Source organism: Alligator mississippiensis, chromosome 12 (assembly GCF_030867095.1).
Source record: "Alligator mississippiensis isolate rAllMis1 chromosome 12, rAllMis1, whole genome shotgun sequence".
Classification (NCBI taxonomy): Eukaryota; Metazoa; Chordata; order Crocodylia; family Alligatoridae; genus Alligator; species Alligator mississippiensis.
In genome coordinates, this window is record NC_081835.1 from 49060627 (window position 1) to 49278230 (window position 217604).

The 217604-nt window shown below is 47.0% G+C and overlaps 10 protein-coding genes and 2 non-coding genes across 29 annotated transcripts; 7 read left to right on the forward strand and 5 right to left on the reverse strand.

The window, feature by feature from the left end:
- Positions 1 to 7748: 7748 nt before the first annotated feature.
- LOC106739496 (RING finger protein 223) lies at positions 7749 to 8312 on the reverse strand. Its single transcript, XM_014602659.1, has one exon. The coding sequence runs from the start codon at positions 8310 to 8312 to the stop codon at positions 7749 to 7751; it is 564 nt and encodes a 187-aa protein (XP_014458145.1).
- A 9211-nt stretch (positions 8313 to 17523) lies between these two features.
- On the forward strand, positions 17524 to 18168 carry LOC102561171 (E3 ubiquitin-protein ligase RNF183). The gene has a single exon (XM_019500944.1). The coding sequence runs from the start codon at positions 17524 to 17526 to the stop codon at positions 18166 to 18168; it is 645 nt and encodes a 214-aa protein (XP_019356489.1).
- Positions 18169 to 26205: 8037 nt separating this feature from the next.
- LOC102561551 (E3 ubiquitin-protein ligase RNF183) lies at positions 26206 to 28768 on the forward strand. Of its 2 annotated transcripts, none has more exons than XM_006268280.4 (2): positions 26206 to 26476; positions 27544 to 28768. In XM_006268280.4, the coding sequence occupies exon 2, from the start codon at positions 27636 to 27638 to the stop codon at positions 28197 to 28199; it is 564 nt and encodes a 187-aa protein (XP_006268342.1). In that variant the 5' UTR covers positions 26206 to 26476; positions 27544 to 27635; the 3' UTR covers positions 28200 to 28768. The 2 variants fall into 2 exon arrangements, with proteins under 2 accessions (XP_006268342.1, XP_014458155.1); XM_014602669.3 differs by having other exon boundaries at positions 26207 to 26592.
- A 4498-nt stretch (positions 28769 to 33266) lies between these two features.
- On the reverse strand, positions 33267 to 46496 carry PRPF4 (pre-mRNA processing factor 4). 2 transcript variants are annotated; one of them, XM_006268283.4, is made up of 14 exons: positions 46370 to 46496; positions 45104 to 45281; positions 44587 to 44773; positions 44264 to 44351; positions 42596 to 42675; positions 41869 to 41962; positions 40836 to 40930; positions 38957 to 39015; positions 38124 to 38247; positions 36955 to 37044; positions 35172 to 35294; positions 34862 to 34969; positions 34660 to 34778; positions 33267 to 33721 (listed from the first exon to the last, which is right to left on the reverse strand). In XM_006268283.4, exons 1-14 carry the CDS (start codon positions 46484 to 46486, stop codon positions 33528 to 33530), a joined length of 1656 nt encoding a protein of 551 aa, XP_006268345.2. In that variant the 5' UTR covers positions 46487 to 46496; the 3' UTR covers positions 33267 to 33527. The 2 variants fall into 2 exon arrangements, with proteins under 2 accessions (XP_006268345.2, XP_014458208.2); XM_014602722.3 differs by having other exon boundaries at positions 46376 to 46495.
- Positions 46497 to 46514: 18 nt separating this feature from the next.
- CDC26 (cell division cycle 26) lies at positions 46515 to 57442 on the forward strand. Its single transcript, XM_006268284.4, has 2 exons — positions 46515 to 46702; positions 51885 to 57442. Exons 1-2 carry the CDS (start codon positions 46622 to 46624, stop codon positions 52056 to 52058), a joined length of 255 nt encoding a protein of 84 aa, XP_006268346.1. The 5' UTR covers positions 46515 to 46621; the 3' UTR covers positions 52059 to 57442.
- SLC31A1 (solute carrier family 31 member 1) lies at positions 55423 to 92364 on the reverse strand. 6 transcript variants are annotated; one of them, XM_019501037.2, is made up of 6 exons: positions 92274 to 92359; positions 87889 to 88011; positions 64258 to 64443; positions 62457 to 62529; positions 61870 to 62038; positions 55423 to 59904 (listed from the first exon to the last, which is right to left on the reverse strand). In XM_019501037.2, the coding sequence occupies exons 3-6, from the start codon at positions 64396 to 64398 to the stop codon at positions 59703 to 59705; spliced, it is 585 nt and encodes a 194-aa protein (XP_019356582.1). In that variant the 5' UTR covers positions 64399 to 64443; positions 87889 to 88011; positions 92274 to 92359; the 3' UTR covers positions 55423 to 59702. The 6 variants fall into 6 exon arrangements, with proteins under 6 accessions (XP_019356582.1, XP_019356580.1, XP_019356583.1 ...); XM_019501035.2 differs by lacking the exon at positions 87889 to 88011 and having other exon boundaries at positions 92274 to 92364; XM_019501038.2 differs by lacking the exons at positions 87889 to 88011; positions 92274 to 92359 and adding an exon at positions 80978 to 81073.
- Positions 92365 to 92453: 89 nt separating this feature from the next.
- Positions 92454 to 138195, forward strand: FKBP15 (FKBP prolyl isomerase family member 15). 6 transcript variants are annotated; one of them, XM_019501031.2, is made up of 30 exons: positions 92454 to 92650; positions 99941 to 100059; positions 102464 to 102551; positions 102835 to 102904; positions 104555 to 104629; positions 105914 to 106012; positions 106119 to 106268; positions 106788 to 106856; positions 108280 to 108423; positions 109281 to 109423; positions 110710 to 110758; positions 115633 to 115752; positions 116033 to 116135; positions 116902 to 117005; positions 119620 to 119713; positions 120344 to 120453; positions 120850 to 120960; positions 121113 to 121207; positions 122037 to 122139; positions 123958 to 123990; positions 125764 to 125935; positions 128112 to 128248; positions 128577 to 128732; positions 129560 to 129712; positions 130178 to 130270; positions 130918 to 131028; positions 131703 to 131810; positions 133637 to 134427; positions 135018 to 135111; positions 135725 to 138195. In XM_019501031.2, the coding sequence occupies exons 1-30, from the start codon at positions 92598 to 92600 to the stop codon at positions 135803 to 135805; spliced, it is 3828 nt and encodes a 1275-aa protein (XP_019356576.1). In that variant the 5' UTR covers positions 92454 to 92597; the 3' UTR covers positions 135806 to 138195. The 6 variants fall into 6 exon arrangements, with proteins under 6 accessions (XP_019356576.1, XP_019356575.1, XP_006268348.1 ...); XM_019501030.2 differs by having other exon boundaries at positions 92455 to 92650; positions 102461 to 102551; XM_019501032.2 differs by lacking the exon at positions 92454 to 92650 and adding an exon at positions 92837 to 93331 and having other exon boundaries at positions 102461 to 102551.
- Positions 138196 to 143482: 5287 nt separating this feature from the next.
- On the reverse strand, positions 143483 to 145397 carry LOC109280238 (E3 ubiquitin-protein ligase TRIM23). The gene has a single exon (XM_019475738.1). The coding sequence runs from the start codon at positions 144984 to 144986 to the stop codon at positions 144342 to 144344; it is 645 nt and encodes a 214-aa protein (XP_019331283.1). The 5' UTR covers positions 144987 to 145397; the 3' UTR covers positions 143483 to 144341.
- LRSAM1 (leucine rich repeat and sterile alpha motif containing 1) lies at positions 145194 to 200885 on the reverse strand. Of its 6 annotated transcripts, none has more exons than XM_059715460.1 (26): positions 200680 to 200884; positions 192773 to 192938; positions 191115 to 191171; positions 190411 to 190455; positions 189906 to 189983; positions 189147 to 189215; positions 185648 to 185732; positions 183503 to 183624; positions 182803 to 182893; positions 180935 to 181065; positions 179821 to 179850; positions 176260 to 176382; positions 175671 to 175810; positions 173894 to 173938; positions 172111 to 172181; positions 169664 to 169763; positions 167396 to 167483; positions 166465 to 166539; positions 164778 to 164858; positions 162069 to 162164; positions 161285 to 161383; positions 160305 to 160436; positions 159654 to 159741; positions 159133 to 159281; positions 156803 to 158248; positions 145194 to 145282 (listed from the first exon to the last, which is right to left on the reverse strand). In XM_059715460.1, the coding sequence occupies exons 2-25, from the start codon at positions 192842 to 192844 to the stop codon at positions 158123 to 158125; spliced, it is 2193 nt and encodes a 730-aa protein (XP_059571443.1). In that variant the 5' UTR covers positions 192845 to 192938; positions 200680 to 200884; the 3' UTR covers positions 145194 to 145282; positions 156803 to 158122. The 6 variants fall into 6 exon arrangements, with proteins under 6 accessions (XP_059571443.1, XP_059571442.1, XP_059571444.1 ...); XM_059715459.1 differs by having other exon boundaries at positions 192773 to 192943; XM_059715461.1 differs by having other exon boundaries at positions 192773 to 192957.
- A 242-nt stretch (positions 200886 to 201127) lies between these two features.
- Positions 201128 to 205596, forward strand: RPL12 (ribosomal protein L12). The gene is made up of 7 exons (XM_059715464.1): positions 201128 to 201237; positions 201540 to 201613; positions 202225 to 202323; positions 203209 to 203290; positions 203892 to 203978; positions 205301 to 205413; positions 205496 to 205596. The coding sequence occupies exons 1-7, from the start codon at positions 201201 to 201203 to the stop codon at positions 205499 to 205501; spliced, it is 498 nt and encodes a 165-aa protein (XP_059571447.1). The 5' UTR covers positions 201128 to 201200; the 3' UTR covers positions 205502 to 205596.
- Positions 202854 to 202983, forward strand: LOC132244579 (small nucleolar RNA SNORA65). The gene has a single exon (XR_009456149.1). It is a non-coding gene; the product is annotated as a small nucleolar RNA SNORA65 (small nucleolar RNA).
- Positions 203632 to 203761, forward strand: LOC132244578 (small nucleolar RNA SNORA65). The gene has a single exon (XR_009456148.1). It is a non-coding gene; the product is annotated as a small nucleolar RNA SNORA65 (small nucleolar RNA).
- Positions 205597 to 217604: the final 12008 nt, after the last annotated feature.

Here is a 217604-nt window from a genome sequence, read left to right on the forward strand (position 1 = left end):
TTGGTTGACAAGAGTGATTTGCTGCTGGCATTCTCCAGCCAGTCCAGCTCTCTGGTAAAACGGCACCTCCTCCCACTATCCCGTCTGCTGCTTATTTCAAGATGCATCAGGCCAGGGGAGATCAGATATCATCTCCAACAGCTATTTGCCATCTTCCATAAAGTTTGTTCTCCTAGCCCAGCCCTATCTCCATCAATGGAAGTGACATCTTCCAAGACGCTCAGCGAGGGTACTCAGCTACAGCTCCTGGAAGTGCCTTTGGAGCTTCTGACTTACTCATTCCAAAGCTGACCTGGCATGGAAGAGCCACTGTCCCAACCAGCTGGTAGCTTTTCAGTGCCCCATATGCCATTGTTAGTGCCCTCTGATGTGTCCATAGTATGAATACGACTCTCTTCGTTGCCATTCAGGATGGACTGTTCTGGCAATGGACCACAATTCTGCCTCTAGTAAAGATGAGAAATAACCACAGGAACTCTGGCAAATGCTGGCTGTTATGAGACCACTACCTACCAGTAATAAACATGAGACCACTGCCCACCAATAATAAAGCTGCTGTGTGATTATTAGTCATGGCTCTAGTTCACTGGTTCTCAACCTTTTTAGACTCAAAGCACTTCTTAGCAAATGCCAGCTCTTAGTTTTCACTCTATTTTTGACTACAGAAAAATAATAGAGCAATTCTTCAGTTGCAAGGACTCAGAAAGACTACAACAGGGCAGAAAGTTTTTAACACTTAGAGCACAGACATTTGTTTCCCCGGGGCAGTAGCAGTGGCACATGTTGTAACTTTCCATACTGGGAAAGTTCCAGTGCCTCTATCTGCTTTAGGCTAGAGGTGCAACGTGAGCAAATGATCTCCCTCTAGGAAGACAGTCATTAGCAGTGGTTCCCATAACCTGGTACACGGCAGGTTACCCTGGGTAGGGTAGGGGAGGCTGGCCCAGCAGCCTTACCTGGGGTCCTGAGGGCTTTGGGGAGTTGTAGTCATGGCACTCCTGCAGCTGGGAGCCTGGCCAGCAGCCAGAGCATGGCCCCGGCATGCCAGGCTCTGGGTTTGGGTGGCATGCACTGCTACCACGTACGTTACATCACTTTTCTTGGCATGGATTTTTGTCCCTGGGATCTCCCAGGGTAAAAAAAAAACAACCCCAAGCTGCAAGGTAGCATCATGGTGAACACCTGCATGTGTGGTGTATGGCACCACAGATGGGTCTGCAGCGCCACACACTGCACATCTGCGTTCACCTGGACGTGGCTGTGGATTCCTATTTGAAATCTCTGAGGTTTCCTTGTGAATCATGTTTGCATACCTAACGGTGCTAACGTTGTGTGGCATCCCACAGCACCGTGGCTGAGAACCACTGCTCTAGTTATACAGGGTTTGCCTGCACATACCCCAGCAAGTACCATGCTGCTTTTACACCATTCACGATTTGTAGTGAAGGGATAAGCTGTGCCTTGGATGCCATGTTATAGGAACCACTGCTAATGACTGTCTTGCTAAGGGAGATCATTCGCTCATGCCACACCTCTAGCCTAAAGCAGATAGAGGCTGCTGGAACTTTTCCAGTATGGAGCACCTTTGTTTGCACACAGCAGAAGGCCTCTTGACAGGGCAGCCAGCCCTGTGCTTCTCACAAGCAGAAATACTGCTTGGGTACATTCACGTGGGCTTTACTCTAGAGTAGACTAATTAGCTCTGTAGTAAAGCATCACCATCTACACATATGCAGGTATTAGGATGCAGTAAACTAATTAACTCCACCATAAGATAAGTACTATCTTATGGCAGAGAAAGTAACTGCAATAACATGCACATCCATGTAGATAGTGGTGGGCTGGCTGGGGCATCAGGGTGCTGAAGCGTGGGGGCTGCCTGCTGGCTAGCCACACAGCTCCACAGGTCCTGCACCCAGCCTGCCCCTCCACCACACAATGCCACCACCTGGAGCCTGGGTGCATCCTTTAGATTAATGCCTGGCTGTCGAGGTGGTGTCGCCAGCAGGGCTTTGGTTTCTTTGACCATGGGATGATATTCCAAGAAGAAGGACAGGAAGAGATGGGATCCACCTGATGAAGGAGGGAAGAGCATCTTCACAGACAGGCTCGCTAACTTAGTGAGGAGGGCTTTAAACTAGGTTTGCCAGCAGATGGAGACCAAAGCACAGGGGTAAGTGGGGGAGTCACTGACCTGGAGGAAGCGCAAGCAGGAGGGGGTAACAGGCAATGTTTTCAGTTTTCCTGAGAAATCAGGGCAATCGACCAGTTACCTCAGGTGCCTGTACATGAATGCATGGAGCCTGGAAAACAAGCAGGAAGAACTGGAAGTCCTTGCACAGTCATGGCACTATGATGTGACTGGAATAACAGAGACTTAGTGGGAGCTCGCACGACTGAAGCACTGTCACGGATGGGTATAAACTGTTCAGGAAGGAAGGACAGGAAGGGGAGAAGAGGAGGAGAGTTGCACTGTATGTAAAAATGCTGTATGATTGCTCGAGGCTCCAGTATGAAACTGGAGACAGGAGTCTGGAAAGTCTCTGGGTTAAGGCTAGAGAGGAAAGCTAGCAGCTTCCTCAAACAGCTAGCAGAAGTTTCCCAATCACAAGCCCTGGTTCTCATGGGAGACTTCTATCACCCTGATGTCTTCTGGGAGGGCAATACAGCAGTGCACAGGCAATCTAGGAAGTTTTTGGAGAGTGTTGGGGACAATTTCCTGGTGCAAGTGCTGGATCAGCCAACGAGGGGCCGTACCCTTCTTGACCTGCTGCTCACAAACAATGAAGAATTGTTGGGGAACGTACTAGTAGATGGCAACTTGGGTATTAGTGACCACGAGATGATTTGAGTTCAGGACCCTAAGGAAAGGAAGGATGGAGAGCAGCAAAGTAAGGACCCTGGACTTCAGAAAAGCAGACTTTGACTTGCTCAGGAAACTGATGGGTAGGATCCCCTGGGAAGCCAGTCTGAGGGGGAGAGGAGTCCAGGAGAGCTGGCTGGACTTTACAGAAGCCTTACTGAAGTGCAGGAACAAACCATCCTGACATGCAGGAAGACTAGCAAGTACGGCAGAAGACCAGCTTGGCTTAGTAGGGAACTCTTCAGTAAACTAAGTCACAAAAAGGAAGCAGATAAGAAGTGGAAACTTGGACAAATAAGTTGGGATGAGTACAAAATTATTGCTCAGGCATGCAGGGATGAAGTCAGGAAGGCCAAAGCACAATTAGAGTTGCAGCTAGCAAGGGATGTGAAGGGTAAGGAGAAGAAGATCAGGGAAAGTATGAGTCCCTTACTGAATGGGGGAAGCAACCTAGTGACAGAGGATGCAGAAAAGGCTGAAGTACTCAATGCCTTTTTCAACTCAGTTTTCACAGGCAAGGTCAGCTCCCAGATTACTGAGCCTGGCAGCACAGTTTGGGGAGGAGGTGAACATTCAACAGTGGTGAAAGAACAGGTTAGGGACTATTTAGAAAAGATGGACATATACAAATCCATGGAGCCAGATAGGATGCACCCAAGGGTGCTGAGTGAGTTGGATGATGTGATTGCAGAACCACTGGCCATCATCTTTGAAACTTATGGCAATCAGATGTCCTGGATGACTAGAAAAGGGCAAAAATAGTGCCCATATTTAAGAAAGGGGAAAAAAAGATGTAGAGAACTACAGACCAGTCAGCCTCACCTCAGTCCCTGGAAAAATCATAGAGCAGATCCTCAAGGAATCCATTTCTAAGCACTTGGAGGAGAAGGTGGTGATTAGGAACAGTCAGCAAGTCATGCCTGACCAACCTGATTGCCTTCTATGATGAGATGACTGGCTCTGTGGATGTAAGGAGACCAGTGGATGTGATACATCTTGATTTTAGCAAGGCTTTTGGTATGGTTTCCCACAGCACTTTCACAGGCAAACTAAGGAAGTATGGGCTGGCTGGATGAATGGACTGTAAGGGGGATAGAAAACTGGCTGAAGCATTGGGCTCAGAGAGTAGTAATCAATGGTTCACTGTCTAGCTAGAAGCCAGTCTCAAGTGTAGTGTCCCAGGGTCAATCCTGGAACTGGGTTTGTTCAATACCTTCATCAATGACCTGGAAGATGGCAGAGTGCACCCTCAGCAAGTTTGCAGATGACACCAAGCTGGGGGAAGGAGCAGATACACTGGAAGGTAGGGCTAGGATCCAGAGTGACCCAGATAAATTGGAGGATTGGGCAAAAAGAAATCTCATGAGGTTCAACAAGGACAAATGCAAAGTCCTGCACTTGGGGTAGAACAATCCCATGCACTAGTACAGGCTGAGGGCTCACTGGCTAAGCAGCAGCTCTGCCGAAAAGGACCTGGGTGTTACAGTGGTCAATAAGCTGAATATGAGCCAACAGTGTGCCCTTGTAAAAAAGACCAATGGCATACTGGGCTGCATTGGTAAGTGTTGCCAGCAGGTCAAGGGAAGTGATTATTCCTCTCTATTCAGCACTGGTGAGGCCACATCTGGAGTACTGTGTCCAGTTTTGGGCCCCCCCACTGCAGAAAGGATGTAGACAAATTGAAGAGTCCAGCGGAGGGCAACAAAAATGGTGAGGGGCTGGGGGACATGACTTATGAGGAGAGAGTGAGGGAACTGGACTTAGTCTAGGGAAGAGAAGACCGAGAGGGGATTTAATACCAGCCTTAAACTAACTGAAGGGGAGTTTCAAAGAGGATGGAGCTAGACTGTTCTTAGTGGTGGCAGAAGACAGAACAAGACTCAAGTTTCAGCAAGGGAAGTTTAGGTTAGATATTAGGAAGAATTTTCTCACTAGAAGGGTAGTAAAACACTAGACCAGGATACCCAGAGAAGTGGTAGAATCTCCACCCTTGGAGGTTTTTAAGACTCAGCTAGAAAAAGCCTTGACTGCGTTGATCTAGTTGGGGACAGTCCTGCTTTGAGCAGAGGGTTGGACTAGATGACTTCCTGAGGTCCCTTCCAACCCTCATTTTCCATGATTCTATAACCCCCCGTGCTCCCTGCCAGCCCACGGCTGCTCTGCCCCAGCTCAAATTGTTGCTGCCCTGGGCGCATGTGTAGACGCTGCATCTGGGAGCAGCTGACTCTATCTCAAACTGCTCTGGATTTTATTGTGTCCCGTTAATTTCATTTGTTGGTACACCCCTTATGTTGTATTTCTAAGCTGAACTGACTTCGTTATGCTGTTTCTTAGCTTTCTAATGGGGTGATGCATTTTGCCACTCAGGCACTACAGCCAACGAGACCACTAGCGCAAAGAAGAACAGTTCCCTTTCAACAGTTACATGCACACACTTACTATTCTATAAAATAACACAAGCATTCTGCAAGTAGTTGGAACCAGGCATCACCTGGTAGAAAAGAACATGAAGGCGAGTCCCATGGCCCCACAGCAACTCATATGCATTACAACTTTCCCATAGTTGCAGGAACATCTCTGTGGGGGCTGGTGGTCTAATAGCTGGTAGAAGGGAGAAGAGTTTGTACATTGGCAGAAAAACAAATACATCTATTTCTGCTTTAGTTGCCAAGTTACTGTTCCCTGTCTTGCATTGTAAGCTCCTTGGGGGACGAGCTTCATCTCTGTATTCTGGGTAGTATACAGAGATGCAACGGTGCAGTATCCAGCAAGGTGAGTCATGGTTTGACTGGAGTTTCTACATACTCCTGCTATACAGGTGATGATAAATTATAGCCCTTTTTAACTGCAGAACTCAGACTGGAGGGCATTGTTGTCCCTTTTACATAGATAGGGCAACTAAGGCACAGTGAAGTGACTTAGCCATGGTCAACCAGTCAGAGATGCAAACAGAGCCCAGCCCTCTTGAATGCTAGTTTGGTGCCTTCTCAGGGCCCCTCTTTCTGCCTTCCCTTGTTTTCTCTTCATTGAGACATAGCCCCAGGTCTAGTATTGATGACTGGAGTTGTGAGGCTGTGACTGAGTCAAGTTTCTCACTGTGCTGCTATTTTGCAGAAAGCTCTTAGGTTTCAGAATTCACCACTGTCATCTGGGGCTGGGATCCCGTAGCTCCAAACACATGGAAGAGGGAGAGCATCTTCTTTCTGTGCTGAGTGAAACGCACAGTCAAGCTCCCCTGTCAATCTGTGAGCTGGCAGGAGGGGAGCTGCCCAGAAGCAATGCTTTCAGTGCTAGGCATGGTAGAAAAAGGCTGTGGCAGCAAGATGTAAGCCCAGATGGCTCCATGGGAAATATGAGGCCCATGGCAAGGCTGTGCTTCTCCTTCAGCCTCAACATAAGAAGCAGAGGAAATCCTAGTCTTGAAGATCCAGGACACTGACCTTGACATTACCATGTGGGCTGGGCTCCCTTGGTCTCCCACCAGAGGCTGATGATACCTCTCTACACCAGCTTTCTCTCCTGCCTTTTAGCCCAACAAAACTGCAGCATGGATAAGGCTGTTCCTGAGTGAACAAGCCCCCTATTGGTGCCAAGAGTCTGCCCCAGCGAAACAAAACAACTACTGTATATTGGGGTGTGGGAGGGAGGAAGTGTAAGGCCCACACTGTACAAATCCCACTGCATGGGAAATTGCTGTATCCTCTTACTTGATGCCTCTTGTGCAGGTTTTCAGCATCTGGGCAGTGTTGTGAGGCCAGGAGCAAGGGGTGGCAAGATGGCACCGCTATCCATGGCTCTAACAACCCTCTGCATCTGGTGCATTGGGAAGCTGATGTCATATGTTTCTAAACTTCCTTCCTTCCCCTGCTTGCTAGGGGCCTGTGTGCCTTTCTCTCCCTTCATTTCCCAGTGTGGATTAAAAAGTTCTGCTCAGAAAGTTCCCCTGAATCCAGGAGTTTGGAATCAGCCCATGCCCTAACTCTTCCTAATATTACCCCAAAGCCTGAGCACTACCATATTTATTCACACACCCCTGAATAAGATGTGCACATTGTTCTGGGAAGGCAGCAGAATGAAGAAAAAAAGATTGTTCCTTGAATTTAAGTTAAGTAATTTAATATAACAAGTTATAAAATAAAGAAAACTGTGTTGTTCCACTCATGAGCACATGCATTCACATATGCTACCAGACTGATTCAGTCAGCATGGGCACACAATCTGAAATGGCAGTAAGCCTATGTGAAATAATGACATCAGTTCACCTACGAATATGCCAAAACCTAGCTTATTTCTGAGCAGTTTGATTAAAAGTCTCGTTGAAGATGCACCTCCTCGATTTTTGTTCACTAATTTTTTGGGAAAAAGGGTGCACTTGTATAAATATGGTACTTCTCTGGAGGAAATGTTCAAATGCTGAAAGTATCTCCATTCATCAAAGCCAAGATTCTGTAGTGGCTGCGACTCAGAAGCGCACTGGGAACCAAACTAAGACCTGGGCAAAACAAAAGCAGCATCCTTGGCTTCCATAGCATCAGACTGACTGACTAACCCTGGATGTGGAAACCTACCCAACACTGGGACTGCACTACCTTTCTGCCCAGAAAAGTGGCCAAGGCCTGTGCTACTCCAGTAGTTGTGGCCCAGAAACAGAGGCTCCAACTTATCGCATTCCCTTTCCAGGTGATTCCAGTAATAAACCCAATCATCAGATTGCTTGAGGTCCTTGCCCCAGTCTCTTCTAGGGGACTGGGGTGGCAAGCCCACCATGTTGTGAGTGAGCAGAGGCTGTTGGATGGCTAGATGCTCCACCTGTTGCTCAGACTGCTGCTCAGGGCCTGCTCTGTCAGCTGGGTCCCAGCTTGGCATTGTCGTGCGAGGGGTCTGGTCACTTGTAAATCAGTGACATGAGTAAAACGGTCAGTATGCCCAGCAGTACTGTGACCCAGAACACCCTGATGCGATACTCCCACAGGGCATGGCACAGCTGTCTGCACACGGACAGACGGAGGGGACGGTGGACATGAATTAAGTCTGCCAAGTGGGTATCTCGAGGAGCCGGGTTGCGCAGCAGCTCCACTGTAATCAGCATCTCGGGGCTTTCTTCGCTGGCACTGACTTGACCACTTGACAGAGGCTTTTGGATGCAGTAGAGCTTGTATCCATCCAGCCAGACCTCCTGCAGCGTCTGCATCCACGGAGGGAACTGGGTGATGACAGCCATGTTTGGCAGGAGGTTGGGGACCCCTCCGTGGGGGATGGACACGCTGGCTCTGCAGAGAGGGCACTGGAGTGCCTGGGATTGTTTCAGGAAGACACACAGCCTGGAGAGGCATTCCAGGCAGAAGGTGTGGGAGCACGGCAGGAGCAGGGGCGTCTGGAAAATGTTGTCGTAGGGGACGTAGCAGATGGGGCACTCAGGAATGGGCTGTTGAGGCTCCCCTGGCTCCATCTGGGTTGGGGTCTGAGCCCTCTGGCCCTGTCCAGGGCCTGTCCACAGCCCTTTGCAGCAGCAGTAGCAACATCCCAGGGCTGCTTAAGCTGAGGGACACCTCCCTGGGCAGCAGGGTTTAGCAAGTGCAATCAGAAATCCCAGCAGGGAGAGCAATTCTCCCTGCCCCTTGTCCCACCTTGCCTGTTGCTGCTGCATCTCCTCAGTTGGGGCACTGCCTGGCTCACGTTCCTTCCTCGGCCCAGGTGGCCCAGGGAGCAGGAGCCCAGCGCTGCTCCGTCTGCAGGGCCAGCCTGTTTGTGAGTTTCTTTGCCTAGTAACCGACATTTAGCTCTAACTTTCTCCGAGCCAGGGTCAGTTAAGTCCCTCCCTCCTGACATAGCAACTCTGGCTCGGTGCACACACAGCCAGCTTGCTTACTAGCACACAAAGGAGACAACCTGCTCTTCTCTCAGTCAGCTCTGGAAACTCCCTCAATTGGGGTGGGCACACTCAGCTCTGGAGTCCCTTGATCGGGGTGGGCACACTCAGTTCCCTTCAGACAGGCTAGTCAGCGCAGCATGGCCCTAGCTCAGGCTGCTAAAGCTTTCCCATCCTTTTTGTGGCACTGGGCCATGCGGCACAAACACAAGAGCCCTTGTTGTCATAGTCAACAATATACCCAGGGAAAAGCTAAGCTGTTGCCAACCCATGGGCAAGGCCCCTAACAGGTGTGGCAGGCAGCAGAAATGGGAAAGGAGGGAGTCCCAGGCCTTGGTGGCCACCGGAAGAAGTTTCAGGGCAAGGTGAACCCTGAGCAAGGTGCAAGGAGACTACTTCATTGTAGGGCCTGAGAGAGAAAGAAAAAGCAAAACCAGACAAGAACAAGAAGAGATTAAAAGAGACCAGTCACTTCTGATAGCCCAGCCCCTCCCAGCTCATTCTGCTGACGGAGGGGCCTGCCCATGGTGGAGCAATTAAGACGACAGGTGGGCCTGTACTAATTAGAAAGCCATGAGTAACCTGCCCTATCAGCGGCAGAGTCTGCAGTGATCTGCCTGCTAGTGTGACAACACAGGGCACTAATGACTGCTGCTTTCAGACTCCACGAGCTGCTCTCTCCTACCCAGGATGTGACAGCTGGTTCTGAGTCTGAACCGTATAAAAGCTAGGGCGGCTGCTGCCCTCGCTGCAACTGGAGCAGTCAGTGTGTGATCAAAAAAATTAGAACTCCATCTATGTGACACATCCTGGCTGAAGCTTGCTTGGATACTCCCCCTTAGCCTCTGCATACATCTCAGGCTCCTGGACATGTATTACCAGAAGGCAGAGTAAATATGCACCTTATAGACTAAGACCCATATGGAGCACAAGCTTTTGTGAACACAGGTTTGCTTCATCAGATGCTGTGGAAGGACAGCATAGAGCAGTGTATATAGAGAAGTGTTTTTTCACACCATCTGCTAAAGTGAACTTGAGGTGTCAAAAGCTTGTGCTCTGTATATACCTTAGTTAGTTAGTCTATAAAGTGTGTATCTACCCTGCTTTCAAAACTAACATGGCTAACCATTTCTCAACATACTGCTAGTCATCTGTCTCCGCTTGTCTTGAAGACTCCCCGTGATGACAGTCACACGAATGTCTAGGCACCGAGCTAGCAGTGGGATCTTCCGAACCCTGGGAGCCCTCTGTAATGATCCTTGATGTAGATACAAAGCAGGAGGCTGAAGCACAGGGCATCTATCCTGGCTGTGCTCCTCTTTTCTGAAACACCCAAATCTGGATTTCCCTCAGACTTTGGTGTATTTTTAGCTTTGCAGGGAACAGTGAAGGTCCAGGACTCCAGCACAGGGATGAAATCATTCTTAGCACAGCTTTTAATACCAAGCACTCCTCATCTCTATGCCTTCCACAGCTCACTGAGCCAATTAAACATTATCATCTGCTTCAAGTCTGGGTTCTTTAATAAGTAATTTGTGGCACAACAAGAAGTCTCTAGCCTGAGCAAGGAACTTAAGAGACCACTGGATCTACCAGACAGAAAATCAAAAGCCAGGTGAAAAATTCACCCTGTTTGAGCTGAAAGCTGCACCCAGCCAATTGTCCTTGGACTTGCATCAGGATCATGACCCCCGTACTAGATAAAAAAAAACAAAACAACAAAACTTGCTGAGTACAAATGCTCCCCAAATACTGCAGGGCAGTGCAGAAGAAGAAAAGCTACAGATTTACTGCAGTGATATTTAGAATTACAGTATCGCCCATAACACATGATTGGGGCAGCAAGGTATGTTCAGGGAATGTCCATCTCTGAATTGCTTCCTTGCTTGTGTAACCCTGGCAGCGGCACTACCCACAGCCATATCCAAATTTTTGGGATCCTGGGGTGCCAATAGATCTTGGTCTACTCCCACTCTGTCTACAGGCTGGGAGCACCACTCATTGAAGTGCTGTCCCGTGGTCCTCCCCGCAGCAGACCACACACTAAATAACTATTTACAATAAATTTATTATTTACAATAATAACTGAAAGACTGACAAATTCAACATCCCATAAATAACATTTTCAATGAGCTCAATAATAATCAGCATAGAGCAGTGTAATAATAATATACCAGCAAATACTTATCATATAACAAAAGCAATTATGTTCTCAACTTTAACACTCAGGCAACGTATAATAGGTATATATACTTAATCAGCCAGGTCTCCACAAAATCACTCTGCCTACAGCAAAATAGCCCACTGTGGAGTGGCTGCAGTGGAGCCCCGAGGAGCAGTGCTTGTTCTGCCTCAGAAGAGGGGTGGCAATGCCGTCATCAGGACAAAAGATGGGGGTGCCTGTCAGGACCCCAGGTGTGGCTGCTCTGGAGACCAGGGTTTTTTCCCTTTTCCAGTCTTTTCTGGGTGCCTGCAATCAATCACACCATTCCCCAGACACTTCCCAGGGCAGCTCGCCTGTGTTTGGCACCTGGAGTGCCCCTTCTCAGCTGTACTGTGTTGAGCTCTCTGCTGGAGCTCCCACACAGCTGCAATTCCCTGCTGCTTTCTCTAGCTCTCCCAGAAAACCTCCTCTAGCAATCCCTGTCCATGATTCCCCCCAGTGACTCCCTGCACCCAGGGACCTTAAGAGTCTGGAGGGAAACTCGTTTGCACAACCCCTGCTCCTTTGGTAAAAATTACCAGGCAATCCTGGGTACTCATTAGCTGGTGGCTCCTCTGCCCTCAGCAGCTCACTCAGTCACAATTCTTCTGCTAGTCATCCTCTCAGAAGCACTTGTCCTGGTAGCAGCCCTTCTCATCACAGCTTCAGCTCCTCTCTCCCCAGCTAGTCTCCCCTGGTTTTTACCCAGCTTCTTGCCCTGGAGTTCCAGCTGTCCGAGCACGTGCATGGATCCTCTGTGCACAGCCTGCTGCACATCCTTGTCCCAAGAGTGCAAACACCTTGACTGAGCTTGCAAGCTCTGAGGAAACCCTTCAGCACTTTTACACTTATGAATAATGGTTGGGTGAGAGTTGGGCATCAGCTAAGGCTAAAGAAAGAGCATCAAGGATAGCCTGTGACAGAAAAGACCAATTAAATCCTGACAATAATGATTTAGGAGTAGCAAGTTTCTTGCCAGCAGTAGAGGGAAGTGTTTGTAGGAGTCTGTATCTGGCTTTAACTGATAGACAATGGTATACAAATGAACTCACAAAAGAAAAGAGAAGGTTTCTGAAGGTTTCTCAGAAAGGGCTCAGAGTTGATTTGCAGACAAAGATGAAATCTGTGCTGCAGCGACAACTATGAAGACACCAGGCAGACTGGGAAACCCAACTGCAACATTGCCAGTCAGGAATGGTTAGGTGGGTTTTCCATGGATCAGAAAGGCCCAGGAAAGTTGTGGGAACTTTGGAACTTACTAACAGAGATTAGTTGCAGCAAGAAATCAAGGAGCTAGAAAATCACTACCTGGATGAGGAATGGGATCAGACAGAGAATTTGGACAAGAAGAAGATATTGGCAACATTTTCCTACCACATTTGTAATCCACAGAGGTCCAGAGGGAAACGGTTGGGTCCAGCTCAACATAATGCAAAACGTCACTATCTTTGAAGGGAAAAAACTCCCTGGGAGACTTATTTGGCTCAGTTCAACTTTACAGCCCATGAATGGCTCAGAAGATGGTGAGGAACAGGGAGGGCTCCTAGCAACTAACTGGAGTGGCTCAGCTCTATTGATGTTTCTGAAATTCTCCCTGAAAAGAAGACTGTGTTGTCCTGATACAAACCCTTGACATGATTTGGAGCCAGCCACCTATCCAAGCTGAGCTGGACAGAGCAAAGAGGGGAGGAAAAAAAGAACCCCTCCCTGACCTGGCATTGGATCAGTGGAGATTTGGGTTTCTGGCATACCTGATACCAACGAAAACTACCAGGATAAAGTGGCAATGGGTCAATTTGTAGATGCTTAGCTGGACTGGGACTTACAGACCAGGATGAGTGAAAGGAGGCCAAAGACAGCCAGAGAGGCTCTAGAATTTACTTCAGAAAGTCGGTCTGTCCCCATAGCAATGCACCAGAAGAGGAGGGCGTTGCCACTGAGAAAGAAAGAACCTAACTGTTGTGATGATTTTTTCCAACCCCTGCGTACTTTAAATCCATCTTGACATTAATTCTACAGGAGGGTGGGGATTGAATGTACACAGTATCTTTGCTAGCACTTTAATAGCCATGGTCACTTCCACAAGGTAAAGGCAAGCGGCCAAATGCACTTAAAGCAGGTTAGATCTGCCTTAGCTTGGGACCTGGATAGACTTTTGATGAGTGAAATACTAGGGAAAACTTTCTTACTAGGAGGGTAGTGAAGCACTGGGACAGGCTACTCAGAGAAGTGCTGTATTCTCCATCTTCAGAGGTTTTTAAGACCTGGCTATACAAAGTCTTCGCTGGGATGATATAGCTGGGGATGGACCTACTTTGACTTCCTGAGGTCCCTTCCAACCCTCATTTTCTATGATTCTGTGATCCTTGTAAGTACAGCTCTGTATCTAGTACATATGACGGGGAAAGGGATTTGGACCTGGTTAATTTTTCTGGTTATTAAAAGAGGTGATGAATCAGTTCATACAATAATATATATTGGCAGTCATGCAAAGATCAAGGAAGCAGTTCAAGTAAATACTAGGATTATGAAAAGACTGGCCCAGAAAGAACTGTGAGACATAAGGTGGGCCAAGACAGTATGCTGTGTAGAAGCCCCTCACCCCACTAGAGGAATTGTAGACATCAAAGTGAAGGTGCAAGGCTTGGACATACAATTTTTTTAGGGGTGGGCAGTTATAAACAATTATTAAGTCTGGTATTGAATATATGGTATTAGCTGTGAAATACCATATATGGGAATAGTGGATGCTGGGTCTGAGTTAACAGCTATCAGACTTGCACACTAGGGGACAAGGCATACATAACTGAATCATCTAACTCATCTCAAGTGGAGATGGCTGGAGAAGTTGCATCTATCCAAAGTCTGGGAAAGTAGAGAATTCAAGGAAATGGTCCAGAGAGTTGAGAATGATCTCAGCACTGGAAGCTGACAGCCTACTGGGATTTCATTATGTCTAATAAATCTGTAACAAATACCAAGAGAACTGCTGATTTAGTCCATTGCATTATGTGGCCCAGGTGAAAAAAATCTGACTTGATTTTAGTATCAGCTGTTACTTTGCTTAATTATTATTCACCTTCTTTCCCAGATTATTCATAAACATATTAAATAGCCTGGTGCCTATTACAGAACCTGGAGGTCCCCCACTATTAACCTTCTCCCTGGATGAAAATGAACCATGTTATTCCTCCTTTGCTTTCTGCCTCAAACTAAAACCAAGAGTTAAGCAGGGTTATCACTGCTGTGGGATCCTCCAGGTGCTGAGTTGGCTTGTTGGGCAAGATGTCTTACAGTAGCTTTTGAGCCACCAGGGCGTGAGGGGAACAGTACCTTAGGGGTGCTATCCTTTACATCAGAAACAACACAGGCCAAAAGCACGTGTCCCCATTGACACTCCCTTATCCTTTGTGTGACAGCTGAACACTCCAGCCATGCACATCAGGGTTGAACCTCCCCCTGCAATCTGGGCAATGATCATCTCCTGCCATGAACTGCTGTTTCCCTGTAGAGGCAGCCATATCTCAGCAATGGGCAAAGTGCTTCTGCCTGGATTGTTTGTGCCATCACTCAGTGACCTTTGCCACCTGCTGTGGCACCAGTTTAACTCAGGGGCAGGCAATTATTTTGGGTGGAGAACCGCTTACTGAGTTTTGGCAAGCCATTGAGGGCCACATGACAGGCAGCCAGGGGCAGATAAATACTAATTTCCCAAATTTTTAGGGGCCCCGTGGTCCAGATAGGATGGTCTGGTGGGCCGCATTTTGCACCCCCTCAGTTTAGCTGCATGTTTAAGACTATTAGCCAATGCCTACAGAAAGAACCAAGTGAATGCTTCCTCCTCACCCCTGCCATGATGGAGGTCTGTCCCCCCACTCTCCTTGCTTGTGGCTAGAGCTTCCTTCAGATCTACAGGTTCACAATGCATAGTGCAGCTTTAACCTGTCATCTCTGCCAGCTGTGCCAAAGTTGGTAGCCCATGTAAATGGGCTGCTTTGCATGCCTTACTTCCTACAGCAAAGCTTTCTCCTCCCTGGCAAACCAGCTTTTCTCTTACTGAAGGCTGCTGACTTCAGCAAGTTAAAAGGAAGCAGATAAACCTGGATTTCTTCTCTCTCCCCAGCATGAGGAATCTCTGCTTGGATTGTGCATCATCTGGGCCTCACTCAGGTAAGATGTGAACAATTCTCTTTGCTTTCTAGAGCCAAATCAAGGGACAAACAGATACTGAGCAAGAAAGAGGAGGCTGTTGAAGCTTATTCAGTTCACTGACATCAAGTCCATGAACTGAACTGGGAGAGGTTAGAGGGACACATGTAGTTGTCACCATAATACTTAATTAGCTTTTCCCTCTAAATATTGTCTTGCACAGCATTTTTAACATGATCCACTACACAATGTGCTTCAGCTGTCATCAGAAAACCTGCACTGGTGTCCTAAATGCCATTAGCAATCTGTAGCTACAGCCTTGAGAACTGTCCCACCATCACAACACAGTGTGTGCTATGCAGCCTGCCTCGGCAAAGTTTACTATTAAGCAGTAGAAGCAAACAGTATTTTCCATAAAACCCACTCTGGTATAATATTTATTAATTTGAACCCCAGTCATGGGTGAGAGCATAGTAGGTGCTGTCCATGAACTGGATGACTCCTGCCCTCAAACCATGTGAAATTAAATGCATCCTTGTAAATTTAAAGCATCATGAGCAGGATGAGCTCTTGATAATTATTATATATAATTCCTAGATATATCCACTGCTCTATCCTACCTGACTGTATACAGTCAAGACTAGAGATGGTCAAATAAGGCTGAAATAAATTCAGTGGGTCACATTCAATTCAATTTTGTTCCTAGAGGTGTAGAAACTGCTGTCTGCCAATATTCTCTTATGAGTATGAGTGAAAGTATTCCCCAGCCAGGGAGGGGGTAGCAGAGACCACAGCAGGTACTGGGGAGAGGACAAGAGGTAGTCAATAAAAAATAACTATGGCTGTGCAAAACAGCCCCGTTTCATTTCAACTTCTATTTTGCCATTTTGATGGGACAATGTTTCATTTTGAGTTTCATTTCATTTCAAAAGCACTGTTCCGTTTCGTTTCGTCTTAACTGTTTTGCTGTTTCGATGTTTTGCCCATAGGCTATAATGGGGAAGCATGAAAATGCCTAAAACTTTGTAATTTCTTGCCTGATTCAGATGAAACTTGCAGCGATGGTAGCCCCTTCTGAGGGCATGAAGTCTGCCAAGTTTCAAGAAGATAGGTGAAGAGGTTTCTGGAAAACTGCACCTCAAGCTGTTCAAAGCAAAACTTGTGACACTTGCCGGCAGCAGCAGCCTCCTGTCATCCAGCATGCAGATCTGGGGGCCTGCACCCCTAGAAGGGTTGCAGGGCTGCGCCAGACTCCTCCCAGGGGGTGCAGTGCCCCGATCTGCGTGCCAGATGACAGGAGGCTCCCGCTGCCAGCTGGGACCAGCACTGAAGCCAAGCAAGCTGGGCTTCAAAACTCAAAATGTTTAGAAAGTTTCAAAATGTCTCAAGTGCCCTTGTTTTGTTTCGGAGCTGTTTTGAAGGCTTTTGTTTCATTTCAATTTTGCTGTTTCAAGCTTGAAACGCATTGAAACAGCTTTGAAACAAAACATCTGGCGAAATTTTGCACAGCCCTAAAAATAACCCAACAAAGGGGCTCAGTTGGTCAGTTGTAGACCCTGCCCAGGCAGCTCTCGACAACACTGGAAGGTCAATGAGTTTTTGTTGACCTGATTGCTTTGGGATCATGCTCATGGGCTGGAATTTGTGGCTGACAATGCCACAAAGGTAGGCCTGGAAGGGAACCCAGGAGGCTGACTGGTCCAAATCCCAGCTCAGGACAGGGCCACTCCTATCCAAACCAGCCCATACAAATATTTGCAGGCTTGTGAAGGGGTGCAACCAGGGTTTGAATTACACTTCTACTTTTGGAAAAAAAGTTGGCTGGGATTGGGGCTGTGTGCGTGGGTCCTCACCAGTCCCATGGGGCTGGGACCGGTGGCAGTGGCAGCCAGAAGAAGCCACCGCCACTGCTGCCTGTGATGCTTAGAAAGGTGTGGGGCAGGCTGGGGTTGTGTGCAGTGGTGCATGGGCTTTAGGCTGTTGTGGGAGGCAAAGGGGTGCTGACTGACCCGTGGGGGGAGGGGGCTCTCATCTCTTATAGGGGGGCTCTTGTCTCTTATGGGAGGAGAGGGGGGGGTGCTCAGCCCCTCCAAGCTCCCTGTAATTTAAACCCTGGTGGAGAGGGAGCTGTACCTCTTGCCTCAGTAGGCTCTCACACACACACACACACACACACACACACACACACACACACACACACACACACACACACCCCTGCCCATCCATCCATGTGGGCTGAGATTTCCCTAGAGCCAGCTGTCCTTGCATTGGCTCTTTTGCAAGTAGCCCCTGCAGGGGGAGAGTTTGCAAGTAGCTCCTGCACCACCCCCACTTTGCAAAGCCCATGGCTGAGGTCAGGTTGTGGCACAAAGTGGGTTCTAAGCTTGCAGCTGTTATTTTCAGGGTCTGCTTGGTGCCCATTTTAGGGTGTCAACCTGAATGCTTGCACCGCTGCAAGGACCTGCTGCACTGGACTCCCAGGAGGAGCTGGCCCTGGAGATGGAGTGTGCCATCTGCTACAGCCAATACAACAATGCCTTCCATGCCCCCAAGGTGCTGCAGTGCCAACACACCTTCTGCCTGGAGTGCCTGGCCCGTATCAACGTCAAGTCCCAGCTGCCAGACACTATCCAATGCCCCATGTGCCGGTCCTACACCAGGCTCCCGGACAGCGGGCCTCCCAAGCTAGACAACAACCTTGCCATCCTATCTTGCCTTCCAAAAGGCATGAATAGGACCTGCAGCATCCACTTCAGCCGCAGCAAGGGCAGGCTCTGGCTCAAGCAACTGCCTGAGGTCTCCCATGGGACTGTGGTGCCACAGATCTTCATGAGCAATATCAGCCACAGCTTGGACGTGGGCCGCCCACCATGGCAAGAGAACCAGCTGCACCAGGAGGATCAGTGGAGCCGCTGGAGCTGCTTGGACAAACCTTTGTGCCGCACTCTCTTGGTGGTGGCAGTCATGGTCACAGTCACCCTCATCATCAGCTCCACCCTGTTCTTCATTCTGCCTCCTTCCAGCAGAGCCAGTCACAACATGACAGCTCTCAGCCCACTTGTGGCAACCGACAGCTCCCCCTGAGTGTCTGCCACCAGGAAGCTGAGAGGAGCAGGGCTGGCTCTGGGCAAAAACCTGTTCAGGATGTGCCCCTTTCTCACAGCTGAGTCATTGTTCTGCAGGAGGAAGGAGTCAGGCCATTCAGCCTCATTCCACATTGTTATGTGCAGCTGGGTCTGGTGGGGAGCGGCTGAGGCTGTTATGAGATTGAGATCGAGCCAGGTGCCAAGTTTGGAGTCATCACTGCATCTGCACTTGTTGAGGGTTATGGCCTGGGCCCAGCTTTCCCTTCATTCAGTCTGAGCTCTCATCCTCTGAGGGATATAGCACAGTGGTGGGGCTGAAGTGCTGGGCTAGGACTGCAAAGCCTGTGGTTGCCAGCCTGGCTGGGCCATGGGGCCAGTGAGCATGCTGCCCTCTGCTACTCCTACCTGCAAGGTCACAGCCTGTAGGGAGTGCTCTGAGTCCTCTGGATGGCTGTGGAGGTGGCCTTGTTAGCCCCGCTTCCTCCCTGTCTGATTCACCACTCCTGAGTTTCAACAGTGCCACAGGACCAGTATCTCTGAGCACTCAGATCTCCTCTCCTCCAGCCAAGCAGATACCCCCTGTGTACACAGATAGATGAGGTCAAGCACCTTACACCTCTGTTTGGTAGGCAGCTGCCATGGCTACCAGATAGTCTGTCTCTGCTACAGGGATATGGCCCAAGGAGAGAGTCAGCATTGGGGCAGATGATCAGAGAGGGGAAAGGACCTTAGGGAAAAATGAGGACAATAGAAAGACATCTGCAGGAGAGAGGAGCCTGACATGAAACATGGGGTTTTGAATCCAAGGGACTCAGGTAGCCTGCACTCTGGAACAATGTGGGGGCAACACTTAGCTCAGGACAAGCAGTGCTTCTCTAGGATGGTGGCTGGGACAACAGCAGTGTTTGTTCCTGTGCTCTTCCTGTAACCATGAGGTTTCCTTAGCCACAGCCTTGGATGAGAGGCACTGGAGAGGGGAGGCTACTTAAGTGGTTCTGGGAATGGCCAGGTGCCCTCCAGTGCTAACACATAGTGACAGTAACCTTAGACACACCATGACTGACTAATGATATTTTTATTTCTTTCTTGTATTGCGGTAGTACCTGGGAGTCCCAGCCATGGACCCAAGCCCATGGTCTGAGGGCTGTACAACTCCTAATAAAGAAACAGTTCCTGTCCCTGGAAGCCCACAGGAGTAGTGTGCATTATTCTTTACAAGCTACAGAGATCGCCAGACAGAGACAAGCACTGAGAAGCCCTGTCAACAGTAACACCTTGCAGTTTTCTGAAAGAAGTTCAGCCCAAAGACTTTTTGTTCCATGGAGTCTTCTTTTATTGGCCCTTTCTGAGGCCTTTAAAATGTCCCCATTGTGTGTGGCCTTGAATCTATAGATATTGGAGCAGAGTTATTTCAATTCCCTGGCTAAGCATTACTGATGATAACACGCAGCACGCATGTATTCATGACTAACTCCACACAGCTGCTCCTACAAGCTGGATCATTTGAAAAATAGGGAAACTTGGGCCAAAAGGGATTTGTGCCCACATTTCCACATCATAATCTAAGGAGGCAGGTGTTAGCATCTTAGAAAAAGCAGATCTTGGGTTGGGCACTGAAGAGGAGAAGGACCCAAAAGTATGGACAACAGATGGTGGTCTCCACAGAGTCAGGAGTGATTCAAAAACTATTTAATTAAACTGATGCCAGAGACTGTGCTGGAGGCTGCTGGGCTTATTTCAGTTTAACTTAAGCTGATTGCCAAATGACTGAGGCTAAGTGGGAATGAATCGGCAGTTTGTACCAATGAAACAAAAGGGGTTTAAAAATGGTTTGCACTAAAACAGAGCAACTTTCTGATGTAATCCAGACCTTGGCCAAGGTCAGAATGCCAGGAGAGGGGCCCAGGCCTGAGCATTTAAACACTGGGCCAAGGGGCCTAACATCTTACCCTGAGCTTAAAATCAGGGATAGGAGATTGCCTGTCAGCTGCCTTTGGCCTCTTGTAAAATGATACCCAAGCAGCACATTCAACTGCAGTGCTGGGGAGAACGGAGACAGCACAAAGCATCAGTGTGGGAGATGGCTGGAAAGACCCAGTGTGCAGAGGACGCTTCCTTCCCCTCTTCAGTCCCTTGCCTTAACTTGTACTTATCTAATTTGAATCACAAGCTCCTGCCTCCCCATGCCATCTGCCCCCATGAGGGGCCCTGCCACCAGAGGATCCAAGTATTTTAGCCATGGAGCATAAAACACAAGAACCTTGTCTGAGCTCATTTAAGGCAGACTGCAAACAGTCCTAAATCAATCATCTTCTCTTGCCGGCCCTGCCCATACACCACGTGTCCCAGCCTCCTCTTGTGCTGTGGCCTCGTTCCCAGGACAACAGCTACTATAACATGCTGCTACCAGCTTACTCCAGAGCCATGCACACAAGGAAATTAATCAAATGAGGAGAGTCATGGACAAGACTTGACACGTGCTAGTGATAATGGAGTTGAACCCTTCGGAGCTGGGATGCCTTTGGGATTGAGCTCCAGACTATTCTAGTGGATCCGTTGCATGTTTACTCTAGAGACCAGGGTGATACCAGACTCTCAGCAAGAGGATCTCGGCTATGAATATGTTCTTAGGGGGTCCCTCCAGCCAAGCGCTTCCTGGAAGTTTCTACAGAAACTTAAAAACATAGACCACCTTCCCAGCAACACACTCCTAGCCACCATGGATGTTACCAGCCTATATACCAACATCTCACACCAGGTTGGCATCCAAGCCTGCCTTACATATCTACAGGAACAAGATTACAACTCAGAATACAGACCCAAAGATATTACTGACCTTATACACTTCATCCTCACACACAACAATTTCACTTTTAATAATCAACACTTCCTCCAGATGATGGGAACAGCTATGGGCATTAAAATGGCCCCACAGTATGCCAACCTTTTTATAAGCCACCTGGAAAAAGACTTCCTCAAGAACTGCACCATCAAACCTTTGCTATACTTAAGATATATCAATGACATCTTCATCATTTGGACTGAAAACCTACAATCTCTGATTGAGTTCCATCAGAAATTCAACAGTCACCATCCCTCCATCCAACTTTCTCTAGAATACTCCAGCACCAACATCTCCTTTTTAGACATGATGATCAGTATCCAGAATGATAAAATACAGACCACGTTATACAAAAAAACCCACAGACCAATGTACATATCTGCACAGAACCAGCAATCACCCTAAACACACCAAAAAAACTGTGATATATAGTCAAGCACTCAGATGCCACCGAATTTGCACTGAGAACACCTGGGATTGCCACCTCACCAATCTTAAAAAGGCTTTCACCCAGCAAAGACACTCCTCCAGAGAGATAGATTGCATGTTTGAAAGAGCCACCTGGATACCACGTGAAGAACTGCTGCAGTACAGAAGAAAACCCCCCACAAATCGCACACCGCTGATTATGATGTATCACCCCTCTCTTGAGCCCGTACAGAAAATCCTCAAACAATTGCAACCCATACTAGAAAGAGACCCTATTCTTAAAAAGATCTTCTCAGAGCCACCCATCCTAGCCTTCAAACAAGCACTGAACCTCGCCAACCTCATCACCAGAAGCAAACTTCCTCAACCCCAGAACACACCGAAAGGATCCAGACCGTGCCAGGACAAGAAATGCAAAACCTGCCAACACATCTCCACCACCCCCACTATTACTACACCCCACAACAGAGCCATCAGCATCCCAGATCTTACAGCTGCACCTCCAGAAATGTAATATACCTCATCCAATGCACCAAATGCCCTGATGGAAAATACATAGGAGAGACCAAACAACAACTGCGCACCAGAATGTACGCACACCGGAAATCCATCAAAAACAGAAATACCCAATTACCTGTGGGGGCACATTTCTCACAAGAAAACCCCTCTCTCTCCAATCTCTCAGTCCTGATCCTCAAAGGAAACCTACAAAACACTTCCCAGAGACGAGCCTATGAACTCCACTTCATCAACCTTCTAGATACTAAAAATCATGGACTAAATATAGACATTGGATTTATGACACGTTATACCTGCCTGACATCTGACTCCCCAGGTATCTCTCCACTTTCATCCCCCTTCTCTCTCTTCTGCCCCCCTCTCCAGCCTGTCTCTCACCCATTGACTCCTCAGTCTACATTTTCACTGACTACCTATCTTTCATAGATTCATAGATTCATAGATGTTAGGGTCGGAAGGGACTTCAATAGATCATCGAGTCTGACCCCCTGCATAAGCAGGAAAGAGTGCTGGGTCTAGATGACCCCAGCTAGATGCATATCCAACCTCCTCTTGAAGACCCCCAGGGTAGGGGAGAGCACCACCTCCCTTGGGAGCCCGTTCCAGACCTTGGCCACTCGAACTGTGAAGAAGTTCCTCCTAATGTCCAATCTAAATCTGCTCTCTGCTAGCTTGTGGCCATTGTTTCTTGTAACTCCCGGGGGTGCCTTGGTGAATAAATACTCACCAATTCCCTTCTGTGCCCCTGTGATGAACTTATAGGCAGCCACAAGGTCGCCTCTCAACCTTCTCTTACAGAGGCTGAAAAGGTCCAGTTTCTCTAGTCTCTCCTCGTAGGGCTTGGTCTGCAGGCCCTTGACCATACGAGTGGCCCTTCTCTGGACCCTTTCCAGGTTATCCGCATCCTTCTTGAAATGCGGCGCCCAGAATTGCATGCAGTACTCCAACTGTGGTCTGACCAGCTCCCGATAGAGGGGAAGTATCACCTCCTTGGACCTATTCATCATGCATCTGCTGATGCACGATAAAGTGCCATTGGCTTTTCTGATGGCTTCGTCACACTGCCGACTCATGTTCATCTTGGAGTCCACTAGGACTCCAAGATCCCTTTCCACCTCTGTGCCACCCAGCAGGTCATTCCCTAGGCTGTAGGTGTGCTGGACATTTTTCCTCCCTAGGTGCAGCACTTTGCATTTCTCCTTGTTGAACTGCATCCTGTTGTTTTCTGCCCACTTGTCCAACCTGTCCAGGTCTGCTCGCAGCTGTTCCCTGCCCTCCGGCGTGTCCACATCTCCCCATAGCTTTGTGTCATCTGCAAACTTGGACAGAGTACATTTGACTCCCTCGTCCAAGTCGCTGATGAAGACATTAAAGAGTATCAGTCCAAGGACCGAGCCCTGCGGGACCCCACTGCCCACACCCTTCCAGGTCGAAGCTGACCCATCCACTATGACTCTCTGGGTGCGACCCTCCAGCCAATTCGCCACCCACCGGACTGTGTAGTCATCCACATCACAGCCTCTTAACTTGTTCACCAGTATGGGGTGGGATACCGTATCGAAGGCCTTCCCGAAGTCTAAGTATACGACATCCACCCCTCCTCCTGTGTCCAGGTGTTTCGTAACCTGGTCATAGAAAGAGACTAGATTGGTCAGGCACGATCTGCCCGCCACAAACCCGTGCTGGTTTCCCCTCAGCATAATTTGTCCTGCCGGGCTCTCGCATATGTGAGCCTTGATAATTTTTTCAAAGACTTTGCCAAGGATGGAGGCGAGACTGACTGGCCTATAGTTGCCCGGGTCCTCCTTCCTCCCCTTCTTGAAAATGGGGACCACATTGGCCCTTTTCCAGTCCTCCGGGACTTGGCCCGTGCGCCACGAGCGTTCGAATATTCCCGCCAGTGGCTCTGCAATGATGTCGGCCAGTGCCTTCAGCACCCTCGGATGGAGCCCATCCGGGCCTGCCGATTTAAAGGCATCCAGTTCCTCCAAGTGACTGTGCACCATCTCAGGATCTACGTATGGAAGTCTGGCGCCTTGCTGCTGCCTCTCTACAACCCCAGTGAGAGACTTGTTGTGCCCCTCGCTTAGGAACACTGAGGCAAAGAACTCGTTGAGGAGTTCAGCCTTGTCCCCCCTGTCCGTCACCAATTGTTTCTGCCCATTTAGTTAGGGGTCCTATTCCTCCCTGGGCCTTCCTTTTACTCCCTATATATCTAAAAAACAATTTCTTGTTGTCCTTTACTTGGAATGTCATCCTCAGCTCCATGGTAGCTTTGGCCCGTCTAACTGCATCCCTACAAGCACGAGCAGAGGAGGTATATTAGTCTTTGGTGATCTCTCCCCGTTTCCACTTTTTATGTGCTCCCCTTTTGGCCCTTAGGCTGCCCTGGATTTCTCTGGTCAGCCAGGGAAGCCTCCTGGCCCCTTTCCCTCTTTTACCCCGCATGGGGATCGTCTTGCTTTGTGCCTGAAGGATCGTTTCCTTAAGGCACAGCCACCCTTCTTGGGCTCCCATCCCTTCAAAACTCCTACTCTGCAGTGCTTCCTTGACTAATCGCCTGAGTTGATTGAGATCAGCTTTCCTAAAGTCTAGCAATCTTGTATGCAGCCCAGCCCAGCCCCTGGCTTGTTTACTTTTCATTCCATCCAGGAAGAGCACACACCAACTGCTGAAACTTCCTTAGCCTGACGAAGGGTTTTTTGAACCCGAAAGCTTGCTTAATAATTATTTTCCAACTATTTGGGTTGGTCTAATAAAAGATATCAGATTCACCCAAGGAACCTTGTCCTGGAAGAGAGGGTTTGTTGGGGGATTGCAAAGTCAGGCAGGCTTGGTCATTAAGTGATAGGAGCAGGAGTGCCCAGGAACTTACCTCTTGTTTGGATGGATGTGCTTCCAGGGCTCCCACTAGGATTGTATCAGGCATGGAGGTCAGGTGAGAACAGACCCTCTGGAGCTGGAAACAAGCAGACAGATGGATAAGAAACCTGGCCTGGGCCAGATCCAGAAAGATGAGACCCACCTATGTGGAAAGAGCCTTTTTGCTCTTCTATCATCCCCAGGGGCTGCAGCCCTGCACTACAACATCCATCTACTCACAGTATGAGTGCTGCACCTGGTGGACCTGCATGGGGTATCACAGCCCTGTGGCACCTGGAGACGAGGGGGGTGTCCCCATCTTCTGTTCCTGTCAGGATTTCCCTGCAACCTGGCAGGTGTAGTGGAAGGATAGGACTGGAAGGAGGGGGGCAGAGAAGTTGGCACCCACCTCTTCTGGGAGGAGAGGGAGCTCTAAAACAGCCAAAGGTCCCACAACGCTGCCCTATACAAGTATTGAACTCTCATGTTCATCCTTAGAAATATGGTTGAGTCTTAATTTTTTTAAATCCTAAATCATTAAAGAGCTCCCTGTCTAACCAGGCAGGACTCTTGCTATGCTCCCCAACCTTCCTTGCACTGGGATATGCTCTTATGCCCTTGATACTGTGCTTCTGCATGGTAGTGTTTGAAGACAGGCCTGGCAAGCCTGCAAAGACAGATACCCCCCGCGGTGCTCAACTACGGGGGGGGTGAAGGGCAGAGAACTTATGCCAGATGTACAGACCAGTGTGTCACTCGGATGTTGCCCCAGCTGAGTCCAGGGGTGAAAATGGGCAGCTTCTGTGTGTCCCGTGCCCTGCCCAGCATCACAGGGTAAGCTGAGGAGACTTCCCCAGCCGCTGTCTTGCCACTGAGCCTGACAGGCCTCTACTGAGCCACAGAAAAGGAGAAAGATGGGCAGCAGTGGGGCTGGTCAGTGCTGTGGCACAGGTGAGACTTTGCCTGGCCCTGGGACAGGAGGGTGTTTTGTCCTTGTGGCCTAGATGGCTCCGTCCCTGCCTCCCTTCTCTGTGGAGGTATCCATTCATGGTGGCTCTCTGTGAGCTGGACACCTATCCAGTCAAAACCAGCTTCCTTTTATACGGGGGGCTCAGTGTCCCTCAGGAAGGAACAGCGTTCAGTCATGGCTGACCAGTCAGCCTGTTTCTTCTCATGCTTTTAACAGCCTGTCAGCTTTCTACAACCTACTGTCTCCCCAGGGGCTGCCAGGAGTTGGGGAAGCTGATGAACATGGTCTACTCTGCCTCATTAGCTGGGGTAGGGTTCATCTACCTTCCCCCACCTGCTCCTCTCTCAGGTGTCTGATGCTTCAGTAAACAACACCCGTCTGCCAACTCCTGTGCTGCTCCCGGGGAAATCAGCTGCAGCCGCCCAGGAGGAGGGCACTGTCCCCAAGACAGGCAGGGAGCCCCTCCCCGGCGCAGCTTCTCAGGGCCGCTTCACTCATGGACGTGCTGTCTCCCGCGTGCTCAGCTCTGGTGTGGCCATTAGGAACCTGTTTGTCAAGGTGAACTCTGGTCCTGCCCGGCGCTGAGTAATGGTGTCTGTCTGCAACAGACAGCGAGGGAGGAGGAGGAGGAGGAGGAAGAGGCAGAAGGGAAAGAAGCAGGAAGGCCAAGGAGCATTGTGCAAGGTTTGCTTTCTAGCCTTCCCGTGGGGCAGGCGACCAGCCCTGCTACATCATCTGGCCCTTGAGGGGATTGCGAGGCTGACAGCATTTGCCTTTAACACCAGAGCCCCATCAAGAAAGTAAGTCTACTCCACAGCCCTTCCTTTCCCAGGCAGCTGGGAGCTGCCTGCTCCCAGCTCGTCCCAGCCAGGCGCAGAGTATCGCTCTTTGTTCTTTCAGAGGCAGGGACGCGGGCTGCAGCTGGCTGGGGGGTGGAAAGGTGGGCACGGTCACACCCCAAGTCTACTGTGGCATGGCAGTCCAGCAGACCCCTGCTTACTGGGGCTGTTCTTCTCTCTGTGCTGTCACCTGGAGCCGAGTGCTTTTCGGACCCTCCCTCTGAATGCTTCCAAAGCAACACACTTGGATAGAGGGAATCAGGCAGCATTTGTTAAGGGAACTCCCCAGTCTGGTAATCTCTTGCTCTGAACCTCTTCCCAAGTATCTGATCCTGCAATAGTGACTGTGTTTGTAGGTTGTGGGCAGGTTGTATCAGAGCCAGCTTTAAGGTCCATGGACAGCTGGCCACCAAGTTCACAATCAGCTGGGCAGTTGTGCTTGTCATGTGCTTGAGTTTCTTGTGGGAGCCAGGGGGAAGCCACATACAATGGCATAACTAGGGGCTTTTGCTTCTGCCTCTTTGTGGGACTTCTGTCATCAAAACAGAGCGAATGCAGCGTCTCTCTGCTGTTAAGTTTACAATCTAGTTATGAGCCTGCTTTTAATGTTCAACCCTGTGTGGCCTAGCTGAGGGCTGCTTGCTCTCTCCTGGGGCTCTGCTGCTGGGAGCATTAGCATGTGACTAGCAGAGATTTTCTATTCCTGCATTCGGCCCCCCCACCTCCCCTCCCCAGAGACCATGTGGCAGTTACTCTTTGGTAAAGCGTTGTGATAATCAGCACCAGTCACATCAGTGAACCCCTGGTCCCGTTGCCATGCAGGATAGCCATGGATCCTGCTTTGGGCTTGGAGTGGGCTCAAGTGCAGCTCCCTGGGGTGCATTGTTCACTGGCTTTTTTGTGTTGTTCCAGGCAGCTGGTGGAATCATCTTCCCTGCAGTCTCTTCACCAAATGGGACTTGCTACAACCGCAGAGCAGGGCATCACATTGCCCCACTGAGACCATGGCCGAAGGGCTGAGCCATGAGCCGGAGGCAGACTGCCCGGTGTGCTGGAACCCCTACAACAACACCTTCCGCACCCCGAAGCTGCTGCAATGCCACCACTCCTTCTGCATCGAGTGCCTGGCACATCTAAGCCTGGTGTCCCCTATCCGGAACCGGCTACAATGCCCACTGTGCCGCCACCCCACAGTGTTGCCCTCCGACCAGCCTGTCACCGAACTGCCCACCAATGCTGCTGTCCTGCGGTTGCTCAGGCTGGAGCCCAACCACATCATCCTAGAGGGGAGGCAGCTGTGCCTGAAGGATGAACGGAAGTCACGCTACTTCCTGCGCCAGCCCCGCGTGTACACCCTCAACCTGGGGACAGAGCCAGGACCGGGACTGGGGTCCAGGGTGGGTAACTCCCAGGCTTCCCCTCTCCCTAGCCAATCCACACTGCGGGAGCGTCTCCGTAACCCCCAGTTCCGCATCTTTGCCTATGTGATGGCCATCATCCTCAGCGTGACGCTGCTGCTCATCTTCTCCATCTTCTGGACCAAGCAGTTTCTGTGGGGTGTAGGCTGAGGACTTGCCAAGCAATGGGTCCTGGAACCCAGATATCTGCTCGCTGACTACAGAAGACCTCTGCTGCTAGGCATCAGCTATGGGCAGAGGAAGCTGTCTACCCTCTCCAGCATCATCCTGACAGGCTCTGGCTAATGGGCTTTACCTGATTCCTTTTCTGTGATAACTCCAGTCATGAGCTACATGGTGAGGCCCTGGCAGAGCCTTCCAGGTACTATGTGCAGAAAGCACCATAGTGGGGACAGAGGTGGTTGCTGGAATAGTCCCTGTGGCTGGCTCATATTAAACACCTGCTCTTCACCTGCTTCCAGTCACAAGGAATAACAAACTTAACAACGGGTGGCTAAGACCATGAGAAGAGAACATCAGCCAAGGAGGAAAGAACCAGCTCTTTAATGCACAATGAAGATTTCCAGAGGCTCTAGTGCAGTGATTCTCAACCAGGGTGCCTTGAGATTCTTTCAAGGATGTCACTAGGTGCCAGATAATGTTAGCACTGATAGGTATGCAAACTTGATTCAGACGATAAAAACAGAGATTTCAAACAGGAATCCATAGTGTTAAAAACATCCTGACGTTGTGGTCTTTCTGAGTTCCTTGCAACAGAAGAATTGCTCTAATATTTTTCTGTAAGCTAAAATCAAGAGAAAACTAAGAGATGGCATTTTCTGAGAGGATCTTGAATCTAGCAAGGGATGTCTTGAGCAGAACCACTGCTCGAGTGGGATTCAAATCATTAGGTCCCCAGTGGCAGATCCCATGGGGCCTTTGTGTGGGATGACTGATTTACTCTACAGGCTGACACCATCTATTGTGGCAAATATCCTGGAGGGGGTGCAGGGAGGTAGAGGCAGTGCCTGAGCTATTTCTACCAGCTGTATAATCAGATCTCCTACTTGCAGCAAAGACCCTGAAACGACCCTATTGTGCTAATTACTGCACTTCTGGGTGCTACTGGATAATATCAAACACATTTGATGCCTCAGGCAGGGTTCAGCTCCTCCTCTGCTCTCACTGCTGAACTGGTCTTCCCTAGAGGCACTGCAGTAACTGTGACCTGCTTTATTTCCACTGGGCAAATACGGATCCCTCCTGGTTTAATAGAGAAGGCAGTAGTAGCTTTGTGCTGCCTCTTTGTCTCATTAGTGGGTCAGACCTTTGGGCTCTGCTTACAGCTGCTCCAAGGGACATGGTGAGAGAAGGTAGTGCTTTAACTCCCCTGCTTTGCACTGAAACACAATTCCTTTGCAGCCCCCATTCAGCACCTTGATGTGCCTGGCAGCAGTGACAGTACTCCTCATTGTTTACCTGGCTTACAGCTGGCTGAGATTGCATGTTACTGTCCTGTGGATAATTGTGCTAATCCCCAGGAGTGCTCTGTATCAACACAGCCCGAGAGGCTTTTTAAAGCTTGCTCTCTCAGCCTTAGGCCTTGCTCTTTGCTGCTTTCATCAGTACTGGGCCTTGCTGTAATGTGGACGGGAGACCTTCAAAGAGCTGACAATGATTCTTGGCAAATCAGCCCTCACACATGGTCCAGTGATGCTTCTGCTACAAGCAATACAGGGAAGATGATTCTCAGCAATATTTAGGCAGCCACTGGAGATTAACACTTTGCAAGAGTAGCTGTGGTTACTACTGGTCAAATGCCAGGGAGATAGCTATGTTCATCATTGTGCATCAGCTATGTGAATTCTCTAAATTGGTAGAGAAGGTTACTAGGCAGTGCCAAACAGCAGCAGTGTTTCACCGATTTCAGCTGTCGGGGCAGCAGGTTCGTATCTATACCTTATTTGTTGAGTCCCAGAGATAAGAACATATTTACAACACTGGCATTCAGCTGCCAAAATCAGAGGTAAAGGGATCCATTTTAATAGGGTTTGTCCATCAAGGAAGGCCCAGGGGCTCAGTCTCGTGGTACTGCTGTCTTCTTCCTGCAGGCTCTCCCCCACAAGCCCTTTGGTTTGCATCAGAGCAGGAACTTCTGGTCCATGTTGGCAGGGCTCATTTCCTCCCTCCCCCTGCTGCATTCACCCCTCATCACTTCCAGAGTTGTCTCCTGGATGGAGTGCAAGTCCAAGGGGGAGGGGAAACAAGCATGCATCTTAAGAAAGTCAAGTGGCTGCAGTGACATCATATTGATGGATATTACTGCTAGTCCTGGTTGCTAGTGTGCACCTAGAAATGCTGGTCAGCACAGACAGAGAATGACAGTTGTACATGAGTAGTAGAGTTCAGTTGTGCCTCAGGCTCTTACAATACCAGTTCTTGACCTCAGCTGCTCAGCATGGTTTTGTGATAGCTGTAAATTGAATCAATTCAAAGTGCAATATAGTTTGGTCACTGAGGCAGGACAGGGGTGAGCTGCAGCAGGAAACTCAGCCGAGTGTCTGGAGGGGTCAGGCTGAAGTTACTGAAACCAAAAACTAGATGCTCAGTAGAGCTGGATCTTCAAAGAGTAAGTACATCTCAGGGGGGAACACACACACACTTAAGTTGGAGTTTGTAGCCAGGACTGTACAGAATGAGCTCATGGCTATTTTGAGTCAAAAACAGCCATATAATGCCAAGTTATGTGCAGCATTTGACTCCCAGTGTAATGCCCCTGCTACCCATAGGGCCTGCACACAAGGGTACTCATTGCCTATTGATCACCCACCTACATTACCTTGGAGAACCCCACAACCAAGCAAAGGGGAGGAAGCAAAGAGCTAGGGAAACCAGAACTTGTCAACAGCCTCAGCTGCTACAAATGGCAAGAGAGGCAAGAAGTTAGCCCATTCCCTCAAGATGCCTGGGAGGAAACATAACTGCCTTCTCTTTCCGTTGGAGGTGTTTTTCAAACTTAGTCCCATAGGCGATGGGATACACGCACATTTCAAAATGTGTGCGCATCTGCACATGCTGTAACTCTGTTCTATCCCAGTTTAACCCAGTAATTGGAGAGGTAGGAAATGGAACAAGAGAAAATGAGCAAACCTATCTCACATTCACCATCAAAGGCAGAAACATCACCATGTGTACCAGCCCACAAAGCTGCTGCTGGGAGTCAGTGGGTGAGAAGAGGAAAGACAGTCTTGACAGCAACTGACCTGATACCTATCTCTGAGACACAGCTGAGACAGAAGGGAGGACAGGCCTAGGCATAAGCTACTGCAGCGGTTCTCAACCAGGGGTCCACAGCCCCGGCAGGCTGCGAGCAGGTTATAGGGGCTATGCCCAGCCTAGCCCAGTGCAGGGAGGAACCACTTTGGTCCCTGGGGCTGAGGCAAGATGGAGAAAGGGGCAGTGGTGGGCCCGGGCCCTACCCTGCAGCCAATGTCTTGTGGGCAGCATTGCAGGCGGGCGGGCAAGGCTCCATGCTGCTACTGCTCAGGTGGGTGGGGCACCGAGGCTCTCCACCACTGAACCCTGCCCACTGCACCCAGGGCTTTGTGTGCAGGGCTGGGGAGGCAGGCAGTTGTTGTGGCACCAATGGGCCATGGAGTTTTTACAACATACTAGGGGAGGCCTCAGGAAGAGAAAGGTTGAGCACCCCTGAGCTAGTGTCTGGTTCCTGCTTAAACAAAAAGTAAGAGTCCTTTCAAAAGCAAGAGCTAAAGTGACACTAGAAACAAAACTGAAACCAACTCCTTTCTTAGCAGAAACACAGAAATGGTAGGGGAATACGATACATTTCATTTGTTTTAATACCCATATGCAATGGTTCCCAACAACCCGCTGCTGGGAGTGGAGTGTGGCGGTAGTGGCAGCCTGGGGGTGGGGGAGCTTCCCGGCACGCGGTGTGGCTTGTCTTTTGTGTGCAGTGCCAGTGACATTGCCCCTGCAACCCTCATTTGGGTTGCGACCTGAGGTTGGGAACCACTGTCCTAATGTACCTAAGGAATCTGGGACAATAGATAGTTTGAGCTCAGCTCTGTATAGGGAAGACAAATGATCCTCCACCTTTTCAAACTGACCTGTAGCACATGGAACATGGGCTTCCATGTGTCACAACCCAAAGTTGTGATTTGTTGTGTGCGCGCGCTTTGGCAACGCTAAATTATGTTCCCGTTTAAATTACAGTTCCCTTGCACGGTAGAGTTCTCTGCTGCGGGAGAGAGCTTTGGTGCAACGGGGGATTTCCCGCCAATTTGCAGCTTCTTTGCATGGTGCATTTCTTTTGCATCTCAGAGATGTACGGTGGAAAGGAGTTCCCGCCATTTGTATTTAGATTCGCGCCACATTATTGGCCGGTTCTAAATGTAGGCACACGTGGCGGCTAGCTATGAGCTTGCTAGCCGTACAAAAGGCTTGGGTAGTTTCCGCCCAAGTCGGAGAGAGAGGAAAACCGGAGAACTTAACGAACGCCAGGAGGAGGAGACTTCGCGCTGTGTGAAGATCTCTAAGCGATGTGGACCCTTGCGGACCCAACGCGCCTTTCTTAAGCAGGCAACAGAGGTCTAAACAGCCTCTGGCCTCTCCCTGTCGCCGAGCGCAATCCAAGACGTATCCCTTTCCTATAAACCCAATTTTCGAACCCACGGAGTCTTAACAGCTCCGGGGGACCTGGGAACCGAACAAAACCCACGGAGATTCAGCTACTCCGTGAGGAAAGAATTGCCGAACCCGCGGAGCCTAAACCACTCCGGGGCCAAAGAACCGAGTTTGTCAGAGTCCTCCAACGAGAACTCAAGTGGAGCTGCACCTGGAAAACTGTCCAGCCTACACCGCGACCATCTTGGGTGTAAGTAAATAATCTTTTCAATCAACCACTACGCCTCTGTGACTAATTCTACCTCGCGCGTACCAAACCGCCCCACGGTTTTCTCCAGCCCCGCGTGCCCGGGCTGCTGGCCACCGCCCGCGTGCACAAAGATGGGCCCGGCTCGCCCCCGGCCCGCACACCATGTTCAGCAGTATCATTTTCTGAGGTAGAAGAACCATTTTCGCGTGACTCCAGAAGCTGACTGTCAAAATGCCAAACCATTCCAGACCTGCTGTCACTGCTGGAATGGCTCCTAGGAGCCTGAGGGCGAGAACGATGCTAAGAAACGGGCTTCAGAAAACACAGCAGCAGAAGTGGAATGTGGGTATTTACAAACATTTATAAACAAGGAGAGGAGAAACTGCATTATGCTCACAGAGATGGGAAGCAGAATTCACCTCAGAAACAACGGGAAGAATACAAAAATAAACTTAGACGAGGGAGGAGAATACAGCCCAGCTCTAATCCGGCTAAAGAGCCTGAAAGCTAATACCAGCCAGCGACTCCAGCCACTCTATTTGGTTCAGCGGCTGATGCTTTTTCTCAGTCCTTGTCCGAGATCACTAGCAGTTCTAAACTGACTACTCCGCCATCCACAGCTTGAAGGTCCTATCATACGAGCATGTTGCCATGAGCTGCCCATCTAAGGAGATATCCAGTCCCATTACTTTTCCTTCATGGCCAGCCAGTGTTTTCAATGGGGACCAGCCTGGATGCGTCCAGATTTTTGCTGTGTTATCATAGGCGCCTGTGAGCAGGAAGTTCCCATGATTGGCTACAGTGAAGAAGAAAGAAGAAAAGGTGAGATTTGCAAACAGGAATGACAGTTCTTCTGCTGTTTACAGTAAACTACAGCCCTATTTGGCTTGGAGGCAAAAGTTATGCTCTGTGGTTGTGGTGCCAACAAACTTTGAAAGCACAGAAGCGGAACGGGATCTTGGAGTCATTACTGACTCCAAGATGAACATGAGCCGCCAATGCCAGACCACAGCCAGCAAGGCCAGCCATACCTTGTCATGCATCCAAAGGTGTCGGTCCAGAGAGGTGATCCTCCCCCTCTATGTGACTTTGGTCAGGCCGCAGTTGGAGTACTGCGTCCAGTACTGGGTGCCGCACTTCAAAAGGGATGTGGCCAGCCTGGAGAGGGTTCAGAGGAGGGCCACCCACTTGGTGAGAGGGCAGCAGGACAGGCCCTATGAAGAGAGACTGAGGGACCTGAACCTGTTCAGCCTCAGCAAGAGGAGGCTGAGGGGGGACCTGGTGGCTGCCTACAAACTCATCAGAGGAGATCAACAGCAAACAGGCAGAGCCCTTTTCTCCCCAGCACCACCTGGGGTGACAAGGAACAATGGTCATAAGCTGATGGAGAACAGGTTTAGGTTACAGATCAGAAGGCAATATTTCACAGTTAGGGTGGCCAAAATCTGGAACCAACTTCCCAGGGAAGTGGTCCTTGCCCCTACCTTGGTCAAATTCAAGAGGAGGTTGGATGATCACCTGTCTGGGGTCTTGTGAACCCAGCATTCATTCCTGCCTGTGGCAGGGGGTCAGGCTAGATGATCCGTTCAGGTCCCTCCTGACCCTAGCTACTATGAAACTACTATGAAATTGTTTTATGTATCTACTGCACATTCACTCATCCAAGCCACATCAGCACCAATAAACTAGGAGAAATGCTAGCTAGGAAACAGACCCAGGAGGGGAGATACTCACGTTCAAACTTCACCCCTGTCACTAGGTTCTGGTGGGCAGGTATAGTGTAAATGCACTTCCTCTGGCGGAGGTCCCACACCTTGCAAGTGTTGTCCCCACTGCCAGTTGCTATGTGGTATCTGCCGTGGGAGAAGAGAGCGGACATTATGTAGAGAATGGACATTATGAGCTCCCATCTAAATTGCACCAGTTCCCTCCTTACCCATTTGGGGAGAAGTTGATCCCATAGATCTCTTTCAGGTGACCCTCCAAGAACATGATACAGCGTCCGGTGCGCAAGTCCCACACTCGGCCAAAGGCATCAAGGCCACTAAGAGAAAAAAAAAACCCCCAAACATTCACATGACTTAGACTTGCAAGAGCAGCTGCTAGCCCCAAATGCTAATTCTCAGCATTCAATTCAGAGGAAACTGTCAGCTCGACCCCAGGGAATTCCCCACAGGGACAGTGACTGAGTGACTAAACTTTAATATAATGTTCCACATGGAGACTCTTCATAAAGCAAATCTCACCCAGTCCCAGCGAGAGATCCATCCATGTGGAAAGCAATGTCATAGACCCCTTTGCTGTGCCCTTCCTGATGAAGAATCTCTTCCTGAGCTTCCAGGTCCCACAGGCGCCAGGAGTGATCATAGCTGCAGAGACAAAGATAATGGCTCAGCTCAGTGGGTTTCTCACATGTCCAGTCAGACTATGAGGCTGCCTGGTGCTGGCATTTGAAATAGGCATGCAGGAAATGAGGACCCATTTCTATAAATCAGTCCAGCACATTATCTACTGCACAGCATGGGGTGGCAAGGAATGATCCTGCTCACCCTAAAGACTAGGAAGTCCTTGATGCTATGCCTCATTATACAGATAAGAGGATGCTTCTCTAATACCGCAGGAAAGCTGCATCTAGCTAGCCAAAGGGAGCATGGGACCTGCCAGCAGAATGAAAATGTCACCCACAGAGTAAGGCAAAACATGGCACAATATGGCATAAACCCAGAAACACCTGTGGGGTTGTTAGAATGCCTGCCTATCCCACCCTACTAGTGGTATTCTGAGTGAGCTCCATAGGAAAAAACAAGGAACAATTATTTACTGGCTGCACACTGGGAACTGTATTCACCCCACATGCTGCAGTGCTCCTCTGCAGCACACTGCTTGGCTTTCATTCTGCTGGTAGGTTCCCTGGAACTCACTGTACAGAAAGCAAGCAACAGGTTATGGCTGAGAGCTCATTTCAGATGAGCTGACAGGCCTGCCCAGTGACAAGTACTGGTTTGTCTTCTCCTTCCTGTGCTTTTAGTACTTCAGATTTCCAAAGCAAGTCTGCACTTCAGCATCACATCCTTTAGGAAGATCAGCATTTTTTACCATGGGGGTGCCTGAAAACAGACACTGCATTTGGACATGGGCAGTGTTCAAACGAAAATAGGGGTGGGAAAGCATTCAGAGGCATGTAATACTTTAAAGATCAGGCATAATATGTTGTAAGCTGCTCCTTATGAACACAGGATGGCCACCAGAAAGAGCAGAGACTTCATTTCCATGAATCAGGAGAAGTGTCTGGAATTGGAGTGGAAGGGAGAGGAGCACAGAGTAGGTCACTGTGACCTATGAGGACTACCTTTTGATTGAGTGTGGACACAGAAGGGTATTTCATAGGAACTATACTACACAGCTCCTTCTGGAGCCAGCTTTTCAGATACCTCTAGACTATGTAATCACTTCTGGGTTGCAGTGTAGATTAAACCCTCTTCTAGGAGTGGTTTATAGGTCTTAACTGACACTCAATGACCCTATAATCCCTTTAGGAGAGAATCATTATTTTCATGCTCATTTCTTAGTAGTGACTGACATCAAGGATAACCACAGCAAGGTGATGGCACAGCCTGGTGGTAGCACTTTGGCAACCAGCACATCTCAAAAACGGTAACAGGCTATTTCACCTTGCACTGTTTGTATGGGATAGATTTTATTCAGATAACATTGTCTTAACATGGGAATAAAATAAAAGAGTGTCTATCATAGGAGAGAGAAGGGAAGGATATCTTTATGGAATCTTGCTTACTTGCCTTTCAGTGGCACAGACAAGATTAACCTGTGGCTTGTTGCCAATAATGGCTGGGTATGACCCAGGCTGAATTGTTTGTGAGCAAGGCATAATATGCTCTCTTCTTCTTCCACTTCACCAGGCAACATCAGTTTTTCAACCCCACTCTGCAAACAAACAGCAATGCCTCCTTATTCATCCAATTCAAGAGCTAATGCTCGACTCTCTGAGTATGACAAACCAAAGCCCCATACCAAGTGGTGCCCAGGAACCTCCCAGAGGGATGCCACATCACTCGTGCCACTCTCATGGTATGACCTTCAATATCTGCCACCGGCTCATCGCTGAAAGAAACATAAACCAATACCATTAGGTGCTGTCCAGGGAGCATGTACTCTTTGCCCAGGCTACCGCAGACTCTGCTGCCATTTGTAAACATGCAGCACAGGGAGTTCAGAAATCCCACTTCCTGCCTACTATTCCTAGAACTTGTTCACAAAGTTAACACTTAAAGTAAGGATTCGCATCCTTCTCATTAGGTAAGCTCAGAGCTACAGATTCCCCAATGCAAGAATCAATTTACAAAATCAGAAGCCCCTTTTATTTACAAGAGCTGCAAAAAAACCCAGCTACTAAGAGAAGGTCTGAAACAGTATCAAAAAGAAACAAACACCACTCTGAGCAGGCCAACTAGAGAGGAAACTGACTGTGTCTTCTTGTGGGACAAACCACCAACTCCCCCCAGAGCAGGGTTACTGCTGCCATGCCAGAAGCAATTAAAAACCACCCCTTTAAGCTAAGAGTATGAGCACAGGCCTTTAAAGCCACCTGCCTCTCATTGGAGACTCAAGGCAGGACTTTTCCTTAAAAAAAACAAAACCCCCACCCAGACATTGAAGTCTGGGACCCTCATTATTCTCATCTTGCCAGCTGGGTGGCTGGACATTGCAAAGAGGTGTCTTGTGGCAGTGCTTAGTCATGGATCCTGATCTAAGCCACTGAGCCTCTGGGACACGGTTATGAATGGTCCATCTGCTTTGGAATTTGCTGCTCACCAAGAGGCAATGTGACAAGCTAACTCCTTGCTACCAGTGGCTGGGAATTTCTTTATGGATGAAGGGCTGGCACAAAACACCCAATCTTGCTCCAGAGGTTTAAGACTTCAGCAGCACTTGAGCAATGTCAATTGCTCGAAACTGGACTGCTAGGCAACAATTCAGTAAGACACAGATTTGTTTGACTCTCAGCCAAGGACTTACTCTACCCTGCTTCCCCAGGTCCCTTGGCAAGTGGAAGAAGTTGAAGTCTATCAAGGTGAGAGTCAAAGCATAACTGAGAATAGGTCACACTTACAGGAAGCTGCTAAGTGCTCAAAAAAGTAAAAGAAATAACACTGCAATGGTGTGCCCAGTGTTGTTCTGACCTTTCCAGGCTCCAGAGTTTGACAGAACCATCAGCTGCACAAGAGGCCAAGTTGACATCCTTCTTGTCCAAGGAGACAGTAGCTTTGGGATGGAATACAATTGCTCCCACATTGGTGTTGTGCCCTAAGAAGACACCATGTAAAAAAATATGCAGGTATGATTTTGGCTGATTTTACCACCTTTTCAGAGAAGCACCATTCATTTCATTACCATTTAGTTGAGCAGAGGCCAAAGAATGCTTGGTTGTTTCCTACTCTGAATTAAAAGCTGATCAAGCTGCAGAGTGGCTACCAGACATTTACACCCAGCAGACAAGCCAACAACAAATCCAGTGTCACCCTCTTGGAGCATCTGAAGCCTGTGTCCGCACTTCTAAAACATAATGTATTTTGTGGGGAAAAGCTACACTCTTGGAATGGAAAGAATATGTGCTAAAGGTTTTACCAGGTCAAAGCTCAAAACCCAGTTTGGTCTACTGAACACAGACCTGCCAATTCTACTCAGTGTGGACTGGATAGGAATGTTGATATTAGTCTAAACATTTTTCAACACAAAATAAAAAAAAACACTGTGATTTCAACTATCTATGAAAAAAGCAAATTCAGGGCACCAGCAATCAATGGAAAGTGAGTCCTAATTAACTGAAGCTTTTCTGTGCTCAGCTCTCAGTCAGCAGCTGACACACCAAGCACTGTTCAGAAAGTGCATCCAAAGCATTCAGCTCCCAACATTTCTGTAGCCAAACAGAAGTGGTTACTATAGTAATTGGACTCAGAGGGGAATGGGGACAAGGAGACTTAGAAAAAGATCATCTATAAAAGCACATCTCTACCTCGTAAAGTGTGAACGAGACTGCAGTCAGGCACAGACCAGAGTTTGCACAGCCCACTCCTGTTAAACACAAAAAAACATGGCTAGAGTCAAATGGCCACAGTGCAGACAGGAGCATGAGCCCCATAGGGAAAGCTCAAAAACAGAGATGGGAAAATAGCTGAGCTAATGTCTTCCCATGGGAGACAGATCCTAGCAGGGTGACTGAGGGCAGAGGTGGGAGGATCACCACAAAGAAGAGAAGTCCTCTGTTTTCAGGAGTGATTGCTCAGTAAGGGCTCAACTACTAGGAGGCAAGACCTCTCAGTCAATGCAAAGAGCAATGTCCAGCTCAGAAGTGGAAACGTGCCACTCTTGTGTATGTATATGAATAAGCAGCAAACGCAGAACCTCCTTGTGGTCCAGCTACTGCAGTGTGCCACAATCTCACACACTGCATTAACACACGTATGCCTACACTGAAAGCTGAAAGGCAGAGCTGCCTGCTTGGGACGCTGGAAGGGAAACAAGGCAGACATTTGAACTGAAGCAGGAGGGAATGCTTTGTGACCTTGCTATAGGGAACAGATGGATCCATGGACCCAGACTTTTGCTAGAAACTATGATGAGATGGAGGCAAGATTTAGAAAAGCAAGAATAAGCATTGTTGAGAGCCAAATCTGATAGGACAGGGTGGACAATTATTTTGGCTGGAGGACCACTTAACAAGTTCTGGTGAGTTGTTGAGGGCTGCACACACAAAATCTTGCAGAAGATATTTTAACAAATTACAGATAACAAATTAAATCATATACTAAAAATCAAACATCTCCATGGAAACCCTGGCCCTGCGCTGTCACAGTGCCACCACCTCTGAGATATCCATGGAAAACGGCTGTAGCAACATGGACAGGGGCTGCTGGGAAAAGAAGTCTGACCACTAGCCAGATCCACCATTTTGCCCACCCCTGCCTTAGGATGTCACTATAGCATATTTTAATTTACTTTTTAAAATATTTGTTGTCCCTTTTTTGTAATAGTTAATGTAGAGGCAATTGCATAATAGCTCAAAATAATTCCACTCTTGTATACTGTATGTGTGGGGGGTGTGCATGTGTTGGGGGGCTGCCCACACAATAGGTCCCAGGAGCTAGCTGGGGGTAGGGGGTGCTGCAGCAGAGTTCACCCAGGTAGTGCAGGTGCGGTCCGTGCTCCCCACTCCCTATTTGGTCTACAGCTGTTCCCATAGCACTGCGCTTGGGGCTGAGCCCTGCCTGCTCCAGCCTAGGGCAGCCTGCACTGCACTCCTTCCAGCATTCACCAACAGCACTGCCCCAACCAGTGTGCGCAGCTTGCCAGCAGGGCTGCCTTCCATCCACTCAGCCACCTGTAAGTGGTTGTTCATCATACTGGGTGACCAAGTGAGTGGAAGCCAGCTGGGAGACAGAGCCCCATAGGCTGGGGCAGGAGCCACCCAGCTGCAGCTACCCCGGAAATTGGTTCAGCATGTAGTACCCAATACATGACCCCCATATCTACTGCTGCTTCCCCACACTACCTGCTGCCCAGAGCAGCACAGCAGGAACCGCTTGAGGTGGGGGGAGATGAGCAGTACCCAGGCACCTGCACCAACAGTGGGAACAGTGTCACTGGGAAGCTATGGGCACTAGCTGGGGCTACGTTAGTGCTGTCAGCAGGCATAGGGCAGATGCCTGGTGAGGGCTGCTCTGGACAGGTCTCAGACCCATGTGGAGTGCTTTAGGGGTAGTTGTGGGCCAGAAATAAACAACTGGCAGGCTGCATTCAGTCCACGGGTCTGATTTTGACCACCCTGTCATAGGACCACTCGTATTCTCCTCCCCACTTTGTCCCCATAGGAAACGTTGTAAAAGGAAACTTACCAACAAGCAGTAGCCAGGAGTTTGGAATTGGGACTGAAATGGCAGTAAGAGATGGGGCGATCATCTCCAATCTGACTGCAGAAATTATTCAATGACTGAAACCAAACACAAAAGCCAGGATCAATGACTAAAGCATGAAGCAGTAAGAGAAACTCTACTTCTGGGAGGTAGATAAGGAGACAAATCTACACAGAAAAAACTGAGGCCTTCAGAAAATCACTTACCAGAGAGAACTGTTATTCTAGAGCAAGACTAACTGTGCAGCAGACCTGAGAGTGCTAAGCTAGCAGTGAGCCTCACGCCGGCTATTTAGAGGCTTGCAGGCGCACATCAGCACGCTGGTTCTGATCCAGAAAGCCCCAAGTGGTCTGGGCCTCTCTTTGCCTTTATACCACTCTGAATGGTACAATTAGAGTTGAACTTTTTTGCGAGAGTGACAGGATGTTCTCTGGATAGAGCCAACACTTCCAAGAGCTGTCTCCCTTCTAAAGGTGTTGTGTCCAGGATATTTAGCACTACGGCACAATTACCTCTGTTCAGCCAAGCTCTGAATTAGCTGCCTGATCTACCTTAACAACAGGGAAAGGGGCTTCTCAAGAGTCACAGCTGAAGCATTAATTTTGTGGCTGTGTTGGTTATCTTAATTCCACTGGTTTAAGGCTTCCAGCTATCAAGGCAGTGAGTGAGAGAATAAAATGGACACAATCACTCTGCCTCAGTGAATGAGAACATGACAAATCCATAGAGTGAGAGGATTTCTTTATCATCAGATGAAATAGATGCAGCTGTGCACAACTGTCTCTGCAGTTTTTTGTCCTGCAGGCAGAGTATTTAAAGCCAAGTCCCGCTCTCAAACCACTGACAAGCCTGATGATAAAAAAGGGAGGACAGGCAGAACACAGTGAAAGCACAACATGCATGGAAGGAAGAATAATGTGTACTGGGAGATTAGTGTAGGCCTCTGCATTCTGTTCTCTTAACCCCTTGCTGATGTCTTATCACGAGAGAGTAGCTGAGATGAAACCACACCTACCCTTAGGGACTTGTGCAGTTCTTGCCTCTGGGATGTCCTCGTAGCCTCGGGAATTTCTTTGAGCAGTCGGGCTTCTTCCAACCGCTTCACTGCCCTGTGGCAGAAACAAAATTATAATGATGAATCCCTGCACTTCCCTGCTGTAGGGCAGGGAACAGATCCTTTACCTTCCCTTCTGTCCCAGAGCTGGAGTCTTACAACCACTATTCAGGCTATATCTACACTCCTTCGTCTCTGCTGCTAGTGCTGAACCACCAGAGCATGTGCACACCAATCTGCTACTGGTAGCTCTGTGCAGCTCCGCTCTGCACCTGGGCTGCTGGAGCACGAAGTGTCCAGTGGAAAGACACTAGCTGCTGACTGAACTGCAGCTAAAAGCACAGTGGTGTCTGTAACCTCTTCAGCTGGCCGCTGGGTGTCAGCAAAAGCCTTACTCCATTTTGCAGAGGTGAAATGATTCTACCAACAGACAAAAAGGTTCTGCCACTGCAGAGAGGTATTGAGTGTGAGCTGGAGTTCTGCCAGCAAAACTCTGTGGCAAGACTCAAACTAAGCGCACAACCTCCAAGTCCAGTTACGCTCGGCTCTAGCCTTTGTTGCATGTCCAGTGTTGCCTCTTATCCTGAACCTCAAACGCCTGCACTGCCCATCATCTACTGAGTTCATTGCTCTTCAGAAAAGCTTGCACCTTCTTTCATTTTGCTTGCTTTACAGCCCCTTTCTTTACCTGGGGAGTGAGTAGTTGGCGATCCACAATCTAGCTGTTTTCAGACTGCTTGGCCCTTCATGGTACCAGGTTTGCTGATACTAAAAAAAAGAAAACAAACCAAACAAATTCAAGAACATCTTAGGACAAGAGCAGTCAAAGTCCAGCCTGCAGCAGACTCCATTTCCCAGCAACCCCGCCTGTACTGCTGTGGCCGGTTTCCATGGAGACCCCAGCAGCAGGGGCACTGTGACAGTGCAGCACGAGAGTTTCCATAGAGACTGCCTCTACCAGGGCTGGCAGGGCCCACAGTGCGGTGGTGGGAAGCTGCTTTGGGGCTGGGATTTTGCGGCAGTGACAGCATGGTCCAAAGCAGAGGCAGAGCTGTGATCCGCTACCTGTAAGCAAGGTTCCCTCTAAGGCGCGTGCATGTGCACAACTAAAAGTGTGGCCACGGACAGCCTTTTCAAGGCTGTGCACTGGGAGAGGCTGGGGCGCGAGCCTAACATGGGCTCCGCCGGCTCCAAGGAAGTGCTCCGCTCCCCCACATCAGGGCAGGGGAGCAGAGCACTTCCCTGGAGCTGGCGCAGCCTGCACCAGCCGCTCGCCCCAGCCTCCATCGATGCCTTGCCTCACTTTGGGGAGGAGCCACTGCCTGCCCTGAGTGAGGCTCTGCAGGCTCCGGGACACTGCTCCACTCCCCTGCATCGCCTCAGGGAGCAAGGAGGCACGTGGCATCGGTGCCGGGGTGTGAAGCAGTGTCCCGGAGCCTGCGGAGCCTCGCTCAGGGCAGGCAGCGGTTCCTCCCTAAGGTTAGGCAAGGCAGCGATGGAGGCTGGGACGGGGGACTGGTGCGGGCTCCGCCAGCTCCGGGGAAGTGCTCCACTCCCCGGCCCTGATGCAGGGGAGCAAAGCACTTCCTCGGAGCCAGGGAGTCTGCACCAGGCTCCGACTCCAGCCCCTGGCCCTCAGCCCCAGCCTCTGCCCCAGCCCCTGGCCCCCGGCTCCGGCCTCTGGCCCAGCCCCTGGCCCCTGGCTCCAGCCTCTGGCCCAGCCCCTGGGCCCCAGCTCCAGCCCCTGGCTCCCGGCTTCCAGCTCCAGCCTCCAGCCCTAGCCCCCAGCCCCCTCTGGTAAGTGTCCCATGCTAGGCCGAGGCGGCACACTCATGGACCGCTGCTCCTTAGAGGGAACACTGCCTGCAAGTCCCAGGCAGGGGCATACGTGCAATGGATTGTGGCTCTGCTCCAGCTCCAGACCACACTGTCATTACTGCAAGATCCCAGCCCTGGCTGCGGAGCAGCTCCCTGCCCTGCCACGCGCCCTACCAGCACTGCTGGGGCCAGTCTCCATGGAAACCCTGGCCCCGCGCTGTCACAGTGCCACCACTTCTGAGATAGCCATGGAAAACGGCTGTAGCAACATGGACAGGGGCTGCTGGGAAAAGAAGTCTGACCACTAGCCAGATCCACCATTTTGCCCACCCCTGCCTTAGGATGTCACTGTCCTATAAGTCGTATACTGATAAGTCCACCTTACACTATCAGGCTGTCTAATGATACCAAAAAATCAATGTCAGAGCTCTGGAAATGTTACAGATGGTCCATGAAGGAATTTGAAGGTTTCTATAAAATGGTCTCCTTCTCTCTACATTAATAACCTGCAGAATCCAAGAATGGGAGAGATGTTTACCTCTTCTTTGGCTTTCTTAGACTTGTCGTCATCTTTCTTCGTTTTTTTTAAGGCATCAGTGCCAACCACCGAGAGGATATTTCTCAATCTGAAATGAAACACACCAAGCATTAAATAAGATTCAGTCAATAACTTCTCAGGCATTCTTGACCATGTCTGACAGATGTAAAGAGTGAATGAAGAAGAAATTGATCAGTTGCTGTTATATCACTGAGAAGGAACAGTGGGCAACAGCATTCAGTGCACTCAACAGCTCAAGGAGTTTTACAAGAGATTTATGATTTGGTTACAGGGCAGGCCACACAAAGGACAAGACACAGCACCTTTCTCTTCTTTCTGCAGGCCCTTCTCCAAAGAGTGTGATGGGCTCCCCAAGAGCTCGTAAGCAGGCCTTGACTTCAGAGTCATCGGTGGAAACATTGATTTGCCTAGCACGCTTCCTGCGCTCAAATTCAGCCAACACTTCTGCCTGGCGCTCACTCATATGGTCTTCAAGATCGAAGACCTCACCTATGCCAGAAACAAAGCCATCAAATTGAAGCAATGACAACTGCACCAGAGACTTAGACAACTATAACCATTAAAAGCTATAAATATTTTTGCCCATTTAGGGTAGGGACGGTCAGTGCTGGCAATGGACTTCCCACCCCCATTCAAATCATGATGGAATACTGGATGGCTTGTAGTCTCTGCAGCCAAAATTTCTGTATTAAAACACAGCAGCAGATCAGGGGCTGTCCTAAAGCCCTGAGCTGAACCCCAACAAAAATGTCTTTTTAAATATCTCTAAGCCAGAAGCAAGAAAAGAAGCTGAAAGCACTATACAGAGTGTGTTCTTACCACTGCTAATGTTAATGTTGCCAGCCTGAATTGCAGCTTTCATCCCATCTTTTCCTAGCAGCCCCAGCTCCCCTTTGGCAATACGCTCCCTTTCCTTCTCCTCCAAACTTCCATAGAAGATATGAGGTCTCTTGACTGGGGGAGCATCACTCTCGTCTGAGATCTTGGTTTTTGTTGCCTACAAAATAAAAGCAAGATTTTAACAGACTGGTTCAGTATGTATCCGGCTTGGGAGCAGCAATTCAGCAAACTGCTTTGGCTGCACAAATCATTCAGGGTTTCTGGTCTACCCAGACCAGAAACCCTGAAATTATACCTAGAACATTAGCTCTGAACAGGGAAGGGATTCCTCAACACAAATTATGCTTAAGGAAACCGGGCAGGGATTTCTTTATTTATGCCTCTTTACAACGTGTAAAAATATATCCCAGACTTGCTTTCCGATGCACTCATATCAATTTGTGCTTAACAACAGCACATATCCCTTCAACTTTTAGGGAGTAAACACAAGGTTGGGCAGCAAGTCAAAAATAAAGGCACAAAAATCCAACCCTGTTGTAAGTTACTAGCAAATTTCCCAGCAACTGCAATGCTGCCAGGGTATGATCCCAAATTTATAACGGGATGTTTCAACTTTAAGTCTAAAGTCATACAAAACGAGGGTTGGAACAGGCCTCAGGTTACCCAGAGACGTCGTCTGCATCCTTAGAGGTTTCTAAGACCCAGGTAGACAAAGCCTTGGCTGGGACGGTAGAGTTGGAGATGGTCCTGCTTTGAGCAGAGGGTTGGACTAGATGTGACCTCCTGAGGTCCCCTCCAACCCTCGTTTTCCGATTTTATCCAGTCCAGCCCCCTGCCTGAAGCAGGGCCCCCCTCAACTGGATCATCCCAGCCAACCCTTTGTCTACCTGAGTCTTAAAACCTGCTGCAGGGATACAACTGATCGACGTGTTCACAACCACCGGTGTTACGCAGCACTCCCGTGCACCCCTCCGCTGCGGTGATTCTCACCCAGGGACCAGGGGCCATGGCCCTGCCGGGGGCATTCAGATCCCTTCCAGGACCTCGGGGAGCCGGCGCCGGGCGGACCCGGGCAAGAAGCAGATTTCACGGGGTGGGCCCGCGCCGCCCACAATCAGGGACAAGGAGAAACGCCAACTCCCTCCCCCCGCTCTGGGCCCGGTGCACGCAACGAGAGACCCCGCATCGCATAGCCCAGCCCGGCCCGGCCCCAACCGCGCCCCGATCCCCCGAGCCCCGCTTCACCCGCACCGCAGGGCCCCGCGCGGACGCCATGGCGACGGCAACACCGGCCGCTGCAGGGACTCTCCGCACTACGGGCCTGTCTTCACCCAACTGGTTCCGGGTTGCCGCGCGGGGCATGCCGGGAGGCGCCGGCCGGAAGTGAGCGCAGGGTATGCCGGGAGGCGCCGGCCGGAAGTGGGCAGGTTTGCGGCAGCGGTCGGGGCCGGGCTGTCCGGTTGCCGGCGAGAGGCGGCGGGGCCGGTGGCGCTCGCGATGCTGCGGCGGAAGCCGACGCGCCTGGAGCTGAAGCTAGACGACATCGAGGAGTTCGAGAGCATCAGGAAGGACCTCGAGGTGAGGCGCGTCGAGACCCGGCCGCACTCGGCGCTCCCGTCCCAGGGGCCGCCGCGGCCGGGGCCGCCTGCCGTGCGCGGGGCGTCCCGGGGAGCTCCGCCGCCGTGCGGAGGCGAGAAAGACAAGTCTGCGGATGACACCAAGCGGGGGGAGTAGTGGGTACACTGGAGTGCAGGGCTGGGGTTCAGAGGGACCGAGACAACCCGGAGGACTGGGCCCAGAGGAATCTCATGGGGTTCAACAAGGACAAGTGCAAAGTCCTGCACTTAAGACGGAGCAATCCCGTGCACCGGGACAGGCCGGGGGTGACTGGCTGGGTAGCAGCTCTGCAGAAAAGGACCTGGGCGTTACAGTGGACTATGGATAATAGTGGACAGTGGACAGTAAGCTGGATATGAGCCAGCAGAGTGCCCTTGTTCTGAAGAAGGCTAATGGCATACTGGGCTGCACTGGTAGGTGTGTTGCCAGCAGGTCAAGGGAAGTGATTATTCTTCTCTGTTTGGCACTGGTGAGGCCACATCTGGAGCACTGTGTCCAGTTTTGCCCCCCCCCCCCCCCCCCCCCCCAACTATAGAAAGGATGTGGACAAATTGGAGAGAGTCCAGCAGAGGGCAGCAACAATGGCTCAGGGGCTGGGACATGACTTATGGAAAGGCTGAGGGCACTGGCCTTATTTTCGTCTGGAGAAGGGAAGATTGAGAGAGGATTTAATAGCAGCCTTCAGCTACTGGCAGGATGATCACAAAGAGGATGGAACTTGACCAGGGTGGGCAAACTGCCGGCCAGCCAGTTGATTGGATCCAGCCTGTGGCTGCCCCTGCAGTGCTCCACATGGAGCCTGGCTCGACTTGTTCTCCTGCCCAGGGCAGCCTACATCTGCCAACGGCCCCAGCCAGCGCACAGTTTCCTGGCGGGGCTGCTCCCACACCTCCAGTGGTTCCTCCTCCTGCCCCTGCTGCACCACTCCAGGCTGGAGGGACTCTGCAGCCAGGCAGCTCCTTCCCCAGCATGCTGACCTCCAGCTCCCAGCCATCTTCTGTCCACTCGGCCACCCAGAGGTGGCTGCTCATGTCTGTTCATCACACTGGGCAGGCAGAGTGGGTGGAAGGTGCACTGGGGCAGGAGCCTCCTGGCTGCAGCTCTTCCCCACCACTCTCCTCTCCCGGCGCATATGGCAGGAGAAGGAGGAGGAGCTGCTGGAGGTGTGGGGGAGACCAAGCAATACCTAAACAGCTGCAGCCCTGCCGGGAAGCTGTGCATGTTGGGGAAGCTGTGCATGCTGGCTGGAGCCAGCAGGTGCAGATGGGACTGCCCCAGGCAGGGCTCAGCCCCATGTGGAGCACCGCAGGGGCATCTGCGGCTTGGGTGTGGGGTTGGGAGTAGCTGACCACACCTGCATCTGCACCACCTGGCTGAGCTCTGCTGCACCTGCCCCTAGCCCCCCACCTTTGCCCAGCTCCCAGGACCTAGCAACTAGGCAGCTCCTCACACCCCCCTGCCCTCTGCCACATACACACACACTGCCTCCCTACCCCCCACAATATACTAGAGTAAGACTGTATTTTAGGGGTGCACTGATAGAGATTTTTGGGGCTGATACTGATAGCCAATTTTTAAGAAGACATATTAGCAAATACCACTTTGATTTCCAAAACAGCTGTGTGCAGCTGGTAAGTCTGTTGTGGTGGAAGGGGTGGGGGAGGGGAAGGCAAGTGGGGGTGCAGATGAAGGCCCCTGCAGTGAGGGAGGGAGTGGGGGTGGGGCAGGCACTGCCCAGCTGGGGCGGGGTGGGGTGGGGCACAGGATGGAGCTGCAGGTCATCTGGTGGGGGCAGCTCCCACTGCTGCGCGCACCCCTGGAGGACACAGGGGTGGGGGCGTGTGCCTTGAGGGGCAAGGAGGGGCAGGGTACAGCACTGGGCTCTTCCCAGCAGGGGTGTGGACTGGGCTGTGGGTGGTGGTGGCGGTGGGAGGGGGCTGGAGGGGCTGCAGCCACCCCGAAATTTGCTGTAGTCCCCGCCATAGCCCCCTCCCAGTGCTACTGCCCACCCTGAATGCAGCCTGGCCCAGCCCTGGCCCACCCTTCTCTGCACAGATAAGGGGGCACACCCCCCCATGCCCTCCTGGACGAGTGACGGGAGCAGCAGCTGGAGCCACCGGATGAGCGGCTCCCGGATGAGCAGTGTGCAGGGCAGGAGCCACTCCCCCCTTCCCATGCCCGTGCCCCGCCCCTCCCTGCCTCCCCCCCCAGCTGTGACTCTGTGCCATACCCTCCCCCTTCTCCCCACCCTGCCCCCAGGCTGGGAAGCATCTTCCCCAGTCTCACTCCCTCCCTCACCAGAGGGGCCTTGATCTGCCCCGGTCTCCACTCCCCTTCCACTACAAGAGACTTACCAGCTGCAACTGCCCGGGGCTGTGTTCCTCACTGCCTATGTGTTGTGCTATGGCTGCGCGCATACAAGGGCCATTTATTACCCACAAAAGGCTGATTTCCGATATAGACAATTTTCTTGATATTGGTGCCGATCCAATATCAGACCAATGTATTGATTCACCTCTACTGTATTTTGAGCTATTATGCAGTTGCCTCTATATATGCTACTCAAAAAACATAAACGAAGACAAAAAATATTTTTTAAATAAAATTAAAATATGCTTTAGATATTTGATTTTTAGTATAATTTTGTTTTTTATTTATAATTTGTTAAAATTATATATTCTAAAAGATTTTAGGTGTGCAACCCTTGACAGCTCAGCAGAAGTCATTAAGTGGCCCTCCAGCCAAAATCATTGCCCACTCCTGAACTAGACTGTTCTCAGTGGTGGCAGATGATAAAGCAAAGGGCAGCAAGGGAAGTTTAGGTTAGATACTAGGAAAAACTTTCTCACTGGGAGGGTAATAAAATACTGGAACAGGTTATCCAGAGGGGTTGTGGCCTCTCCATCCTTGGTTAGACAAAGCCTTGGCAGGGATAATATAGATAGGGATGGGCCTGCTTTGAGCAAGGGGTTGGACTAGATGACCTCTTGAGGTCCCTTCCAACCATAATTTTCTATGATTCTGTGATAAAAGCAGGAGAGGGAGAGAGGTCGCAGGTTCATAACAAAGGAGCCAGAAGGGGACACTGGAGCAGTGTGCACCAGCCAGTGCCCACTGCCCCCTGAACGAGCCGAGGGAGCCTGTAGACACCGATCGGTGATATTCTGCCTGGAGACACTAGCAGAAGAGCAAAAGGAAGACAGCTCCACACTTGCCCGGCTTCCCCCCAGCCCGAGCCTTCTTCCTGGTCTTGTAGATCAGTGTGACACAGGCCTATTGGACACACAAAGGAAATGTGGGCTTTGGCAGACCTATGGTCTGGTTCAGTAAATGGCAGTTCTTATGTTCTTATCTGTCTACTTTGGGTGCTACATTGAGATAACTTCTTCTTTACCCTTACTTTAATTTAGCAGTAGAAAGAAACAGAGAGACCTGGCTTGACAGTACCTAATTTCATACCTACGGGGCCCTGAATGCTCAATAAGAATACAGACATTGGAGTCTGCTCCCTCTGGAAGCAATAATGTCACGCACAAGGCACGGTACGAAACCTGCCTGGCTGCTCAGGCTTCTCCTAAGGGAGTGGGGTGGATGCAGAGCCATTCTGTCTATTTTGGGGGGGTTGGTAAGGAGTGATTGTGAATCTCAATTTAGTTCTAAAATCAGCAGAGCTGTGGTGACATGCACATGACATGCATTGAAAACCTGTTGTTTAGATGTATATTCTGTCTAGAAATGCTCAGAGTGGTATACAGCAGCAGATAAACAACCCACAAAATAAGATGCAACAACAGACGCCCTAGTCAATACTATAAAAGTTTAAAACTCCACCCCACTGTATCCACTCCCACTGGCACATCCCAATTGAGCTTCCCAGACTAGAGACTACTTAGTTGGGAATAATGGAGCTCCAGCAGTGCTGTAGAGGCCTTTGTAGCATCGTAACACTCAAGTAACTGAAATTCCAAACTGCAGCACTAGCCCATAATTGAGAACAGGGCTGTCCCACTGGCAGTCTGGGGATAGTTAACATATGGCCTGCGGGCTCCGTTGGCCACTTTTCCCACTGCCATATGGCAGGGAAAGGCCAAGAGGTCCATGCACCGTGGGTATGGGTGATGAGGAGGCCATGTGCCACCAGCAAAACCTGGGTGGGGGTGTGCATGCTGCTGGCACAGTCCATGCTGTGGAGGGGGGCACATGCCACAGGTACCACTCATATCAGTGGGGGAGAATCCTGGAAGGGCTGCTGCTGCTACAAGTGACCCCCAGCCATGCCCAGTTTGGACAGCTCTGGTTCAGAATATACTTGTCTTCCTCCTCCACTCTGGAAGCAGTTGCCATCATGACTGGAGTAGGTTCACTTTTGAACATGTTATGGGGATGAGAGCTGCCATTTTAGTGGATTGCAAGATTTGTCTTAATATGCAGGGTGTTGCCACATAGTGGTAGTATCCAACCTGTGAAGTGATACTTGTATCTTTGTTTACCTGTGGACTGTGAAGTGCCCCAGTGCTGTGACTTGTGCTTGAACACTTAAGGCAAACATATTGTAGATCAGGGGTGTCAAACTCAAATCAGTAGGCAGGTTATATTCCTTGCCAGCATGCAAGATGTTAACACTGCTGCCACTCACCCCCTCCAGTGGCAGGGACCTTAATGCAGCAATTGAAAATGGTGAATGTGGCAGTTGGTAAATTTGGCTGCCTCCCACAGCCTTTATGTTACCCCAATAGCTGGCGATTGCACTGACACAGCAGCTCTTGCAGCCATGGCAAGAAGTCCCAGGACACTATCTAGCCCATGTGCTGTATGTGTAACACCCCTGCTGTAGAGCTATCCAAAAAAAAACCCAGTGAAGTTGTCCAGTTCATAGTATCATAGTACTTAGTGTTGGAAGAGACCTAAACAGATCATCAGGTCCGCCCCCTGCCCCGGGCAGGAATGGATTGACAAACTTCTTGTCTGTAATGAAATCAGCTTGCCTAATATTTCCGTAGTTTCACAGTTTCAGGGCTCCCTCTAGAGTTAGCAGTAAGAATTGAAAAAGGCTCTGCCTTTGACAGTGCAAACTCTCTCTACGTTGAAGTATCTTTGGGTTTCCAATACCCTGGTTTTCATAGGTCATCATTCTTTTTTGCAGAGCCGCAAAAAGCAGCGTGAAGATGTGGATGTAGTAGGAGCGAATGATGAAGGAGCTATTGGACTGAGCAATGACCACAAGAGCAGAGAACAAATGATAAATGACCGAATTGGTTACAAACCTCAGCCCAAACCCAACAACCGTTCCTCCCAGTTTGGAAGTTTTGAGTTCTAGAGACTACAGTTCCAGACAGTTCAGTATTGGACGCTGATGGGACAATCACCCCAAGACAATGCGAGCAGAGATGTTGCTGGTGGGAAGCTCTAGCAATGGCTGGGACTGGCCTCTGCATGCCAGTGGATCTCCTGCTTCTACAGGGGAAAGTATTACTTTTTCCAACAGGTTTTGGACATGTTTTTAATCTGACTTGTTACCCTCCCTCCAGCAATGCCCCCCCCCCAGCTAGCTGTTTTGTTTTAAATAAATATTTTTTTTTTTTTAAACACAAGAAGTTCTTTTATGTATCAGAAAAGTGTATGAGGCAGGTAAGGATGAATCGAAACTGCGAGCAGCAGAGTTGGAATTGCTGAGAATGTTGTTTTGGACCTCATGGACAGGGAACAAATAGGGATCAAGTGAAGGTACTGCCACAATGAGAAACTACACCAAGGCCAAACTCCTCTGGAATTGCAGAATTTAGTGTTCTTAAAAATCAAGGCAGAAGGATCTGTGCTCAAGCAAGAGCTGCAAATGCTTATAGAGTGGAAGGAAATGGAGCTCTGGGGAATGTCAATAATACAGTTCCATGTATAGGTGACTGAAATTCTTTGGTTATCCTGCAACAGGTAAGGCATAGCAGTGGCAGAGTAAGCTTCCTTCTCAAGGTGTTCCTAAGAAGGCTGGTTATAATGATGGCTTTTTAACCTATTTAAAAGTGGACCAACCCCCTCCCCACCTCATTTACATAGGCTGCTAGAAAGCTGTGCCTTACAATCACACCAGAGCTGGAGGAATGTGAGCTGGTGCCGTAGAAGTGGAAGGCTGTACATTTCTTTCCCAGCCCACTTCCTCCACCAGTATTTCACAGTGCAACTAGGGCAGCAGAATAAATTGGGTACAGGAAATCCTGATGCAGACTATGTCTTCTAATGGTTAAGTTTCAATTGGAACACTGAAGTAGTAAATTAAGGGCTTGTGCTATATTTTTAGTTGGTCTGTTACTTCCAAAGTCTTGGAGAGGTATTTCAGGGTGGTGAGGAGGCCACCAAACCCAGTAAATGCATAGGTTTGAAACAAAAATCTATAGTGTCAGGGGTAACTGCTACATCCATGGGTGAGAGGTGACATATGGACAGATGAGGTCTAGTATATGAACAAAATGAACTTGGTTGAGGGGATAGCTGAGTGTACCATATTTCACGGTGTATAGGTTGACACTGTATGAGTCAATCCCATTTTTCTGATCCAAAAAGTTAGGTTGACTTATATACCAGATCTATGAAATTTCTAAGTCAACTTAATTTTTTGGATCAGAAATATGGGGTTGACTTATACTGGCCCCTGAGCATCCTCACTGTGGACTGGGCACTCGGGGGTGTGGACATATGCCACAACACCACTCACAGGGGGCAGGGTGGGACTTGGCACACAGCTGGTATATCCCCATCCTCTGAGTGGCGCTGCCAGTCGAGCACCAAGCCCAGCACCACTCCCCATGTACTCAGCCTGCAGTGAGGGGCGCGCAGGTGTGGAGCCCAGTGCTGCTCACAGGGGATGGTGATACAGTGCATACGTTAAGGTTGAAGAATTAAAAATTGGGCTTCAAAACTCAACTTATACACTGTGAAATACAGTATCTCCTGTTCAGTATGACTTATTTAGATAAGAGTTCTGCTTTAACAAAAATGTGAAAAACTATAGCACAGAATGCAGTGTGTCTGTTGCAGGTATTTTGGGTCACTTACATAAACAGAACAGAATTAATGGGGTACTGGTGTGTAGCTAAGTGCTTTGTTTTCTTATTTCTAGAGTGCTGGAAGTCTGAGACAGCTTTATCTAGTTTTTATTAACACAGAAATGCATTGTAGGAGTTGTAGTTAACACATGGTCACAGCAGCATAGCAACTGCAAGCATAGGTACTGATAGCAGATTCTTTATGTAGCATGCTTCAGCCCTAGCTGCATACTACTGCCCAGGAAACTGAGGCCAAGATAAGTGAAATGACTTGTGATAGTCACATAGGAAGATCAATAACAGTCAGGAACAGACCTTATGTCTTGACTCCCGCCCTAGCTTCCTCTCCACAGTATTAGTACATGGTCCAAAGTACTTCTTCCCCTGTCCATTATGTTTTATTGGAGTGAAATGATGACTGGTTTTGTACTTTGAAATGTTCAGAGCATATAGTCACTGATTGCTGGTGAGGGAAATCTCAAACTTTGTTCCAAGATCTTAATTTAGTTTATTACATGATGGTCACAGTAACTGCAAACATATGGAAGACTTCCTCAGCCCCCTCTTCACTACCACATTTGATTAAGGCAACAGCATGTAAAGAATTGTCCTTGCTGCCTGGTACCTTCTTCTCCTGCATACTTATTAGTCTGCATCTTACTCTGTAGTTACACACCTATCTGGCGTATAATACCCTCACACACTGTACTTTGCTGAGATGTTCGGGGGCACAACATGACATCTGGAGTCCCCAGAACATTCAAAAACCAGCTGGCAAGCAGACTTCGTGGTTACAGCATGCCTGCATGGACAGAATCTGTCTGCCAAACTCAGATTTTCAATACAGCCACCTCAAAGGAATTTTGGGGTCTGGGTACCTGTTGGCATAAAGTTAAGTAACTGATCAGTTGAAGGAGGAGCAAAGTCATGGTCTGAGCTCCAGATATATGCAAAGAAGTTTTGTTGGGTTTTTGTTGGGTTTTTTGTTTTTGTTTGGGGGGGGGGGGTTGGAAGGAAGGCATCTGAGGCACTCCTTGCTCTGACCTCAAACTGTATTGTTAGCCTTATATTACACCCTCATGCAGCACTCAAATTCATATATTTTAAAGCATATTAGTGCTTAGACTCCATCTACAGAAACGGATCACAGGCACTTATCTGTAGTAGTGCCTGTGATTTCCTTCATCTTAAGAAGTGGGTATCAGAGGCTGTTGTGTGTAGCCTGCATCTCTCAACTTGATTATTCCCCATGCACCACAAAGCTTCAATGAACCAAACTATTTCCTTCTAGGATTCACTACCAGCATCCAAACAGCTTCAGAGGCTATTTTTCATGACCAGCATTAGGGTTAAGGTGCCCCAAAAGTTGCTGTGCTTTTCCTCCATTGACATTCTTGCTGTCTCCGCTGCATTATGACAAATAGGCCACAAAGAACGTATTCACATGCAAATGGGTGGGGGGTGAGATATGGCCAGGTTGACTAGTCCAGCAACTTGCTCCCTATGCCACTTAAAGCTAGGCAGTCACTCCTTTTGGAGGCACATACCAAGTGTTGATGGAGCCTGGGAGTTCCTGCTCTGGTTCCTTCTCCAGCTGTTTTGTCTAACACTGGAGAACATTTCCAAAACACACAACCACCACAGTAAAATGCAGTCTACTTTATTCACTAATTATATACAGTAGGATCTTGGTACACACATCAGCATTGAACAAGTTGACTTCACAAACAATGAATTTAAAAGGCAAATGTAATGGTCCACTGTAGCCAAAACCATACGTCCTGAAGTACAGCTGGAATCAGCTAGAGATCAAACTAAAAAGGCACTAGCACAATTGATTCCTAAAAGGCACTTGGATAAAATAGCAAAAGCCAGTGTCTTTGCGGTGGATCGGCAGAGCCTGGATGCTTTGTGCAATTCTTCCAAGGTCGCAATCAAGAGATGCACTTGTTTGAAAACTAAAAACACTTAGATCTAGGACATCACACATTCTTTGCATATTGCATACATGTTTCATTTAAGCACAAATTAAAATGTTAGTAAATCGCTGGGTTCTTACCTCCCTTCCAACCCTGCACAAGGAAAAGCTGAGAATTAGCAACAGGACTGCCTCAAATACACCTGTCAAAAAACTCCAGCCAGCTGTCATTAAAAGTTGCCATGAGGGCAGATGTACTTCACTGGACAACTGGCAAACTGAGTAGCAGCCTGGGCAGGGAACACTGTAATATGTCAGTCCCCCCTTGATACACCAGCTGTAACACCAACAGGTACATGCCCTTTTCAGCTGACTCTATAAACAGACCACTAGGTTTTTAATTAACACATGATGACAAAGGAAAAACAAACCATGGAGCCCAGTTATGACTCGAAGAAAACCACAGGAGGTAATAGGTAGCCCTTTTAGCAAGTGGGATCTAGTTGTGATAAAAGGTCCTGGCCATGATTAGACAATTTGTGAAGCATGCAAGTGATGTGAAAGGATTCTAGCTGGAAAATCCAGTGCAGATGGTGAGGAACTCTCAGCTGGTTAAGTGCCAAGGGAATAATGCTGCAGCCAAGAGTATTGTGAGAGCAGGTGACAGTCACATGCATGAGGGATCTTTATTTATTACCTTTTTTCTTCAGATCCCTACCTGGGTCTGACTAGCAGTAGAACATCCCTTATGTTCCACCTCACATGCTGGAGGCACTGCCAGCTCTGAGCTGGCTTTTCCACCCCAAGCCTCTGGTCCCAGTACAAAAAGTCTCCCCTTGCCATCTGCCAGCCAAAGGGAGTGGAAAAGCACCTGTAAGGAGGCAAGTTACACCGGGGAGAGCAGCAGGCAGAGGAGACTGGTTCTCAAGGAAAGAATAAAGAACAGGACTCCAGAGACTCCACACTTGATCTTCCTCCCAGCAATCAGGAACACTCCCCAGTACTGCAGCTTTCTCCAGAGCTCTGGGAACTAATTTCCATGTCAGATACCCAACAATTAGCTGGCTTCCAACACAGGACATCTTATAGAAACAACAACAAAAAGGGTCATCCAGCAGTTTGAATGCTAACCTGGGACTGAAGAGAAGTTCAGTTACCTGCTCCACATATTGTGTGGCCTTGTTCAGGTCACTTAGTGTCTCAGATCCCCTTCTATGCAGCAGGGATAACAGCACTGCCCTACCCCTCAATATAGCTGCAAGGGCAAATCCTCTATGGATTATGAGCTGCTCAGCTACTATGGTGAAGGCTATATGAGCATAGAATACAGGTCTCCTCCCAAAAAAGCAGAGGTTGCCCCAGAAGAGTTTAGAAAAGCTAATGTGACAAGGACAGAATTCTCTGTCAGGTGTGGAGGCTGTGTCTAATCAACAGAGTCATCCACCCCTCAGATAGTGAGGTAAAACTGGGGACCTTAAGGCAAAAGCAAAAAAGTCCAGAAGCTTTCATGATAGAGGATTAGGCCAACTGGAGATATTCTCCTTCAGAAAGAACAGCCAAAGTATATGAAATAATTAAGGCCAGTGTGGCAGGCTCCCCAGTGACTGTCATGTAAGGAAGGGGGAAAAAAAAAAAAATCAAGTAACTGGCTATTTCTCTAGCCCAAACTTAATCTGGTTCACAAAGTGGAGCTAAACTGAGGAACCTCCTTCTCCGACACTGCTACCCTGCCTTTTTTTTTTTTAATCAATGAAATGCTCCAAAGATTAAAGAGCAAATATTGTAAGCAGCTGTTTGAGGTCTCTATGTAAAGCATGGATGTTACTCCAACTTCAGAAGATAGAGCTGTTAGCAAAGAGGGAAATGAGCCTTTCCTTTCCTTTCCCTTGCTGCAGTACCGCAATAAAAAAGTTTAAAGAGTGCAGTTAAGGTTTCACTTGCCACTGAATCGGCTGGTACTGGCTACTGTTGGAGACAGGATGTGAGACTAGATGTATCCCTGCCTTGGTTGAGCAATTTTACCTAGTGTACCTGTTGGGCCAGCCCAACCTTTCTTTACAGAAACAGAAACAAGAAGAAAGTCACCAAAGGAGGAAAAACATTACAGAACATATGGGGATACCAGAGTTGTTCAAGAGGTTACTAGAAAACAAGCAGCCCTGTCCTTCATGTCACATGTGGGAACTCTGTAACTGGCATTTTGTAGCATCTTTCATCACAAAGCATCTTCTAAATTAGCCAACCAACTCTGTACAGAACCAATTCTCCAGCTTTCCCATCCATGTCAACCTCTGGAAAAGACCCAAGTCCACCTTCCCAAAGCCAGGTACCTACAAGGAAGAGCTCTGAGAGCCAAAAGCTGTTCTCAGGCCAAAATTTGAGATCAATGGTATACAGAGATCCTAGTAAGTGCCTCACAGCTGCCATTTCACACCTTACAAGGCAGAGGAGGAAGTAAGGGATGAGGTTACCAATTAAACCACAGAGGGTTTTGGGGAGGCTGAACAGCTTTTCCTCCAATCAGAATAGGCTGGCATGCTCTGGTTAATGCCCACTCTCTTCTAAAAAAGGCTGCACAATCTTTAACATCAAATCAGGACCTCATTTTTACCTCTCATTGGAAAGATGGCACATTGAACAGCACAGCCTCCTCTAGTACCAGAAGCAGAATTAATGCTACTCCCTACAGCACCTCAGGCGTTCCGTGGTAGGGCTCTCCCGTCCAGGAACTGAACCTGCTTTCCCTGTAAGATCTGTTTGGCTCCTAGCACAAGCTAGAAAGTTCTCTGCTACACTGTTAAGCAGCTCTGTCACTGGCATTGACACTTGCTGCCTTGACACAGCCATGTTGAGAAAGTCTTAAGATTTGGGGATTACAGAAAAGAGAAGTCCTTAGGGGCTGGATGACTTTTTATTGGCCTTATAGTCCCCTCCCTCCTCACGAGGAGTTATTGGACCCCCACTCTCCATTCTCTCATAGAAGTCTGGTTCTTCATCTCCCAGCCCAGCCAAGGAATCTCCTTTTCTCTGGAACCCCTAAAAACCCTGTTGGCATCACTTGGTTTTTATGAAATAATGTCACAAGTTATCATTTGGCTGTGGTGTTCCACCAACGATTTTCACTGAATGATAAATGGGGGTCTACTGCCAATCAGGACAAAGTTGGCATCAGGTCAATGGTTACTTAAAATCTCTCCCTGCTACCCAAGTGAGAGACTACTGACCTATGCCAACTGAGTACTTTTCCGTGATCAGTAAGTGGGAAGTGGCCAAACTGAAATGTTGTTCGCTGAAGCCTTCTGGATAAGCCAGCAAAATATCAATGCTGAACACCCTCCAACAGGCTTGGAAAATGGTCTCAGTCTGGTACAGGGGTATATGGCTACACCATGCCTGCTTCAGAGGCACACGTTTCCCATGAGTCAGTAGGGCCTGCCCTTTCCCAACAACATGATGCAGAGCACTGTTTCCAGGATTGAGTCCCAGAAAGTGTTATTGGTTCAGGCCACCGACAGCTCCCTCCTTTGCACTAAGTACCAATTATTTAAAAAAAACAAAAAACTAAAAATTAATGTTATTTTCACATATCTCCTCCATCATCTAATTCAACCTTTATCTTCCATTCATAAAAGTCTTGTTGCTGACCATTTCCTGTTTAAAAATACATTTCTAAAAGGGCAATGGAATAACTTTGCACAGTCCTGTCTGCCAACTTTCTTTCAATTGGGACAGAATCTAAAAATAAATCATCACCAAAGACAGTGCCCACACAACTCCTGAAAGCTGGTCTGCCTGGCCCAGGTACCAGGCTACCATGTCAGAAAGGGGTGGCACTGTTTCCCAATGCAAGGAATCCCCATGTGCCAGGCACTATCCCAGTTGGTGGTAAAACCCACATTGATTGTATTGATGTACATTGGTTTTCAGTTTGGGAATGATCCTCATTCTCTGAATGGCTAAAGTTAAAGTGAGCAGAGGGGCAGAGAGGTTCTTGACGTGTCCAGCATTAATGGCAGTGCTCAGTGATATCCACAACCACAGCTTTTTTCCAGCTGAAGAAAAAGTAGCCAGTCCCTGCTCCTGCTGCCACAGCTATGCAGAGGTATCCGTTGTAGGTCATGAATATCAACATGAGGAAATAACTGACCACCACCTGGATGATGTGTAGCACGGTTTGCAGCAGATGAGGGAAGCTCAGCATCTGTTGTCTGAAGAATCACAGAAAGGGAGAGCAGTTAGCAACCAAGAGCTATAGGATGGGGAATGCAGGGTCCCTGCCAGAGAGAAGGTAGCCCATAGAGTGGGCATGAAGAGAAGTAGGGAAAAAGATACAGATTCCACCCTCTCCCACAAATGGACAACTGCAGCTTCTCCCAGGCAATCAGCTACACAAAAATATTCATCAGCAGGGATCCTGGTTTTCCCTGACCAAAAAAGAAAAATAATTAAAATTGCAAATTCTCTGATAAAACCCCCACAATCTGTGATTAAAATGAAAGGCTCCCCCCTGCCCCCACCCCACACAGCCCTGCTGGTGCCCCTTGCCCCCCCACTTATGACCCCTGCTCCCCCAGTCCTGCTGGGGGGAAACCCCAGCTGCCAGGGCTACGGAGTCAGGGACACAGCCCCTGCCCTGGCGGGAGGCAGCGACAGTGGTTGCTGCAGCAGAGCGAAGCCCAGCTCCCCTCTGCTGATTGCTGCAGGCTTGGGCAGGGCGGGGCAGCTCCCCGTCACTGTGCACTCCCAGGGGGACCCATGTTCCCCATACCTGTGTGCGAAGCAGGTGCAGGTGTGCACTGCAGGCTCAGGTTCCTGCCCTGCTGCCCTGCCCCCAGGCCTTCACAGCCTGGTGGGTGCAACCTAGTGCTGCAGGGCAGAGAAGGGCCGCACAGGACAGCTGGTTGCAGCTGCGAGCTTCACACCATCCTGGCAATGCGTCCCCTGCGCACATGGCAGCAGCGAGGGGCACAACCCTGCACTGTTGCCTCCATTCCTGCTGCACACACAGGGATGCCTCGCCAGGGCAGCACAGAGCTCACAGCAGCAAGGAGATCCCCATGCAGCCCTGCCGTGCCCTGCCACAATGGAATGGATTGCACACAATGGGCTACAGAGGCCCTGGGGAAGGGCAGGGAGCCCAAGCCTGCAGCAGGCAGCCCACCCCCACCCAGCACACAGATCTGGGGTGCATGTGCCCACCCTGTCCCTCTGGGAGTGAGCGCAGTGGTGGGAAGCCAGCCCCGCTCCCCACCCCCAAAACAAGCCACCCACAGCCTCGTCCCAGGGTCCTGCAGCCACACATTGTGGCCCCAAGCCCCACACACTGCCCAGCTGGGCAGCAGCCCCAGCCCTGGCCCTGCCCAACTCCCTCCCTATGGGGGGTCTCAATCCTCCCTGACACTTACCTGCAGGAGCTGCTCTCCAGGCTGCCTGGTGGCCATATGCATACACATGCACATGGTGCTCCCTGCCTGACCACCCTCCTCCCACTCCCTGCAGGAAGCTTGATGCAAAACTGCAAAATCCATGGGTTTCTCTGCTAAAATGAGAAGTCTGCATTTTATTCCAGTAAGGAGGGAAATCCACATTTTACTCTGTTTTTCTGCGGGAAAGGGAAAACCTGGATCCCTGCTCATCAGATAGGAATAACAGGGTTCGCTGGGAGATCAGAACTGCTACATTTTGAGTCAAATCCTCCTGATTCTATTTTTCTCCCTGGCCTATGCTTCCAGCTGAACAGGGCAGCTTTTATTGTTTGAAAAGAGGCCTAGACTGCCTGAAAGGATCCCCAGGCCTTCTCTTGCTTCAGAAAGAGCAAGTCTGGTGGCACAGACAATATCTGAGCCTGGTAATTACATGCACACTTCCCTCTTTCAATTCCTTGCTGTTATTCCCCTGCCCATTTCCCCTGCCCTTCTCTCCAACACACACACTCTTATAAAGCCCTTGTGATTGGTGCAGAGTGGCTCTTCCATTCCCTCTTCCCCAACCCTAACAGGATAACTGTGTAATCCCTGAAGGTACAGGTTCTTTAGTGTCCTTCAAAAAGATGTGCACTATGTAAGCCTTCAAGAGGAAATTGTGTCCACATGGAATTTTCTATGTCTTAGTCTTTTCCATACTTGTCTGCTGAGAAGCATGCTATTTGTCCTAGAAAGGTGGCAGATTCTTACCCAACTGTTTTGTGGGTCTCCATCAAGATGGTGCCGTTTGGTCCTGGGACAGGCATGGAATTGTAGCGAATGCTGACCTGTGACTTACGAAGCAGGCACTCTCGAGCTATCTTGAGTCCTTCATAAAACATGGCTAGGAAGAAGACAGCCACAAAAGCACCAGCCATTTCTGACAGTGGAGAAAGAATGAAGTCAAGTTACCAAATTTGTGCATAAGTTATTCACTTTGTTTGCTTGAGAAAGACACCTTCCAATCCAATGGACAGCTCCCACTGCATAGACGAGAGGCTGCCTGTGTGTGTGTAAGGGTTTGATTCATCCTAAAACAACATGGAACCTGACATGCAACACCCCCAAGTGTTAACACCCCATATCTTAACAAGGCTGATGCAATACCGGAACATGAAAGTCTCTCCACTTTCACCCTCTTTGCTCTAACTACACTAAGTAGTCCATGCCTGGCTACTGGAAGAACCTTCAACCGTATGACATGGGGTTACTCTATCAACATCCCTCGGAAGTAAGCTTTTGCTTTGGTTAGGGCAAGAGCAACAAGCCAGCCTCTTATCTGAGAGAGCACTACTGACCTCCAGGTGTATTGATCACAAGTCCAGAGAACAGGAGAGGCACATTCTTATAGCTGAAGTGGAAAGTCATATCCTGTCCAAGACAGAAAGGTCATTTAAAACATAAACAAGAATCTCTGAGCAAAAAAGGGGAAGAGGCAAGGCTTAAATACACACCTTACAACAAGACTTACAAAATTTTAAGCAAAGGACTGTTACATGATGTTGGTATGGCTAAAGCCAAGCTCAGAGCAAGCTTCTTCTGCTCAGTCACCAAGTACAGAGTTGAAACACACTATAGCAAGCCTAGTGTAACAAGGATAATTTCCTTTTGGCACAAATTCAGTTCAGATCACTGCAAATCTACCCGGTGTCCTGAGGGATAAGAAAAGCAGAATGAGTACGAGGCCATCCCATGATAACGTGAAGTGGCAGTCACAAGGAAGCGGCATGGGTGACAAGGCAGCAGGAAGCAGAAGAATCTGACATGGCAGGTGCCAAATAGTGCCCATTTGGAGAGAATAGAAACTGAAGCCATTTCACAACTATATTCAAATTCCTTTAAGTATCTCAAGAGAAAAGTCACAGCTGTAACAGGATTTTAAAAATACTGGGCATATTTTCTGTTCAAAGTTAAGACAAAGATGGGCCCTTCCATAAGACACTTAGACTTTGTTGTGCAGCCACTGTCCAATCCAAGCCTATATCCACTTAGAACTATTTTCTGTTGATTTAATGGAAGGAGGGGGAAAGAAAAGTTTGTAAAACTTGAGATAAAAATGGCTGCTGGTGACCCACAAAGCAGACTGCAGTTGACCTGTATATTTCAGAGCTCTGAATGTATTAGGTTACCTTCCTTCCCAACTAGCGCACAGTCCAGGGCTTTCAATAGCAACTTATCCTAACTAAAAGGTTTCCTACTGGGTCAACACAGCAAGCACTGATCTACCAAAGCTTTAGAACCTCTGTTTCCAAGGAGCCCAGCTATTGTTGTCCTGTTTACATGCAATCCAGATAAGTCTCCCTAACTAGTTCACACACATTATACACTTAAGTCTTTTAAGAGACTAGAGACAGTTTAGCAATTTTGCTGGTCCTTTCAGGAATGTGGCTGAGGAGAGGAATGTGGCTGAGAGTGGCAGGGTACTTTGAATTCAGCATAACCTAGATCCTTTCCACATTCATTTCAGTATGTGTTCCTTACAGAGGAGGTTAACATTTTCAATAACAGTGCAAATGAATCCTAGCTCTTCCCTTTCCTACAGGAAAATCCAAAGAAAGAGAGGACAGGTTCTTTCATTCAAATGAATGCGGAGGAGATACTGCAGCAAGCAGCTTGCACAGCCCTTCCAGAATCATTCTGGCTTTCACACAAGTCTGCTGCTTCCAAACAGTGCTGATGCCAGCAGGCATGCTCCCTGATTTTCTGCAAGGAAAGCCCATTTTGCAATGGACTCGCACATTGAACACATTTTATGCTGCAAGTTATCCTTTAGGAAAGCTACCTGTCACTTCTCCAAATTAAAGGATTTTCAGTTATGTCAACAGCCGCCAGTAAAATTAAAATGGTACATTTGTGGCCAGCAGAATTTGAAAGGATTCTTGTAGACAAACACCACTTGGGAAGTGACCTAAGCTACTGAATGGATGGTTTTAGGGTTCCCAAGTTATATTCTCCCTGAATTAAACATTAATAAAGAAGTCTTATGAGTCTTTTTTTACTTCGTTGTAAACGCTCCAAATGTTCAGAGAGGTAAAGGGTTTTGGGAATAGAGTTTAAACTAAGCTCTGGACAATGTCTAACTTTCTGGACTTCACTCACCATCATCATCATCATCATTCCTCCTTCATGATTGTGTCCTGGTGACGTCGTAGGGTGATAATGTTCTGGCGGATGCACGGAGGATGGCATGGTGCCGCTCATTGTATGGTTCATGTGATCTGCGTGGTGACTGAGAGACATCTTCACTGCAGAGGTATCAAAAACGGCACGCAGGACAATGGAAGCCTTAGAGAAAGAAGGAATAGTGGACATTAGGGCAAGGGTCACAAAAAACAACTTTCACAAACAGGAGACAGTTTCTACAGCGCACAGTGAAGTCTGGCTCCCAGCATCCCTCCTACCAGAAAGGCTGCATCCTGGAGAGCCCTGTCCTATAGATATGGATTGCTGTCTGGAATATATCATCCTCCTTCACACTCGCTACATGGAGCTCAGAGCAAATGTAGCATTCAGAAGTTCTCTTTGGGTTAATCAGCGTGTTCTCTTTGGGTTACTATTTCTGTAATGCACAAATGGATGCAAAGCACAAACAATCCTTACCCTAAAGCTTTCAATCCGACTTACAGATGCCATTTTAAGCCAACAAGTGAAAAGTCTTCTCGCAAGTCTAGACATCCAAAAGATAAAAACTTGTCTTTTGTTGCTTCAGAGTCTAATTGCTCCCATACCCCATCTTAATTGCATCTACCCAAGGATCAGACTCAGGATATTTCTCCTAATGTGCAGCTCTGTATTTAATTATGATCAGCTCTATCTAAAAAAGAAATCACATTAGCATGATGCAGAGCTACAGCTGGTGGAAAGGTCTAGAGGAGCCCCTGGCAATCTAGTCTGGTTTCTATTAACTTTAAGTCTTTACATCTCCCCTCTAACTGAATTAGACATAATGAGAGAAACGCAAACATGTCTGCAGGTCTAAACCCATTTAATCAGATTACTGCAAATCGATTATGTTAAGGCAACAGTTCAAAGGTAGAATAAACACTCCCTGAAAAGTTAACTGTGTAGCATAACCTTTTCATCCCATCAGAACCCATGACTTGCTTAATAAGCAACTCTGATAGCTTACTGTTGAAAAATGACTAATGAGAAGGACCTGGGAGTATTAGTTGATTATGGACTATGAGTTGCCAATGTGGTGCAGCCATAAAAAATGCAAATGTAAATCCTGGGATGTGTCAAACAAGGCAATTACACAGACGCAGGAAAGTACTGATGTCATTGTACAAGGTACTGGCACTGCTGTGTGTGGAGCACTGTACAGCTCTGGCCATCTATATTCAAAAAAAGAGAAAAGTTCAAACTGAAATAGGTGCACCAAAGAGCTGCAAGGCTGAACAGGGGCTTATTTTATGGGCTTATTTGATGAGGAAGGATTCAAAGAGCTTGGCTAGTTCAGCTAATGATAGGTTTGCTTGCTATAAATACTGGGAGGAGAGGAAAAGAGAGGAAGAATACCTGGTTGGGAATCAAGCTATTTAAAGCTAAAAGACAATGTTGGCACACAGCAAATGGGAATAAACTGCCTGTGGATAGATGTAGACTGGAAATTTGAAAACAATTCCTAACTCTCAGAGCAGTGAGATTTGGGATCGACCTGCAGGTAGGAGCAGTAGAAGGCAAAATTCCTCATTACTTTTAAGATGGAGCTTGAGCAATACATGAACGAAGTACATCAGGGTATCAAGTGTTCCTAGGAGAGGCCTGTCCCACAAGGCAAGCTCTAAAATCTTCAGAGAATTAAACAGGCAGAAAGGAATTAAAGGTTCTGGGAAAATTTAAAAGGATATGGAAGAAATCAGTGAGGTAGAAGTGTACGAGGAAGCTAGGTCTCCCTCCGAGGAGGAAGGTACAGCATGTATGTGGGGAAAGGGGGTGCACTGCTGAGCAAACTCTGAAGTTGATGAAATAATTAAGGGCTTGTCTCTACAGAGAAGTCAGATTGCAGGGAGAAGGGGCACTCTGACAGCACGCTCATGGGCATAACCTCTGTGAGGACACTCAGTGCACAGCACTTTACTCCACTATGAAAGGGAGCAGTAACTTTCTTTACAGCGATTCCACCCTACAGACAAGCAGTGGCTAGAAGAGGAATTATTCTCTTTCCATGTTTCCAGGGAAAACTTTTTATGCCCAAGCATTTTGCTTAAGGAGTGCAGAGGCCAAGCAGGAATGATCAGAACCAGAGTGAATTAGTGAAAGAGTAAATTATTGCAAACAGCCGGACCAAGCCTTGTGGTCGCCCGGCAGAGTGAACGTTTTGTGGGTTTTGCTTGTTCAAAGCATTTGAACAATCACATGTTGCATCCTCTCTGTGCACGTACTACTTCTAAAGAGATCCAAACCTTCAGAGCTAGAACTGAGGACTTAAGTTCTCACACTGCCAAAAGAAACACTCGGCCAACATACCTCAAATCTCTACCTATTCATCTGAACAACAAAACAGCCTTGTAGATTATATAATCAGATGGGCTGTCTGGGCACAGCAGGACAATCTGGGCTATGTATATCCCTTGGAGGGGGGGGAGAGGAGGTCAGGAAACTTGGAGTCTCTTCTTTGCTCCAAGGACAAGCTAAATAACTTTAGAACAGAGGATGGCTTTGCAGGTTATCTTGAATTCTACTCACATAAGTAGTTGCAAAAGGATGGGGAGCGCTTAATACATGTACCAGAAACCATTGACAAAGCCAGGAGTGAGCTCAGTGAGTGAATTGAGCAATATTTCCAGAGTATGGGGATTTAGTGCTCTCTCTCCCCCTCTCCTTACATTACTGAGGAACATAAGGAAACATCCACTAAATGCCATATCTTCCTCCTGTTGATGGATATAATGGCTCTTGTCTGGACAGAACAAACCCTCCAGAGATACCCACTGTGCAAATCAAAAATCATTTCTTTAAGGGCTTGTCTTGTTACTCATCTCCACAGTCTCATCATCGTATTTATAAGCAAGTGAAACAGCAAATTCCCCAGTTCACTCCAAGGAGTCTCTGGCACATCTGTGTTTGCAGGGTAGGAATTCCACTTGGAGAGCTGCAAGTGTGATTCAGATTTATAAGCACACACAAAAAAAATGTAGTCTCCCTAGGAATGCAAGTAAAATATTCTCAGGTTCAAAGATGAAAAGGGGGGGAGGGGTGCAGTTTTTTTGTGCTGTTCTGGTTTAAGGCTAAACTGGCAAGATTGAACCTGGTAATGCTCACAAAAGCCCCACTTCTATGCCCAAAAAACAAAGCCCCAAGAGTCATCATCCCCAACACCAACCCCCACATACCAAACCCAAATTTTCTCTACTGCAGTTGGCAAATGTAAAAAGATCTTTCACGAGTGCCTTATAAAGGTGTTTACCATAAGTGGAAATTGCCTTTTAATTAGCAACGGAAGAGGCAGCTCATGCAAAGAAAATCAATACACAGGAAAATCAGTGTTTAAAAATGCTGCCCCCTCCTTCTGACACCAGAGTAGGAAACTTGGCCTTAGAGGTAAGTTATGACCAGGAAAAGATCTGTGCTCTAACTGTGTGTTCCCGCTCCCCAGCCTGTGCCTGGAGCAGGGCATTTGAGGCAGCAGCAGTAGCAAATTAATGGGGCTTCGTCTCTGAAACAGCTGTTTTACAAGTCTTACAGCCAGCAAAAGCAAGCCTGAGCGACAGGCTGCCTGCCTGCAGGGAGCTGTGTAGCCTGAAGCCAGGGTCATGGATTTTAATAACAGACCAGTGTCTACAACTACAAAAAACACACTGGTTCATATTATGGCAAAAGCTTTAAATAGGTCCAGTGCACACCCAGCACTTAGGCTGCAGGTATTTTTGGCTGAATGGGCACTTTGCTCTCCAGACTGCATTGCAGCCCACTCTGCACATAAACTCAGTGAGGAAAGGAGAGAAATTCCTACATAACCTACCTAGGCAGCCCTCCAGCTGGCACTCGTACACCCAGATAGGCTCACCTCCACATACAGGCATGTGCACACAAAGGTTCATCTACAAGGTAGCTTACTGAGTAAAGAAGCAAAATATGGAAGGGGCTAGAATGGATAGAGAGAGAATATCCCTTCTATTGGGGAAGGCTTCAAGGGTCACTTCCAGGCCTAGCTCTCTCTACAGCAGCTGCTGTCCTTATTTTCAATAAATCAATTAGACAAATAGAAGGGAGGACCATGACAGAAAAACATGGGTAGGCCAGTGTGTTTGAAGATACCAACACACTCCTTGACCATCCCTGGACTTCTTTCAAGGTGGTCTTTTTCAAGGGGATGCAAAGCCAAACCCCAGCCACACAGTAAGGGACTCAGAGGCTTGCTTCTTCCCAAGTGAGTTACAAGGGTTCGTTCACATGAGCAAAGCACTTTAAGAACTTTAAAAACGCCCTTGATATACTTCGTTATAATCTACTGTGGTTTATCTCTGGAGATAGCTAGCACAAATCACTGCCTGACAATTGGGCCCATTGTTTAGTCATCTCCTTGGCCTAAGCTCTCCCATGGCAGACAAAATTCTTGGCCAAGATACACTCTAGTTCTTCTGGAAAGCTTGAACTGGGCAAGCTACCCATGCCAAAGAGGAAGCGCTATTTTGTTTGGTCTAAGGTGCCGGCTGATCAAAATTAAGTCCCCCTCATATCCTTCATAAGGGAGAAACATGCTCTTGCAGCAGCATGTGACTGTACAATAAAACGCCATTTAAACAAATACCTGTCGAAGTGATATACGAATGCTCAACTCCCACAGAACTTAAGAAAGCAACACACAATAGAGTGCTCTACCCTTTCACATTCCAGCAATTAAAAAGAATAAAACAAAACAACCACTTCCATTGCTACTGCCCAGCAAAATGGGAATGTTACAAAACACAGATCAGGTTTCTGTTATACTATGGTTATTTAGTCTCTGACGCTATGAGCCATGTTGGGCTGGGGGCCAGTACCATGCTGAAGCCCCCAGATCATTCTGTTTCACAATACAGGTGACACTTTGCTTCTGATTTGGGAGGCAACTGTATATAACCAGATCTCCCAGCAGGTCTGTTTGGGTAGCAAAGACCACTTTTTAAGAGATTTACAACCTGAAGGCAGCTATTCTTTATCCTCCCCTGAGCAAGCAGTGAAGAAAGTTTTGCATAAGCTGCAAGAAAAGAAAATAAAGAGAAAAGAAACGAAACTTTCCACAAACAGTGAGCATGAAAAGCACATTCCCCATTCCCGTGCCATTTCCAAGTTGTGTACATAAAGAAACAGTACATACAGAGCAGAACAAAGAGAAGTGACGGGCACTTATCGGAGTTCTACTTGCAGCAGCTTCGCTAGCAGACACTCGCGTTTCACTCACTCCAGTCCCCGAGCTCGATCCTTTTCGAAGTCACACGCTCCAGACAGCAACGGGAGGGGGAGACGAGTCCACAGACACTAAGACAGTGTTCACTTGCTCAACCTGTATTCTGCAGTAAGTGGCCCAACCTAGGCATCATGAGACCAGAGTGCTGCTCTCATTTATTCAATTTCCTGACATCCTCACCAGTTTAACTGCTTCTTCTCCAAAGTAAAAGCCTGTCACTGCAGCCCCAGTGTAAGTCCTGGGTTTTGCCAAGGCCTCAAGGGATACTCAAATAAACAGGCATATCTACTTGTTTGTATTAGGGGAGTGCCTAAAAACCCAGTGTAGAGCCCTAGCATGCTAAACGCTATATAGGCACACTCAAGATACCCAGGCCTCTACCACACAAGTATTCCATAGCAACAGTAATGCAGTATACTGTAAGTGCACCACCATCCTCCAGGACTGTGGTCAGAGCTCTGCTCTGGAACTTACATCAACCAAATGCAAGGTCCAGTCATACATCAAAAGTTTGTACAATTGTTCAGTTGGCCTTGCTCACACGTACTTACCTGCCTTTGGGAATTACATGCCTGTCCTTGCCATATGATCAGCATGCCTCAGTTATGAATCTATTTATCCTTGGCTCCTGTGAAGGCCGGAGGGTCAGGGGTCGGGTCTTATTCTCCTTGTCTAGTCACAGGAGACTAAGTGACTATCCCAAGGTCATCCAGGAAGTCTGTGGCTCAATAGCAATAAAAACTGCATCTCCAGAGTCCCAGCTCTGCTTTTGGCACCATAACCATCCTTCCCATGTACTGGAGACCACTCAGCAAGGGAGTCAAGAAAGGAAGGGGAAAGACTCAAAGTGGGCTAGGTGCTACAGTATGAGTCAAAGGTGTCATTCACTCAAAATCCTATTTCTTGGGCTTCCCCACTTGACAGGAAAAGCTTGCAGCCATCACTCTGTACAGCAAGTCTCAAAGTCCATCATTGTAGATGCACAACATCAAGAATTATGTAAAGTATGAGAGAGAGCTCCCAGCTCTTCATCTGACGGCAAGAAGGACACAGAGCAAGTCTCAGAGGCTTTCAAAGGAAGGGAGGGCTGGTGCACAGATCTATTTATCAGGAATTTGTTGTTAGAGACTACACTAAGCAGAAGTGAAGCATGTAGGGCAGAAGAGCAGAAACCTCATCTGTGTTGGGGTGGGGGGAGATGGACGGGGTGTCACACCCATGGCAGGGACCCTATTTCCTCCTTACATTATGCTCCATGGGACCTCCCAGACTCCTCTATGCTTGGTAGAGCTCCCTAAGACAATGACCTCCACAGAGATCTGGGTAAAATCTGGCCACCTGCACGAACTGAGTTGGACTTTTTGTTTGCCTGCTTTGTCACATTCAACATCCACCCTTCCCCCCCCCAGGCAAATGTACCTTCTTTAGGGTCAGGTTCTTCCCCCTCATCCTCTGTGGCTGACACACAGATGATAGACATTTGCATCCATCCATCTAGATCTGCCCTACTCATTGATCCAGTAGTATATTGCAATGAGCAGGCATTGCATTGTGACCTCCTCTCACGTGTAGAGGGCCATATGACCATTGCTTTGGGAGCCTGCTTCTGCACTCAAACACTGGCTTGATTTCTGGCCTGATCCAAATGCCAGTTCACATGCATTTTCTGGAGTTGCACACATTTTGATAAGGAATCCCAAGGACACAATGATAATACCAGTCAAGCAGTGCAATTAAGAGCTTATTCAAAGCCAAGGAAGACTAGGTAGCATGATAAATGCCAAAAGTGAAGATGTGTCTCTCTTAGAGACAGGGCTGCACTAGGACTTTTATCCTCACTTCAGTTCACTCAGCACAATTTCTCTTCCTGAAGGAGATGCCAGGCCCTTCCTCTAAGCACAATTAGGGGGATCATGTTCCTTTCATAGAGTTTATTTTCAGAACAAAAAAACAAAACAAAACAAAAAAAAACTTGTTTGTTCACTTTCTCTACGGCAAACTAATTAAGCTACTTCACCCATCAAAGGAGAGCATCCATCTTCCAGCCTGAGAAGATGCCCCAGAGGCCACTCTAACCTTTGAATGAGGAGCCAAGTTGAACATCCTCCATTCCTCCCCTTACAAAAACAAAGCAGCAGCACTTGCTAAATGAGAGCTTAACCCTCAGAACACATGCAAGTCCACAAGCAAGACACAGCCCTTCTGAAAAGGTGCCAAAAACCTGATTTGCCCACACCTGTGAACCTCTATAACATAATATACCTAATAATTACATTTTAGGTAATGCAGTCTAGATGAGGGCACCTTGCCTCATCTATCCATAGTGCATCTGCAGATGTGAGCTACTGTGTGTGGCCAAGTGGGGACCTGTTACACAAGTACAAGGGGCTGTTTTTCTGGATTTGTGTAGGGGACAGGTATCACAGCCTTGTGGCACAGGAAGGTATGCTGCACTTAAACTGGAGTGGTATGTCCACAAGTGTAAGGCGAAAATGGTGCTAGAAACACTTAGCTATGATTTTGAACCCCAAGGTACCTCACTGCTTTAGAAATAATGACCCAGTCCTGGGAAGATGCACGTACGTTTCCTTGAAGTAATCCAGAACTGAGCTGGTTAGGACCTTGTAGGGCAGGGGCCTCCAGTAATCCGGTGTGCTGCAGAGGTCAAAGGAGGCCGGTGGTTGCCTCCACTGTTCTCCTGGAGACTGTTATAAACCAAGGGAGTACAAAAGCATCCCATAAAGAACAGATCAAGGCTCATTTAGCCGACAGCAACTCATCCACACACTATGACACAGGGCCAGAACAAGACAGGTTGGCTGCTAGCTCTTTCTGCCTTAACTCAATCCTTGTGCTGCCTGGCGCTTCGCTTTGGTGAAGCTTGGCACATGATCATGTAAGAACTCCTATTTTCACAAGAGTCTACTTACCAAAAGATGTTTAGGTTCACCATGACAGACCATAAAAGGTGCCTGCTCACCAGTGAGGCCTCATTAGCAGCAAGATGCCAGTTTGCCATCTTAACAGAGATTATTGTACCATTTGCCTTGAGGACTTATGGAAGGGTCAAAGACAGCTGGGGTAAAGAGACAGGTTTACAAGTATAAACAACTTTACAGCCAGGTGCTGCTGTCCTACAACAGTATTACCCTAGTGTGTATAGATGACAAGACAGCTGTAAGCTCAGTTAAAAAATCACTGTCAAGTTCGGCATCTGTGATGGGAAGAAAGTGCTGGGGACACATTTACAAGAGCCAATTCCCACTCACCAGGAAAAACCTACAGAGAAACCTCCTGGATGCTCCATCTGTATATGGAAGACATTACAACAGGGCCACATTTGGTAGGTTACTTTGTTCTAGCAGCATCTCTGCTATGCCCCATCACTTGCTGGCAGTGAAGAGCAAGAAAAGAGGTATCAATGGAGTCCTGCTTCTGCTATACGCGCCTACAAGAGCTGGTTAATACAGGGACAACTGAACGTAGATGGGATAGCAAATGCTGAGTGCCTGGGAGCAGGGATGGGGCAGGGTAACACCAGAGCACTGAACTAGTAACTGCAAGGGACAGAAAAGAGGTAGGACACATACGTTCATGCTCATCTGCTCTTCCTTACACAAAGCACTCTTCTGCTCTTTGGCACTGCAGACAGCTTCAGTTTTTAGGAGGCACCACACTGGCTCTTTAATTTTTCCCATTTCAATGAGATCCATGCCTCTCCATGACAAAGAGATATTCTTTCATGCAGGGAACCCCTTCATTGTCCATCCTGCCCAGCATTGCTTACTCCAGGTACTCAAATAATGATCTGCTTAATGCTTGCCCTACATTAGTAACAATCTCGATGCCACTCACCCCAGACTTGGCTGGACTACCACAACCACACTCAGGCTTCATAATTTGTCATGGCCATGTCATCTGTGACAAAACCCAAGAATGGTCTTTTCCACCCCAGCCTAACCTGCTATGCAGTAAGCCTTGCCCATTCAACCATTAGCTCTGTTACAGTGTTCTGATATCTTTACAAGCTTAAAAAACTATTAACAATTGGTCTTTTCCATTAAAAAAGGATTAATCTAATACAGTCACTGCCTGGGCTTTTTTTCTATAAACCAAGATTATGCCTTTGCAACATTGGCATAACTACTACCATTTCTAGTCATGCCGATCAGGCCTGGCCTGGATAAGTTGCTGGCACTTGTAGCCAGGCACTGAAGGAAGAGAATTCAAAGCCCTGCTAGTTTTTCATGTATCTTGTAAAAGAAAAGTCACTTTGCTTTCAGGATATATTTTTAAGGAAGCTTAATTGCAGAACCAATTTAATAACACTTTATACTTCTCGGGTACCTTCTATCAAAAGGTAGTCACCTTGAGACCCATCATTATCCCTATTTGACAGCATGATTTAATGAAGGAAAGCGCTGCAGTAATTAACCCATGTAGCAGGGCTGGAATGACAACTCATAGCCCATTCAATTCTCCTCCCCACCTCTCAACTACCCTGGGCTTTCACTAAGCAAAAAGCATTGCAAAAATGAGTCCATGGTGGACTTGTGCAAAACAAATAATTTCAACATTTTTCACAAGATTATGTTCTTGTCTCAGTCAACCTTCAGGGAACGTAGGTAGAGTTTACCAACTTGATGGAAGGGATCAAGCCAGAATTTCACACAATCCTTTGAACTGGTAGCTTCTCCAAGGTTTTCAGCAAAATAGCTTATAAGTCCCAAAGCAATATCATATAGTGTTGTGGTTTTAATAGTGGCCAGTGGACAAAGTGATTTCAGCTACCTGTAATCAAACCCAATCAGATCCCTTCAGCCTAAAAACCAAGGATAACAAAAAAGCATTTGCTGGTTTTCTAGTTTCTTCCCCTAAACCGAATATAGACAACTTCCTCCTACAAAACTTAGAACAGCTCTTTCCCAACGGCTAGAAAACATGACTGGAGATCTTAGAGACACCACACTGAAGTATTGCTAAAAACTTCTTCACACACAAGACTGATTTTTTTAAACAACCGCTATTGCTCTGATCAAAAAGGGTTTGAAGAAACACCATCTGTTTTGCCAGTTTATTTACTTTTTATGTTACAGCAGCGTGATTCCAGAGTTTCCTCCATTATAGTTCCTTCACTAGTTCCCCCCCTTTTTTTTTGTGGAGGCCTTTCCACAGCAACAGGAAGGGAAAAAATACATAAACCAGTAAAAACAAAGGACTGGCAGACCATAGGAACAGCCAAGAGGAGCCACTCAATTGCTGGTGGATGCCAGAAAGGAGTTTAACTAGTTTTCAAGCGGACTGCCCCTCTACAAAAAAAGTTCTGGGGCACGAAAGGTTCCCTGTTATGCAGACCTTTTGACAAAATAGTGCCATCGGACCTGAAGTCGCTTTAGAACAGCAAAGTCAACAGAATTGCCATTTTGGTTCTCTAAAGCCAAGAGGATTATGTCAGGAAAGCTCAGCATGGATCTTCTGCAGCATAATTTCTAGAGACCACCCCCTTATTCAATACTGATTCTAAAATGTTAGCTGAAATCCCATGCTATTCAGACCTACTTTAAGTAAATTCAACTCCTGTGGAGTTAAATCTGCATAACATAGTTCAAGTTTGGCCCGTGTTATCAAAGTTGGATGGGATTCATCACGACACACTAGCCACATTCCTACTTCTTAAAAAACCCTGCTCAACCTGCAAATGCACAACCCATTCCAGCAATGAGCATAACCCTTTCTTTAGATGAAGATTGTTCCTTGGGTGTTCACTTCCACTCCACCTTAACTGGCTTGGTTGTGGGGCTAAGTGCACTAAGCTGCTATTGTGCAAGACTGCCCGCAGCTGCTCTTGGCATCAGTGAGCTGGAGAGAAACAAGTCAGCCAGGAGAGAAAAAGGCAGTGAAGAGGAAAAGACAATGTTATGGAATTAATTCTTTCCCAAAAGTATTTATTTATCCATCAAGTTCTGTCCATATGTGCATAAGTTAAATAACTCCTGTAGTTGATAGAGGTTGCTGTGCAGCTGAGCTTAGAATAAGAGACTTCTGAATCACAATCTACATTGAGAGAGCTAGAGGACCCTTGCCTTAATCTCAACCCAGTGGAGGAGGGGACAGAGGTCTGCAATATCTTCAGTGGCTATTCAAGTTCATAGTCAGCATTAGAAGCCCTACTTTACAAGATTTGCTAGGTGTCTTCAGCCTCCACCAAGGACCAGGTCTCAGAGAATGCAATAACATTAGGTATCACATGGCATGTGTCGGGGCAACTTCTAGTAACATCATCTCTGGCCTAGGATAAGTAGTTTAGTGCTTGGATGTCAATCCTTCAATCTATGACCCTTCCCCCTCCTGTTCTCCCCCTTTCTTCACAGGCCATGTGTAGAACCAGATTGTCTGCACTGCTCAACATGCTCACAGCACTTGCAGGTCTCATTACGACAAGGATTACAAATCTAAAACAATACTTCCAGGTTTCAGCTAGTTCCTTAAAAGAACCAGGAAGGATTATTTCCCTTTGAAAAGCACAACTGCCCCTAGATGTATTCTGTTCGCTCCCCTGCCCACCCCCCTTTGTTTTCCTTTGAAGCAATAGAGATTGGCCACAGCAGGAGACCAGGAGCAGGATGGGGTGGAACAGGACTACGAGCCAATATAGAGAATCATCTTTCCATGTGGGGCCCTGCTCTTGTGCAGAGGGCCAGATTTGGATCAGAAAGGAAGGGTTCCAACCAGACTGGTAGGAAAGGGAGAGGGCTCCCACACCTTCTCTTGGTCTAGGATCATCTGACTATCTCACCTAACACACTCGCCGTTGCAGGAGCCTCAGGCATTTGAAGGCAACTTGGTGTCTCCCGTTCTCTACCTGCAATATAATGAGTTAGTCTTCTGAGGACTGAATTGTTCTAGCCCAGCGGTTAGCAACCTTTTAGGAGTGGCAGGCCGAAGCACTGCCACTTGGGCCAAAGGCAGGCTACCTCTGCTTCCTTTGTCAGTCCCTTGTCACCAAATGTCAGCTTCCCCTACCACATGAAGTCAAGTCCCAACCCCACTGCTGCTGAATGATACTGTATGCTACCAATTCTTCCCATCAAGTGCCACTATGGGCTAAATCAAACCTCTGTGGGATGGATCCAGCCCCATGGGTAGGCTCCCAAACCCTGCTCTAGTCTAATTAAGGTCTCTGAACTTAACATACGGCTCTGAGTTAAACCTTATGTCCTGATGCTAAGACAGTCAGACTGGATGATTTAACTGCCCCCTTTTGCCTTAAAGTCTTAGGTGACACCCAAATGAAATTACAATTCAGCTGAGTCCCTCAATCATCAAGGAAAAAATATCTTCCTGGTTGCAGAAAAATGAAAGGTTTCTCACTATGCCCTAACAAAGGGCAAAAGCTGGCCCTAAATGCCTTATTCTCCAAGAGGATAATAATGTCTGCACCTATCTATAGATTACAGAAATAAACAAAAAAATAAGATAAAGGATAATAAATTGGATGACAGCATCAGCTTATCATGAACCTCATTAAGCAAGGACCAAAGGTCAACAAAGTCTAACCATCAACCAAACCTCGATTTCTCAAGAGAAACCAGGCGTTGAGATTTTCAGAGAAAGAAGACTAAACATAAGTATCTAAATCTGGCACCTATAAATAGCTAGATTTTTCCTAAGTGCCCACCACCCAGAAGTTCCCAGAGATCATGGGGAGCTGTCAGCTGCTCAGCAGTTTAGAGAGAGGCCATTATCTACGTTCCTAACTGGGTTTATTTTTTTTTCTTTTTTTTTAAACCTGAAAAAAATCTCTCAGCACAAAAATCTTCTCCATGTAAGCCCAGGATACATGCACTGTAGACTGCAGTTTAACATCAGAAGGTATCTTAGCTAGCTTGGGTACTACCAGCAGTCTAAATACAATGGCATGGAGCTCTGTTCAGGCTAAATTTACCATGTTGCCATGGCTCGACTTCTTCTAGTGTCTGAGCTAGCCTAGGCATTTCTAAAACTGTAGTCAGAGGAATACAGATGCCCTCAATGCTACTCATTGACACACATTTAGCAGACACACTTGCCTAGGACCCCAGTCTTTATATAATCTTTCCAGGTATCCCTCAGAGCCAGCCCCAGATGTAGTTTCTTCCTAAGGGCAAGCCCCATGCCTCCTTAACTCCAGGCCTATTGGTCCCAAAGCTCCTGTTCAGGTTTGTGAAGGCCTGTTTTAAATCAACTCCTGATGAAGACTTCACCCAGGACACTCCTGCAAATGAAGTCAACATTTATTTGTCAGCTGGAACACAGCAGGCTGAATCCCAAGTCCGAACAGCCCAGCTAAACTTAAGACTGCCACATCACTTTGGAATCCACCTTGTCTCTCTGCCTGTTTCTGCCTGCCTGTCTCCTCTGCTGTGCTTAAAGTCTCACCACCTGGTCAACTTGCCTTAACACAGCTCTTGGATCTTGGTCATTAAAAGATCATTCACCAAGGTGTTCCTGCACCTTCCTCATGTGAACAGTTATATTCAGTCCTCAAGTGCTCATATCACATCAAGCAAACATGCAATACCCACTCTTCCAGTCCAGAATGGGAGTTAAACCATTCATCCATAGTCTATGACTGCACACAGGAAGGCAGGAAAATGAGAAACATCCAAACACCCCCACATGCTCTTTGTTTGCTGAGTTAGTGTGGAAAAAGGCAACATTGTTACTGCTGGAAATGCCTGAGGATTAGTTCACATTATTAAATGATTTGAACAACATGAGCAGTATCTTGCAGGAGTTGGAGGTCTTTGTGAATTTAGCAAACTGTTCTACAGCCTACACATGAGCTGGCATAAACAGCTCATATGCATTTCTGTCCCTGGTACCTAGCATGTAGCCCGAGGCAGGCAAAATATGGCCCGCAGGCCGGATCTGGCCCACCAGGCCATTCTGTCTGGCCCGCAGAGCCCCGCTAAAATTTAGACGATTATTACCTGACAAAGCACTGGCAGGAGGAGCTGCCAGCTGCAGCACCAAGTAGCTTGGGCTCTGGTTGCAACATGACCAACCCCAACTCAAGCCACCCCACCCTGCTCCACCATGCCCCCACCCTCCAGCCTAGCAGAGGCTCCTGCTCTGGCAACCCTGTCCCCAGCCCTCCCTCCAAGAGTAGAAATTCAGGTAAGAACGGGCTGGGGGCGGGGCAGACTAACAGCGATGGCTCAACTCTGTGGGGCTGAAGAGACTGGCTCTGTGCCTCCATGTGCTACTCCTGGCTAGAGTGCCAGGAGCATCACATGGAGGAATGGAGCCGGCCCAGCCTGATGGCATGAGACTTCCCATGGCTCCTGGCACTCTACCACACCACCAGGCCAGGTTGGCTCCATGCTGTGCCGTGTGGGTCCCGACAATGCAGCTGGAGCCGTGTTCTGCTAAGAAGGGACAGGCTGGTTCTGTGGGCTGGCTGGACCAGCTCCATGCCTCCACATGCCACAACCTCCACAAGTGCAGCACAGAGCCAGCCCAGCCCAACCCAGCCCATCCTGTCCCATCCCAGCAGCACATGGTCTTAGTTTCTCACTCTATCCATCACAAACTCGGTATTGAAAGTGGACTGGCACCAAAATCTGAGGGAAAGCAAAGTAAGACAAATAATTAGAATAGCATTAGACTGGAAGATCCGTTAACTTGTAGGCTGCTGGCTTGAATGTCCCGTCTATACCATTTGGAAGCTGGCAGTTCTAGTTTTTACACACTATCAGGCCAAAAATCAGGCCAGGCTATCCAGAATGTAAATATAGCATGATCCACACCATACACTTGGGTAGCTTTTAGTCCTCAAGGAAAGAAGCACTTTGTAGTGCTGCACTTCACATCTGTCATTCTGTTCTGCTGCAAACAGGTGAGACAAGATCCCTGCTCCAGGTCTTTAATGTTCTTCTCAGCATTTTTAATTAAGGGTTAATGCTTTAGTTCTGCAAGTGAAGGCACAGACTCCTGCATCCATGCAGAGGTGCCCCCTAAGATCAGGGCCAAAGGCTGCTTCTTGACAGGTTGTTTTGCTTTCTGTCTTTCCTTAGCCAAGAAAAAAACAAGAATTGATGTTTCCAAATTAAAGAGAACAATCTCTCCTGCCCTTTTCAGGTTGTTTTGTCCTTCCGTCTTTTCCTTAGCCAAGAGGAAAACAAGAATTGATTTTTCCAAATTAAAGTGAGCAATCTCTCCTGCCCTTTTCAGAGGAAATGCCACAACAGCTGGCATTAATTCAAACTCTACAACCTCAGTAGAGAGGCTCAAAGTTGAGGGCCACCTCACAAATGTTGTTGTGTTTGTAAGTATGTGCATGCTTCTGTAGATGACCCTCAACCCCCAAACGGTTGCTTCCAAGGGGGTAAAGCATGTTAATAAAATAAGTTCCTGGTTTAGAGCTGTAGAGTAAAACTTTCCAAAGTAGCTATGGAAACTCACTCAGGTGCCTCTGAAGGCGTTACCCAGTAATACTTGATAGTGGCTACAATGTGTTCCTGGGTAATGCCTTCAAAGGCACTCAAATGAAAGTCTCCATAGCTACTTTGGAAAGTCTACAGCGTTAAACAATAGTACCAGGGGCTTATTTTATTAACATACTTCAACCACTTGGAAGCAACCGTTTGGGGGTTGAGGGTCATCTACAGAAGCATGCACATATGTACAAACACAACAATATTTGCCCTCAACTCTGAGCCTCTCTACTGAAGTTGTAGAGTTTGAATTAATGCCAGCGGTTGTGAAATTTCCTGCACTACAGACACTGGTTCATAAAGAGTTGGATTAGAATTCCAGCCCACGCAAAACTTTTTCATTTAGTAATTATTCTTGGTCAGAGCCAGGGTTGTGTGTTATACTTGAGGGTGCCATTTCAAGACCTAAAGTCCCACAGCTAACCTGCACCCGTGAGATATTTAAAAAAAAATATTTAGGTAAGCTAGCTTGCACAACAGCTCAAAATGCAGTCCCTTCATTTTACTTCGCGTAGGTCTATAGGTATGGATCTACCTCAGAATTAGATTTTGTGGCTAAAACAAAAGGGATCAATCCTTTGGTAAATTTACTGCCAAAAAACAGCTGCTGCCCTAGGAAATCTAAATTTAGTTCCTTTTCTACAAGTCAGCCTTGTGCAAACATGCTTTTCAGCAGAGAGCACTTTACCAGCTGTATTTCGAATGAAATCCTGAAGGGCGATCCTAAATTTTAGAAAACAATGGCTAGAGCAGGCAAGGTAGAGAGGACCTCCAGAGGTACATTTCTCCTGCAGAGCTCAGAGACCAAGAGCAACCTTTTCCATCCTTCCTTATTAAAGGGTCATAGAATAAGAGGGACAGAAATAAAAACAAACTCCCCCCACCCAAACCATGCAACATGCAAATAGCATCCAGCTAATCATCCAACAACTAAAAAGAATCAGCTTACCTATCACACAGACCATCTGGCAGTGCCAGGACAAGCCCAAAAGATGTTTTTCACTTCTAGAGTCTCACACGGAGACAATAATCCCTCCCCTAAAGAAGGCACCGCCTTTGTCAACTCACCAAAGATAGCCATTCTCTTGTGTGGCAATGAAAGGGGAGCAACCTAAGCACCAAAGAGGAATGAACAGCGTGACTCTTCAGGATCACTTTTAGGGTTGGCAAACAGCAGGAGCCAGTTAACAATTAGCGATCAGTCAAACTTACTCCAAGGTCTAAACACAGAAAAAACTCCGGTGCCCTGTTTCAGCATTTGGCTTACTAAAGCTTGCAACACCACAGAGCATTTCACTCTACCCCACCATCCTCAGACAAGACCAGATTTGGAGCAAAAATTGAGCCATGTACTAACCCCTCTCAACTCAGTTTTCCCATCCACTGTCTCTTGGAGGCAAGTCTCCCCACAATATACAATTCTGAGATGTATCAAAGTTTCTAAAGGGCAATTCCAGTTAGTGCTGACAAGCAGAACCCAAATCTATTATCTGCATCTGGGGCTAATAATTAACTACTGTTCAGACTTCACTAATACCTTTTACTGCTCTCTTAGTCTTTACTAAACCCTCAGCCTAACTCAAACCAGACCCATTCGTCCCCAGTAACTTCAGTTAGAATTAGCCACCTCTGGCAGATTTTGGGAGCGTAGGGTAGCATCAGGGGCTGGAGACAAAGTTTTCAGCCCTGTTCCCCATGATGTCAAGTAACAGTCTGCTACCAAGTACAGCCAGTACCAATTGCCAAAACCCAAAGACTCTTTAATGCCTAACATACACAGCCACAACTGGCCAAGGCAACCTGCTGAAAGTATAGTCAGCTTCAAAGCCAAGATTACACAGAACAATGAGGTGGACTGGTTGCTGGAACAAGCCCCCTCCCCACAAGACTACCTACACTACCTCTTTTGGACAGAATCACAAGTTTCTGGGAGTAGTAGGGGTCTTGCCACCACTCATCTATAGCCTTTAGGACCTTTTAACTTGCTTGAACCACCAAAGTTCTTAGGAGCTTCTTCCCATTAGACAAGATTAGTATATCATCCAGCTAATCAACCACTATATGGTGGGCATGCTACAACTCCCTCCCTATTACCATCCTCCAGAGAGATCCATTTGCAACTTGAGGGCAAAAGTTTTTGAAGCAGGATTTCCCATGTCAGAGGTTTATCCTGCAAGAAAGAACAAAGTCTTAGGAGTAGCCTGAATGCACTCTTGCAGAGCACAATCCATACAATCCTAATCTAATTCTTCTTTGCTACAAACCAAATACAGTAAACTTCAGGCCTTTATAAAAAATAATGTTCTCAGCTTTTGGAGATCACTAATCAGCAACCAAGCCAAGAACATAACTGGATCTATATTTCAAAAAGGAGAAGAGAAGGGAAACAAAAAAATGTTTCAAAGCAAATTTATGTTACATGAGAGGGGGGATAAGTCAAACAATCTTTGGGATTTTATGCTTTTGGTAATCTAAATGTTACCCAACCCTCAGAGCTGGGTGTACTGTGTGTTCAGGTGCCCACTTTATGTCATTCCACAACATCATGGAGTTTTATTGCCCCAAATTTTTTTTTTAAAATGTATAAGTCACCCAATAATCCTCCCCATAACAGAAATCTTTGATAAGCCACAAGAAAAACTTGTTTAGGCAAAGTTATAGACAAACAGATAGCAGAGATGAATCTGAATACACATACCAGACATGTCAAAAAGGAATTTAAAGGATATTTGATTCATTTTAACATGGGAAAAAAAGCCAGACAAAAGCAGCTACGCTAACAGACTGGATTTGTAAACTTTAAATTCTTTCCTTCTTTAGGCTGATTGATTTCCATAAAGGTGAGTACAAAGCCCTTGAACTTCAAGTGGCATGGGGAATTTCTCTAAAGCTATGTCTATATCACAAGCACTGTTAGAACTTTGCCTACAGGGCAGTTGAGGCCCCTGGGGTAGACACAGCTCGGCTGCCAGAGCTATACCAGGCCTACCAAATATCAGAAGCTCTGCTATCAGGTGCCTTCTTCTCATAGATTCATAGATGTTAGGGTCAGAAGGGACCTCAATAGATCATCAAGTCCGACCCCCTGCATAAGCAGGAAAGAGTGCTGGGTTCAGATGACCCCAGCTAGATGCATATCCAACCTCCTCTTGAAGACCCCTAGGGTAGGGGAGAGCACCACCTCCCTTGGGAGCCCGTTCCAGACCTTGGCCACTCGAACTGTGAAGAAGTTCTTCCTAATGTCTAGTCTAAATCTGCTCTCTGCTAGCTTGTGGCCATTATTTCTTGTAACCCCCAGGGGCGCCTTGGTGAATAAAACCTCACCAATTCCCTTCTTTGCCCCCATGATGAACTTATAGGCAGCCACAAGGTCGCCTCTCAACCTTCTCTTGCGGAGGCTGAAGAGGTCCAGGTGCCCCAGTCTCTCCTCATAGGGCTTGGCCTGCAAGCCCGTAACCATATGAATGGCCCTTCTCTGGACCCTCTCCAGGTTATCCACATCCCTCTTGAAGTGTGGCACCCAAAACTGCACGCAGTATTCCAACTGCGGTCTGACCAACGCCCAATAGAGGGGAAGTATCACCTCCTTGGATCTGTTCATCATGCATCTGCTGATGCACGATAAAGTGCCATTTGCTTTTCTGATGGCTTTGTCACACTGACGACTCATGTTCATCTTGGAGTCCACTAGGACTCCAAGATCCCTTTCCGCTTCCGTTCCACCAAGCAGGTCATTTCCTAGGCAGTAGGTATGCTGGACATTTTTCCTCCCTAGGTACAGCACTTTGTATTTCTCCTTGTTGAATTGCATTCTGTTGTTTTTCGCCCATATGTCCAACCTGTCCAGGTCTGCTTGTAGTTGATCTTTGCCCTCCGGCATGTCCACTTCTCCCCACAGTTTTGCGTCATCTGCAAACTTGGACAGAGTACACTTCACTCCCTCGTCCAAGTCGCTGATGAAGATATTGAAGAGTATCGGTCCAAGGACTGAGCCCTGCGGGACCCCACTGCCCACACCCTTCCAGGTTGATACCGACCCATCCACTACGACTCTCTGGGTGCGACCCTCTAGCTAATTCGCCACCCACCGGACTGTGTAGTCATCCAAATCACAGCCTCTTAACTTGTTTACCAGTATGGGGTGGGATACCGTATCGAAGGCCTTCCTGAAGTCTAGGTATACGACATCAACCCCTATTCCTGCGTCCAGGCGTTTTGTAACCTGGTCATAAAAAGAGACTAGATTAGTCAGGCATGATCTACCTGCTACGAACCCGTGCTGGTTTCCCCTCAGCATAATTTGTCCTGCTGGGCTCTCGCAAATGTGAGCCTTGATAATTTTTTCGAAGACTTTGCCTAGGACGGAGGCGAGACTGACTGGCCTATAGTTGCCCAGGTCCTCCTTCCTCCCCTTCTTGAAAATGGGGACCACATTGGCCCTTTTCCAGTCCTCCGGGACCTGGCCCGTGCACCACAAGTGTTCAAATATTACCGCAAGTGGCTGTGCAATGACGTCGGCCAGTGCCTTCAGCACACTCGGATGGAGCTCATCCAGGCCTGCCGACTTAAAGGCATCCAGTTCCTCCAAGTGACTGTGCACTATCTCAGAGTCTACGCATGGCAGTCTGGCGCCTTGCTGCTGCCTCTCTACAATCCCAGTGAGAGCCTTGTCTTGCCCCTCGCTTAGGAACACTGAGGCAAAGAACTCATTGAGGAGTTCAGCCTTGTCCCCCCTGTCTGTCACCAATTGCTTCTGCCCATTTAGCAGGGTCCTATTCCACCCTGGGCCTTCCTTTTACTCCCTATATATGTAAAAAACAAGTTTTTGTTGTCCTTTACTTGGGATGCCATCCTCCGCTCCATGGTAGCTTTGGCCCATCTAACTGCCTCCCTGCAAGTGCAAGCAGAGGAGGTGTACTCCTCTTTGGTAATCTCTCCCCATTTCCACTTTTAATACGCTCCCCTTTTAGTCCGCAAGCTGCCCTGGATTTCTCTCGTCAGCCAAGGAAGCCTCCTGGCCCCTTTCCCTCTTTTTCCTCGCATCGGGATCGTCTCCCTCTGTGCCCAAAGGATCGTTTCCTTAAGGCACAGCCACCCTTCTTGGGCTCCCATCTCTTCAAAACTCCTACTCTGCAGTGCGTCCTTGACTAATCGCCTGAGTTCATTGAAATCAGCTTTCGTAAAGTCTAGCACTTTCACCCTACTAGTTACCTAGCTACACTAGCTATGGGGCATGATCTTTTCAACCATGCAGCTATCTTGCAAAACAATCCTGTAGACAATATAGAGAAGTGCACAAACAGAGCCACACACCAAATCCCTGCAGAACATGCTGCTCTCTTACCCATTCTAATCTGAGGTGGATTTTGGCAACTGCTAGGGACTGAAGCCGGAACCCCGGAGGGGAAAGCCAAACAGAAAGAATGCAGAAGGCAGAGATGCTGTGTTTTGGAATATGAATGCCTTTCTCCTAGAGACAGAGATTCCAGCCCTCATCAGGCAAAAGTGAAGCTGGTGAGATAGAGAGGCAGTTGTGCCAAAATGTTAGATTCAGGCTTTAAGGTGACCATGATTAAAAGTGCAAACCTAGAACTGCTTTTTTATGCCACTGGTATATTCCATAGCTGCAAAACAGTTCTAACCTCTGCTACAGTATGAACCATGCAGAATTCTTGGAAATAAAAATGAACTTGTATCATATGTTCTACTAGTAGCATAATGTAAGAACCTACAGTTTGGGAAAGACCTCTCATCTTCGTTCTTCACCACTTCATCTTTATGTTTTAATTTTCACCTTCTAAACATGTTCCTATCTTCTCTCAAGCAACCTTTGGACTCTCTCTCTTAAAAACATTGATTCTCATCCCGCCTCTCAGCGCTTCCAGCCCTTCCCCTTATTTCCAATCAAATTACAATCACTAGAATTCACAACCAAACCAATGCTTTGCTCTAGCCTAGCTTCAGATGCAGTCTGCATTTGCTCTTCTTGTGATGAGCTTGGTCTAATTGCATGATCCAAAGATACTCCAACAGTATTAAAAAAAAAAAGATATCCCAATACAATCTGTGCATAAAATCTCATAGTTCTGAGGGCCCATGATACACTTTTAATAAAGGAACAAAACTTGCAAATAAACATGCTACTGTTAGATTTTTAACCTACAGGTCACACCTAAGTTTAGCACAGTAGAAAAATGTTACCTTTTATGAGTGTGTTCACTTCTGGACATTTGCAAGCACTCTGTTTCGAGTTACATTCAGTATTTCCCTTGGATGATCAGCTTCTCTACTCTGGTAGGCTTGAGAGGAGAGAAACACCATCTCTCTCTCTCACACATCCAGATTTATAAGCATTTACAAGTATGCCTATCTCTACAGGAGGGATGTGGGGGCAGGTATAAAAACCTGAAATTGCTTTGGAATATTTTTTTTCAAAACTGCCTGGACTGCAATATGGAAATGCCTCTCCTAGCTCGTATGTACTTGGTGCCTTTCAGTCACAAATCCAAATATACTTTTAGCAGTAGGCCTCAGGCATCTGTGTAAGGTGAAGCATTATCACCACATAAGGACAGAGAAGCTGAAGCTTAATGATGTGCATAAGAACACTTTGCTGACATAAGTACAGGACCCAGAAACCATGATGCACAGTCACTTTTCCTAATTTGTTAAGAGCAAATTACAGTTTATCACTGACTCACGATCCCTCCATTAGTATAGAACCAGAGGCTACTCTAACACAGCAATCAGCAACATCTCATTTTAAAAGCCTGTGGACCCACTAATCAAAAGTTCAACAGGAAATAAAAAAATAAGAGAACAAGGCTGATGTTAGGAAGTTCATCCAATTCCCTGACACGTCCCTCCAGTATTGGAACAGCTGTCCCATGGCCCTCCATCCTACTCCCACCATTACTCTGATGTGTAGGGAAGGGCTTGCCAAGTCAGAATCTCAAGACAGAGCACAGTGCTGACCAGTCACTGCTGCTGCTTCCTGTTGGCTTGAACTCCTGACAGAAACCAGCCACCATTTGCTAACCGCCAAAAAAAAAAAAAAGTGGGGACTATTTACCTGGTGGGAAGGCTAGCTTTGAGCCTGCTTTGTGTTTGCTAATAATTTTCAATAGAGGATAATTGATGATCCCAAGCACAAGAGTGCAGTCATGTTTAGACAGTACATAGTAAAAGGTTTTTTAGTACAGTGCCTCTGGCAGTGCCACTCTACACTATACATTTTGAACGGGTTGGTAACCGATTAGTCAGAGGACAGCACTGCTTCTGCCCACACACAACGCAATTAAGGTTACCAGATAGGTAAATACTGAAATTATTCAATTACCAAAAGTGGTAGGGGCCCATTTGATTACCAGAGAAGTTCCTAAGGAATCTCTGACACTTCAGTAGCAGCAGCACATCTCAATACAGAGAAGCAAGCCCCAGTGTAGGAGATGAACACTGAAGATGAGACACCAGAACTGAGAAAGGCGTCAAGAACACCCTCTGATGATGGGTTATTCCCTCGGGCCTTGGGCATTTACAGCCTCACTTCCAGAATGGCTCACTTGTAAGTTGGAAAGCACAACACCCAGGACCAATGAATTAAAGGCTTTTAAAGTTAATCTACAGTATATAAAGCATTAGAGTTGAATTCATTTGGGATAACTAGCTCCATTATTCTCTGTCCAGGCAGATTCTGGCTTTCAGCTGAACAAAAGGTTAATGAAGCATCGGTGGATTAAAGGGGAAAGATTGGGAACGCTTCCAGAAAAGGAGACTGAGGCAAGAAAGAGTTGAGTAGTTTAACAAAGATTTGATTTTCCTTGAACAGAAGCAACATAAACTTGATTATGTCTGGGTCACCTGTCCCTGAAGACACACTTGTGAAGGCTACCAGAGGCTTCTCAGAAAGTTTCATTTGATGGACTATTTTCAACTCAGCTTCAGGAGGTCTTACAGCAGGTTCCTGCTAAGCTGTGAGGTGACCTACAAATACAGAAAGGAGATGTTTAAGGATGTAATGTTGTATTTTTGGGTGGCGTAGAGGGGCCTTTTTGCCAAATAAGGCAGGCCTGAGAAGGGGCAGGACAGACTGTTCACTTTAATTTGGAAACATCAATTCTTGTTTTCCTCCTGGCTAAGGATAAGAGAGAAGGACAAAACAACCTGTCAAGAAGCAGCCCTTGGCCCTGATCTTGGGCGCAGCTCTGCATGGATGCAGGAGTCTGTGCCTTCACTTGCAGAACTAAAGCATTAACCCTTAATTAAAAATGCGGAGAAGAACATTGAAGACCTGGAGCAGGGATCTTCTCTCACCGGTTTGCAGCAGAACAGAATGACAGATGTGAAGTGCAGCACTACAAAGTGCTTCTTTCCTTACAGACTAAAACAGGGGCAGACAATTATTTTTGCCCATGGGCCACATAGGCAGGTCTGGGGAGCTGCTGCAGGCCGGTCAGAACCCCTTCCCTCCCCCCACAACCAACAGCCTAGAACACATGTGCCACCGCCAACAGCGCACAGCCCCCCACCTGCCCTGCCTTTCTAGATCCCTTCTGACCCCAACACCTACAAATTTATTAATCTAGGCACCCCAGGAGGCCAGGTACTACCTGCTGCAGCTGCCTGGAGCCTGACCCAGCTGCCCTGCTGCTCCTCTTCACCACCATCACCGCCACCTCCGGTCTGCCCAGTGGGGCAGCAGTGGCAGTGCAGAAGAGCAGCAGGGCAGCCTGGGTACAGGCTCTGGGCAGCTGCAGCAAGAAGGGCCCAGCAGTGGTGAGGGGCCACTTTTCCCTCACGCCGAGCAGCAGCTTCTGCTCAGCCACCGACTGCTGCATGGGGTGGGCCTAGTTGGGGCTGCACGTGTGGGTTCCGGCTGGTCCGCTCTGCCAGGCTGAGTCCAGAGTGGGCCAGGTCAGGGCTTTACACACAGGTCCCTGCCAGCACCACAGGGCTGGGGCCAGGGGTGGTGGCAGCCAGAAGCCGCCACTGCTGCCTGGGCTGCCTAGAAAGGCAATCCAGCTGCAGAGCCACTCCAGCCTCTCTACAACCCAAGGGAGCAGCAGGAAGCACCATGGGACGGACGGCGCTGGGACCAGGCAGGATCAAGGGACCCACCATGGGCCGGACAAAGCCCTTCCATGGGCCAGATTCAGCCACCAGGCTGTGTTTCGCCCCTGCACTGAAAGCTACCCAGGTGTATGGTATGGATCATGCTATATTTATATTCTGGATGATCCGACTTGATTTCTGACCCAATAGTGTGTAAAACCAGAACTGTCAGCTTCCAAATGGTACAAGACAGGACATTCAAGCCAGCAGACTACAAGTTATCAGACCTTCCATCTAATGCTATTTTAATTATTTGTCTTATTTTGCTTTCCCTCAGATTTTGTGCCAGTCCAATTTAAAACCAAGTTCCTCATGGCTAGAGTGAGAAATTAAGGCCACAGGACACTCTAAAGCAGCTACAAATCCCATCTTTCACAAGATAAAATCAAATGGGAAAGGCATATAAACTGCCTTAGCTGGCAGGGCCACTACAAATGCTCCATGAAACAGCATCCTTTTTCGAAAAATAGACTCTCTTGCTTCTTTTCCCTTGAAATATTCACTTTTGAAATGCCTGATCAGAGCTGCATATTGCATAACACTTCCTGCCCTCCAGATCAACTCCCAGCAGCCAGACAAAGCTCAAAATGGGGAGGAGACTGTTTACATGTCTCCTTAACCCTCCAGCACTGGAGCAGAATGTTAATTTGCATGGTCACCGTTTAGGTCCAGGAACAAAGCTGTAATACCTCCTGCCTAGCAAAACCAACATCGTTTCCCCGCAGACAGCCAAGTCATGGCATGTTGCTGGTGCCAGACAACTGCAGCTCCCTCCATCACTGGCCAATTGTAGTTTCCTTGAACTAGAAGGAGCAAGGTTGGAGTGACTATGTAACAATGGCATGTAGAGAGAGAGCAATGACTGGCAGGTCTCTCTGTCCTTGTCAAAACAACATGCTAATGTTAGTGGAGTAATCAGAAAGGATGTAGGCAGCAACCTTCCCACCCACACCAAACTAGTCACATGGACTCCCAGCCTGGCCCATCCTCCCACCTCCTCATCCCCTGCCACCTCGCAATGTTTTAAAGCTCAGCTATGCACTCTTAGATGAGGGTCCCAAGGCAGAACTGCTCTCAGCTGCACTTACTTGTGCCCACTCTAAACTATGACAGAACCTGGGGCTTTTGCATCTTGGAACGGCACCAAGGCTTTTCAAGTTGGGGTTCTGAAGCCTTAGCAGCTTCCAGGAACAACAAATGAATAAGGCAGTGGTGGAATTTGGGGCCCAAGAACAGAAGTAGGCCTGAGCTAGTCATTAAGATGATCCCTTCCTAATGCATGTTCTTTACATCCACATTCGGAGACAGGCTGCACTGGGAAGTGAGAGTCAGATACCGAGTGGCAAAGATCTGAGAGATAGACACTATTATACATCAGTCCAGCAGCAGTGTCGTGTACTCAAAGCTCACACACACAAGCACTTTACATGGAGACCCTGCAGCAGTCGTGTCAAATTGCATAAGCTCAGATGTAGGCGAATCAGTACATAGCTTGGAACTCTTTTAACGAAGGCCTGTTGTATGGCTGATGACTGTGTGGGTGACTGATACAGGGGCGAGGAAGGAACACTGCTCTTTGAGTCCATGAAGGCCACTGCCTCCAAATAGTGCTAGTGACCACATGCTGAGAGAGGTGTTGTTTTGGATACAACATGAGGGTGTGGAGCTATCACTGGGATCCCAGCCAGCTGAGCAAGTACAAAATGTCTCCCTAAAACATCCTCCACAAGGTCACTCCCTCAGGTCATTCCTGTTTATTTCCTGTCATAAACTGCTGATCAGTTGCCCACAACTATAAACAGCTGCTACGTTCTGCTCTACCCTTGAACATCTACCGGCACCAAGAAGGAAGCAGATGACCACAAGAATCTCCCTGGTGTTCAGGGAAGCCAGGTGTCCCCCAAGTGTACAAGGCAAGAATCCACTCCACACAGGGATAATATATTATTAAATCCTCTGCCATCAATGGTACATAGAGACAAGTAAATCAGCCCTCCCTCCACACATCCCTCAGGGAAGCAATCAAGCACTCCTGCAAGTGTCTCCTTGCCATTCTGCTAAGATAGTGGGGGGGGGCTCAAATGTGGCCCACGGAGCCATGGACTGCGGGGCTCCCTCCAGACTGGGAAGTTTGATAGCGGGGGGGCCAGCAACATTCAGTAGCGCCACCCTCCCCCGGCCAAATTCCAAAAATCCCAAACCCCAGCCTCTGTGCAGCAGGTTGAGGCCCTACCCCCTGTGCCTGGGATGGGGGCTGACCATGCCCCTCTCCCCCTGCAACAGCTGGCCCAGGGCTGCAACTGCCCCAGGCACCAGATCAGGACCACCAGCTGGATGCACTGCCCATCCAAGCCACTGGCCTTCCACTCATTTTTAATGGGTCACAGCTCACGCAGCAAGGCAGTGCCATCATCCTCACTGTACAGGTGGGGGAAGTGAGGCAGAGAGACTGGGTGCCTTGCTCAGATGCACCCGGGAAGGTCTCCCTTGTCCCAGGCCAGGAGCTCAAGCACTTGTGGAGTCCCCTGGGACCACAACCCCAGGAGAAGCAGAAAGCAGGGAGCCACCCAGGGAAACACAAGGGACAGCCGATTCCCCCAGCCCATCGGAGGGAGGGAGGGCGGCACACAGCGAGCAGAGGCCTCCCGTGCAGCACGGTATCACAGAGACGCGGGGCCGGGGGGGAGCTCCGGGGGTGTCTAGTCCAGCCCCAGGCAAACCACCCCACGCAACCCCCACCTCAACTCCCCCAGTCCTGGCCTGTCACCGGCACAGCAGGGGGCGGCGTCGGGTGTCCCGGCCCGTGCGGGGCGGGGCGGGGCGGGGCAGGGCAGGGCAGGGCAGGGCAGGGCAGGGGGCCAGGCTTCCTGCTGCAGAGGAAGGCAGCCCCTCCTTCTGACCATGGGGTAAAATCCCTTCCTGACCCGAGCCGGGATCGGTGAGCCCGACCGGAGGGCAGGACCCTGCACCCGGGAGCCGCCGGCTCTGCTCCCAGCAGGGCACTGGCACAGCCGGGAAGGTGCAACCCACGACACGTGGAGCAGCGCGGGGCGCACGGGCGCCGCAAGGCGAGGGGCGGCGAGTCCGGCCCGCGGGTGCCCACGGGCTCAAGGTGACCCCCCCACAGCACTCACAGCTCCACGCAGGACGCGGCTCATTCACGGGACTCCGCGGGTCCCGCCCCTTCCTGCCCGGCACCTCCATTCGCCACTCCATTGGCTGGCGGGCCGCTCACGTGACGCCCCGCTGGCCGCTCCCCCCGCCCCGCTCCCTCGTCCGTCGGGCTGGGTCGAGCTTCGTCATTGGCTCCGCGCTGCCAAGTGGGCCCGCGCTGTCCCGCCCCCAGGCCGCGGCCGGGTCACGTGAGCAGGTTCCGCTGCCGGGCTGGGAAGCGAGCGCCGCCGTTCGGCCCCTGTGTCGCGCCGTAGGTAGGAGTCGCCCGCCCGGCTCGGCCCAGCATGTTCGGGGGCGCGGAGGAGGACGACGCGGATTTCCTGTCCCCCGCCGGCGGGTGAGCGACCAGGCGGGTGCGGGCCCGGGCCCGGGCCCATTGGCTCTGCCCCCAGCTGCCGCCGAAAGTGCGGCCGTGGGTCGGGGGCTGCGTGGTGGCGAATCTGCTGGTGCCGAGGCGGGGGTCAGCTCCCAGTACGGAGCATCCACCCCCCCCCTCCCGCGCCAGAGCTTCCCGTCTCATCCGGTGCCTGCTGAGCCCTGTTAGACGTCGCATTTATGACGTAAATCACACAATTAATAAATGTAGACCGGCTACATGCGCCGCCCAGGACTCTCCTGTGAGACGAACCAGCCAGCTGGGAAGTTAGTGCTTGAAAACGTGTACCGACTCTAGCTGGTTTCTATCCAGCTTTCACTTTTCCATGTAGCAGGGCCCTTAGAAATGCAGCGTGGTTTGTCCCTGAGCAGCAATTCTCATCCCCAGCCAGCACCGGGGTGCCTTGGGAGCCTTTCAGGGGTGCCACGCATCACGCAATGCTGGCACCGGCAGACATCACTCCCAAGGAAGACCCAGAGGTTCCCAGGCGGAGCCCGCAGCATCACAGCCATTCTGGCAGGGTGAGAGAGGTGCTGTAGCTGCGATGTTCCGGAAATTGTGCAAGAGGCAAGGATTTCGAAGGGCGATGCCTGTTATTGGACCAGCCATGTCGTTGGGGTAAAGTTAGTCAAGCTTTCAAATGTAAGACTTCCTTGGGTTTCCAATTATAAAAATGTTCTGAGCTCTTGGTGTCTTTCTGAGCCTTTTGCAGCACAAGGCTTTCAGTCAAACATTTTTCTGTAGTCAAAATCCAGTGACGACAAAGAGCTGGCATTTTCTGAGGGGTTTTTGAGTCTGCCATGCGATGCCTTGAATCTCAAAAGGCTGAAAACCACTGTTCCAGTGAGATTGAAAGCACAGGCAGTCAGGCCATAAGTGGAAGTTTGCTGTAACTAGAACTGCAACTTGGCTTCGCTCCTTCAGAGCAAGAAGAGATAGGTGTCTGTTTTTCTTGATCACAAACTTGTTTCTCTGTGCTTCCAAGGACTGATTTGGATGCAAGGAGGAGCACCAGCAGTTTTGTTCAGTTGTCTTTCATCCTTCCTGATCCTGAGGAAGGAAATTGCAAATCCTACTGACCTACATTAAATTTAGAATTGAAACTTCAGCTCATTCAGTGACTAGAATTCCTGTCTGTTGTACAACTCAGCTAAGAAGGTCATGATACTGCATTTTTTTAAGGGGCAGAGAGATGTGTTTCAGTCTCACTTTGGCTTTCTTCTGCCTTCTTGGAAGGAAGGAATACTCCTGTGTGTTCTTTCTGAGAGGATTAAGCTCTTCTGACTATGAGTTGAGACTAGTTTGAATTGCTGGTGCAAAGTAATTGTGGAATAAGGGAGAGACTAGGTCAAATTATGTAGCTGGAAAATGATTGTCAGGGAAAATATGTATTCATGGAGAAACCAAGGCACTCAAGTAGGCTCTCTAATAATCTGAGAAACAAAGAACCTGCTAACACCAGCTGCGCCCGAGTGGTAGGACTTGTCTTTCTGGGCTGAAGATAAGACATCTCTGCTGTTCAAAAGAAGTATTGTCCAAACACTCCTCCAAGGCAAAGAGAGGGCTGAGGATAATTGTCTTCTTGTAAAATGCTCTCCAACCAAGAGATTTTTATTCCTATAGTGCTCCTTCATCATAGAGATGGTCAGTGACCACTGGGCCCATAAAATGTTTTGTGTTTTCTCTCTGGAGGAAAAAAATCTTAGAAGACATAGCATAGACTCATTAGGTGAAGAAATGGGGCGGTGGTTAAGGCATTAACTTGGCTCTCTGAAGTTTTTGGCTTACTACCCTGCTATACAGTAGACTTTCATATATGTAATTCACTTTGTGCCCCACTTATAATTTAAAAAAAAAGAAGTCAGTAGCACTTCTCCCTACACCGTTGTAAGATAGGAAATTAAAACTTTACAAAACTTGTATGTATTCAAATACTATGGTGGGGACAAAGTCACACGGGTGGCATAAAATTCCTTTTAAATTACTTTCATAAACCTTTACTCTTTCATAACATCTGGCTATCAAAAACAAACTTGGAGTGGTCAGCATCTCTCTTCTCCAAAAATGTCTGTCCATAAGTATCTCTAACATTTTTTTGTTGGTTTTATAGTTCATTTTTATCTGGCATGTTGTCATTTTTTGGCATCCTATTGCAACTGCTCAGTATAGAGCAAGGTCTTCAGTGGTAGCTTCCTTACAGGAAAAACCAGGCTTGTTGCATGACTGGACTTAGCAGCTGCTTCCTTATTTTTGAAAGCATCAGTTAGGCATGTGATGGTCTTGTGATATGGAGAGTTGTGAGCCTGCAAATACATTTGACTTGTGACCAAAAACATTTTTATTAAGGTAGATTTCCACAAGAAAAAAAGCTAGCCACTAATCCCCCTGCTCCACCAAGCTCCAAGAACTCTTCAAATAAAAAACAGCAATCAGATCTTTTCTGTTAATTTGAAACCTCAGATCTGGTACTTGTTAAATTGAAACCTCATCAGGAGCAGTCTGAAAATTCCAGCTCATGTTGACTTCTAAAAAAGACTTGCTTTGTAAGAAAATATGCTGTATTTAGCATTGGTTTCAGCTGCTGCTTTTCCTGCAGGGACATGTCTCAAGGTACGGTATTGCAGAAGGCTGCAATAAATTTTTCTCTCTCCCCGGAATTTACAGCAGTATCACAGAATTAACACAGGAAAAGAATGCTCAGAGCACAACGATGCAATGAAGTAAAAAAAATTGACGGGGAATCCATAGGTTTGCCCCTCAGTTCAGTGTTGAAGCTGTTTATTGGTGGCTGACATCTCAATCTGTGTATAATACAAGCTGACCCATAGTATAATTTAGTCGCAATTGAGAATGGTAGAATCAAAAAGATTGAGTTGAAAGGGACCTCAGGAGGAACATAGTCCAACCACCTGCTCAAAATAGGACCACCCCCAACTAGATCATTCCAGCTACAGCTTTGTCAAGCTAGGTCTTAAATATCTCGAAGGATAGAGAGTCCACAACCTCTCTGGGTAACCTGTTGCAGTGTCTTACTACCCTCCTAGTGAAAAAATTATTCCTGATATCTAACTGAAACTTCCCTTGCTGCAACTTGAGTCCATTGCTCCCTGTTCTGTTATCTCCCACCACTGAGAACAATCTAGCTCCATCCTCTTTGGAAATCCCGTTCAGGTAGTTAAAGGCTGCTATCAAATCCCCCTCAGTCTTCTCTTCTGCATATTAAATAAGCTCAGTTCCCTTAGCCTCTCCTCAGAAGTTATCTGCTCCAGCTCCCAAACCATTTTTGTTGCTCTCCGCTGGACTCTGTCCAGCTTGTGCATATCCTTTCTATAGTGGGAAGCTCAAAACTGGACATACTACTCCAGATGTGGCCTCCCCAGTGCAGAATAGAGCAGAATAATTATTTCCCTTGATCTGTGGGAAACGCTCGTACTAATAAAGCCCAGTACGCCATTAGCCTTCTTGGCAACCAGGGCACACTGCTGACTCATATGCATCTTATTGTCCATTGAAACCTCCAGGTCCTTTTCTGCAGTGCTGCTGTCAGTCTCCAGCCTGTAGCAGTGCATGGGATTCTTCCATCATAAGTGCAAGACTTTACACTTGTTCTTGTTGAATCTCATTAGATTTATTTTAGCCAAATCTTCCAATTTGTCTGGATCACTCTGAATTCTAGCCCTACCTTCTAGTGCATCTACTACACCCCCAGCTTGGTGTCATTGTTGAGGGTGCAATCCATCCCATCTTCAAGGTAGTTAAGATATTGGACAAAACAGGCCCCAGGAATGACCCCTGGTGGCACTCCACTTGATACTGGCTGACAGCTGTTCTTAATCACCTTCTCCGAGTGCTAAGAAATGGATTCTTTGAGGACCTGGTCCATGATTTTTCCAGGGGACTGAGGTGTGAGGCTTATGGGTCTGTAATTCCCTGGATCTTCCTCCTTTCCTTTCTTAAAGATGAGCACTATATTTGGCCTTTTAAAATCACCTGAGACCTCCCCCAGTCACCACAAGTTTTCAAAGATAATGGCCAGCAGGTCTACAGTCACATGGGCCAGCTCCCTCAGCACCCTCAGATACATTGTATCTGGGCCCATGGACTTGAACCTGTCCAGTTTTTCTAAATAGTCCCTAACCTGTTCTTCACCAATGAAGGATGCTTGCCTTGTCCCCAAACTGTGCTCCCCGGTGCAGTAGTCTGGGAGCTGACCTGGCCCATGAAGAACAAGGTAAAAAAAGCCATTGACTATGTCAACCTTTTCCTCATCCTTTATCAGTAGGTTGCCTCCTCACACTTTCCCTGACCTCCCTCTTTGTTGCTAACATACTTGTAGAAACCCTTTTTGTTGCCTTTCGTGTTCTTTTCTAGCTGCAACTCCAATTATGTTTTGGCCTTCCTGGTTTCATCACTGCATGCCCGAGCAATACTCTTCTGTTCTCCCCAAGTTACTTGCACTTGTAAGCTTCGTTTTTGTGGTTAAGCTCATCAAAGAGTTCTCTGCTAAGCCAAGCTTGTTGCTTGCAACATTTGCTGTTCTTCCTGCACATCAGGATGGCTTGTTCTGGTGCCCTCAGGAAGGTTTCTTTAAAATACAACCAGCTCTCCTGGACTCCTCTCCCTCTCAGACTGGTTTCCTAGGGGATCCTGCCCATCACTTCCCCAAAGGACTCAGGCTGCTTCTCTAAAGTCTAGGGCAGTGTTTCCCAAGCTTTTCCAGCCCAAGGCACACTTACATTAATAAAAAACTTCTGCTGCACACCTGTTAAGGCATTCCCCATCCTTATACCTATTGTAGCTCATTGCCATGGCAAAATTCTGCGGCACAGCTGTTCATTTCTGACAGCACACTTTTGTGCCACAGCACACTAGGTGGGAAGCACTGGTCTAGGGTTCCTAGTCTGCTGTTCTCCTTTCTTCCTTTCGTCAGGATTCTGACTACAACCATCTCGTGGTAACTGCTGCCCAACTTGCCATCCACTTCCATATCCGCCACCAATTCTTTCCTGTTTGTGAGCTGTAGGTCAGAGGATTCAAGAATGAATCTTTTGCATTTGCTTTTACAGTGAACTGATTGAGCTCACTATGCAGTCAATTTCCATATGAAGTAAGTAATAAAGTAAGGAAGCCCAGTGAGCTCTCTCTAAAATACAGGGTGAAATAAACAGATACTGCATAAATTAAGTCTTAATCAAATTAGAAATTGAATCCTGAGGCACAGTGGTTTCCAAAACTTCATCACAACTCCAGTTTTATATTGCTGGATGATGTTTTTCTTTTTTGCTATCTGGTTTTCTCTGATGCTTAAAGTTATGTGTTATAAATGTAATGTTTTTCTAGACTGTTCTTCTAAACATACATATTTTCTATGTTTCTTTTCTTGGTGTATCTTAAGAAGACATTAAATCATCATGACTAACTTTGTGTTTATTTTCTATTGCTTGAAAAGTGTTAATGAGAACACTATGTGCTTTAAGTAAAATATTTGCCCCTAGCTGCAGATGTTGATTTTAAAAACCTCAGGCTCCTTTAAAAAATGTTGACAAACCAAGGTGTCTTTGAAAGATGTTAAAACCAAAACAAAAAGAGTTAACAAACCCAGATAGCAGTAGTCTGTTATTAATAGAGAAACAGGAGTAAAGCTGACAAATGTAGTTGTATCATGAACTGTAAAAAAAGTAAAGATATAGCAGGAGTGAGATGAAAAGTTAGGGGATCCATGCTTTTCTAGCCTGAATACAGGAGGTGGTATGGGGTAGTAGCCATCAAGAAAACTTCCAAATTGTTTTAAGTGTCTTTACACACAACTTTCAATGTACTTTTTTCAACTAGATCATGTTGTATAGTATATGGTTAACTGACTGGAAGTAGGTCTCATTTGAATAAGCTGCCTACAAAGATGTAAAACAGCTAGATATTGGAATAACAGTCATCTGTCTTGCAATAATAGTGTGCTGTTACAGGCTTCTGGATGTTAATAGCAACTAGCCACACAATGATATCATACTAATATTTACTCACTTTCAGTTCTCTTCCAAAAGCCAGTCATTTATATATTTTTTTGGTTAGTCAGACCATTCTTGAGTTTACCAGAAATTCTTGTGCGCAAGTGTTACTTCCTCTTGCTCTCGTGGCCATACAGCCAGTTGAAAGCTGCCAAAGAAATGGAAGTGCTCCACGCTACTGAATCTGATTTTAAACTCCTCTTATTTGTATATTCAGTGTCGTTTTCATAATACAAGATGGAATTAGAGCTAGTGTTTGGTTTTAGTAACAGATTTCTTCATTTAAAAACTTTTATATTAACCACCAAAATATCATTGTTTTTAAACACAGTGGTTCTGTTTTAGCTATTTGTTAGTATAGAGCAGGGGCGGCCAACCTGCTGCTCTGGAGCCACATGCGGCTCTTCAGAAGTTAAGAGGTGGCTGCTTGAATCTTTGCACGAGTACACGGTGACCAGCTTAGGTCACCGTGTGCTTGTGCAGCCACCTATTAACTTCTGAAGAGCCGCATGTGGCTCCAGAGCAGCAGGTTGGCCACTCCTGGTATATAGCAAGTTGATTTTTTTTTTTCTTGTTGTTGTTGTTGCACTTTCATCCTGCTTGTTTCAGTTGCTCGATCTGCTGTTGCTGAAGCAATTACATAAGCTTGAAGAATTTAAAACAATACAGTTGCTGATTATATGGCCTGCACAAGTCTACACATGGGGCACAAATGTTTGGCCCATCAAATTAAATTCCATTCTCTGATCAGAGATCTTCCATTTTTGCAGGTTAAGGGCAGACTGGATCTTCTTGGTATTCACAAGGGAGTGTTTAGCAAAAGTTATAGAAATTAGGGAAGTAGCTTTTTTTCCTCTTGAAGTAACAGCTTTTTGTAATGGTTGAATAGCTTTGTTTTAGTTGCAAGTAATTGGGTGCACTATCTTAAAGTTGTTCTTTTTAATTTCTTTCCATCTTAACTGTTCCCTGTAACAGCTTTTGCAGCTGAATAACTGAATGGATTTACTATATAAATCTCCACTACAAACAGCTAAAATTATTTAATTGTTCAAATACAACATCAGCTCAAGGAATGACTAACCACTTGGTTTTGAATAGGCAGCTTAATTTCAGTCCCCTTGAGTGTCTCCAAAATAGCAACTAAGATTTCATAATTTAGTAAAGTTAGCAGCTTTTCCTTTTCCCTAGGAAACCAGGAGGGATATGTGTCAAGTAACAAGGTGAATGTTCCCTTTTCTCTTAACAGTACCAGATTGGCTTCTCTCTTTGGACTGGATCAGAACGTATCAAGCCATGGAAATGAATTCTTCCAATATACTGCACCAAAACAGCCTAAAAAAGGTCAAGCAGCAGCAGCAATGCCTGGTGAGTACAAGTAATTGAGTGTAAGCATGGAGAGCAGACTCTCTAGGCATGTATGTTGCTGATTAGATAAGAGAACCAAGGCAAAGTCTAATAGTGAACTAACTCAATAGCATACTGTTCTAATGAGTAATGTACATCCATAGACACTGCCTTCTGTGTCCTGAAATGCCTTGGAATTTGCCACAGACTTTACTTTTTTGCAATGGAATTGTGCCCAGTAGTTTCTGCTCTTATCAGAACCTCCTCAGCCTCATGGTGATGTATTCAATTCATGTTTTAAAACTAAAGTGATTAAAAAGAAGTGATATCTTGGCAACTGCAGGTGGGTGAACTATCTTGTATGTCTCATTGATAATTTAAGAGTTACCAGCCCATCTTTAGGCTTCAGTGTCAATACTAAGTTTTTCACTGCTGAACAGCTTAAGAAAAATGCCTAGCTAAGGTTTGTGTCATGAGATGCCCCCTTACCTCTTATGATTTCTTATTTACTCACTGACAGAATTTCAGCCCCTTTTCCTGATAGCATGTGCTAGATATCAGAATGGTCAGCATCTGAAATTGGCTTCCTATTGGTGTTGTCCTACTGTCACAGAACAGGGGCATAATTGGGCACAGGAAAACTATCTGGTTCAAGATGGCCAAAATATTTATACGAGTAGCTCCTTACAACCCTTGTGAAGACAAGTAACTTATAACTGTTCAGCTTGCTATAGGGAAGCTGTTTTTTCTCAGACTGAAAAAGAAACAGTGGATAAATATCACTTACATTAGTATACGTACATGGGCTAGCAGCCTGCTGAGTAAAAGCACAAAATATCTTGGTTTCTCAAAGGCTTCAAAGAACCTGGTTACTAAAGGTACACTTCTTCCTTTGTGCTGAACTTTAGTGCTTGATTTCGTCTTGGTGTTTTTGTCTAGGCAGGGCATTAGAACAAATTCTGTTCTTTGAGATGTATAGACTGCCTCTAGTGTTATTTGAACTACTGCCTAGTCATAAGAACTGATTAGCTGAACAGTGTAGAGTACCAGAGCAATGTGTTCAAATCAACTGGATGTTCTACCTGCCAAAAAGGCAGGTTCTAACTTCCCCCAGCCCAGAGTATCTGACCTGCTCCTAAAGTTACTGTTTTTGCTTGTAAATAACCTTGAGACTATCGCTCAAATACTTGTCTACCAAGTCCCTTAAAATAACAAAAAAAACCTTTTGACTGACCTGTTGTACTATGAGCTATTCCTAGCTTCCATAACTCAAACAGTATTCCTCCTACACCATGTTACAACTGCTAATGCTTGAATATGGTAAATTATACCGAAATATGTATTGTAAAATGTTAATGGTAGAACGTTTTCAAAATATACAGTACATTTTGTAGCATGCAGTAGAGGACAGAATGTGAAGCAAAACAGCATTCCATAAGTATTGAGTGTAATGCAAGAGACTTGGATTACTACTGTTTAGAACAGTTGTCCTTCTTGTGATCAGAAGGATTTGGAGGCCCATCAGGATCCTGGTAGGACTGCATGGTTTTTTATGATAAAAGCATAATGTTGCATACTATTTCATCTAAATGGTGCACAAGTATTGCCCCTCCCTAAAGTAGTAGTGAAGTACAGAGGTTGTTGGCCACAGTCAAACATCATACTGGTGTCCCATTTGGAATAGAATAAGCTTTTTGAGTCGCATCCTCCCCATTTTCTTCCCCTTTCTCCAACCACAGGAAGTGCTAGGGGTGGCAAGGCAGGAAAAATTGTATTTTAAGTAAAGTAAATTCATAACATGATATAAAAGTAGTGAAATCTAGCTAAAATGGATAAGAGCAACCAAGCAAATGCTCAGAAGAGATCCTTGCTCAGATACAAGATGATCTGAGGATTGGACTTCACCCATAATTTTCTTTGATTTTTATTTGAAAAATATAGACCATTAATGTTGTTCAGTGACCTTTCTTAGTTTATCATCTACCCAAGGAAATGATGCCAGCTTTTTTCAGTAACACAAAGATCCTGATGGATGCAGTTCCTGTTTACCTTCCTACCACTAGAGACTTACTGCTCAGATAGATTTGCAGCATTTGTTCTAGTGTTAGTAAGAGGCACTATGTGTCAGAAAATAGCTCTCTCTGACTGTTGTTCCTCTCCTGAATTTGGCTGTGTCCATTGGTAGGAATGATTTGGGAAGATACTGAAAGGTGCTACTTGTTCTACATGAATTCAGAAGTAGATTTATTACCATCATCTGGATACATCTCCAAGTCAGCATCATGCTCTTAACTTGGTGACCAGTGTAGATAAATCAGTTCAATCTTAAATTTGTAATAAGACTGCTGTATTAGGAAACACATTAGCCAAATCTAGTGGAGGGAAATCAACAGCTGCCATTGTTTTTGGTTTTTTTCCTTAGCAGGTCAGCCGGCCCAAAAGACACCTGCAGCTGCAGCCACTTTGGGAGCCCCATCCGTATTCATTGCTACTGCAGTTCATGCCTATCGATAGTAAGTATACAGCAGGCTTTCTACGCTATCCCTTTGCTACCAGAGGCCTGGAATCCAATGTTAGGATTGGATCACAGAGGGAAAATGTTATGGGCAATGGAAAGAGGTTCTCATTTCTATAGGTAGTTGTCCATGTCTTACAAATGCTACATGTTAGAAAATTTTTGTTTAGCTCAGGAGACTATGAGAAGTAGAACTTTGGATATTCAACAGAAAACTTATAAATATTGGGAAATCTGAAAAGGAAACACACCTGCAGCTGCTATCTCACTTTGCTTTCTAGCCTAAATGGACAGTATATGAAGCAAGGCAAGTATGGAGCAGCTGTGTTGGGGAACCATGTCACCAAAGAGGTGAGAGAAATTGCTTTTATCTTTCACATGCACAAAGAGGAACACAACTCCCTGCAGCATTGCATTTCATATACCATTCTTCCATCTTCTCCCTTTTTGATGTCAGCGTTCTTAGTTCTGCTCTTATTGGAGTTTTTTTTATGCTGGTAGACTGCTTGCAGTTCAGATACTGAACCAGCAACAGTTTTTATACTACAGTTCTCTTCTGCAAGTCAGCTGGAAGGACAACTTCCCACTCAAAATTGAAATGCATTAGAGAAGAGGCAGGGTCTAACCATCGTGTCTGAGAGAAATTAGTTTGATTGGTTGTAAATGTATATCTGTAAATTGGATCTCAAATGTAGTCACAGTAGGGGAAATGTACATACCTCATAACTGAATTCAAATTATAAAACAGGATGTGATACACTATACTTCACAACCGTCAGTTTTTTGGACCTGCTATTAACTCTATTCTCTGTCTATGAAAATAATAGCATAGTGGAATATTTAGCAGGGTGCTGTGTTTAAAAAATAAAATAAAATAACCTGGTCTGCCCCATACTCTGCATCCCTCTTTCTCCTGTTGTCTCCATAAATTGGTCGTTTTATGGGAGCGCTTTTTACAGTAAACTGCCTTCAAGGCTTTTGGCCCTTTTTTACTGGAAAAAGATCTTGGGGGAGCAGCAGAAACAGAGTCTGCCAGTAAGATGGAAAGTAATAATGCAGTCTTTATATACTTTTAGTGTGTGCCTTTAGTGTGTTAGTATACTTTAGCGTGTGCTTAGCAGTGCATGCAAGTGTACATCTATGTCCTTAACAGAAATGTTAGTATTACAGGTTAAAGTTTAACTGACTGCTCTCTAATAACCTAGTCATGTCTGTTTAACCATAGGAAATTAGGGTTGGAAGGGACCTCAGGAGGTCATCTAGTCCAACCTCCTGCTCAAAGCAGGGCCATCCCCACCTATATTATCCCAGCCAAGGCTTTGTTTACCTGGGTCTTAAAAACCTCCAAGAATGGAGATTCCACACCTCTCTGGGTTACCAGTTCCAGTGCTTTACTACCCATCTAATGATGTTGCTAGTTAATCACTGTGCTTTACTGTAGATGTGGAAAAGAAGTGGGAACATGTTTTATGCTGAGCAAAAAACTTAGGAAACTAAAGTTAGTTTAGTGTGCTATTACAGCTACATAATTAAGTTCTCTTACCTCAAGCTAAAGTTGAGCACCTAGTCTACCTTTTCTTATTACATACGTGTATTATGGCAGTTCTTTATGGTTATTGCATTGCACAGTAGTGGGAAGAAAGGCAGTGAACCAAGTTCACTGTTTTCTCCTAAACAAAGTAAGTCCATGCTTAAGGGACTGTGGATTTTTTGCCCAAATAGCTTGTATATGAATAAGAGTTGAAATTAATTTGTCCATTCTTTTTAAGGTGTGATATGAATCACATAGATCAAGTACAGTGCAGACCATTTACACTTCAGCTGTTAAACTTCATTGCTAAATTTAAGTATTTATTGGTATATTGATCAAATCAGTTCTGGCCTTAAGGTCACCGATGGCACACAGCAGAATTTGTCAGGTTTGGAGTTTTGCTAATTGTGTTTTATTTTATTGTTTTTTCCTCATTCCCTCCTCCCTTTCTCCTCGCTTGTGGAATCCAGTACAGGATCCTCCTTTACATAAGTCAGCAGCAACAGATCACAGCTGCCAGGATCCATTCAGGGTTTGTACTCACGGTAAGACAGCTGGGTAAACTGTTTGTGTAGTCATGCACGCTTGTCTTCACTTAAGCATCCAGCACTCCAGTTAGTTGTGTGCGGTACAGTTTTAGGATACTTTCATCTATAATGTTGTCTTTAACATGAACTCATGTGGTGCTCATGACCAGACACCTGATTTATACATATTATATAAAGTGCTGTATAAACTATTCCTTCTTTTACTATCACATAAATAACACAGCATGCTTATTATGTCTACCTCTTGCACAGTACTTTTTAATCTATAGATCTCAAAGCACTTTATGGTGGAGGGTAAGTATCCTTACCTCTGTATTACAGATGTGATGGTGTTTTGCTTTAATATTCTTGCAGTGGGCACAACCAAACCCAAAATTCAGCCTTCTAATGTCTTTTACTCTAAAGGATTATAGGAATGAAGGAAACAAAGATTGGAGAGAGCGCTAGTAAATGCTTCAGTTCTATGAAATGTCTGACACTGACAGAAAAATGCAATAAAAACTATAACTAGATTTTTGCAAGCGTTGAAATTTAATCTTTCTGAAAACAACATTCCATCTCTTCTCCAGTTTCAGAGAATACTAGAATCCTGAAATGCTGTTTTATTTTGTCAATACTAAGCTCCAGGAAAGAAATCAAACTGATTCCACACTTTAATGTCCTTAAAAATACTCCCTCTTATCTTTATCTCCACAGTCCATCATTTTCAGCATTTTTTTTTTTTTGTAGAGCAGTTTTAGGTCTGGGATAGTATAACTTTGTTTATAAGCAAAAGCCTAGAGCAATATGGTTGCTGAAATATTTCACCAAAACTAAAAGGGACTTATTCTGTTTGGTAGTCATCTTAATGATTGTAGCCTAAAACTTAGATTCCTAGAGGTAGGCTTCTGTATTAATGGCTTCATACCCAAATAAAAATGGAATACATTTTTTAAAGTACTGACTATCAATGCTGTTGACTGTGGAAGACCAGTATGTTCACTCCTGAAAATCGGTTTACCTATATCCAAATGCCCAAGTGCAGATTTTAGAACTAACTTTGTGTCCCTCCCCTCTTTAACTCCAAGTTCTAAAAAATATTTGTAAATTGAAATATTTAACAAATATTAGAATCTATTTTTATCTGAGTGTTGGAATAAAAGATAATCTACAGTTAGTTATTAAGCAGTAAAACTTCTCTGCTTCTAACGCATTTCACTGAAGTCCAAGGATTTCAGTTTTACAAATGTTAAACAGAGCAAATTTGCACTGTTGATTCAGGACTGGTTTCCTTTGTTATAGGTTCAGCCCAACAACTACAGCACATTTTATGATGATCAGAGACAAAACTGGTCAATCATGTTTGAGTCAGAAAAGGCAGCCATGGACTTCAGCAAGCAGGTAAGCTTAGGCCAACAGGCTGCACACTGGCACAATCTCTTAGTTTTAATCAGAAGCTTGGTTGGCCTACTGACTACATATGCTAATGATTGTGCTTCCTTTGCAGGTGTGTATTGCCAAATGCAACAGTAGCCCATCGTTGGATTCAGTACTGTACCAAGATCTTATCATTGGAGAGGGACAAGGAGTGGAAGGAGGGGATGCTTTAGAAGTTGCCTATACTGGTTGGCTGTTCCAGAACAATGGGCTTGGGCAGGTAAAGGGGATTGTATTATGTCCTAGTACTTGCTTAACATATGGTAACGTTTTCAAATTCTTCACTGGAAGAGACTTGTGTTTGACATTAAAAGTGTTCTTTTAGTTGCTTGTTTTACCTTATGCCTTCCCTAAAAATGGGCAATAGCACTTTCCTTTGATTATTAGATATTCAACTGATGAGAATAGAAACTGGTGTAATAGCTGTGCAGGAGGAAGATCAAGAAGCTTGTGATTGACTCTTATGGGTATCATCCAACAAAGACATCAAAACAAATGAGAGTGAATATGGCAGTGGTCATGCTAGCTTTGAAAACCCGCTGCTGAGGCATTTGGGTATAATTCTGTTGTGAGTGGATTTCTTCATGCATTTGGGAACGTTTCAAAATGTTACCCTTGTATCACAATTTTGGGCTTCTGGCTAATAAGGAATTAGGAAACTACTGTGGAGGAGTACCTTACTCCTTCAGATACCTGGGAAATTCTAGTTGTTTTATTCTTCATACCTTCAATTCCACAGGTGTTTGACTCAAATGTCAACAAGGATAAGCTGTTACGTCTGAAGTTGGGATCAGGAAAAGTGATCAAGGTAGAACATCTGGCATTTTATTTTTATTTTCTATGTACTAAAGTCTCTAATCTTGAAGACCTTTCAGCTGTTTTGTTTGCAATTCACGTAAATCACAACTGCTTCAGTTGTATTGTTAATTGGATGGGAAGGACATTGTCATAGGTGACACTAGCTAAAAAGGGGTTTTAATTGCTTTTTCCTTGTTTTGCACATTATCAAAGATGAGGGGTGAGCAAAATACAGCCCACCAGCCAGATCTGGCCCATGGAGGGACTTTGAATGGCCCACAACAGGTCTCTTGGTCTTGCTTGGCCCAAGTGTCATCTGGCCCATGGGGTATCCTGCTGCCCACGGGCATGTGGTGGGGTGGGGCAGCTCTGCAGCTGGACTCTACTTCAAGGCAGCCCAGGCAGTGGTTCTTTCTGGCTGCCACCACTGCCAGCCCTAGCCCCATGGAGACTGGCTGGGACCTGCACACAGTCCTAGCCCAGCCCACCCCACACCACACCCACTCCAGACTTGCCCCATCTGGAACAGACCAACTGCAGACCTGCATGCACAGCCCCAACCCCAGCCTGCTGTGAGCCTGCTCCAGACTGCCTGTCCATGCTGAGCAGCAGTGACCAGGCAAAAGCTCCTGCTGAGTACGGGGGGGAAAGTGGCCACTGCTGCTGCTTACCATGGCTGGATAATCTGGAGCAGGTGCAGGGTGGGCCAGGGTTGGGGTTGTGCATGTAGGTCCCGGCTGGTCTGCTCTGGCCAGGGCAAGTTCAGAGGGGGTGCCAGGGGCCAGGGCTGTGCATTCAGCTGTTGCTGGGCACTGCTGGCAATGGCAGGGAGGAGCCACAGGGAGGGGGGAGGGATGCTGATTGGCCTGTGACACCTCCCCAATACTGCCTGTGTGGCCTGTAGGTCCAAATAATTGCCCGTCCTGTCACAGACTATTAATTGGTATTTAATTGGTAAGAATGATACCTTAAAGCAGGAATTGTCAAAATATGCCCTGCAGGCCAAGTGCAGCCCAAGGATTTCTATACACAGCTCAGCATGGGACTAATATTTTTAAAATAGCAATATGACCTATAAAGGTTCCATAAGTTATCACACACAGGGCCTATCCAAACTTGCCAGCCTCTTTCACTTTCATGTCACAGACAGCAGTGTCTACAAACTATTCCGCTACATGCATACAGCACTGATTCCTCTAAATTAACACTGAAGCAGTTAGACGTGGTGGATTCTGCCTCTTTAACATGTCCTTCTTTTAAATGGAGCCGTAGTGCAGATTCACAGAGCTTTACAATAAACTTTTTAGTACAGGTTGCAGGACACTTATAAATCCAGCCCAGAAGAATCTTTACAAAATAAAGGCCAAAGATAGTTGTGATTAGTCTGTTTTACTTACAATTTTCTTCATCTATTGCATTTTGGAAACTCAAAGGGTTGGGAAGAAGGAATGATGGGGATGAAGAAAGGAGGAAGGAGGTTTCTCGTTATTCCTCCAGCACTGGCTTATGGAGCTCAAGGAATGCCTGGTCGTGTTCCTCCAGATTCTACCCTGTTTTTTGAAGTAGAAGTTAAGCGGGTGAGTTTCTCCTTCTAAATGGTTTTTATATATTTATTTTATGAAGCTGGCTGCCAAAATCTCTTGCCCTGTAAAGTGGCAGCTCCTCAATGTGATGATTAAAATGCAAAAGAACTAAATACAGGACAAATTTTAATTATTACATCTGATCTAAGCATTCTAATATAATAAAGGGCTTAGTCTGTCCATCTGTCTGTAACGCTCTTGGTAAGCACTCTGGTTTCTGAAACAACCAATCAGAGAGCTCCAAGAGTGTTACATACAGGAGGCGGTGGCATGGTGGAGTGCCACCATGACAGGGGGTGGAGTTGGGGAGTGAGGCCATTGCCACTGGCCCTGCCCCCCTCTCCCCCAGCCCTGTTCCCTGGAGGCAGCGGAGCGCTGCCGTGATGATGGGGACAAAGCTGGCCTCGCCTTCCCACTCCTTGGAGGCGGTGGCGAGGTGGGGCATGGATGGAGGGGACGGCAGGGCAAGCTTCTCCTCCTCCCCCCCTTCCCCCCCCAATCACTCCTGGGAGGTGGCTGCGGGGGAGGGATTAGGGTTAGCAAGCTTCCCCCACCCTTCTGTCCCTGCCTGCCCCACACTTCCCCCTCCTTCCCTGTCATTCTTGATGGGCAATTCGCTAGTTCAAAATAATGTTCTGCCTCCTAGATGAAAGGTATTCAGGAAAACATCAGTCATAACAATCAAAATGTGAAGGAGAAGGGAAACTTCAACCCTGGTAGTTCTGTGAACTTTTTACTCTGGCCAATAGTTTTTTTTAAGGAACATTGGCTAGAATGGAGCAGAATCCTGAAGAGCTGTTTTAGGACCTAGAAAAGAAGGGTTGTGTAATATGTTGTCATGGTTTCCTCAGGTGAAGCTGTTAAAGGAGTCTGGCTCTGATGGGCAGAGTGTTGGCTCTAGGGATTCTCTTGCACCTTCTCCTGTGCCCAATTCGGACGGCTTTGCCTCAGACCCTGTTGGACTGCCTCCATCTACCATACCTCCAAAGCCTGGGTAAGAGAACTAGGGACAGAATGAACCCAGAGCTTGCTAGAATTTAGTGCTTGTGGACAATAGGGCTGTGTGAAACGGCTATGTTTCATTTCCATTTTGGATTCGGCCGTTTTGGAAGGACAGCAATTCATTTTGGTGTTTTGGATCACCGTTCCATTTTGATTTGGCTGAATCTGTTTTGGAGTTTTGGCACTGATTCAGAGATTCATATCAGCTGGGGAGAGGCAGGCACAGCCGGGCGGCTGCAGGTTCTCCCCCGGCTCCTCCGGCTGTGCCTGCCTCTCCCCGGTGGCGGGAGCCACAGGAGAAGCCCCTATGGCTGCCCTGCCTGGCCCCAGCCTCCCGGCACTTTAACAGGAGGGCTGCAGGGCTGTGCTGGATTATTCCCGGGGGGTGCCTCTGAAACATTCCTAAACATTTCCCAAACGTTTTGGATGGTTTGGTTTTGTTTTGGAGACGTTTCAGCGCTTTCCGTTTCGTTTCATGTTCGGTGTTTCAGGCGCCAAAACAGGCCAAAACACCTCTGAAACAAAATGGCTGCCAAAGTTTTTTCACAGCCCTAGTGGACAATATCATTAGGATTTGTTTTTTCTTGTTTATAAACCTGCATTGGTGTTAGATACCGTTACACTGAAAATCATGCAACAGATCTTCCTCTGTTTCCAACAATGCATTAAAAAATGATGTTCAATCATCTTTTATATAATGGCATGTTGTCTGCATGATAAGTGATGCATAAACAGTCTATGTTAAGTTCACTGTTCAAGGCAGCACTACAGAAACATTTGCTGCCCAAAATAACTCAAAGGGAATGTCTGATGTTTGGACTTCTTTTGCTTTAGAATGATCCAATCTATTAAACTAGAATATGGGGAATATAGTGTTCAGTTAGTGGGACAGAAATTGAATATCTGGTTCTCTTACAAAATAAAATGCTAGAACTAAAATAATGTTATTAGCAAGTTGCATTCCTGTGTTGTTAGACATATTTATTATGGTACAGTGAGCTGTTCAGCGTGAAACTAGTTAATTTTTTCATTTAAGTAAACCAGAGGTTGGTATTCTGCAGTTGAACAACCACTGAATTTGTCACAAAATGGTGGTGCAGAACCTAAGCTTTCCATTTCTAACTCATGCTAGCAAAGAGTCTTTTAAATATGAATGAAATGATACATCTCATGATGAGTAAATTAATTTTGGCTGGTGGTGCTGTTATTTGACACACAGGATTATTGAGAAATGCAGAGTAGTCTTTAATATCAGCATATCCTTGTTTCACCTTTCAGCGAGCCAGCTGTTCGTGCCAAGTCCAACTCTATCAGTGAACAGTTAGCAGTAAGTGTTGCTTTAGCTAACCTGGAATCTGCATGGGGAAAATGAAATACCTAATTCATGCCCAAAATGAGATACTGCTTTGAAAGCCTTTCTGAAATGCATGCAAGTAAGATGTTCTTGCTAATATTTCTTAGAAGGGCCTAGGAGCTTGCTGAGGACCACTAATGGTTGTAATGGGGTTTGGTGGGTTCTGTGGAAATGTGAAGTCTTAATCTTTGTCTTAGAGTTAAGAACAAACCTTTTCCTTAGCCATAGGGTGCTTTACATCCGAAAACTAAGCTCCCTTGCTCCGTTAATGAGTACCTGGATAGCTGTAGCTTAAAATGATCAGCTTTAAGAACTGGATAAAATGTGTGTGGTTTGTGTTTTTTTTTTTTCCTTTTTCATACCAAAACAATAACTTCATGCAAACCTAAAACAACTCTATGACCTGTATTAATGGGCTTTGTCACGAGTGACCAGTACAAAGAAACTCTAACAGTAGCTTTTTTTTTTAATTGTCTATGATCTCTTTATCTGGCAGATATTTTAAATGTTGCATCTAGCCCTGTATTAGTAGTTGGAAGAATCTTAAAGAGCTCCCTTCATAGAAAAAAAAAATCATTTTACCATGTTAAGTGACCTAAATGTTGCAGCATCTAAAATGTAAAAAAAAAAAAAAAAAATCACTTGAGATTCTCTTTCCATACGTTGAATTAAGGACTCTATATCTGCTGGAGTTAAAGTGGGGTTTCTGCCTTGAACCTAACTTGATGACCCTGTACAGGCATTTTAGACACTTAAGAGTCTGTTCTCTCTTCCCTCTGGGTTGAGAGTCCAAATGCTTTTTTTAACAACGTTTGCTTTTTAAAAGCAAAGTATATCTATTATATTACAGATATCAGGAGAACTGTAACTTGCTTCTCACATATGATACTTGGATACTATGGTGCCAGTCAACATTACTCTTTGATATCTGTTTTATTTTAATGGGGCCAGAAGATAGTTAGCTTCAATACTACACAAAGGTAATCTGTGTACTTAAGGATAGAAGAGGCTACAGGAAGGAAACTGGAGCTCCTTTCATCTCCTTTACGGTTATAAAGCACATCTTTAGTGTGAAGGAGGAAGTTGATTTTTAGAAGGCAATTTTAGACAGAGGATCAAACTCCTTGTTTTGTACACACACAGATTATGCATAATCATGACAATAAGGTCACAAGTAAAACATTGAAGTACAGACTGAAGGACAAACTGGTTACTTCTGTTTTTAAATGCAGAGATCTTGTTTTGATAGCGGGAAAACAGTTAATGAATAAGACATGCCACTGAATTGAAGTGCTAAGGCAGAGAATTATAGAATCATAGAAAATTAAGGTTGGAAGGGACCTCAGGAGGTCATCTAGTCCAACCCCCTGCTCAAAGCAGGACCATCCTCAACTAGATTATCCCAGCCAAGGCTTTATCTAGCCTGGGCTTAAAAACCTCCAAAGATGGAGAGTCCACAATCTCTCTGGGTAACCTGTTCCAGTGTTTTACTACCCTCCTAGTGAAAAAATTCTCCCTAATATCTTACCTAAACTTCCCTTGCTGCAACTTAAGACCATTGCTCCTTGTTCTGTCATCTGCTACCACAGAGCACAGTCTAGCTTCATCCTCTTTTGAACCCCCCTTCAGTTAGTTGAAGGCTGCTTTTAAATCCCCTCTGTCTTCTCTTCTCTAGACTAAATAAGCCCAGATCCCTCAGCCTCTCCTCATAAGTCATGTGCCCCAGCCCCACTGGACTCTGTTGTTGCCCTCTGCTGGACTCTGTCCAGTTTGTCCACATCCTTTCTATAGTGGGGGGGACCAAAACTAAACACAGTACTCCAGATATGGCCTCACCAGTGCTGAATAGAGGGAAATAATCACTTCCCTTGACCTGCTGGCAACACACCTACCAATGCAGCCCACTATGCCATTAGCCTTGGCAACCAGGAGCACACTGTTGGCTCATATTCACTATATTGTCCACTGTAACCCATGGTCCTTTTCTGCAAAGCTGCTGCCAGGTCAGTCATCCCCAAGCCTGTACCGGTGCATGAGATTGTTCTGTCCTAAGCCCAGGACTTTGCACTTGTCCTAGTTAAACCTCACAGAATTTCTTTTGGCCCAATCCTCCAATTTGCCTAGGTCACTCTGAATCCTAGCCCTACCCTCCAGCATATTCACTACTCCCCCCCAGCTTGGTGTCATCTGCAGACTTGCTGAGGGTGCACTCTATGCCATCTGCCAGGATGCTGATGAAAGTATTAAACAAAACTGGCCTCAGGACCAATCCCTGGGGCACTCCACTTGATACCAACTGAGGAACTAGACTTCAAGCCATTGGTTACTACCCTCTGAGCCCAATGCTCCAGCCACTTTTCTATTTATCTTACAGTCCATTCATTCAGCCTGTACTTTCTTAGCTTCCCTGCAAGGATGTTGTGGGAGACTGTATCCAAAAGCCTTGCTAAAATCAAGGTATATCACATCTACTGGTCTCTCCACCTCCACAGAGCCAGTCATCTCGTCACAGAAGGCAATCAGGTTGGTCAGGCATGACTTGCCCTTGGTGAATCCATGCTGACTGTTCCCAATAGTAATCACCACCTTCTCCAAGTGCTTAGAAATGGATTCCTTGAGGATCTCCTCCATGATTTTTCTGGGGACTGAGGTGAGCTGACTGATCTGTAGTTTCCTGGATCTTCCTTTTTCCCTTCCTTAAATATGGGCACTATGTTTGCCCTTCACCAGTCATCTGGAATGTCTCCTGATTACCATGAGTTTTCAAAGATGATGGTCAACAGCTCTGCAATCAGCCAACTCCCTCACCACCCTTGTGTGCATTCTATCCAGCCCCATGGACTTGTAAATGTCCAGCTTTTCTAAGTAGTCCCTAACCTGTTCTTTTACCACTTCTGGCTACTCGCCTCCTCCCCAAACTCTGCTGCTAGGTTCAGTAGTCTGGGAACTGACCTTGTCTTTGAAGACCGAGGTGAAAAAGGCATTGAGTACGTCAGCCTTTTCAGCGTCCTGTGTCACTAGGTTGTCTTCTCCACTCAGTAAGCGACCCACACTTTCCATGATCCTCCTTTTGCTACCGACATACTTGTAGAAGCCCTTCTTGTTCCCCTTCACATCTCTTGCTAGCTGCAAGTCCAATTGCGCTTTTGCCTTCCTGACTTCATACCTGCATGCCAGAGCAATACTCTTATACTCCTCCCTAGTTGTTTGTCAGAGCTTCCTTTTTGTGATTTAGTTTACTGAAGAGTTCCTTTCTCAGCCAAGTTGGTCTTCTGCCCCTCTTGTTAGTCTTCCTGCACGTTGGGATGGTTTATTCCTGCACTCTCAGTAAGGCTTCTTTAAAGTACAGCCAGCTCTCCTGGACTCATCTCCCCCTCAGACTGGCTTCCCATGGGATCCTGCCCATGAGTTTCCTGAGCAAGTTGAAGTTTGCTTTTTCTGAAGTCCAAGGTTCTAATTCTGCTGTTCTCCATCCTTCCTTTCGTCAGGATCTTTAACTCAATCATCTCGTGGTCACTGCTGCCCTAGTTGCCATCTCCTACTACATTCCCCACCATTTCTTCCCTGTTTGTGAGCAGCAGGTCAAGAAGAGCACAGCCCTAGTTGGCCATTCCAGCACTTGCACCAGGAAGTTGCCCCCAATACTCTCCAAAAACATCCTCGATTGCTTGCACACTGCTGTATTTCCCTCCCAGCAGATGTCAGGGCAGTGGCGATGCATAAGGGGTATACGGGGTGCATGTGCACCCTCTGAGAGCGCTGGTGCACCCCCTCACAGCAGCGTTCCCCACTTAGGCAGCAGGCAGGGGAAACAGGCAAGAGTTCTGGTGCCCCCCCCCCCCCCCCCCCCCCCGAGAGTGGGTGCACCAGGAAAAATGCCACTGGCCCTTCCAGGTGCATCCCCGGCCCTTCCAGGTATGCTGCTGGCATTTCCGGGCAACCTTCCCTCTTGGAGCCAACTTAGACGGAGCACTGCTTCCAGATCTGCATGCATGACTGGTCATGGGGGGAGCCCCTGCCCCCGACCCAGTTGGTATGATCAGCCATGGGGGACCCCCCCCCCAGTTGCTGACTGGCCGCTGGGGGGGCAAGTGCCCCCCCTGACTCAGGAGGCACCAGTCGTCCATGTGTCAGGATGATTGAAGTCTCCCATGAGAACCAGGGGTTGTGATCAGGGAAACTTCTGCTTGCTGTTTGAAGAAAGCTTCATCCACCACTTCATTCTGGTTTGGTGGTCTATAGCAGACCCCCACCATGACATCACCCTTGTTACTCTATCCTCTGACTCTAACCCAGAGACTTTTGACAGCCCTGTCTCCAGTTTCATACTGGAACTCTGAGCAGTCGTATGTCCTTTAACATGAAGTGCAACTCCTCCTCCTTTTTCCCCTGGATGTCCTTATTGAACAGTTTATTATACCCATCCATGACAGTGCTCCAATCATGTGAGCTCCCACCAAGTCTCTGTTATTCCAGTCATATCATAGTTCTGTGACTGTGCAAGGACTTCCAATTCTTCCTGCTCATTTCCCAGGCTCCATGCGTTTGTTTACAGGCACCTAAAGCAACTAGTCAATTGCCCTGATTTCTCAGGAAGAATGGGAACACCTCTCCTGTTCCCCTCTCCTGCTTGCTCTTCCTCCAGGTCGCCCACTTCCCCACTTACCTCAGGGCTTTGGTCTCCATTCCCCTGGCTAACCTAGTTTAAAGCCCTCCTCACTAGGTTAGCAAGCCTATCTGTGAATTATGGCCCTTATAGAGCCACAGTAGTCAGGGTTAGTGTCAGGAGAGCAATACAAGCCTGAGATAAAGTACTGAGTAAAACTAATTGCAAATGTCTCTTCTAGAATCCTGATGTAGCAAAAGCAAAACTAATCTCTCGGATGGCTAAAATGGGACAGCCTATGCTACCTTTCCTTGCTGGGACAGCCGGTGCCCAGCTAGACTCCAGTGACTCAGAAATAGAGGTGAATTAGTAGTCAGTCATTCTTCCTAATGTATAGTTTGAAAATAACCTGTGAGAGAGCTGCAGCTCTGTCTGCCTTTGTTAAGGTTTGGGACACGTTATATGTGATGGGAACTTTGAAGCTCAGTTCTATATGATGCTTCTAGCATTCTTAACTAGCTTAAATTTTCTGGGTTTAAATGGGGTCATTATGTTGATGTCTGATGTTGAATGATTTTGCATCCAAACTCTTGGCTTAGTTGCTAGCTCAGAAATTGACTGACAATCTGGAAATGTTTTAGGACCCAAATACCCTGAGAGGAATAGCACAGCCAGTGGCTTCATCCCCCATGAGACAGTCTTCACAGCCAGCTCATGCAGTACTGCCTCCAATCACACCACAAGGTAACATGTTTCTCCTGCTTGGGCATGAGTAATGGAAACTGTACTTCTGAATAGACCAATTATTAAGCACCTGCTGCCTGAATGGGGGTTTTCCAATTCCTAATGAGCCTGTCTTACTCTTTCATCTTTTGGCTCAAGAGACCAGTTCTTGTAATAAAAGACTGAACTCCTAGAGGTGTGTCTTCATAATGAAGTCATACAAGTGGTCATCCTTCCTGTTATTGCTCAAGACTGGAGAAAGTGTAGTCATGTTGCAAAGTAGCACTTGAGGTGCCATGTATGTACAGGTACCACGTGCATTTGTGCTGTCACTGAGATGCTGGGGATACATCCTTTGTTGCTTTGTGCTCCTGGAAACAAATTTGTGCCCAAAAAGGACAGACAAGGAAGCAACACTAAAGTGGAGTCTCTCTGCATCCTTATGGCACAGTGATAGTCTGCTAGCTAGCTATGTGCACTTAAGCATGAGTCTAAACCTTTCTCCTCCTTAAGCTGGCAGCTTGGGTTAAAAGTACCACCACTCTTGTGAACTCAACTTCAGGGCAACATTGCAGTGAACTTTGTGATGATTGTGGTCTTTGAGTATTTCTCACCTGGGTTTCATTTAGACAGGAGAGTTGACAGCTTGGATTATTCTTGGTCTGCCTAGTGACTATAATTGACTTCAGTATATGGGACCACTACATGCTTTATGTTACTTGGGCAGCTAAAGTAACCTGTTGGTATCAGAGTGGCATACTAAGCTGAATATCTTGTTTCTTTTCAGTACTTCAGCCAGCTGTCACTGGCCTTCAAGCACCTTCGGCTGCCTTAATGCCTGCCACCCTCCATTCCCATCCAGCTGTCCCTGGAAATGTACAGAGCTTTCAGGTACTGAAGTCAACTTTGTGAAGACCACTAGTACCTCTAGTGGCAGCGCTTGCCACAGCTATATGCTATTCACTTCTGGGAGCAAGAACTCCACAACTATAATGAAGGATAAGAATGTGAGTCTTGTCCTGCTGAACCCTCGGTGCCTGAGGTGGCTTATCTTGATGTTTTTATTCATATTTAATGTTCCCATTCTCTGTGGAAGTTAGCACTAGTAACTAAAGCAATTACCAACAAAAGGATTTCTTCGTAATTAGTGTAGTGGCAGCTGCAAAACTTCTAAGAACCTGTGCACAAAAGGACAGTAAAAGAGCCATGTCTAAATCCTGATTACCCAGTGTTTCACTTATATGCATATTAACCAAGTGCATAATATGAATTTAATTGCAAATACAGGGGTGCTCAACCTCTGGTCCACACGCCAAATGCAGCCTGCAGAGCCATAGGTATCCAGCCTGCAGAGCTCCCTACAGAGCAAGAAATTTGGCAGAAGGGGAACAGTGGTTGTAAATACAGCCATCCTCCCTCCACTACCAAATTCCCGAACTCCAAGTCCCATGTAACAGGTTGGGGCCAGACTATGCCCCCTCCCCACCATGGGGCTGGGTTGGGACTAGGCCATGCCTCTTTTCCCTGTGGGGCTGAGCCACACCCTCCCCCTACCCTTTCCCTTTTGCAAGGCCACAGGGAAATTGCAGCAAATCTCCATGTGCCTGCTGGTGGACTAGATGTTGCCCATCTGGCCTGCCAGCCAAGATGGTTGAGCAGCACTGGCATAATACAATCCCAGTGCCAGTTTTTATCTATAGGCAGACAAGGTTCCTTGGGTGAATTTGATATCTTTTATTAGACCAACCCAAATAGTTGGAGAATATTTATTAAGCAAGCTTTCGGGTTCAAAAACCCTTCATCAGGCTAAGGAAGTTTCAGCAGTTGGTGTGTGTTGGTTAGTTTTTATCTATTGCTTACATTGTAACAAGCATCAGTTCTCTCCACATTGGTTAAATGCATAAACTGATGAAGCGCACAGAATCTTTCAGCTCTACTGTCTCCTTAATGTAACAGTGCTTCCGTTAGCTGCATAATAAGTAATGCTAAAAATGATGACGGGGAAGGTATTGTCAAAGACTGCTGTTAAAAGCTTTGAAACTGATGGGATACCACCGGACTGAAAGTGCTGTGTACTAAATGTGTATCGCTTACATTGAGTTTTGATTTAATGCACACACTTCAGTCTCTAAACCTGGGGTGGGCATAATAGTGGATCCAGCCAGCAACTGGACTCCATTTCACAGCAGCCCCTGCCTGCATGGCTGGGGCTGGCCTCCATGGAGACCTCAGCCGCAGCTGCGCTGTGATAGCAAGGCTGGGATTGCCATAGAGACCAGCCCCAGCTGCACTAGCAGGACAAGGTAGGGGGCTGCTCTGGAACCGGTGGGATCTTGCGGTGGGGGCAGCTTGGTTAGGGTAGAGCCATGATCAGCAGTCTGCACGCTCCAGGCAGGGGCATGCAGGCAGTGGATCATGGCTCTGCCCCAGCTCAAGACCATATTGTTAGTACTGCAAGGAGCCAGGGCAGAGCTGCAATCCGCTGCTTGCGCACCCCTGCCCAGAGCATGCAGACTGCAGATCACAGCTCTGCCTTGGCCCCAACCAACTTGTCCCCACTGCAAGATCCTAGCAGCTCTGGAGCAGCCACCTGCCCTGCCCTGCCCTGCCAGCATGAGCCCATTTTCCCTCCTGCCCAGGCAGGGGGTCGGACTTGAAGATCTACAAGGTCCCTTCCGACCCTACTTCTATGATTCTATGGCTGGGGCCAGTCTCCATGGCAACCCCAGCTTCATGCTGTCACAGCACAGCTGTGGCTGGGTCTCCATGGAGACCTGCCCCAGCCATGCGGGCAGGGGCTGCTGGGAATTGGAGTCCACTGTCAGCCAGATCCAGCCCACGGGCTAAACTTTACCTGCCCCTGCTTCTAGACCATGGGTGGGCAAAATGTGGCCCGGGGGCTGGATGTGGCCCGCCAAGCCATTCTATCTGGCCCACAGGGCCCCTAAAAAATTTAGAAAATTAATATTTATCTGCCCTGGGCTGCCAGTCCATGTGGCCCTCGATAGCTTGCCAAAACTCAGTAAGCAGCCCTCTGCCCAAAATAATTGCCCACTCCTGTTCTAGACTATGCACTAGGCTAGACAAGGCCCCTGGTACACCTTCCTATGAGGGGGACTCTGCCCGGTTCTCATGTACACATAAGCCTCCCCCTAGGAGTATTCTTCAAATGAATGAAAAGGTCAATTCCTGATAACCAGGAGTAAAAAATAAATACAGAGTTAACAGAATTTGACACAAAATTGTTCAGATCATTTAACTTTTTCCTGTGACATATGGCTTCTGCATGTTGTATTGTTCAGAACTAAATAAGATGGAAGAAGAGGGTGGACTTGACACTTTTTTCCCTTAGCAGCCACAGTTATTCAAGATGGCTCCCAAGACTCTGCCCTCTGCAGTGAGCGTCTCTTTCCTTCCTATTTTGCTTGACATGAGAAATAAGTGCATGAAACTCCTTGAGAGAGACCATGTCAAGTGACATCTGTTCACTCTTGACTTTCCTTAGCCATATGCAGGAATGCCATTTACCTATCAGCAAACTGCTGCTGCTGCTTCTCAACTCCAGCCTGTAGGACAGATGTATCCAGCACCTTTCCAAGGTAAGTCAATAAAATATGCCTGCACTATATGAAAACTAATGCCTACGCTGGTATGTTGCAAACAGTTTTCTAGTGAGTATCTGCACAAGATTTGAAGCAGCCATATAGCTGTCCTGTCTAGAGTACTTACTTTATGCTACTTTATACTATTTTCTTTTTAATGTCAGAGCATGTTCCTGAGAGTGTACGTTTTTGCCCAAACCCTGAAGAAGTCTAGCAAAAGAAATTGGAATAAGTGCAGAAAAACTTCTTAGGCTTATTCCAAAGTGCATACATGGCTAGCTGGCCTTCAGTATAATTTAAAATTACTTTACTGCCTTGGTTATCTTGCAGTGGCTGAAATGTAACTACCGTCCTGGTCTATAGATGTTAAAGATGTAACCAAATGGGATTTTTCCTTTCTGTGTAATTGAGCCCACTAGATTCTTGCAGCTATAGACCAGACCTCTGCCACTCAAAGCAATTAGCATACCTTCTACCTTCCCAATTACCTTAATCTCTGGCTTTTAGGAAGAAGTTCCCCATTGTAGGCAGCAGGTTTTGAACTGCTGATCCTTGCTGATGCTTCTGCTTGTGTGTGGTAGTTTTTTTGCCACCCTTAACTGATAATCTCTCCCCTTTCCATTCTAGCATCTGGAGACATTACTTCCTTCTTAATGACAGAAGCTCGACAGCAAAACACTGAAATCCGAATGGCTGTTAGCAAAGTAGCTGATAAAATGGATCATTTAGCTGCCAAGGTAAAGAGACCTGATGTAAAGGAGAGAGAGAATGCTTCTTGCACTCCCACCAAGCACAGTCTCAGAAACCCTCTGTTGAAGAGTTTTAAGGTGCTGCATTTGGCTTGTAAATGATATGGTAACTTAATGAAAATTCCACCATTGTAGCTAACTACTTCAGAATGATTGGACTGCTATAAAAAGGTATGTTATTTCAGGATAATTTGTGGAGAAAGAGCTCTTTTCTTAACCTTCGTATAGTGCTTTGCAGTCCAGCTCTTCATGCATATTTTATGGTCACTCCAAGTCATTGTGTGGAACCAATTAGTTGGCTGAAATGGTTCCTTGTGTAGAGACATCTGACTATTCCACTGCTGAATACTCCGCTGAAGTATGGTTTTAATGACTTATCCACAGGTGGAGGAGTTCCAGAAACAAAACACTGGCAACAATTTGCTACTGCCCAGCATTTCCTCAGTTACTATGGAAACTTCCATGATCATGAGCAATATCCAGCGCATCATTCAGGTGAGGGTAGTTTTTGTTCTAGGCTAACCTTGCCAGCTCTTCCAAATAACCGTTATTTCTAATTCATTTTGATAACGAAGAAGCCAGCTATAGGCAGCATTCTCTAGGATATTCCAAATAAAATGGTGCTTTCAACACTGTTGCATTTTTAGGAAAATGAGAGGTTGAAGCAGGAGCTATTTGAGAAGAGCAACCGGATTGAGGAGCAGAACGAAAAGATCAGTGAACTGATTGCACGGAATCAGAGGTGAGCTGTAGGAAAGATATGGCTATCGTCCACTATAGGTAGACCTATCGAAATTGTGCTTTTGGTTGGCTCCGTGGGGGAGGAGAAAAGAAAACTCACTGAAAATTAAAATGCTGGCTCCCTCTAGGAAGCCAGCAGCCCTTGTGGTCAGTGTGCAGCCTGCTGGGAGGAGATGGGGAGTGGGCTGTGTGCCAGATGCCTCCTTGCGGCAAGTCAATGGGCAGCTGCTTCGACTTCAGTAGACCCCTAGCTGTAGACCTCAGACCTAAAGATCTGGTTGCTGAATGGCACATCTGCTGTTGACTTAACTGAAAGGAAGGTCCTCCAGTATGTAATGCTCTTGTCCATCCTTCTGTAACCTCTTCCACTCGACTGGAGTAGGTACTATCAGTGTTCATGCAAATCCCATTAAGGGCCTTCAGAGAAGATTAGTCTCCCAAGGAAGGTAGTGAAAGCTTTATTGCTTGGGCTGTCAAACATCTAATTGTGCTTCAGGAGCACTGCTGCAATGGGGAACGATGGAGCAGATGTCCTAATTGAGCTCATCCATCCCTAACTACAGATTCATCATACTCCTTCCAAAGTCCAGGTGCATTTGTATTTAAGACATTTCATAGATGTAGGGTTGGAAGGGACCTAAGCAGATCATCAAGTCCGACCCCCTGCCCTGGGCAGGAGAGAATACTGGAACACAAAATTATTCTGGAACTTACTCCTTTGAGGGGGAGGCTTTGTAATAAAGACTATCATCTTTTCTGTGTCAGGGGCTTTCATTTCAAATCCTCTTCTCTGTATGTGCTCATGGCACTCATTTCGCCTTCTCTTTCAGGTGTGTTGAACAGAGCAACCTGCTGATGGAGAAAAGAAACAACTCACTGCAAACAACAAATGAGAACACACAGGCAAGAGTGTTGCATGCAGAACAGGAGAAGGTAAAACTAGCCAGGCAGTGAGCAGAAGTGTAGAACTTTGACTGTGGCTGTAAAGAGGGCTTTCAAGTACATCTGGTGCACAAGTAGCAGATGATCCCTGACGTAATCAGCAGAAAATCAGAAGTGCCTTTAGGAGAGCAAATTAAAAAAAAACACAAAACTGTTACCATTAGGTTTGCTGTAATCCTGTATATAGGGACCCCATTACTACGTCATTTGCATTTCTTTTTCTGTAGGGCTTAATGCTGTCATAATTTAGGAACTCTTTTAAATTGGGGTAGAAGGTGCTTTACATTAGCAGGGCCTTGACTACTTCACAGTGCATGCTGACTACTTCATTGTACTGAGATTACTTGAGAAGCTGCTTTCTACTTAAAAAGCTTGGGTTTGGCTAAGCATTCATGTAATCTAGTCTGTGTCAGCAGAATGGTTTACCCTTGAGAGATCTTAATAGCAGCTACTGAAATGGAATGGAGAAATAGTAGTATCTTTGTAGAAGGTAAATATCAATCACTTCTAATAGCAGTGGCATAGAAAAGACCATTAAGAACTTCAAAGCCAGATAAATGAACCTGTGTTCTTTTTCTGACCTATAAAGAAGCAGATGTAAGGTCCTAGCTCATTCTGGTACACTACTTTTGGAGAGCTGTGTGTGTGGAGAGTGATCTCATGATCTTTTCTACTTAAATTTTTTTAATTTAAAATTATACCAAACTAACTCTGTTTGCACTCCCTTGATGTGCACTCCCAAACATGAAGCTTTAATAATGATGCATTTCTCTCCTGCCTCTAACAATGACTTGGAGCATTCGTAAGAGGTGGATACCATAGTTGTTTTTAAGCTATGATAAATTTTTACCTGAAGCTTAAAGGGTGCTTCCCTAGGATGGTTTCTCAAGCAACAGACCAGGTCAAACAAGAACTAATAAAGCATACAGAATCAGAAAGATGCTCCAACCAGGTACCATTCACAGACTGAGGTCATCAGTTACTTTTTTTTTATAAAGTTAGAGACCTTCTTCAGGGGATCCGTCCTTGGTCTCGCCTTCATTGCAGTTCTGCCTGATGCAGTAACTGATGATCAGCACCTCCTAGTGGACTCGTGATTTGCACTGGATGAGCTCCCTGATTTCAAGGACTAGCCAGCTGTATTGGTGGAAGCTCTGGCTTCCCTTCCCTTTTTTGTATTCTTCTATCTTTGGTTTGCTGTGGTACACTATCTCAGTTTTTGCAATGGAGAAAGATTTCCAAGAGAAGGTTTTAATAATAGGACTAGAGGAGAGAATTGTAGAAGAACACACAGATTCTCTGCTCTCTTTGTATATAAATTGGTAATAGGCCCCTCTATTCTGGTATGACCCAGGTCTCTGCACAGAGTCACTGAGGAGCAGTATATGTGTAACTTCTTGAGTAATACAGTTCTACCTGGCCCTACTGAGCATGTCATATCTTTTAATTTAAACCTTACCATGCTTCATAGTTGGTGATATTCCTTCTTATCATAATAGTGTAGTGATAACAATGACAGTAGACAGTGTGGGCATTATTGGCTTCCAGTCTGCTGATTTCATTGGACCGTATTGCATGAAATAGAGCTGCATTGGAAAGGGCTTAGTGTCTTGCTTTTTGAAAATGGCTTCACTATTGTTTTGTCTTCAGGCTTTTGTAGCTTGCAGGAAATGAATTAAATGCTTCTCCTGTAACATCATGGGTTCCTATAATGCAGTACTTAGCTGTTCTAATAGTGATTAATGCTTTTGCCATTCTATTTTGTGTTCTCAACCCTTCTTGTTTCTACTCACTGCTTTCTCTTCCCAGCACATGCTGCCAGTGGATCGGGGCTGGGACCAGGTGAGGCAGAGTGTCCACTGACTGTCTAGATGATTGGGGTTTCCTTCCCATAGTCTACAGGTCATTTGTGTCCCAAGCAGTTTTAGCCCAGCTCTCTTGTGGGCTAGATAGTTACTCATAGGTATCTCATAGAATTGCTTTTCTTGAATTTCTGCTTTAGACCTGGAAGACAGTTTTGTACTTTAGAGTGGCATTACTGTGATTCTTTACTTCTGAGGATTTCTAAGATGCATCTTGGTTATGTAGCAGTCAAAATAATTTCCACCCCCAAGTGGCAGAATGTGTGTTCATGTAATAAGGAAAAGCAAAACTCAGCCCCTAAGGGTAGAAATAAGCCTATATGGGCAAAGTTGAATTCCCTGCACTGAGAATTTAATTGTATGTTAAATAGAACATCACTGTATGTGGCTAAATTTGTCATGTGAAACTAAATATCAAGAAAAAAGGCTGCCCTTACCAACTTACAGAAAGCAGCAGGAAAGCAGGCTTATTTCTGTGAAATTTTCCTATTTTGAAAAGTTTCTTGAAAAATTCTTTGGGCTGTTGTATTTAAGCTCCCCAAATGAGCCAGTCTCCATCCTTTCACCATTCAAATGGCTAAAAGGATTTAACTCCCATTTCTTCCCCTGCCAAAAGGTACTGTCCCTGCACTGAAGAGAATAACATAGGGGCCTACTATAAGTAAGGCTTCTGAAGGCAGGCAGTCTGTCTCTGCAGTATATCCTTTATGAACTTTGGCCCTGCTTCACAAGAGTTGGAGCTGGAATTAATCTCTCTCATCTCTTGATCTGAACCCATTTAATGTGTGATTTAACAAGTTCTTTAACAACCTTACTAGTATCTATCTTTTTCTGTGAGTCACTGTCTTGGCTAGCATCCAGATGTAAGCACTTGACAGTAATCTGTCAGGGGCATGCAATAATGCAGGCACTGTGCAAGGAGTATCTTCACATGGTGTACTGTCCACAGGGAAGTGAAGCATGCATTCAGCGTTAATGTTACAAGGACTGGTAGAAGAAAAAAGTTATCTCTAAGCAAAATAATCTGTCTGATAACTGCCCATCCCAAACAGTTTTATCTCCATGGGAGCCTCACCTCTCCTTTCACCTGTGTAATAAACCAGGAAGGGCAGGTGTTTTGTTTTGTTTTTAGAATAGACTGAACTGCGAAGTTGTAAGCTTACTACCCTGGCGCCTAATCTGTGTCCTCTAGGAAACTGTGTATACCTAGGCAAAAGGGGCTATTTTTCATAGGTTTAATGTGAGCAGTCACATTTTTAGCTGATACTGACCAGCAGCAAGCCTGAAAAGCAATCACCTGGGAGAAGTACCTCAGTAGTGTGTGAATGTAAACTTTCTATGGAAAATAACTTCCCAAAGTGATTTCTCTCGACCTGATTTGATGATGAGGCTTTGCCAGCTTTGGGTAGCCCTCTTAAGATAGGGAATCCTCTACAAACAGGGAAGCTGTGTTCAAATAGGGTCTACAAAGTTCTAAAGGATGGCACAAGGTCTTTTCTAATGCTAGTATGGAGATGCTTGTGGACATTGGATCAATGTGCAACATTTCATTATTGAGCCTATAATTTGGTGAACGTTCCATCTCTAATGGAGATGTGGTCCTGCCACCTAGTTCATGCAAACTAGGCATGAATGTGGGCCCATGCACCTTATTAGCTGTCCACTATGAGCAAACTTCTCAGACACTACTAAAGGCACTCCACGTACTTAATATGCTCTTTTCTTTGCCTCCCTCCCTGGTTCTGTGCTACAGGTGAAAATTGCAGAGGAGTTGGCTGCTGCTACAGCACAGGTCTCCCGTCTGCAGTTGGAACTGACAGCTCACCAGAAGAAGGAAATGGATCTGCGTAGCCAGCTGACCTCAGCCCTGCAGGAAGCAGAGAGACATGAGGTGCAGCTCAACAAACTGCAAGCACAGCTAGCTGGTAAGGACTTGGGGAGGTTGGTTCTATTGCTTAGGTAACAGCCTTGTTTTCTGCTTGAGGGTCAACTGTGTGGGTGATGGGTGACCGATAGCTAGTTTAGTTGCTGTGGGTTTCATTGCTAAATATGACCAGGCGTTTACTATGACATAGCTCCCCATTTGGCTCCTTCAGTTCCAAGCTGAGAGACGGAGTTCTCGCTGTATGGGCAAATCGGTTCTTAGCCTTCCTGCTGGATGCCAATCCATGGACTCATTAGGGTGGCCTCAAAGGGTACCGGCTTATGCAACATTCAGCCTATCAGATGTAAACTCTTGGTTTCAGAGCTAAGACAGGTTTAAATAGGTACACCAAAAAGGCACAGGGCTTGATTTTTAAGTTTTATCCATTGAGTGATGGGCTCTCCCAAAGACTACTGAAGACCAGAAAGTTGGTCAAGTGACTGCGCTTCAACAAAGACAACTTGAACTTTATATACCACTTATCTCAAAGGACTTGATATACTTCAGGGATTGGTAGTGTTCCATCCTAGAACTACACACAATGTTCTGGCTTTATGTATTGTATTTAGATGAAACGTTAATTCTTGGCAGCTTTTGGGAGTTAGATGCACACCCCCTCCTGTCCTCGTTAGCCCTTAGGGTGACTTCTGATTGCTTTGGCTTTGGTAGGCTCCCTGACAGAAAGTACGTTTGAAAACTGGCAATGAAAAAATAGAGGTGCACAAGCCAGTGTTCAAGTCTTGTTCTGGCAGCAAGGTGGCAGGATTAGAGTAGCTTTGAGCAAGTCCTGAACCACCCTTTCTAGGCCAGAAACTTCTCCTTAAAACAGCTAGCTCCCATGTGTCTTCCACTTAACTCCACGAGGCATTGCTTATTCTTATTCAGTGCCCAAATATTTTTACAGCATCAGGATATTTTAATAAATCACATGCTTGAGTTTTTTCATGTTTATGATGCTTAGAAAATATTTTTAAATTTTTACTGGTGATCTTCGTATAAATTGGGAGACAACCTGATTTCCACAGGTTGGGAGCCTTGTTCAGATTATTGGAGAATACCCATGCCCCTTGTGTTAATCAGCAAGGGGCTAATTATAGGGCAGCAGCTATCCAAGTCCAGATGAATCTGTTTGGCAACTTGTTTGGTTCTTCTGTAGTAAATTGCATCAGATTGTAGTCCTTTGTACACAGATACACGTTTGGGTCACATGGTAATTTTATTTAACAGTCACTAAGTAGCTAATCACAGAGACTAAATCTGTTTTTTCTGGGTCATTTAACTTGGCCAGTTTGAACACTTTCTCTCCATCCTAGCTGAAGAGTTATACTTTTACTTTACAAATACTGCTGTAAACAAGCTAATGCACTTTGTAATATCTGCACAGCTAAAGGGTGCATACCATCTGAATTCAGGGTACTCAAGCGCTTCCATGAAAGACCTAGAAACGTACCATGAAGAAAACTTGTAAGAGAGTGCCCCTTTCTAATTGAAAGACTATTGAAGTTGAAATTATATGAGGGCAGTGGGCTCAGAAAGGAGTTGACCAGCTCTAGAAAATTTGTGTTCAGTTTATTCACCCTCACCCCCTCCTTTGGGGCAAGGAGCACTGAACTTCAGTGTGCATGGTTTCATTTGAGCTGCATTTCTTTTTCTCCTGCTATTCCCTTTGTGTGAGCGCTACATATTTAACTCTTTCTGGGGTAGCTATCTGGCTCTCTTTTTTTCTTAGGTTCAGGCCCAAGGAATGCCACACAAAGATAGCTAAGCCTCTTGGGAGTCTCAGTAAAATATAAGCTTGACTCTATATACAAGCCATCTATGGGAAGGTGGTCAGTAAATTCTGAGAAGCTAGCCCAAGAAGCGAGCCCAGGAAAAGAATGTGTGGAGAGTTGATGCTTTCTGACCCTTGTTGAGACATGACTAAACCTTTGTAATTGTGTTGGTGCATTCACTAGTGGTGAGAAGGTTTTAGATTTGAAAATAATATGGAGATCCAATAATCCCACTTAAAGAAATTGGGGTTACCCCCATACAAGAGGTTTAGCAGGTTCTGTTTTCCCTCTGCAGCCACTAAATCCTTTTGTTTTCTAATCTGGCTGTATGCTGTAAGCTTTTTCCTCAGATGTATTAAGCTTGAAATATAGTGCTGAAACCAAAATAGATTGTGTTTTTTGCAGAACTCCAAGAAATTTCTGAAGACAGTCAGACTAAATTCAAGGCAGAGAGGCAGAGCCGTAGGCAGCTGGAGGTGAAAGTTACAGTGCTGGAGGAAGAACTAGCAGACCTGAAAGCAGAAAAGGAGAATTTGGAAAAGGTATGTCCCAGGTACCAGCCTATCGGAGGTGATGCAGTATTCCATATGGCTGCTGGAAAGCAACCTAGTGTTCTTGCATGCAGACACTTGAGATGGGGTGAATTGTAACCTGGCAACTCCACCTGCCAACTATCACATGGAATGTTGGATTAGAGAACAGGTCTCCATGGTTTTAAAGCACCTAATATATTAATGGTTGTATATAATAGTTAAGCAACAAGATAGTTAATATCTAGATTTTATTTGCATTGGTGAGAGCCCCCACTGTAGCAAGTACAGAACCCAAGGAGAGAACAGGTTGCTTTACATACCATGGTATATGCTCCAGAACCTTGCAGAGAGGAAAAAGAAATCCCTCCTGGAGAGGGGCCAAGCAGAGGAAGAGATGGATGAGATCCGTAGATCCTACCAGGAAGAACTGGACAAGCTTCGGCAGCTCCTGAAAAAGGCTCGGACATCAACTGACCAAGCAGCAGCAGAGCAGGTGAGGAGGTACTCTCTAGCAGATAGGTTTACATGACTTGTAACTCAAGCTCAGTTGACTCTAGATAAGAAATTAACAAGAACACTTCGTTTACTCAGTGGGTAAAATAAATCACTTCCTGTTTTACTTTTAATGAGGCTAATATAACCTAGCACATAGTATCCAATGCCTCCCCTTTGCATATCCATTAAACTATGTTGTTAGTCTGTGGGCTCTGCCTTCAGCTCTAGGAGTATTCCTGTTGAGTCCAATAAAAAAAGTGACCCAGGCAGTCATAAAAGAAGGCATTTGACTACAACCAGTAGGTTGTGATCTGCAGCAGGTTCTTGTGTGGCTGTAGGAAAATGGAAGCAACCTATGTTCTCATGGAAGCAAAACTTCCTCTGCTTGGCCTGACAGACCAAGTTACACTGATCAAAGAATACTTATGCTTCTGGAAGTAAGCTAAGAGGAGTCTCCCATCTTTACCACAGTCAGGGGAGCAGTGAAAATTGGTGGTCTATTTAAAAAGTCAGTGGGAAATAAAAAAGATAGTTGACCAATATTCTACCTCTTGGTGGAGGTAAAAGTGAGTGGGGCTCCTTCACATAGCCACAGGAAATGGAGAGACCAGGGGCTGAGATGTGAGCCAGATATGCAGAACAGCCGTGGAGAACATGGATGCTGAAACTGTGCTTTGCATAGGGAAGTGGGTAGGGGGAAATTTGCAGGATTTGAACTACCAACTCTGGAATGATAGACACAAATGCAAGGGTTTTCCCATCCCACAATATCCTCTGCTTTTGGGTGTGCCTGTAAGCATCAAGTGTCTCTCCCTCCATGGGCAGTTGTCACTTATCCAGACGGAGCTGGAATCCCAGTGGGAAGCCAAGTGTGAGCGCATGCTGGCCTCTGCTAAGGAGCAGCATTTACGACAATATCGAGAGGTGTGTGAACAGAGAGACTCTCAACAGCAGAAGATCATCCAGCTGGAAGAGAAGGTAAACTTTCATCCCTTACTAATGAAACACAGCAAGAAGAAAAACAGCTGGTACACACACTCCTTGCTCCACTACATTCCTTAGTGCTGTTGCTGTGATTGTCTGTTTCATGATTCCCTAAAACACCAATCTCTTACCACCTCTGGGTGCTTCATTCTTTCAAGTTCCTACTCCTCAGAAGAGTTGCAGTTGTCTGTGGCTGCAGAATTTCTGTAGACTTGGATCCTCTTGCACCAGTTTGGTTGGGCTTTTAGGTAGAGGGTTGTCATCAAACTAGCAGGCTTTCTGCACAGTGAAGGGGACATGCCAACTTCAGACCAAAGTTAGCTAGTAAAATAAATGCCATAGCTATTCCTTGGACTATTGTGCTGACCACTACTCATTCTTCTGAAGTGGAGAAAGGTTTGGGACTGGCTTAAACATGGAAAGGGGATGACAAACTTAACTGGTTTTGATTTATTTCAGCTCCTTGCTCTAAAACACTCAAGAGAATCTGAGGAGCAGAAACTCTCTGAATTCCAGGAGCAATTGGAACAATTGGGGCCTGTCCGTGAGAAGGTAAGAGAGCACAGGAAGGTTAACCTTTTGCAGTTCCAAGTAGCAGGACCTGTCCTTAAAGGAGCAGGCACAGCAGTGGTAGGAAAGGGGAACTTTATGTTGTTTCCAGTAATTCTTATGGGCCAAATGATGGGACGCACCTGTGTGTGCACACGCGCACACCCCTTTTATTTAAAACTCATTAATTGTAAAGATATTTGACCTGGGTTAGCAGCTGCAGTCCATTTACTGCCATCTTTCTGCCTACTGTAGTCCAGATCTGAACAATGGCAGCAAAATGTGAGGTCCTCTAGAGCAGTGGTTCTCAACCTGTTTTGTACCAGGACCCATTTGTAAATATTGGCCAGTCCCAACCTAGTGCCCCTCACTCCAGACCCACTGCTTCCCCAGCCCCCCAGTGTGTGCAGCAGGGGGTGGGTGTGTGGGGTAGAGGGGGCCCCAGGCTTCCCCTTTCGGGCTGGAACTCTGCCAGCCTACAGGGAAAAACCCACGGTTTCCCATGTTTTTCTCCTTTGAAGGAGAATCTGTTTTTAAAGTTTGTTCCTGATGCTTTCATATATTCTTGCAACTCATTTTTTGGGGGTCATGACCCATGGGTTGAGACATGCTGCTGTAGAGCAGGTCTAACTTCCTTTTCTTCCTGGCAGTATGCAGCCCTGCAGGCCCATGTTGCCACCCTGAAGGCTCAATATGAAGAGCGCATCCAGGAGCTTGAGAGAGGTCAAGACAGGCCTCAGCCTGCAGACTTCATAGAAGAAGTGAGTTAGACAAGCCAGTGTGACTTCTTCAGAAAAGATCTCTATTCTCTGTGGGTGGAGGGTTATCCACTGAAAATCTTGTAGTAGGTTGTTTTACCTGGGAGTGGGAAACCTACCAAAAGGAAGGACTAGATCTTGTGGAGTATTGCTAATCTTCCCTTCTTTATAGGACTTTTGGTATGAAGCTTTACTCTCTCAATACTAGATTAAAACTTAAATAAGAGGGAGAATCCTGGCTTTGGAATTATATCCCCCTTTCTTCTTGAACCATTATACATGCTGAAATTCTTGAGGCGTTTCAGACACGGTTCTTTGGGTAAATCTGATATCTTTTATTAGACCAACTCAGATAATTAGAAAAAATTTTCTTAGCAAGCTTTCAGGTTTAAAAACTTTGTCAAGCTGAGAAAAATATCTGCAGTTGGTGTGCGCTCTTTTTGGATGGAATGAGTAGTAAAGGAGCCAGAGGTTGGTATGCATGCTTGGTATGCCACATCCTACACCCCCGAGACATTTCATGTGTTTAACCAATTTCCAGACCTGCAGTACTTGATATGAAAGGTGCATTCTCTTGAAACAAAACTGGATTTATTCTTCTTGCATAAGGAGAAGCTTGTGGTCCTGAGTTTTGTCTTGTGTTAGAAATGGTACTGATTTTCCACTTTCTTCCTCAGGTAAAGAAGATCATGAATGGGGTATTTCAGTCTCTACGAGGTGAATTTGAGCTGGAGGAGTCCTACAGTGGCAGAATTGTTTTAAGTGTTGTCATGAACACCATTAAGGTACAGCAGATATGAACTGTTAATGCAAGAGTGAGGCTGTGGCCAAAACAGCTCCAGTCTTTTTAGCCTAGGTCCATAAGTGTGAAGTGTAGTCACTTTCTAGGACAGAAGGGGAAATTACAATTGTGGGAGGAGATACAGCAGAAGGACAGGGAAATCCATAGGCTTCTTGCTAGGGAATGTAGGACAAGGCTCTCGATAGAACCTCATTGAGCTTTGAAAGGATAGTAGATTGGAGGTGAGTTAAAAAGCGCAGAGGATTGAAATCTATATAAAGCTAAGAAAGATGGAGCACAAGCCATGTAAAAAGTACCAAGTGACAGAGTAAGCCATCATGTGAGGAGTTGAATCCACGTGAAAATGTGTTTTGGAGGTAGGGCACCCAGCTTGTGGGACTGAATTGCTGTCCTACTTTTTGCTGACTACCATAAAAAAAAAAAAAAAAAAAGCAGCACATTCCGAATTCCCTCCCCAAAACCCCTTGTCCTAGCGTACCTGCTTTTCCCTCTTGGATCTACTGGGGATGACTTTTTTTTTAAAGTCACTTTCAAGTCCCCTCAGACAAGGGTTGCATATTATTAGTCTCAAGTTCTTGGCAACTGTTTTGTTGAAGAATGACAACTCCAACAGTTGAAGACTGAAATAGTTTCCACTATATGTTAGTTCTTGCCCCTGTTCAGATTCCATGTGAGTTGCTGCTGCTGTTGCGTCCCTCAACCTAGATTTGGGATTATTGAAAAGGGGATTGGACAAAGACTTGCTGAGTTGTGACCCCTTTCAAAAAATAAAGGTGGGGGGGTTGGAATTGCAGATGCTAAAGGAGCTCAGATGACTGCTCAAACGCAGCCTTTGACCCTATGGGAGTTCTACCTCAGTCCTAAACAAGATAGCAGCTGTGAGATGAAAAGTAACCTTTCTTCAGTGAGCTAATTTGACAGGTACACATCTGCCTGACTCGGCTTTTGACAGCCTGTCTAGGCAGAGGGGAAGGTCGGGTATCTCCCACTTTCCTGAAGTGCACCCTGGTTTAGTTGGAAGTACAGATAGTGAGGGGGAGCAAGTGCCTTTGCTCTTCCAGCCTGTGGTATGTAATGGGAGATGGTATTGTCTGGTAGCTGAATGGGGAAATGAGAAACTGGACAAGACAGTTACACTAGGGTAATTAATATTACCCTTACACTGACAAAAATGATATTGGCATCCCAACAGTTGAATAGTTCTTCAAAAGCACCTTCTTACAGTAGCTGTTATTACAGCAATGCATCACTAGATGGCAGGGGAGCACACACTAGCTTCTGCCTATAGCACGTGGCTACCCTGGGATGAAAGCACACGCCCCTAATTAGGCTGGTGTATCTTAACTACAGATTGTTCCTGTGGTAAGTTTACCCAGGGTTTGAGGCACCTAAGTGTTTGTTGTGTGGCTTGCTCTTCGTTTGCTACGGTGTAAACATATGTCCAAGACCTGAGTTTAATTTTACTTCACCCAGGTCATACTTGCTAAGTCACAACTGTCTAGGTTCCGTATTTCCACTTAAAAACCATAGCCTTGTAGGGGTGCTCCAAGTCGGGCAGGATAAAATCCATGCTCTGTTGCAGAAGGCAGCTGTCTAACTCAGCTGCTAAAAGTAGCGATATTATTATGCTGGACTCATCAGAGATGACAGGAAAGTCCCGGTTAGTGCACGTGGCTGGATGATCCTCATCCATATTGCAAAGCATCAAAAAATTTACCTTTCTTCAATTAAATGGCAGCTGTTATATTCATGCACAATAATTTATTTCTAGTAATAATACTTCCTTGCTGGCTTCACTTGATTCTCCAGACTGTAACTCTCCAGCTCCTCAACAGACAACAAGAGAGGCGAGAAAGCAACAGTGAAGAGGAGGAACCTAGAACAGAAGAGAGGAAGCAGGAAAGTCCACTGAAAGCAAAAGAAGACCATGAAGGCCCTGTCCAGCATGATCGAGCACAGAGCAGTACGGGCATAACTGAGGTGAGGGAAGCAGCAGTGCACAGCATGATGTCTGACCACGCACGTGAGTCAGCTGGTCTTGCTGCCTCTCCCAGATCTCCTGAAGGAAGGCAGGGGACCCAGAGTGGTGCAGCATCAGAAGAGAAGATCCTAGAGGCACATAAAGAGCAAACCTCCTCTAGATCGGTTCAGGCACCTAATCCTGACCAAGTGCTGCTGGTTCCTGGACAGCCTGCAAATGAGGGGAATGTGAACTCTGTATCAGATGAGCAAAGGCAGGCAGGTGCTCCCACTGGGATAGCCCCCCAAGGCAGTCCCACAAGAGGAGCATCTGCTCAGGTAGAAATTCCAGATCTCCCTGTTATAGAAACTAATCCAAAAACAGTGGAAATGGCTAAGTGTTTGAAAATACCAAGTACAGAGCATAGTGGAGAGGAGCCTGTAAGCATACTGGAGCCCTCTTCTCTGAAAAGCGAAGAGGAAGGGAGTTGTCTCGGAAGTCCAAATGAAGCCAGCTCTGAAAAGGATTCCAGTGTTTCTGACTTAATGCCCAATACCACAGAGAAAGGTCCAGCCAAGACTAACCAGGAAACTACAGAATCCCAAGAGCAGGGATCCAGCCCCAAGCAAAAGGATTCCAGGTAGGTTGTGGTAACTTTTTTGGTTTCTTGCTCATGCACAGCAGATGTAAATGGGTGGGTTAATGGACCAACTGGCTGGTGGCTTGTGCAGCTGCCCCAGCAGTAAGGGCATTGTGCTATAAAAAGTGGCCAGCCATCTAAGTATTGCGTGACCTTACACATCTGGACAATAGTTATTAAAATGCTGCCAATGTCCAGCCTTGTCTAGAATTTACTATCGCCACCACTAATGAACAAACTGAAAAAAGGTAGTGACTTAAATTCTAGTGCATCCCTGCAACCAGTATGATCATGGTCCTTTGTGAATGACTTCTAGACTGCTTCTAGCTGAATCAGTAGATTCCTTTGCCAACTTGGAAATAGCTAGTGGTTGTAAAGTTCTTTGATACCTGATCTTTATGGCTGCCTAGGTACCCTTTTACATTACTGCCATAGCCTCAATTAGTTTTCAGACATCAGTGGCCATGCAACTTGAGCTGAGGTTGCCTGAGTGCTGGGTCTAGAAGTTATTCTCAAGTGCAGACAAATCAATCTTGGCTTTCTGTTCCACCCTGAGAATTAGCTGCTTCTAATCCCTTAACTTCTTCTAGCCTCTTTGAGGACAACAGTGACTTGTTTAAAGCTGCAACCCATAAATCAGTAAAGCCTGGAGCTCTACCTGAAGAGGAAGATGAGGAAGAAGTGGTAAGAATTTATATTTGTTTCCTGTAACCATTGAAATGATTGAAACCATTCATCTTGTTCTTGGAAGAAGTTTCAAGGCATGAGGGATTCCTTTCTCTCTTCTTTTTCATTTTTTTTATAGTTCAGATTTTTGCTTTTGATGCACTTTGCATTTGTTAATCCAAATTAATTGTGTTGAGACCAGAGTTTGGGACTCAACTGGGAACTGTCCACACTTGAACCTGTGGACAGGTGTGTAAAGGATTAGCTGCATAGGCAAAAATAGCAACCCACAGCCTCCTGTTTCTTGGCTTGTCACCAAGAAAGTATTAAGATCACCAGGTTCAAAACTCTGGTGCTGTAACTGACTCCATTGAGGGGGTTCTGCTACAAGGAAGATTTAGGAGATGTTAAGGTCCCCTAGTTTTCTAGTGGGATTTCAGCCCCTCCCCATCTGATCTAACATCTTTGATCCACCATGCCATGTAGAGGAAGACAGTCAATTATGATGTTTCTTGGTGCTGCCTCCCAAAGTGTCTACAGTGACTCCTTTACACAGCCTTCTGGAAACTAGACCCTTTTGGGAACTGCTGAAAAGAAGTAACCTAACACTGCTTTCTGGTTGCTCTTCCAGAGTTTGAAAGGGTGCCCTCCCCCAACCCCACTCTTTGGGGATGATGATGACGACGATGATGACCTGGACTGGTTGGGATGAAAAGCTGAAAGATTTGAGAGGAGTCTGTGAACCTCCTTTTGGCATATGGCCTCTTCTTGAGCACACATTGCACTTACCAGCTGCTTATGCTTGAGATGGGAATAGACCAGACACTCTGTGTTGCAGACAGGATCTGTAAGCTAATGACTCTATTAGCACTGCTGGTCATTTGGTTCTGATCTCTGGCCTGATGAGCTCATCCATAGGCCAAGGCTAGCTGAAAGAGCCAACAAGTCTTACTGCATGTTCATATTGCTGTCCTATTGGTGTGAACCATTGATTTGTTTATTGTAACCTTTTTATACACAAGTATGAACTTTGTAAACAGGTTCAGAAAAGAAAGTCTGCAGAGGGTGTTTAAGAATAGGACAGAAAAGTCTCTGCTTCTCTCCCCAAATTGATATTAAACCTACAAATATTCCAAAGAGATCTATGGGCTGTCAGCCTAAATCCTTGATCACAGGCACTTTCCACTGGGTCTTCACAAACATGTTCACCAAACAGTTAGGTGCCAATTCAAAACTCATGAAATTAAAATATACTGATTCTGTAACCTGACTGCAAGCTACAGCTACCATGCATATGCCTTTCTGAAAACAGCAAGGAGTCAGAGGAATGCAAGCTTGAACTGTTGAACATTCAGAACGGTAGAACACAAACGGGTGCTGCTGAGCACAGGCTGTGCGCTGTTACAGCTCCGTTTAGCTTTAAAAGGCTGTGGTCTGAGTACTCTAAAGTAGCGCTCTAGAACAGAGATGTAACTTCTAGTAAATGTTTTATCAAAAGCTCCTCTTATGTGCTTACCATTTTAAGTTGAATCCTCTGCAGCTCCCCTACTAAAATAAGTGACAAGTGAAAGATTATGGCATGTCCCTGTGAGTCCAGAGTGGTATGAACTGAGTAATCCACAGTTCCCCATGTAGTGGGGCAGCATGCTGACTAACGGAAGGCAAAGCCTGAGATGGATCATCTTTCATCCCATTAGGCTTGAGCAGCATCGTTAATCTGTTCCCATCCCCAAGCAAAAGACCTGGCAGAAGAAAAGCCTTTTGTTTACCAAAACCAGGCCTCTGTTCTCCCAGTTCTGTGAAGTATTAAATTAATTTTGTGGCCAGTGTTGACTGCTAACCTCTTGCACATTGTGGTTTGTTAGTGGTGTGGCTGGATCTGTTGAGGCACACTTTTGCCACAATTGCCCCTTTTATCCTCATTGCAAAATGGTACTAGGAAGCCCTTGAGCCACACAACTCCTTGCTGTTGGCCCTTCCTCACAACCTCACCAAAGGTAACTGTCAACTCTGAACAGAGAAGTGTTAGCAAAATTTCTCCATTCACATGTGTGGGTCCTGCCTGTGATGCTGGTGAACCGGAGGAGTCTGTTCTTTTGCTGGGTTGCACTGGGAATTCAGCAGCAGCCATACAGCTACCATAATGTTAATGGACTCCTTGTCTAGACAGGAGGAGGGAGTTTACTGTGGGCAGTCAGTTGCCAGTCTCCTGTGCCTTTTTCTCTGCTGCTACAGGTGGCAGGATTGTAGCATAAATTAAGTGTTTAATGGTTAGGCTATAATGGTGTGTAATTTAACCTGGTTCACTCCAGATACCTTGGGTTATTGGAGCAGACTTTTTAAATCTAATTGAAACACAAAGAATGAAAAATGACTCGTCTTTTTACTTATCTGGGAAATTTTCAATCTTGTCCTGTTTCTACATGCTTTCACTTTCAGGTTCTGCACTAACCCCCTCCTTTAGTATTTTGAGTTTCAGATACTGTAGGGGAGAGAACAAATGCTTATAAAAACACATTTTCTCTTAAATTTTACAAATGGAATAGAAACTCTTTTTACACTGGTATTAGGTTCTGTGATCACTTGATATTTTTTCCCACAACTTCTTTGAGTCAGTTTGACCTGGAAGCATCCCAAGAAACACACTTTTTGTAAAATGCAGGTAATTTATGTAGTTCAAAATGTGATTGATAGCAATGTGATAAATTCTCATTGCTCTATTGAATAGAAATGTGACTAGTAGCCAAACTCTTCTAAAATTGTAGGACTGGCTGGTTTACAAACTTAATGTACTAAAATATAAATGTTTAGCACATAACTTAACTCAAAGTTAATACCTTGCTCTCAGCAAGAAAGTCCAATGTTGATGTACAGAAGAAATGTTTAGAGCCAGGTCATAATTTAGGACTTCCCTTGTATGGCTGTCACTGTGATGGCCTAAATGCATCTAAGTGTGGTCTTAGTCAGGTGTCTGTAGACACTGTCCCACTGTGGAAGCAGCACTAACTAACACATGCCATGTCTTTGATAAACCCTGAAGATTTGCATTGCATTTCTTGGAAAAATAAAGTGCAATTAAATAATTATGTTTCCCAATCTCAATGGCTCCACTTTGACTTGTTGCTGATGTATGTAGATGCTGGTAAATATTGCTTAGTCATGAATCAAACCAACTTCACTCGTTCTTTTTATATATATATATCTTCTTGGAGAAATGGGCTCCTTTTTCAGGAAGCTGCTACAAAACTGGAACCTACCCAGTTGTATCCAGAGTAGAGAAGTGACACAGTTGCTGTAATAGTTTATGGAAAGTCTGCTGAGCTTAACAGTATCGTTTCTTATCTTAACATGCTGAGTTCTAGAAGTTAAGGCATATGGCACCTTCCTGCCTCCAGCTCCCCAGCCCCATTCACAGAATACAAGAAGAGCTGGTGCTACAACTATTCCTTAGTCACCCTTTGCTCATTCCCAGTGAGAGCAGAATGTAAACTAATATCACCATGGGAAATTCACTGAGCCCTCCACTCCTGCTATATCTACACTGGGTTAGTGAATTTAGTCAATGGAAAGAGTTTTTAAAAGACAAGCTGTTTTAAAAAAAAAAAATTAAATAATAAAATTATCTTCAAGGCTGCTTTTTTTTTTCCTTTTTTTTTTTTTTTGGCCTAGCAGTTACAAAAGAGAGAGACCTCTCCCAAAGGGTGTGACCATAGATGTCCTGACAAAAGTGAGTTGAGTGCCCCTGTGGGTGCAAGGCATTAAACCTAAGACACTCCCCACCAGCCTATAACTGACCCTCCAGCCTCCTTTGGAAGCAAGGTGTCTGCATCCTGGGGAAAAGGATGTCTCCTTCTAGTTGCACTACCTGAACTTAAGTCAAGCTGTTCTTCAAAAGGATTTTAATTATGACTGTAAAAAGTGTTCAAGGTGGCTGTCTGGATGCAAAATCCTGGTGGAGGCAAGATAGGTGGGCTTTTAACACCCTGTAGCTAGCTGAGGCCAATCTTGGGGAGGAGGGCTTCAGAGTTTCACATTTCTGTAGTAAAGACTCCAACTGAACTATCTATTTAGGAATCTAGGTCTTAAGAGTCCATTTCTGGCTGTGATATTTTGAGATTAGTTCAGTTGCTGTGCTCTTTCAGTCTTATTTGTGAGACTTGCATGGGTGTAACTAAGACTATTGGCAGTATATCTGATTGATTGCCTCAGTACAAACTCTGTGTGTGGAGGCTTCATAACTCACTTAAGATGAGCAATTTAGTATGTGATGCTAAACTGTATTTTAAACTAAGTAAGCACATCTCTGTTGTGGGTTTGCACTTGACTTGAAATCACTAGTTCATGTTTGTGGCAAAAATTTTACATCACTAACAGATGTCTTTTTTTTTCCCCTTTCTGTACCGTAAGAGAAATGAAAAGAGCTTGGAGGTTGCTGCATGAAAAGTACTAAACAGCTGTTTGAGGAAAAGGACTGGATCTCTTTTTTTCATTTTTCAGAAAACTTACAGCAAAAAGTCAGTATGAAATCCTGCTAAATTAAAAGTTCTTTAGGATCTGAATTGGACAGTTCTAGTACAGGTTGTCATTTGATTGATCGAGTTACATTTTTTTTGGGGGGGGGGGGGGATGTTATTATTTCCTTAAGAATCACTCAACAATAGACCGTAATCTTTTTTTCTTTTTTTTCCCCCTACAGAAAATATATTCTTATTTAAATCATTTTTCTGACTGGATCATTTTTTAATGTGGAAAAGCCCTGAGATTAGTCTCCCAGATACTCACCTTTTTGCAAATCTGTGATTACAGTAGTCTTCTTGGCCCAGAAACTGTGCCTTGGCCAGAGGTTATTCAGGCTTGGTTTATTTAGGTATGGTGCCTTCAAGAGGGGAGAAACTAATTGGGTGGATAAATCTGAGTTTCAGGTTCTTGTCTCCTACAGGGTGAAAAGGTGAGTGTCTTCTGGAGAACAGTGACCTGAGCTGAAGCAGAGTCAACAGGCTCTGAAGAATGAGGAGGACACCCACACAGGTTAGCTGTGCTCAGAGCTGTGACTGCTGCAGAGCCCTAGATGCTACCTGTACATAGTCTATTTCCAACTACCACCTGGCTGAGCCACGTGGGTGGTAGCCTCTGGGCCTGAGGCTGCCAGGTGGGCTTTGCTGAGGTCAGAAGTGTCATGTCCTGCAGTTGCCCAGAGTGAACTTCACTACAGGCAGATAGTGCATTACTATCAGCACTGGTCATGTTGCAAAGGGAGTGCACTCAGAGCTGTGACAAAATACTGACCCTTCCTTGCTTTAATCAGGTTCTTTCCATTCCTTCTGCCTTTTCCCTCTGCAGGGCTCAACTTCACTTGATCTTGTTTACCAAGAAGCTGAAATTTCCTTAGTTTTTCCTTCTTTTGGAGAGCCCTGCCAACAGTGGTGGGGGCTGCCTGCTAATGGAGGTGTAGCAAAGACACTTCAATCCTGTGCACACCTTCATTGTGGAACCATTTCCCTTTCTAAAAACGGGGGAAACTTGTTTTGGGAGGTACAGTGAGTTTCCCCTGGCAGTGCAGCAGGTTCAAGCTGGTAGCTCTGTGCTGGCCTGGGTTTCCCTAGCTCCCATAGCTGAGTTCCTGCAGAAGGTAGTAGGAAGACCTTAGTCATTATGAGCCCTACATCACAGCAGCTGCAAAAGGGGTCTCTATTCTAGTCTTGTCTCCAGGAGTGGTATTTGCCTTGGATGGTACTGTGGCAGTTAGGGGTTGTTTGTCACCCAGTCAGATCCATCCACCACTGGGCAGGTTTGTTAGAGCCAGATGAAGGTTGTATTGGGGAGGTAGTACATCCCCACTTTGCTGTAAGTGTACCGATAGTGCTATACCGGTAGAGCTCACTTAATACAACAGTCATAACCTATCCATTTGGAAACATGGATGAAGCTGCAGGTATGGCATGCAGATGGGGTTTAGGGCTTACCTGGGATAATAATTGCTGTCTGCCTGAGACAGGCTGAGTGGTGGCTTGCACAGACCTGGGGGACAGAAGTGGGTCTATTCAAGGCTCTGCATGCTATTTGTGAGACGGACCCTCCTCCCCCCTTGGGCAAATATGTGAGCTCCATCAATGTGTGAGCAAGCCAGCTCCTTGCCCTGTGCTATGAATCTAAGTGCCTTCACACTTGGCTTTGGGAAATGCCTGACCAGAGGGCAGCAGTTTAAAAGCTAAACTATTTCACTCTGCTATGTTCTCTTCCCCCCACCCCCCTCCGTCTGCTTGCTCTCTCTCTACAAGGATGCTCTTATGGGCTTTCCCTTCAATGCATCTTGAGTCCATTTTTCTGGGTCCTGAGGACCTAGGCTGTCCCTAGTAGGGGTTACAGCCATCTTCCCACCTAGTTTGCAGCACAGATGTCTCAGATTTCACCGGTGAAAGGCTTTGTGTGATGATCACAGGCAGCCCTAACTGGAGAGTGACACAAGGAAAGCACACCATCCTTTGCTTTGTTTTGCACACAATCAGTGTTTTGGCTGTCCTGGGAGGTCCCTCCAAGGGGCCATTTGAGCTCCACCCCAGCCCTGCTTGCAGAGGCCTCCCTACTATTATGGGGGCTGGGTAAGGAGGTGAACGGGGGCGGTTCAGAGCTGCTGCTGTTGGCCTCACCATTAACACTTCTTCATCCACACCAGTGTTGTTTCATTTGACTTGCTCTCAGCCCTCTTATGCCCAACCTTTAGACCAGCTGTGTGAGAAGTCCCCCTTGGAGAAGGGCTCTCCTGGGGGAGCCAGTGCCTCCACCAGAGTGGTGGGCTGCCGAGCAAAGCACACTCCCCTCCAACACTGCTTGAACTTCAGGGACTACGAATCAAAACAGTTCAAGATTTGAAGGGCTGAGAAGCTCTCAGCCACCCTCCACTCTCCTCTGGTGAGCTTGGTTTTCACTTAATGCCTAAGACGATGCTTTTTAAGTTCCCAACTACCTGTTAACATTTTCTCTCCAACTACTTTTCCCCACAGTTATTTTCAAATGGGCCTAATAATCACACCAGCCCTATTAATAGAGGCTGGTGTCTCAGCTGAACTGCTCTTGTTCACACACACCTGGCAGGAAAACCTGGCCCTCAACCCATCAAAACCTTGAACAAACCCATCTAATGTGAATGAGGGCTTGAGTTCCCATTAATCTGATCCAAGTGCTTGACAGCCTAATGGGAGGAGGGGGCCTTCAGAGGTTTTTAAGGTATTTGGGCTACCAGTGGGCTTTCCAAAGACCTTTTCATTTCACTCAAGATTTTTTTTTTTTACATTAGGGTTCATTCATTGTGCATTGCCTGAAGCTAGTTAAGTGCTTGTAAAGAAAGGTGTGGACTCCATAACTAGACTTGGAGGAAGCCTCCACAAATGTGTTACTTTGTGTAAATTAAAAGCTAATCAGGGAACTGCAGGTAACAAATCTCCATCCTAGACATTAGCTGTGACTTCAGCCCCTTACAGGAGCAGCTCTGCTGCCCTTCCTTGTAGATGCTGTTCCCATCAAAGGCCTTCATGGCACTCTCATCCCCTTGCTCTTTTCCCTGTGGGCTTAGCCAGGCCTCCAGCTGGGTTCACTCCCCCCCTAGTGCTTCCTCACTCTCCAAGAGCTAGGCTGGGTACTCTCACCTCAAGGACCCTGAGATCCCACCCTAACTCCTGCTGGCTGTGCTTGCCCCTGAGAGCACCCATTCCACGCTCGTGGGATGCTGCCCATGCTGTCCGCGTGCACACACCCCTCCCCCCAGTGGAAGGATGATGCTGTGGCTCAAGCTGAAGAAGGCAACACTACTGTCACCCCTTAATGCCAGGACCTGGACTAGACAAGGGAACTCTGGAGCCTGCTCCCCCACTACTGAAAGGCCTGCAAATAGCTAACAAGTGAATACAGCTTGAGTGTTGGGCCAGGCACTGCTGTGGGACTCAGCCCCATGGCGATGACATGGTGGCTGCTGCCTTCCTTCTTGAGGAGGAACTGCCAACAGCGCAGACTCTGACTTACAAGGATTTGCACTGAGTTGGGACCCAGGGTGATGTGAAGTGGAGCAACATCATTATCCCAGTTCTATAGCAGGGGAAACTGAGGCACAGAGTGATTCACCCGAGAAGGTTCAGGGAGCTTACAGCAGAGCTGGGACCAAGACCCAGCTGGATGGGGTGGCAGCTGCCCATAGGAGACAGCCGAGGAAAGCTGCTTTTGAGCCTCCAGAGTTGCGTTCTTGCAGCCTGATGCGCTGCTTTTCAGTTCCAGCTCCCGGGGATGTGGAGTTAAGCAAGACTCTTGGCTTTCAGTTGCAAAGAAAGGTTTTAGTCCTTGTACTTGCCTGAAAAGCTAACCCAAGCACGGCATGAAGGCACAGAAACCAGACGGCAAAGAAAAAACAATATATGGTTTATTATTTTGTTTTAAGCTTATGCTTTAGGAGGCCCAAACCTTGGTGTTTGGACCTGTGCAGCTGGCACTACTGACACTGCAAAGAGGAGACAAAGCTAGCTGGGCAAGCAATTTCCCCCACACAAGCTCTCCCAAAGGTGTTTCAGATGAGCAGAAGCCTTGCCACTCACAGGGGAGCAGCTGGCCATTTGGTAAAATCCACGTGGGATAGAACAGATTACCATAGGCCCTACCCTTGAGTGTATGACCCTTTTCACAAGAGGCCTGTCATGCTGAGTAGCTTGGTTTTGGGGTCGAGCTGGGAACATCTGCCCAATTTGATCTTTTCTCTGCTTTTCTCACAACTTGCCCTCCCACCACTTCCCATACAATGCAGCCAGGGCATTCAGTCCTACAGAGCTCATTAGCCTGACCCCATATCCAACCAACTCAGCCATGGTAAAGTACAGTGTGGTGCTTCCTGCACATGGAAGCAAATACTATCTCCAAACACTCATGGACTAGAAAGCAACCCAGAAACCAAGCCCTATTTCCCCAAAGGCTCATGTCATTAGCCAGCTGCCATGGCTGAAGGCAGAATATGGCCCTTCTGCCCCCAGTGAAGCCCCTGTAACAGCCTCAGGACCAGTGGACACCACTTGCATGGCTCAATGAGTCTTTATCAGGGGGAGGGCAGCTCAGATGTGCAGAAGCAGCATCCAGGCTCCTGCAGGATTCACATGTCCCAACACAGTCAATCCATCCGGAAAGACCCGTCCCTGCAGCTTAAACCCCAGTCTGTGCTTTCCTCAAGCCCACTGAGTTAGGCTCATCCTTGGTCCACCTCCCAAAGTCCTTGCCTACTTGAGAAAGACGAGCATGAAGAAGATGGACACAATGAGGATGATGATGCCCACAGCGAAGCACAGGCGTAGATTCTCCACTGAGGAGATGGGTGGCTGAATGTCCACAGGTGTCACCCGGCTCGGGAGCCCCACCACAAAGGTGTTCTGCATCTCCTGCATGTGGAACCCATGCCAGGCCCCAGGGCTGGCTGGAACCCGGATGGCGTTTGGAGGGACCGTGCTGCTGACAGTGAAGATGGATGAGTGGGTCACGTAGTTAAAGTCCATGTCCAGGGACAGCGTGGAGTCACTCAAGGAACATTCAGAAGCACTGGGGGGTTCCTCCTCCTCCTCTTCCTCCTCCTGGGCCTTGTGCTCGGCTGCCAAGACACCAGAGGCGGGCAGGCTGCTCTGGGCTGACGTCTCCCGCAGGATGTCCTCGTCATTCTTCAGAGCCTGCAGCCCCTGCTCTGGCACCAGCGTCACTGTTCTGCAGAAGGGGCAGCTGATGAAGGAGAAGGCCCTGTTGTGGCAGACCAGCTTCCGGAGGCAGGAGAGGCAAAGGGAGTGATGGCACAAAAGCAGCTTGGGCACCCGCCACCTAGAAGGCACCCTGTAGGCTTCATAGCAAATCCCACATTCTCTGGCGTGCACATCCATCAAGACGGCAGTTGGGGGGGGCACTTAGTTCTCACAGACCAGGCTCTTGCACCTGGCCCTGGGAAGCAGAGGGGTTTCTACCTATGCTCTAGGTCCAGCCTCTCCTAACACCCATCGCTGTGACTTCAGGCTGCTGTAGGAGCTATGTTCAACTCAGCTTCCCCACTGGAGGAAATGGGCATCAAAAGAAGTTCATCCAAATGACACAGGAGTTGAAATTGGCCAGTAACAAAATCCAGTTGTGCAGGCTCTTTCTGTCCTCAGGTCTGAGCAGGCCTCTTGCCTTGGCTTTCCTGCTGTAGAAAAAACAGATTGTCAAGGGGCAAATGGACATACCCAACACTCCCCAGGCACAACATGGGCTCAGCTTCTCCTTGCGATGATCAGACAGCCAGACTTTGTAGTGAGTGGACAGACCTGGAAGGAAAGGCCAGGGCATGCTCTGAGCCCCTGCTTTTGAAGCAGTCAGCCTTGCTGGCTGCTGAACTGTAGTCACTGAGTAACAGGCCAGTACTGAGTTAGATGAATCACTTGCTGCCAGGCACTGTTTGCGCTGAGATAAAGCCAATGACTGTGAGTGGCTGGTGGCTATGTTAGGGAGGCTACACCCGGCCTGAACTTTAATCACTAATTGATGATCTGTGAAGAGCAGGCCATGGCATGCTCGCATTCTTTCCCCTCCTTAGCAGGGGCTGGAGGGGGCTGCAGTGAAGCATGCAGCACCAGGACACTTGGGGAGAGCACCCAAGGCTCAGCACAGCCTGAGAACGCTGCCACAAACCTCCCTGCTTGTAAACCTCCAAATGCTGCCACAGACCCCCCTGCAAGCCCTGGCCAAACAAAAGCAGAGAGTGTACTTAGCTGTGTTAGTCTGAAGTCATAGAATCGGAGAATCATAGAAAGTTAGGGTTGGAAGGGACCTCAGGAGGTCATCTAGCCCAACCCCCTGCTCAAAGCAGGACCCCTCCTCAAAGGGACTTCAGGAGGTCATCTAGGCCAACCCCTGCTCAAGTCAGGCAGAAGGCAGGGTAGATATTCACTTTACAGAGTAACTAAATCAGAGACGTAAGCTTTTGTGACCCCCAAGAAATAGGGGTTTCTGCACCTCTGCTAACCAGCCCGCACGCCCTTGCTGTCAGTGTGGCACAAATGACACCTGGCTGGTGCTGTGGCCCCAGGATATTCCCCATCAGTGCATTCCCTTGCTCCCTCTTTTTCTGTTTTTCTGGCCTTTGGCTCAGGGTGGAACTTGGCCCAGGGCTGAGGGATTGCCACCCATTAATAAATGAGAACCACAAGCAAGTTCCTGTTCTGCCACACACACATGCCCAGGAACACTTTGGAAAACTATTTTTAGTCACTGCCCAGAGTACTGAGGCAAGGGTTGGGGCAGAGAGTGCAGGTGGTGCATCACACAAGCCGGCCATTTGTTCAATAGTCCAGAAGTTTAATTCCAGCTGACCCCAAGCCCGGTTCTCAGTAACATGGGAGGGGGTCCTCTTGTCCTGCCACTCTCCTTTCTGCAGCCATGACAGCCACAGCTGAAGGGCTGAGCCAAGCTGCCCGTCCAGGCAGGAACAGAAGAAAGCAAGGACACTGCTTCCAATCTGTGGGTATTGCCACCCATGCTCCCCAACCAGACATCACACCCTCCTCCCTCGAAGAGTGACTGGTAGAGTGAAGGTAACTTGGGGAATATCTGCTGACCCTGAAATGGAACCACTTGTGATGGGGGGTCAAACTCCCTTTTGCTGGAGAATGGGAATGGCCTGGTCCCATACTCCATCCTCACACCCACATGAGCCCCGTCATACCCACATGGCAAAACCTATCTCCCTTGCCTACTACTTTAGGTCTATACTAACCCAAGGGTTTCAGAGCACATCCATGGCAGAGTGCCACGGGTCGGGCCTGATGACTCAGCCATGGGGTCGGCAATGTTTTGGGACAGTGCCAAAAACAGCTGCAGCCTCAACTTGTAAGAAGTTGGCATGCGAGTGGTAGAGGGCAGGGGAGCCACCAGGGGCTCAGTCCTTGTCACGGCTGCACAGCCCTGACCCCTTCCCTGCCATCTGCCCCGAGGCACATATGCCAAGCAAAACGCCTTTGCATGACACACTCTGGCACCCATGCCAGGGGTTGCCTACCCTTGACTCTCAGCCCCCAAGTGACTTTCAATGTGATTAGGGGCTCAGTCTGGATCCCACAGTGAAGGATTGCTGTGTCCAGCTGAGACCCCAGTGCAGGACCAGCATTCCCCTGCCATGCACAGGGCATGCACATCCCAGCTGTCCTGCCAAAGTTTGCCCCTCGCTGCCTGGGGTGAGGGGGAGCACAGAGCCCTCTTCACCCCCATGTTGGGTGTGTGTTCTGCAGCTGGGCAGCCTGCTCCCTGAGACCCTGGCTGGGTATCTGCAGAGAACAAACAGAGCAAGTCTCTGAGATAGCCCAGGCCTTACCCCCACTGTTTACCCTCAGGCCTGTTGTTGACAGGGGATGTTGAAATCAGACTTTTCCTCCTCACCCATCCTTGAGCTGTGAGACAAAGCATTGACATGACAAACAGCCCTACGTGTTGCAGGGCAGGCAGGGTGTCAGGCAGGCAGCCCTGTGCATGCAGGCCCTTAGTGTTGCTCTGACCCTCACCGCCACCCACACAAAGTTCCCTTCAGTACGTATCTATGAAGGAACAGAACGGACCTGGACGGACTTGATGTCAACCCAGCATACTGGGGTGGAAGGGTAACGCAGCTTAGCCCTGCAGCACCACTCTACTCAGCCCAGCACCTCCATTAGAAGACAGGAAAGGTGGCACTTGGAAGTCAGTGAATACTGGGTTTACCTCTACCAGGGTGGCTCTGATTCACCACTCCTGTTCCTATTGTGTTTAATGGTATGAATACAACCATTTTTACCATAGGACTTCTCCATCTTGAGGTTATTTATTGGCTTTATTTATTAACATTAACACAGGAGGACACTCACTGATCATTAACTATTTTCTACGCAAACCCTGCACTGAACCCACCTAATTTGCTGCTTCATTAGTAAACCTGATTTTACCACCATACCAAGTGCTTCCTGACTGCAGCATCACTCTTATAATACACTAGGTAATTTATCTTCATAAATACTCCCTCTATTATATCCATCATTTTACAGCTGGGGCAGAAAGCCAAGAGCAACAAGGGCCAAAACTTTCTAAAATAGCCTCTAATTTCAGGTGCTCAGCTTGAGACAGCCTGTGTTTTCCAGAATACTTCACATGTTCATACATTCATAGCAGGACTCCAATCAACTCCTATTGCTGCTGAAAGCACCTAGATCTACGGCAAATTAGGCAGGGCACCTAGAAAGTGCATTGAACTATTAGTGATCAGCTGTGCAACGTTTAGTGTAACAGGTTGCAGCATCAAGCAGGGACTTGGGACAGAGGCAGGGACAGAATCCAGTGTTCCTGTGTGACATCTTATTGAACCCTGAGACCTGCTCTTGCCAACCCCTTTATCATTAATTGCCCCCTTCCAATTTTTGTATCAAGTAAAGTAGAAGCAAAGAGATAAAGAGGACACAACAACCCTAATTCATTTGCAAAGCCAGTCCGTCCTTGTGCTCAGTGAGGCACGGTTCCTGGGTAAAATAGTCTTCGTGGAAAGACTGCACACAATGCTTATGCCCAGGCAACCTCAATCCTGGCTTTTCCACATTTCCTAACTTTTAGGAAACCTCCTGACCTGGAGGGGATTTGAGGTATTTTTGTACAGCAAATGTCCAAACTAGCAGATTTAGGAATAAGAACTTTTACCAGGCAGAATCATATTAACCTCCACTTGTCCCATCAGCCAGGGTTCAGACATGACAGGCCTCTACTACGTGAGCTACTAGAGTGACCAATAGCAACAGAAGGATCGTACCCTCTCTGTAGACAATCTTACTGAAGGAGATTGAGACACACTTCATTTGTGGGTTCACAGGTATTTGCTGAGCAGAGAATAGGGCAAGAGAATAGGCCTTATGAAGGCTGAGAGCCATGGGACTTTCCAGCCTGGAAAAGCGCAGGCTCAGGGGTGACCTGGTGGCAGCCTATAAGGGTGTGCATCAGGATTTGGGGGAACATCTGTTCACCAGAGCACCCCAAGGGACAAGGACCAATAGTCACAAACTCCTCTGAGACTGTTTTAGGCTGGACATAAGGAAATCTTCTTTACTGTCTGAGCCCTCAGGGCCTGGAATAGACTCCCTCCAGAGGTGGTGCAAGCACCTATTCTGGACTCTTTTAAGAACCATTTGGACACTTATCTTGCTGGGATCCTTTGACCCTAGCTGACATCCTGCCCCTGGGGCAGGGCTGGACCTGCTGATCTTCCGAGGTTCCTTGCAGCCCTAATGTGTATAAAATCTATGAATGCAGAGACCAGGATTCCCAGGGTCCATTCCAGGAAGTTATAGATCCTTCTACCCCAGTTGGCTCCCATCTGTCCCCGTTCTTCAATATTTCCTATCCAGCTCTCTTTTTGCTCTTGACCTTTCCACTGTGCTCCCATCCAACCACCTCTACTGCCGGTCTCCTGCCCCTTTCCTTTCTGAAACCATAAAGCTCTCCAACTCTTCCCCAGTTCTTGGCAACCTCCCTACTCTTCCCCAGTTCTTACCCTCATATCCCACTTGCTCCCATGCTCCATCCCCTTTTTCCGTAAACTCCTTCCCACTTTTCCCAAAAGATTGTGTGCGCTACTGCAGCTGTAAGATTTATTTTAATATGGACAAAAGGATATCTGAAACATATTTCTTAATCTAATTTTGAGAGTTAACTGAACCATCTTAATTAAAGTTCCCTCCCCCCAACCCACATACATTCAGTCTGAGCCAGACAACCTCTATGGAAAATTATATCCCAAAAATGTTATAATTTGGTGAAGTTATAAACAACTGAAACAAAGGACTTCTAATAGGAAAAGTCAGGCAATTTATGCAATCCTATCAGTGCCAAAGACCATAGCGGGAGGAGGCTTTGGGAGGGGAGAGGGACTGACTAGACCCCAATGTAAACTTGCTTTGTTTGCAAATAGAGTTATCATCAGTTTCCTAGTCATTAGCCTTGAAAATTCCTCCCTGGATCCGAGGACCAAGCCAGGCTGTCTCTCTGCTCAGGCATGAGGCACAGACAAGAGAGAATCAGCTTTACTAAGGTGTAGGTTTTAGCCGTGTTGGTTTAAGGACATAGGCAGACAAGGTTCTTTGGGTAAATCTATCTTTTATTAGACAAACTCAAACCGTTGGAAAAATTCTTCTTAGCAAGCTTTCGGGTATAAATAGCCTTCGTCAGGCTGAGGAAGCATCTGCAGTTGGTCTTCCTGGATGGAAGGAATTCCAGCCCTAAACTTCTGTGAATAGTAAAGAAGCCAGAGGCTGGTATGCATGCAAAAAAGCCAGTCACTGAAGATGTAAATTGAGGACTTCTCAATAAATGGTAGATTACTAGACCAGCCCAGGACCCCTGGGCAGAGTGTGCTCAGCCAGGCTGATGGGATGGGGCTGTGGGCAGGCAGGGAGCAGCATCCAGGAATGGGACAGGGGAGCAGGGCTGGGATCATGAAGTGGTGACAGCTTGGGTCCAGGGCCCAGGGCAGAGTTGAGATCCATTCCCCACTTGCTTCTGCTCATGGAACTGGCACCCACTGCAGGTGTGTGTGGAGAGTGGATCGCAGCTCTGCCCTCTATCCCCATGCTGTCACTGCCCCACAATCCTGGCCCTGGCCCCAGCCCTGCCCTTCCTGCTCCCAGACGCTGCTTCCTGCCTGCCCACGGCCCCATCCCATCTACCTGGCTAAGCATGCCCTGCCTGCGGGTGTCCTGTGCCAGTTTCCATAGAGAACCTGCCTGCACCATCCAACAACCCCAGCAGTGGGTGCATGGTGGATGGGCCAGGGTGCCAGGTCCAGCTGCATATGTGCCATGGCTTGGGCTGCCCCCCCACACCTGGGCTGGGTGGGGCCAAAGGAGCTGCCATGGGCTAGATAAAATCCCTTGGTGGGCCACATCTGACCGGCAGGCCCTATTTTGCTCACACCTGGTCAAGACCTACAGGGAGATTTGGTTAAGTTCTGGTGTCTACACTTAAAAACAAGAGTTTACAAAACTGGAAAGGGTTCAGAAGAAAGACACCAGAAATTTTTGTGGGCTAGAAATCTGCTTAATAGAAAGAGACTAAGATCTATTTAGTTTATCAGAGAAAAGGTCAAGAGGTAATTCAACTGAAGTACCCTCCACAGAAATCTGACAACTGAGAGTCTACGAGCTAGCAGGTAAGAGCAAAGCAAGCAAAAATAGCTGGACACTGACATTGCAAAATTCACATTGAAAACAGGATGCAAAATTCATAGCTTTGCAGGGCAGACTTTCCATCACTTGGAAACGATAAATCAAGGCTGGATATCTTTCTAGAAGACTTACTCTATTAAGAGCTTCAGGCTGAACACAGGACTCTTTGGCAGGGGAAAGGGGTCCTCTATTAAGGACTTTCTGTGTAATACAAGAGGTCTGACTTGATGATCACAAAAGCCCCATCTGGCCTTCCTATTTGTGCCAGACAGCAGAGCTGCTGAGTAAACGGGGACCATTTTTACACACTCTTCCAAAAGGAACTGTGCTTTGAGAGGGTCAATTCCAGCCAATTTATGGCCAAGGCTAGCTAGAGAAGGACAGTTAGAGGCATTAGGGGCAGTCTGGGCACAGCCGAGCACTGAGGGACCCTCAAGGAAGAGAAGTTCAGAGGCTGCAGAGGAAGTTTTATATGTTGACCACACAAGCCACTTTCTCTGGTTCATGTGGCTGGAGCTGGATACTCAGGGAGTGCAAGGTGGATTTGGCTTGTATGACCAGCACAGCCACTCCCAAAGCTACACGTCCCCCAGCTGATGCTAGCAATACCCATAGCCTTAGCCATCCCTCCCCCTGCCACAGATAGAAAAGGGAGCAATGTCAGACACCATTTTGTTCCCGTTCATTTTCATACTTTATTTTCTTCCAGGAATACGAGACAAACATGGACAAACAAAAAATGTCAGAAACAAGAATTCACTCAGCAGTTCCTAGTTAGAGACATTCCAGTAATTCACTCCCCATGGCCAGAGGAGACTGGGAATCGCTACCTCCTGGCTTGGGATTTTCCACAAACCTTTGGCTTTGGGCTTGTTTACGGGCAAGCAGTGGACCTTGCCTCAAGGTTCAGTCATTCATTACCTCTCTCTTTGGCATAGCCCTGAGATGTAGTGAGGCAGCACGACAAATGCACAGGATTCAGCCTTCAGCACCAGTCAGGGCATTACCCCTGAAGTGAGTAGTGCTGGGAGAACACAGACATGGTAGCCTCAGGATGGAACTTGATAGTTACAGGATATGGACTAAGTAGTGAAGCAAGGCTTTTTGCAAACACAGCAACAAGAGCCAACTGGACAAACTACCAAGTCTCCAGTACACAATTGCACATAAAAGCTGGAGAGAGAAGCAAGTCTTGGTGGTGGTGCCTGCCCACCAGCTGCCCTCCAGCACTCCCATCCCTAAGAGTCCTGCAGTTCACAACCTACCCTGGCCCATCAGAAGCTGAGCTGCACGGGCACTCCTTTCCTCGCAGATAAATTATTAGACTGTAAGATGTGTCATGCTGCTGGGCTACTTCTAACATCTGAGCTAGTTTGGGATTTCTGCAATGCACTGTAGTCTAGAACAGGGGTTGCCAACTGGGGGTACGCATACCCCTAGGGGTACTTGGAAAGGTCCAAAGGGTGTGTGTGGGCAGGCGAGGATGGAGCATTGCCTCCCACCACCTCGCACTGCCACCTCCCAGAAGCAGGGTCAGGGGTGGGGGAGGGTGGTCCAAGGGCAGCAGCACCCGTCTGTGGGCAGCACAGGTGCCGCCTGACCTGCCAGACATGGGGCGGGGAGCTCAACCACCACCCCATGCTGCTGCCACCCACCACCCCACAGTACTACTGTGCACCGCTTTCCCACGGCTGGTCACACATGCAGCTCTGCAAGCTGCTGATGGGCGGCTCGTGATTTAACGGGTGTGAAGCCCATCATCAGCCCATGAAGCCACGTGTGGTGGGTGGCTGCAGCATGCAAGGCCCTGGCCCGGCTCCCCCCCCCCCACTCTGTGTCTGGCCACTGCCACCAGAAAGAGTACTTTTTTTAAAAGGTTGAAAATCCCTGCTGTACAACATACCCAGCTCCTCAGACCTTGGGGAATGAAAACCCAGTACAGGAAAGTTAAATCCAGGCTTGCTATAGATCCACCATTGTGTGCAAAGCCATCAGTGAATGCACATCTGCGACAGCCACACAAAATGCTTCCAGTGCTTCAGTGTTCTCATCCATGTGGATATCTCATCCATGTGGATATTCTGTACTCTGCATGGACAGGGAAAGGGGAACTCTCTGAAGGAGTGGCTAAATATGGGGCTAGTTAACCCTCCATTTAACTGGCTTGACAGCCTTGAAGGGGAGAGCCTGACTCAGATTCAAAACGTATGGGTAAGTTGAACCAAGACAGCAGATAAAAGGGCTGGTATCCAGTGGGGCTGCACCAGTGCCACAGGGAGAAAGTCTGTACATGCTGCCCTCCTTCCCTTAAACCCTAACTGGTTCCCAGTTGTACATGCTCAGGGGACCTTTAAAAAAGGACCTCAGAAAAGAACACATCAAAGACCCTTACCAGGACAGAGCTACAGACAAGCCTGATCCTTTATGCAAAGGCAGGGATGGCTCTGAAGTTATTTTCTGCCTGAACTTAAAGTTGACTTTGATACCCAATCAGACATGCACCAAAATCAGGGTCAATGGAAAACAGGGATGGAAAGAGCCTCAGGTCACATCTAGCCGAACCCCTGCTTAAGGCAGGATCATTTGTGACAATTGTGGGAGGTCCTGGATGACTGGAAAAGAGCAAAAACAGTGCTCATCTTTAAGAAAGGGAAGGAGGAGGATCTAGGGAACTACAGACCAGTCAGCATCACCTCAGTCCCCGGAAAAATCACGAAGCAGATCCTCAAGGAATTCATTTCTAAGCACTTGGAAGAGACGGTGACTAGGAACAGTCAGCATGGATTCACCAAGGGCAAGTCATGCTGACCAACCTGATTGTCTTCTACAAAATAACTGTCTCTGTGGATGCAGGGAAAGCAGTGGACATGATAGACCTTAACTTTAGTAAGGCTTTTGATACCGTATCCCACAACATTCTTGCAAGCAAGCTGACCAAGTATGGGTTGGATGAAAGGACTCCAAGTGGACAGAAAGCTGGTTGGATTGTTGGATTCAAAGGGTAGCAATCAAAGGCTCAATGTCTAGTTGGCAGCCGGTATCAAGTGGAGTGCCCCAGGAGTTGGTCCATGGGCTGGTTATGTTCAATATCTTCATTAACAATCTGGAAGATGGCACAGAGTGCACCCTCAGGAAGTTCATGGATGGCAAAGCTGGTGGGTCTAGTAGATACACTAGGAGATAGGGCTAGGATTCAGAGTGACCTAGACAAATTGGAGGATTGGACCAAAAGGAATCACATGAGGTTCAACAAGTGCAAAGCCCTGCACTTAGGATGGAACAGTCCCAAGTGCCACTACACACTGGGGACTGACTGGCTAAGCAGCAGCTCTGCAGAAAAGTACCTGCGGGTTACAGTGGACAGTAAGATGGATATGAGTCCCAGTGTGCCTTTGCTGCCAAGAAAACTAATGGCATACTGGGCTACATTAGGAGGAGCATTGCTAGCAGATTGAGGGAAGTCATTATTCCACTCTATTCTACATTGGTGAGGCCACATCTGAAGAACTGTATCCAGTTTTGGGCCCCCCACTATAGAAAAGATGTGGACAAGTTGGAAAGAGTCCAGTGGAGGGCAACAAAATTGGTTCAGGGGCTGAGGCACATGATTTATGAGAGGCTGAGGGAACTGGGCTTATTTAGTCTGCAGAAGAGAAGACGGAGGGGGATTTAATAACAGCCTTCAACTACCTGAAGGGGGTCCAAAGAGGATGAAGCTGGACTGTTCTCAGTGGGGGCAGATGACAGAACAAGGAGCAATGGTCTCAAGTTGCAGCACGGCAAGTTTAGGTTGGATAATAGGAAAAACTCTCACTAGGAGGGTGGTGAAGCACTGGAACAGGTTACCTAGAGAGGGGGTGGAATCTCCATCCTTGCATGTTTTTAAGATCCAGCTAGATAAAGCCCTGGCTAGAATGATCTAGTTGGGGATGGTCCTGTTTTGAGCCAGGAGTTGGACTAGATGACCTCCAGAGGTCCCTTCCAACCCTAATTTTCTATGGTTCTATGATCCCTGCCTAAACCATCTCAGACAGGTGGATGTCTAACCTGCACTTAAAAACTTCTCTAAGTTGTCTCTTCCAGTGCTAAACCCCTCACCCTCAACACCACTAGGCTACAGCTGCCCACAAAGAGAGGCCTGATCATGTACAAAGTGCAACACAGCTGAGGAAGATGCTACTAACCTGCTGCTCTCATATGGAGTCCCATATCAGAATGGAAGGACCTTATCCTGGGAAACACTAGGTGCCTCCCACATCTCTGGAGTCCACAGGAGTGAAGAGGCCTCAGCTCCTTGGAGGGTTGGACTCCAAGGGTATGTACAAGACAGGAATAAAAGTCCATGGGGATAAGAAGAGCAGGGGATAGGGCAAACCAAGGAGAGAAAAGCCTCCATTAAAGCCTCTGCCCCTTTCACATTTAGAATGGTGTTTCACTACCTGGCTCCCTCCCTCCCTCCCTCCCTCCCTCCCTGTGTGAGATATATAGCCCCTGGCCCCCCACTGCCATCACACTGGGTTCTGGCACTGTTTGGGGTCATCAAACAGATTTGAAATGACCACATATCCAACACATACATATCACTCCTCAGGCCTGGATTGCTCTCAGTATCCCCTGAAACCCAGGGTGTATGCAGACAACACTGATTCCCACAGGTACACATGGATACACCAGCAGCACAGTGGCTTCTGCTGAAATACTATGCTATTGACTGAGAAGGGAACAGGAGTGGGCACTGGCCCCAGAGACGAAGTCATGGCATATGACCCCGTCTACAGACTGAAACTTAAATGCAAAGCAAAAAAAACCTCTCATCTGACAGATCTGCCCTGCCCTGCCCTGGGCTGCAGCCTGATGCTGACACCCACATGCTACAGCAAGAACACACCCTCTGAATTCTCCTTTATACAGCTCCAAATACTGAAGGAACCAAGGAGAGTAGCAGCAGTGCTCCTCTGTAGACCCAGGCCTGCTGTAAGCAGGGCTAGCTCTGCCAAATGACCCTTGGTCTCTCCTCTTCCAGGCCTCTTCCTCCCCTCATCTCTGCTCACAGCCCTGTCCCCCTCTCCCTCCCACCCCCGAGAATCTAGTGTTGAGCCAACATCACCGGTTATGCTGAGCTGGGTCTTTGAATGTAGACAGAAGCAGAAATATAATCCCAAGAATCTCATTTTCAAGCAGGTCTTGACCTTCTGCTGATGGAAGGGAAAAGTCAATGCCCAGCTCCCTGCCTTACCCACCCCTTCCACTGCCTCATGTTTCTAGAAAAAAAAGTAACTAAACAATGACCAGCAGAAACCAGCTGCTTTTTAACGGTTTCTCCTGGGGGGAGCTGTTACAAAGGGGCAGGAGCAAGCCATTCAGTTTATACTTCAAGGTCAAGAAGACAGGAACATACTGGAATCATTATTCATTAATTAAACTGGGGAATTAACCAGAAGTCATGCTCACAATGACAATGCAAAGCTGCCAAGAGCTCCATCAGTGATATTTACCTTCCATCATCCCCAGCTAGCTCCAGCCCGAGGTTATTACAAGAACACACAGCTACATCACCACCAGTTGGTTTTGTGGAGGTAGCAGCAATACTCCAGAAGAGGCAAGAGTCTTGGGAACTCCTGGCTAGGCCCACAATTCCAGTGCTGGCCACCTCTACAAACCAGCTTCAGGTCCAAACCTGAAACAATTCCATAAGAAGAGTTGACGCCGTCAAAACGGGGGTGCAGCTTGGCTGTCATCCCTCCAGCCATTCCATTGACACATGTTGCTCGGTTCATGACCCCCACAGCTCCGGAGAATAAGGGAGGTGCCTCCCTGACCTGCCACTTCATTACAACCTGGTCAGCTGCAGTCAATGATACAGGCTGGGGTAGTTTTTTCCATTCAGAGAAGAGCCCCTCTGTGCCTGATGGTAGAGCCAACTCCACTCTGCTCCAAGCTGAGAGGCACATGGGCCCTTGCCCTTCAGTGGGAGCAGCATCAAAAGGAGGGGTTGCTCCACTGTCAGTTCCTACCAGTCCCAAGTAGCTGCACAAGGCTGTCTGCTTAAGGGTCAGATCCCTGCGGTGCTTGTTGCCAAAGCCTGGGTCACAGAGCATGAAAGCAGCTTGGGTGTGAGGGACTGGCAGGGTTCCCACCAAATCACACACCTGCTGCCAAGTGCTTTTCCCAGAGAGTTCATCACCCCTTCCACTGAGTATCCTGGGCATCAGTGAGAAGGGAGCTACAAAGACCAATCAAATCTGTCTCCTTTGTGACTGAGAGGACAGGCTGTTCCCAGGTGCTGCAAAAGCATGATTCTGAGGGCAAATAAATAAATTAAGGAGAGGACCTTGTCTGCTCAGCCCCAGGAAAGGACACCAGACAGGCATCTCAAGGACACAAACACACACAGAAAGGGGAGCCTAAAGGCAACGGAGTCAGAAACCAGACACTTGGGGGAACTTGAGATGTTCTCAGACAACAGGAGTCAGTCAGCGAGGTTTGCTTTCCCATAGTGCGGTGCTGGGGGGTGCATTTCAGGGACCAAAGGGTTGCTGCAGGGAAGGAGGGGCATGCCTACATGCACATACAAAGGCAGTCAGCCAGAGGAGCCATACACCTGTGAGGAAGAGGTGACAGTGCCCATTCCAGTCCTTCCCACAGCAGACTAAGGCTCAGAGGGGCCAATATAGTGCATGTGGGAGCTTCACATCAGGAGCGGTTGGCTAATGTACTGCGATAGGGGGATGCAGACCAGGGCAGGGGGCTAAACTCTCCTTGGCCTCCTGGCTAGCAGCATCCCAAGCCCTGCAAGTGGAACAGCTCTGCTCCCGCTAGCCACTGTGGAAGATGCGGATGCGCTGCACGATGTCCTGGCGGCAGAGGGGGCAGGTGCGCAGGGCCTCACAACACGTCTGGCAGCAGCATACGTGGCCACAGGTCAGGAAGATCATGTGGGCCTGTGGGGAGGAGGCAAGGTCACAAAGTTACTTTGCTCCTTCACTTGAGGAACCAAAACCTTGTACTCAGTTACCATCCAAGCCTCAATAAGAACAGTTTTTTTTCCCATGCCCTGCTTCCACAGAGAAAAAACAAGGCAGAGAGGACTCAGCCACAGTCACCCCCTGTGTTTGGCTAGGATGGAAATAGAAGGCAAGCACCCTGACCCTTGGTACCTCTCCTGACAGAGCACAATGCCTCTTGGGGAGATCCACTGTACCAAGCCAAGCCTTTGATTCAGTTAACTACCCAAACACACTGTGCAAGAAAAGGCCTAGTGACACAGAGAGCTTCAGAAGCTCCCCCTGTGGAGACCTGTGTTTAAGACCGGGCCCCCGACCAGCTCCAGGAACAAGTCAGGGCTGAACTGGCAGCCCCAGCCTGGGCATTTATCTCATCCACTCTATTTTCAGGGATAACCTAAAAGGAAAATTCATAAGTGTCTCTCCCACAAACCCCAAACCCAAAAGGCTTTGTTTTGCTTCCCCCCTCACCCCTTGTCCCAAGGAAAGATGTGTTTAGGAGACAAGAGAAGTAGGGTACAGGCATTTCTACTCATTGCTGCCCTCTGCCAGTTTGACAGCCCAGGCCTGTAGGAGCCCAGGAGACAGGTGAAATTACAGACCATGGAGACACACTGGCCTGTGAGGAGTGCACAGTACCCTATAGCAGCCAGCTTTTGATCCTGCAAGCTACACATGGGAAGATGATGAGAGGGCTCCTGCCCAGTCTAGGCAGCCAGATTCTGCCTAGGGGCAAAGGCTGTGGGAGCGCTCTATTGTGCATGGCTCTGACCTACAGCACAGCAACACACACAGTCCCATTCCCAACTCCAGGGTCTTACCTCCCGCTCCATGCAGACAACACACTCCGACCTCCTCTCATCCAGCTCCAGCTGTGCAGCAGAAGGGAACACAGCACTGGGGATTTCTTCTGAGGGGGCACTGGGCTCTGGTGTGGCTGGGACCTCAGCCTCAGTTCTCTTCAACAGCTCTGCAATCACAAGAGAAAACCTGAGCACTAGACAGAGCTTTCTCTTCCAAACCAGCAAGTCTAAGCAGAACCAGCTAAGAGTGGTTCAGCACTCAGAGCCCTTCCACTTAAAGCAGCCTTACTGCAGTGAATGGCAGCACCCCTTTTGTACAACCAGCTCTTGGCTGCCATTTGTCCTGCTCCTAGCCTTGCCCCTCAGATCTCTTCTCCTCCACCTCCTGCTGTCCAACCTCACACAAAGCTGCAGACTACCTTGTCCAGTGGTATGAGGCTGCTCTGGACTTGATGGAGAACAAGTCTCTTTATACAACCACTAGCATTTAGTGTCAATGTATCTAACTCCCATTGATCAGGCAGAAAAACATGTGGTACCTGTACCTGGGATTGTTTCAGCCACAGCCAGGATCTCCTGGGCTCGCCTAAGGATGGTGTGCTGCAGGCCAGTTTCTGTAATTCCGATCTGCAGCACAAGGAGAGTTCAGTTAGCTCTGGGAGTGGGAAAGGCTGTGGTTCAAACAGCAGCCTTGGGCCTTGAGAAAGTGGGAGTGCCAGAGTTCCTTATTCTTAGCCTGGCATGATGATCCCCCTAAAGGGCATTAGGTGCTGAAGCCAGGGCCCAGGTGTCTCTTAGTATGGCCCTTCAAGTGGCATGGGGAACACCTAAAGGAAACCAAAGCCTGCACAGCAGCTTCACAGACCCCCTCCATGCAGATGCTATGAGAACAGCTTCTGCAGAGCAGTAGCAATTCAGGGATGCTCTCAAAGTGTCAGTGCTCTGCTGTGACACAGGTCCCTGGAGAAGAAGACCCCAGGAGCAGACACATGAAACAGCACTGGTATTTCCAACCATCCCCAGAACAGGACTCTGCAATGTATCAGGTGCACGACCACGAGCTTCAGCAGGATCCTGCATCTAGGGCCAAACTACAAGACCTAACAGGGTGCCCAGAGCTCAGGCAGCATTAACTCCCCTTGAGTTCAGTGTGAAGGCAGGGAATTGCTCTGCTGTGTGCTGTCTTGTACCTTTTCCAGGTCACTGGTGGTCATGGTGCTGAGCATTTCCAATGATATCCGATGATGTGCAAAGATCGGCATATACTGTTCAGCTGAGAGCTCAATGAGCAGGTTTACCAGCTGCCTTTCCATGCCCTCTTCCTGCAAAACACAAAGCAAGAGCTCAGCTTTTGCTTTGCTGCAGTAGCAGTCCAGGAACACTACCTGTGCAAGGCAGCTTTGCAGGTGGGCGGAACCCCATTCAGCACTGCTCGGGATATGCAGAGAAAGGAACAGGCATTGCTCTCAATCTAGCTCTCAAGACCAAAACCCTGCTGGTTACTGGTAGCTGGCTGGAAGCATTTGGCTTTCTGAGTGACACTTGGCACTCGTACTTTGATGCTCTACAAGCCACAAAGCAAATACGACATCTCTGGAAAAATAAAACAAAGGAACACTAGCACTTCACGTTCCTGTAGGCACCCGCCACCTGAAGTGCTTTATAAACACAAGCCAATCTGCACCCAAACAGAGATAATTTCTTCCACCTCTTGGCCACTCCAGCAGCTATTTTAACAGCTTACAACAGGACAGTGCAGGCATTTAAGGCAGGAAGTGAAAGGGACTCTTGCATTCAGCTGAAATGGCAGGGGGATGTAGGGAAGCCAAATGGAGCTGCCTGAGCTGAAGTTCAACTAAGACTAAAAAAAATCTATTGTAAAAATTGCTGCAGTGTTTTTGATCACCAGGACCAGTCTGAAATGCAAGTTTTTAGCTCACACCAGTAAATCTAAACACGGTGACTGCTGACCCCATACTTGGGTATTTGCTCACTACAAACCGAGGGTGTGGAGAGAGACCAATATCAAAAGCAGGGAGGGCAGTGGGACATGCCTGTCACCTACTTATACCTAAGGCAGGGCAGTCTTTTGTTACATGTATGTACAGTGCGTAACACCGTGGGGCCCCTATACACTACTGTAGCAAGCAATAAGCAGCAGTGACCTGACCTGGAGCTTCAAGGAGAGAGGTTTCTGGTTTAGCAGGCGCTGGTATTGGATCAGCCAGTAGTTCTCTTGTTTGGTTTCACTTTTTGCTTCCATCTCATACTGGAAAAACACAACACAAAGTGATTCAGTTGGCTGTCTTAGGGGGAGCCTGACTTATGCAGTCAAGAAAGAAAGGCACCTTGCCCTGTGCATTGCCAGTGGGCAGCAGGACTGTACATAAGGTGGACATTAACAGCCTCCCTCTGGCTGGCCCTGCTTTAACTCTCCACTTCACACTTATGCTCTGCAGGTCAGGAGGCTGCAGGGCACTCTTGGGATTCTGCATTCCCCTCCACACCCGCCCTTTGTTTGCTTTGGCCCTGCAGGCTGAGACCAGGTCTATGTTGAAGGGCTGCCATAGGCCAGGGCTACTGACAGTGAGAGGAGACAGCATACCACAGCATCAGACCATGGACTCCATGCATAGTGGCAGTGGGGCCTGCTTTCCTCTTCCCAATCTCTCCCCTGGTTACTACTGCTACCAGAAGTCAAACTTCCTCTGGCACATGGGGGAATGCATGCCAGTCTCTGGCAAAAACAATGCGAGCACTGCTCTAAGAACCAGTCCAAGCCAAAGCCTGCTGAAGCCTCCTATCAGGACAAGCCCTGTAAGCACAGGATTTTAGAACCCTTTCCATCCCCTTTGCTTCCCCATTGCAAGCAGCCCCCTTCCTCCTCTCTATCCTGCAGAGCACAGTCTGTGTACTCCCTCATCCATGCAGAGAAGTTATATAGCCCCATTTACCAGGATTTGGTGCAGTTCCTCTTCCCTTTGTTTCTTCTCTTTGAGTAGCTGCTGCAGCAGATTACTAAGGGCTTGGCGTTGGTCTGCTATCACCTCCTGCAACAGAAGCAAAGGTATCCATGTCTTGGGACCACCTCTCTGGGATCAGCCACTCCTTCATTCCATCCAGGAGGGCAGGGATTATTTTGGCCAAAAATTCAACCCAATTTTGTTGTGCCATGTCCAAATGAACCTCAGCAAATCTGAACAGATGGCTTGATCCTGCCCACACAGCTCCCCTAGGAGGTATTGCAACAAACATTAGTTACTGTTATGGTAATTTTCCTCTCTCCTATTTAACCTCCTGCATTAGTCCATGATGGATAACATCTCTCAGTCACAGCCCACAATGGACTGACCCACACTAGACTTACCTAAAACAGCCCTCTACCAACAGCCCACTCCACGTAGAGTTTCTGCTTTCCTTTATGACAACTATGTTCCCTTTCCTTATTTGCAAAAAGGGCCATGGAAACTGAGTTCTACAAGTCTGCAGGTACCCAAGGCAGATGGGGTTCTTCTTGAACAGCATCTCTGTTCCCTTTCAGATATTAGTTCCTTGCCTACTGAACACAATCATACACCACAATAAGAGGGCATCTCACTCGGTTTGCTGGCTCTGTATGCTAAGGCAGGGAATGAGATTTTGTTATATGGCACCCTGAGGAGGGGGTTGTGTTAGAAGTAGAGGGTGCTACAGAAAAACAACTGCTGTTACAATGCACCACTAATCCTGACAGTGGGACAGTTCAAACCACTCCTGGACAGTCTAACCCACAGTGTTTCGCAGTGGCCACACCAGGCACAACTTTAAGGTTGCATCCAACTGGCCCTCTCTGCATCTGGTGGATCATCAAGTGGGATGAGGCCATCAGATGACTGGCTCAAAAGACTTCAGGCACCTGGGAAGAAGGGGTGGGTGATACTGTTTCGTGGTTAACTCCACAGAAGAGGCTTGATGAGCACAGGTCTGTCTCACGTGGAGACAGGATGCTCAGAGAGGCTCTTTTTGACCAGGATTCCTTGAGGGAAAAATGCAAACTGACAGGCTTGCCAGCTGGCACTTCCTCCTACAAGAACCTGGGTGTGTTCTGGTCAGTGCTTTTGGGTATTGCTGTACCGGGGGCAAAGGGGTATTTTTCAGGAGAAATGACAGATGTGTCATGACTGCAGGTGAGCCTCTGTAGATAAAACTGGGAGAGGTCTAATCCAACAATTTTTAAGGTCTGAGAAATACTCCTTTCTAATAGGGCACTGAGTATAAGACCACTGACTAGCAAAACCCAAAACAGTCCCTTCTCATGATGCTCTTGCAAAGGTAAAATGATTCTGTGCAACAGAATGTCCTATTTACATGGTTTTTTAATGATTAATTTCTTTCAAACAGTGATCCAAGCATGTGGATTTTGTAAGCAAGAACTAACTGGATCAGGAGCACTGAACCGGCTCACTTCCCTGAAGCTAGCAAGACAAACAGAGAAGAGAAAACCACCCATAAAACTCTGCTGGAAATGTACATCCATAAATAACACTGCTTTCACCCCCATAAGACTGTCCCGCTCCAAGCCCTTCTTTCAGCCCTTTCACCAGAGGAAAGTCATGGGGAGGGGGCAGTAACTCCAGAGGCATTAGCCACTGATGCTCTCAGAGGCATCTCCCTGTTTAACATTTAAATGGCAATTCCTGCCCAATGCTCCCCTTCCCCACCAAGCCAGCTTTTCTTGGTGACTTGTTGAGGCCTTCTCTCACAGGAGATAGACCCCCAAGTGCCCTTGTGGGCACTCCTTTGGCCTCCATGAAGGGCATATATCAAGCTCTTCCCAAAGAGCCCATTCACATACAGGAGATTTGGGAGGTTTCACCCCCTTCTACAGGTGTGGCTGGAACGAAGCTGCAGGGCTCCTCAGTGCAGCTCTGCAATGCCTGGGTCCTGTGAAGCCTGCGCTTCCCAGAAAGCATTAGTCCAGTTCAACTGGACAGAAAGGGGCACAAACCAGGTGCTGCAAGCTGGGGTCTGTGAAGCATCTACTATTGCCTAAAGATACCGGCCAATGATCTGATTAAGTAAATGTTGTGGGGTACTGGAGATGAGAAGACAATTACTGCAAAGGCACAAGAAAAAAAACCCTAAAGCCAAACTGCCTTAACCCAACTTGAAATATCTTGACAGGTGATCCCAGCTGGATGAAAACTACCCTTTGATGGGAGGATGGCTGGGCAGGGTGGATGCAGTTATGGCCTTGGAGATATGGCTTAGAAAGACAAAGGCAGAGAATTGTATGTCACTTTGGCAGAGATTTTTAAAAAAATTAAAATTAAAAAACCAAAACAATGTAAACATGAGATGCTTAGCAGGCGAGAGCTACTGGGAAAACTCATACCACCAGGGTCCTTTCTGCCCCAGTTAGCCCAGAGCCCACCACCCATACCCAAGGGTAATCTGACTTATTTGTACACCGAATGTTACTCCAGATGGTTAGAAGCAGCAGAATGCTCAACGTTTGCAGGAAGTACCATGGCAAAGGGAAGTTTGGACTCTCCTGCTGGGAATTTCCCCTCATGACCAAACATAAAACCACCAGGAAGTTGCAAACAGGAAAAGGAAGCAAGCGGTGCCTCTGAAATCCCCGAGCAAAGGTACAGAGTGGGGCAGCCCAGAGCCCTACATACCTGCAGCGTCTCTGTGTCCAGTTCTTGCCTCTTTAACTCCAGCTGTGTCAGCTGCAATAACTCTGTCTCTATTAACTTAATCTAAACAGAAGATGAAATACTTTTTACTGACATGTGAAATTACTTTTATTTATGCTACCTTAGAGCCAGCCCCAACTGCACAGCTGCTCTGGGAGGGAAGCAGAGTGGGACGGTACAGCTGCCTAGCACTTTACAAAGGCTGTTATCACTCTGCAATCTATGTCTGACACGTGCTCCAGGACTAAGTAAACAACCCACTGGATGTTCATGCATAGCATCTCACCTGATGGCAATAAGTTCTTCTCTCCCATTCTGTCTGGCACTGCCTGTCTCTAAACACTTTCTGTCAAAGGCTTTGGGACTGTTTTATAGTTAGTTAATCTGATCCAAGTTCATGGCCATGAATAGAGACAAATGCCTTTCTCTCTGTCACTACCATTACTTAGCTTGCAGGTCTCTGAGACAGGGACCTTCTCTCTGGGGTATCTTTGCACGATGGGGTCCTTCCTTCCAAGACCACTGTATACGTATTTTAGATAGGGAAACTGAGGCACAGAGAGGTGAAGTGACTTGCCCAAAATCCCACAGAAAATGAGTGGAAAAGCCCAGAATAGAGCCAGATATGCCTGTCAGTCTTCTACCCCCACCACCAGGCTACATCCTCACTGAGGAAAACCACCCTTGGCATGCAGCTGCCTGTGCCAAGTGCACCCAGACATTCCATTCATTGGAGGGGATGTCATTGGTCTGCAGGGATGGCAGAGGCAGATGCTAAGCTTTTAACAGAGAAGTACAGTATCCAGCAGCAAGGCCTGAGGACCAAACACGTCTCAGACCACCAGGCTCTTATTTCTGGTGAACTCCAGCAACAGGCACTAAATGCTTTTAAGAAATGCCATATGTACAACCCATAGGCTATTAGCAAGTGGCAAAGATTGGACCCCATGTGGTTTGTTATATTGAAACAGGGCCATTAAACGTATTCATCCTGTCTCTTGAAAGGAGGGCCTCTCCCTAGGGTCAGGAGCAGGAAAGTCTGGAGCCTTCTGTTGAGACACCACCCATCTCTTCTCCATAATTCAACAGTGGGTGTATTTCAACTCTGTTCTACCCCAAGCTGAGTCTCATGCATCCACCCCCACTAACGTGCTTCACCTTTAGCAAAATGGAGTTCAAAAAGGTAGGCTGGCAACAGAAAAAAATAATAATGAGCTCATGCATCAACATGCAGGGCTAATGTACTGGATGGAGATGCAATGGATTCTCATGGAGGTGGCAGCCCCAGCAAAATACAAAAACTGCTAGATAGCAGAGGCCTAGTGGTTTCCATCTGTCCATTCCTTGGGAACCAATGCAGGATTGTCCTCTAGAATCCACTCTTGAGTGTTTTCTCCAGTCAAATACTTAGACGCCCCAAGTACAGAGGAATCCACTGTTCCCCATGTACCTGATAGCCCTCACTGTCACTTAATCATTTACAACTGAGAACTGGACAAATATCAGCAGTGCCCAATGCTTTGTTATGCAACCCACCAAGAAAGCAAAGAACACTTTGCTTTCTTCATCCCCTACTCACATTCACAGCACCTTACTTTCTTTAGAGCAGTCACACCAGTTGGAGGAAGAAGCTGAATGGCTGGGTGCACTCTGGCCAGCATAGACTCACCTGGTTCCTGATCTGTCTGTGCATGAGATCTTTCTTCACCTGAAGGGCTTCAAAGGCAGCTTTCTGCATTTCAATCTAAGAGACAGATGACATCCTGCTTAGCCCAGGTGTGGGACCCACTCACACAGAGACAAATGGACCAATTATCCTCGCTAGAGTGAAATGAATTCATGCACACATTTGCAGGGTGCTCAGCCCTGCCACAAGCTCAGTATCTCATTTTTTTATTGTAATAAGTTACTCTTCACAGCACCAACGAGTAACAAAGAATGACATGGTTTTACAGACAGAACACTTCTTATCATGTCCTGTCTGAGAAAGTTGATGGCAGGTATTTAGCAGAATTCACAGATTCATTAGAATCCGACGGGCCCGTGATGTAAGTGCTTCTGCTATGGCCATTATGAGGCACTGAAATTACAACCAACATTTTCCAAACAGCCAGTATGTTTGAACACTTTATTTAAAACTCCGTAGTCTGAGTTTAAGCAGCACTAAGCACGCACATTTCTACCTGGAAGCCATGAGAATTCAGGTTATTCAGCATCTCAGAAAAATCAGACCCAAGTGTCTCAAACTGGGCATTCAAAATTAGAGGTGCACAGAAAATGCTGGCCTGCAAGCAACCTACCCTGAGCCACCCAGCAAGTCAGCCCCAAAGATAGGTCTCCTGCCTTACAGTCTTCTACCACAACCACCAGACCAGCTCTGTTTCCCATAACCTTTACTGCTCCCTAAAAGTGGTGCTTTCCTTTTAGGGAGCATACCACCTTCCACTGACTCTCTGGGTACAGAACAAGGAATCATATTTTTCCCTTTAGCCACCAAGGTCAGCTATCAAAGACTGCTGCAGCCCAATGAATTAATGTGGTCAACCCCACTCCATAGCCCTCCTACAGCATGCAGTTAGGCTCCCCATTCACAAACCTACCTCCTGCAAGATCTGACTAATGGCCTTGCTTTGGTCCAGCTGCTGCCAAGCCAGGATTTGCTGGAACTTCTGATCCATCTCTGCCAGGCTACAAGAAGATACAGCACCAGGGAATTATTGCAGAGTCTCAGATTCTGACACAAACAAGAGAAGCTGCAAATGGAAAGGAGCACTGAGGGAACCCAGGGACAGGGATTTCCTGAAAGAGAGGAGTTTATTACTGAGCAAGGCTGGCCAGCCAAGACTCATCTCATACCTGTATACAGACAGTCCTCGGACTTATGATACAATTGGTTCCTGAAAACCACGTCTTAAGTCGAAACATTGCAACTCTGAACCAATTTTCTTGTAAGAAACTATGTTATAAATGGGGGATTGGTTCCTGGACCAAGGTCCGATACTCTGTTTTCACAAAAAATACCCCAGAATTTTGTACTCGATCAATTATAGATGAGTAATATAGCTACACTAATATATTTATATTGTAAATACCAATCATATTGACTTTGCTGGACTTTTTGAAGAGTTCCTGGCTGGAGTCTTCTCAGGAATCTTGGCTGCAGGTTTTTCCAGAGTCTTGTCTGCTTTCTTAAAGAAAGCATCCAAGGAAGTTTGGACAGATGTTCTCCAGGGAGATGAGTGACAATGAACTTGTTCTCTGGTGTGGCATGGCATTACATTGGATCAAGTGTTGTAAAGTCAAAACTGACGTCAGGAAGTTGAAACTGGGTGTCGATTTATAAACGCTGTAAGTGCGAAATGTTGTAATTCGAAACGTCGTAAGTTGAGGACTGCCTGTATAGCAGGTTTGTAACCTCCTTTCCCATAACAAACCGGGCTGACAAATGAAAAGTTTACTGTGCTGCACCTGCTGAATGCAACTCAAGAGTCTAGATTAGCCATGAGCTTCTTGTAGACTATGTTGACCACATAATGAGTCTGAAAGCTAATATTATTTGTTTGGCAGCATGTTTTGATGAAGGGGACAAAATAATCTGCCCATATGTTGATATTACATATAGTTAAAATATGAGAGAAAGGGTCATTCGCTGCCTTCTGCAAGTGGTATATACTATTCCAGATGGAAAATGGTGCCTAGCTACCCACAGTAGATAGAATATTCTTCCTCTCCCTCCAATTAGGAGGGCCAAGCCCTCTCTGCTGAGAGCTAGGCAATGTGGCCAGATCTACATTACACCGCAATCCTTAAAGGGGCACAGTCCAGATTAAATGGCTAAATGGCACACCCCAGGAGGAGTTGGAAACCTTCTCCCCCACATTATGGAATGTGAAATTAGAAGAAATGCCTATGTCCAATTTTCAAATTTTATTGCGCTGTTTGTTTCCATCTGGCATTCCTGATAGCATGGAGAGCGAGGGGGTCAGTTTTGCAATGGCTTCTTGCCAACGCTGTTCAAAACAGACCAAAATAGGACTTGTCCACTCCTGAAAGTCACTGGAATTGCTGTTCCAGAATAATCATCCTGTAACTGATTCAGAGTCTGCCCCAGATACAGGGCTTCTTTTAGACAACTCAGCCCACATAATGGGACTGAAGCTTAATATTATTTATTTGGTGGCAGATTTTGGTGAAGGGAATCAAAAAACAAAATTCTGTTAATTTTTCAGTAATTCTCCAGGCACAGAACTCTGCCTAGTTCTGCCTCTTATTTCTCTCTAAGGTGGAACTAGGCAAAGGAAATTCCTCCCCGTCCCTGGCAGAAACACATTGTGACAGCCCAAAAAGACAAAAGGGAATTTGATGATCTACTTTGCAGCGCAGTTTCGCTCTGAGAGGTGATGTTATGCAGCCTGTTCTATAAGGTCCTGCTTTTATAGCCTCAGCAATTCCTAACTAAATGGGTTCATTTCTCAGGGAGATATCTCCCTGTACCCTACTGGTACTGTTATGTTCATAGCAGAACTACACATTAAGTATAATTGATTGAAGTGCAATGAACAAAGTGCATTGGCTGCTTCTAAGGGACAGAGACCAAAATTCTGATTTTTCTCTTCTCTGCAAAAGTGATTTAAACAAAATCTAATTGAAACCATAAATGTTCTCAGAGTCCCTGTAGTTGCCCCCCTTAATCACGCTGGACATTGCTCTTCTATCTGTAGTATTACTGTGTGCTGTTACATGGCTGCTACGTTCTGCACAAGAAGTGGCTGCGGATTCCTGGATATTTGTATAGGAACTGTTTGAGGTCTTTTGGAAGGAAAGGGGGCCACACAACAGTTCTACAAGCCCCATCACTCTGACGGTACCTGGAGCAGGCTTGGTTGACAAGGTCTTGCCGGCGGGATTCATAGGTCATTTGGATGAATTTGTTCTTGTAGCTCTCAGCCAGCATTTGCTGCATGGCAGCTGAAGGGCAAAGACAAGCTGTCAGTCTGTGTTACACAGTGGTGAAGTCCTGAGTACATCTAAACCATACAGAGGATGACTCTAAGAAGTGTTGCTATGAAACCCACCATACCCGCTCTATGGGCACTGAGTACATGCCAAGCAACCTGCTCTCTTTTATAAGAAGCTTTTAAGTATGCATGTAGAATCACACTAAGACACACTAAGACATTACATTCATCAGGAGTGTAGCATGCATGAAGTGGGCATGGTTTGTATTCCCTAGCCCAACCCCTTGATGGTATAGTCAGACTGCTGGTAACCAGCAGAGTCCTCGTTCTGTTACTGCAGCTACAAGCACCACTAATATCTGGCTCTTCCTTTCAGATTCCATTCCATTCTTGGCTTCTCATTTTAGCCCTTTCAGAGAGGAAAGTAAAACGGCTGCAGGAGTTTAGATGAGCAAGACTAGCCAGAAGAGCACCCTCCTGAGTCCTCTCTGAGGGTGTCATGACATCCTTTTTCCAGTCCCTGTACTACCACCTGCTGGAAGAAGCAGAATCACTAACAACTGTTCTCAGCTCAGAAAGGGTGATCTGTTCTCCCCACTGTTGTTTGGGCCTATACCCAGCTGTTGAAGGAGAAGGAAACAGAAGGAAATAGACATGGGTGAAAGCTTTGCCCACCCACTAGCCCAGGTCTAATATCCTTTGTCACTGCCTTGGCAAGGTGAAATACCTCCAACATGAGCACAGGAAAGAGACAAACTAGCACAAATGCCTTCTGTGCATTGCTGAAGTGTGCACAGAAGCCATGCTGCCTAACACCAATCTCAGCAACAAACACTAATTAGAAGAAGAAGCATTTTTCTTTGTGATGAGAACATGCACACTGGATTGCCCTCTAAACCCCCAGAGTAGTAGTATCCTGTCCTCCTCTGATAAAGCACAGCTGGCTCAGCTGGTCCAGACAGCACCCAATTTTTATCTATAGGTACCATTCATGTTGGCATTTGTTTTGCCTTGTGTACTTGGCTAACATCCATATGACCCTTTGAAGATGCAAAGAGCTAGGGACTGAGGTTATTTATTAAATCTTTGCTTAACATAAGGTGACCATATTTCCAGTTTCAAAAAAGAGGACACCTGTCAGGGAGAGTGGGGGTGGTAATATGATGGAGGGGTGGGAGGGGAGTGATATGCCCATGCCCTGCCCCTGCTCCTCACTCCCCAGCCACACCCCCCCAGGTCTGCTGCTGCCCCTCACTCTTGACCCACAGTACCCTCACCCCCAATTCATATTGGTGCCCCTTACTCCCAACCCACGGACCTCCCCCGTCCCTGCTGATACCCCTCACTCCAGACCCACAGCCCCCTGGCCCTGCCTGCACCCTGCACTCCTGACCTGCAGCCCCTTGCCCCCCCAGCCGTGCCAGTACCCTTCACTTCCAACTTGCAGCCCCCTGTCCCCCCCAGTCCTGCTGCCCCCAAAGAGCCCCCCCTCCCCCTGTGCGCGCCCGCGCGTGCACACACACACACACACACACACACACCTCTTTCCCCCACTGGAAAGGCAGGCACCTCCCCAGCCTGCCCACTCTGCTGCAGCCCCAGCAGGTACCCACCCCCTTGCACACTCATCCCATCACAGACCTCTAACACACACACACATACCCCTGACAATCCCCAGCCCTGGCCCTCCAACCTCTGCCCTTCACAGACTTACTTGCCTGTAGCTGCTGGGGCTTGCTAGAAGACATGTGATGCCCTGGCCTCCAGTCGCCCTCCCCTTACTCCCCCCAGCCCCAAGCAGCTCCTTGCTGGGGCAAGCCAGGAAGTGCCAGGAAAAATTTCAACACTGAGCAGAGGCAAAGCAAAATCCTGGACATTTGTTGATATTTTAAAAAACCACTCAGATGGAGATGGGAGGACCCAAAAAGAGGACATCTGGGAAAACCCAGACATATGGTAACCCTACTTAACACCCTTTTACCCCACACACACTAGAACTAACTGCATCAGCTGTGACAGCGAGCACAAGGATGACTCCAGTGGGAGTCAGTGGGGTAACACAATAGCTAGCACTTGGGTATACATTGTTAGGTTACATCCTATCTTACACTACTGTTTCAGCAAGCTACAGCAGTAAGGGTCCAGGTATAGCTCGCAACATCTCCCCCGAGGACAGAGCTGCTCAGTACCCTTCACAGGATGCGACTCGCAGCTCCTCACTACAACAGCATAGGATTAGAAGGGGACTTCACTAAATCCAGTCCCTTGCATTCACAGGCAACCATTGCCCAAGGATTCCCCCATGTCACTGCTTCAAACCTACACATACACACACCACAGAGCCCTTTTGGACTTACAGGCCACATCCCTTTTGCGTAGATGCTCAGTCTCCTCCTGTGTTATGGCCATCAGCTGTTCCATCCTTATTCTAGGAAACAAGCAGGAACATTCAGCCACTACTTACTACTTCAGAAGCAGAGTCATGTTTCATCCTTGCCAACCAGTTATATGTTCTCTTCTCCCTCATAGATAGTTCAAGTGCTCCACTGATTTCAGTGGCAACAGAGTTCCTTTGCTCCTGTACGCCTTGTTGGAGTCATGGGGAGTAATATTAGCACCAGTCAATATATATGCAACTCATACAGAGGCTTTGCTAAGAGTATTAACCAAAGCAGGCCTCAGCAGAGGCTGACCTGGCACTAGGGTGCCTGTGGGAGTAAACTCGACAGACAGCAGAGTGTTAAAGTTGATTGTTAAGATTAATCAATAAGGCTGGTGCCAAAGAGTCTAGAATACACCTGGTGATAACAGATAATTAATTAGGGTAATTTGGTAGAGCTGTTGATGCTTATGTAAATGCCTGAAGTAAACTGAACTGCATACTTCATGTATAGGGGAGTCCTGGAAATCTTTAAAACGTTTACTAAGCCTAAGGGAAGCATGCAATTGTGAGTTGTGCCTGTGCCTTACCACAAGCATCTGGGGCTCACATCGTGTAACCCTCTGTACAGGCATATTGGTGAGGTGCTGTGTAGGTAATAAACCTTGCTGAAGTTTTGCCGCTGAACCAAGCCTTGTGGTCAATTCTTTATGTAATATCATAGTTTCTAAGGACACACAGTGCATACTCCAGTGCACACCCCAGCACACATAACGCCCTGACAGCATGCTTACACACAAAGAACTACACTGACAAACAACAGCTCCTAGTGTTGAGGACTGAGCAATTCCCACACCAAAGGTTATTACCAGAGTCTTCTTCAGCAAGGAGTGGGGTAAAACATAATGTAATAGGAGAAATACAGTAACATCAATGAAACATGCACTCCATCACAAACAGCAAGACACTCCTCCTTTTACTTATTCTCTTCACTTCCACTATAAATACACAGGTTGCCAGACCCTCAGTTGCCTTTAAAGGAGGGACCTGCGTGCTTATGCATATCAACAGGGCTTTGCAGGTAACATCAGATAGCACCAAAGCACTCATTCCAACAGTGAGATACTAGCCTGGAAGCCCTTTGTTCTACATAGGCCAAATGATGTCTCAGAGTCCTCTATAGGAAGAAATGGGTTTTTTGCACCCCAAACTCATTAGCTGTGGTAGTGACCCTCACTGAGAAGGAGGGAAGAAGCTGGTCCTCATATAGGAATTGCCAGACTGGATCAGGTCCAAAGTCCATCTAGTCTAGCTTCCTGCCTTCAACAGGTGCTTCAGGGGAAGCATCAAGAAATCCTGTGTCAAAGTTGTGGGGTCATCTGTCCCTCACATTAGATCTCATCCTAAACCCTAAGTAAGAGATGCTGTCTTAAGCTTCAAAGCAGGTTCTCTCTCTTATAACATTCACTTAGTATCAACCATAACTACTCTGTTTATTCTGACAGTATCTGAAAAGTTCATGGTTCAGCTAATCCTTGACATCTGCTAAGATTGCCAGCATACAGATCAGATTGTATCAGATTCCACAAGGAACCAGGCTGAGACACAGTGATATCAATGACTACTTAAGGGGAACAATTTTCAATCTCCAGTGACTTGAACAGGGCACAGATAAGTGGCCTAGAAGTGGAAAGGTCTTTATTTCCTTCTCAGATGCTCTGCCAGTCCTTTGAAAAGCCCACCATAGGCAGGACACTTACCTCTCATTCTCCAAGGATTTCAGAATTTCTGAACTTTGTTTTTGCCTAAGAAGATAAAAATAAAAGATATTCACTCTACAAAACAAGATGCTCTCCATACACAGTGATCACTTGTCCTCACCTGAACAAGCTGGTCACATGCTGCTACCACTGGGCCCCTACCTTGGGCACTGGGAGCAGATCCTGTAGTTAGTACATATCTTTGAGCTGCAGGAAGGGTACACTTGTGGTACATGGCGAGGCAGGGGGGATGGAACCAATGGATATGCCTCCCTTAGTGGCACAGAGCTCAGCTCCATTAACAAGTAGGCAGGGCACATGTGGAAACAGCCTTTGTATAAACCCTACCCATATTCACATGCCTCCTCCTTGGGGAAACATAGAGGCTGCTCCAACCATTGCATCACCTCCCCATGATCCCTCCCCTGTGCTCATTATTTAGGGTTTGGGTTAGAGATGGATTAGCAGATTTGTCCCTGGAAGCACAATAGAGAGTAGCAGCCTCCCTTCTTGGTTAGGCACACTGCCACAGGGTTTAACTGGAAATGCTTTAATGGAAAATTTGTGCTTTTCTACATATTATTTGGACCTATTGGCAATTTTTTACAATTTTGACCAATATCTGACCAGTCAATTGACTGCATTTTATTTGATCCATTCAGTACCCAACTCTGCTCTGAACTGATCCTCTAAGGCATTAGGTCTCAGCTCAGCATTGATCTCTGCTGAAACTGCACCAAACAAACTCAGTTTAGAGGTTGGAGACAAGAGAAACCAAGGGCAGTAGCCATCATCCACCACAGCCAGAACCATTTTATATGAAGTTATTTTCACTGAAGGGGAAACATGCCAAGAATTCTGGTTCAAAATTTTAGATTTGGAAAAAATCTTATGTACTACACTTGCTAAACGTATGAGACTGAATTGCCCTCTAGTGGCCAGCTTTGGAAAGAATGAAAGCCTAGGATGGACTGCCACTTTACAGATTTCATCTGGTGTGCAGACAGGCCAGTGTGATTATTTAGTTTGACTGCCAATAACACAAGGGTAATGTGCTCAATAACCACCCTCCCACTAGGCACAAATAGTCATCAGCACTGGCACATGGGGTACAGTTACATTAAAGTACCCCAAATAATGCAGACAAGGTTATTTGGGTAATAACCAAAATAAAGTAATCAAAATAATCTAGGGGTCTAAGTCTCATTAACCTTCAGTGGGATGTAGACTCCTGTGTCTAAGGTTTGGTCTACACTCAGAGGTGTAATGTCACTAAAACTATACCGGTTAAGGGTGTGTTTTTCCTCCCTGGTTATACTTGCACAGCCTCAAATGTGGACACAATTACAACACAACAAAGATGCTTTATACTGTTCAAACAAGTTACATGGATATAAAGCACAATGGTACTTGGGTAACTATATCTATCCTGACAAGCATCACAGCTTACCTACCCTTCTATGAACACTGAGTTTGCACCTGCACTGTGAGTATGTAGGAAAGGCCTGAGTTACTCGGGAGAGTTTTACCCGCAGTTGATACTAGGCTGGCCAAAGGGTGGAGTGTGAAAGCATGAAAAGAACCATGGGGGCTCTTCCAGAGCCTCTGTATTCCCCACCTTCTAGGGATTCACCCTCAGAGCTCTGTACTTTCTGTGTTACCCTCCAAAAAGGGCCAGACACACTTAGCTGGCCAGAACATAACCCAACATGCACAAAAAGAAACTGATGCCCAGGGGGTCCCAACTGACTGCCAAGAATCCTGAGAGGAGGCCAACCTCTGATTCTCCTCGAGCAGCTTTTGGATTCGGCTGGCAATGCCTTGCTCTGTCTGCTTGAGCTGCTCCAGCAGCTTCAGGCGCTCACTCTCCAAGTAGCGTTGGTGCTTTGTCAGGCCCTTCTCCAGCCTCACCTGCTCCTGTGACAAAGGGAAAATGGAAAAGGGAGCTTGGTTGTTTTGGGAGTTGGACTGCATGATGTAGTTGCCTGCAATTGGAGGGACTGGACTAAGTGGAGTCCATTCCAGTCCTGTGTTCCTATGAGAGAGAGCGGGACTCCCCATTAGAGATGGAATAGATTCATCAAGTCATCTCTAGTCCTGCCCTAGACAACTGTGTCAGATTGTTCCTCACAGACACTGACAGTCTAGACAGGCAAACAGGAAGGGAGTACCAGGGAACAAAACAGAGAGATTGGGCAGGAGAACCCAGCTCCAATGAGCTGCTGTTTCCGGAGGGGAGACCTCTGCGTGCCTGGGGCCCACACCTCAATACATGAAAGCCTGCTTGAAAACATGCAGAGGGGTAAGCACTGCATCCACCTAGAGCCAGCCAGCTGGCTTTGATTAAAGCTAGCTATCAGACACACCTCCTTCACTGACTGTAGTATCTCATCTTTCTGATTGCTGCTCTGCTGCATGAGCTGGGCGTGCTCTCTCTGCCCCATGTCCAGGCGACGCTCAAACTCCAGTTTCTCCAGCATTTTCTGTTCCTGTGGGAAGAGTGAGAAGTAGCACGAATGCTGGATATCAGCAGCCTGCAGGCCATTCCCCCTTTCACACTCACACCTTGGCTAATGAAAGTATAACATGAGGCACAATATCCCTCTACATCCCTAATATATATCTGTGCCAGGGGTGGACAATTATTTTGGCTGGAGGGCAACTTGAGGACTTTCAGTGAGCTGTTGCAGGCCAAGGGGGGTGCGGGTGGGGGGACCTCAGCAGGGGCTAGCATGCCTGCAGCTTTCACTCTGCTGCGCCTTAACACACACAGTGTCACCCATGTCACGAGTTTTGTCCACAGCTTGAGGTGCAGTTTCCCAAACCCCTGTACCTCTCTCCTTGAAACCTGGCAGGCTTTGTGGCCTCAGCGGAGGCTAGTAGTCCTGCAGTTTTGACCTTGCTGTGGCCTAACACATACACATGACACAAGTTTGGCTCTCAAGACTTTGGGGTGCAGTTTCTCTGAACCCCTTGCATCTATCTTCTTGAAACTTGGCACACTTCATGCCCTCAGAAGGGGCTACCACTCCTGGCAGTTTCACCCAAATCAGGCCAAAAATGACAAAGTTATAGGCTGTTTCAGCCTTCCCCATTATAGCCTATGGACGAAATGTTGAAACAGTGCTGAAACAGCGAAACATTTCGACTTGCCTCGTTTCGTTTTGAGGCTGTTTCAACCATATCTGTTCTGTTTTGATTTTGCTGTTTCAACCTCGAAACAGGTTGAAACAGCGTCGAAACAAAACTGGTGGTGAAATTTCGCACAGCCCTAGTCTACAAAAGGTGTTTTGTAAATTCCCTTTGAGGATTAAAACTGAGATTGGAGAGAGAGTGGTTGTCTCATGACAAATGTGCCCTCACAGGTAATTGGGTATCAAAAGGTCTTTGATAGATTTTTGGTGTGTGCTCATTCTGATAGACAGCTGTTGTTTGGTTTCTCCTACATATTTTCCATCAGGATATTTAGTGAACTGGATGAAATATATTGCACTTCTGGAGGTGCAGGTGTAAGATCCAAGAATGGTGATGGTTCTGTTGTGGTGTGTAGTTATTGCGGTGGTGGTGGTGGTGGAGATGTGTTGGCAAGTTTTACATTTCTTGTCATGGCATGGTCTGGATCCATTGGATGTTTTGGGCCATAGGAAGTTTGCTTCTGGTGATGGGGTTGATGAGGTTCGATGCTTGTTTAAAGGATGGGTGGTTGTGGGAAGATCTCGTTAAGAATTGGGTCTCCTTCTAGTATGGGCTGCGATTGTCTGAGGATCTTCCGTACAGGTTCCAGGGAGGGATTATGTCATAATAACTAGTGGTGTGCGATTCATGAGGGTGGGGGGAGGGTTCTGTATTGTGGCAATTCTTCACGTGGTATCCAGGTGGCTCTTTCAAAAGTATGATCTCTCTCTCTGGAGAAGTGTCCTTGTTGAGTGAAAACCATTTTGGGATTTGTGAGGTGACAAGCACAGATGTTCTCCTCAGTGCAAATTTGGTAGTATTGGAGGGCTTGGCTACGTATTACAGCTTTCTTGGCGTGTTTAGGGTGATTGCTGGTTCTGTCCAGAGAAGTATGTGGGTCTGCGGGTTACTTGTATATTATGGTGGTTTGTATTTTACCATTCTGGATAGTGATCATAGTGCCTAAAAAGGAAATGTTGGTGCTGGAGTATTTAAGAGAGTCTGATGGACAAGTGATGATTGTTGAATTTCTAATGGAAATCAGAGATTGCAGGTTTTCAGTCCAAATGATAAAGATGTCATCAATAGATCTTAAGTATAGCAAGGGTTTGATGGTCCAGTCCTTGAGGAATGCTTCTTTTAGGTAGCTCATAAAATGGTTGGCATATTGTGGGGCCATTTTAGTGCCTGTAGCTGTGCTCATGGTCTGGAGGAAGTGTTGGTTATTGAAAGCTAAGTTGTTGTGTGTGAGGAGGAAGTGTATACATTTAGTAATATCTTTAAGTCTGTACTCTGAGTTATAAGCTTGCTCCTTGTAAGACAGGCTTAGATGCCATCCTGGTGTAGGATGTTGGTATACAAGCTGGTAACATTCATGGTGGCTAGGAGGGTGTTACTGGGAAGGTAGTCTTTTTTGTAAGTTTTCGTAGAAAGTCTGTTGTGTCTTGGACAAACTTCACTCTTTGGGCGACAAGAATTTTTAGGATTGATTTGATGAAACCTGATATTTCTATTCCATCCAGGAATAGCACAGACCAACTGCAGATGCTTCCTCAGCCTGATGGAGGGTGTTTGTACTCAACAGCTTGCAAAGAAGAATTTTTCCAACTATCTGAGTTGGTCTAATAAAAGATTAACCCAAAGAACCTTGTCCTCCTATTTGTGCAGGCATTCACCAAACAAAACTAGGATGAGATGTTGTTTAGGAGGAATCTCTGTTCTAATTTGATGTCCTCGTTCCTTTTTAAGCTGTTTTGGCTTTTGATTTTTACTCATTCTGCTATCCTATTGTAAGCTGTCCTGAGCCATTGTTGGGAAGGGTGGCACATAAATCAAATAAGTACTTGTAAATAAATGTATAAATAAACCAATAAATTCCCTCATGAAGCAGGAAGGCCATACTCCTTTCTTGGTGGCTACAGGTCAGGACTAGAAAGCTGCATGGTGGAACAGAGGGGATAGGAGCAATCAGTGCTGAAGGGCTGTACTGAAGGGCCCCAGCTGCATGCAGGACCCAAGACAGGTTAGGACTGAGGTATGCCCACAGTGGTGTGGAGACAGATTACACATTTGCCTGCCCTCACCATGGCTGAATCCAGCATATGTAACTAAAACTGCCCAAACCTTCTGAGAATAAAACAAAGGCCTGAACCTATGATGAGAGGAGAGGAGACATAGTAGACAGCAAAACAGCAAAACCTGGAGGAAGCTCAATCTAAATGGGAACTCCCCACAGCAGAGATACCCTTAGGCTAAAAAAACAAGCTGTTCTAAAACAATGGCTGTCAGTGCATGTGCCAGAAAGGGGAGTTTAGGTTAGATATTAGGAAAAACCTTATCACTAGGAGGGTAGTAAAACACTGGAACAGGTTACCCAGAGAGGTTGTGGAATCTCCATCCTTGGAGGTTTTTAAGACCCAAGTAGACAAAGCCTTGGCTGGGATGATATAGTTGGGAATGGTCCTGCTTAAAGCAGGGGGTTGAACTAGATGACCTCCTGAGGTCCCTTCCAACTCTAGTTTTCTATGATTCTAATTCCTATATGTAGCATCAGATTTCCAGGGCATGTTTCTGGTGTTCACACATGCCTCTCTTCCCTTGAGCAAAGACCAGAGAGTATTTTGCTGGGTTCTGGTTTTCAGGACATTCAGAGCTGGTTTTCTAAACTGGATAGCGAGATGGAATATAAAAAAAGCAGAACTGGCTACATTCAGAACTCCACAAAACAGGCTTTTGCAGGGATTCCTTCTTACCTTCCGCTTCTCATAATCCAAGAATTTGTTCTGAAAAGGAAATTATATCATTAGCAGAAAGGCATGTGTCCTGGGAACAATCTTCTCTAGCTAGTATCAGGCCATTTTGTGCTCTCATCCTAAGCTGTCTGACAATCTACTACAGAGCTATGAATCAAAACCAATTTAGTAGATTGGCTTCAGGTGGCAAATAAGCAGGTAGGCATGCTGATATGCACAGTATGTGTCAGTGGCAGACCACTTTTAGGCGAACATGCCACAAATTAGCCCTACATCGTACTCAATTACAACTCCAATACCCTTCCCCTGCTCTGCTTTCTGCACCCTGCCCAATCTGCTGTTCTTTCTGCTTCTTGTCTGATCTTCCACTGTGCTGCCTGTCCCCTCCCCAGTCTGCTGAATACCAGACAGAAAGGCTGCTCACATCACTTGTGGTACCTATGCCATAGACTGTCCACCCCTGGTATAAGCCAAGCGAAGAACAGAAAGTATAGCTTAGGGGAGAAGAAGGGCTTCTTCTTAGAACATCATCTGCATTTGCCATGTTGCATGACTGTAAAAAATTCACTTTGTAGAGCTGAGATGTACCAGCCCTGACTCATTTCCTGAATAAAACTGAAAGACTCCCCACCCTATACTTTGGAACTGGAAAGACAACCCTTCCACAGCACTGACCCTCCCAGAATTCCATCGTGTTGCAATGCTGTGCCATTCACTCTAGTCATACTCCACCCCACTGTCCAGCCTTCCATCTGTCCTGCTATGTTGTTTTCAAGGTATGGGTCTAAAACTAGCTCAGGAAAGTGCCGCTATGAATGTTTCATGTGCTCTATGCTGCTGGCTTGTGGGTGGGGAAGGTTGACAGATTACTGTTTCAGCAGCAAGAGGAGAAGACTGGCCACTGGGATTTTTGGATTCTCTTTCTGATTGTTACTGATTCATTCAGTGACCAAGTGACTCTTTAGCCAAATGAGTGTAGGGAGGACGCTAACACACCTCACAGAGAAGATGCTATGACGGTTAATGACTTAAGAGCTTTGAGATCCACAGATGGAAGATGGTAGAGAAGCACAAAGTGTTCTGATGAAGCTCCATATATGGCTGTGATCCTCACCTGCCATTTGCCCTCTTCTTCCATGTATTTACATGTGGTCTGATCGACCCCATCCACAGAAGTTTCTCCTCCATCACTCTCCAGAACAGGAAGTAGATACTGGGAGGGAGGACTGTACTCGATTCCAGACTCTAGAAGGCATTAGACAAAACAAATCGCTCATCATTTGGAGCTAGCTGGCTGCATGGCACAAGGACAGTGGTTCTCAACTTGACTGGTCAATTGACCAAACTTTATTTGACCAGTCAAATACCCAATCCTACCCTGAGGTGCCTTGAGATCCTTTCAAGGTTGCCACATAATTTTTGCACTGTTAGGTGTGCAAACATGATGCACAAGATAAACTCAAAAATTTTAAATAGGAATCCATAGAACTAAAGCATTCTGATCTGTTGTGGTCTTTCTGAGTTCTTTGCAACAGCTGAATTGCTCTATTATTTTTCCATAATCAAAACATGAGTGAAAACTAAGAGTGCAAACCTTTTCTGAAGGTGCCTCAAGTCTATAAAGGGTGCCTCAAGACTATCAAGACTACTGAGAGGTGCCTTGAGTCCAAAAAGGTTGAGAACCACTGTCCTAGGATCTCTGGGTTCCCTGGCTGAAAACTACTGTACTAGAGTTAGGGATGGCCTCACGAGCTGCTGTGAGGGAAAACCTGCTGTTGATCATGGTCTCCCATTCTTTTCCTGGACAAAGTGCCCAGAGGAGCTAACTGGCCCCTTGAGTCAGCTTGGAGCAGCTATGGTTTCATTCTCTGCCAGGAAGATGGTTGCTGTAGTGTATGGCTTAGAGTAGGGAGGGAGTGAAGCTGGCAAACCAGGAGGAGACTTAGTATTCTCCCTCTCCTGGGGAAAAAGAAAACGAGATGCACAGAACTGGCAGAGGCCTCTTAGATTGCTGAGTTTGGTATCTAGTACTACAGGCAGCCACATCATACAGTGTTCTTCACAAGCTGATCAAGCCCCATTTTAAAACCGGCTGGGAATTTTGCAAAGATGACATGAGGATAAATTGTTCCATTATAATGCTGTGGTCAGACTAAAATCAATAGAACTGTAAACAGCTGAGCAGGGGGCAGATTTTGTTTCTGTATTCACGTTCTGACTCTCACCTTTTTGTGTCAAAGTGAGATTTAAATTGAAAGTCTGCTGGGGCATGTCCATCTGTCTCAGCTTGATGCAAATCCTTCAGCCTGTGAGCCAAATCCTACTCACAGGGATGTGTCATTCAGCCTGCGGGTAGCCCTGAGAGCCAGGCAACATGGTCCTGCGTACCTGATTGTGCCAGCATGCAGGGTCTCTCTGTAGCCAGACTTAGTGCACAGGATGACTCCATGTTGGATCATACCTGTTGACTGACCACACACTCGATCCAGCTTGCAGACTGACCCCACCTGCAAGATCTAGCCCGATTGGCCCCAAGCCAGTTATCTGGCTCATGGGGCTAGAAGTTTGAGCACCACTTTTTTATCTAACCTGCTTAATCTTAAATTTAACAACTCTGTGCTTGCCATGCTACAGCATTGGACCTGTTGGGGGTGCCTTACCCTTCAGAAATGGATTTCACAGACAACATTCTGCTCACCACTCCCACTAGGGAAAGGGAGCAGCATCATTATCCTTACTTTACTAATGAGAAAAATAATCTGTGGCTTACCTGATGCCTAACTTCTCTCACACAGGCAAAATGCCAATGGAACTGCCTGGCATACCAGAGAGGTCTCCTAGAAGTCACATTTGGAGCATCTGCCCTTCACAGATGGTACACAGGATGAGTTGTGGCTGGCAGTGATCTCCAGGTACACAGCACAGCACTCACTCAAAGCCTTGCAAATTCATTGCTCCCCACAGGCTTTCCCCCTTGCTTACCTCTACACAGGAACTGCTGGATAGACTCTGTGCCAGCACTGCAAACATCAGCTGGTGGATATGTCATGGATGAAGCATCCAGGGTCAGCGTCTCCAAAACAGAGAACATGCAGAACTCCAGTTTCCATTTACAACCTAACAAAGCTGTCAGAATCTAACTGGCTCACAGGAGGGGGTCAAGGCAGCAGAAAGGGCAGGGTTATTCCGGAAGTTTAACTGCAATACTTAACCTCATCCCATAACTGATCTGCAGAATGTTGCTGCACTAGCAGGTTCACCTAGCAAACCCACTGCTAGCTCTTTCCCCGTGTTTCATGAACAGGAGGGACACTGAGTGGAATATATGAGGGATTTGTATGCGACTGAACCCCAGAGCAGTCAAAAATACTCAGTACCTACAAGGAGAAGAAACACAGCCAATAGCTCTTCTCTGATAGCAGAACTCACTAACCCCTCTGCAGAGGCTCCATGACCTAATCCCCTGGATGTGCACTTAGTGCCTACAGAAGATGCAGTGTAGGGGGCGTTACCTGGTGACACAACTCACACCCAACCCAAACCCATGCATCCCAATCCATTCTCTAAGCTAATTTAATTAGCATGACCAGCAAACAATTCCTTTTGTGGGGAAATAGCCCCACGTGCAGGACACATCCTAGTCTGCAAAAGGCAGACATGGACAGGGCAGCTGAGCGCATACCTCCAGCGTGCGGATGTGAGCCAGAACCGGTGGAAGCTCTTGCAGGTGGTTCTCACTGACATCAAGTGTGCGCAGGCTGCGCAAGCCTCCCAGAGTGGTAGGCAGCTCCTTCAGCTTATTGCCTGGGGTGGAAGGGAGAGATTTAGGACTTTCCCCACCCACAGCAAGTCTCCAGTGATCTCTACAACGGGAGCATCAAAAGCCAGCATTCGCTGCCAGCTGCTTATCATCTACTACCCCTTGACCTGATCTTGTACTCATCTGCATAAAAGAATCACTTCGGCCCCACAATAGGCATTATATGTGAGGGGCAGTCAACTCTCTGCACAGGCCAGAATACATTTTGGGCGCAGGAATGACTTGCAAGAATCTCTCTTGTGCATTCATGGCAGCTCATGCTTCAGCCCCTATCCATTAAACTGCGCAAAATCTATTGTGGCTAATACTGCACTATGTGCCTGAGCCTACTGAAACTAACAGGGTGTTCAGGTCTGATCCCCAAAACACATCTGCAGCTCAGAGACTAGTTCCTTCCTAAGCTCTGCAGTATGCTGAGAGGTTCTGCATATGTGAAACCACCCTTCTCAGCTGAGATAACCATTTCATAGAGAGCACAGACCAAGTCCGAAAGGGCTATACAGCCCCTAAGCACCCTACCCTCCACTATAAAGATCTGAGACTGGGTAGAAGGGGGAAGGACATTTACTACTGGATTGTGGGAATAAAGGGAAAGAGGCCAGGGCTTCAGCTACACACAGGGGTGAACTGAACTCCCACTCAAACAGTACTTCAACCTCCCATGCCTTCCAGTTGTTTTAATATCAGCATCTATCCCTTTTATTGAAGTCTCCTTTGAGGAATGCCTAAGCTTCCCAAAGAAGAGTTATAATTGTGACCTTTATTCTGTGAACACAGTTCTAAGAGGGTTATTTTGGTACACTTATTTGAGCCCTGTGTTCTGGTGGGACTACTCTGTAGGTCAGCTAGCACAGATTACCTGTTAGACACCCGACTGACTCAAATGCTGTTGCCAAACCCTTATTATCTTACTGCTATACATAATGTCATGGAACAAGTTTCCACAAGTGCTTTCTAAAATTATAGCCCCTCACTTCTCTTGCTATGTTGAATCATCTCTTACCAAAGCATCTAGCTCTTCCCCACCCAAAGAACCTTCCACCAACAGCACTGTCACTTTTAAACAAAAACTTGAGGTACTCAGTTTAAAGCAGACCTGCCAATTTTACTGCTTCTTGGCCCTTTCTACTGCCTATCAGGAAACTTAACCAGTCTAGTGCTTTTCCAGTGCCTGCTTCAGTAAACAGAAATATAATTGGAGATCAAATTATAAGTGTGTGTGTGTGTGTGTCCCAGCCCTCAAATATTTAAGAGAATCAGTGAATGTTTTATCTGTGTTGACTATCCAAGCTAAGATTTGCCTGATGCTCTCCCAAGACCCACTCTTAGTGTAGAACATCCTTGTGCCTACATTTGAGAATTGCCCCACACAAAGCTCATTTAACAAAAACTCAGTGTTAGTGGGAGTTGCATGTAAACAAGAAGACCATAACATCCAGGAAGTGATTGGTTGAGGTGACAGATAACATATGAAACAAACACCCCTTCCTGCAGATCACACAGACCCCAGGCACAGCCTGCAATCCCACCCAATGCCAGTCGGCTTTCCTCCTATGGCTTGTCCCTACTAGCATCTGTAGAGGAAAAGTCACCAAAAGCAAATCAAGAGTTCCTTTGTTCTCTGGATCTACATCCCTCTGAAGACCCAGACTGGCTTGATCCTTCTCCCCTCTACCTGGGAGTTTTAAAGGATGGCATCCCTTCTAAGCCACAGCACCCAAAATGCAGCCCACGACTTATCTGCAGACTGTGGAGACCTAATGTGCCCATCTCTCTTCCTGTAACTGGGGAGAAAAATCTGAGCACAGGGTGACTGTTTTTAATTGCTGAAGAACTGGGACAAGCAACAGGTTGTACATGTCTAATGAGGAAGCAACCAGAGCAAGTAAGGTTGCAAAAATATTTTTTTATATGTAAATTGCATGCAAAGTAGGAGTGACTTTCAAGCTCCTGAACTCTTAAGATGACCATGCATGGGCCCCCTCCATTTTGAAAAGCCTGGCATACCTTTCACATTGAGTGTCTGGAGTTGGGCAAGGTCCCCTATAGACTGTGGAAGAGATTTTAGGAGATTCCTTTCAATATTTAGGACCTAGGATATTAAGAGAGAAGATATTTAGTGATTCAGGATGAAAGTCTGCCTGCCTGTGCTGTGCTAGGAGCATCTACAAGCCTCTGAGGACAATTTGGAAATAAGTTCAGGCAGCTGTTGTTCAGGCAACAATGCTCTTGGAGAGAGCCACTTCCTAGTCGTTCTATTCCCACTGACTCGCTCTGAAGGGATTTTTCTACTAGCAGTCTCTAACAGCACAGTTCTGCTGAATGACCTGCGGAGCTGCATGTCACAAACTAGACCCAGTGTGGCCACCCTAAGCAATGGGGATCCCAGTTTACTGGTGAGAGAAGAACAAGGCACTGAATCTACTTACAGCACAGGAAAAATCCCTTTTGTCATTGCACAATGCCCATCTGCCTTCATGCAAAAAAGCAAGCTGGCTAATGAGTAATGTCCTAGCACTGAAGATGCACGAGGCATAGCCAACAAGCTATAATCAGTTGGGTGTGATGAAGCAGTACCCTTATACTGAACTACAGGCTGAGGACAAATTAACCTATAACAGCCTATAGCTGGCTTGAAGTGTTCAGGTGCTTATTGATTTTAATCCAGCAGAACTACCAGTATTTGCCAGTGCTGCTGGTTTATTCAAGACTTGGTTTATTCATGCTCTGTCTAGCATCTTATTGTGAATCATATAACAGGTAGAGGGGAACTTCAGATCAGACAGGAACTTCCAAAAGAACTGATCTTTTACCACTAGTTTCCTTAGAGGTGCACCAATACATTGGTCCAATATCGGATCAGCATCGATACAAAGACAATTGGCTGTATCGGAAACTGGCCCGATGCAGCCAATAATTTGTCTGATAAACGCCTGTGCATGCACGCAGCTGCACTGCAGCACACAGGCAGCAAGGAGCACAGTTTGGCAGCTTGGAGAGCTGCGTGCAGGTGGTAAATCCATTGTGGTCGAAGGGGAGGGAGGAGGGAAGGGGGGGCGGGGCACAGATCAATGCCCCCGGCCATGAGGGAGCAGCGGGACTGGGGCAAGCACTGGTACGGGATGGAGCTGCAACTCCTTTGGGGGGAGGGCAGTTCCCACCGCTGTGCATGCCCTGGGTGGGCATGGGGGGAGGAGAGGCATGTGCCCCCAGATTTGGTGGGGCGGGGGGGGAGGGCTGCAGCTGTGGGCTGCAGCTGAGGCTGCACCAGGCTCTTCTCGGCAGGGGCTGGGCTCTGGGCAGGCAGCAGGAGCAGTACTGGGAGGGGGCTACAAATGAGGGGGCTGCAACCACCCCAAATTTTGCCGTAGTGCCCCCCCCCCCCATAGCCCCCTCCCAGTGCTGCCACAGGGTTCAACCCCCACCTCTCCCCATGCACAGGGAAGAGCTGGGGCTGCGCTGGGCAGGTGGAGGCGACGGCGCTGGGAGGGAGAGCTATGGCAAAATTTGGGGTGGCTGCTGCCGCCCCCATAGCCCCCCTGCCAGTGCCACTGCCACCTGCCACCTGCCCCAAGCCCAGCCCCTGCCGAGAAGAGCCTGGCACGGCCCCAGCCCCAGCCTGCAGCTGCCCTGTACAGATCTAGAGGGCACCCCCCCCTTCCCTCCCAGGGTGCGTGCAGTGGCGGGAGCTGCCCCCCGCACCCCCAGATGAGCAGCAGCTCTGTCCCGTGCCTGCCTTGCCCCATCTGGGCAGTGTCTATCCCAGCCTCATTCCCTCCCTCACTGTGAGGGGTGTTGATCTACACCCCCAATGCCCCTTCTCTCCCCCATCCTCTTCCACCACACCAGACTTACCAACTGCATACAGCTGTATTGGAAATTGGATTGGCTCCTTAAAAACCGGCTATCGGTATCAGCCCCCAAGATCTCTATCAGTACACCCCTAATTTTCCCGGTTACTTTAGTTACAAGTTAGCCTCGTCTTCAAGAGGCACTGCAACCATCACTTCTCATCTGAGACTAACAGAAATCTCCATGTTTATTGGAGTAGACTATCTGGGCTCTCAGTTGGAGCGTAAGGCAAAATACAATCCCCGTTTTTCTGGCAGATGCTGATACATATCCACTCCTTCCTGCAATATGATTCCTGACTCCATCACCAGAGAATCGCACAAAGGACACAGCACGTGACTCCAGCAGAGCAGGCAGTTGGTCCCTCAGGCTAAATGCTTCAAGCACAATGGTTTATAAAAAGGGGACCTCAGCATCACTGAAGGCAGGTTTCTCATAGGGCTGCACAATGTTCATGGACCCTTCTATTTCCCACACAATGTATGCAGTCTTGAATTTTTTTTATGTTTTTCCTTATTTTTCAAGGAGACAAGCTTCTTGTTCTCATAAGGGATCTTGTCACAGAATGCCTGCTAACTTCCTGGAGCTGCAAATTTCAATGAATACCAACATCTTTTAGGGCAAGGGAACACTGTGAAAATGGAAGGATACTTGCTTTCTTCCTCCACTAGAGCAGGGGCGGGTAATTATTTCGGGCGGAGGGCCGCTTACCAAGTTGTGGCAAGTTGTCACGGGCCACATGGGTAGCCCCGCCCCTTGACAGGTGCCCTGCCCCCCTGGTCACCATCTTGGAACCAATGTCCCAAGGCCAGCACCGGTGGGGCGCAGGCTAGCAGGGGTCTGTGGAGCTGGGCTGGGATGCACAACAGGGAGAGGGGGGAGCTGGCCCAGGCACAGGCAGCCCCACACAGGGCAGGCGAGGGACTGCTTTTCCCCCACGCTCAGCATCAGCTCGTCCCTTGCCCTTCCCCACAACCCCCCTTACCTGAGCTTCCCACAGGGGCAGCCATGTGATCCCAGGCCAGAAGCCCCTGCTGGGGCTTCTGTCTGGGGGGCGGGGCCTGCTGTTGAAGGAGCCCTCCAGGGCTTCCCCTGGGTCCTACTGCCCTTGGTTCCTGTCATCTTTGACAGGAACCGAGGACAGATAAATTTTAATTTGCTAAATTTTTTTTAGGGGCCCCACGGACCAGTTAGAATGGCCGCGCGGGCCAGATCCAGCCTGCGGGCCGTATTTTGCCCACCCCTGCACTAGAAATAGAACGCCAAAAGAGATGTACTTGCCACATCAAGACTGTGACTGTCCACACTACTGTACCTATAGATACTGCAGAACCACAGTATTTTAAAGAAGCAAAAGGACTGGGAATTTTAGCTCTTATCTGCTTATGGCATATGCTTACTATTATGATGTAGCTACATTACTAGAACTTGCCCCAGGCAGTCTGAAGGCCAGTCCCTGCTACACTGGGTTAAACAGGTACAAAATGATGCTATGTGCCTGTTTTACCTCATACTAATATTGTTCTCCAACAGCTAAGATAACTGTAGTGAAAATCAAGTGCATGAAAAGGAACCGGCACAGTGCTATTTGATAACAATAAATAGCAATATTCACAGTGTCCTACAATCCAGACTCACACTGTACAGACTTTACCTGGAGAAATGTCAGTTGACCAATATCAGCAGGAAGTGATGTCAACTGGTTGTCATGGAGATCTAAAACCTGGGAAAGAAGATTCCATCATCAGCTCAGCTTGTGAAGGAGCATCACATTGCAAGCATGAAAGCAGATGAACTGGACAGCAGTGAAGGTTTCTCCCAGGTTAGAACTTTTCAAAGGGCCTGCACATGTCAGGTGCCCATATCCTGATTTTTGATGGGAGCTAGATACCATATTCTTGAAGGGTTCTGGAAAATGCCAGCCTCTGTAAATAAACAGATTCACAATTGTGTTGGCAAATGGAGCAGGGCTGAGAACGCTGGTTATGAAAGTCTCTTTATACCCACTGAACAGGTAAAGTAATAGCAGTGCAATATTATCTATCCAACCCATCACTATGCTTCCATTAGGATATGGAAGGTCCACCACTGCAGGACAGAAGAGAATCCATCCCCATGGCCTCTTTAGTCAAAACTGACTACAAGCTGAGGGAGGCAAATGGCAAGAAGGACAATTAATTCCTGGGGCCTGTTCTCATTTCACCTAAATTATTCACAAGCCACCAGACGGTAAAGACTTCTTACCACTAAAGTGAAAGTGAACTTGTAACCTCACTGAGAAAGGGTTTACACTGCCAATCTCCAGTTTCAAAAGTCAGTGAAACAGGAGAGAGTGTCTTGGATGACTGCATTTTAACACAGAACGTGTGCAGAACAAAGAGTATGGACTCCTTGCTGCAGGGTCACAGGTTACCTTCACAGTTATGAGACTCTGAATGCTGCAAGACTTTGGAACCAGAGATGTTAGGTTATTTGTATGAACAATCAGCACCTGAGAAGAAAAAGTGATTGGCGTAAGGTCACAGAATACATCGCAGGTTCAAACACGCACATTCTTTTGGATTTAATTTTGTTCTCTAGAAAGGGTTCAAACCTGATTAAATTAAATATTAAATAATAATTTAGGGGAGGCGGGATTCAGTACTATGACTGGATTGAAATAGGGGATTTGGATAATTTTTTTCTACCAATAATCACATGTAGTTATGCAGACTAAGAATGAATGTATCATATCTCATGCATCGTGGACTAAGTTGATTCCTGAAGGTGTACAAGAAGGATTCTTGCATGTCCCTCGATATACAATATTGCACAATTGGACACGTTCGTTATGAGACAGAGATTTCACAGTTCTTGGAAGCGTTCATATGTAGGCACTTCAAATGCTATCGTAATATTTTAAGTAATAATACAGTTACCTTTTTCTGCAAGACCTTACATGTTGCAAAAGCCCCATAAGGAATCTAAAAATGAAATACAAAAATAGCTCAGTACATAATAAAAATATTAATACACATTGCAACATGGTATTATCTTTCAAAACCACGTATCAATAGAGCCGAACAATCGGCTCTTATTAAAAACCCAAATGGCTGGCCTCTGGCATTAGTCAGTAGTTGGTCCTAGGTACCAACACCTCACTGCACTGCTCTGAATCTCAAACAATTTACAATGATTCTCAGTAGAATTATAGAGACTTCAGAATAATGAAGAACAAACTGTGAAGCCTGGGCAGAAGTCCAGGCCTTCAATACTTTAATGTCCAGTGTGCTGATGTCCTGGAAGCCAACGTACATTTTAAATGAATCATTATGCAGAACAGCATAATAATATTTTGTCATAATCCTGGTACACACTCTGTAGGGGACTGAGTGGGAAAGGGAAGAACCTAGTTTTTATGTAAGTTGGCACCTGTACACAGGAGATAAGCAGAAAGGTGATGTTACAGCGGAGTTCTAGCCTATACCAATCCAGAGCACATAACTGCAACATGGTAGTGTGTGAAAAAGGACAGCTTTTATTTTGACTTTGTCTTATTGTGCTTAATAGAGAAGTGAATTAACTAAACTCATCCAATTAATGAAGGAGTCAACTAATGTTGCAAGTCACATAAGGAACGCACCTCTGGGAGTTCACACTTTGATATATCAAGAATGTCATCAGCACCAGCTTCTTTTGCCTAGAAAGAGATAGAGAGGGGAAAAAAAAGAGAGAAAAGTGGGTCTGCACTGTTAGAATAATAAAATACACAAACAGTCTTGTTCTTGTTGGCTTAACTGCCCTGCTGACCTCTCCTTAGAAAATATAATCACAGCTGTCTGCTATAGCTCCTCAAGCCATGGAAAACATAAGCAGTAAAGTTATTCCATAGTCATAAGTCCAGCATAGGTCATGCAATCAAGAACAAACACGCCAAAATAAAAACATTGTGTTCCTAAGTGAAGTTCTGCATTAAGAACAGGTTCCTCTTAATTAACAGAAAATGTAGAGATGGTTGGTTCTCTAGAATTTGAGAGAGGTGTCATGCACAATGCAGAGTGGTGCTCTACAGGGGTGACTGTACAAATACCATCTCTTACTCAGCAGATCTACTTCCTTTCTGCATTCAGAATTAGATCTGCTGCCTATAGGAACAAAAATCATTGAGTTTGTTTTACTCCCATTAGTCCTCTAAAACCAGCACAGATAAAAGCTGAGATCCACTCCCTTCTCAAATTAAACATTTTACAGTGTTCCAGCCTGCAGTAGCTGTAAAATACTTGCTATACCTAGAAGTGATGAGGTTACTCTGTCACTGGGAATGTAACTTGGTGTGGTAAGGTCCCTGTCAGGGGACAGAGTGGAAAGAGCATAGCTTATCTTGGTGCCTAGGGTGACTCTGCACAGCTGGTGAATAGGAAGGAAGTTAATAAATTATAAAGAGACTTTTAATTTAATAAGGTAATATTACGCAGCACCGTTTCACTGACGTTCAATATAGCCATAACAACTCACCCCCTGCAATTCTGGCTAAACTGCAATGCAGGTAGATGCTTCAACTGTGATTTATGATTGGCCTCCCACACAACTGGATGGCATTTCTCTGGTTGGATGCAACAGGTTAACTTTAAATGCTGCATCCAATTAATTCCAAAATTTTAGGAAATATTCTATAAATCAATGGGCAGAACTATATTGATCTAGGGAGAAAATGGGAAAGCCACAAGGGGGAAATGGTGGACAGGGGGATTCCCAGTTTTAGCTTCAAGCCCCTCTGTTATCAAATAATTAGTTGATGACAACAGCTAACACCATTCAGCATAACAATAACCTTATGTTATCTCTGCTTATCCATCCAGTACAGTTTAACATGCTGACACCTTCAATGACATCTTCCAGACAGAAAGATGGAAAAGAAGTAAAAATGGTGGAGGAAAGAGCAACACAGTAAGAAACCCTGGTTTTGGGGGCAAGAGAGAAATGAAACCATGCACAGAACCCTGGGTAAGGAAGGAGCTTGGGGATTCTACCTTAAGGGGAGAAGGAGGGATGAGAGGAGGGAATGAGGTAGAAAATGTTAGCATACAAGGAGCTTGGGGTACATGGAAGAATGCAAGGAAGTTGACCTTTAGGTGCAATGGTGTGTGTGGCTCCCTAGTCATCATTCCTACTACAATCATTCCTACTACATTAAACCGTAGCAATGAAAATGCTATTGGATCTTGTTACTAGAAGCATTTTTATTCAAAAGATTGGCTCTAGAAGAGAAGAAAAAAAAAAAAGCATGGCTGCCAAGCTTACCAGGCACATTTGGTATTCAAGGCGCTTCCGGGCATCATCACTAGGCTTCTTTTTACGGAAGAAGAGTGGCATCTTTCACTTTTCACTGCAGCTCCGTCTCAGTAGCAGAAAGCAATCAGTGTAAACCAAGGCAGGGGGGGTATGGAACAGGCATTTGACTGGGAGCCTAGACTGCGAGAAAAGCACTAGAGTAAGCAGAGAAGAGAAAATCATTGTTGCTGCAGTCATCTTTATTTAGGCTTCAGTTCTGCAAGACGAGCCATGCAGACCTGCTCTGGCACCCACAAATAGCCTCACTGCAGAAATGCTAAAGCCACTGTTCAAGGCATTAGTGACACCTATCTGGAATATTGCGTAGCCTTTTGATCACCTCATGTTTAAGAGAAAGGAAACTAGAACAAGGTCAAAGGAGGACAATCAGGAGAATGGAGAGGAAACTAAGAGAGCTTGACTTGTCTAGCCTGTCAACACAAAAAAGGCAGGGAGGGATATGACTGCTGCCTCAAAACAAATAAGGGAGGTAAACCAAAAAGGAAGGAGGATTATTTAAGTTGGAACAAAATGTTGGCACAAGAACAAGTAGGTATAAACCCACCATGAATAAAGTTAGATTGGAATTTAGAAGGCTTCAACCACCAGAGTGAGGCTGTAGATGAGCCTTCCAGTAAGAGGCAAGAGGCCTGGTAAGTCTTAAACTGGAGCTGAATAGAGCATGTGAATGTGGTTGTATGATGCAACTGCCTGTTAGACTTCATGATACAGGACATCCACTCAGTTCTTGTTTTATGTTCCGATGAAGGAAGTAGGACTCCATGCAAACACAGGGATTGTCCAATAGGGAATTTATTTTGCCCCTTGACACTGTCTCTGCTAGTACAAGGGATTATTTTAAACTTTTAAATACAATTTTTGCCTTGTGCCCAAAACCCCTGTTTACACATTTGCTTTTCAGACAAAATCTAAGTTGATTTTATCTCCCCAGTATTAATTACTCAGTGCATGGAGATATTTTGCTTCAGTTGCTTGCAGTTTAAAGCCCATTCTCACTTAATGGTCTTAAAGAAAGTATAACTTAGGTTTTCAATCATTTAATAATGGATATTACCAGCAAGCTGAACCACAAGAACCCACATCTACTGAAAATGACTGCTGCTGCTGCCTTAGTCATACACTACTACAAGAAGCTACAGCAGGGGCGGGCAATTATTTTGGGTGGACGGCCACTTACTGAGTTTTGGCAAGCCATTGAGGGCCACGTGACAGGCAGCCAGGGGCAGATAAACATTCATTTTCTTAATTTTGGGGGGGCCCCGCGGGCCAGATAGAATGGCCTGGCAGGCCACATCTGGACCCTGGGTTGCATTTTGCCCAGCCCTGAGTTACAGGGACTGAAGCCCTGTCCACAGTACAAAGTCCTGCTGGCATAAATACATCAGCTGGGAGCATGAAGAGATTACACCCCATACCCAATGCAACTTTGCTGCCAAAACTCCTGGTATGGCTGCAGCTCAGCCAGCAGTAGGAAGATTTTGGCTATTCAGAGAAGCTGATGTAACTCTGATAGCAGAAAAACTCCTTCTGTCAGCACAGCTTTGTCTGCATCTCATAGTTAAAGCAGCAGCCTTGTAGAGAGACTAAACCTAAATGTCAAACTGCAGCTCCCTGCAAAAAAGGCCTCTAAGCTCAAGATGGAACATTTTGTGCAGATTTTTCAGAATATATTGCCATTCTAAATACAAGGATGACCTTGTTTCAGTGATTTATAGACACTATGAGACACATCTGGTATTCCTGTCTTAAATATTAATCATAAAAGCAATAGTGCATTCATGCAACAATAGCAAAGGGATGGAGAGAGATGTTAGTACCTTAGAACCACCCCAAACCTTGAAATGAGACCTGAACTCACTACAGTATTATAATTTGCTATTGCACTTTGAACGTTACCAGCATTTGAGACACAGTATGTTATTTCCAAGACGTTCTGGGATACAAAACAGCTAAGTCTAAACAAATGCTCTCAGATGAGCTACGAATGGGAGTACATATTAGAGATGCAGTGTTATTATCAATGTGTATAGCATTTATTGTCCTAACTAGCCAACTGCCCATCAAGAATGATGGGGGAGAGGCGGCAGCAAGCAGGGACAGAGCCCTGGCCACCCCCAGGCCCCCCTGCAGTGGCAAGAGAAAGGGAGAAGTGGACGTGGGGCCGAGCCCGATGCAGGTGAGGACTGGGCCTAAGGGTGGGGAGATGCCAGGCCACCGTGGCAGTGCTGGGGCAGCAGTGGGCCCAGGCTGATGCAGGGCAGCGGGGGTGGGGGAGGAGTGGGCCCAGGCCTAATGGGGGCAAGAGGCTTGCTCCTCCCCTCCCCCTGCAGCTGCTGTGTTGGGCTGGGCTGGGCCAGGCCCAGCCAGGCCCACTCCCCCCCCCCCCCCCGGCAGGGGGGCTCGGCCTCAGTCAATCTGTTTGTCAGCCAGTCAGAGCGTGGATAAAGTGTTACAGACAGACAGACAGACAGACTTAGACTTTTATATTAGAACAATGGGATCATCAGGGACCCACCCACATTATAAAGATATGAAAGAACAAACTAGTTATTAAATTAAATGCATTAAATATGAGGAGGCTTTAATTCTGTCAACATCACCTTAAAATTGTACAACCCAGAAGAAACAAGGACAAAGAGAGCACAAAATGCAGTTAGCCAGTGCAATGATCTGGCCATATGTGTGGCCCCTTACAGCTTTATAGCATGTAACACTAGATAGAAATTTACACACACCCACAACCCAGTGGCACTGCATCAATATAAAGGTTTACTGGCAGATGTTTGTTGCAACTGGACTCACAATCAGAAGTCATTGAGAAGTGCATGCCTGTTACACCACTGCATCTTATCCTAAACTCATCACACGTTTCGAAAAGGTCTGTAAAACTTTTGGCTTCAAAATTGGTAAAATGTTCATCTCATTCCACCTTCAAAGCAAGCTCCCCTAGATAACAGGGACCAACTGTATATGGCTGTAGCAGGGGAGGAATATTAAAAATACTACATTTTAAAGACCTCTAAAACATTAACAGTACTTTTCTTTACATAACAATATGGGAATTTCAGTCTGCTATCGCAGTCTTCCTTGGGGTACAAATATCCTAAGGGAAAGCATATAATTTTGCCTCTTCAATGGTATGAAGCACCTGTTTCTATCCCCACTCAGATGTAAGATGTTGGCTCTTAAATATGCCAATGGGCCAAGACAAAAAAAGTTTGCTCACCCTGCACTTCATTGCAGCACACTATGGAAGGAGAAATTCCAAAGGTTGTCTAGCAAGTTGTTTTTTATTTTTAATGGCACTCAGACACTACTCAGTTGCTCAGTGATTCACCCAACAGATGCGAGTTATGGGCACACCACTCATGACTCAAGCATGTGACAAACTGAATGCATCACATGCATATTAATTTTTAATACATGCTATGTACCTGCATGAATGGAAGATATATCATCATTTTATTATAGACAGGGCTGATAGTGCCATCTCCTATTAAAGCTTCCTGACACTTCCTATTGTAACCCTATGCTCTTTGGCTGCTTATAAGTTTGGCAAACTTTAAGCATACAGGCTGAAATATTTAATTCCGGGTGCTTTAGTCCGACCATTTGTGTCATCCAAAATAGTTCAGCCATTTGGGAGAAGGAGGTTAAAAAAAATAAGTTGTTTATTATCAAATGTTGGTGACCCTTTTCTTTTAAATGCTCTAAGATCTGCTTGGTTTGGAATAGGGACTTGAAGTCTCATAGGGACTGGCTTCCAGGCTAGTGCTGTGAAAATCCACCCAAATTTGGCCAAGCTACAGGCCTTTGAAAAAACAGAACAAAACCCCAAACCCTGAAAACTCTGTAGTCTGTGTATACTGAACAGCCTCCAGCCTCTCCCAACTCCTAGATCTCCTTTGTAGGTCCAACACATGACCACACAGTACATATTCCATTCCCACAGGGTGAAGGAACACACTCCACCCAGGACTACCCCAGAGCCATGCCAGACTTGCCCTGTAGTAGCTACTATGGGCACTAGTGGAACAAGGTGCAAGATACTGGAGTGAGTAGCTTGTCTCCTTTGTCCCTTCAATAATTTCCCTGCTGGCACTCAATCTCCCTGCTGGCACCCAGGCAGAGTGGAGTAGGAAGCTGCTTGAACTAAATGAAGATGGAAAAATAAAAGCGGGACCAGGAAGAAAGTAAATGGACTGGGGTAGGGAGTCTGGTGAGAGTGGGACTGGAGTTGGGTGGAAAGAGACTGGAACCTCTGTGGAGGACAGATTACAGACAGTACAAGGATCTAGAGGCAGAGAAGAAGACTGACTGCGATTAACTAGTCAAGATGTCAGTGCCTAGAAACTAGTTCAAGATGGGTATAGGAAGAGAACTGGGACTGGCTGGGCAAAGGGACCAAAACAGGAAGACAGCAGAGGCAAATTGAGCTTAGACGAGGAAGAGTAGCTAAGAGCCGTTGTGCACGAGAGAAAAATAGCAATGATATAATTTAAGACTGTATAATTAATATGCACAAGCCTGAATCAAGGTTGTTGTATTTCAACTGTTGAGAGCTAGACTGTACAATGGTAGTAATGTTTCCTGAACACAGCTTGTGTATATGCATGTGTCATTTTAAAGACATCATTTAAGTCCCAGAACTATCCACTTATAAATTGCACAGCCATGGGATAAAATCCATTTATCATGCACCTAAGTTCATGTGCTGTAGGCATGCAAAGGAAGATCATTACTGCCAGCTCAATGCTAGATGCATACAAATGTGTCACTACATTTTGAAACACATCTATAACCACTAGGTAAAATCATTCATATTTAAATGTACAACTACCCCGCATGTATGGAAATCCATTCCAAGGGCAGAAAGGGGTCCTTTCACAATGGCTTATCCACACCAAGGCATTTATACTAAAGTACAATCCTCTGATAGAAAAGTTTTGATGTCATCTCTTCAGTGTAAATGCATTCAAATGGACACCATTACAAGTCACTGCTTGTACACATGGGAAGCACGTGGTCAGCGTTTTGGAGGTGCATCCCACGCGCATTTGCAAAGCTCTCACAACCCAGCCACTGTCCTCATGGTACATGGCAGAAGGCAGCTTTGAGGTTCAAACTCCAGGGGTATGTCTATATATTCTTTAACAGCACATTCAAGGGAGTTGCTGAGAAATATGTTGTGCCCTCCTACCCCACATGTACCAAGTAGAAACGAGCTGGTGAGGATGTCCGCTGGGGTGCCCTCTACTGCCACTCTTGAGATCTTTTGTCTCCAGCAAGCATGAGAGTGATGGCAAAGGGTGCTGCCAGAGCATCTTTACTGCCTTATTTCCAGATCTGGTGCATGTAAACATGCAGGAACACATGGGCAGGATGTACTTCTCAGTGGCACTCTCAAGAATCCCATGGAAGTGGTACAGATATATGCTAAAAGTCCCATGAGGCTTCCCTCTCTTCCCTATGAGACCGGGCTCCCTTCAAGTGGACAGCACCTTTTTCAAACTCCTAAAAGACTGTCATACATGAGACATCTCTGCATGCCACGCTGCCATAGGTCAGAAACATGCTGCAGTTTGCTTGGATGTCACCCAGAGCCCCACAGCTTTGCAAGTCACCCACCAATCTACCAAACATGAAATAGCTTGAGCAACAGCAGTTACAGCTTCCTCCTTCCTGCCTTCATTGCGACCTAGAGAACAGTAAGAACACAGATGAGAACACGGAGGATGACAGCAAGAAGAGATGCTACATCAGGAGGCACTTTTCTTGAAACTGCTTCACTCTGTGTAGTGACACCTCTGGGCTCAAGAATCCAGGGGCAGAAGGAGGATTGTGCTGCAGGGATGTCCTGTGAGACGGACCTGTGGGGTCGAGCTACGCCTCATGTCACTTGTGCTGTTTGGACTGACTCCTGGCTCCTGCAATGTTTGCCTCTTCTCATGGTGAGAAGGTCCATGACTTCCGTAGAGATCCAACTGGAAAGGTGAGAAGTTGCCATGGCATGGGGGTCACAAAGCCTGCAGAGGAGCTACTTCATGCAGGACTGTACAATTTCCAAATGGCTGAGACATAACCATAAAAACTGCCAGTGTCCGCACTTGTGAGGCGCGGCATAGCAACCAAAGGCACTAACAAGTCACGGACTAGTTAAAGCCGAGCAAACAGCTAGGCAAATTTCGTCAAAGTAGAAACCTGGCCAAGGACAGCGAGATGTTCAGAAACAGAAAAAGGGTGATATCGATCTGCTGGTCTGGGGGTGTTTATGCAGACTGGGTTTTAGAAAAAGACGCAACTGTGAACAACTGCGCTGTCGCCGACCTTGCTGGCCTTGTGCTCAAGGGAAGTCCACCCACCCCCTTCCAAACACGAACTTGGGAATAAAACTTTGTGAGTTGGCTGGACCAAGTTGTGGGGCGAGGTGGGCACGCTGGAGGCGGGGGAAAGAATCCAGCTAGATCTAGACAGGTTACAGAGGTGGGCAGATGAGAATAGGATGGAATTCAACGCAGACAAGTGCGAAGTGCTGCATCTAGGGAGAAGGAACCAACAACACACCTATAGGCTGGGGAACACCCTTCCTGTCAACGCGGTGGCAGAAAGGGATCTTGGAGTCATAGTTGACTCCAGGATGGGCATGAGCTGCCAATGCGAGGACGCGGTCAGTAAGGCTAACCGCACCTTGTCGTGCATCTACAGATGCATCACAAGCAGGTCCAGGGAGGTGATGCTCCCCACCTATGCTGCGCTGGTCAGGCTGCAGTTGGAGTACTGCGTCCAGTTCTGGGCGCCGCACTTCAAGAGGGATGTGGCCAGCATTGAGAGGGTCCAGAGGAGGGCCACTCGCATGGTCAGGGGGCAGCAGGGCAGGCCCTATGAAGAGAGGCTAAAGGGAATCTATTCAGCCTCCACAAGAGAAGACGGAGAGGGGATCTGGTGGCCGTTACAAACTCACCAGAGGGTCCCACCGGGAATTGGGGGCGGCTCTGCTCCCCTGGGCACCACCTGGGGTTACTAGAAATAACGGCCACGAATTATTAGAGAGAAGGTTCAGGCTGGACACCAGGAGACATTACTGTAGAGTACAGTACTGTACTGTACAGTTCGGGCTGCCAGGCTCTGGAACGGGCTCCCAAGGGAGGTGGTGCTCTCTCTTACCCTGGAGGTCTTCAAGAGGAGGCTGGACAGATATTTGCCTGGAGTGATATGACCCCCGCGTCCGTTCCTGCCCGGGGCAGGGGGTCGGACCTGATGATCTGTTTAGGTCCCTTCCGGCCCTAAGCACTACGGTACTACGACACTACAAACCAAGGACGAAACGTCGGCACAGGATTTATGGCCCATCATAAGCTTCCTCAGCCCCACAATCGGTTTTTAAACCTGAACGCTTGCTAAGAAAAATTTTTCCAACTATTTAGTTGGTGTCATAAAAGAGATCCCATTTACCCGAAGACCCTTGTCCGCCCAGCTCCTGAATACTCCCCACCAAAGGAAGGGGATGCTGACCCCCACTTCCCGCTTTGACAGGCCTTGATCTCCCCGGACCCTGCTTTCCTCCTGCCAACGGTGCCCTGGAGAACGAGAACTGGCCCCGGCCTCGGCCCCCCGCGAGCCCGGGCAGCGCCCGCACCGCCTCCCCGGCGCAGCGCAGCGCAGCGCAGGCGGCAGCAGGCGACCGCACCGCGGCGACACCCGGGGCCGGGGCCGGGGCCGGGGCCGGGGCCGGAGCCCAGCCGGGGGCGGGGGCTCGCCCTGGGCTGCCCACGGGACCCGCGTGAGGGCAGCAAGCCCTCCCCCCCTCGGCTGCCGCCCCGGCTCCGCGACCCTCCCCCCGGCGGCGCGGGACTCACCGCCGCTGTCACCGGCACCGCGGGCTCCTGAGCACCCCGCCCGCCACGTAACAGCCGCACCACCGAGACGGGCCAGAGCGTCTCCCTCCCCGGCCAGAGCGTCTCCCTCCCCGGCCAGCGCGCTCCTGGGCGCGTGCGGCACCCGGGGACGGAGAGCCCGGTCCACCCTTCCCCAGCACAGGCTGGGCCCGGTCCACACCCAACATGGGAGCCACGCCTTCTTGTTGGGGTCTTGCCCACACCCAACATGGGAGCCACGCCTTCCTGCTGGGGTCTTGCCCACACCCAACATGGGAGCCACGCCTTCTTGATGGGGTCTTGCCCACACCCAACATGGGAGCCACGCCTTCCTGCCGGGCTTTTGCCCTCAAGCAACATGGCGGCCCACAGGGGATCATCTCGCGAGATTTCACCCACTATATCTCGCGCGGGGGCGGTGTTTCCGGTCTCTTCCGTGCTCGTTCCCTACGCGCGGAGTCTCTGTCGCCGCGCATCCGGTTCCATCCGCGCCGCGCGCCGCCATGCCGCCCAAGTTCGACCCCAACGAGATCAAAGTCGGTACGTAGGGCGGGGCGCCGCGCTCTGCGGCCGGCGGGGCGCGCTCGGGGCCGCCTTAGGCCGGGCCTTCCCCGGTCACGTCGCTGTTAGCTGTCAGGGTAGCTGTCCCGGTCTCCGCCCTGGCAGGCACCGGGGCTAGGCTTGTGCCTACAGCCCTTGCTGACAGGCCGCTGCGTTGTGTTCAGGCGAGGGCTCCGGCCCGGGGGGAGGCGGGCAGGGAGCTGCGAGGCCGCGTGGGCCGTGCTCGTGGTGCTCACGTCTCTTTTCTTTTTTTTTTTTCTCGTGTGCTGTCTTTCCTGCAGTGTACCTGCGATGCACTGGGGGGGAAGTTGGTGCCACCTCTGCGCTGGCCCCCAAAATTGGCCCCCTGGGTTTGGTAAGTGACATGCTTGGCATTGCTGCAACGTGTAGTGCTGCTCTTTCCGTTGGCGGGTTTTCCCTGATGTCTCCTAACTGATGCCTGGTTGGCGTTTTTCCTTAAAATCGGGGTTAATTGGGCTGGTTTTCTTCATTTGCCTATAAATACCAGTTGGGGACTTTGACTCGAGCGACATGAGAAACCATACGATGGCTATGAGCAAATACTTAACTGCGTTTTAAATGACAAATGCATAAAAGCAAGACTGAGCTACCTGTCTCTCAGAATAATCCCACGTGGGGTGGCTGGATGAGCATGAAGTGCTGCAGACATCCAGTCTGCACACATGGGCTCGGCGGAGTCTAATGTGCATGTTCAGCAACTGATTACTTCTGGGTTTTCTGCCTGTTTGGTCTGGCTGGTTCCTCCAGGGTTGTTTCTCATGTAATATCATAGGATTAGAGCAAAAGTTTTCTATAGTTGAGTGGATTTAGCTATTCATTTGGTAAAAAGAAGAGGCAGTACATGTGGCTGTCCCTGCTCAAAGCATAAACTGCATGACATGCTGCAGGACTTCAACCACTCACTGAAGAGAATTTAATTGATTCAATGCCTGTTCTTCTTTTCAGTCCCCCAAGAAGGTTGGTGATGATATCGCCAAGGCCACAGGTGACTGGAAGGGGCTGAGGATCACGGTGAAACTCACAATCCAGAACAGGCAAGCTCAGGTACTGAATGCCAAAAGGGATGGCTCTGTGGTACAAGCATCAGGTTTGAAAAACCTGGCCTAGCTGGAACCATGAGCTTTGATCCCGGCAGGGTCGACTCAGCCCTTCATCCTTCCGAGGTAGATAAAATGAGTTCCATGCAGCTTGCTGTGTGGGGGTCTTCTGGACGAGACCTTAAAAACAATGTCCCACTAAGCATTCTCTGGCACTTCATCCAGAGGCAGCTGCCTGTTGTATGGTGCTTCCCCTGCAGCTGAAGGTGCAATAAACGCATGTTGGCAGCCTTGTGGAATATTAGGTTTCCCACTGTGCACTGATGAAGCAAATACTGTGAATATGGGTCAAAAACAGCTTGAAAAGCCTGATGGTTGAGCTAAAAGATGTGCACCGAGAAAGGAATTCCTTGTGAAATTGATGCTAACTGTAACTATTATTTGCCAACAAATATCAGCCCTTGGGTGGTAATTGGGAGACTGTCTCTGCCAAGCTGGGTAAAATGGCTTAAATGCCCACGTGTAGCCTTGCAGCCACCCGCCACTATACCTGTCTTAAACTTGAGTGACTGGTATATTCCAGTGGTGAGCTAAGAAAAATCCCCAACTTAGGAAGCAGGGCTCTTCTTTCTGTGAAGATCTCTGTGCCGAAAAGTTGGGAACAAGTTTTGAGTTGCGTGTCTGTCTGTGCAAATGAGATGTGCCATGCAGAGTTATTATTAACCTTAGAGATTGCTCTCGTAGCATATAGCAAATGAATTAATGCTCTTTAACTGGCAAGCTGAGAGGACTTGCAGCTAGACGTGGAAATAATTGGTTCTTCACTTAAAGTGCTGACTTAAACTTCTTAACCTTAGAGTTTTTAAGAGAACTTGTGCCTCTTCCCCTTCAGATTGAGGTTGTCCCTTCTGCCTCTGCCCTGATCATCAAAGCTCTTAAGGAGCCTCCACGTGACAGGAAGAAGCAGAAAAACAGTAAGTTTCTGTCGTGGAGAAGCTACCCAGGGTCTATTATTAGTGCTGGTTGTTTTGTGCAGATGAAATCTGGGTGGCTGTCACTTATGAGCCCCCTCACCTGTGAAATGTGGGTATTTACTATCAGGAGGATCTGGGGCTTCCTTAATGTTGGGAAGAGCCCAAAGAGGGCTCGCTCTCTTTTGGGGTTTTTTGGTTTTATGTCCATAGGCATACAAAAAACTTGTCTGAGAACTGTGTTTGAATGCAGGGGAATGTAAACAGATAGAAATGGTCTGCCTTTATTTCTGTGTCAAAGCACTTGGCTTCAGCTTGACTTGCCTAAAACCTTAAAATAGCCACCTGCCACTGTGCCTGTCTTGTAATGAAGTAGCCGGTACAATCCAGTAGTGAGCTGATATAAACATACCAGCTTAGGAAACAGGGTTATTCTTTCTGTGGGTAACTCTGTGCCAAAGTCTGGAGACAGATAAATAAGGGCCATGCTGTGAAGAATGAGCATGTACTGGAATCCCAACCTTTCTACTACCAGGGCTAGAAAGCTGACATATGGCTAAGGATCTTTAGAGAACTCATTGGGCTTTCTTTGGCTCTTTCACAGTTAAGCACAGCGGCAGTGTCAGCTTCGATGAGATTGTGAGCATTGCACGGCAGATGAGGCACAGGTCACTGGCCCGGGAGCTCTCTGGTAAGTTCTGTGCTTGAGGCCAGTTGGAGTTGGTATTGCTTTGTGCATCTACCCACAGGCTGGTTCCAAGTATAAGGTGGCTTCAGAAGAGTCCCATAACCTACTGCCAGTGGGCTCTTTTCCCCCCAACTTACTTATCTACTAGCCTTATATTCTAGGCTGGCTGCCAGGTCAGAATGCTTTCTGATATGCAGAGGGTGAATGTATAACAGCATATATGCAATCTAGTGTAGGCTACACTGCAGAACTCACTTCTGTCAGTTCTCGTGACCCAGCCATGTTACCTCCTAGTGTCCCCGCAGGGACCAGCTAGTCCTCTGGCACTTCATAGGTATTCACTTGTTTTCTAAGTGATGGTACAAGTCATCTTCATAGTATCATAGTAGCTAGGGTCAGGAGGGACCTGAACAGATCATCTAGCCTGACCCCCTGCCACAGTCAGGAATGAATGCTGGGTTCACAAATGAATGCTAGGTTCACAATCTTGAGTGTCCTGTTTGATTTAAAGCTCCCAAGATTGTCTTAGAAATTGCTAACTGGATCAGACCGCTCTCTTGTGGGATAATTTCAATTTAACTATGAAGTTACTAGGAATGGATATAATTTAGTGGGTGATCTTCCAGAAGGTCACACAAACACCTACCTTTCTAATGAAAGTACCAGTGATGTTACAAGACTTGCACCTTGGGTTAATGTTCTTGCCCTGTACTCTTGGACATGGGATCCAGATTCTAGTCTGAGACTTATCTGTTCCTTCCAAGCTTCTTGCCCTCTTCCCCCTTTTGTGAATCCTTCTACAACCTGCAGACCCCTTTGGGGGCAGGAGGTGATGTTTTGTGTACAGGAGCAAGGCTTGGAGAGTGATAGGAGAAGAAAGAGATGAACCAGGGGTGGCCAACTTGTGGCACAAGTGGCAGGAGCCTTTGTATGGCACATGACGGATAAGGGTGGGGACAGGCAGCAAAGCAGAAGGCAGAACAGATTGGGCAGAGGAGGGGAAGGTTAACTTGTAGTATGCCTGCCAAGAAAGGTCAGCTCCAACTTCTATAAAGGAGTTATATGAATGGAACAGGGACAGAGAATATGAGAGAGGACCTCCCAAATTAATCATGTAGCTAGTCAAATGTTTTGGTGTTTTAATGAACCTCAAGCAGGGTGCAGGCTTGCATAGGAACTGGCATTGGCAGAAGGCTGACCACCCAACCAGAATGTCCTAGCAGTATTTCCTTCAGTTGGAAATGGACTTGGGAATCAAAGCAAGTAGCTGTATGTTAACACCCTCCTGGGTTGAGTAGTGTTTTTATAGGTAATCTCTCTTACAGGAACCATTAAGGAGATTCTAGGGACTGCTCAGTCTGTTGGCTGCAGTATTGATGGCAGACATCCTCATGACATCATTGATGACATCAACAATGGCTCAGTAGAGTGCCCAGCTGTAAGTAATAGTCTTATTAAAATTGACTAGCTTTGAGTTGTTAACAAAGATTATTCTTACTGAGATTTGTTTCTTTCAACAGAGTTAAAGACTGCAGCAAAGAAGAAAGATCATGAAGGTTCATGCAGATTTTTGTAATTCTTGTGAAGCTTCATAATAAAACCTGTAGTTGTCTAAAAACAATTTGGTGGTTTTACTACAGACAACTTTGTTTATCTAGGTATCTGTCTCCTGCTAAGCTATGGAATCTGAGTCTCTTGCTGGTGTTGGATTCTGCTGTCTGGCTGCACTGTGGTCATCAAATTTCTTTTGGTCCTACTGAACAAATATACTAGTTACGTCAGCTTTTCATATGCTAATTGAGTGAACCAAATATACTCCTGACGTTTGGAATGGAGAGAACCCATTTACAACTACTGACAGTGAGCTACAGGAGTATTACAAAGGTTGACAAATCTCCATTTTTGCTAAGTTCATACAAGTTAAGTCTCTTGGGTATTGTGGGGAGTGAAAAGTAATGCAGCTGCACTTCTGCTGAAAACCTATGACTTCTAAAATCTGTTGTGAGATGGCAAGTGGTGCATATTAACCTGTGTCCTAAATGCCATGCAGATGCCGTTTCTACACAGGCACACAAGATTTGCCTCAGTTTGGTAGTGTGCGACTGACTTCTCTGTCCAGGCTATTGATACCTTCACAGGTACCTTATACATGGGGTGGCTTAGCCTTTATTGTATGTACATAGGGCATAGTGAAGTCTTGGCTTATGAGTAAGAGGAAATACGCAGTAAGAACCATGCTGCATGCCAAGAGTACCAATGGCCATCTTAATTAGAAAGCTATACCTAGACCACTTTAGCAGGTAAAACATGAATGTTCCCTGGGCACCTGTCAAATGAATCTGCAAAAGATATCTGCAACTGTAATTGGGTATCCTGTCGAGCTTGAAAATAATCCTCAAGGCTTCATCGCTAATGATTGCAGAACTGCTAAATATTGGTACTTGGTGCAGTTGAATGCAAGAACTCTATTGCTGTAGGGTCACCACATGCACTAGGGTCTTCAGTCTCTAAGTTAACAAATTGTTTCAGCTCAAATCGGTGACCTGTGTAGGGAGTGACTGGTAGTGCTTTAAACTATGCAGCATAGTAAACCTTAAGCTGAATTTCTGTATTGCTCTTGTAAACAGAAGAATGCTGCTGCTTCTATTCAAAGAGTTGCAAAGGGTCCTGTTGCATGTTTCTTGGGTCTTCTGGTTCCCTGGATGATCACACTTGGAGACTTGGGTAAACGAGTGATGTGCCCCTTCTCCACATTATATGCTCCAGGTCCTGGAGTATTCTCTGAAAAGAAGTAGCCAGTGAGATCAAATACTAAGATGATTTGTCTGTACTATCAGAAAATGCCCTCTATTTGAGCTTAGCATTTCACTGGGGCTGGGCACTAGCGCTCGTTTAGGAGTTCAGCAAGATGGAATATTTGAGTTAGTGGATCAAGTTTATGAGGCTTCTTAGTGGCAAAACCCCACCTCTGTGACTTGCATTCCTTGTGAGGTTTGGAGCTTGTTTGGATTCAGAGCCCAGAACATTTGTGTCCTGTAGAAAGCAAGCTTGTGTCTCAACAGTACTCTCCATTACAGCTCTGAAGATACCAAAAGCCTAGGTGATCTGGGCCAAGATGTTAATGTTCACCAAGCAGTGCTAAAGCAAAATGTTAATAGTTTTAAGGGCTGAGTTCCTAGGTAGTTAAGGTGAGCTAAAGGCTAGAAATAGTGGTAGAAGTGCTCTTCCAGAGAGTGGACTGAATGCAGTAACGACTTTAAGGAATATTACCGCACGGGCCAGTGGAAGTCTCACTGGAATAAGGAACCAAAGACTAATTTCTAAAAGCTGTAGGTCTTGCAATAGTCCTACTTTATGTATGACATTTGTTCTGCTACCACCTTGTGTATCAAGGCCGCTTGAAAAGGTAACTGCATCCTGCAACTGGAAACAGGATGGTGGGCAGTTCTTACAATGCCTGATCTCTGCTTTTGATGGTCTGAGTATGTCCACGAGTTACGGTATAGTGTGCTAATACCTCTACTCCACTGGTATTAGACTTGTGCACAAATGTGCTAATCATTAAGCTGGCATCCCATGTTCCAAATGCTTTGATGTTAACTACCCTTTCCTGCCCCCATTGGCTTAGAAATGGTATATAAAAGCCTGTCTTTTGGGAATTGGCATATAGATATATGCATTATAAGGGTTTGAGATGGGCAGCAGGGGTTAAATGGATTTCTAAGGAGCTTGGGAGATGTGCACAGGTACTTATGGCCCTGAAAGCAGATGGGCTGTCTAGCACAACAAGGCCAACGGATGGACACAGCCTGAGAATTGAGGGGGGTATACCATAACATGAGATCACAGCCTTCAAGGCAGACTGGTTGTCTAACACAACAAGGATACATAGCCTGGGAACTGAGGAAGTATATTCCATACTGTCCCATGACATGAGATAAGTGACACCAGCTACAAGGCCCCAGAGCAGAGGGGGGCCCGAGTCCCGGTTTTGGGGAACACGCCAATTGGGAGAAGGCCTGGAAGGCTACATGGATGTGTGACCACAGAGAGACAACCAACCAGAGATAGACATGGGTGAGGAGTCATCAAGGGGGAAGGAGAATACAACAGCAGAGATTTGAGATTAACAAAAGTTCCCTCACTGTTCCTTGTCCCTTCTTGCTGTCTTTCCTTCTCCTTGAGGGGTCCCCATCCCTGTCCCCCAGGAAGGGTCCCTAAGGGTAACACGGACCAAGGGCATACCTGTAGCCTGTCTCATGCACCCCATTGGAGGGGTGCTGTGGGCCTTGGCATCCCAATTCCAGACTGCTGATACCTAAGAGAGAGAGAGCCTCAGAGTGGAGCCTACATCCTGACCAGATGTACTTTGACAGCCCTAGGATTGGTAGGTATAGAATTGTTTGTATTGTTGCTTTTTGTTGTCACCCTGTATCAGTAAATTCATCTCTTATCAACTGCCAGGTGTGGTCGGTCTGGGTTGTGCCCACCTGGAACAAAGGTATAAGGGTTGGGTTCCTAAAATCCAGTGTCAACACCCCACTTTTCCTTTTGTGGCAGAAGCCTCCTTGAGGATTTATTTCGTTGGGATTAGAAGAAAGTCTCTATCTCCATGCTTTCTTGATGCAAAGCTTTTTTTCAGGAGAGATTCTTGCGTGTTCTGGTGATCTTGTTGTCAGTAGCTACATCAGGTTTGCAAGAGGCTCTGAAAACCTGATTGAGTTCCCTAACAAAGCTGATGCTCATTTTGGGTGCCTATATAGAAGTACAGTTTTAAATCTGACAATTGCAGCTGTCAAGCTAATGAAGGCTTACACTGTGGGCAATTTTAGAAATAGAAGGAATATTTTTAATGTTTCTATACTTGTTGCTTTAGGTGTAGTTTCACCAGTGCTATTGTGTTTTTGCTGCCCAATCAAGTGACCTCTTATTGGGATAGACTGTATCTTGACTTGGAAGGTTAGCTGGTCTGTCTGTACTGGCAAATCTTTTCTAGTGCAGACTAGGGTAAGTGTGTTCCCAAGTAGGATGACATCAAGTGCCTGCAAAGGTGCACTGAGTAGTCTATAAGTGATACTGAGTTAAGATGACTAGTGAAATGTGACCCTGGTTGTCAAGAGAAATGCTTTTGGCTGTGATCTGTTTCATATTTATAAAAGGGTTGTAGTGTTTGCTAATCAGCAGGTCTTTGTTATTTTTTTTTCCTCATGGCATCCAATGGAACAGGCATCTACTATGTTTAAAAAACATGATCTCTTTTCACACTACCCCTTCCTCTGGAGAACCTCATAGGGCCAGAGGTATGGGGAAAAAAGGTGATAATGCTTCAATGTTCTGGTGCAGAGGGTGGTGTTAGCACCTAGACAGATTTTTTTATTTTTTTTCCTTACCTGTACTTGCCCAGCCACGAGTCCCCTTTGACCAGCTACATATGGAATAGGAAGGTGAGGCAGGCCACATGTGGAAATATGCTGCAGCTGTGTTGTACTTATTGGGTGCTGGATTATTTAGAGCATCTGCAAAATTACATTTTAAGAAGACAGCAAAGCATATAGTGCTAAAGCTGAGGTCACAGCATGCACAAAGTTGAGCAGCTGTGATGCGAGTAATTTTAGGGTGTCCAGAACCTGTGGGGGTGTCCTCCTGACTGCACTTATTGCTGATAAGTGCAGCATTGCTGTAACAGCACACTTAAGATGTACACATAACTGGAAACATATGCTTCATAGATCTCTTACCTAAAAAATGAGTTGCAAACAGCTGCTCCTCTGGTAACTAACTGGTATCCTCACCCTCAGAAGTATTTCTATGGTCTGGGCCATCTCTAGGTGGGGTGAATTGGGGTGACCGCCCTGGGCCCTGCACTTTTGAGGGCCCCTTGGAGCAGCCATGGCAACTCTGTGCCACCACTGCCAGCTTTGCATTCGGCCACTCATTACCAATGCCACCACTACTTATGGTGGCAGTAGCTTCTTCAGGTGCAGGGTGCTCAGGACTGGAGTTGGGAGCGGGGCTCCACATGGGCTGATTTGCCCCAGGCCCTGTACCCTGCTCAGGTCAGCTCTGCCTATGGTATACCCCTAGGCACAGTGGACCTGCAGTTGATAGCAAGTAAAATATTCAGAGCCCTGTCAATTTTTTGCTGGAGTCATATAGAAAATGAGGGTTGGAATGGCCCTCAAGAGGTCATGTAGTCACCCCCTGCTCAAAGCAGGACCATCCCTAACAGATCATCCCAGTCAGGGCTTTGTCAAGCCGGATCTTAAAACCTCCAAGGATGGAGATTCCACCACCTCTTTAGGTAACCTGTTCCAGTGCTTCAGGACCCTCCTAGTGAGAGAGTTTTTCCTAATACTGTATCTGACCTAAACTTCCTTTGCTGCAACTTGAGACCATTGCTCCTTGTTCTGTCATCTGCTACTGAGAACAGTCTAGTTTGGTGGTCTCCAACCTCTTTAAGTAGGAGATCACCTTTGGCATTTAAAAGCCACCCAAGATGTACTGTGCATACCTCCGCCCCCCCTTCCCCCCCAGCAGGTAAGTCTGTGGGGAAAGGGGTGGGGGGAGGGAAAAGGGCTGTTGGGGGGTGGGAGAGAGTAGGGCTGCAGTAGGGGCAGGCCCTGCACAGCTGGGGCACAAGGGAGAGGCTCGTCCAGGGGCCACAGGGAGGGGAGTGCCACGCAGCCTGGCAGGTCATGGGGGGGCGTGTGCCCCTGGATTTGCACATTGGCTGGGCTGGCTGCTGCTGCAGGCTAGGGCTGGGGCTGTGCCAGGCAGTGCTGGGAGTGAGGCTACGCGGGGGGTGCAGACACCTGCAAATTTGCCATAGTTGCTGCTCCCAGCACCGCCACCTGGCCTAACCACAGTGTAGAGTAGAGCAGACTGCTGCTGTGAAGAGTGTAGTGCTGCCTTCCCCTCCCCACCCCGGGATCTGTAGGGAGGTGGGGGCGGGCTGGGGCTGAAAAGCAGTGCTCTTCATGGTGGTGGTCCGCACTGCGCTGCACTGCGATCTGGTTGGGCAGTATCCCTGGGAGCAGGGGCTGACCTTACCTGTGAAGACCAAGGTAAAAAGGGTATTGAGTACTTCAGTCTTCATATGTCACTGGATTGCCTGCCCCATTCAGTAGAAGACCCACACTTTCCCTGACCTTCCTCTTGTTGCTAACATACTTGTAGAAACCCTTCTTGTTACCCTTCACCTCCCTTACCAGCTGCAACTTCAGTTGTGCTTTGGCCTTCCTGATTTCATCCTTGTGTGCCCAAGCAATACTCTTATACTCCTCTGTAGTCATCTGTTCAAGCTCCCACTTCTTGTAAGCTTTCTTTTTGTGTTTAAGCTCACCAAATAGTTCACTGCCAAGCCAAGCTGGTCTATTGCCACTCTTGCTAGTCTTCCTGCACATAGGATGGTTTGTTCCTGCGCCCTCAGGAAGGTTTCTTTAAAATACAACTAGCTCTCCTGGTCTCCTCTCCCCCTCAGACTGGCCTCCCAGAGGATCCTGCCCATCAGTTTCCTGTGGGGAATCAGTCTGCTTTTTCTGAAGTCCAGGGTCCATATTCTACTCTCCTTTCGTCCTTTTGTCAGGATCCTGAACTGTCATCTCACGGTCACTGTCTTAAATTGCCATCCATTTCTGCCATATATAGGATCAGAGTAAAAAGAGGGCAGGTTCTTCCCCTGGCTAGAGCAGCCTAAAGGTAAGACAAGTCCCCAAAGGAGATAGCATAAAGTTGCTATCTCTGGCCTCCTCCCTCCCTCCCCTTTCCTGCCCCTCTTAGGCTTAAGAACATGTTACAAAGGCATATTAGGGAAAAGTCAGAAGTGATCAGCACTTTGTACTGGGCAGCAGCACAGTCCAGTGAGAGCTGTCAGCTAAATCCCTGGCGGTGCTCTAAGTTACACCACAATGGCTCTTGCAGCTTGATTCCACACCGTGTTGGTAAACCATGTGCTACTGACCTTCTATCTCTGTTATATTCAGAACAAGTTATGCTGCCATAGAAAACCCCTGCCTTTGGCAAACAGGTTTTCAATTTCATGTAAGTGTTATTTGCCTTCCCATAACATCCCTAGCTGGGTGGGCAAAACTGGGAAAGTTGAGTAATGATGAAGGGGGGAAAAATGGGATAAATACCTTGATCTTGTCCTGTTAAGATCAAAATTGCTACCTGTGCTCAGTCACTGAACGTGGGGAGGAAAGTATCCCTGCAGGATTGATTTTAGAAGACAGTGCTGGGAAAAGCAGCTTGGTTGAGATCCTCCAAAATAAAACACTGACATAACTAAAAGCAGCACCAAGACCAAGTAGACAGAAAAGGCAGATCCACAGATGGAACAAAAGAGGCCATTAAGCACCTAGAGAAAGGCAGTCTCAGATCTGATAGCAACCCAGGGAGGCAAGAGGAGACAGCCTTCCTGAGAAATGACCCTGCATGGGAAAAAGCCCACCTAGGGCTGTAAGAACATGATTTGAACAGCACACTCACCATTGCTGACCAGGTTGACTTTCCACCTCTGCCCGATGGTGTAACTGGGATACTCTGGTCTGTTAGCTTGATGTGAGCCCAGCATGGAGGGATTACTGTAATGGACTGGAGAAGGCCACTATGAAAATAGAGTTGATCTTTACCCAAGTGCAGAGGACTGTCAAAGGAATAAACTGAATAATAACAAGCTAGCATCACTTACATTAATCTCACTTTTAAAATCCACATTCCTGGTAAAGGGGTTTTTGCTCTGAAACCAAGAGTTCTGCCAGGATCTGCAACCTCTGCCCTCTGGGGAGAGCAGACAGCAGTGGGTGAAATCAGTGAGGATGTTTATTCAGGAAGTGAACATTTATTCTAGCTCTGCAAGTGCTTTGCATGCTTTACAGGGAACAGACTATTTCTACCAGGCCAGACTGACACCTGAGAAATTATATCTACAGGATTTGCTCTTGTACCCTCTAAGGCAAAACATTAAAATACAAAGACATCCTTAGGAATGCTGTGTAGCATGATGGCACATAGGAATCCCAGTGACAAACCAGCGCTTATGCTATTGTGTTGGCATTGTACAAAATCAGAACAAAAGACAGTTGCTGTCCCAAAGAACTGTCTCACCTTCTATTTTGAGAAGAAATAATGGAAAAAGTGCACCTAAAATGTGGGCCAGCATCAGAATCATGGGACAACCCAAATTCTTACCCTTCAAAGGAGGGAGAGAATTTCTATATCCAAGTCTAAGTAAAACTAAAGGACTGCTTCAGCTCAGGCTTTTTATATTCTGATCTAGTGTTTCTTAGGGACCTCAGATAAAGGTTGCCCCATCAAATAAGACCAAGTGGTGCCCCTGTCTGGGCCTTGGCTGCAGCTGGGGCCAGGCATGTTATGAAAAATGAGTGGTAGCATTTCACATCACTCTGGAGTATACATTTGAGCTGGGTAAATTGGCAGGGATGGGCTCCAGTGGGAACCTCATGCAGTTTTCCTCAGCTACAGGGATCTTGTGTGGAGGCAGCAGTATAAAACCAGTGACTAATAGAGGGAGCCTTTGAGTTCTACCATTTCCAAAGCACGTCCTGTAGAAAAGGCCACTTCAGTCAGCAGAGCAGCAACAGAAACAGCTGCACATCTGTAAGCTCCCCCAAGCATCTTGGGAGATGCAGAGGGACACATCTGCTTGGGATGGCTGAGGGTGGACACTCAAGTACCTCGAGGTGGTGTTTTCCTCCCAAAAGTGTAGGCGGGAACACTGGTCTCCCTGCAGCTGGTATTGGTTGGTAAGTAAGTGGCTGGCCCGGGACTGTCCAAGTTGGTGAGCAGCAGCTTGTAGGTCATGTCTCCATAATCTAGGCAAGCATCACATGAACCAGGCAATGTGGTGAAGCAGCAAAGCTCATAATGATCAGCTCTACTCCCCTGCCCCTGGCACCCCAGTGGACATGCAGATTCCATGTTCTGGGCCCTACATGAAGCTACCAGCTGGGAACAACAGGGTGACTTAAGGTTGTTTTTTTTTACCAGAGCTTTTCCCAGGGTTTCCCCAAAATGACCCTGCCTGGGCTGTGTGTGTGTGTGTGGGGGGGATGGTGCATCACAATCATTAGCAGTGTCACTAATTTTATAAAAAGTCTCCTTCTGGGGTTACTTGAGACACGGCAAATGCCCTAAAATCCCACAGCAGTGGGAGCCAGCTCTGGCACAGCTATGTTATGCCCTTGCAATTCCAATAGATTGGCTAGTTCACAGCTTTCCCAACCATGTTTGCCGATGCCATTCATGCTTCAGTTGGACTCAAACTCAGATTATCACACAGTGTAAGGAGCAAGAGCCCTGTGCTTGTAGGAGGATAAAAAGTCCAGGTTTAGTTTTGTTTTGGGGAAGCCAGGTCTAATTGGTTGGGAGAAGGAGAAAGCAGAGAATTTGGTAGCAGTAGGGAAGAGAGAAGAGAAGAGACCTGAAGCAGAAGAAGGTAGAGTTTTATGTGAGTGGAGGTGGATGAAGACTGTCTGGGAGGACAGAGTGGGAAAGTAAGTGTTAGGGCACCCATGAGGCTAGCAGCTCTGGAAGCAGAAACCTACCGAAAGTTATCTGTGTTATCAGGACTTTGGGGAACTTGACAACTGGAACCCATAACCAAAACCATCTGGGTCTTCCCTAGCCTGATATTTGTGTTTCCAGGGATTTGGACCTGGGCTCAAAGATCAGGGACTTTTCTGGGGGGGAGGGGAGTCTGGAGCTCAAGGAGACAATTTCTCACAGGTTGAAGAAATTCCTGGATACTCTGACCTGGAAAGTTGGCATCTAACCATAGGTGTAGAACACAGCCATGCATATGGGGTGTACCTGTTGGTTTTGATGCTACCCACCTTCTCCTTTCCCTCCCCAATACCTGTGTCATGCCAAGTGCTGCTCTCTAGGCCTAGCCTGACATGGGATCCCCACTGCCATTCTTGTCAGTAGGGATCAGATGAATTAGGAATCAGCTGAGGTTCAGCTGCACAGCTCAGGTCAGGTTTTGATCCTTCCCCAAGATCTGAGCTGCTCAGATCCGGGATTTTGCTTCATCTCTAGCAGACATCAGAAGCTCAGAAGGGAAAACCTGATCTTCAGAAAGGAGGGCAGTGGCCTCCAATGACTCCTGCTGCCTCATAAATAGATACCTACAAACCCTGGCTCTGTAGCAGTGATGACTTCTATCTTATTCCTGGTGCTCCAAGGAGAGAAAAGAGGGCATGGAGGTGGGTATAGTGGAAAAAGGGAACACCTGGTCACAGCAGGGCAAGAGATTTGTTCCAGGCCACTGAGGGAAGGGAGAGACTCACTTTCCAGCAGCAGTGAAACTAGGCTGAAAGTCATTTATCATGTTTCACTAGGAAAGCTCCAGGGAAAGCCTGAGGTGAAGAGGGAGCTGGCTCAGCCACAGCAGAACTCCCCACCAGAGTACTTACCTTTGCCCTTCAGAGGATTAATGTGTGGGAGCCGAAGTGTCTTGCCTTCTCTGTTCAGATGACCCCTATAGCCAAGATGCACATTTCAGGACTGAGAATCAGGCCCTTCCTATAGCTATGAGCTGCAAAGGGTTTTTGCTGGGAGTAGATGCCCCAGTAATGCATAGAGGTGACAAGAGAGGTGGTAGAGAATGGTAACTGGACTCCTAAACTGGGCATGTGGGATCTAACAGACAGTTGGGATATAACAGTAATCAACAGATACAAAGATGAATTGGATATGTGCCCATAGCCTGAACTGTCCACATCAGTGAATGGGTGATTGAAGTAGTGCAGGGGAGTAATGGAGGATTCAGTGCTAGTTCCAGGTGGCAGTGAACTTCCCCAATCTATGCCATTTACTCTGTATTGAGGCTACTACTGAGACAGTGTTATGGGTACCTGCAACACTGAGCTGTCAGGCAAGTTGTTCTGCTGATGTACACATTAAAATTATGCCCACATTAAACATTCAAGCCTCAGCTAAGTGTAAGAAACTCATTATTCTGTTGGCTGAAACTCTGGGATGAGAGCAGGACCATTGGGCCCGGGCAGTGCCATAGACAAGCACGGGCAAGAAGGAAATTCCCTTTTTAAGCATGCTTGCTGTCTTACCAGTAGTACTCTGAATGCAGCAATGGTTTCCTGTATGTGCTCCAGGGCTGGGTGTCATTCATGTAGTACTGGGCCAAAAACTTGGTTACTTTTTGCTGGTATTCCATTTCCACTGTTGAGTTCTTGCTGGAGCCCTGTCCCCCAGCTAGTGGGTAGAGCAGGAGCTGTCCTGTGTGACATCAGCAACTCCTTGTATTCCGACGCTTTGTCTGTTCCATCCTCCCTTGTTGCAGCAGCCATGGGGGAACTAATACATCTGGCTTACAACTATCAGTGGAAGAATTAAGTGAAACTGGAAATCTGAGCTCTATTTTTGAACTGGATATCAGCTTTTTGTAGGACCTTGGGAAAAGTCCTTCCCTGATCTGTGGCACCTGCATCAGTAATGACACTAATCCAAATATCTAGTGTAGTTGCCTGCTTTGAAAAGTAGCTGTCACACCAGAGTCTTGCTTTAGTAACAAGCATGATATGGTACAAGTGTAACTGCCTGTGCCCCTCTACTGAGACTGAGAGGAGCCCTCCTTTTCCCCATCTGTTGCATGGAGACATCACAATGAACCCACTTGACATGGGGAGCAAACCTTCCTAAAGCTGTTAAGTGTGGCAGGTGTTATTCAAATCCAAAGTATATTACAAGGAGAGTGGAGCTCACTTGTATTGAGCTATTAGTGACAGCCAAATGCAACACCATTAGTGATGCTTTTCCAGCACTGTATTTCTCTGTTTAAAATACCTTGTTTGGAAATCATGGCAATGAGAGGTGGAGAAGTCCTGGGAAGGCATCAAACTCTTTCCCTGCTAGCCAGCATTCCTGATAGCATATTTTAATTTGCTTTGTTTGAGTAGTGTTATAGATTTGGGCAATAGGGCTTTTAGCTCTTCCCTGTGGATACAATTCTACTTGTAATGGATTGAGGAATGTTTCCTGAGATTCATCTTCCTCCTAACATCTCTCTTGTTTAAAAGTTGCTAGAACCATTTTAAGCAATTCTTCCAAACATTCATAGCCTTCAAATGCACAATTGTCATATTTCACTCTACTAATTGCTTAGCCAAATTATACACAAGTAGCTCTTTTGACCTTTCCTTATTAATTAGTCCCTCTAGCTGCTTTATCCACTTATCGGTGCTTTGAATTATCTTTACATCTTTCAAATGTTTTTAATTCAATTTGCTATGGCTGCCAACATCCCAGTCAAGAACAATATTTTTCTTTCCTTCTTCCATTTTCAGGGAGATTCTGGTCTTATAATCTTTACTGCAACATCAGCCTTTTTTCAAGTTAAACCTTTTCAAGTTCCATTTTTCCAATGTTTGTGGAATAAAGGGCAAACTTTTGCTGTCATGGTTTTGATTGTTGTTTCTTTCCACAACCTGTGATTTGACTCCAAGAAGTTTGGGGTTTTGTGCTGTTTGAGTTGCTCCTTTCAAGATGTAGTCAAGTACTGAACACTACAGCAGCAAAATGTGTCTGAAAACATCCTCAGTGGCATTGAGATCAGGTGCATCTGCTCAGTCATTTGTCCAACTGTGTTAG

Coding starts and splice junctions, on each gene's coding strand:
- LRSAM1 (XM_059715460.1), bottom strand. CDS start 192,844: ATGCCACTCTTCTTCCGTAAAAAGAAGCCTAGTGATGATGCCCGGAAG. Junction 173,939..175,670: donor CTGCTCGAGGAGAATCAGAG/GTTGGCCTCCTC, acceptor TTATCTTCTTAG/GCAAAAACAAAGTTCAGAAA. Junction 158,249..159,132: donor TTGTCTGCATGGAGCGGGAG/GTAAGACCCTGG, acceptor TCCTCCCCACAG/GCCCACATGATCTTCCTGAC.
- LOC106739496 (XM_014602659.1), bottom strand. CDS start 8,312: ATGGAGCCAGGGGAGCCTCAACAGCCCATTCCTGAGTGCCCCATCTGC.
- LOC102561551 (XM_006268280.4), top strand. CDS start 27,636: ATGGCCGAAGGGCTGAGCCATGAGCCGGAGGCAGACTGCCCGGTGTGC.
- FKBP15 (XM_019501030.2), top strand. CDS start 92,598: ATGTTCGGGGGCGCGGAGGAGGACGACGCGGATTTCCTGTCCCCCGCC. Junction 106,269..106,787: donor AGAACAATGGGCTTGGGCAG/GTAAAGGGGATT, acceptor TCAATTCCACAG/GTGTTTGACTCAAATGTCAA. Junction 120,454..120,849: donor TGGATCATTTAGCTGCCAAG/GTAAAGAGACCT, acceptor ACTTATCCACAG/GTGGAGGAGTTCCAGAAACA.
- CDC26 (XM_006268284.4), top strand. CDS start 46,622: ATGCTGCGGCGGAAGCCGACGCGCCTGGAGCTGAAGCTAGACGACATC. Junction 46,703..51,884: donor GCATCAGGAAGGACCTCGAG/GTGAGGCGCGTC, acceptor TCTTTTTTGCAG/AGCCGCAAAAAGCAGCGTGA.
- PRPF4 (XM_006268283.4), bottom strand. CDS start 46,486: ATGCCCCGCGCGGCAACCCGGAACCAGTTGGGTGAAGACAGGCCCGTA. Junction 40,931..41,868: donor AACTGCACAAGTCCCTAAGG/GTAGGTGTGGTT, acceptor GTTTGGTTTCAG/TCATTGAATAATTTCTGCAG. Junction 39,016..40,835: donor CTCCTGGCTACTGCTTGTTG/GTAAGTTTCCTT, acceptor TGTGTTTAACAG/GAGTGGGCTGTGCAAACTCT.
- RPL12 (XM_059715464.1), top strand. CDS start 201,201: ATGCCGCCCAAGTTCGACCCCAACGAGATCAAAGTCG. Junction 201,614..202,224: donor AAATTGGCCCCCTGGGTTTG/GTAAGTGACATG, acceptor TCTTCTTTTCAG/TCCCCCAAGAAGGTTGGTGA. Junction 202,324..203,208: donor TCCAGAACAGGCAAGCTCAG/GTACTGAATGCC, acceptor CTTCCCCTTCAG/ATTGAGGTTGTCCCTTCTGC.
- SLC31A1 (XM_014602678.2), bottom strand. CDS start 70,146: ATGCTGATCATATGGCAAGGACAGGCATGTAATTCCCAAAGGCAG. Junction 62,039..62,456: donor TGTGATCAATACACCTGGAG/GTCAGTAGTGCT, acceptor CTCCACTGTCAG/AAATGGCTGGTGCTTTTGTG. Junction 59,905..61,869: donor GAGACCCACAAAACAGTTGG/GTAAGAATCTGC, acceptor GTGATTCTTCAG/ACAACAGATGCTGAGCTTCC.
- LOC109280238 (XM_019475738.1), bottom strand. CDS start 144,986: ATGGATGTGCACGCCAGAGAATGTGGGATTTGCTATGAAGCCTACAGG.
- LOC102561171 (XM_019500944.1), top strand. CDS start 17,524: ATGCTTGCACCGCTGCAAGGACCTGCTGCACTGGACTCCCAGGAGGAG.